Source organism: Patella vulgata, chromosome 3, assembly GCF_932274485.2.
Source record: "Patella vulgata chromosome 3, xgPatVulg1.2, whole genome shotgun sequence".
Lineage (NCBI taxonomy): Eukaryota > Metazoa > Mollusca > Gastropoda > Patellidae > Patella > Patella vulgata.
Genome location: NC_065881.2, coordinates 79906384 through 80176092, shown reverse-complemented (window position 1 = coordinate 80176092; position 269709 = coordinate 79906384). Strand labels below are relative to the sequence as shown.

The 269709-nt window shown below is 36.4% G+C and overlaps 10 protein-coding genes and 3 long non-coding RNA genes across 18 annotated transcripts; 5 read left to right on the top strand and 8 right to left on the bottom strand.

The window, feature by feature from the left end:
* The first annotated feature begins 1812 nt into the window (after positions 1 to 1812).
* Positions 1813 to 9815, top strand: LOC126814413 (PACRG-like protein). Its single transcript, XM_050539517.2, has 8 exons — positions 1813 to 1929; positions 2321 to 2855; positions 4202 to 4269; positions 4874 to 4964; positions 6245 to 6379; positions 7318 to 7425; positions 8036 to 8116; positions 8421 to 9815. Exons 2-8 carry the CDS (start codon positions 2685 to 2687, stop codon positions 8475 to 8477), a joined length of 711 nt encoding a protein of 236 aa, XP_050395474.1. The 5' UTR covers positions 1813 to 1929; positions 2321 to 2684; the 3' UTR covers positions 8478 to 9815.
* A 6854-nt stretch (positions 9816 to 16669) lies between these two features.
* Positions 16670 to 22260, bottom strand: LOC126814391 (uncharacterized). The gene is made up of 3 exons (XM_050539488.2): positions 20978 to 22260; positions 19970 to 20124; positions 16670 to 18531 (listed from the first exon to the last, which is right to left on the bottom strand). Exons 1-3 carry the CDS (start codon positions 22192 to 22194, stop codon positions 16712 to 16714), a joined length of 3192 nt encoding a protein of 1063 aa, XP_050395445.2. The 5' UTR covers positions 22195 to 22260; the 3' UTR covers positions 16670 to 16711.
* A 3666-nt stretch (positions 22261 to 25926) lies between these two features.
* LOC126814420 (uncharacterized) lies at positions 25927 to 28926 on the top strand. 2 transcript variants are annotated; one of them, XR_007677601.1, is made up of 3 exons: positions 25927 to 26218; positions 28360 to 28399; positions 28581 to 28926. It is a non-coding gene; the product is annotated as an uncharacterized LOC126814420 (long non-coding RNA). The 2 variants fall into 2 exon arrangements; XR_007677600.1 differs by lacking the exon at positions 25927 to 26218 and having other exon boundaries at positions 26545 to 28399.
* An 885-nt stretch (positions 28927 to 29811) lies between these two features.
* LOC126814416 (uncharacterized) lies at positions 29812 to 37196 on the bottom strand. 3 transcript variants are annotated; one of them, XR_007677590.2, is made up of 5 exons: positions 36332 to 37196; positions 35661 to 35848; positions 33622 to 34903; positions 32698 to 32827; positions 29812 to 30494 (listed from the first exon to the last, which is right to left on the bottom strand). It is a non-coding gene; the product is annotated as an uncharacterized LOC126814416 (long non-coding RNA). The 3 variants fall into 3 exon arrangements; XR_007677591.2 differs by having other exon boundaries at positions 36733 to 37196; XR_007677589.2 differs by having other exon boundaries at positions 36993 to 37196.
* A 6947-nt stretch (positions 37197 to 44143) lies between these two features.
* On the bottom strand, positions 44144 to 51634 carry LOC126814412 (CDK2-associated and cullin domain-containing protein 1). The gene is made up of 8 exons (XM_050539516.1): positions 51435 to 51634; positions 49997 to 50123; positions 49081 to 49189; positions 48473 to 48568; positions 47978 to 48080; positions 47189 to 47278; positions 46417 to 46558; positions 44144 to 45608 (listed from the first exon to the last, which is right to left on the bottom strand). Exons 1-8 carry the CDS (start codon positions 51535 to 51537, stop codon positions 45554 to 45556), a joined length of 825 nt encoding a protein of 274 aa, XP_050395473.1. The 5' UTR covers positions 51538 to 51634; the 3' UTR covers positions 44144 to 45553.
* Positions 51635 to 68274: 16640 nt separating this feature from the next.
* LOC126815093 (zinc metalloproteinase-disintegrin-like MTP9) lies at positions 68275 to 85342 on the bottom strand. Its single transcript, XM_050540631.1, has 13 exons — positions 85202 to 85342; positions 76758 to 76876; positions 76288 to 76364; positions 76044 to 76113; positions 75284 to 75473; positions 74129 to 74193; positions 73359 to 73442; positions 72223 to 72294; positions 71743 to 71912; positions 71266 to 71350; positions 69867 to 69997; positions 68959 to 69161; positions 68275 to 68288 (listed from the first exon to the last, which is right to left on the bottom strand). The coding sequence occupies exons 1-13, from the start codon at positions 85278 to 85280 to the stop codon at positions 68275 to 68277; spliced, it is 1359 nt and encodes a 452-aa protein (XP_050396588.1). The 5' UTR covers positions 85281 to 85342.
* Positions 85343 to 86741: 1399 nt separating this feature from the next.
* LOC126814392 (helicase-like transcription factor) lies at positions 86742 to 122390 on the bottom strand. The gene is made up of 25 exons (XM_050539489.1): positions 122312 to 122390; positions 118698 to 119136; positions 116303 to 116469; positions 113930 to 114176; positions 113324 to 113398; positions 109158 to 109323; positions 108635 to 108765; positions 107263 to 107503; positions 105773 to 106148; positions 105128 to 105204; positions 104009 to 104476; positions 103818 to 103883; positions 103483 to 103548; positions 102170 to 102267; positions 100968 to 101111; positions 100325 to 100460; positions 100059 to 100194; positions 98491 to 98670; positions 97888 to 98015; positions 97189 to 97397; positions 96363 to 96491; positions 95487 to 95599; positions 94615 to 94795; positions 92177 to 92257; positions 86742 to 90234 (listed from the first exon to the last, which is right to left on the bottom strand). The coding sequence occupies exons 2-25, from the start codon at positions 119058 to 119060 to the stop codon at positions 90085 to 90087; spliced, it is 4128 nt and encodes a 1375-aa protein (XP_050395446.1). The 5' UTR covers positions 119061 to 119136; positions 122312 to 122390; the 3' UTR covers positions 86742 to 90084.
* A 49-nt stretch (positions 122391 to 122439) lies between these two features.
* LOC126814421 (uncharacterized) lies at positions 122440 to 131893 on the top strand. Of its 3 annotated transcripts, none has more exons than XR_007677603.1 (4): positions 122440 to 122509; positions 129686 to 129871; positions 130948 to 131070; positions 131840 to 131893. It is a non-coding gene; the product is annotated as an uncharacterized LOC126814421 (long non-coding RNA). The 3 variants fall into 3 exon arrangements; XR_007677602.2 differs by lacking the exon at positions 122440 to 122509 and adding an exon at positions 128192 to 128377; XR_007677604.2 differs by lacking the exon at positions 122440 to 122509 and adding an exon at positions 128198 to 128349.
* Positions 122543 to 125062, top strand: LOC126814394 (ribosomal RNA-processing protein 8). Its single transcript, XM_050539490.2, has one exon. It carries the CDS (start codon positions 122771 to 122773, stop codon positions 124703 to 124705), a length of 1935 nt encoding a protein of 644 aa, XP_050395447.1. The 5' UTR covers positions 122543 to 122770; the 3' UTR covers positions 124706 to 125062.
* A 5438-nt stretch (positions 131894 to 137331) lies between the features above and the next one.
* On the top strand, positions 137332 to 148510 carry LOC126814410 (vesicular integral-membrane protein VIP36). The gene is made up of 9 exons (XM_050539514.2): positions 137332 to 137463; positions 138914 to 139029; positions 139920 to 140034; positions 141012 to 141094; positions 142106 to 142267; positions 142683 to 142797; positions 143764 to 143816; positions 144313 to 144370; positions 144899 to 148510. The coding sequence occupies exons 1-9, from the start codon at positions 137337 to 137339 to the stop codon at positions 145060 to 145062; spliced, it is 993 nt and encodes a 330-aa protein (XP_050395471.1). The 5' UTR covers positions 137332 to 137336; the 3' UTR covers positions 145063 to 148510.
* Positions 148511 to 152826: 4316 nt separating this feature from the next.
* Positions 152827 to 168812, bottom strand: LOC130010253 (large neutral amino acids transporter small subunit 2-like). The gene is made up of 10 exons (XM_050539502.2): positions 167310 to 168812; positions 162098 to 162223; positions 161039 to 161138; positions 160382 to 160426; positions 159850 to 159973; positions 157536 to 157639; positions 156965 to 157061; positions 156315 to 156464; positions 154705 to 154882; positions 152827 to 154246 (listed from the first exon to the last, which is right to left on the bottom strand). The coding sequence occupies exons 1-10, from the start codon at positions 167770 to 167772 to the stop codon at positions 154173 to 154175; spliced, it is 1461 nt and encodes a 486-aa protein (XP_050395459.1). The 5' UTR covers positions 167773 to 168812; the 3' UTR covers positions 152827 to 154172.
* Positions 168813 to 173721: 4909 nt separating this feature from the next.
* LOC126814403 (large neutral amino acids transporter small subunit 2) lies at positions 173722 to 196883 on the bottom strand. The gene is made up of 10 exons (XM_050539501.2): positions 196264 to 196883; positions 186606 to 186731; positions 185751 to 185850; positions 184553 to 184597; positions 183552 to 183675; positions 182494 to 182597; positions 181745 to 181841; positions 180742 to 180891; positions 180169 to 180346; positions 173722 to 179504 (listed from the first exon to the last, which is right to left on the bottom strand). Exons 1-10 carry the CDS (start codon positions 196724 to 196726, stop codon positions 179431 to 179433), a joined length of 1461 nt encoding a protein of 486 aa, XP_050395458.1. The 5' UTR covers positions 196727 to 196883; the 3' UTR covers positions 173722 to 179430.
* Positions 196884 to 255309: 58426 nt separating this feature from the next.
* On the bottom strand, positions 255310 to 256801 carry LOC126814405 (iduronate 2-sulfatase). The gene has a single exon (XM_050539507.2). It carries the CDS (start codon positions 256627 to 256629, stop codon positions 255325 to 255327), a length of 1305 nt encoding a protein of 434 aa, XP_050395464.1. The 5' UTR covers positions 256630 to 256801; the 3' UTR covers positions 255310 to 255324.
* Positions 256802 to 269709: the final 12908 nt, after the last annotated feature.

Sequence of the window (269709 nt, the reverse complement as noted above, 5' to 3'; positions counted from 1 at the left end):
TTAAAAACAATTTTTATAAATATAGATCATCCAATGATATTGCTTATTTTTTCACATTCACATCATTGTGTTTCAAAATATTCAAGTGATGAGTTATCCATCTAAGACCATTGAAGGAGCTATAAGCTATCTCCATTCTAAAATGGATGAAAATAGGTAAAAAAAAACCTCCACATATTAATGCATGTAGGCCTATGAATGTATAAATACTGATTTACATATTATGTTTTACAACTTTTATTGTAATTTCCTATCAGTTTTGTATGTCGAAATATGCGAGCAGTCAAAATTGAATGGCAGTCACTCCATGCAGCCTGCATCAGAATTACGGTTTGACATTTTACTTACGCACTGACGATTTGCCTCATTTTATTAAGGCATCTCATTACAAATGGGCCTTGAGAGCATAAAGTAAACGACTTGTCGACTGATTTTATACTTGTTCATTATATAGTGTGAAGCTCTAACCATCGGTAACACAGGAGCATAAATAACTAAAACTGTCGTAGACTGTTGGTTTAAAAAAAATTCAGACCGGATACACTGGGCAAAAGATAATGTGCATGTGAACATAGTCAGAGTTATCTCCCCTCTATCAAATCTTGTCCAAGCGAGAATACGTTACATCAATGACGTCACATATATATGACGTCAATGAAAATAATTCTCACACTTTTTTGTTCTTTTTTTTTTTTAAACAAAATTATAAACAGTAATTTATCCAATACTCATACACTTTAGATCTAAATTTAAATTAAAATCAATTTGGAAAAACAGAATGATTTAACAGTTTTTGAATCACTTGAAAAGCTTTTATCATATGACAACAATCTGCGTCACTCTACTCAGTCAATTCCTTACAATACATATTATCAATATTATGATGTCTTATTAATTGACAGATTGAATATTAATCATTAATAATTATGATCTCATTCTTTTCACTGCCTAGCCGTAACTGTGTGTAAGATAACATCAATATTGAATGGAATGGGGTAACAGATCGATGTTTGCAATGTCAAAGACTCTGGGTAATAATTATTTAGAGCCTTACGTCCTTTAACATTTAAAACATATTGAATGATTGATAGTCAGTGATAGTGTGATAGTGAGATAGTGGTACGTTCACAACTCAATCCACTAGCTAGGCCTAGACAGTGCGAAAGAAAGCGAGTCTTTTTGTCTGGTTCATAGATTATTCTACCTGTGTGGTGCAATGCTGTATTCAACAAGCTTCGGATACTTGTATCCATTGTTATGTTTTCTGATCACAATATGTTTAAAATAAATAATTCAACTGAATCATAACAGTAATTCCCAAGTTAATAAAACTCTTCGTTCATGGAGGCAGCCATATTGTTTACGGGCAAATCACTGAATGCGCATTAACATATAGTTCTGAAATTTATCGAAATTATTTCGTAGAATTTAAAGTTTATTTCTTAGATTTTATTAGAGTAAAGGTTAACTTATTAATTGTGCCATGTAACACGTGAAAATTTTTCGAGACGTACTAAATGAACATAAATTAATTGGCGTAAGGATATTCATAGTAACGGTACATGTAGACTTGGTCATCTGGTCACTTTTAGAAAAGCTTGCCAGGAATCACTCTCACCCTGCTAATTTAATGTAAAAGTAAAGTGCAGAACATGATAAGTAATTACTTTATATACTGTACTAGAATACTGTTAAAACGACGTTCCAGATCCTGTCGAATACTTATCAACCGTTAAAACATTTAATAAAATATTTAAAAAATAAGACATTGACTCCAAGTTTACGCAAATTAATCGTCTGGTAAATCAGGAAAAATAACAGTGTTCGTTCCAACATGTGAAAATGTCAAGTACCTGCCGTGGACAGTTCCATCAATTCCAAGTCTAGCATAGGTTGTCGCAGGATTTTGCTTATTCAATATTGTGTAAGGTAATCGAATCTTCCAGAACATAATGTTTTAGAAAGAAGAATAAGTGTGGTTGTAGGTTGATACTGAATTACTAGGTTATATTGTTCAAATGACAAAAATATTTGATCATTACTAATACTAGTAATAACTTATTAACTATATCATATGGCTTAAATGAGGAATGTAAGATCATTAATACTATCAGAAGAAAAATAGGATCAGTATGGACTAATAGGTCTGTGACATCTGACTGTCAATCAGTATACAAATTAAAAACTGTGGCACAGTACATTATGTGCTTGATCAAAACAAATGTCCAAGAGAATATTAACTTGTAGTATCTGGGTAGATCAGATGAGTCATCTGGTTTTGATCAGAGAATTTTTTATTAAATAAAATCTTTATTTTCAGATTCTGTAGCACTACTTGGAAATATGGTAAAATTTGAATATAATCAAGTTGTATAAGAGCAGTGTTTGTAGCTCTGTATGTGTCATGGAAATTTGATAACATTATTCAGCATTATACAAAAAGATGACATAAAATCGATTGTGATTATGGTACGGTAGTTAAAAAAAACAACCTAGCATCGATTGGACAACTTTTATGATGTAAAATATTAATAAATAATAATATAGATGATAGCATCATAATCAATAGTTTTCTAGTTTAGTGATACATGTTCCAGTTGATCAGAAGAAGTTTGACTGTATTGTACTTCAGTGTTATTGACTGTTAAAGATTTGTTGTGGTTTTAGTTTTTAAATTGACTTCAATGGCTTCATGGGCAAAATCTTCACCAACTCCTCGTGATGCTCCTAGATTTAACCCAAATCAAGGAGGTCGTGGGGTTGGTGTGAAATCTAAATCAGATGGTATACCACCTTCAAGGTTAGCATTTAAAGCGAGACCATCTGATAAACTCAATCCTAAAACATTTGATCCTGTAAGTATGTTGAGTTATTTTATTCATTTTTCACTTAGATTTATTTAAGATGGACATAGGGGGGTTGGATGGCCGAATGGTTAGCACGTGCGCACTGTATCATAAGGCCTTTCATTGAGTCAACTCGCATGGTTTCGAATCCCCAGTTGTACGTGACAACCTCGTGGGTTTTCTCTGGGTCCTCTGGTTTCCTCCCACTGCTAAAGACCCCTACGCGCAAGTGGATTATTGAAATAAAATTAAAACCATGTGTTAGTCCCGAAATGACCTAGTTTGTGTCGAGTGGACGTTAAACCCCATTTCTCTCTCACTCTTGAGATGAACATGTAGATGTCAACAATTTTTCCACACCCATCCTGCCTCTAAATTACTCTATAAATCATAAATGTATGTTAGCAGAAGCGGGTAGTACCACAACATAAGGTATAATTATGAGACCAAGTGATTCCATTCAATTTAGGGAGTAGAATTTGAATTTCGATGACCTATTAATTCAGATTTTACACCCCAGAATTCCTAAGATGAGGTACTTTTAGGGAATTCTGAATCAACTTGCTTTGTTGCAGAGATGCCTCAGAATGAATATAAAAACCTGAAACCTGCACAACACCTTCAATCAACTTCATGGGGACATAAGCAATGTTCTCTAGCTTAAAATAAATTGTGGATTTGGTGGTTGACTGCTCTAACACTTGAACTTGAATCAAGTAGCATGGTTTCGATCCAACACTTGTATGTGACAAGGTGGAGGGTTGCCTAACCTTGTGAGTTTTCTCTGTGGTTTCTCCCCGGTTTCTCCTCACTGGGAGGGGAGGTGGGCTTTGAATGGCCGAATGGTTAGCATATGCGCTCTGTATCATAAGGTCTGTAAATTTAGTCTACTGCCGTGGTTTCGATTCTCGGTAGTATGTGACAAGGAGTAGGGTCGCCTATCCAACCTCGTGGGTTTTCTCTGGGTCCTCCGGTTTCTTCCCACTGCAAAAAAAACCTATGCACAAGCAAATTTTTGAAATAAAATTGAACCATGTGTTAGTCCCAAAATGACCTTGTTTCTGTCAAGTGGATGTTAAACCCCATTTCTCTCTCTTTCTCTTTCTCCCCACTGCTAAAGAGCTCTATGTCCAGGCGAATTATAGAAAAACAACTGTACCACATATTATTCCCGATTTTATTTTAGGTCAAGATGGTAATTAAGTGTCTCAGTTATTGGCTATATCTATTGTACTATAAATCGTGGGAGATCATTTTACCTATGATCACTTATTTATGATAATCTTATGATCTTAGAAAAAATATTTATAAATGTTCTATGTACATGTATAAGAATTTCAGTTTTTAATTTTCAGTTTAAAAATTCACAGAAACATTTATCACCATTTGCTAATTTGTATGCAAATGGTGGAGTTCCTTGCAGGTAAAGTAACACAGTACTACCTCTTTACACTTTAGTTCAGCATATCTTAATATCTATAAGTGCAACCACTCCCCTGTTCAAAATGAACCAAATGGATGTGCTACAGGGTTCTGATTTGAGCCCTATTTACCAGTCTTGACTAGGGATGGCGAAAAGTATCGATATAGCCGATAATCGTCGGCTGGCGACTACAAGAAAATATCGATATTCAGTTCTTGATATCGATTCTCGTATATAAATAAAGGAGCTTCAATAAAATGAAATTAACGGAATGTTTTGTGTCAAATAATCACATTCATATCATTCAAAACATACTAAAACTAAAAACACACATACTAAGTAAGGAAAACTGTTATTTCTTTCACCTTCAAATTTACCGATATATCGATATCGATATTGCCGAAATGGTTGCTGATATTGATATTTAAAATCAGCATCGATTGCCAGCCCTAGATGGGAGTGAAATAGATTAACTGGAGAATTTACCTGTCATTCAATTTACATGCCAGATAATTAGAATTTCAAAGTTTATAATTTTTATGTGTAAAAGCAAGACACTATTTTATTGTATTATTATTATTACAATATTATTTCATTTTATCAGATTATTTCATGGTAGCGTAAAACACAGATTACAGTGGGATATACAACCAGAACAAGTTCCCTTTAATCCTATACTAGTGGCTTTAGCTGATGTAAGTACACACAAAACAAAATCTTATACTAGTGGCTCTAGCTGATTTAAGTATACACAAAACAAAATCTTATACTAGTTATATATATATATAATTAGTGGCTCTATGTTTTGTAAGTACACACAAAACAAAATCCTATACTAGTGGCCCTAGCTGATGTAAGTACACACAATACGAAATCTTGTACTAGTGCCTCTATCATTTGTAAGTACACACAAAAGCAAGTTTCCTATAATATTCATGAAACACAAAACAAAATCCCTCTAGTCCTATATTAGTTGTCTTATCTCACATAAATTCCATTTAATTCTTTACCGGTAAACTTAAAATAAGTTCCATACAATTTGATACAAGTGATTCTCCCCTTAAACATACATTATGCAAGAGCTAAATCAACATATTATAAGTCTTTATTTAGGCTTCAGATGTTATAGAAATTATTAATTAGACCTTTATTTACATGCCAAGCTCGAAATCAACTCTGTAGACGCTTAGATACAGATTGGATTTACACAGTCGTCCATTTAAAATTAAATCAGTAAATGGCTGATCAAGCTAACGTTTACCGTTACTTGGTGACGTCGCTACCGGAAACTGGTGATGAAAGGCCTGTCAAGCGAGAGTACTATTGCTATTGAGAACGTTACTTGATAATCAAGAATATGTGGGTGGAGTTATCGCCTGTCAATCAAACGATCAACGATTCTCATAGACGGTGTAGATGCAGTTTATGCCTATTTCTAGTCAAAACTTCCAACACTGATAACTCCGTTCAGAATAAAGTAATTTGACTGAAATTTTCTTTTTATATCAACTATTAAACTCTTAACTAATGTATCTTTAAATGTTATTTGTGTTACAAGCTTTGTTATCTAGTTCATTGTAAAAGATTTAGAAACCTTGTGTTATGGTGGGGGGGGGAGTGCTTAAGGCTGAATGGTTAGCATGTGCATGTTGTATCATACGGTCTGTCATTGAGTCAACTGGCGTCTTTTTGATTCCAGTGTTGTATGTGTCAAGGAGTAGGGTCGTCGGTCCAACCTTGTGAGTTTTCTCCGGGTCTTTCTTTGGTTTCCTCCCACTGCTAAAGACCCCTACGAGCAAGCGAATTATTGAAATAAAATTGAACCATATGTTAATCCCGAAATGACCTAGTTTGTGTTGAGTGGACGTTAAACCCTATTTCACTCTCTTATGTGTCATATTGTCGATATTTACTGTTTGAGGTTCTGTGTCAGACCCAATTAGAAAAAAAAAGAAAAATGATTTTATATTTGCAGGGATTACGTGAAACGGTTCACCCATACATGTTTATAGCTGAAACTGGTTTTAAAGAATTGTTAGAAGTACAGAATGCAGATGAGAAAACACTTCCTCTTTTACCTAGATTAGCTCCACCCCTTCGAGCTGCTTTGGTAAGATACAATATCATACTCTCAATAAGTTTGTATTTCTTGTAATTCCAACCTTTATGCTGGGATCAAGTGACCATGTGGTTTAAAGTAATGTTAGATCCTAAGGTTCATTATCAATGAAAAGATGGCGGAAAGTTTGATCATCGACAAGGAGTAGATTATCTCTAGTTTACTCCCACTGGTAAACAAGTGATTTGTTTTCTTTGATAGGGAGTCAGTAATTGAACATATTAACACAAGGTACAATTTTATGTCCTGACAAGGACAGGTGTCTAGTTGTTCGGATGGGACGAAAAACTGGGGTCCCGTGTACACATTGGCATGCACGTATTGGCGTGCACGTAAAAAATCCCTTGACAGTTGGAATTCGATATAAGAGCAGGCCGTAGTGCCACTGTCCAGGCAAAATTTCCCTCATAGCACACTGTATGGCGTATGCCCGTCTTCATTAGCCCAGGTTAGGAGCAGAACAGTAGGACGTTAAACCCCATTTCATTTCATTTTCAATTTTATGGATACACAATTTATTGAAATGTATTCTCAAAATGATCTAATTTTTGTTGAATCGACATTATCAACTGAATTCATGATGGGAGATTATCTACCATTGATTTGTTTCTTATATAATAAGTGGGTATATTTTAGCATGGATTAGGCATTGAAATGATCACAAGGCTTCATGGTGAAATGATAGGAAAGTAAATGTATACTAATATTTATGACTGTCATTTGTTTGTCTGTCTGTTCAGGGTTGGCGGCTACACTAGGGCTGTTCTGAGGCTGAAATTTGGTGTATAGGGGTACCTCGGACCGGGGAGTAACATGGGTCTGAGGGCTATGGACTACCACTTCCGGTTTTGGAGTTATGCTACTTCCGCTACATCCGGTCAACCACTGATATATAAAGATGATAAATATTGTATATATTTTATTAACAGGGTCATGATAATATGAGTGTGTTTGAAAGAGGTTTAGCTGCCACGATACAACTAAGTGATGTAGTTGGTCCAGCATTAACACCACACCTTAAAGTTCTTCTTATGCCGGTAAGAATCGTTTCATTTACAGGCAAGTACTGGAAGCTGAACAAGAATTTCCTGATTGGTTTCCACTTACAGGGCTGACGGTGATGTGAATGTGAAAAAATAAGCAAGATCCACTGATTTACATACTGGCATATAGGCCTATATCAAAGAATATCAAACAGTTGAAAATTGATGGAGTTTACCGTTGGCAGAAAATATGGCCATTGTGGCAAAAAATACCCTTGTTTAATTTGGTGTCATTCCATCCGATGTATCTTTTTTTTTTGTTAAGGACCCACGGTGGCTCGGTGAGAAATGCTGGCTCAATAACTTGAATGTCCAGATTTCTGTCCGGGTGTTGGCTGAGAAAGTTCCACTGGATTTTCCAGTGTGGGTATTCTTTGTCATTGTTGCAGGATAGACTGGCAAGTAACAGTAGGATGTTCAACCCATTTTGGTTAAACCTGTCCATATTCTCTGCCAATTGGATATTTAGCAGTTTATGAGGAGATTGTTATTATCATTATTATTATTCCCATGTTTTTGGCATGGAACCATCTGAATATTTTTTTTGTATAATAACAGTTGGTATAATAGAATGATATTGAGTGTATTATTTGTATATTAACAGTTAGCTAAGAGAATGATGGACAAGAAATATAAAGAAAGAATAACGGAATGTTTACAACATTTAGAACAAAATTGTGGACGGGTATGTTCTTATCTTTGTTAAGATTTGAGGTTGTCTTAAGAGTGTGGGATACAAATAGTGAATTCTTGATCAAATTCCATGGCATAAGTAAGCCCCATCCAACATTCGACCCTATGCTATACTTTTGAGCAGTTTTACATTACGGTTAATTGTCTGTAAATTTATCAAAATTTAATATAAAATATATCTATATTATCATTCCAAATTGGTATACCTTTTCTGGAAAATAATGACATCATATATTTAGTGCTGTTATTTGTTTATTTTTCAGTGCCGAACTAATTTCTTGGTTTTTATTTTGCAGGATGCCTTACCAATTATTAAATCAAAAGTTCCAACTTATTCTTCCATATATGGATGAAAGATGTAACAATGATTGAAGAAGGAAAATTGATTCTCAGCAATATCATGTGACCACACACAGCATGTAGATCTCACAAACTTTAGAATATTTTTATTCTGTTTATATTATTAACAGTAGTGCATCTATATACATAGAGTTAGAACTAGTCTTTCTACAGTAAAACCTGCCTGATCTGACCAGTCAATGTTAGCTGTTAACTTTAAACCTGGGAAACTGACCACAAATTCAAATCAACAGATTTCTGAAAGCATTCACCCAGCATTCATTAGAAACAGACAGATCCATTACGAAACAAACCATGCTCAATCCGTCCTTGCTAAAATACAAAAAGTTGCAGAGTTATCGATGTGAATGCTGCACTGAACATAAGCGTACATTACCATACCAGACTTTAAGGTGTATTCAAAGAGTCATTTCAAACATTTTCAAATGATGTATGCCTTTACATTAATATGAAGACTACTCTATATGTCACATGACCAGTTCTCTGAATGCGACATGACCAGTTCTCTGAATGCGATATGACCAGTTCTCTGAATGTCACATGACCACTACTTTGGATGTCACATGACCACTTGTTTAGATGTTACATGACCACAACTTTAGATGTCACATGACCACAACTTTAGATGTCACATGACCACAACTTTAGATGTCACATGACCACTACTTTAATGTCACAATTTATATGAATATATTTTTATACTTCATTCATTTTTTGCACCTAGATTTATGAGATAATTAATTGAATGATTATGATCTTATATTATACACCTGACACTTCCTAATATATCCGACTCCAAGAGAAGCATGCATTACAACTTATTTTATTACTTTATATTTCTATTATTATATTGACAACGAATCATTAAGAAAAACTTAAGTAACATTAATCAATTGGAATTCCAGTATACAAAGTATTAAGGGCCTATACTCTGCACTTATGTTGTAGCTAAAACATAATTAAAATATCTTGAATGTTGTATTATTAATAATAGCATTTAATTATTTGACATTAATCAATTAGAATTCCAGTCAGTATACAAAGTATTAAGGGTCTATACTCTGCTTATTGTAGCTAAAAACATAAGTAAAGTATTTAGATATTTGACATTAATCAATTTGAATTCCAGCCAGTATACAAAGTATTAAGGGTCTACACTCTGCACTTTTGTTGTAGCTCAAACAATTAAAACATCTTAATGTTGCATTATTAATGATAGTATTTAAATCTTTGGTTATGTAGAAATTTGAATATTGTATTATTAATATGATAGCATTTAGATAAGTAATTATGTAGCAATTTAAAAGCTTATACATGTAGTTGTTGTTGTTGTTAAAATACATGTACTCAGCTTTATATCTATATGTGCCTTAAGTCAATCCAATTTAATCTTTAATTCTTCGAGGTTTTGATAAATAAACAGCCAATCAAATCTCATAAACAATCATTGGTTTTATTATAAGTACAATACTAAATGAATGAAATGAATGTCTTGTCTACGATATCACCTTAGGTGGAAGTGGACGTAAAACCCCAGAAACGAACGAACGAACGAACGAATGAAATGGGTGTTTAACATCCATCTTTTCTGCTCCAACCGGGCAAATGAAGACAGGTATATGCCATGCAGTATACCATGAGGTAAATACTGCCCGGACAGCATTTGAATTCCTACCTCACTTGTTCGTTCTTTCCAACTGACTAGATGCTGACATGGGGAAACAAACCACACAGGAAAATCTTGAGTAACTTTCTCGAGAAACACAGGGATTGAACACCAGGCCCCCAAGTTCACAAAGCCTTCTCAGACTTAAGTTAAGAATTTACTCAAAATTGTTCGCCTTATTTTAAACATGCATTATGCAAGAGCAAAATCTCCTTATTACAAGTCTTTCTTTAGGCCTGAAATGTTATCTAAATTATCAATTAGACATTAATTAACTTATCCAGATCATAATAAACTCTCGATGTCAAAGCTAGCCTTCGATGTTGGCTGGATTAGATTCCTATATGCCGCTAACGGTCATTGATAATTAAATCAGAAAAAGTGGATAATCAAGACTATGCTGTTTATATTAATGATTTTAGTAATGATGACCGAGACTATGCAAAAATTTCACCCGCTTCTTTCTCGGCTCATAGTGGATCAATTTGACTGAAATTTTCAGCAAATTACCTTTACACTATCTAGTTTTTAACTATTATAACGAGAACTGCCATCTCTTTATCTTATCTCCCATAATGTATCTTTAACTAAAATATAGTCTGTTTTAAAACTTTTGTTGTTTTAATTTAGCAAATACACCAATAAGAAACTATGTGCAAAGTTTTGTGTTTCTGGATCAAAGATATTTCTCATAAACAGTGATTGAAAGTTGAGTAAATTCTTAACTTGGTTCTGAGAATGCTTTGTGATCTCGGGGCCAGATCTCCTGGTTAGTGAACCAGCACCTTACTCACTGAGTCACTGTGGCTTCCCTAGATATTACAACATAATGTTGGATATCATGATTACATTATTCAACTTAAAGTAAATCAGCAGAATTATGTGGAAGTTGGATTGTAACAAGGGCTATGAGTTGTGCATTTTGTTAAAGACACATTCAAAGAACTTCCTCTGTATAATAAATTTTGCTAATGCAGTTAAGGTATTAAATGTATTTACATGTAGTAATAAATATTGTGACATTGTAAAGGTATATGATATGTAGGCCTAAGTCAATATCTGTGTAATTATTAGGTTGTTTAAAAGGTCAAAATACATTCCATTATGATGTGCTACAAGTTAAGGTATATATATTTCCCAATGAACTTCCTCGACACATGATCGGAACGAATACAGGACCTCTTATTTAGTGAGCTATTGCTGTACTCACCGAGCCTCCATTAGGTAATAGGGTTGAAGTTGAAAGACAGTTTCCTCTTACTTTTGTTTAAAAGTCGAACTGAAACATGGGGTTAAACGTCCTACTGTTTTGCTTCGACTGGGCTAATGAAGACGGGATGATCTATAGATTGTATCCACTTTATCTGATGAGTTGGTGGGTGCCGCAGTAGTCTTACACATGCGCTGTAGATAATTAGTCTGTTATTCATCACTCTGATTAAAACACTGATCTTATTTAGTTTCGTATTTTATGGTTCCAAATTTCGATTTACTTGTTTTCACAACACTAGGATCTGGAAGAGTTGTTATATAATGTGTGCTCTAGTTGAAGTGAAGGATTAGCCAATGAAACGGTCTGTTACAGGGAGTTCTTGGCATGCGATACATGGAACTGTGGGTAACCACTAGAAACGTCAACGCTGATGTCAGACGCGACCTCAACAACAACCGGTCAGATCTTCATGTAGTGTAGGCCATTGAAAGTGTAAAAAAACGAAATGAAATATAGATCTGTATTGTAATCAGTAGGCCTACTATTGTACTATACCCGTCCATGTATTTTTATATGATTAATTATATAGATTTATATTGTCAATAAGTTCTTTGTTGTTTTTATAGTCTACTTTTCAAAGGAACATATTCTGTCGATGCCCATGTTCATCTGGATATCTTGAGTTAACCCTTTTTTTCCGTAGGCCTTGTAAACATGATAGTGGCTACAGTTTTTAACTTATTTTTTACATATTTGAGGTGCAGCATTGGGACAATGAGAGGATGAGCCCTTTTGATTTTCACTGGTCTCCGTCCATCTCTTGCAAAAGGCTGGTATATCTTGCATGCCAACTGCTTGCTATATACTGACCAGGCACAGCGCAGAAAGAGTTATAATTTCTTGACTGTAAACACCAATTTCCATATCGAAGAAACAATAAACACAAATAAGTCTCAGTTCTTGTTGACTGAAGTTTTGGATCGCATCAGAATACACCTTGGAATGAACGGAATTAATAAATTTTCTTTCACCAAGATTATTTGACTTTCATGATGATGTACAAATAAAGAAAGTGTTGAAAAGTCAATTGCACCAAGGAAAAGAGAACGAATTAATGTCTACTTGAGCCTTCAATTATATGAAATACTAGCAGGACACCCGGGTCTGCTCAAAGGCCAAATTTGATGGCCTAAAACATTCACAGGGTCATGCTAGTTAATATGATACCACATATATTTGGGTTGAGCACGGCAACGAAGCCTGATTCGTCCGGTGTCCAAATTCGATGGCCAAAATCATGCTGGTTAATTTGATACCACATATGTGGGGGTGAATCGCGCAGTGATAGGCGAACATACATACAGCTTTGATTTATATACATTAGTTAGTACATTTACTTAATAGATCAAGTTTTCACAGTTTATTATTAAAGGGGTAAGAAAAAATTTGACAAATTTACAAACTATTAAATAAAAAGTCCAGTAATTATATAAAACAAAAGACAGTTGATTTTAATTAATTCTTATGATTTACTTATCAAATACATAATTTATACAATAACAAATATAATTGAATATACAACTAAAAAAAATTAAACAAATGTCTTAAAAAAAACAGAATCAGTACCTTCCTGATATAAACAATACAAAATCGATTAAAATAAATAACAAAATTGTCAACACAGTTCAGAGCCATAACACTTTTATTTATTAAGAATTTTTAACTAAGCCAAATAGTTTCTACTACTGTATTGTCATTGAGTAAAATCACATACATAGTAAAATGTTCCAACTACTGCGCCTTAAGGCCAATTTACATTCCACTAAGCAAAGCCGCAAGGCATTGTCTTTGCATACCTTTGCGCGCTTCAAGGCCCAGCTTTAGCATCGCAATGTTCTGAGCGGATCGAAGGAATTGAACTTGGCTCAACTTTTTTACTTTACTCAAAACATCGCAGACAAACAGCCAATCCAGCAACATGATGTCTGCTGTTGCGATCACCAGACCAGCTTCTCTTAGTTTTGCTCACCACAATCGGCAGCTTTTGAATTTTTTTGCTTAGCAGAGTGTAAATTGACCTTTAGAGTGCCCCAAACTGCCTGGGTAGTATGAATAGCCATGATGAAGAACTAGAATATAGTCCTACAGTAGTATAGAGAGCGATATTACATAAATGGCGATTTTAGATAGTCTAGGGATTACGCTGATGTCTTTCAAGAAACCAGGGTATTGAAGAACTAGAATATAGTCCTACAGTAGTATAGAGAGCTATATTACATAAATGGCGATTTTAGATAGTCTAGGGATTACGCTGATGTCTTTCAAGAAACCAGGGTATTGAATATTTATATGTTGCAATTGTAAAAAAAAACAACAGAAAAAATATACTTAAGAAAATTTAACAAAACTTGTTCTAAAAGTACATAAAATAACAAACGGAGGTTTGCCAGTCAACCCCATGTGCTCTCTCACCTAACATTAATGGAGAAGTCCATCCTTTTGTCTTAATCAGGATGTTATGAGAAGAACCATTAGCCATTAAGGGGGGAGGGGGGCTGGAAGGTCCAAGGGATACACATTAGATCATAAGGTCAAGTAGTGCTGAGGTTCAATTCCCTGCTTGTATGTGACAAGGAGTAGGGCTGCCTGTCCAACCCTTGTGAGTTTTCTCCAGGTCCTCCCACAGCTAAATACCCCAACATGCAAGCAAATTATTGAAATAAAATTGAACTGGGTTAGTCCCGAAATGACCTAGTTTGTGTCGAGTGGATGTTAAACTCTCCCTCCCCTGGAAAAAATGAGGTTCATAGTCCAATCAACACATACTACGTTATTTTGTTACTAATAAATATATGTATATGACATTTTTAGTTCAATAATCGGCATGTGAGTCGGGGTCTTTAATAGTGGAACGAAACTGGGGTACACCGAGACAACTCACAATATCACATACAATCTTAGTGGCAAAACCACACCACTTACTCAATGACAGACCATATTACGGAGAGCACCCAAGTCAGATCACTCTGCTACCAAAACCCCCAGATATTATTGCTGGCTTGTTTTTGTAGTGACTAACACTTCCCTTTAAAGCATCACAGCCAATGTTATTTTATTAATGGTTGTGCATGATTGAAACCATCTAAATACTAGATCAATTATGAATAAAATACAGAAAATTACAAAAAAATTTCCTTTAAATGTTGGAATTTTAGAATACAATTTACTTTGCACAATTTGTGAATAGTTTTTCAATTGCTGTTTTGCATCTTTCAAAGTGGAATATAAACATACATGTCTAATTAAAAGGCATTTTTGGTTCTATAAAAAATATATATTTTATTTAAGACTTTGTATAATATACTTGTAACAAAATAAAATGTTTCACGTGCATCATCAATTCAACATGCAAAAAACAAACTTTCCCAACCATACATAAAATAGTTACCAAAAACCAAGAAAACAATGTGGCAAAACATCAAATGGAAGCTTTCAGCAATCACAACGATTTTAAAACATTTATTTTTCTGTAACTAAGGACAGATTACTTAAAATGTCATATTGTCAAACATAGGCTAATAAACTTTGATGGTACATATATGTATAGCCTAATTAACATTACAGGCAACATTACGGAAATGTTTCTGGTGTCATAATACTTTGTTAAATGTAAGAGACACCACTTAGTTTTCATTTTTTTGAAAGCAGGATGCAACAGATCGAATTAATTCTGATGTTCATCTCACTGCTTCGACTTCCGATCCAAAATTAATGATGAGATTGACAATTATTGATTATTCCGTTATTTCTAGCACTCTTTTATTTTTGTGATAAATTCTTAGCTTAAAATCAAAAGAACATAAGACACTCATCCATGCTACACTGGGTACCTAAACCAGGGCCCTGATTCACGAAATTTTAACTAAAGATAAAATCCAAATTTTAGTAGATACCTCAATTTTGATTGGCTAAGCACTAAAATCAATCTAATATTATCCAATCAAATTACTAAAATTTGGATTTTATCTTAGTTAAGTTTTCGTGAATAAGGGCCCTGTATCGTGTTGTTGCGATGTTTCAGCAGTAGTTTCAGTATTTAATGTTAAGTTTCAAACAATTGTTGGGGAAATCGTTGACAATTATCAAAATATATTTGGTTCCTATTGACGCATTGTTTAAAATGAATTTTAACAATTTCAGAAACTCCCACTAAAACAGCACTACTGCATGATACCCGAGTTGTAGGGAGATGATTGGTAAATGTTTATATTTAGAACACAAAAGGCAGACGAAACCCATATCTGTTGGATATAACTAAATAACTAAAAGCCCACAAGTTAGTATGTCAAAGAATACAAGAATACCTTAGTCACATGATAATAAACATAAATTTTAAATATAGTATATAATTTGTTTAATAAAAAACAATATTTCAATTCCGACAAAAACATGTTCAGGAACAGATTTGTTAGTTGTTATCTGAAGTTTAAATCTAGTATTTATAATACATGTACATCAGGATGGGCCGGAGACTGGAGTGAAGAATATAAAGTTTCTATATCTCTGTTAATTTTTTTTAATTTAATTTTTTGACGTTATATAAAATTGAAGAGATCATATTTGGCACATGAAAAGTAAAACCTTGACCACCTCTGGCCCCAGTTTCACAAAACATTCTCAGACTTAAACATGCATTATGCAAGAGCAAAATCTGCTTATTACAAGTCTTTCCTTAGGCCTGAAATGTTATCTAAATTATCAATTAGACATTAATTAACTTATCCAGACCATAATAAACTCTCGATGTCAAGGCTAGCCTTCGATGTTGGCTGGATTAGATTCCTATATGCCGCTAACGGTCGTTGATAATTAAATCAGAAAAAGTGGATAATCGAGACTATGCTGTTTATATAAATGATTTTAGTAATGATGACTGAGACTATGCAAAAATTTCACCCGCTTCTTTCTCGGCTCATAGTGGATCAATTTGACTGAAATTTTCAGCAAATTACCTTCACACTATCTAGTTTTTAACTATTATAGCGAGAACTGCCATCTCTTTATCTTATCTCCTATAATGTATCTTTAAGGTAAGAATTTACTCAAGATTGTTTGCTTTATTTTAACTAAATTATAGTCCTTTTGTTGTTTTAAAGTATAAAATACATCAATAAACTATGTGAATATTTTTGTATTTCTTGATATTTCTCATAAACAGTGAATAAAAGTTGAGTCTAAGAATGCTTTGTGAAAACGGGGACAGGTGTAATGTGTAGTCTTCACACAAAATTTGAAAACAATGTTGAACGAATCATTTGAAAATTAAAATCAGATACACTATAAGAATTTTAAATGCATTTAAATATTTCGTAGGTTTCGCCGTCGGTGTCATCCACCACAAACGGTGCCGTATAATTACCAATCCTATTTGTGGCATAATGGTCGTCAAGGTTTCCACTGTTCTGTTGTGTGTTTTCTAAACTCTGTGCTATAGATTTAGTTTTCCTCTTCCTAGGCGATACATCGAACAGGCTATCTTTCATAGGTATTTGAGAAATTTGTTTATCTGAACCATTTTGATAGTCCGAGGGAACAATATACAATACTTCTTCTTCCAGGAATTTTGGATTAAGAGTATAGGTAATCTCTTCTAACTGATTAGAAAAACAGTCTTCATTAGTTTTTGATTCTCCGTCTTTAAGGAGATCTGGATAAGATTCTTCTAGAAAGCTACAAAAACAGTCTTTATTCCTCTCTGTCGTTGGTTTGTCTTCTGGCTGAGTTTCTTCTTCCGAATAGCTACATGTACAACAACAGTCTTTATTATGTGTTTTCTTTGATTTTTTGCGACGGTGTTTTATTTCTTTTATCTCTGGTTCATATTTCACAGGTCGTCTACGGGTTCGTTTCCCACTGCCAGAATCCTGTGTTGAATGCTGATGTAGTTGGGGTTTGGGAATGTCAAAGGTTAGCAACGGTTTTTTATTCAACAATGCAGTCAACGTTGGTAAATTTGTATTCAGACTAGAACTAAGGTTTCCCTTAGCTGAATTATTATTAACGGACAGAAGTTTCACGGAATCTGCTGCTGAATGTGTTTGTTGGTTTTTGATCATATTGTTCACATTAATATCAGCAGAACTGTTCGGGCATTGTTTAATCACATTTTTATCGATATTTTTAGCAATTGGCTGAGATTCTTGTTTAATTTGTCTTTGAGGACATTTTGTCTGCATTGAAGGACTCTCTATCTGATCATAATTTGTCCAAGCTTCTGGAGGTATTGCATATATTGTTTCACTATCAGAATCTTCATTACTAAATCCAACAATCGCCACCTCATCTTCCTCTTCACATTGCACTGAAGTTTCTGTTGTGGTCTTAGAGCAACTCCTATTTGTCTCTAATTTCTGTTCACTTACAACAGGTTTGGAAGACTGGGTACTGGATGACGAGTCTGATAGTCTTTGTTCACAAGTCAGATTGTCTTCGCATTGCATTAAAGTTTCTGGTGTTGTCTCTAATTTCTGTTTACTTATAAGCAGTTTGGAAGGATGAGAACTGGGTGACGATTCTGAAAGTCTTTGTTCACCAGTCACATTCTCTTTGCATTGTATTGAAGTTTCTGGTGTAGTCTCTAATTTCTGTTTACATACAACAGGTTTGGAAGGCAGAGAACTGGATGATGATTCTGGTAGTCTTTGTTCACCAGTTATGCACAAAATAGTGTTATGTACAGAATCACCACTATGGCTGTGTTTGATTTTATTTAAATCTGTCTGACAGCTGGAGACTTTCTTTTTATTAATATTAGATTTCTGATCACTAATTGTTAACTCTGATGGAATTGTGAGTGAGCTCTTCTCCTTTTGAACAGTGGAGTGTAAATTTGCACATGTTGTTTTAACAGAAGTAAATCGGCTTTTTACGGGACTTATAGTAGTCAACTGGTTTTTAACTGTACTTCTATTATGTGGGGATGAATGAATCAATTGTTGAGGATTTGAAATTTTAGATCGATTTGTCTCCATGGCTTCTGTATTTAGTTTCATCTCTGAACCTTTTAAGTTCTCTATATATTTGCGATGTTTATTTATTGTCAGTGTATTGGATGCGAGAAGAAATATGAGTTTCATCAACTTTTGAATCTTCTCTTTCCCACATTCACCTGTAATTTAAAATATACAAAAGATTATGTGCATGAACATTGCATATTAAACTTTTCATATTTATTCATTTGTTAAAATTTCTGATCATCTTTTGACAGATCTTTTATTCCATGAAATGAAAGGAAATGGGGTTTAACGTCCTACTGTTCTGCTCAGACTGGGATAATAAAGACGGACATACGCCATACAGTGTTCTATGAGGGAAATTTTGCCCGGGCAGCGGCACTACTCTTATAATTCCAACTGCCAAGGGATCTTTTACGTGCACCCCAATGTATACATTGGTTTTTTGTCTCATTCGAATGACTAGAAAGCTGTCCTTGTCAAGCCCGCCTTCCTGCACCACTGACTTGGGGAAACCGCTCCTGAAAATCTCAATGAACTTTCTCTGCCAATGCAGGGATCAAACCATGCGACCTCCAGGCTAGCGAGCCAGCGTCTTACCCACATAGCCACAGTGGCTCCTTTATTCCATGTAAACTACAATATTGTGAAAGAAGTTGAATCTCCAAAATCAATATCAGTCCAAAAATGATTCAATTTTTTTTAAATTTTAAACAAGCGGTTGCCATGCAAGATATGCCCACAATTTGCAAGAGATGGATAGAGAACAAGCTAAAAATAAGGCGTGATTTTTTGTATAATCAGGGGCCATAATCCAGTAAGTAATGGTCTGAATAGCGCGAATATTGAAAGGAAATGAAATCTTTGGGATATAAACATATATTTTAAGTTTCATCAAAATCGGATAAAAATTGAGACCTGTAGACTGTCCACAAACAAATTGTGGGCGGCCGGACATCCGCACGGACAAGGGCGACGACAATATACATCCACATAAAAATGTGGGCGTATAACAACATGATGAATTGATAATTTGTCAACATTCACTGTTCTGCTGACAGAAGAGATAAACAAGCCACCAACATGAAAAATAAGATATTTTTGAAACAGGCAAATTACGATCAGTGGCATTACTTTTCAAAAACAAACAAAAATTTAAGGTTTAGCAAGTTCAAGATTTGTTTTTAAGGGATACATGTATTGCCCTTTATTACTAAAAAATCTGCAATGTAGACAAATGATGCAGTTGTGAACTGCCAATGTCCCAATTCCTAAACACAGCTGTGGTGGCTTCTGGCAAAAAATAACATTGATGAACAACATTTTTGGTTTAGGATATCCAAAAATACATGTATAATCTAAAGTGGTTTAAAGTCCATTCAACACAAACTAGGTCATTTTGGGACTAACATATGGTTCAATTTTATTTCAATAATTCACTTACGCATAGGGGTCTTTAGCAGTGGGAGGAAACTCAAGGACTCAGAGAAAACCCATGAGATTGGACAGGCGACCCTACTCCTTGTCACATTTAAGCAGGGAATCAAAACCCAAAATATAAAATCTAAAGAAAGAATAAAGTAGTAATGTTACCTGCTATTTTCTTCTTTAACCTTTTTTTAATTTTAATGTTTGTACTGAGATTATTGTTACTAATGGTAGACTGGTTAATAGTTAGACCACCTAAGAAGGTCTGAACAATATTTATATCTTTCAAAACATTACTTGGTAATCTAGTCTTCTTGACTCTGAAAAATTCAAGATTTATAGGAGTTAAATCTCTCTGATTGAGTTGATCTGATTTGATCTGATGTGTTCTATTGATTAGTGATGAGGCAAGCTATATACCATTAAACTTCCAACACAACAAACCAATCAACATGTAACAGTAAATGAAATCAATCAATTTTATTTTAGATCCAAATCAAAAAGATCTTGTCATTTTAAATTAACTATAAAGATAGGTTTCCAGGCAACAACACATACGCCCATAAAGTTGTCCAAGCAGTCCATCAGAGTACATGTACATGTATGGGAGCGTTTACAAGACACCAAAAATAATCAAGAGTACATGTAACAACCCATTAATGGGGCATTATGGGAGATTAGATAAAAGAGCTGACAGTTCTCGCTATAATAGTTAAAAAATAGATAACGTAATTAGAATATGCTCCACTCTGAACCGAGATATTAGCTTTTGAATTTTAGGCTAGCCTCAATCATCATTACTAAAGTTGGTACGATAAAAAGCAAAGTCTTGATTATCCATTTTTATGTTTAATTATTTTTCAAAAAATGTATTCCAATCCGATAAATATTGCTAGCGATGGCATCAAGAGTTGATTATGGTCTAAAGAAAGATCTGCAATAGCCAAATTTAGCGCTTGCATAATGTATGTTTAAGTAACATCAAAACAAAACAAAACAAAACATTCGATTGATCAAAGGACATAACTCTGGCTTTGTAGACATACATGTACATGTATAAAATCAGTTTGGAAGCTCAATTTACGAAAAACTACATGTACATGTATAGGCCTATGTACACACTGCTAGGACAATGATCCTCAAAGAAATAAATTGATCATCAATTAAACTCACCTGAGTGAAGCGATGGGTGATTTATGTAAACAATCTATATCACTGGCTATAGAGGCAAAGATATTGAGAGATTGAGACTGATCATCTGGAGTGGTCTCCCTTTCAAACACAACATGTCTGCCACACAATGATCTAACAATAGGACTTCTGGTTGTTGATTTATCTAAAACTGGAGATGTCACCGGTGTATCAAATATGCTTGAACCTTTCGCTAATGTTCTTGCTCCAAGCATGACGTCATCATTCATAGGACTAAACTGTACTGATCCCGGGTCAGACAAAGATGGCGTCTCACCAAACACGACTTGATTTAATGTTTTAGAATTATTATTTCTGTTCATGTAAGGACCAAAACTTTCACTTAAACTATCTAGTGATTGATTGACCACTTTACTATCATTTAAGTTCGTCAAACTTGTATCTGTGAGAGAAGTTTTTAGATTTCTTGTTGCTGGCGAAGTTGTAGAAATATTAGGGTGAAGCACATTGACGATGGGATTTTTTAACGGTGTATTTTGTAACTTGACAGGAGAGTAAGGATTAAGAAAAGGTGTTGAGGATTCTTCTTTTTGTACGAGATCCGACAATGAAAACAGCGGTACACATTTATATAATTCACCACTGTCATTAGTCAATACAGTCACATTTTTATTTTCAGATAACGTTTCTGGTTCATTTGATATAAACTGAGAGTTATTGTCATTGTCTGTTCTTGATGTCTTCTGGTTTTCAAATGATTTTGACTCAATTGATGTTACGTTATGGCTGGATGCTTCAGTTAGATTCTGATCTTGAGACGTAGTTCTTAAATTTGGTGCTTGAGAAAGCATTGGATTAGCAGACATTTCTTGTAAGTTAGGGTTTCTTTCAGATACACTATTTCCTAATAGCGCTGATGCCGTCAAGAGATGAGCTGAGCTATGACCAGGCAATATGTAATCAGCAGGGACAATATTTCTTAATATCTTTTCAGCAGCAGATGGCTTTCTAGGACTTTGTCTTCTGCAAGATATTGTGGCATTGTTGGCTACAGATGTGGGCGGTGGTGTACCTTCAATATTTCCAAGTTTGTTTCGTTTTAAAGCATTCTTACATGCTTTAGTTTTAGTGTTCTTACATGCTTTAGTTTTTCTACCTCTTTTTTTGCCTTTTTGTGAAGATTTAACGGTGACGTTAACCTCTTTAGGGCTTTTATTAGAAACTTTAGGATTTACCATGGCAACTTTAGAGCTTATCTTACAAACTTTAGGACATATCTTGGAGACTTTCGCAGGGTTTTGTAATAGTTCGGATTCACCTGATTTACATGTATTTAGCTTTCTCTTCAAGGAACAGCTTGAATTCTTTTTCTTGTTTTTTGGTGGTGCGATAAATGTATTATTGGTTAATTCCCGATGACACGATTTTTGCTTGGTTTGCAAACACAACTGACCAGTAACATTCTGATCTGAATTAACTTCATTAGTTTCTAAATCGAAAATTGCACGAGCAGCAATACTTAACAAATCATCTGTTTGTACTGTTTTTTCTTTAGGTAATTCACAAGTTATGGATTGATTTTTGGGTAGAAACGACTCTGGATATGTTACAGAGAATGTGTGACCGAGGAATTTCTTTTGAGATATATATTCAGGATTTAAAGTGGCCAGATCGACGAGAAATGAATTCCCATCCATTCTGCTCTCCGTCTTTCCCATCCAGAATAAACATATGGATTTTAACCCCGAGAACCCGATCCAACTGCTGGTGAAGAAACTGTCTGGTAAAGCCACATCGAGCATCTTATAGTGATTTACAATTTCAGTAGGTGCGGGCATTAATTGACAATTCAATTTCCCGACTAACTGATAAAAATCTTCCATTGTCATGAAATCATGTAAAAGAGTTAGAATTTGATGACAATTTACAAAATATTTCTCGCTGTCGTGGCCATTTATATGAAATGCTGCCAATGACGTGTTATTCAATATAACACGCCCTATTTCAGCTACTACATATTCCTTGTCTGGTCGTGAAGAACTTTTCGGTTGTTCGATTAAAAATGTATTTAACTTGGTATAGTTCGTAATGTTTGTCACAACTTGACTAACATTTAAAAGATTGTCTTTTGCACATTTATGCCCTAATACTTTTTCATAGGCGACAGTTGTCCCACTTTTACTATTGTTAGTATTACATGTATCTAAAAGCCAGCAAACAAGACCGACACTTAAGAGGGTACGCTTAGAATAAGATGGAGGGAGCATATTTCTTTGTTTCAAATAATCCTTTTCCTCATTTAATAAACGATCAGACATTGCTGGGAAAGTTTTGGTAAAGAACGAATCTAATACTGAATTCATTGGTTTTGGAAACATACATCTGTGATCCAATTGTCCTCGACTCAGAAACCACACACCATTGCGCTTAAAACTACACAATTCTACGTTATTTATTACAACTCGTCCAACGTGATGTAATATGATCGCTTTATTGTATCGTATTAATGTTTGCTCCACAGATGGACAAACACTAGCTGGATTACGACAATCACAAAATTGAGGCAACGGAAGACACTTTTCTTTCGGCGGTGAAACCGAATTTTGGATCATTATACATGTATCTAATTTGGTTATTGGAGTTGTCTGATCTTTGGAAACACTTCTAGCAGCTCTTTTCTTTCTTGGTCTTTTCTCCATCGGCTGGTTACTACTGGTTACGCAATCTACATTCATGGCTACATCTTCCACCGCAGCTGGTAGATTAACCTGTTGAATTGATTGAACACTGCTGAATGACGATGGATTTATTTCTTTCCCGACTTGAACATGTGAAAATAGAATATTTAGGTCTTCATTATTGTTGGTTGGGATTTCTGTTCTGTCTGTTCCAGCTGTATAGTTATTGATTATCTGATCTCCCATGCATGTCTCTAAAACTTTCAGAGTTTCAGAAGACAAGTTGGGAAGAGGGTTCATATTCATTGATGAGTTTGTCATATCCATCATCGGATCAGCCAACACATTGGAAATGGGATAATGATTTAAGACGGATGTTGCCTGAATGTCAAATTGTCTATTCACTCCCTCAAAAAGATCCTCTATAGAGGGCAGCTTATTCTTGTAGTTTCCGTTGAAATCACAATTTGTGCTGGGAATAACAGAGGTTTGCGTATTACTTGTATTAGAAGAACAGGTGTTTATTTCGGCAAACAATGTGGAAGGTGTTGAATTTATAACAGACTGTGATGATCTATAAAAGTTTTGTTGATCTGAATGCAATGAAACAGGATTCCTAATAAGCTGATGCTGTCCGAGGGAAGTGTCTGGCATTGCATTATTGGGATATTTCTGTATTACATACTGACTGTTTGGATTAATATTATTGAGAGATGCTGATAATAAATTGGTATTTTTATCTTGTACTGAAGCTATAGAAGTGATAAAATCCAAATGGTCCATGGTTAACAGTTTAATAAACAAGTATAATCCACACCTCTTTCTACATGTATATAACACACCTTGGTCTTATCTATTAGATAAATCATTCTTGAACGTTCATGTCACATTTTTACAAGTCTGAGAATCATTTTAATGGAACATCTGAAGATTATTTAATTCTGAAACATAAAAGAATAAACTTGTTAAAAATATTTAAGTTTAATATACAGATACAATGGTAATATAGCTTTTTGATTTTGAATTCATATTTTCAATCGTTTGTAGAGCTTAAAATGTTTCTAGTGATACAGAAGTTAAAAGTTTAAACACAATCTACTTGTAGTATACATAGATGTTTATGGCAAGTTTTATTTCAAATTTCATTCTCCTGATGTTGGTGATGCTCAATAGTGGGTGCTGAGTCTGAATGTCCCAAATTGACAGAATTGCAATCAAGTGACACAGAACTGAGTCATGTCGTAATTCTGTCAGTCTCAACAACTGAGGTGATGTAGAATCGTGATGTAATTAAACACAGTGTTATTTTTTCTCAACTGTCATGGTGGTTTGAGATATTTTCTTATGTAGTCGGCGTATGTGTAGTCCAAATCTTTATGTCCAACACTGATAATGCTATGCAAGAAAACCTTTATTTTTGTTTGAATGAATAAAGGACATTTTTTAATCACTTTTTTCCTGCAGTGAATTATTTTGGTTTATATCATGAATCTCACACAAGGTTTCTGTAAACTAATGATGTTCATTATTTGCTTTGTGAAGATAGAAAGCATTCTATTTTTGTCTATTTTTTAAGCCCAAGGCAACAAGGATACTGCTACGCTGGCATGTTCCTGAAGCAACGACTGCGATTTTTACAACATCTGGACGTTGCTAGATTACTTCACAATTCCCAAACTTTTAGCTACGTTATCTGCAGACATGAGAACAGTAGCGTCCAATCAGAGGTTGTGACATAGCAACCTCCACGGAAAACCTTGACATTGAACAAACCTTGAACTTTGCAACTCAATTATCACAGATAGACATTTTAGCTTGAAAGCGTGAGACTTGGTATTCGCGATGATCGAGGAATTTGATAAGCTCTCAAGCTGGGTGAATACCCAATCGAAATTTGTGCCGAAATATGCAGGGTAGACTATTACACACGTGAAGGCCTCGATAAGATGATGTACGTAGTTACATGTAAAGCGAGATCATGCCTTCTCTATGGAAGATGCTATGCATGAAAACTGTTAATTTGTCGGTCGAAATCCTCCATTTTATTGACTGGCATCTTTCATGGGAATGTCACTGGCGAATGCAATTCCGGAACGTACCGATTGAAAATTAAATTTCTGCAGATGAGATTGATTGTGTGTTTATTCTATCACTTTAGTTACTTGTTTCTGCAATACCCTAATAAAGTTTTATCAGTGGAATTTCTTCCTATTAACTTGCTGCTGACAAATGCATCAATTCTATATTATTTCGACTTAAATGCGAGAAATACCTCAAAATAAATATGAACACCGATTTGTCAGCACAATACTGGATCTTCAATGAGTTACTTTCTATTTTTCACTCGGCAACCGGCTGCAGATTTCACTCGGCCAACTTCGGTTACTCCTCTACACCAAACCATGTTTCCAAACAGAATTATCTTTCCGTGACCCGCAAATTATATTTTTAACTGGTTTGCTTTTGGCGCAATATTCTGATGTTTAGGCTAACACTGTTTTTAACGGCGTCAGCTTCTTATATTTATTGGGCTACAAACACTAAACAGTTGTCTTTTATTTTCTGAGGAGATTTTCTGACCTGGGTAATGTAAATGAAGTTTGTTACTTTATAGTAGGCTAGTATTTGACTAAAACTGCATAAATCAAATCTTAATCATAGATGTACCGATTGTAAATAATTTTTTTTGCTGACGAAGTCTTTTCTAACTTTTGGGGTAAGACTACTAAGTAGCCTACATTGAAATTAGTGCTAGTACAGTAGAAGTGGTCTTGGCGTCGGGTAATCGATATGAAAACAAGTCTACATTATAATTAGGCCTAGATATCTACCTAGTCCGACTTCATTTCAAGCATTTTATTTATACCCCTTAAGTTGTAGTAGTGACAGTTTAACTACAAGTAAGTGCAACCAACAGGGGGTCACAGTATCGTGACTCGTGGACTTGTCAGGAGTATAACTTGAGCCTGAGAATGATCAATGAGATACACACAAATGGATAAGTCTGATAATCAGTTAATAAATCAGATGTAACTTGTAAATAAAGGCACTGTATGACAGTGTATGTAGGCCTACATATGATATATATTCTAAATACTAATAAATAGGCCTAGTAGTATTGTTTTATTAATATTACCTATTTATTAATTAATAGGGTTTCAGGTCAAACTCAAAGTTTCAAATGATCAAAACGCTCTATATACCAGTCAATGCGTGGGATGGCACCAAAATAAGTGCTTTTCTGTCATATTTGAGTGACGTCATGAGTCATAAGCGGTATTTTCCCTTCAGAATCGCTATACTGGCTAGGCTCTATATAGTACCAATTTTAAAACTGAATGAAATCCGCACGTTATTGTCAGCTAAGATTTATTAAAATCATAATTATATATTATAGATCTAATTTCAAATATTATACTTAACTAATAGAATCAATTAAGCTTTTACTATCTAATATGGTCGAAGCTCAGGTCCTAAAAACGCCTTTAATTTATGGTTTCTGTTATTCTTAAATAGATATTGTTAGGGACCTCATGCTGGAGGTTCGGTCGCATGATCATTTAATGTTCGAATTCTATACAAAATTGTAAAGTCTGAAGTTAGTATCAATGTAATTTGCTTATCTGGTCAACAAAGGTCCATTTACATTGATTTTGATGGAAAATTAGATCTGAATTACATATTACATATTTAAAGTTTATATTTCTTGATTATAAAGGTAGAATTTGAAATTATTTTTTCAGTGTTTTAAATGGGTTGGTTTTTTTTTTTGATGGCTTTGACCATTAAATTGAAAAAAATCAATGAAATGGACCTTTGTTGTGGTGTGGATAGGCTTGGGTGTAGGGGTGCCGGGAGCCCAAGTAGTGTCGTTAAAAAAGTATTAACATTAGTGTTACTTTACTCTTATTTTATGAAAGTTTTTTTCGCAAGTTGATTTCCTTTATTTTTTTAATGTAGAATGGTAATGAACTGCTTTTTTCCTTTTCTTTGCTTTATTTGTTCCGTTTGAATTTGATTTATCTGTTTAGTTTTTGATTGTTTAATTATTGTTTTTGTTAATTAAGTTGATTCTTTTAAACTTTGTTTTTATTTTTATACGTCCGTCGTCCACAATTTCTTGTGAACGCTCTAGAGACTAAAGTTAATATCTGATATTTACTGCCAGAGTTATAGCCCTTGATCACTTTGATAAATCTTGTGAACGCTCTAGAGGCTAAAGTTAATATCCAATGGACTCCAAATTGTTACACAGTGTGTAAGGTCATGAGACGAAGAAGCCTAATGATTTTCAGCGATATCCGATAATTACTACCAGAGTTATGGCCCTTGATCACTTTGAAAAATCTTGTGAACACTCTAGAGGCTAAATTTAAAATCCAATTGACTTTAAATTTATACACAGTGTTTAAGGTCATGAGACAAGACGCCTATTGATTTTCAGCGAGATCTGATGATTACTGCAAGAGTTATGGCATTGATATGTGAGAGACATCAGTTTAAAGTCGATTCTGGTTATTATAATCTAATGTATGAACTTTGTGTTGATTTTACCAGCCTGTAATTGTGGTATCATAATTAATTGTGATTTTAACATTTTTTTTAGTTAACTATATTAAATGAATTCCAAATGTACGTGTTGGCGAGGGGGTACATTAATAATTATATGTTTTTGTAGTACATGTTCCTTGTTTTATAATAAAACTACGCCCTTTCATTTTTCAGAAGAAAAGTATAGAAAATATTTCCAATTATCTATCTTGAGGTAAATCAGTTTATTATTTTCATTAACAGTTCTTATTTTTGTAAATTTTTATGTAAATCAACTACTTGTCATTGGAGTGCATCTCAAAATTCACTTTCCTTATCTACATAAAGTTTATGTAATAAGTTATAGTGTGTAAATTTGAAGTAAGTTCATATGTTTTTTTATTAATTATTTACAGATCACAGAGATTGAATGCTGCAGGTCTTGTGTTTAGTGTATAGACTAATTGGTGGATGTTATTAACATTAACCTTTTAGCAAAGGTTAGCTTGATGATGTTACTGACTTTGCAGTGTAGTGGAAGATGTTAACCTAACTTTGGTAGACAACAAGCCTAACCCTGAAGTCAACGATGTACAATATGTCAGTGTCACTGTTCCACTACCAAACGTAACGCGAATATAAACAATACTTACGGGTACATGTATTTACTTTGATTGAAATGAGGTCAACTTAAAAATTTGTGTAGATGTGTTATTTGTTGTAACAGTTATATCCATAAAAGTTATATCCATAAAATGTAAATTGTATTTTCTCTATATTAGTATAACAGATTAAACGAAATAAGATTATTTCACTCATGACTCGTAGTCACCCACCATCGTAGAAGTGTCAACATATCGAGAACACGCATTCATGAACCATGATTAGTTGGGACAAATTAATAATGAGGAATACTGTTTTCAAAGGCCTTAAGACAGGAAAGTGGTTATTGGTCACAACATTCATGTGTCACTGCAGGGGAGGGGGTGGAGTCAAATGATAATGCATTCGTGTTGGATAATAAGGTCTGTCATTTAGTGAAGAGGCTTAGCTTCGTTTCCAAGAGTAGGGTCGACTGCATTCCCACTGTTAAGATTTCGAGAAACAGGGCCCAGATTCTCACATCAGATACTTGAACCACAGAAAAGGTTACCTTTCAGAAAATTGGCTCTGTAGCCTAAAACTGAATCACCTATATCTCGGTTCAGAGCAAAGCAATCTGACTGAAATTTCAGCATTTTCTGTTTCTATTATTTATTGTTGAACTATTATAGCGAGAACTGTCAGCTCTTATCTAATCTTACCCAATGGCGCCAATGCCCCTTTAAAATGCCCCTTATAAATCTAGTTTAAAATCCAAATATTTGTCTAAACTTTAGACAGACCTTATGATCTACTAGTATTCTCCAGTTGGTCAATTTCACTGCAAGTCAGTCAAAACGGCCAAACATGACTGGCGAAAATAAGACAAATAAGGTTGGAAGTACCTTCAAAACAAACCATGGCACTTGAATCAATGACAGACCTTATGATCTAAAGCATACATCAGACCACTCAACCACACAACTGGTAAAGACTTTAGACAAATATTTGGATTTTAAATTAGAAACAAAACCATACTGTTGAAGATGTAATTGAGACAAGACATTAGACTAGCACTTATATTTATTAGCAAAAAAAAGCCAACAATTTGATTGGTTTTAGTGCTTAGCCAATCAAAATTGAAATTTCTACTAAAATTTGGATTTGATCTTAGTTAAAATTTCCCTACTTTTAAGTTCTGGTAAAATGTCCTTATGTGTCGGAAGTTCTGATTTGTCGACTAAACGAAAGCGACCAGACTGTCCACCGTTGGCTTTGAGAAATGCGACAATTTTGATCGGTGACATACTTTGCGTTACAATGGTGTACATCTGATTTCTAGTGGAATGATTTATAAAGCGAACTGGAACGGGGAGGTTATACAGTAAGCCGTTAATCTGGCGTGTGATATGATGAGGGAAAGCAGGTCCAAACAGTAGATCTTTTAGCATTTTAACTTTAATGAATTCGTCTAGTCGTGCCTGGGCAGCTTTTAAAATAAATCTATCAGCATGACGGTAATGTGGTTTTCTAGGATATTTCTTCTTAGCCTGTGAATCTGTTACTTCTTCCTTCATTTCAACATCTGTGTCACTGGTCTCAGTTTCTGAATCAGTTCCCTCAGCTGTAGTAGCTGTAACGTTTTCTCCTGCATCCTCGGCAGCTTTCTTCAACACCTCCGCTTCTTTAAGCAACGTATCAAAACTGACAGATTCTATCGCTTGATCAGGTTTAGTGTAAGCAGAAACCTGGAATTAAAAACGATTTACTAAGACATGATATCTAGGTTAACTTTAAATAATGGCATTTATCAATTAAAGGTCAAATCTGTGCCTAGCCAGGAAGGCATTTTTATGTGCAATACAAGAGCAGAACGAAAACCAAGGTGGCTCAGTACATGAGGTGCCAGCTCTGTGGATAAGCCATCGGCTCAGGGGTTAAGCCACCAGCTCAGTTGGTAAGACAATGTCTCAGTGGGTAAAGACCCACCTCTGTGGGTAAACCGCTGGCTCGGTGGGTTCTGACTCGGTGTGTAGGACACTGGCTCATTGATAAGAATCTGTTTTTAATCTGGCCAATGAAGTTCCTCAGGTTTTTCCAGCCTTTTTTCGTCTTGTTGCAAGGGCAAGATGGACTGGACAAGAAAAAAGGTCCCTTGTATAGCCATTGGCAGCATGTTGACGGAACGGGAAAAAAATGCACGATACTGGACATGAGATTCTACTCCTTGTCACATACAAGCTTGGCTCAAATTGATTCAAGGACATATCTTATGATCTAAAGGGCATGCATTAGACCACTAGACCAGCCCACCCATATATCAATCTTCTGGTGTTGTCACAGGATAACCCTGCTCAAGGGACAGGAACGTTGCTTCAGTGAAAGGGTGTAGAAATGCAATGCTTGGCTAAATTGGTTTTTATACGCCCACACTGAAATGTGGACGTATATTGCCGTCGCCCCCGTCCGTCCGTCTGTCGGTACGTCCGTCGGTCCGTCCGTCCATCGTCCACAATTTCTTGTGAACGCTCTAACGCCAAAAGTTATCATCCAATTGTTTTAAAATTGATATATGTTGTTTTCATTAGTGAGATGAAGAAGCCTATTTAATTTCAATAACTTCTGTTTATTACGTCTAGAGTTATGGCCCTTGTTTCACTTTGTTGAACCTTGTGAACGCTCTAATGCCAAAAGTTAACATACGATCTTTGTGAAATTTATATGCAATATTTATGTTAGTGAAACGAAGAAGCCTATTGAATTTCAACAATTTCTGTTTATTACGTCTAGAGTTATGGCCCTTGTTTCACTTTATTGAACCTTGTGAACGCTCTAACTCCAAAAGTTATCATCCGATCTTTCTGAAATTTACATGCATTATTTAAATTAGTGAAACGAAGAAGCCTATTGAATTTCAGCAATTTCCGTTTATTACGTCTAGAGTTATGGCCCTTGTTTCATGTTATTGAACCTTGTGAACGCTCAAACGAGAAAAGTTATCAACCGATATGCATCATTTAAATTAGTAAAACAAAGAAGCCTATTGAATTTCAGCAATTTCCGTTAATCATCTAGAGTTATGGCCCTTGTTTCACTTTGTTGAATCTTGTGAATGCTCTAATGACAACAGTTATCATCCGATCTGTTTGAAATTGATATGCATGATTTAAATTAGTGAAACGAAGAATCCTATTGAAGTTCAGCAATTTCCTTTAATTACGCCATGAGTTATGGCCCTTGTTTCACTTTGTTGTACCTTGTGGTTGCTTTAACGACAAAAGTTATTATACGATCTGTATGAAATTTAAAGGTATCGTTTAAATTAGTAAAACGAACAAGCCTATTGAGTTTCAGCAAATTTCCGTTAATTACATCTAGAGTTATGGCCCTTGTTTCACATTGTTGAATCTTGTGAACGCTTGAACGACAAAAGTTATCACCCAATCTGTATGAAATTCATATGCATCATTTAAATTAGTGAAATGAAGAAGCCTATTGAATGTCAGCAATTTCTGTCAATTACTTCTAGAGTTATGGCCCTTGTTCTACTTTGTTGAATCTTGTGAACGTTCGAACGACAAAAGTTATCATCCGATCTGTATGAAATTGATATGTATTATTTGAATTAGTAAAACGAAAAAGTCTGTCGAATTTCAATAATTTCTGTAGATTACTTCCTGAGTTACAGCCCTTATTTTAGTTTTTAGAACCTTGTGAACCCTCAAACGACGAAAATTATAATGTCATCTGTATGAAGTTGTCTATTAAATGCCCCCTAATTACCTACAAAAGAACAAATATACGACAACTCTTGTCGACCGCTCGGACGATTTAGCTGCTGTGGGCGTATGTTTAGTTGCCTGGCAACCTATCTTTATATAATGTAGGCCCTATTTAGCTCAGGAATCCATAGCCCTAAAGCTAATTCAAGTATTCAATAGAATAACTTACCTCTATGACTGGTTGTGTTTCGTAGAGCTTAAACAAGATATCAGCTGCTGCAAAATTTCTAGAGCCTATCTTACTAAGAGACACTGCAGGTTCGGTTCCAACATCTTCCTTCTGTATCTTCATCTGACATCTTAAAGTAAAAAAAGAGAGAAATGGGGATTAACACTCACACAAAACAAACCAACATTTTTGGACTGACACCCAGGAGGTTTGACTCAATGAAAGATCTTATGAGCTTGGACCACTCAACCACCCCTAAAAACAAAAGAAGAGTAACAAGCAAACTGAACATTTCAAAATTTTGATCAATGGGACAAGACTAGATCTTAAAGCTACAATTTCATATTTGTTAAGTTATATTTTTAAAATTTATTAAAATAAAGCCTTAAAATAGATGGTATCCATACACAGTCCTACCTTGTTAAAGAATAATCCTATTAATCCTATAATTCACTATTGCCAGCTGCGAAATTGGCAAAATTATCATTTTCGAATTCCAACATTTGAAGATAGCTAATGCATGGAGGCAATAGGAAAACAAGGGAGGTAATTGTGTTATTATTTCCTGTGTCAATGATTTTTAAGGGTGGGAAATAATGCCCATAGTCGTATAATAGTGAGTTGATAACCTATTGAGCAAAAGACATAGAAATAATTATGTTTTGACTTTCATAGAAAATATGAAATTCTGGCTTGAAGGCTAAGGCCAGGAAACACAGCCTAAGTCTTACAGTTAAGGCCGGAAGACGCAAGACTACAGTAGGTCTTAAGAGATTCAAGACTAGGTCTTAAGAGACACAAGACTAGGCCTTACAGTTGAGGCCAGAAGATACAAGACTAAGCCTTACAGTTGAGACCGGAAGACACAAGACTAGGCCTTAAGATTATGGCCGGGAGACCAGACTAGGCCTTAAGGCAACTTACCTGAATACACGATCATCATTGTCAAAAAACTCCCATTCCAACAACATATTGTTGACAAAACATGAATGTTGTAAAATATAGAAACCTTGAACTTTACGATCTACTATCCAACTGACGTCCTCAAAGACAACGATATCCTTGGCTGGTAGTGTTGATATAGGTTTTCGGGTCCATTGTAAGCGATGAAGATTCGAACAGTTATCTTCCAAAATGCAGTTGCCCTTGACACGAAAGTCGATAACATCTGTTGCTGCTTGGTCGTGTGGTTGAAGTTTACTGTGTTGGGGGAGGATGAACTCGGGGTCACAGTTCGTGAAACCTATCGGGCTTTAGAGTAAGCGTCTGCTTGGGCATCTGTTCGGTTCTCTGCTTCACCAATCATGATGAAATGACCAGCTAGATAGAGGTTACAGAAAATTTTCTCCTTTTCTATTTCTGTGTTGATGCTACGACGGTATAGACAAATGGGCGTCAATTTTACATCGTTGAAAATTCCATCCAAGACAGTAATGATGGATGCAGGATGCGTGGCACTGCTATGTTCGTTCATTTTGACAAACTGTTCACGGAGATCAAATGCCCTAGGATTTGGTGCTGCCTTTACCAAAGTGCTCTGAACCTGTGCTTCTGCTTCTGTTATGACAGACTGTTCGACACCATCTAAGATGTTGCCATGTTCAACATTCATGGTGGTCAGTCGTTCAACCACCATATTATAACACAATGACTTAGCAGTTTTTTTGGAAACTGAAACACCTGCACCTTGTAGTATGTTGTCAATAAAGTACATTCCCTTATGATAAACTTTCCCTGATTCAGCTTTACAACTCTCTACATCATATCGACAACGGACTCGACATTTAGCCACAGAGGCCGCCAACTCCATTTTGCTGACTGAATTGGTTGAAGCATATTTAGGATTGGTTAGAATATCTTGGATCGGTTTCAAAATAGATGGTGGGGGTAACTCTGCAATTGTTTCTTTCTCCATCTTAGCAACGGTCGAGTTAAAATTCTCCAGTTTCTCCTTGATAACTTTTGGGGTCATATCATCCTGGTTCAAAATTTCAGTGACAGGAAGGGTACGATAAAGTTCCACCGCCTTCTTGAAACATGACAGTTTGATTTCTTTCTTGTTGATGCCGATAGCTCTGGCTAGGAACACACCACCCAGATTAAGTCGGCCAGTGAAAAAGGATCCGTTCTTTCCTTGTACCATGCCATCGATCAAAAAATCTGGTCAAATTCCAACTTTACAACTCATCAGAGAATTCTCAAACAACTAAAATGAAATAAAATAGGATTTAATGGGAAAGAGAGGAAAATGGGCTTTATTGTTCACTCGACACTAGGTCATTTCGGGACTAACATATAGTTCATTTTATTTCATTAGGGGTCTTTAGCAGTGGAAGGAAACCCTGAGGACATGGAGAAAACGCACGAGGTTGAACAGACGACCCTACTCCTTGTCACGTACAAGCGGGTAATGACGCATTAACGCTTCGACCACCCAAACTCGCCCAACTGGTCTTATGTAGATGGGCAAATAAAAGAATTTTATACGTAATACATGCTTGAATAAAAATAAAAATAAAAATAAAGCAGAATCTGTGTTTTTAATGAGATTATTGTGAAAAATATTAAACATGCATTATGCAAGAGCTAAACCTGTCAATTTCAGGTCTTTCTTTAGGCCTGAAATCTTATCTAAATTATTAATTAGACATTAATTAACTTATCCAGACCATAATAAACTCCCGATGTCAAGGCTAGCCTTCGATGTCGACTGGATTACAATTCTATATGCTGCTATCGCTCATTGATAATTAAATCACAACAATAGACAATCGAGACTATTAGTTTCAAGGCTAGGCGAAACTTTCATCCGCTTAGTTTTCGGTTCATAGTGGACCAATTTGACTGACATTTTCAGCAAATTCCCTTTCCATTATGTAGTTTTTAACTATTATAGTGAGAACTGCTAACTCGTTATCTTATCTCCATCTCCCATAATGTATCTTTAATAAATAAAACCTCACCATAATTTCATTGATTACTTTTTTTTCACTTCGTAAAAACATTGAAAGTCGTCGAATTTTTTCTGCTAGCGGCAATTTTGTGGCATCGATTGGTTCTGGGTTGGGTGTTTTGTGTACAGCGGCAGCAGGCAGACCTTTGTTATCAATGGGGCGTGTCTGGCAGCCTGGTAATGTTTCCCATTTCTTCTCTGTAAATAAACCATTAAAAAATGTAGTTTGTTAAAGCTGCATTTAGTAACTGTATTGAATAAACAATGACTAATATACCGGTGTATTAAATACAAGTTTTTTCACAGTTCATTTCTGACGACGTCTTGAAAAGTGTTCTCTTGTATTTATCAAGCCACAAACAAAATAAACTTCTAAATAACTTGTATTCTGAATATTGTTTAGTGCCCAGGTTCACTTTGCTCATTTCTGTTGATCAGCGGCTGGGGAGGGGGGGGGGGAATAGGTTTTACATTTAGATTCAGAACGAACATGATTCTTCTACAGCCATCCTTTTTACAGTGGTTACAACTTAAACATACAGGTTTCAAGTTTAACTGACTACCATGACTAGAGAATAGAATAACGTGATTTATCAACGAATTAACAGAATTTTAAAACAAAATTAAAAGCTTTTGAGCAGTAGTACAGGTAAAAATTATGTGTGTCAAAAAGATAAGCACCACCGTTTAAAATGAGGTCTGTTTGATATTTAACCATCAACAATAAATTCAGATGGTTTTTATTTGGAACCATGTAATATCCATCACAAAATACTTCCAGCATAAGTCTTGCCACTCCAAGAAGAATAGTATCAGGTTCCTTTGGTACCATGGTACTAATCAAACAAGAGGTGTTGAGGACGTGATCCAAGTGAGAGAGGGGGGGGGGGTTGGATGGCTGAATGGTTAGCTGTATCATAAAGTCTGTCATTGAGTCAACTGGCGTGGTTTCGAATCCCCGGTTGTACGTGACAAGGAGTAGGGTCGCCTGTCCAACCTCGTGGGTTTCCTCCGGGTCCTCCGGTTTCCTCCCACAGCTAAAGATCCCTACGCGCAAGCGAATTATGGAAATAAAATTGAACCATATGTTAGTCGAGTGGACGTTAAACCCCATTTCTCTCTCTCTCTCCAAGTGAGAGAGGGATACACATGACGATGGTTATCACTACTCTTGTCTGTAATCCTCATCCTTTTCCTGACCAGATCATCTAATGGACTCCTATATTTTTCGAAATCCTCAATTAAAAAATATCTATTACTTAAATGACCAAATATTCCTGTCTTGTTTTACTTTAAGGTGGTCCTTAACCTTTTGTCAGTTGTATTTATTTTTATAACTTACTTGCACCACCGGCACTGTTTGCGGGAGTTCCAACACCTCCTATAGAATTCAACTCATTGTTAAAAATATAATTTGCGGGTCACGGAAAGATAACTCTGTTTGGAAACATGGTTTGGTGTAGAGGAGTAACCGAAGTTGGCCGAGTGAAATCTGCAGCCGGTTGCCGAGTGAAAAATAGAAAGTAACTCATTGAAGATCCAGTATTGTGCGATTTGTCAACCATGTTGATTTCCGCGGATTTTCGTCCACTTCCGGTTCTGGTATTCGACCACTGGTCTTTAAAAATATCCTTTTGAGAACTTTACCTTTATTTCCCCCAGTTGATTTTAACCTTTTGATATAAATATTTATGCGTTTACAACTTATTTAAACACTACTATGAAAATCTTTTAATTTGACTACATATACTTTAGGAAAAAAAGTAAAAGTAGACCTTAAAATTGGCTGGGGCTATTTGCCACATGTGGTAAGACAATCCGGAGACTATTTGCCACATGTGACAAGTCTCATTTCATGTGGCACGGCTACAGACCACAATTATCAACCGATTTCAATGAAACTTACAGATTATAATAAGAGTATTAATATCTCAAACTAGCTTTCGGCCACTTCCGGTTAACGGTTTCCGAGATATTAGGTTACCACACATTTCATGTGGCACGGCTACAGACCATAATTATCAACCGATTTCAATGAAACTTACAGATTATAATAAGAGTATTAAGAGCTCAAACTAGCCAAAATTTCGGCCACTTCCGGTTAGCGGTTTACGAGATATCAGGTTACCACACATTTCATGTGGCACGGCTACAGACCCCAATTATCAACCGATTTCAATGAAACTTACAGATTATAATAAGAGTATTAAGAGCTCAAACTAGCCAAAATTTCGGCCACTTCCGGTTAGCGGTTTCCGAGATATCAGGTTACCACACATTTCATGTGGCACGGCTACAGACCACAATTATTAACTGATTTCAATGAAACTTACAGATTATAATAAGAGTATTAATATCTCAAACTAGCCAAAATTTCGGCCACTTCCGGTTAACGGTTTCCGAGATATCAGGTTACCACACATTTCATGTGGCACGGCTACAGACCACAATAATCAACCGATTTCAATGAAACTTACAGATTATAATAAGAGTTTTAAGAGCTCAAACTAGCCAAAATTTCGGCCACTTCCGGTTAGCGGTTTCCGAGATATCAGGTTACCACACATTTCATGTGGCACGGCTACAGACCACAATTATCAACCGATTTTAATGAAACTTACAGATTATAATAACATTAATATCTCAAACTAGCCAAAATTTCGGCCACTTCCGGTTAGCGGTTTCCGAGATATCAGGTTACCACACATTTCATGTGGCACGGCTACAGACCACAATTATCAACCGATTTTAATGAAACTTACAGATTATAATAACATTAATATCTCAAACTAGCCAAAATTTCGGCCACTTCCGGTTAGCGGTTTCCGAGATATCAGGTTACCACACATTTCATGTGGCACGGCTACAGACCACAATTATCAACCGATTTTAATGAAACTTACAGATTATAATAACATTAATAATATCTCAAACTAGCCAAAATTTCGGCCACTTCCGGTTAGCGGTTTACGAGATATCAGGTTACCACACATTTCATGTGGCACGGCTACAGACCACAATTATCAACCGATTTCAATGAAACTTACAGATTATAATAAGAGTAATAATATCTCAAACTAGCCAAAATTTCGGCCACTTCCGGTTAGCGGTTTACGAGATATCAGGTTACCACACATTTCATGTGGCACGGCTACAGACCACAATTATCAACCGATTTCAATGAAACTTAGAGATTATAATAAGAGTATTAATATCTCAAAATAGCCAAAATTTCGGCCACTTCCGGTTAGCGGTTTCCGAGATATCAGGTTACCACACATTTCATGTGGCACGGCTACAGACCACAATTATCAACCGATTTTAACGAAACTTACAGATTATAATAACATTAATAATATCTCAAACTAGCCAAAATTTCGGCCACTTCCGGTTAGCGGTTTCCGAGATATCAGGTTACCACACATTTCATGTGGCACGGCTACAGACCACAATTATCAACCGATTTCAATGAAACTTACAGATTATAATAAGAGTATTAATATCTCAAACTAGCCAAAATTTCGGCCACTTCCGGTTAGCGGTTTCCGAGATATCAGGTTACCACACATTTCATGTGGCACGGCTACAGACCATAATTATCAACCGATTTCAATGAAACTTACAGATTACAATAAGAGTATTAATATCTCAAACTAGTCAAAATTTCATGTGGCACGGCTACAGACCACATTTATATACCGATTTCAATGAAACTTACAGATTATAATAAGAGTATTAATATCTCAAACTAGCCAAAATTTCGGCCACTTCCGGTTAGCGGTTTCCGAGATATTAGGTTACCAAACATTTCCTGTGGCACGGCTACAGACCACAATTATGTACCGATTGCAATGAAACTTACAGATTATAATAACAATAATAATAATAATAATAATCAGTGGATAATTGTGGTCTGTAGCCGTGCCACATGAAATGTGTGGTAACCTGATATATCCGAAACCGCTAACCGGAAGTGGCCGAAATTTTGGCTAGTTTGAGATATTATTAATGTTTTTATAATCTGTAAGTTTAATTGAAATCAGTTGATAATTGGGGTCTGTAGCCGTGCCACATGAAATGTGTGGTAACCTGATATTTCAGAAACCGCTAACCGGAAGTGGCCGAAATTTTGGCTAGTTGGAGATATTATTAACGTTATTATAATCTTAAAGTTTCAATGAACTCGGTTGATAATTGTGGTCTGTAGCCGTGCCACATGAAATGTGTGGTAACCTGATATGTCGAAAACCGCTAACCGGAAGTGGCCGAAATTTTGGCTAGTTTGAGATATTATTAATGTTATTATAATCTTTAAGTTTTATTGAAATCGGTTGATAATTGTGGTCTGTAGCCGTGCCACATGAAATGTGTGGTAACCTGATATCTCAAAAACCCACTTACCGGAAGGGGCCGAAATTTTGGCTAGTTTGAGATATTATTAATGTTATTATAATCTGTAAGTTTCATTGAACTCGGTTGATAATTGTGGTCTGTAGCCGTGCCACATGAAATATGTGGTAACCTGATATCTCGGAAACCGCTAACCGGAAGTGGCCGAAATTTTGGCTAGTTTGAGATATTAAGACTCTTATTATAATCTGTAAGTTTCATTGAAATCGGTTGATAATTGTGGTCTGTAGCCGTGCCACATGAATTGTGTGGTAACCTGATATCTCCGAAACCGCTAACCGGAAGTGGCCGAAATTTTGGCTAGTTTGAGATATTATTAATGTTATTATAATCTGCAAGTTTCATTGAAATCGGTTGATAATTGGGGTCTGTAGCCGTGCCACATGAAATGTGTGGTAACCTGATATCTCGGAAACCGCTAACCGGAAGTGGCCGAAATTTTGGCTATTTTGAGATATTATTAATGTTATTATAATCTGTAAGTTTCATTGAAATCGGTTGATAATTGTGGTCTGTAGCCGTGCCACATGAATTGTGTGGTAACCTGATATCTCCGAAACCGCTAAACGGAAGTGGCCGAAATTTTGGCTATGCTGAGATATTATTAATGTTATTATAATCTGTAAGTTTCATTGAAATCGGTTGATAATTGTGGTCTGTAGCCGTGCCACATGAATTGTGTGGTAGCCTGATATCTCCGAAACCGCTAACCGGAAGTGGCCGAAATTTTGGCTAGTTTGAGATATTACTAATGTTATAATAATCTGTAAGTTTCATTAAAATCAGTTGATAATTGTGGTCTGTAGCCGTGCCACATGAAATGTGTGGTAACCTGATATCTCGGAAACCGCTAACCGGAAGTGGCCGAAATTTTGGCTAGTTTGAGATATCATTAATGTTATTATAAGCTGTACGTTTCATTGAAATCGGTTGATAATTGTGGTCTGTAGCCGTGCCACATAAAATGTGTGGTAACCTGATATCTCGGAAACCGCTAACCGGAAGTGGCCGAAATTTGGCTATTTTGAGATATTATTAATGTTATTATAATCTGTAAGTTTCATTGAAATCGGTTAATAATTGTGGTCTGTAGCCGCAGGGCTATTTTGACATTCTTGCTTACCACATGTGGCAAATAGCCACTGCCCTTAAAATTATAGCCTATTACTACTTTTTAACTGGATTCAATATTTGGACGTAAAATATCTTATTAACACAATACTAAGGTGGCAAGGCATTTCCAAAATGGTGTCTGACACAGGGAACCAAAAATGACACTATAAAATAGTAAACAAACAGCCATTCCTTTCTTCTTTTCAAAATAAATATTTACTAATGTCGAGTTTGACAGATCACTAATCAAAATTTCAATTTATAACTTTATTTTAATTTGACTTTTACATATCACTAGATCTGCCCTTGTTCTCTTAAATGTCTCTAAGTAATAAGCCTTGATGTGACATTAACTCCAATATCTATAACATTTGTTTATGGCCAGAAAATTTTCTTTACATGTATATTACACCATAAAGCAGACATTTTACAACAATTCTGTTAAACTGACATATATGATCAGTAAAATATTGCCCTTAAAGGGACAATAACACTCTTGCTGGCTTGACAACTCCAGAAAATAAAATAATAGCCTTATTCTAACTAGGCCTACTAGATGTATTAGTGTCTTACCTGTTGTGTAAATTATCCATTAAATCCTATTTTACTTGTCCAGAGGGTTCAAACATATTTTTAAATCCAAGTCACATTTGAAAAGCTTTACGTCAGGCTTTTCAAATCATTTAGTTGAATTTTTCAAATTTTTGTAAATAAGGTGTGTTAAGATGAAATTTGTATCATCAATTAATTGGAATATTGTAAAATAGTGCAATATGTTGACCAGAATAAAGATTGGGACATATTATTCAGTTACAACAAGAGTGGTATTGAGCCTTTAATTAAGATAATTATCATTATTATAAAGTTCATTTAATATTCACTTGAAACTAACCAGGGAAATTTTGCCAAGGCAGCTGCACTGCTGCCTACTCTTGTGTGAAGGGTTCTTTTACATGCATGCCAATATGTACACGGGACCTGTTTTTATTGTCCCATCCAAACGACTAGTCCCTCTGTCCTGCACCACTGACAAGGGGGAACGACAACAGAAAATCCTGAACTTTCCTAGCCACCACTGGGATAGATCACAGACCCTCAAGGTAAGAGAACGATAACTGAACGAGCATTCTACTGTTTAACAATAACCGTGTTCAAGTTTAAACTTGACTGCAATAACCATACCATATTGGATACTGCTCCAGACTGTGATAAAATTCAAGACATTACACTGTTTACATTGTTGTACAATAAAAGATCCCTTGGCAGTTGGAATTTGATATAAGAGTAGGCTGTAGCGCCACTGTCTGGGCAAAATTTCCCTCATAGCACACTGTATGGCGTATGCCCGTCTTCATTAGCTCAGTTGGTACAGAACAGTAGGACGTTTAAACTCATTTCATTTCATTTCATATTGTTTTTAATATAAATACAACTAAAAGTAAAACAAAAAAAACCCAATATTTAATTCACTTGTCAGATAACAATATTTGTGAACATAATAGCATTGTATATAAGTGTTAACCACTAACCATCATGAATAACCATCGTTAAATCAAGTTGGAGTAAATTTGATCAAATTCAAAGACCTTTAACATTAAAGATGCATTACGTAAGAGCTAATTCTGCCCGTTACAGTGCTTTGCAATTACAGATTCTGACCCACTACATGTATCTCGTATGCAGAACTATCATTCCGCTGTTTTTCAAGGAGACTTATATCATATTTGTTACCGTGTTTATCTAAAAAAAAAACTTACAGATTGTTTCAATAAATGACAACCATGGTCACAGTTGGCCAGGTGCTCTCTCTCTCTCTATGCATGTATATAAATGACCCTGACCTTAAACATCTTTATTTGCACCCTTAAAAGACACTGTATATCCAGAAGATAATTACCATCTACACTCCACTCCCTATGTCTTAGGGATAAGTACCACCAACCCCTTGACCAGTAGCTGAGCGATGATTACCACCCACACCCAATTCCAGTACTGTAGATATTTCTTAAAAGATAATTACCACCCACTCCTCTGGATATACCTAAAAGATAATTGCCACCCATACACATCGTCCCTGTGTGTAGCTCAGGGATAATTGCCACCCACCCTCTGCCTATAGATCAGGGATACTTACCACCCACACCTTTGCCAATAGCTTAGAGATAATTACCACCCACACCTCTGCCTATAGCTGAGGGATAATTACCACCCACTCCTCTGCCATTAGCTTAGAGATAATTACCACCTACATCTCTGCCTATAGTTAAGTTCCACCCCTCTCTCTTTAGCCTATAGCTTACCACCATACTCCCCCCCCTCCCCAGCCTATAAATAATTACATAATTACCACCCACACCCCTCTTCCTATACATGTAGCTTATGGCTCATTACCACCCACACCTCAACATATAGATAATTACCATGCATCCTCCTCTTCTCTATCTATAGCTTAGGGAGGTTAGGGATGACACTTTTTATAATGATCTAGTGGTAAAGACCATCTAGTAAAATTGGATTCTGTCTTCATAAAAGCTATGCATATTTTGTTTTTTTATTTTTATGCCAAAAAAAATCTAATAAAAGCTGGGTTAACAGATATACATTTTTTGTTGGTAGTGGGTTTATAAAAAGTGGGCATTTGGCTCACCCCAAATGGAATAACCCTCATGACAATACAGGTTGTGAACATAAATTGTAATTGTAGCCTGCATCATAAACAACCCTTTCCAATTAACTAAATACAAGAGCATTATTATAATATCTGTCCTTGAAATATTTATAAAGTCTTACTATCAGAATAACAAATTCAACGAGACATTCTCTCAAATTTATCTTTTTTTCTGTGTTTTTATTGATATTATGAATATATCAGGCATTAAGATGGAAATGTTAGGAACTAGCTCATTAGTGTCTGACATTTTGTCAGGTACAACTAAAACCATTATATTCAGAATTGTTCAAGAGGTGAGGTGACTTGCCAAATCAATTTGACATTTAGTGGAGATGTCATGTGACAGTATAGTCGATTTCAAAGTTGGCGAATTTGGTAAAAAGCAGATTAGCTGTACACAATTCTTCTGGCTGAACATAGTTGAAAGAAAAAAAACATGTTATCACCCTATCAAAGCGTCAAATCGCACCAGCGGTGATTTGTGGTGATAACTTTGGAAATCAATGTCAAAAAATTTGTTGGTTAGGGTAAGCGATTTGAATTAGATGGAAATTAAAGATGAAAATTTGACTGGATGCAAATTACTTGGGCTAATCAGTGGTGGATAAAAACGCCTCTTGTATGACCATTATAGATTACAATATCATATCAAATTATCAATATCATATCAAATTATAACGGTAATAAATCCTAATATCAATAAGAATCAATTGGATTAAAATACAGATCTATATTTCATTTTTTTTTATACTTTCGATGGCCTACACTACATGAAGATCTAACTGGTTGTAGTGGAAGGTCGCGTCAGTGGTTATACAAGCGACTTTTGACCCTATGACGCCAGACATTTGATTAACCAATCAGCATTGATGTTTCTAGTGGGTTACTCACAGTTCCGTACACCTCACGCCAAAAACTCGCTGTAACAGACCATTTCATTGGCCGATCCCTTATAAAAACAAAATATAACTCTTCCAGACAAGTAAAACGAAATTTTAAACTATAAAAAACAAAATGAATATGATCTGTGTTTTAATGAGATTGATAACGAATGCTCTATTCACAACTTTCAACAGGGGAAATCTTTTATTCTGTTTAAGTCCACGAGTGGGATAGTAGAAGATAAAATAAATATAACACAAATAATCACTTTATAAATATCTCAAATATTTTCCCTGTAAACTTTTGTATCCTATGAAATTTAAGTCAGCGTGCAGCTATGGCTTGAAACACACCATATCACTACGAGAGCACTAGCCAGAAGAAAAAAAAAACAAAATCTTTGATTAAATAGAGTTGATAATTAGCACAAAAAATAACAACAAAACTTCATTGATTTGTTATCAAATAAAACGCAACGATCAAATACCAGATCGTCTATATATATATATATATATACATACACATATGAGTAAAAGTTTTTACACAAACAAATATGTCCATTTGCATTTAGTCTTCAACCTTTGGATTTTCACACGTTTTCTTTTGGTTTTGCGGTAAAATTTGTGGATTTTCGTTACACAATATTACTCACAAGTTCAGCGTAAAATAGTTAGATCTTCACTCACAAAATGACTTATTTAATTTATTGTTTGTTTGCGTCAAATCTGTGGAACGAGAAAAGAAATTGTCTGTTTATATATATCACAGTAAAATACTCTCCAACAGTCAATAATATAATCACACGTCTGTCACTTTCTTTCTCTACGTTAATTTATTGACACATCTTCTTCAAAAGATCGTTTACGACTCCCATCACAGTTACTGAAATATAAATCATTTTATATCTAATTAACTTTGTTTATGTGTATGAAATAAACTGTCCTTTTTATCTGTTCAGCACAAAATGTAATTTACATACATTATGCAAGAGCTAAATCTGGCTATTGCAGGTCTTTCTTTAGGCCTGAAATGTCATATAAACTATTAATTAGACATTTATTAACACGAGAAGACCATAATCAACTCTTGAGCCATCTGATGGGTCTGATTTCCAACAGATTTGAATATGATCTGCAGTTTAACAGCCGCTGATGATTAACTGTAAAGATGGATAATTGAGACTTTGTTTATTATCGTAACAATGATAACAATGACAATCGAGACTACGGTCTGATCAAAATGAAGATTTCTCAGCTCAGAGAGAAGTAATTTGATTGATATATTCAGCATATTCCCTTTACATTATCTATTTTTTAACTATTATAGCAAGAACTAATAGCTCTTTATCTAATCTTCTATAATGTATCTTCAAGTAGTTCCTGATATTCTGTTAGGTAAAATGAATATTTTCAGGCCTGTCCTATTTTTCTACACCCACCAGGGTTAACGAAGAAAGGCATACCCAGTGTACTAAAAGGGAAATTTGCCTGGACACTAGCCTTACCGTCAACTCTTCGTGTCAAGGGTTCTGTTACACATGCCACCAACATGTACACAGAAATTCCTGGGTGAACTTTCTTAGCAAAGATCTGGATTGAATTCAAATCTCTTGGTTGGTGAGCCAGCATCTTTCTCAAGAGTCAGTGTGGGTCCGATTCCAGTATAAAAAAAAGTGTGTTTTTTTAATTACCTGTTGAAACCTTGCATTTTGTGCATATCACTCTGCATCTGTTTGACTTCTGCTATATAGGCTTCCATCTGATTAGCAGAAGTAGGAGGAAGAACGTTGGGTATATATCGTGAAAATAATCCAGGCTTTAAATGAACATATTCTGAAATGGATCCACAATTACATTTTTTAATTATCACATACATGTACATGTATATAATCTCAAAATGAAATGAAATGGGGTTTAACATCCTACTGTTCTGCTCTGAACTGGGCTAATGAAGACGGGCATATGCCATATAGTGTGCTATAAGGGGAATTTTGCTCTGACAGCTGCGCTACAGCATACGCTTAAATCAAATTCCGACTGCCAAGGGCTCTTTAACATGCACGCCTACGTGTACACATCATCCCATCTGAATAACTAGACAGTTGTCCTTGTCAGGCTCTACATCCTGCACCAATGAAAAAAGGAAACCATGCCGGGAAATCCTGATGATCTTTCTCGGCCAACACCGGGATCGAACCCGTGACCTTCAGACTAGTGAGGTAAGGATGTGATATTCTCATGGTGCAATCATTTCAAGCAAATCAATATGGAGGCAAAATCTTACCACCACCCACCATAATTGATCTAATATTTAAATTTATTGATGTCACACCTTTGCAAACAAATTTAAATATTTCATTATAACAATAAATAGGCCTTCTTTCAAGACATTTAACCATTCTCATATTCCCATAACCAAAGCTTTTAAAGGCCTGAATCCAGGAGAAAATTTATATAACTAACCTGAATTTAAATTGAATAAATTTTGTATTAAACTAGCCATGGTTGGCGGGGAGATAGCAAACGGCTGACTACTAGCTTCATCCACTAAATCTAGAAAAAAATTAATTTTACATTAGATTCAATTTCCTTTTGTGTTTAGCAATTTGATTGAGCTTATAAATACATATGGCAAATCCAGTATTTCCTGAAGAAAATCTTTATACACTTTGTACAGTCTTGCAGAGTTTGTTACCTGGAGATGTACCTGTATTATTTATACCTGGAGATGTACCTGTATTATTTTCTGTGGATGACGTCCTCCCTACCCCAAAAAAAATCACTGAGATCCATCCTGTCTGCAATGTTTCAGGCTACCCATCTCTATAGTACTGATAAGTGTCTTGGAATCCATAATGTACCCTAAGAATGAAGCCCCCCACCCCCACCCCCCAAACAAGGTAAATGAGGGCTGTCATCTTTATGAGACATTTTTCTCAAACATCAAATCACTTCAGATATAGTTGTATGGATGAAAATAACAGTCAAAATATTTAATATTGTCACACAGAAAAACGATATTTTCATTGGTGTACCACCATACAAATAAGTGAAAAGTGGTTCGGTGTTTCACAGACAATGACTATTAATTATACTTTAGTACACACCCTTATCCAATCGTCCAATATCAATACAACCTTTGTTTGAATGGTTCTTTGGATTCTAAACTGAATCTGGACCAGTAGCTGAATCCTCCAAGGCATAATTGTATTGAGAAACCTGACTGGTTGAAACTTGTTTAAATCTACTTACTCAACAGCTTGGTAATTTGACTATCTACAACATGTGAACGGAATATTTTTCTTAATTCTTCATTTAGATCAGTTTTTAATTTATTTTCTACATAAAATCGATTCTGAAAGACAAAAATACAAAACGATGAGAGAGAGAGAGAGAGAGAGAGAGAGAGTAACTTTCACTTGTCACAAATTAGGTAAATTTCTGGACTAACATCTGGTAGAGCTTTATTTCTATAATGCAGTTGTATGTAAGGGTCTTTAGCAGTGGGAGGAAACTGGAGGACCCAGAGCAAACCTGTGAGGATAGGCAGGTGACCTTACTCCTTGTCACATACAAACGTGAAAGCAAAACCAAAGCACTTGATGCAGTGACAGACCTTATGATCTAAAGTTTACACATTAGACCATTCGGCAACCCCACCCCTCAAAATAAGCTATAATAACAACTTCATCTTCATCCGTAATCTTAATGGATTCTCGTGGACTGTATTGGACTCCGTTAACTCACCATATAATTAAATATAGGAACTATCCCAGCTAAAGCTTGCAAATATTGGTTCATTGTAAAAGCGAATGTTTCTACAAAATGACGGGAATCTTGCATCTGAAAATAAAACAATATCTTAAAATTTCTAAAAAGTCAGTGAGATGGAGATGTGTTGTCATTTGGTGATACATGTATGTGTACCACATTGTGTTAGTTTTCAGTCACTTGATAAATCCAATAATACTGTACATTATTATTAAGTTCACAGTATAGATGGCAGCTTTGTCTTGACATTTGAATAATATATTGACAATTGGTGCCCCATGTTTTTCTCAAAAGCTAGGTTATTGTAAAGGACTTTAATTTTATAAACTTAATTACTCTTGAATGAATTTTCATTCATTTCAACAGTCACATGCTACAACAAAATACATTTACCAGTACGTGTATTTATCTGTCAAATACAGGCACCAGAAAAATTGGACCTAACATTGTCATTGCGATGGTTTTTTCACACAAAAACTACAAAAAACAAACATTTTCTGTATGTTGATGCCAAGATTTGTTGGCTTTTTTTCTAAGCTTCTTTGTGCAGACAACCGTACATATGGTGACATTTTTACACTTACACTGTTAGAGAGTTGTTCAGCCAAATGACAGACATGTTGTTCTATGTGGTTCAGTAAATCTTTGTATAATCTCTCGGAAAATTGTTTACACACACACTTATATACACAGCTGAAAAAATAAATACACCCTATTTAGTTTTATGAAAATAACAAAAATAAATACACTTTATTTAGTTTTATGAAAACAACAAAAATAAATACACCCTATTTAGTTTTATGAAAACAACAAAAATAAATACACTTTATATAGTTTTATGAAAATAACAAAAATACATAAACTTATTGTAGTTTTGTGAAAATAACAAAAAATAAATATAGTTTTATGAAAACAACAAAAATAAATATATTTTATTTATTATATGGTTTTATTTATATAAAAAAAAAGACAAATAAATATATGGCGTATATCTTTTTTTTATGGTTTTAAGAATAAACAAAAATAAATATATTTTTTTATATGGTTTTAGATTTATAAAAAAAAAAAAAAAAAAAAAAATAAATGACAAATAAATAAATGTTATTTTTATAAGGTTTTATGAAAAAACAAAAGTGGACAGTTAAAAAATTCCTACTCATCAACAGCAATACAATCAGACTTTAAGTGGAATGGGGAGGTGGTTTATTCATAATGTTAAAAATAAAACAAAAAAAACAAAACACATAATAAGTGATGGGCAAGCTCTATATTCATACTAAACTTAAGCTGCTTGTCTACAGTTAGCTCCACTTGAGAACAGGCTCTAAGCTAGTTGACCGACATTTTGAGTCCTAAATCAACGATTTGAGTCGAAGTTTGAAAAGTACATGTATTTATCCCACTTTCATGTCATTCAATTTAATTCAAATTGCACGCATTAGACCATTCTTCCATCCAGTCAGCCTAAAAACATGAATATTTGATATTATCCTCACTCACCTATACATTTGTTCATAAGATATAGAAATATATCCTCCTGGTTTTAGAGTAAGAAGTTGGTCAATAGCTCCCTGAAGTTTTGGCCAATAATGCATTTCATAATCAGCTACAGTTAAAGACATCATCACTAAAAGCAAAAACAGATAATTAAAATAATCATACAGAAATTCATGTTTACAAAAAGGCCGACCATAAAATACTTGTGCCAAATTGTGGAGTCACCCTTCTACATGATCTGTAGAATCAGATTTTCTTATGGTGTAGCCAAGTGTTAATTTAACAGTGAGTTTAAGAGTAACGCCTATGCATGTCATATTTAAATCTATATGTAACTTACTTCTAGGAAATCTATTTATCACAGTTCATGGATTCATATTTTTGGGGGGAATTATCTGACATTAATTTCGATAATCTGAAAATCTATTTTTAAAGTTCATGAATTAATCTTTGGTAATAATAGCATGGTACAGGTATCATGCTAATTGAATGAGAATGGGAATTATATTTTTGTTAAAGGGACAATACCACTCTTGCTGGCTTGACAGCTCCAGAAAATAAATAATATCCTTATCTAATTACTAGATGTTTTAGTGTCCTACCTGTTGTGCAAATTATCCATTACATCCTATTTTACTTGTCCAGAGGGTTCGAAAATATTTTTAAATCGAAGATACATTTGAAAAGGTTTACGTTAGACGTTTCAAACCATCATTAAGTTGAATTTTTTCAATTTTTTAAATAAGGTGTGTTAAGATGAAATTTGTATCATCAATTAATTGGAATATTGTAAAATAGTACAATTTGTTGACCAGAATAAAGATTGGGACATATTATTCAGTTACAACAAGAGTGGTATTGAGCCTTTAATGTTATCTGATGTTAAAATACTCAAAAAGCTCAGAACCTCTTAAGTTCCACAAAAAAAAAATGGGATTCAGTACATCCAGAAATTTTAATGTTAAAATGGATCTGAAATGAAATGAAATGGGGTTTAATGTCCCACTGTTCTGGTCCTATACTGGGCTAATGAAGACGGGCATATGCCATTAAAGTGTGCTATGAGTAAAATTTTGCCCGGGCAGCGGCATTATCGCCTACTCTTGTATCAAATTCCAACTGCCAGGGGATCTTTTACGTGCATTCCAATATATACAGGGGACCTCGGTTTTTTGTCTCATCCAAAAAACTAGACAGCTGTCCTTGTCAGGCCCTCCGTCCTGCACCACTGAAAATGGATCTGAAAATCAAACTGATTCTAAATATGTATTCAACATTAATTAATTTCAATTTCTTTGAAAAGTGTTTCAATTCAATTCATTCCCACAACTTAGACGAAAATATTACGACATCGGTCTAGTTTTACTGTTCTTTCTGACTAGGCCTAATATAAAAAAGTGAAACTGGATATTTTTTTCCCCTATCAATGAATCCGACTTACCCATACTTCCTGGTCGTAACAATGGCGCGGAATTCTTCTCCGGTGGATCGACGACTCCAGATTCCACGGATTCAGGCTCCATGGCCTCTACTGATTCATCCATTTCTTAAAAAATTTCTTTAAATTCGTCAATATTTACATATTTCTGAGAGAAGTCAATTCATGATTTTCTGCGCAGCGACTCGTTTATGGTATGGTCAAAAATTACGACATCAATTGAAGGAGTCAATTATGTCGTAAATAAATTAATTATCTGAAGTTGCTAATTATTGTCACAGTGAGAAACATCATAAGATCTAAATCATCATGATTTTTTAAATTTGCTTATTTTTGACAAAACATTTCATCACGGTCCAGAAAATGGAATTCGCACTTTTCTACAAAGGGAGACAAATCCAAATAACAAAATATGTTTAATTATTCTCTTCACGTAAACAAATGCAAATTGTTATCATTCTGGACTCTGATGTCGTTTTAGATAAATATTAGTTTTAATTTCACATCCTATATAAAACCGTTACATATCTGACTCTGTAACTACATAAGTAAAACAAACATTTTTGATAAGAAATACGACACAGTCATTTTTGCAGTTATCTCCCTTTAATTACTTGATTAATTAACTTTATTGCCATCGATAAATTATGAGAGAGATAAATGGGGTTTAATATCGACTAAAGAAACTCTGTCATTTCGGAACTAATATATGAACCATTTTTATTTCAGTAGTTTGTGGTGTTGGACTATAGGTTTTTAGTTAGTGTTTAGAAGTGGGAGAGAGAGAGAGAGACAGAGAGAGAGATGGGGTTTAACGTCCACTCGACTCGACATAAACTAAGTCATTTCGGGACTAACATATGATTCAATTTTATTTCAATAATTTTCTTGCTCGTAGGGGTCTTTAGCAGCGGGAGTACACCGGAGGACCCGGGGAAAACCCACAATGTTGGACAGGCGACCCTACTCCTTGCCACGTACAAGTGGGCCGGGAATCGAAACCAGACTCAATGTCAATGACAGACCTTCTGATCCAACGTGCACAAGTTAACCATTCGACCACTCAACCCCCTGACTCAGTTACAGATCTAAACGGAATGCAACTATAATAAGCTTAATTGTTGAATATTGCAAGCTTGGGGCTAATTTTTGCCTGATATTCCAACTGTGCTTCAGACATGTTATTTGTTTTTGAAGCCTTACAAGATCAATACAATATTAATATTACTACCCAATAGAAGGATAGCAGTTGAAAGTTTTTCTTCCTTATGGAATGATCTCTCAAGGAGATTGGTACTAGTTAAGAAAGAGAGAGAGAGAGAGAGAGAGAGAGAGAGAGAGAGAGGGATTAACATCCACTCAACACAAACTAGGTCATTTCGGGACTACTAACATATGGTTTAATTTTATTTCCATAATTCGCTTTCGTTTATGGGTCTTTAGCAGTGAGAGGAAACCGGAGAAAACCCACGTAAAATACAACCAGGGATTCGAAACCATGCCAGTTGACTCAATGACAGGCCTTACGATACAGCGCGCACATGCCAACCATTCGGCCATAGAACCCCCTGTACTAATTAAGGTAAAAAGTCTATTGCAGGTCCTTGATTCTGGTCATATCAGCCCTGTTGACAATACTGTCATGCCCATAACAAGGCAAATCTATTTAATAAGCCTTCATTTCAATCTGCTTAAAATCAAATAAAATAATAAACAAATATATATGAAAAATCAATGCATTTATTGCACAATAAAATGTGGAATAATGATCAAGAAAAAAAATCCTAATTACTCATTTTTTTAAATTGATACTCTAGGCTATAATGATGTAGGTAATATATTACATAAAGTTATATAATAAAAGATAAATAGGACATGTTATATAATGATGTATAAATGTTAGATCTATTTGATAAGGTCAACTTTAAGTTTGGTCAAAGGTCACACGATGTATACAGAGCTAGCGCTAATCCAAAGCCTAACCTGGACCTACGACCTAGCTCTAACGCTTACCCTAACTCTAACCTACAATCTCGCTAACAATCTTATTTACATCTCAGCGACCTTGATGAAAATTGAGTTGGCCTTAACAAATAGATCTAGTCATGAATAAATGCAATAATGTCATTTTCTTTAAAGTGGAGGTAATTTCAGTTAGGGCTGGCAAAAAGCATCCATCCTGACTAAATTATGCAATGAAAATTATTTGTTCTACAAAATAGAAAACCTTTTGTCAATTTATAATTATTCGACTTAAAGGCCAAACCAAATAAATTTCTAATCCTTCGGGATCTTGATAGATAAATACTTGTGGAGCTAAAATCTCTCGAAAACAGCAAACAAGTACTTTTTGCTTAGAAATTATTTTTTTCTCTCCACAAAACTAGAAGCAAAATTTTAACAAAAAGTTGAAATTGGCTTGGCCTAAGATAGGGTACAGAGAGATAAAAGAGACAGACAAATGGTGTTTAACATCCACTCGACACAAACTAGGTCATTTCGGGACTAACATATGGTTCAATTTTATTTCAATAATTCACGTTGTGGTCTTTAACAGTGAGAGGAAATGGGAGAAAACCCACGAGGCTCTACTCCTTGTCACTTGACTCAATGACAGACGTTATAATCCAACACGCATGCGTTAACCATTCGGCCAACCAACCCCGCGTATAGAGAGATAAAGAGACTTGTTTGTCCAATACGGTTCATAAACAACGACAGTTGAATTTTGAAAAAAATTAAATTTAAGTGTCATTTGTTTTTGTTTCCCTACTACTACTTGTTAGTTGTGTTTTACGTCCGCTTCCACCGAGGTGATATCGCAGACAAAACTTAATGCCCTTAAATTCTAAAAAAATCAACATCTGAGATGCTAAATAACCATGCCCAATGGAAGTTTCAATAAAATTCATAACCAAGATGTTTTGAATAATAATATGTTTTCAAATAATTACACAGTATATCATACAATGAATTTAAATAAATAAATGTATTTATAGCTGTGGCTGACAATCATTTAACTCAATCCATTTATCAAGCTGTAAATGTCAACATGCAAGTGTAGAATATAGATTTATTTAATAAGCTAAAAATAACTTAAAATTTAACTCACAAGTGACAAATTTTGATAAACAATAATGAAATGAATCTTCATAACCTAATAAGCTAAAAAATAAAAACATAGATTATACTGTAATCCAGGTATCATTTAATCTTGTGTATCTAGCACTAATTTCTTTCACATTTATTCAATATCAAATCCTTGTTTAAAAATTCGTAAAAATCATTTAAAATCACCAAAATTCACACAATTTGTACTTGTGTCCAGTTTAAAGCTAACCATTCAATTTTGATGATGAGTGTCCAATTTACAAACGTTTAATTTCTCGATCACTGTTTAAAAAATAAACAACCCAATTGATTATTGATGTCTAATGATTAATTTTTAAACAATGGTCAGGAAATGAAATACTTGTAAATTGGACACTCATTATCAAAATTAATCAGTCAGTTTAAACTAGACACAAAAACAAATTTGATGAGTTTGAGTGATTTTTACGAATTTTTAAACAAAGAACTGATATTAAACGAATGTGAAAGAAATTAATGCTAGATACACAAGACTGAATGATGTCTGGATTACAGTGTTAACTGCCAAGAGTAGTAACTTCATAATTCATTGCACAGACCCACATCCACAACACCAGAGTAATGCACATATGATCAAAACATAACAAAATTGTCATTATAAAAATCATCAACACAGTATGAAAAAATTCTGTTTAATAAAAATTATAGAAATTCTTTATTATTTTTGTTGAAAGTTTAAAATGATGAAGTTCGCAAAATTCCTCATATGAATAATATTGCTTAGGTATTAAGATCTACCGATAGTTAATTTCTCCATTACTAATTAATTGTATAATATTTTGTAAGTTAAGGTTAACAAAATTAGCTAGGTTGTCAAAACAGAATGTAAAATATATGAGTAATGATTTTATCAAAAATTATGCAAATATGACTTGAGACAAAGAAATAAAATGAGTAAATATGAGTATAATGTAATAATATCTAAAGTGTATAAGGATGTATAATATACGAAGGCCTCCACTAGGCCTACAAGGAATATATAGAGAATATAGGATAACATGATAAAAACATAGATGGGGGCTGACTACGAGACCCCTATTCACCCACCACTAGCCAAGTCATCTACTCTAGCACTAAAAACATTTGGAACCATGGTGGCTAGGCGGGTAAGACGTTGGCTCGCTAACCTGGAGGTCGGGTGTTCGATCCCTGCATTGGATCGAGAAAATTCCTCCAGATTTTCAGGCGTGGTTCCCACTTGTCAGTGGAACAGAACAGAGGGCCTGGCAAGGGACAATGTATAGTCTTTCGGATGGGACAAAAAAAAACAGGTCCTGTGTACACATAGGCATACACGTAAAAGATCCTGTGGCAGTTGGAATTCGATTAGAGTCACTGTCCGGGCAAAAATCCCCCTCATAGCACACTGTATGGCATATGCTCGTCTTCATTAGCCCAGTCAGGAGCAGAACATTATTAACAAATCCTGCAGAGCAAGTTTTACAAACATTCACTATGAACTTTGGTCCAAGTTTTAGCAGTAAAGATATGACTAGTTCAAAATTTAAAATCCAAAAATTTTTGAATTTATTTGGGTTCTTTCTATGCCTCATGAACAATCTCACCAAGTTTTAAAAAAATTCTATCTTCTATTGTGATCATAAGATTTCATAAATTTGACTATAAACAGGGGGGGTAACTCTTGTGGTTTGTGATCTAGGATAGTGCTTCCCTTCATGGTTCAAGATAGCCAATCTCACCAAGTTATATACAATTCTATCAATACTCAATCCTGATCACACTCATAAACTTAAATATGAAAATAAACACCAAAATTTGCAAATTTCGACAAGTTTCTTTCTTATGACCAAATGAAGCATCCCTGCAAATTTGAGAAAAATCTAACAAGAGCTCTGACCTGCAGAGTGTTCACAAGCAATTGTGAATGGACAACAGATGCAGGTGACAACACTATACGTTCACATTAAATGTGGGTATATATAAAAATGACTGACAATATAAAATGTCTGGACTAGTATTACTGATTCTTTTATATCCAATGAGATTCTATGTTATCTAAATTAATAAAATCACCATCAAAATCACCATCAACTTGTATAATTTATGGAAATGAAAGTATGGTTTATTATGGTGAAATAATTAACATTTGTAAGAAGTAGGATGATTTATGAATTAATACTTATCAAAGAGTTAACCTGCAAGTTTAAAGGACAATGTCCCGTTCACCTTTTCTACTTATGTGATCGATAATTTAACCCATTTATACTTTGACAGCCCTCCCGTCAAAAAGCAAAACCTAGTAACTCACTTTTTTATCAAAATTGAGTTATGACCAAATTTGTAGTTACTAGGGTATGTGCCTCCTGTTGTTGTACTAGATATTCCAATCTTTTGATTTTGTAAGCAGTTACACCCATGACACAACCTAGCAACTTCCTTCATTTGCCTAGTATACCACAGCAAAACCTAGTAACTCAATAGTCAAATCAATGGATGAGCTGGCGTTTAATATTCATTCATTACGTTTTCCTTTGTTTTCTCAAAATAAGAAAAAAGTGAGTTACTAGGTTTTGCCTTTTGACGGGAGAGCCTGAAACAGCCCTAACTCTGGATCCTTAGACCGCCAGAGTCAAGAGAACACCAGTGACACCTCGAAGAACTAGTAAACAGTTCTATTATATATGGAGAGCTATTCACATATCTAAGACCGTCTAAGTAACAGTAATTTTTGGTCGTCCAGATACCAGTATCAACTATGTCACTCTGATGGAAACATTGTCCTTTAACTGCTAATAACAACTAAATCTCAATATTTTTACAATACTACACACAATGTTACTTAAAAGTTCTTTGATCTTTAAAATATTTTCTGACAATTGCTATATATAAAGTGTTAGAACATGACATCGTTTAAAATATCTTCAAAAATTTGATAATTTAATGCTTCCTACTGAACCTAAAGCCATTGATCACAGAATACCTTATCAAAAACAGTCAGTTATCCTCCAGACATTTACATCTCAAAACAGATGGTTAAAAATTGGTTTTATCTTATTATGTCAATTTCCGCTAAATAACTGCCCAAGAAATTCTCGGAATTAATAATCACAATACCATAAGGGAGTATTCAATAAATATCATTAGTATATGTAATACAAGTTTCAAATATTAACATAAACAAGTATGTGTAATATGAGTTTCAAATATTAATATAAACAAGTATTAGGACTGTATACATTACTCTTACGTAAACTATGTTCTACTTTATCTAATTCTATGATATACTAGCTGTTTACCAGGAGTTATCCAGGAGCTATAATGGTCGAGGCCTGCAATGCTTTCTTATCGTATAAGAAATAAGTAGTATAAATCAAACACCGGAAGATGTATAACCATGCCACCAAGGGTTAGATCTATTTGATAAGGCCAACTTCAAGTTTGGTCAAAGGTCACGAGATGTAAAACAGGACTAGCACTAATCCCAACCCTAACCCTAACCCTGTACCTAGTTTTAATGCTTAACCCAACCCTAACCTACAATTTTGCCAACAATTACGTGCCCTAACCTTATTTACATCGTAGCGACCTTGACGAAAATTGAGTTGGCCTTAACAAATAGATCTAGCCTGCCAAGAGGCCTATGTCACTCCTTGGCTTGTGCTACCCATATAAGCCAAATTCGAGCCTCAGGGCACCCCTTGTTTTTTTCTTGATTAAATATTAAACAATCAATCGGAGTACATTTTAACAAGGGTTAAACCATAAAAAGTTAGATATTGTCTGAAAAATACAGAGAGAGAAATGGGGTTTAATATCAACTCGACACAAACTAGATCATTTCAGGACTAACACATGGTTCAATTTTATTTCCATAATTCGCTTGCGCGTAGGGGTCTTTAGCAGTGGGAAGAAACCGGAGGACCCGGAGAAAACCCACGAGGTTGGACAGACGACCCTACTCCTTGTCACGTACAACCAGGGATTCGAAACCATGCCAGTTGACTCAATGACAGACCTTATGATACAGCACGCACCTGCTAACCATTCAACCTCCCCCCTGAAAAATACAAGATCACTAAAGTACATGTTTAGCTGAAATAAGGGCAATGTATATGATCATTAATTTAAAACAGGCTATAATGAAATTATCTTACATCATCATTTATATTCTAATTAAAGCTTGATCCTAAATCAATACATATATACAACTTTCTATATATATATATATCTATTCTCTATTTCAATGTATATATCATTATATTGTAAGACATAATGTTTTTAACATCTATTCCTAAATTTTGTCTTGAAATTTTAATTTATTTCACTGTTTATTGATACGGCAAGACACAGGGTTGTTCGTGGCATGGTCATTTTCACATGGAAATCCTATCTATCAGGAATTCTGGTAGGGTAACCTAACCCTAGCCAACACCCTTACCCTTGTGGCATTTAACTCAGTGTGTGGGAATTTCCAACCGCCCTGGATAGTCTAAAAATAGACTCCTCGAAAAAGAATACGTATTCACAAGATTATGTATGATTTGTTCATGATGCAAATGTCATATTAAATAACGTAAAACTTCAGACGTTAACAAATGTCATTTTTAATAACTTAAGAATAAAGCCTCTTAAGTTAACAAATGTCATTTTTAATAACTTAAGGATAAAGCCTCCTAAATTAACAAATGTCATTTTTAATAACTTAAGTATAAAATCTCTCAAGTTTACAAATGATTTATTTGATGAAATTTATCTTGGCACTAAAGATGACTAATTATACAGATTTTATAAACAACTCTTTTTCTCTTAATATTTAGAACAATCCCCAAAACCGATCTTGTTCTTAATTACGTCTTGGATTAACGTAAATTTTCAAAAAGCACAAAAAAAAGTTCACAAATAGCAACTACGAGTTGACAGAGTTTGAAAAGGCTCGTCTTCAATATGTCTTGGATAAACGTAAATTTTTCAATAGCACAAAAAAATTCACAAATAGCAGCCTGGCATTGATAAGAGTTGGAAATGGCTCTCATCTTTAACATGCCTTGGATCAACGTAAATTTTTAAATAGCACAAAAGAAAATTCACTAATAACGGCTGGGCATTAAAAGAGTTTAAAACATCACTGTTATGTAAGCATGTGTCGAATATCACTGATCTAGTTCAAGCGTAATCATCATTTATATACATTATCACTATTGCATAATGTCTATTTACAAATAACAAAATCAACAAGAAAAATTTAAAAAAAAAAAACATTGAAAAGCCAGCCAAAGCAGCGAACATAAAAAATCCTCAACATCAAACGTTGAAACTTTGAACTTTTTTAGCTGTTGGTTTCGGTTTATTTATAGATCTATTAGGTGTTGGTTTAATTTCTGTAGATGACGCTTTATCCTGCGACTGTTCTTTACTAAATTTGGCTGCTAGCGCTGTGACTTGTGATGCAGAACGTGCTACACCTGTAGGTGATTTGGCGCGAACTGCTGCAGATTTTGGCGGCGTAGCCGGTTTTGTTGGACTGTTTATACGCGACACATGAGATTTTTCACCTGGCTTTGCCACACTTTTCGGCACAGTTTGATTTTTACTTTGTGTTGTCGTCCTATTGACAGCTGTTTTCTGCAACTCTGGTTTATTCTTAGCTACAACTGGTTTTACATCGCTTTGTGCTTTTGATACACTTGACGATTGAGTCTTTAGTCCAGGTTTATCAGTCTTTGTGTCTTTAGTAACAGCATTTCGTGAACGTGAGAATTTATTAACAGGTGCTACTTGTGATGGTTTGTTCTCTGTTTTTTTATTTGACGATTGAGTGGCTTTACTACCATCTGGTATATTAGTGTATGTGACTGGTTGATCTTGATTTTTATCGTCTATAGTGTGATTATTTAAATACTGGTTAATATCGTCTAGTAAATCTCCACAAATGACAGCTGGACTATTCATGTAAACTCCCGAATTTTCAGAAAGGATATTTTCTTCCATTTTTGGTTTAGGCGGGAGCTGAACACGAGGCTCTGGGGGCAGAGGTCGTGAAGGCGGAGATTTAGAACGGAATGATGCTGTGGCTGCTGGAGATCTTGAACGTGGAACACCTCCTGCTATGGGAGGAGAGATAACTTTATCTAGTACTGACTTAGCTGGTCTATTACCAGCTGATGCTTCCTCTTCTTCCTGAGTGGCTAAATACGCTGGTCGTACAGGGCTGCGATGTGTCGGAGTTCTATCAGACATGCTGCGTTTCACTTTTTGACCGTGAGGGGGAATGGGAGGGGGACCTCGGGCACTAGGAGATCTTGAAATATGGGATCCCCTCGGTAGTGTATCAGGCAGGTCATCAAACATGTTAGAATTACGATTTGTGGTGCTGACTAGAACGGGATGAGAAATATCGGCTCCTGTAAATGATTCTCTTTTCATTAAACGTTCAGATTTAGGTGACAATGGCTGCACGACAGGTGGAGCCGGTTTCTTCTCAATTAATGCTTTCTTCTCCGATTTTGGGGTCGTTACAGGCTTAGGGGGTAGGGGGACATCTTTCCATGAAATAGGTGCAGGTTCTTTCGGTTTTGAAGTGGTGGCTTGTGTATTAGTTTTGGGTTCTGGTTTAAATATTTGATTCTCAGGAACAAATTTACTAATCTTGTCCACTGGATCCGGTTTCTTGAATTTTTCAACTGGCGTGAATCGAGATGTAGCGGGCTCATCACGATTTTTATATTTATTGATTGGAGATTTCGGGCGACTTTCATGTTTGGGTACGAGTGGTTTCTGTTGACTTGGGTTGCTAATGACAACTTTTGATTTACGATTGGCCGAGTTGGAGAGTATTGGTTGAGATGGATCTGTTTGAGGAGGGGGGACAACTCTCTGATGACTGACAGAAGTTGCTGGTCGTTTTGTATTATTGTCTGAAGATGGTTTCTTAAATATTGGTTTCATAGGAGCCCTAAAATAATAAATGGTATGTAAGTTAATATGTACAAAAATAAAATAACTGAACGAAAGAGTTCATATATGAAAGATCACTCTTAAAACAAGCCAACAGTCATAATAAACTTAAACTCTGTGTACAATTAGCTCCACTTGCGAACAGACACTAAGCTAGTTGACGATTTTAGTCCAAAACAGTAAGTATATACTAGCCTGCGATATTAATTGGATTATGATCCCATTTGCTACTCGACTTCCATTCATAATTTAACCATTAAATGGATGATCGAGACTATGTGTTTTATTGTACAGACTTTAGTAATGATGATCGAGGCTTGGCCAAAATTTCAATTGCTTAATTCTCGGTTCATAGTGGATCAATTTGACTGAAATTTTACGCAAATTGCCTTTACATTATCTAGTTTTTAACTATTATAGTGAGAACTGCCAGCTCTTTATCTAAATTCCATAATGTATCTTTAAGCCACACAAAAAATATATTGTGGTCCTCAGATAATCCTTACCCCTGCTTTATTTGAAAGATTTGGGACCAACAAAGTGTAACCAAACTGCCTAATGCATATAAGCCACTTATGGCCATTTATTGGAAGATTTCCGATTAAATTTAAATCTTTTGTTTTTCTGTAGGATACAAAAACAAGCTTTACAGAAGTAAAGAATATAAATATAATACATACTGAAATTGTGGTACAGTTTTCCACCATTTTTGTATCCGTTGTCGATAGAAATACAGGAGGAATATAATAATTCCTAGTAATAATAACATAAAAAATACCAACAGTCCCACTAATAACTTGATATTTACTGAAATAAAACATTAATATTACTATAAATCAAATACATATGCAAATAAACAATGAATACACACAAATGACCCATGGAAACTGCTGTGATGTGAATACACACTAACGACCTACGGAAACTGCTGTGATGTGATTATACACTAACGACCTATGGAAACTGCTGTGATGTGATTACACATTAATGACCCATGGAAACTGCTGTAATGTGATTACACATTAATGACCTATGGAAACTGCTGTGATGTGATTACACATTAATGACCCATGGAAACTGCTGTAATGTGATTACACATTAATGACCTATGGAAACTGCTGTGATGTGATTACACATTATTGACCTATGGAAACTGCTGTGATGTGATTACGCACTAACAACCAATGAAAGGACACACAAAATTTAAATTTAACTATAGAATTTCGGTCAGGAACATTACATTCTAGTGAAACAGAGAGAAATGGGATTTAATGTCCACCATACACAAACTAAATCATTTAGTAACTTTTTATTTCAATAATTCATGTGTGCACATGGATATCTAAAAATATGAGGAAACAGAAAATCTGGAGAAGCAGTAGTTACATCCATGCCTGGGGTTAAAACCTCAAGGTATTTGACCCAATGATACAGGTAACAATATTAACTTGTATTCTGTTTAAGACAAGATCCTTTTATTTTCATCACCTACCTGCTGCCTGGGATGAATGAATTTTATTTTGCTAATAATGTTTACATACCGTATTCGTTACTAGCAGGTCCACTGTCAATACTTCCACCATAACCTGGTTTATTACACAATGGTGGAGCATAACCAATTTCACAATGACAATTACCTTTAGAGTTACATACCTACAATAAATATATACATAGACCAAACTTATACTAATAGAAAATTATTTGGAAAGGGGTTAACATCCTACTTTTTGCAATAAAAGACCCAAACTAGGTCATTTGGGGACTAACATATGGTTTAATTTTATTTCAATAATTTGCTTGCTCGTAGGGGTCTTTAGCAGTGGGATGAAACCGGAGGACCCGGAGACAACCCACGAGGTTGGACAGACGGTCCTACCCCTTGTCACATAGAACCGGGCATTTGAAACCACACCAGCTGACTCAATGACAGGCCTACTCGCATGTGCTAACCATTCGGCCATCCAACCCCCCTGATCAACAATAACGTCATAAGTATCAGTTATAGTGGATGATAACAATCTATACATACCCCATGATTATCACAATTTGTACGACATTCAGCTACTGGTAGTTTAGCTATAGGCACACATTTCTGATTCACACAAATCTACAAATAACAAAAAATAATTCATAGTTTAATGTGGGTTTAATGCACTTATTAAAAATTGACAGTTAATCTCACGTCAATTCTTCTTTCTTACTGTCTTTTGTTATTACCAAATAGTTGAACGCTTTGATTTCATAACTTAGTCAAGTAATACTCCAACAAATTCCATAATTTGACTAAATTATATTTTAGGGTTGAAAATACATCAAATGTTAATTCTGTTGTTATCCAATGTTTCACCAGTTTTATTCACTGTAATCTGGGTATCATTTAATCTTGTGTATTTAGCACTAATTTCTTTCACATTCGTTTAATATCAAATCTTTGTCTAAAAATTCGTAAAAATTAATATAAAATCACCCAAAATCATATAATATTTACTTGTGTCTAGTTTAAAATTGTTTTACGTGCATGCCAATGTGTACATGCGACCTTGGTTTTTAGTTCCATCTGAACCACTGGAGACTGTTCCTTGTCATGAACCACTAACAAGGGAAAGCCACACTGCAAAATCGCACCAAACTTTCTAGGCCAACACAGGGATAGAATGCATAGAGCCACAGTGACTGCCAAATGAAAACCCAAATTTGTATCATTAAAATAATATTTTTTTACCTTATCGTCCTCACATTTTGCTCCATCTGGAACCATACCTGGATCAGGCATATCAATACCAACATCCAACATGGCTGATCGACATACATACTGTGTATTACCACGAGTCAGGAAGGAGGCACGCATAGTATGAGCTAAAGAATCACGCCAAAACATCAGTTTCTCATTCAGATGTACACAATGTAATAATCCACACATAACATCTCTGGAACATAAAAAAAATGTCAAAACATCAGTTTCTCTTTCAGATGTACACAATGTAACAATCCACACATTACATCTCTGGAACATAAAATAAAATATCAAAATTATTTATTGTTTCACGTTTGTCAGTCCTGTTCATATGTTACGGAAGAAGATACTCTGGTGAAATAACTCCAGTCCATCTATGACGTCGCCTGTATTGTGGTCTCCCAACGACTTAAGGGACAGGATTGTCTGCGATATCACTTAGGTGGAAGCTGATATAAAATAAAGCTAAGCCCAAAGGCTGCCAAAGAACGAGTTAACATTCACACTTTTAAGCTTGAAGATCTTGAATGGAAAGGCATCTCGATACTTTTAGTTTACAAATCACATTTGTCATGTTGCCTAAGATTTTGAGAAAGGAACTATGTTAATCCCTGTAATTCAGCTATATAAATGTATCTCTATTTTAAAATATAGCAATATCAGGCAACATACATCTGCCAATCAGCAGCTTTTAAAAGGGTATTTTTAAAGATTTTTCAGGTCATGAGTCAAAGGTAATATTTGTTAGGTTTTCTCCCTTATGATCTACCCATAGTTATCTGTTATAAAATAACTTTTTCGAATTAGGGGCAATAACTACCCCAATAATTAACAATGCGAGTCTGAATTATGATAGGTTACCTAGGATGTGGTCTTAACGGCCATAAACCATAACAGCCAAAATCGACTTTGGTCACAACAGAAAAAAATTTAGATTATCCAACACAGTTTGCAATTAAATGACCGTTGCTTGTTTAGATCTGGACGGTCCCTGACAACTATTTAAAGGGAACATCCGCACAATCTCACCTGATGAGTTGTAACTGAACAAAAGTAGTCGCTTCACGAGAGAAATCTGGGATGGCCACTAGCTACTCACAAATTTCTAATTTCATTTACACAAAATATAAATGAAATGAAATGAAATGGGGTTTAACGTCCTACTGTTCTGCTCCTAAACTGGGCTAATGAGGACGGGCATACGCCATACAGTGTGCTATGAGGGAAATTTTGCCCGGACAGCGGCGCTACGGCCTACTCTTATATCGAATTCCAACTGCCAAGGGATCTTTTACGTGCACGCCAATATGTACACGGGACCTCGGTTTTTCGTCCCATCCGAAGGACTAGACAGCTGTCCTTGTTAGGCCCTCCGCAAAATATAAATAGTTGATTTAATACGACAACTTACTCTCTATGACATCATCTACTTAAAGTTGTCTGTTATAAAATAACTTATTCGAATTAGGGGCAATAACTACCCCAATAATTAACAATGTGAGTCTGAATTATGATAGGTTACCTAGGATGTGGTTGTAACGGCCATAAACCATAACAGCCAAAATCAACTGTCACAAAGGCCAAAACTTTAGATTTTCCAACATAGTAATGGCTTTTAACATCCACTCGACACAAACTAGGTCATTTCGGGACTAACACATGGTTCAATTTTATTTCAATATTCTGCTTGCACATAGGGGGTTTTAGCAGTGGGAGGAAACCAGAGAAAAGCCAAGAGATTAGACAGGCGACCCTACTCCATGTCATGTACAACCGGGGATTCAAAACCACGCCAGTTAACTCAATGACAGACCTTATGATACAGCGCACACGTGCTAACCATTTGGCCATCCAACCCCCCGTACGTGTTTGGAACTAGATGAAATGTATAAATAGTTGATTTAATACCCCAACTTACTCTCTATGGCATCTAGTATAATAACTTCTAGTCCAGTTATATCCACAATTACCATCATGTGTACCCTGCATGTTGAGTTGTTGATAACATATTGGATCTGATGCTCGTCCTGTACTACCCCATAATAACTTACATTGACTAGAATGGGTATTACAATTACCTTCATAACAATATGACTAAAATAAAATAAAACAAATTAATATGAGTAATAGTAGAATCATAATGGCATTGTAGGTACCTTAAAGGGTGTATAGCTCTATTCTTTGGAAATGAAATGAGGTATAACGTCCTAATGCTCTGCTCCAAACTGGGCTAATGAAGACGGGCGTACGCCATACAGTGTGCTATGAGGGAAATTTTGCCCGGTCAGCAGCACTACGGCCTACTCTTATATCAAATTCCAACTGTCAAGGGATCTTTTACTTGCACGCCAATGTGTACACAGGACCCCGGCCCACCATCCTGCATCACTGACAAGGGGGAACCATGCTGGAAAATCTGGACGAACTTTCTTGGTCAATGCAGGGTTCGAACACCCGACCTCCAGGCTAGCGAGCCAGTGTTGTACCCACTTAGCCACCGTGATCCCCCTATTCTTTGGAACCTTAAAACAGATGTAAATGGATCTAAAAGCACATATAATATGAATGTATATAAAGTGATTTACATTCAATTTTCAAAATTTTTATTGTAATTTCTAATCAATCATGTTCGGTGAAATATGAAAACAGTCCAAATTGAATTACAGACATTTGTGCCTGTTTAGTCCATTCTACACAGGTCGTATTTTTTGGGGTTTTTTTTTGTTATTTATAAATCAGATATTTTTATCTACTTCTGGGATATGTTTTTCTTTGTTCATTACAAATGGCGTTTGAAACCATTATGTTCATAGATTACATGATGTTGTGCACTGATTCAATCTTAAATATTGGATATGAGGATCCCATATTTTCACAGTAAGATAACAAATTTAGCATTGATTGAAACAGACAAATATTGAATTCTAATTCACATTTTTAATTTCGCATATTATGGATAATATTGGGTTAGAAGTTTAGCTCATTTCAGTATTTTCAATATTAAAGTTAGTGTGTTTTGATCAACTGAAGACAATTAAGTGAATCACTGAATCAGGACCACCAAGGTCATATCGAAATAAGTTTAATGACCTCTGTCTATCCTCTTCTTTTATTAGTTTTTACCGTTCGCTTCCACCGAGTGTGATATCGCACGCAAGTCGACTTATTTTTATTATCTTTCTGTGGGAGGAAACTGGAGTCCTAGGGGTAAACTCAAGAGATGGAGAACGCCCCTATCTCCAAGCTACATACGCTAACACCATGGATCTAAACCCCGACCGCAAGCCCAAGCTGACCGGCCATCTAGATCACAAGACCATCCCAACTCCCCAAAACTGGTCAGCCAACTCATCTTTAAATACAAGACTTTCTGGTTATCTTTTACCCAGAAGAAAAGTCATCGGAACTTATCACTTACCTGTGAATCACCACAAGACAATCCGTTCTGTTTATAAATATCATCTGGACAATATTCACTGGCTCCAGAACAAAACTCAGCTAAATCACATTCACCATTAGGAGATCGACATAATGTAGCTGCTTCTTTAAACTAAAATAATATTAACAAATGTAGACACATAATGAAAGAGAAAGAGAGGTAGGGGTCTTTAGCAGTGCGAGGCAACCGGAGGACCCGGAGAAAACCCACGAGGTTGGACAGGCGACCCTACTCCTTGTCACGTACAACCAGGGAATCAAAACCCCTGTAGTGCCGTTGTCTGGGCTAGATTTCCCTCATAGCACACTGTATGGTGTAAGCTCATCTTCATTATCCCAACTGGTGCAGTAAAGTAGGACGTTAAACCCTGTTTTATTTCATTTGAAAGGTGTCAATTAAGAAAACATGAGATTAAAACAGCCTTGAATTACAAATAATTAGAGCACAGATTAAACCTAGGCCTTAATAACGTATACACTATTATGTTCCTTAAATATTTATCAAATAAATGACTAGTACAAACCTGACAAGTATCAATGTTACAACATCGTCCAGTCCCACAGGTAGCTTGTGCTATCAATTTACATGTAGTAGCATTACAACATCTATTTGCACAATCCTGTTTCCAAAAATAATCAAATAAATTTATCATGCATAAACATGCAGAAAAATTCTTACTAGCCCATGCCAGGTTATACCTTATTTGGGATTAGCAAAAAAAAAAGAAGAAATAGACTCAATCAACATCCCTTGTCTACCAAAAACTTAGCCAAATTGGTTTCCATGGAAACACAATAATTATTATGTCTAAGAATTTCTAATTAGCACAAGGCACAACTACTTTACCATGTTGATATAAGTTTCCTAAAGATATCCTGATCGGTTTATGTGACATACTCCAGAACATAACCGAAGAGAAGGAAGGAAGAAGCCCATTTCAATATCTCTCTATAAATAGTGCTAGATAATAATTATGAGAGAGAGAGTGAGAAATGGGGTTTAATGTCCACTCGACACAAACTAGGTGATTTCGGGACTAACATATGGTTCAATTTTATTTCAATAATTTGCTTGTGCATAGGGGTCTTTAGCAGTGAGAGGAAACCGGAGGACCTGGAGAAAACCCACGAGGTTGGACAGGCCACCCTTACTAATTATGAGAATAGATAGTCAGCAAGTAATTTTGAGCATTTTGTGCGAGGCCATTTTAAATAGTATGTATATCTTGAATATCGTTATGTGGCATAAAAGGAAAACACAAACTTTACCTGAGCCTATAAGCACAGAACGTGAACTGAAAACGTTAAAACTTATTCGAACCTGAGGTAGACCACAATCACATATTTCTCCTTCTTCTACCAGACCATTACCACATACGGGACCAGCAAATATCTTTTCTGGTTTATTACGTAAACAATAATCCATTCCAATTTCAAATGATTCTTGTAACGCTACCTTAGAACATGACGACCATTGGGTAGGACTGGTCGATCTGGAAAATAAAATAATTCCAATTTGCAAGATCAGCGTGGTTAAAATTAAAATCAAGCTCTACACGATTATTATCATACTCATTTCATCAGTAACTATCAAACTCATTGGGTTTTTAACAGCAATAGTGAGGTTCCGCAGGCAGTACGAACTACTAACAACGAAGTGTTTATGTTCTGACATCATGACTTCGTGTGATGTCATTGACATAAGCAGCTTTTGGTTTGTCCATTTTCTACAAAGAAATCAGGAAAAGTTTGTGGTCAAAAAATGAAATTTTTTTGCGGTATTATAGAAAGATAGAACCTTTACAATTCAGTAGAAGGTTGATACATGTAAGTGTCAAAGTGGTCGGTAAGTGTTCTGATTTTGGGCAAATTTTCAGGCTGTGAAATTTTTTTTTTTCGGCAGTCGGCGATAAGAAACGCATAGCAATGAGCTTCTTGAGGACTAAAATTTGATTTGATTTGATACTTTTTATTTAACCAAACTAAACAGTGTTATTTCTTGATCACATGGGTAATTTTAAAGCAATGCTTGGGGGTTTGTTAAGAAAGATAAAAGAACACTTGTCTAATATGTATAATAAACCAATGACTATATTCAAAATAAATTTTCAGTGTTTTTAATCTGCTCAATTAATAAATGTCGTCCAGATGCCTATAAGTTCATCATTAAATACCTTCGTTAAACCTAATCTACTCACCCACTGGTTGCTGCCATGATACATTTATTATCTGGACAATGACAATATGAATCATTATCATGTTCCATACCAAAACTATGACCTAATTCATGAGCTACTGTTGTAGCTAATGTTGTTAATCCATCATAATCCTAGAAAGAGAAATTAATCAATATTTTAATTGGCTATCATTGAATTGACTTACTGTAAATCAAGAAAGTAACGAATCCTTTTATTAATAAAAGCTGAAGAGAGTGGTGTGCATCTTTATTGAAATTACTGCAATATTCTGAATATCACTCTGATCTAAAATTAGTGGCTTCTTTTATGTTTCAAGAAAAAGAAATGACATTTCACCAGACATTGATATTAGTGGGAAGCTATTTTAGCTGGCAGGATGAAACTATGTGCACAGTTTTATGTTTTTGGATCAAAAATATTTCTCATAAACAGGGATTGAAAGTTGAGTAAATTCTGGACTTAAGTCTAAGAATGCTTTGTGAACTAGGGACTAGGATTTGATCCAGGTGTTAGCGAAGAAAGTTCATTGGGATTTTACCATGTCAATGATGTAGGACGGAAGTCTTGGCAAGAAAATTAGTTTTGCTTTAGGCCAAAAAAAAAATGGGTTCTGTTTCCTGTAACGGATGGAAAATAGGGTAGGGCTGGTAGATAGGGTTTTTTTGATTTTTTTTTTACATTGTTAGATCTAGTAGATGTGCCGTAGCATAATATTCTGTGCGAAAATCTTCAATTTTATGTTAGGTTGAGTCGGCGCCGAGGAACATAAATAGATTGGTGGATGTTTTGTTTTAAATACCAATCAAGCGGATCCTATCCCCCTATTTGAAATATACGTTAGCTTGTTTTTGTCAAATTGCGTACCGTTACTTATTAGAACGAAGGTTGTGAGGAGGATTATGGCTTTTCGGGATGTGCAGTGTTAAATCTATACGAAACCTGTAGTCTCGATTTTCACGTCAGTTAGCAATCTCACGTCAACAGTATGACAGTTCTTAATAATCGTTCGCTGTACAGTACTCGCTTATTCCGATCGGTAAATGCAGATTCACAGAACGATGACATTTATATCCATTTATAGCAACAAATAATAAAGCCATTTTCACGAATCCGGTAGGCTTAGAGTATTTTGAACGGTCGCACGTTGAACAAAAAAGTTTTTTATTTCCCTGGACACTAAAAAAAAAAAATTGAGTCGGCAGGTTTTGTAATGGGTCGGTCGGGTTACCGGAAACATAACATTTTTTTTTTGGGCCTTACATATAGTTCTCAAATGGTACTTTTGACATTTACAATAATAAATGTAATTTTTATAGCACAGGTTTCATAAGTTACTAAACTCAGACCGCAAGAAGGATATCCTGTTCTTTTCAAAATACAAATAAATATTGTTACTCACATAATTAACACCTCCAGAAAATTGAAAAGTACAAATTCTTCCTTTGATGGCTTTACCTACCACTCCTTCGTCAAACTTTGTACCACTTTAAATATAAATTAAATAAGAATAAAACTAACTATTATCGGCTCATCATTATAACTAAACATAGCATAATATTACACATATACAGGTCACAATAGACTACAATTACTGTTTATTAATGAGCAACGTTTCGACAAGGCTTCTCTAGTCATTATCAATCAATCATTATCATTGTCACTGACCCTACTCCTTGTCACATACAAGTACAACTGGGAATCTAAACCACGCTAGTTGACTCAATGACAGACCTTATGATACAGCGTGCATGTGCAAACCATTCGGCCATCTAACTCAATCCCCCTCCCCCCCCCCCCTCGATTCGTAACAGCAAAGTTATACCTAAATTTATTGACTCTAAACAAAATCTGGATTGAAGGCAGAACAGATACTTACGTGATTAATTGTGCGTTATCGTTGGTATGGAATGGATTAATACGTTCTCGTCTATACCGTAGAAAATTTTCTAGTGTGATGTCTGGACTCGGTGTAATCGATATTAAATCCCGATTTTCCCAGACTTCAACACCAACTAAGGCTACATAAATATTTAATGATCGATACAACTGAAAATAAATAAATATTGGACTTGTTTAAAATAATCTTTTAAATATTCACTGGGGGTGGGGGGTCATTATGTGATCATGTGTTGACAACACTGCATTACCATTTTTTCCTTCTGAGTAACATATTTCATTTCTTTCATTGGGGCACTGTTCGGTCCCTGCATGACACAAGTCAAAATTGTTTTTTTTTTAGTTTTGGTACAACTGAGCAGAATTACAGATGTTTGATTTCCAAATGGGCAGTAAATTTTTCCCACTCAATTAAATTCTATGGATGTAATATTATTATATATAAAATATACTAACTTACCCTACTGACGATATTTACAATATCTTGAGATCTCTTTATTACATAGCTTGAACTAGCATTATGATCTAAAAACTGAAAGTAGACAAAAAATATCAATTACTAGTTCATATTCAATGTTACTATTTTAGCATTTATTGACTTTCTCAATTTTTAAGCTTTAATTTTTCACAGCTTCATTCATGCTAAAATGTAATCAAATTGATTTATATAACACTAGCAGTTGACCCTGCATAGCATGGGTATAATGATGAACCGAAAGTAGCATAACTCTGAAACAGTAGTATTTAATTTCATGACCACTGTTCAAAAATTAATCATTATACATCAATAATCGATTGGGTTGTTTATTTTTTAACAGTGATCGAGAAATTAAACGCTTGTAAATTGGACACTCATTATCAAATTTGAATGGTCAGTTTTAAACTGGACACAAGTACAAAATAGATGATTTTTCATGATTTTAAACAATTTTTACAAATTTTTAAACAAGATTAAATGATACCCGGGTTACAGTGTTTACTCCCCCACAGTACTGTGGATGAATGAGATCCACACTGACCTGTACTGTTCCAGGGATTCTTCCACTCACTGTTACTACTTTAATAACGAGTTTATTAATTGTAGTCTTGGAATTATCTTTATAAATGCTGAACCATTCAAAGATTCAATTTTCACAATATTGTAATTTACAAGGACTTAAACATACATTATGCAAGAGCTAAATCTGCCTACTGCAGATCTTTCTGTAGGCCTGAAATGTTATATAAACTATTAATTAGACATTAATTAACACTTATCCAGACCATAATCAACTCTAGATGGCATCTTATGTGTCGGATTTTCACTGGATTTGAATCTGTTCTGCTGCTCAGCGCTCATTGATGATTAAATCCAAAAATGGATAACCGAGACTATGTTTTTTATCGTACCGACTTTAGTAATGATGATCGAGTCTAGGGCTAAATTTCAATCGCTTGTAATTCGGTTCAGAGTGGAGCAATTTTCAGCATATTCCCTTTACATTATCTAGTTTTTAACTATTATAGTTAGAAAAGGCAGCTCTTTATCTCATCTTCCATAATGTATCTTTAAAAGTCCATCAAATGAAACTCCGAGAAGTTAATGTTTGTACTCACTGTTCTCTTATCATTAACTAAATATAACTCAACAAATCTGGTATTATCATTACCATCGTAAGGTCCTTTAACACTTCTACGTTTCTGTAAACATTAAGATAAAATAATTATATTATAAACAAACTGGTCCAGGAAAGTATTCAACTACTTGTTATCTGTTTCAACAATAGGTTTAGTGTTGTGTTGTAAATATAGCTCAACTTGTAGAGAACTGCAGTCTTTTTATGCACTACGACCATACATACAGTGTGGAATATTACTATACAAATGTTCAGATTGCTATTATACCAAGTTGCAGTAACAGACTTATCCATTAAACATATATCATGCAAGAGCTAAATCTGCCTATTGCAAGCCTTTCTTTAGGCCTGAAATGTTATCTAAATTATCAATTAGACATTAATTAACTTATCCAGACCACAATCAACTCTCGATGCCATCGCTAGCTTGCGATATTTACTGGATTTGAATACATTTTGTGATGGATGTTTTATCTTCAAAATGGATAATAGAAACTTTAGTAATGATGATCGAGGCTAGGCCTAAAATTCAATTGCTAATATCTCGGTTCAGATTGGAGCAATTTTCAGCATATTCTCTTTACTTTATCTATTTTTTAATTATTATAGCAAAAACTGTCAGCTCTTTATATAATCTTCCATAATGCCCCTTTAATTAATTAATTTCATTAAGATTAACACCATTCATAATAATTCTATTTTATACAAAGTTTTCTTGTTTTAAAATATCACATATAATATAAAACTTACCCTAGAATGTAAATCTCTGGAGTTTATTATAGGGTTAAAGTCCATGTGACTACCATGATCATTACCTAAAGACAATCAAATGAAATGAAATGAAATGGGGTTTAACGTCCTACTGTTTTGCTCCGAACTGGGCTAATGAAGACGGGCATACGCCATACAGTGTGCTATGAGGGAAATTTTGCCCGGACAGCGGCACTACGGCCTACTCTTATATCGAATTCCCACTGTCAAGGGATCTTTTACGTGCACGCCAATGTGTACACAGGACCTCGGTTTTTCGTCTCATCCGAATGACTAGACAGCTGTCCTTGTCAGGCCCTCCGTCCTGCATCACTGACAAGGGGAAACCACGCCGGAAAATCTGGATGAACTTTCTCGGCCAATGCAGGGATCAAACACCCGACCTCCAGGCTAGCGAGCCAGCGCCTTACCCACTTAGCCACCGTGATCCCCTAAAGACAATCAACACATAACATTAATTAGAAAAGAATTAATGATGTCATCTTTCTTCAAATATACAATACAATCATTTCTTCTTTAGATTAAATGAAATAGAGTGTAATGTCCTACTTTTCTGAACCAACTGGCTAGTGAAAAAATGCATACGTTATAGGTTTGCCCAGATAGCATTATTTCTGCTGACTTTTCAGCGGATTCCAACTGTCAAGCTTTTTTTTACATGCACATGTCCCATTGGAAAGATGCGTTTTCCTGTGAAACTTAGCGTGAGTAATTTTGTATATGAATTCCTATAAACAACATGAATAAACAGTTGGATGAGATGGATATAGAACTTTGAAATGTTGCGATTCTTCAAAAAAAAACAAAAAAAAAAGTATCAAGTTTTTCTCGAAGGATTGTACTACGATAACCAGAATATTAGTTGTTCAACAAAACATGTAAGCCTGGAAATAAGGCACCTGTCACAGACAATGGCAGGCACAGATTCAGGCTTTGTCAGACACAAAACCTCTGGTGCCTGTCATTTTGTCCGGCACTGCTTTGTCTTTTTTATTGATATTATTAATACATGTCCGGCACTAAGTTGAAAATGTCAGGTAGTATTTCATTAATGCCTGACATTTTGTCAGGTACATCTAAAACCATTATTTCCAGGCCTAAAACATGAAATGGCTTACTGAATACTGTACTCACCACATTTAAATAAATTCTGTAGTTTATCTTTATCTTTGTATATTCTATGTTGTTTATTATATTCTTCTATATGATACGTATCTATATTATCTGATACTAATCCGTGAATTATATTATCACAAGTACTTATAGCTACTAGAGAATTAACATCACCTCTTACATTACCATGATAAAAACAATGATTATTTACCTGAAACACAAAAAAAATTATATTTGTCTCTTGTAGTAAATTCTTATAATTTCAAACCAAAATCAGTTATATTTTTGGGTTTTTGTTGTCAAACTACAACAATTCAATATTTATCAATAATTTCTTGCACAAATCAGCTATGCTCAGATCAGAATGAGCTCATTTTCAAGAAAAGGAAATTCCTTGTTTTGTTAACATAAGAGTAACATAGCGTCAATTTCATCTTGAATTTGATCACACTTCATATCAATAGTACTATGTCTAATATCAATACTTTATATCAATAGTAGTATACTTTATATCTATGCTGTATATCTATAGTACTATAATTTATATCAATAGTACAATGCTTTATATCAATAGTACAATGCTTTATATCAATAGTACCATGCTTTATATCAATAGTACCATGCTTTATATCAATAATACGTACTACGCTTTATATCAATAATATGTACTATGCTTTATATCAATAGTACTATGCTTAATAGTACTATGCTTTATATCAATAGTACTATGCTAAAGTTTGATAACTACCAAGTGCTACTGTAGATGTTAAGAAAGACTTACTTGAGGTTGATGTTTATGAATACCGAAGGAATGATGGCGTTTTTCTATATAAGAAGAAGAAAACAAATGTCTGAAATAGAAAATAAAACATGTGACTGGAGGTAAATATGATTATCATTTTAATTGAATGTTATATATTTAAATAAGCAGATTTCATAGAATCTTTCCATAAGAGTATATTTTCATAATGAACACCTATTTGAATGAATAATCTTAATAATACGATAATAATAATAATACTTACTTATTTAGAACTAAATCCAGTATAAATCTTCTACCAAATGCTTTAAAGTATATAGTTACATTTCTAATATGTTTATTCTGAAAAATGACAAAATAAATATAATCAAAAACAGCCATCTTAAATTGATTCTTAATTAGTGTGCAATGTTTTCCATTCCAATAAATCAATTACCACTATTTGATGATAAATTTAAGAAAATATCAAAAAATATCAAATGTGGAAAATAAGAATGGAATGGTTATTAATGACATGTCAACACAATGCTTCAATTATTTGGAGACAGGTATGTTTATGTGTGAAATGTGAGAGAGAGGGAGAGAGAGGGAGAGAAATGGAGTTTAACGTTCACTCTCTCTCTTTCTCCTGTCTCTCTCTCTCTCAAACAACTTGACACACTTTGTTTGTCAGCCTTGCCAACTCATCTCCCAACAAGTCAGAGCTGATCTTGAAAAATTGTGAAGTATACTTACACCACGTAATGTCGATGAAATTCTACGTTTTTTATAAAATAATTGTGGTTGAATTTCTTCATAAGTTTTAAATGATTTACTTCCTGGAAACTGTTTTCCTTCAAATAATAATCGTCCATCTGAAAAAAAATAATATATGTATCAGTTTTTATAACAGGTAAGGTCTGGGTATAATTTACTTTCAGAAAGACAGATATTGGGACAATACATGTACATAACATACATGTAACTGTCATTTTAAGAAAGACAGGTTGCCAGTCAATGAAATAAAGGCACACAGCAGACAAATCTTCTAAGCCGTCCATAAAGCTTGTAGTGTGGCATTATCTTTATTACCCGTATTTCTATGGAGGCAACTGGAGCATTTACAAGGATCTAAAAACTGATCAATGGCAATAACACCTGATTACGTTCCTATTTACTGTTTGACTTCCATTCATAATTAACTCAAAAAATGGATAATCGAGACTATGTTTTTTTTTATCCTACCGACTTTAGTAATGATGATCGAGGCTAGCCCCAATATTCAATTGCTAAAATCTTGGTTCATAGTGGATCAATTTATCAATGGCAATAACACCTGATTTATTTACCAGGGGTAATTAAAAATTGATAGACTTCTTTTTAGTGCTATCATAAACAAAACAAGTAATGGAATCTCATTTGATTAAACTCTATTATCCAGACTAGAAACAGATTGTTTTATGTGTGTTTTAATTCTTGAGGGACTCCTTTACTTTAATGTAGCTCTTTGAGCATGCATACATGTAAATGGACTGAATATTAAAGATACATTAGTTTAAGATACATTATGGGAGATTAGATAAAGAGCTGGCAGTTCTCACTATAATAGTTAAAAATTAGATACTGTAAAGGCAATTTGCTGAAAATTTCAGTCAAATTGATTCACTATGAACTGAGATTATGGGAGATAAGATAAAGAGCTGGCAGTTCTCACTATAATAGTTAAAAATTAGATACTGTAAAGGCAATTTGCTGAAAATTTCAGTCAAATTGATTCACTATGAACTGAGATTATGGGAGATAAGATAAAGAGCTGGCAGTTCTCACTATAATAGTTAAAAATTAGATACTGTAAAGGCAATTTGCTGAAAATTTCAGTCAAATTGATTCACTATGAACTGAGATTATGGGAGATAAGATAAAGAGCTGGCAGTTCTCACTATTATAGTTAAAAACTAGATAGTGTAAAGGCAATTTGCTGAAAATTTCAGTCAAATTGATTCACTATGAACCGAGATTTAGCGATTGAATATTTGGGCTAGCCTCGATCATCATTACTAAAGTCGGTAGGATAAAAAACATAGTCTCGATTATCCATTTTTTGATTTAATTATGAATGGAAGTCAAACAGTAAATAGGAACGTAATCCAATAAACATCACAGGCTAGCGATGCCATCGAGAGTTGATTATCGTCTGGATAAGTTAATTAATGTCTAATTAATAATTTTGATAACATTTCATGCCTAATAAAAGACCTGCAATAGGCAGATTTAACTCTTGCATAATGTATGTTTAAGAGTTTAATAAATAGTTGGTTATTCGTGTCATAATAATTCAAAAATAGATGATAAAAAAAGAAAATAATGAAAATTTCATTCAAATTACATGTACTTCATTCTGAGTCATTTTATTACTGTTTGTAGTTTTGACAAGATGTGTGCATGGTGCTAACCAGGGCACTGGTATAATCGGAACTTAGCCTCGCTTTCCCATTATCAAATTAAATTTTTAAATGGCGAACCGTACTAATCTAGTTAAAATCTTGAGTACCTGATGCCATTGAGAGTCGATTATGGTCTTGTTTTGTTAATACATGTTTAATTAATAGTTTATATAACATTTCAGGCCTAAAGAAAGACCTACAATAGGCAGATTTAGCTATTACATAATGTATGTGTAAGCGCATTATAAATATACATCCTCATTATTATTATGTACATGTACATTGTACCAGCAATCAGAGGATATGTTTAGCTATTTGATTAGAGTTGCCTCAGTAACATAAACATCGTGCATTAAGTCAATCAACTTCAGCCTCTAGAGAATGTCTGTACAAGATTATTCAAAGTGATTAAGGAGTAAGGACAGTAACTCTGAAAATCAATAAGTTTGGTCACCTCATGAAAATAATCTCTGTGCATGAGGCTACAACAATTCGAATTTCTGTTCTTTGTGAATTTCTAGGCTGCGACCATCACTGATAAGGATGACATTGATGCGACTTAATGAGCCACAAATATTAAATTAAATTCCAAAACATTTTTTTATGTATTAGAAAAATAAATTAAAACGTTTTAAGTATTAGTAGGTAAAAATTATGTCCTATTTTAGTGTAAGTGGGTATTAAAATGAGTAAAAGGCGCCATTCTGCTCGAATCAGTAACGTCTTACATGTATGTAAACAATGCACGCGCCATTGAGCCAATCATAGACGCCGCGTGAAACAGATTAGGATCTTTTACGGGCACGCCAATGTGTACACGGGACCTGGGTTTTTCGTCCCATCCGACCGACTAGACAGCTGTCTTCCACTACATGAAGATTTGACCAGCTGTAGTGGGAGGTAGCATCAGGGGTCATAAAATGGCTTTTGACCCTATGATGTCACACATCTGACTAACCAATCAGCGTTAATGTTCCTAGTGGGATAACCACACTTCCATTGACCACACAACAAGAACTCACTGCAACTGACCGTTTCATTGGATAATACCTTTATCAACCAGAACACAGGTTAGTTAGTAAAGACAAGACAAACGAAGTTTTGAACTATACACAAAATAAACGGAACAGGATCTGTGCTTTAATCAGATTGCAATGATAGTGAAAGGTGCTTTATTTGCTGGCTTGTATACATGTACATGCATGTCAGTCACAAAATGACCTAGTTTGTCACCCTACTTTTCTCTCTCTCTTCTATGTTATGCCTTTAGCCATGTCTATTTTGGTTATCAAGTAGTTTAATGATGAGTTAACAGCTGTTTGTATCTGTGTTTTAAACAAATATAATAAAAGTTATTATAAGGTGATAATTGGTAATACAGTAACATATTTATACACGTTTTATTCTACTTCTCTTGTTTCCTCATCAATAATCAATCAATCAATCAATACAGATCAATGAACAAACATGCAATGTAAAAGCCATCATTATAAATAGTTTTACTTTACCAAACCTAACCTAATGATTTGGTATATGGATTAGTCATTCTATTTTTACTAGTTTTCTATAAGCCCATGATCATCAATAACTTATTTTCCAACAATATCAGTTCAATATTCAACATTTATTAAGAAAACTAAACCAAAATATCACTGATTGATAATGAAGAGGATGTATTTTACATTCACAAGGAGATATAATTTAATAGCAATTTATTATTTATTTTTCTAATTTAATTGATATTTAATTTCTTTTAGAGCCTAAATTGATCAAATTTCGTCAATTCTTATTTATTATATCTGATTGACACTGTATAATGAATACTAAAGTATAGTTGAAAAACTATTGGAATTGGAATATTTGTGTCAGCACTGAGGAGAGAGAGAGAGGGAAATTGGGTTTAACGTCCACTCGACACAAACTAGGTCATTTTGGGACTAACATATGGTTCAATATTATTTTAATAATTTGCTTGTGCACATAGGGACTTCAGCAGTGGGAGGAAACCAGGGGAACCGGAAAAAACCCATGAGATTGGACAGGCGATCCTACTAGCACTGAGAAGTATAAAAAGTATTATACATGTAACTATGTACAAAAATACTACATCCTCCTAGTCCTATTATACAGTACAATGTACATGTACATGTAGTTTCGATGTTAGACCAACTGCTATTCTACATACAATACATGTATGTGCAATTCATTTTTCTTTTTTTAACTCTTATTTTCTTAAAGAAATATAAATCCAAATCCCACATCTAAGCTTTGTAAAGTGCCACTGGCTGGATTTTGTTGGGCTGTATAAATGAATAAATTATGATTATCATATATAAAGCTCATTTTATCTGGTTGTACAAATCATCAGACCATGACTTGAATACAAAATTTGAACTAAATTCTTTAAATAACCTCTTAAAATCTCTATTCTTTGGAACCTAAAATTGACAAAAATTGGTCAAAAAGCACAATGTGGATGTATATCATGAATTGATTTACATTCCTTTTTTTAACTTTTGTTGTCGTTTCTAAATAGGTTTTTTTTTGTTGTTGACATACCTGTGTACATGAGCAGTCCACACTCAAATGATTGGATGGACCAATAATTTGTGTTTTCAATGTCAAAGAAAGGGATTTATTGAGTTTGAGCTTTACACCCTTTAATTCATAAACCCTTTTCCATCAAAATATGGGGGTCATGGTGGCTAAGTGGGTAAGACGCTGACTCACTAGCCTGGGGATCAGGGGTTGGCTGAGAAAGTTCATCCAGATTTTCCGGCGTGGTTCCCCCTTGTCAGTGGTGCAGGACGGAGGGCCTGACAAGGACATTAGCATGCATGTAAAAGATCCCTTGACAGTTGGAATATATGAGTAGGCCATAGTGCCGCTGTCGGTTCAAAATTTCCCACATACATGTAGCACAATGTACGGTGCATGCCCATCATCATTAGCCCAGCTCGGAGCAGAACAGTAGGACGTTAAAATATAATGTTTTCAAAAAACTGTATGTACATATACACATTCATGTCATTTTAGAATGTATTTGATATTGCCAATGTGTATAAAGATTTATTTATGATAACCTTACGTAAATCAATAAATTAGTCATTTCAAAGTAGGAATAAATCACTTGATGACTATACATTAATAACATGTAAAATAAAAAAAGAAATATTTATTATTAATCCTTTGATAGTCACTGTACATAAGAGAATATCGACATATAATTTCCATGCCCACAAGGCTACCCTACTGTCTTAAACATTCCGCATCCATATTTGCCCTCATAAAATATATTTAGAAGGAAATGACCCTGCCTAGAAACACACTTCAAGAAAGATTTCAAAAGAAAATACTCCTGAACACATATGATATATCGGTTTAAATGAGCCTCCTACTTACATTTAGAATGACACCTGACTCATTTATAAGATATCTCATTAGAACCACAGCCATTTTGAATGTAAATAACTCACAGCATTGTTTTAACTACAGTTGATTAATGATACTGATAAAACATCAAAGAAAATGAAAGTTGAATTATTTTAAAGAAACATAACAAATCTAGTTGTTGATCAGTAATAACAGTACATTTAGACAGATTTGTCAATTTATTGTTGAGATACAGGCATTTTACGATTCTGTATATGCAGCTGTAAATAGTGGGTGTCCTAAACGATGTTTGGGTGTACTTACTTTCAAGAACATCTGATATCACTTCTCAATTGAGGAGTTAACAGATGTTGTAACCGTCTTGTGGTACCGGTAGCCTACTATGGTATTCAAAGATCCGTCTTTAGTGGATAGTTACTACATGTATATACTTACATGTGTGCAAGTCTTGGAAATCAGGCACATGTCACAGACTTTGTCAAGTACAAAACATCACATAATGTATATAAGCCTGGAGATGAGGCCCCTGTCATAGACTTTGTCAAGTACAAAATATCCCACAATGTACATGTATATAAGCCTAGAGATGAGGCACCTGTCACAGACTTCGTCGAGTACAAATTAACACAGCTTGGAAATAAGGCACCTGTCACAGACAACGTAAGGCACAGATTCAGGCTTTGTCAGGCACTAAGCCTCTGGTGCCTGTCGTTTTGTCCGGCACTGATTTGTCTTTTTATTGATATTATTAATACATGTACATGTCCGGCACTAAGTTGAAAATATCAGGTACTATTTCAGTAGTGCCTGACATTTTGTCAGGTACATCTAAAACCGTTATTTCCAGGCCTGAACATATAATTATAATATATACATGTACGTTGTGTGATAATTTGTCTGACAAAGGCTGCGTCCAGGCTCGCAAATCTTATGCCTAAATATCAAGAAATAGGCTACATTTATTTACTTTGTCTGAAACTTTTAGAATGATCTGAAAAAACTGATTATGTAAATCCGACACGGAATTATCATAGATTGAACATGTTGTATGTCAGTCCCAAAAAGACAGATGTATTGTACTACTGTGTTGATGAGTCATTAACCTCCATTCCTCCTATCCTTTTCAAACATCTGGTATAATCTATAGTCAAATTAAATTAAATATGTGTCAACCTACTTTTATAACCTGATTAAGAATCTGACTGTTTTAATTAAAACTAATTAGATCATGTGATTATAATGTCAATTAATTTGGAATACATGTATTTGTACATGTATGATTATATCAGTACATCCGGAGTGACGGATCAAAATTTAACATTTCATAAAACAATAAACATATTTTACTTTTATAAGTTTATTATATGTACCAGTATGTACTAAAAAATCAAAAGACATATGTAACAATAGACATATCATGTATTTAAATAATATTGCATGACCAAATCAAACCAAACTATTCTAATTGTCAAAGTGAGAGTGCATTGATGTTTTTCAGTGTATTTACATGTAATAATAATTAAACTGGGTGATGTGAGGTCAATTGTTTTGCGAATGAACTCAAAATCCTGTCAACATTTTATAAAACGTGAAGGAACTGTATAGTATACATGTAGACTTCATTAACAAGACTGACAATCAAATACATGTACTAATGTACAAATGAGTCTTTATGACAGAAGCTATTATTCTGATAGTAAAATGCACTTCAATGAATCCAGGATTAAAGTAGTACTTCCTCACATAAAAGGATGATGAATCAGTAAAGAGTACATATATAAATGTATACGTAGCAGTTCAATCATTTTTTTTCTGTCACTTGGTCCAAAATAAATTTGTTACCGTACTCAATATCCCAGCTCCTGGTTATGTCCAGCCTTACATTATTTGTTGTTTTCTGTATTTTGTAGATTACTGATATAACATTTTTCTTTACTCTGATGATTCTTACCCCTAGCTATAATTTAAGGACTCTACAGTTAGTTCTGCACCCTGTCCCATGCTGGAAAAACTATATTTCAGCTCAGGGTAAAATAGGAGCCAAATGGTTATAAAGTAGGGGCTCAAAATGTGGCTGAAAAGTTGTGTATCATACATTCCCCTTTATTAACTACATTTTATACACCTTGTACAAGCATCTATAAACTTACATCGTAACTTAAAGGAGCAAAGTCGCCAATATTTGGGACATACAAATTGACACAAATGGGTCGCAACGCATATAATAATGTTATATGAATGTATTTAACCTGATTTAAATTCAGTCCAGTCGTTTTCGTTTTTACTCTAATTTTAAATCAGTTATGTTCGGCGAAATACGCCAGCCAGAAGTCTCAATCGAATGGTAAGCCTTTAATGTCTGGTTATTCCAGTCTACAGTGCTAGTATTTATTGTACATGCTCTCCAGATAAGAATATGACGTAACCGTTGACATGACTTGTGGAATATGTCTAGCCTCATTCTCCGAGTCCCTTGTTACAAAAGGTGCAGAAAAGCATTATGGTACATGTTTTGTGTACCAGTGGTAAAATGTTTATTTTGTCTTAAATATTGGATATCAAAAGCCTATCATTTCCCGGTAAGATCAAAACATCAATGTTGTTTTAAATTGACAATTCGTGTTTTCAATGTCGAAGAATTTGGATAATAATAATACCGTGTTAGAGACTTAGCTACCGTACTTTAAAAGAGCCAGTGTCATATTGGACTGCCTGTGCTTAGTTCATGTACTGTTGGCTGGGCCAGTACAGCACCATCTACATTGTATTACACTCTTTTCACTGGCAGTTTTATGATCTGTTGAAATTTAGTTATTAGCCTACCCAATCAAGGTTTTTAACCATTTGTTTAGCACCATACATGTAGAATATGACCTGTTTCTTCACAGTACATCACTACATGTGTTATGGTTATTTATCATGGGCTTTTGAAAATTACAAATTTGTAATAATTTTCTGTGAGTGTGACACAAGATCTAAATATCAATATTATGGCTCTCAAATTTTGATGCCTGGCAATGGCTTTTTACAAAGTCTAGACTAAATTTTTTAAATTCCTTGTATTGTTTCATAATTTTTGGAACTATCAATACACATGTAGGCCTACTTACAAATGTATTAAGGCCTGTATCTTTACAATTTGGTTTTTCATCAGATTAATATTTAAAATTTGTAGACCAACCCTTAATCATAATAATCTATATGGGATAGACACATACCTTTGGCTTTACCATAACAAATGGATTATTTGATAGATTTGAGACGATTGTGACCTCCTTTCAGGAACCGTCGTCTTTGAGACTTTCTCGAATCGATTCCAAAGTAATTTTTGCGTTCCACATAAAAATAACACTTATACTGTACCTTCGTGGTGTTGTGTGGCAGCTAACGTTAGTGTATAAGTCAAACTTAACACAGTTAAATAGCTAACTGTCAGCTCCATTTCTTCATTATGCTCACATTACTTCAGGAGTGGATTGAATTAGTCACGGTTAACAAGATATAAGATTCCAATATTAATAGCGACGAAACAAAAACAGACTGGTATGATCAAGATACACTTCCGATAATGCCCACTTCCGATTTATGCCATTCGGCTCACCAGATCCGAAGCGTGCCGGATAACAATACGTCACGAAATAGAGCAGGTGCTCTTTTAACCCAGTTTTGATTATTCTATTGTTCATTGACTAACGCGCGGTATTTAAAATTAAAAACAAATATGTTATTTTATCATTTCATAACAAAAGAAGGGAAATTCAACATTTGGTAAATTTTCTGTTTAAATGGAATGATCGTGATTAACTTGAGGAATTTAGAACCCATTGTAAACTACAATGTTTTAAAAGGAATATTAATCCAAAATACTTAAAGGGGCAAGTCGCAAACTCAATGTCATCTACAGTCTTCAACATTGCAAACATGACTCATTGGTCGATCTAAATCAACATTGATGTTCAATACACAAAAACTCATAAGTAGCTGTTTTTCCATAAGTATAAGTAGCTGTTTTTCCATAAGTATGTGTTTTTGTGTATTGCTCTATCCAGTTACTAAATGCCTCTAAAAGATTAATACATTGATGTTGTTATTGTACCGTGAAAAGATGGGCTACTAATATCCAATATTTAAGACAAAATGAACATTTTAACATTATTGCTGTAGACTGGAATGACCAGACCCCAAAGACTGACATTCAATTTGGACTCTTTGCGTATTTCACCGAACATAAACTGATTAGAAATTACAGTAAAAACAGAAACGATTACATGTATATACATTCATAATACATTATTGTATGCATTACGACACATTTTTGTCCATTTCTAGGTGCCACAGAATAGCGATATTTATGATGAACTGAAAATTTCTTTTGAATCCAAGACAGGATTTTCTACCCACAATGATATGCCAGTAATCAATTTGAATAAATTTTAGCATGGATTTTAATAAAACCAGTTTTTGCAAGATTGTAACATATAGGGTCCATGATTCTACAAAGTAAACAAGTGATTAACTCTGGTAGAAATACATGTAATAAATGGAAAGTGTTGAAATTATATTAGACCACAATAATCTGAACAATGCATATAGGTCAGTAGATTGAAGATCACAATTTTATTCCACAAAGTGAGCAAAGGGCTGTAATTCTGTAAGTAATTGACAGAAACTGTTGAAATATAATGACTTAAGTGCAAGCCAATGTAAACACAGGCCCCCCCGTCCTGAACCACTGACAAGAAATAAACCACACTGAAAAGTCCTGAGGGAATTTCTCAGTAAACACCAGGATCAAACCCATGACCTCCTTGTTAGTGAGCCAGCTCCTTACATATCTAGCAGAAACCTGGCGCTGAGGTTTATCATGAGATTTTCTTTTTTTTTTTATAAAGAAACTCAATACTTTTCACTTGTATATCGTTTAATATGATTGTAACATGAACACATTGTATAACATCATTATTATTCACCGTAATTATTGAATAACATCATTATTATTCACCGTAATTATAATATAGTATGATTATAACAGAACACACTGTATAATACCATCATAATTACAGTGAATTATAATATATAGTATGATTATAACACATTGTATAACATCATTATTATTCACCGTAATTATAATATAGTATGATTATAACAGAACACACTGTATAATACCATCATAATTCCAGTGAATTATAATATAGTATGATTATTACACGAACACATTGTATAACATCATCATAATTACAGATTATAATATAGTATGATTATTACACGAACACATTGTATAACATCATCATAATTACAGATTATAATATAGAGGATGCATATATAGTATAACAGAAACAAGTTGTATAACATTATAATTACAGTGAACTATAATATAGATCACGATCAGGGCTGTATTAATATATAGTATAACACCTCAGTTTATATAAATGTTGAATATAATATTGTTAAATTGTCTTGCTCATGGATGTACTATAAATGGAAGGTTGTTATTCATTATTGATCATTGCTTGATAAAGATACCTGTAAGAGGATTGAAACATTGCATGTAATAAACCAAGAAGTAGTAAATCCATAAAGTTGTGTTATTATGAAGCTGAATACTTCACAGTACATATTGATATTGAATAACACTATGATTGAATAACACTATGATTGAATAACACTATGATTGAACCGAGAAGTGAACCAGTTCCTTACTCACTGAGCCACCTTGGCTCTGATTTAATATAAAAGCTTTGGTCTAATGTACGTAATTGCTGTAAATAGTGATGAAAGAACAAGGGTTATGTTAATGCTGTATATATATTGGTCTATGCAAGAACAGGGATTATGTAAATGCTGTATATATTGGTCTATGCAAGAACAGGGATTATGTAAATGCTGTATATATTGGTCTATGCAAGAACAGGGATTATGTTAATGCTGTATATATTGGTCTAATGCAAGAACAGGGATTATGTAAATGCTGTATATATTGGTCTATGCAAGAACAGGGATTATGTTAATGCTGTAATATTGGTCTATGCAAGAACAGGGATTATGTAAATGCTGTATATATTGGTCTAATGCAAGAACAGGGATTATGTAAAAGCTGTATATATTGCGTATTAGTAACAAATGGCAGCTTTGAGCTTACATATAGCCAAATGTTGTGTTTATATATACATGTAGATAAATGCTGTGTTTATATGGTATATTGATATAGCATTGTAAATGAATTTGGAAGAAAACCTTCATTTTAAATAAATGTAGTTGGAAGAAAATATTCATTTTCAATGATAACATATCTTAAGACTTGATATTACACATGCAGAAACAATAGAAACATAATACACAACAGTATGACAAAGATAATAAAGTAAGGTCTTAATTAAACAAATAAAAGAAGTTCCCCATTAAAATAAATGGCTAATAAAGATGGGCACATGCCATCCAGTGAGCTATAAGGGAAGTTTTCCTCCGACTACGGCACTATGGCCAACTTTTATTTTAATTTATAACTGCTAAAAATATGATTAACATTGATATGGGTTAACCATTAAATGGTCACACAAACACGACATGGTGTTTTATTTTTAATCCATTTCACTGAAGATTGGGGAAATGGGAAATGGTCAATATCTTTTTCAGACATTTTGCTATCACAAGGTTGACAAAATAAAAGCAAACTTGACATAAATGCATGAATCATCTTATCAAGACAACAAATTTACATTTCACATATAAAAAAATATCTTAAATATTAAATATTCAAGATACAAACAGAAAGCACTGATCAAATTCAACACTATAGTATAACATACAACATGGTTTTATTTCAATATATCAATGTGAAATGAAATGTGGTTTAACATCTATGTCTTTTCTGGGAATATGTCATGCTTGTGCTATGAGGGAGGTTTTGCCCTGACAGTGGAGCTTATTGTTTACTCTTATTTTGATGACTGTCCGGGGATCTTTAACGTGCTGTCAATAGTATGTACACATGTAATATTGGTTTTTCATTCCATTCAAACAATTAGACACTCTTCCTGGACCACTGCCCAAAGGATCTTTCTTGGTCATGTCCACTCAACACAAACTAGGTCATTTCGGGACTAACATATGGTTTAATTTTATTTCAATAATTCCCTTGCGCATTGGGGTCTTTAGCAGTGGGAGGGACCTGGAGAAAACCCATGAGGTTGGACATGCGACCCTACTCCTCATCACGTACAACCTATCACCCGAATGAACACGCGGTCTCCTGGTTCGTGTTAATGAATCAGCAACATACTAACCAGGCACCATGGCTTCCAGAAGTTTGAAAAAGACTACTGGTAAAAAATACAAAATCTTTTGAAGTCAAAGTCAAAGTAATCCTTAACTAAATCACACCAAAAAAACAAAAATACTTTAATGGCACAAATTACAAAATAAAAAGAATAAAAAAACAACATAAAACAATCTCAAAACTCAAGAAAATAAGATCTAAGACTCATCTAATTGACTCTTGAACACTGAAATTACGTCACATGTTTAAAACAATATATTAAAACATCCACATAAAATAATGCTGATAATCAGAAAGCATCAATTTCTAAACTGTAGCAATAAAAACATTTTAGCACTAGAATTTGGAAGAACAAAAACATATGGATGATGAATAAAAAATAATAATTGTAACATCTTTATCAAAATATTATGTCACTATCTTCGCAGTAACTGGTAAAATTTCAGCCGATAAAACTAAATTTTGTACAAGAAACCAGCAAGTATGATATCTTGTAATTGTTAACATATGATATTATAATGACATACATATTGCAGCCCTGGAATTAATGATTTTAGTTGTCCCTGAAAACTGTTTTATTTTCATACAAAAAAAAACATAATATTTTTGTGTGGTATTTATAGGTTGCATGCATATATCTTGAAATAACAATTTTAGTTTTACCTGACTAAATGTGAGGCACTAATCATCTAGTACCTGTACCATTAAAAGCACAGATAAAGGATAAATCTGCATCAGACAAAATGTCTGGCACCAGAGGAATTGTTCCTAACAACGCCTGAACTGGTGCATTACAATGTCTGTGACAGGTGCCTTAATTCCAAGCATGATATTATTTAAAGCTCATTTGTGCTGTATATAACATATTGCTAATATACATTTTAAAATCAAACTCTTCAAAATTAAAAGTCTTTTTAATCAAGACACCATACCATGGAATGTAGTAAATTAAATGTCTGTGTGTCCTAGTCTACATATCAAGAAGATTTCTGATATCTTGCACACGATTAGCACGTCTTTCATTGGCTGATTGTTTTTTAGAGAAAGCCCCTTGCATTAATTCTCGTTTACGATCCTGTAGTTCCAACATCTTTTCTTCTACGGAATCTTGAACAATAAACTGTAATATATTACACAAAATAAGAAATAATTAAAAATAAACTGGTTCCATTAAGAAATGAAATGAAATGGTTTTTTTTAAATGTCCTTCTTTCTCAGCCAACAACGGAAGCGAATCCGCAACCTCCAGACTAGCAAGTCAGCATCTTACTCACTTAGCCACCGTGGCTCCCTTGTTCCTTTAAGAACACAATGAGTTAGTATTTAACCCTAGACTATATAAAATACAAAGCAGGGTGTTCAAAGAAAATTGTTGTGGATTGTTAAAGATACATTATGGGATATTCGGTAACGAGTTGGCAGTTCTCACTATAATAGTTAAAAAGTAGATAATGTAAAGGCAATTTGGTGAAAATTTCATTCAAATTGATCCACGATGAACCGAGAACTAAGCGACTGAAATTCCCATAAGCCTTGGTCATCATTACTAAAGTCAGTACTATAAACAGCATAGTCTCGATTATCTATTTAATCGTTTAATCGAGAAGGAAAGTTATGCAGTAAATCGGCTTACAATCCACTAAAGATCGCAGGCTAGCGCTGCCATCTAGAGTGAATTATGGCCTGGATAGGTTAATTAATGTCTAATTAATAATTTAGATAACATTTCAGGCCTAAAGAAAGACCTGAAATAGGCAGATTTAGCTCTTGCATAATGTATGTTTAAGTGATTTGTCATCAAGTAGGACTGATCAAGCTGGATTATCAAGTTCTAAATCTTAATATGAAAAACATACATTAAAGCAAGAATTTCATATTTTCAAAGAAAGTCAAAACATAATTATTTCTATGTCTTTTGCTAAAAAGGTTGTTGGATATTCAGCGCTTTATAAATAGATTATTATTATTATTATTATACGATCATAGGTATCATTCTCACACTTAAAAATCATTCAACCCAATAGAATAGCTATCTTAAACGTTTGAATTTGAAGTTGAAAATGCTATTTTTGCCAATTTCTCAACTGGCAATAGTGAATTATAGGATTAATAGGATTATTCTTTAACAAGGTAGGACTTTTTATAGATACCATCTATTTTAAGGCTTTATTTTGATACATTTTAAAAATATAACTTAAAAATATGAAATTGCAACTTTAATGAAATGAAATGGGGTTTTACGTCCTACTGTTCTGCTCCGACTGGGCTAATGAAGACAGGCATAAGTCATACAGTGTGCTATGCCCTACTCTTATATCAAATTCCAACTGCCAAGGGATCTTTTACGTGCACATCAATGTATACATGAAACTTTGGTTTTTTGTCCCATCCAAAACAACTAGACAGCTTTCCTTGTCAGGCACTCCGTCCTGCACCACTGACAAGGGGGAACCACGTCGGAAAATCCTGATGAACTTTCTCGGCCAATGCATGGATCGAACAGGCTAGCAAACATCCATTAAGTTCAAGGTGAACAACTATCTACATAATGTCCAGGTATAAATTTAATTAAGTAAATTAATGGAATTTATATTGCAAAGTATAATATCAGTCCATAAATAGTTTTATTCTGTTCAGTATTAACAAAGATATGATGAATTGAAAATTTGTAAACATCACATCCGGGCCCAAAAATTCTTAATTATATACTAATGTCCAAAAGAAAGTATACACTGTGCATTTTGTGCTGCATCAACCAAAGTGGTTTTTCCATGGTATACGGTATTTGGGTAGAATGTCAATTTGTTTCAAATTTTTATTTTGCTTAGAAATGTTGAGTTTGGACGCAAGAGACAAACTCAGTAATGCTTTATCAAATTTTTTTAATCTAAACAAAACTTAGTCATACTTTTAGTGTGTATACTTTCTTTTGGACATCAGTATATGTTAAATAACCAAGTGTTCAGGATGAATTTAGCCGTGAAGAATCAGAGACTGTAACAGTGGAGAAAAGGGCTTAGTAATGTATTTTGATTTACATATCACATCTACTATCTGCATACCTTGGTAATGATAACATCTCGTTTCTGTCCTAATCTGTGACATCTGTCAAAACATTGTTCCTCAGCTGCAGGGTTCCATGCCTGAAAATTTAAATATTCTTTTTAAAGTTTCATTTTAAATGAACTGAATGAGGTTCAGCTTTCTTTTTATTTCCCCCTGCACAATCAGTGTTAATGAAGATAGGTATATGCATTGTTTTTGCCCACTTTTCATCGAAATCCAAAGGCCAAGGGTTCTTTTACATGTACATGAGGCCACAGTTTTTTGGTCCATCCAATAGACTAAACACTTGTAATAATAATAAAATTTTTCCGTCACATAATGAATATTTGCTATTGGTCGGTATTAACACCAGATGACTGTGCTTATTGGTATTCTAGGCTGTCCCAATAATAGAATCGGGGTCAGTCACTAGATGCCAGATACTGAAAAGGTTAATTTAGGATATAATAACATAACTTTATGAATAACAATCACTATATTATTTCACGGATAACAATCAATCTATGGGTAACAATCAATCTGTGGATAACAATCATTCTAGTAGATAACAATCAATCTATAGATAACAATCAATATAGTTATATGGACAACAATCAATATAGTTCTATGGACAACAATCAATATAGTTCTATGGACAACAATGAATCTATGAATAACATATGGTTCAACTTCATTTCAATAATTCGTTTGCATGTAGGGGTCTTTAGCAATGGGAGGAAACTGGAGAACCCAAAAAGGTTGCACAGGCAACCCTACTCATTGTCACGTTTAACCGGGGAATCGAAACCACGCCACATGACTCAATGACAGACCCTATAATACAACGCATAAGAGCTAACCATTCGGCCAACTGTGTTGTGTTATATACTATTCAAAAAAAGTAGGGGATATTTGATTTTTAAGTGTTATTAAAGTCACCTAATGAAACTGACGAAGAAACAAATGACAAAATGAAATGAAGTTCACATTCATCGATTTATTCCAAATGATCGTTAGACTAAGTAAGGCACAGACTGACCATTATAAGGGTAAAATGATACCTGGGGTCAAACAGCAAAGTTACCACAGCATCACAACCAAGTCAGTAACGGGTAAATCTTCCTCTGTTTGCCAAACAAGCATTGATCCGACGTGGCATACTCCTAATGAGACGTCTAAGGTCATTTTGGTCCAGATTGTCCCATTCCTGTTGCAACGCAGCAAGTTCTTGGACATTGGCAGGACGTTGTTGACGTTGACGTAACCTCTGTCCAAGCATGTCCCAGACATGCTCGATGGGGGAGAGGTCGGGACTCAGTGCTGGCCAAGGTAATGTGGTGATGTTCTGTTGTTGGAGGTAACCTGTAACGATCCTGGCCCTGTGACATCTTGCGTTGTCATCCTGGAAGATGAAACGGCGGCCATGATGTCGTGCGAACGGCACAACATGGACTGCCAAGATGTTGTCCCGGTAGTACTGGCCTGTAACACGCCCTGCAACAACATGTAAAGCCGTTCTTCCAGCAACAGTGATGCCTCCCCACACCATAACAGAACCACCCCCAAATCGATCATGTCTGATGACGTTAACGTCTTGGAAGCGCTCGTTTCGACGACGCCACACCCTCCTACGTCTGTCCAAAAAATCAACAGTGAACCTTGACTCATCTGAAAACATCACATTGCTCCAGCGTCGATTATCCCAGTGTTGACGATCCCTACACCAACGACGTCTTGCCTGAATGTGATGATCTCTCAAACAAGGGATCACGCGAGGACGTCGGGCGCGAAGGTGACCCCTATGCAGTCGATTCCGAATCGTCTGGCCACTCACTCTCACACCAGTGTCTGTTTGAAGACGAGCGCTGATCTGATTTGCTGTGATGACACGATTTCTCAAGGCCAAGGTACGGATAAATCGATCCTGGGCTTGAGTTGTCGCCCTTGGTCGACCTGAGCGTGGTCTGTCCTGTACAGATTGTGTATCACGGTATCTGGACCATAGCCTGCTTATGACAGACTGAGAAACATTCATCGTCCGCGCCACAACCGCCTGTGTTGTGCCGATCTGTAGCATGCCAAGGGCACGTAACCTTTCATTTTGGGTAAGCCGACGCATATCAAAATTTGTTTTCTGGTCACTAAAACAATTAAACTGATGTTTCCACCCTGGAATTCAATGCCACAATGACTGTAACATTCAAAGTCAGAGTCGTGCAAATCTTGGGTTGGACCCCCATGATGATCCCAAGCATCACCTGCATTCCATGCGGTAGCTATTGGTGCGTTTGGGTGTCACATGTAACTGGAAATGTTTCTTCTGTTAGGTTCTATAGTGACTTTTTTCGTAGTCATTTGCATATTTTAGTATTATGCCCCCAAAATCAAATATCCCCTACTTTTTTTGAATAGTATATTATGTTCAATCACTAAATTACATTTAAAGATTACTTACAGGATCCATAAGGAAGACGCGAGAAGCAGCTGTAAGATTTAAACCGATACCACCAGCTTTAAGAGAGAGTAGAAATATAGTCGGTGAGCCAGGGGATGGATCCATAAAGATGTCTATATTTTCTATTCTTTTTTTATTCGTCATGGTACCATCTAATCTCGCAAACTTAAAACCATTAAGTCTAAAAATATAATTATCAAATAAGTATGTTAAAAGCGAGGTATAAGGGTATTGGAAGGTAAAGTGGTCATAAACAGTTCAGTTTAAAAAATTCACTGGTTCATCAATTAGCGATAACATCGAAGTCACCAACTCGACAATTCAATATCTTATTCTACACAGCTTAATCGACACTGAAATATACTCACAACTGATTATATACCATATAATTAAGAAAACAAAATCGACATATCAAGGGCAGATAATTGCCAAGGTGAATCTATTCAGGAAGATTATTTACCTTTAGCGGTGGACACATTAGCTGAATCATTCGGCTGAATCGTTTGGCATTAAATTTTATTTGGCCGAATGGGTGGACATACTAGGCGAATCATTCACCCGATTCACCAGTTGATTGCATCATCTTTCACATCACATGATTAAACATGGCTGCGACCATGTCTTCAAATGAAATCTACAGTCGACACACTAGGTGTATTTCGAAGCCGAACGATTCCGTCGAATCTTTCGGCTAGTGTGTCCACCGCTTTTGATATTTTTGTTTTCTTTATTAAATGTTAAATAACCAACTTGAGTACATTTCAGTGTGGATTAAACCGTGAAAAAATAGATATCGTTCAAGAAATACAAATATAGACTTGTGGCTTTAAGAAAAGTAATCCATTAAAATTTAAGTACAAATTATAACTTACTTGAGGGGTATTTCGATCAGATTTAATAAAGATGTGAACTGGGAGACAATAATACTCTTCACTGTAGGATCTTCAGATCGAAGGTTAACCAATGATTTTAATAAAGCATCCACCTATGGGTAAAAAAGGTTGTTAAAGATAGATTGCCTGGCAGTAAAACAGATAGGCCAAGAACATTCTATTCCAGTGCATCACCTAAATTAGGCCTCCCAATGTGAACAGAGAGGCTTTAAAACACCCATTTTTTTTTCTACTCATCAACATTATTTGTGTACAAAAAGAAATGGCACCCTTTCAATCACACTCAGTTGAAAGATAGGTTTCCAGGCAAAAAAACATATGCCAACAGTCATTGACTTCTAAAGTAATTTGTATTCCATATAATTGTGTTGTGTTAAAAATCATTAGGGGTTAATATTATGGTATAACCACATGCTTTGAATTTCACGCGCTCAAGATAAGCAGCGGTTGATAATAGCTGGCGATAATCTTTATAGTTTGTGTCAATGTGGAAGTCTGATAGCAACCTATTTCCACGCTTGTACTTCAGAATAAAACCTGTGGGGTCTGCTGTTGCTATCTACTACGGAATTTTTGGAAATTGTTGAAAAGTTAATAAGCTTCTTCAACTCATGAACATAAACTATGTACATAATTTCCAGGTCAATAGTATGACACCGTTAGCCTCTAGATCTCCCACAAGCAAATTGTTTACAACAGAGGGACAAAATGAAATGGATGAACTTTGTCGGCCAATGCAGGGATCGAACACCCGACCTCCAGGCTAGCGAGCCAGCGTTTTACCCACTCAGCCACCGTGGCCCCCCACCAGGGGCACGAAAAGAGATGAGAGTGTAAATAAAGTAGCCAACAAACCTTACTACTGGACTGATAATTTTCATCAGTAATAATCAGATTATCTTGTATTTGGTCTTGTTCTTTTGGTACTTCTATTAATTTATCTTCTTTTAGTTCACCTCTACATAGAGGACAAGCTGCATTCGGCTAAAATACAATACATATTATTAATATTATTACAGCATATTTATAGTGCGCCCTTTCATGTAACATGTTCAGGGGCACTTTACAAAGTGACAATGTAAATCATACATAAACAACAAGATTATGGACATGGTAACGATTGTATAGAGAGTCAGTTAAAAGCCTGATAAATTAAATGTGTTTTAAGTTGTTTTTTAAAAGAATATGGAGATGTATAACATCTTAATCAAAATGGTAGATTATTCCATAAAACAGGTGCTTGATAACTAAAAGAGCGCTGACCATAAGAGACTAGTTGAACTATTATTTATATTATTGTTAACAAGTTATTCATTCCTCTATCAATCAACCATACTACCCCACAAACCTATAAACTCTCAGATTACCCCAAGACAGATGGGTACATAACCAATGTTCTAGAGTCTTGTCTGCGGCCATATCTGTAGTGTTTACCTTCTTTGCTCCAACCCCCTTCGTTCTGTATTAAGAGAGATGTCCGGGGACAAAACTTTTGCTTTGATCCCAGCATAGAACGAAATGTCAACTCTCCCTGTTCGAAAAGCTCCCCGCACCACCATTCCACACGGATCCCACCTCTCTATTGAAACCCTCATGTTTGATTTGCTTAACTAAGCCCCCTTTTATCAATGGATACCCTGTAATATTGAGTACCGTTATTTTAAATATAACTCCTACTTACGTTCCCTACATTGATGACGTTAGTAATACAAGCTCTACAATATACATGAGCACAGGGTGTTATAACAGGAGACGTTAAACTCTCTAAACATATAGGACATTCTTCATCAGACCCAGAATTTAATACATCCATCAACGCATCTATTAACTTCTTCTTAGTTTCATCATCAACTTCTACTGTTGGACCATTCTTAGTCATACCTAACATTTCTGTAAATTAAAGTAAAATCTTTTATCATAACAAGCCAGCTGTGAGTCTTAAACCCAAAATAAATAGATGATATCCATTAATTACTTGCACACTTATCTTTTCATAAAGCATCGAACAATTAAATTATGAAACAAAACAATTACACAAAGAACATATACAACATTCTAACTCGATCAGAAGCAGAGTTTTATTGTATTCCAAAACATACAATGCCCCAACCCAAAAACCTAAATATCTGCACTAGGAAATGCTTTCCATACATTTCCTAATCTTTTTCCTGGGGTAATAATCTCTCTCCCCAAAAAAAGACTAAGGCTACGCCAAGGGACAAGAAATTGGACATGCATTTATTTTGAACATTTGCATATTGAATGACTTTTGATATGACATCACATATCTAAGATGGTTACGATGACCTCAAGAACCATAAAGGTCGGTTCTCGGTTCAAATAGTATGATAGTATGTTCATATTTATTTGAAATACTAACCCATAGCTCTTTGAACTCCATGAGCAGCTTTAGAACATAACATAGGATGAATACACAACTGACGTAATCGTAATAATATGGCTAATACTTGACTATAATGATGTAATAATGTACCTTCCTGAAAATATCTGAAAGAGAACAAACATGTTGCAATATTAAACACAAGTAGTCCGATATATAATATATTAATCTTAAAAAGCATTATTAATAGGGGAGAGAGAGAGAGAAATGGGGTTTCACATCCACTCAACACAACCTAGGTCATTTCGGGACTAACATATGGTTTAATTTTATTTCAATAATTTGCTTGCACGTAGGGGTCTTTAGCAGTGGGAGGAAACCGGAGGACCCGTAGAAAACCCACGTACAACCAGGGAATCGAAACCACGCCAGTTGACTCAATGACAGACTTTACGAGACAGCGCGCACACGCTAAGCATTCGGCCATCCAACCCCCGTTATCCAAATAAGACACATGCCTCAAAAAATTAAAATAGAGCAAAGCATATATTTTACTTTTGCATGCAAAAACCTTAAATAATAATCGATACATTTTCTTATGAATTCTTTTTAAACGTAAAATAACTACGAATGAAAACAAACCTGCTGATGATAAGTTTTCCCTCTGTTTGCATAGCACTATAAAGTTTCCTTTCATCTTCTGATAGAGTTACATGTTCCGTAAATACATCGCGGGCAGGTAACTCTACTAAAGCTTTACCGTTAACTTGTTGGTTTTTGGTTCGTCGTAAAGCTATATTAGCCATCAGAGCTTGAACTCGTCTACAAATTAATACATTATAATCATTAATTATTAAACAAATACTTCCATTTTAAATAAGTATTGTTCAAGCCACAATATTACAGACTAAAACACGGATAAAAAATACAGACCATACATACATGTAATAGAAATTGCAAAGACCACTAAATCATAACTGATTAGCATTTAGATGCAATTTGCTCATAATAATCAGTGAAAGAGAAAGACTAACATTCTAATTTTTAGTTATATTGTACACTTTCAGCGCACATGTCTTTAGCAGTGAGAGGGAACAAGATGACCTGGAGAAAGCTCATGATGTTGGGCAGGTGGCCTTATTCCTTGTCTCATACAAGCATGGGATCAAACCTATGACAAGAACTAAAGAGTACATGTTACACAGCCTAGTCACTTAACCTTCTTTTGGCATATAAAGAGAGAGAGAGAGAGAGAGAGAGAGAGAGATTGCTTGCGCGTAGGGGTCTTTAGCAGTAGGAGGAAACCGGAGGACCCAGAGAAAACCCACAAGGTTGGACAGGCGACCCTACTCTTTGCCACATACAACCGGGGATTCGAAACCACGCCAGTCGACTCAATGACAGACTGTATAATACAGCGTGCGCACGCTAACCAGTCAGCCATCCAACCCCCCTGGCACATAAAGAATCAAAGTAATCCTCCAACAATCTTCCTTGGATAGGTATACAGTAAACTGTCAGATTCGTATAAGTCAGATTTGTATAAGTCGGATCTTCGCTCAACTCGAATAAAATCGTTTGGACCCTTTGATTCTGCATGTTTTTCGTATTAAATTTCTGCGCGTAAGTCAAATTTCTTAAATCGGAACATTGCTCATCTTGGATCAAAATGTTCGGTCAATTTGAACTAATTCCGTCTTTTTTCCTTCGTCTAAGTCGGATCAGCAGTATCATTCAGAATTTGACTAAGTCAGTTTCGTACCGATGGTCTAAAACGCGGTTAGGTATTCCAGGCACAGCGTCCCAAAATACTTTTCCCTATCATTTGGACTCAAATGAGCATATTTGATGCGACACAATAATAGAATTTTCCTGGAAAATTCGAAACTCAATGTCGGCTGTACAAGACATTTTTCAAAGATAGCGACAAAACAGAAGTTATCTACTCACACCAAAATGGAAGTTATCTACTCGCACCAAAATGGAAGTTATCTACTCGCACATATGAACAAAAGCTTGAAATGTGCCTTTGAATCAATTATTATCTGGCTCTTGCAGTTTATTTCTAATCGAGCTAAGACCGAATTTTGGTCTTTGGCTAACTCAGATCTTCACTTAGATCAATCCACTTAGATCCATCCGACTTATGTTAAGTTTACTGTATAGGATTTGATAATCAACACAAGCATATAACCGAATTTAATTCTTACTTTATAGCTGTTTCTTCTCCAAGAGCTATTGGACGTTCTATTGTTCTAATCCACCATTGCGGATCAGTTAATGGACTGATCTTGAGAAAGTTGACCAATGAAAACAAATCTTTGATAGAATTTTGTATAGGTGTTCCTGTAATATGTACATATCAAAGATTATTACAAAAAAACAGTTTATATACATACACATACACACTAGCGGTTAACACGGCGTGGCATGGGTTTAGCCATGAACCGAAAGTAGCATAAAGTATAAAAATTACCTGTTAACACCCATCTTCTTTCAGCTTTTAATTCCAATATGGCCTGACACATGACAGTTTTCGCATTTCGTATGTAATGACCTTCATCCAGGATAATCCTCAACCAATGAACTTTCTTTAAAACTGAATCAGTACTCTACAATAATAAGTAACTATTACCTTAAAAAAGTCAAATAATTAAAATAATTGTATTTTTATTGTATTCAATGTTAAAATATGGTCACATACAAGACTATTACGCCTAGAGCCGAATTTCTTTGTATAAACACTCATTAATGAAAGAGAGAGAGAAATGGGGTTTAACGTCAACTTGACACAAACTTGGTCATTTTAGGTTAGGCTCATGGGAAGAAACCAGAGAACCCGGAGAAAACCCACAAAGGTTGGACAGGCGATCCTACTCCTTTTCATGTACAACTAGGAAATTGAAACCACGCTAGTTGATCCAACTTATTCCTCTAATGAACATCAAGTATGAACATTCTATCTCAATTAGAAGTAGAAAAAAAAGCTAATGAATGAGTCACTACAAGAACATTTTTATACTGTGTGCTCAATTTTCATAGCAACAAAAAGTAGGGCAATGTAGGAAAAACAGAATCTTAACAAAATAGTAGAAATAGGAAAGAGAAATATTTCTTACTTTAAAATCGGAAGCGACTGTTCCGTACGTTGATATTACAATATCCTGTGATTCCAGTAAATTATTATCTGTTGTTCTATTTATACCATAAAATGTATAAATCTCTAGATGAACATCACGTCTTAAATGTTCTTCAAGCTGACTCTACAAAAATATAAATAATAGCTAAATTATTACTTGTTAAAATCCCAGCATCAGTTGGTTTTCTGTGGTACCACTTCTCCCAAGATTCGATCTGAATTATGTTGACTCTATCTTTATAACAAGGAGTCGCCGCAGTGGCTTAGTGAGTAAGACATTGGCTTGTTAACAGGAGCCACGGTGGCTAAGTGAGTAAGACATTGGCTTGTTAACAGGAGCCATGATAGCAAAGTCAATAAGACAATGGCTTGTTAACAGGAGCCATGGTGGCTAAGGGAGTAAGACATTGGCTTGTAAACAGGAGCCACGATGTCTAAGTGAGTAAGACATTGGCTTTTTAACAGGAGCCACGGTGGCTAAGTGAGTAAGACATTGGCTTGTTAACAGGAGCCACGGTGGCTAAGTGAGTAAGACATTGACTTGTTAACAGGAGCCACGATGTCTTAGTGAGTAAGACATTGGCTTGTTAACAGGAGCCACAGTGACTAAGTGAGTAAGACATTTGCTTGTTAACAGGAGCCACGGTGGCTAAGTGAGTAAGACATTGACTTGTTAACAGGAGCCACGATGTCTTAGTGAGTAAGACATTGGCTTGTTAACAGGAGCCACAGTGACTAAGTGAGTAAGACATTGGCTTGTTAACTGGAGTCATGGTGGCTAAGTGAGTAAGACATTGGCTTGTTACCTTGAGCTACGGAGAGAGAGACAGAAATGGAGTTTAACGTCCCCTCGACACAAACTAGGTCATTTCGGAACTAACATATGGTTTCTAATTTTATTTCAATAATTCACTTGCGCGTAGGGGTCTTTAGCAGTGGTACGCAATATCATGGGTTCCACCACAATTTCTGGTGTGAGAATGTCGCTTCTAATAATGTTATAGTGAAGCTCCTCTATATAATAGTTTCTTGCAGCCCTGGTTTAACCATAATGCAAAATAAGCACATGCTTAGAGCACCAGCAAAGTTTTTTTTGTGAACTTCAATATCTGCTTAGAAGTGAAGTCCCTGCATAAGCTACATAATTTATCATATTTTGAGATAAAATTAAAATAATCTTACCACCCAGTTATTCATGACAGAAAGAGGACAGACTATTAATGTTGTTCGTGGTCCACAAGATTTTATCCTACCAGTTGTAGAATCACACTTACTCATCACTGAAAATATAAAATATAAATTACACACTGGTCTGTCAACTCATCACGGGATATATAAAATATCACACACTGGTCTGTTAATTCATCACTGGAAATATAAAATATCACATTCATATCACACACTGGTCTGTCAACTAAACACTGAAAATACGCCCACATTTTCGAGAGATGGATAGAGAACAAGCTAAAAAGAAAGTGATTTTTCCTACAATCAAGGGCCATAATTCAGGAAATTACAATTCGATATGCGCAAATATCGAAAGGAACCGAGATCTTTGTGTTATAAACTTACATTTCAAGTTTCAACAAAATCGGATAAAAATTGTGACCTCCATAGGATCCACAAACTTGATATACCATATTTTACGCTATTTGAGAACGAAGGGCGGCCATTTTGTCTGTCAATTTTGGGCCGATTTTCACGAAATTCGAACTCAGCCGTCCTTAGGGTGTAACGGTTATATAATAATACGTTTTTTTAAATCGGATAAAAATTATGACCTCTATAGGGTCCACAAGCTAAAAACGCGATTTTTCGTACGATCAGGGGCCATAATTCATGAAGTTACGGTATGATATGTGCGAATATCGAAAGGAACCGAGATCTTTGGGTTATAAGCATACATTTCAAGTTTAAACCAAATCGGATAAAAATTGTGACCTCTACAGTGTTCACAAGCTAAAAACGTGATTTTTCGTACAATCAGGGGCCATAATCCATGAAGTTACATTCCGATACATGCCAATATCGAAAGGAACCAAGATCTTAGGGTGATAAACCTATATTTCAAGTTTCGTTGAAATCGGATAAAAATTGTGACCTGTAGACTGTTTACAAACAATTGTGGACGGACAGGGGCGACGACAATATACGTCCACATGAAAATGTGGGTGTATAATAAAATATAAATTACACACTGGTGTGTCAACTCATCACTGAAAAATATAAAATATCACATATTACACTCTGTCTGTCAACTAATCACTGAAAATATAAAATATCACATATTACAGACTGGTCTGTCAACTAATCACTAAAAATATAAAATATCACACACTGGTCTGTCAACTCATCACTGAAAATATAAAATATCATAAATTATACCAGACCAGCTTATAGAATATTGCATATTACACAATAGACTATCAACTTATTACTGCAGTGTATAAGAATATGGTGATAACATAAGAAAATGTGTTATTTATTGTACTTACCAGACTTATCAATGTTAAAAGGTAACTCTTTACTGACTAAATCAGGTAATATATCATCATCACTACCTGTAAAACAAAATAAATATAACTTCAATTTATATTCGCAAAGAATTAAAGATATATAATGGGAGATAAGATAAAGAGCTGGCAGTTCTCACTATAATAGTTCAAAACTAGATAGCGTAAATGGAATTTGCTGAAAATTTCAGTCAAATTGATCGATTCAACAAGGGCTTTTGCATATTTATACTTTTGTAGGTAATGCGTCATTTATAAGATATCAATATTAATTCCATACAGATCGTATGATAACGTGTTTTTTTTACTATACATACCATTTTTATCACAGTTATAAGGTAAATCTTGACTACCTAATTCAGGTAACCAATCTTCATCACTAGCTGTAAAATAAAATACAACTTTTTTTTAAAATTCAAAACTTGTGAAAGGTGTACTTTAGCTCATAAAGTCTTTCATTAGGTCAAATCGTGTGGTTCATTAAAGAGTTAAGATTACAATTACTTACAAGCACTATCATCTGATGAAATAAAATTACTACCATCTATTGATTGGCTCTTAACAGGTGGATTATTTTCATCATTGAATTCTGCTGGTAGACTGGGCAGAGGTGGAGCATCATCTTCGACCTGATTGGTTAATTTCTTTCCCTTTCCTTTACCCTTTTTCTTGCCCTTTCCTTTGCCTTTATTAACTGGAGGCTCTGATTGCTGTGTTGCATTGGAACGAACAGTTGCATTGTGTGTGGTTGAAGCAGTAAGACTTGATATTGGTGTCTTATTCCTAGACTCATCTGACCAGCAGATGGCTAATTGTGGTGGCTGAAACCCTGGTATTTTTAAAGGTAGTGAAGCTATCTGAGAAGATTCTGGAAGGGGTTTAACTGGTGTGGGTGTAGATAAATCAATTATTATTGGTTCTTTTATTGATTTATCTTTCACTGAATCTTCTACATTTTGAATGTCTTCTTTCCTAGCTGTAAGAAATACAAAACAATTATAATGATACAACTGATATAACAAAGTCTTTTTACTGTATCAAGCTGTGTGCTTTGAGGGGAAAATTCTGTCCAACACTAACAAGGGGGGGGGGGGGGAGGAGAGGGGGAGAGAGAGAGAGAGCTTAGTTATTCTATTCATAATGTTTCTATTTGTTTGTTAAAAAGTATTGCCACCGGTTTCAGTCTGTTATGCTTGCAGTTCCAAAGTGGTTTTTTTAATTCACTTTGAGAGAGAGAAAGAGAGAGAGAGGGGGTTTAACTCCACTTGGCACAAACTAGGTCAATTCAGGACTAACACATGGTTCAATTTTATTTCAATATTTCGCTTTGCGCATAGGGGTCTTTAGCATTGGAAAGAAACTGAAGGACCCCGAGAAAAACCACAAGGGACTCGATACCACGCCAGATGACTCAATGACAGACCTTATGATACAGCAGGCACATGCCAACTATTTGGCCATTCCCCCCCCCCCCCCAAATAACTCGAGACAGCTACTTCTAGCTTATAGAAATAATTGGATATTATAGTGAATGTGTCTATTACATTTAATGTATCAAAACAGTTTTTGTCCATATATTATTTCTTTATTTTGACTGTAAATATACAATAAAGATATTCCTGCTTACATCGTTTGGTAGCTGGTTTCTCCATTTCCGTATCATCATCTCCATCATCCACATACCTGGCTGGTTGCTTCACAGCCCTGGAACATGATTGAAAAATGATAACATTCATAAATATATCATCTGAAACAATAAAAGTCTCCAAAATATTTATTTTAGCTTTCGTCCTTTGTCAATGAATAACATTTATTTACATAATTGTTTGTTTAAAATATGTACATCACTGCATAATTGAACTACGGCACTAGGCCTAGTACCAATACGACTCGCCAGGACAGCAACTGAATTCCAACTATCAATGGTTTTTTTATGTGCATGTCAATGTGTACATAGGGCATTGGGTTCTGTCCAATCTTCACTCCACACAAACTAGGTCATTTTGGGACTAACATATGGTTCAATTTTATTTTAATAATCATTTTCGGGACTAACAAATGGTTAAATTTTATTTCAATAATTCGCTTGCGTGTAGGGGGAAACCAGAAAACCCACGAGGTTGGACAGGCGACCCTACAACCGGGCTATCGAAAACCCCGCCAGCTGGCTCAATAACACCTTATAATGCAATGCGCACACACTAACAATTCGACCATCCAACCTCCGCCACCAACTCCTACTCTACAAAAATATAAATGTGGTTTTAATTACCGTCGAGATCTTCTTACAGACTCAACTGGTTCTGAAACCGCTTTCTGTTTTACTGCTTTCTGTTTGCTTTTAATAGGTTTTGATTTTTTTACAATAAAGATCGGTTCAGGTGAAACTGGTTCATCTATAATTGTAATAGGTTCCATATCCACTGATTTTGATTTGCAAGGAACTGTTTCAGTTTTTATAGGCTCTGGCTTAGGATTACATAAAACTGAAGGATGAATATCTGCCACTTGCTCTGGAAAAACTATTTCTTCAGTTACTGGATCATCAAACAGTACTATAGGTTCTGATGTAACTGAAACTGGTTTGTTTAAAACCAGATCAGGTTTTGGTTTAAGGGTAAATGGCATCTGTTGTGAAGGCTTGCATTCTGTATAAACAAAATATCAAAATAATACTTGACAAACAAGTAAAGAGGCATTGGGTAAAATTAGATAAAGAGCTGACAGTTCTCACTATAATAGTTAAAAACTAGATAATGATAACAGAATATGCTGAAAATTTCAGTCAAATTGATTCACTCTGAACTGAGATAATAACTATATCAGCGGGGCCAATGGTTTAACACCTGCAAGTTAGATCATACAGTTTCTATTCCCAGCTTTTGCGTGACAAGGAGTAGGGTCACCTGTCCAACCTCGTGGGTTTTCTTTGGGTCCTCTGGTCTCCTCCCACAGCTAAAGAAATGAAAATGAAATGAAATATTGTTTAACGTCCTACTGTTCTGCTCCGACTGGGCTAATGAAGATGGGCATATGTCATACACTGTGCAATGAGGGAAATTTTGCCCGGACAGCGGCGCTAAGGTCTACTCTTATATCGAATTCCAACTTTCAGGGGATCTTTTTCGTATACACCAATGTGTATACAGGACCTTGGTTTTTCATTCCATCCAAACGATTAGACGACTGTCCTTGTCAGGTCCTCCGTCCTGCACCACAGACAAGGAGAAACCATGTTAGAAAATTCTGATGAACTTTCTCGGCCAACAGCGGCAGCGAGCCTGCGTCTCACCCACTTAGGCACCGTGGCTCCCCACAGCTAAAACCACTACGCACAATCAAATCATTGAAATAAAATTAAATCGTGTGTTAGTCCCGAAATGATCTAGTTTGTGTTGAGTGAAGTCTAAACCCGATCCATCTCCCTCTCCAATTTATACCAGTCCTGCATCTGGTCTTAAAGATAGGTTGCCAGGCAATGAAACATACGCCCACAGCAGCTAAGTCGTCCGAGCAGTCAACAAGAGTTATCACATATTTTTTCTATTGTCGGTAATAAAACATTTATAATACACTTAAATCTGATTAAGAGTAACAACTCATTAAGTAATTATCAGAAAATCATTAGAATTTATCCGGATTGACGGACATGGGGCGACGACAATATACGACCACATTTCAATGTGGGTGTATAAAAATGGAATTTCACTTTATTTTAGTTTGATGAAAAGAATCAGAATCTGTAAAAGTATATTGACAAACCTGGACTATCATCAGATATAAATATTATATCTGGATCCATGACTGTATCTTTCCCATCACAGTCAGAGTCAGAACTAACACAACCACCAGGTGCTTTACTTGCTAACATTTTTCGAATCTGTTTCCTTAATAGATCCTCTTCTTCTGAATCTGATCCAAAATTTTTTGCAGCCTTTTTTTCGAATCCCTTTTTCTGTGACAATGGTTGTTTTGAAATTTTCTTAGCTTTGAGCTTTCGCCTCTATAAAACAACGTTAATTGTAAATCAAATATTTGATCAAAAAATTGTCAGCTTTAAGCTTTTTTGAGTGTATCTTTTCTACAGTACAAGAGGTTCTGCAGTACCACGGGCCTATTGAGTATCAAGTATTTGATATTCCAGTCTACCCAATTGTAAATGGATACTGAAAGGATGGTGTACGTATTTGGGTAAGCAGGCCTGGAAATAACGGTTTTAGATGTACCCGACAAAATGTCAGGCACTAATGAAATAGTACCTGACATTTTCAACTAAGTGCCGGACATGTATTGATAATATCAATAAAAAAGACAAATCAATGCCGGACAAAATGACTGGCACAAGAGGTTTTGTGCCTGACAAAGCCTGAAACTATGCCTGACATTATCTTTGTCAGGTGCATTATTTCCAGGTTTGGGATTTAAAGGGCTCAGATGTAAACAATCTGGTTAAAACACAGATCCTATTTCGTTTCGTTTTTATAGTTCAAAATTTCCTTTTACTTGTCTTTACTACACTTGGATCTTGAAGAGTTGTTATTTAACTCGTGTTCTGAATGGTGTCAGGGATAAGCCAATGAAACGGTCTGTTATGGCGAGCTTTAGGCGTGTTTTGCACGGAACTGTGGGTAATCTACTAGTAACATCAATGCTGATTGGTTAATCAAATGTCTGACATCATAGGGTCATAAGTCGGTCTTTTGACCCCTGACGCTACCTATCGCTACAACCGGTCAGATCTTTGTGTAGTGTAGGCCATCGAAATATAAAAAAATGAAACGAAATATAGATCTGTATTTTGATCAGATTTAGAGGTAAATCAGCCTTAGCAAGTAGGATGTGCTTTGGTTGAATACGAAAACTGGGTATCATGTTCTTGCGTCGGTATCTTGTGTCGGTATCCAGTCTATCAAGTAGTAAATTGGTACTGGTAGGATGGTGTATGCCTTTATGAAAACATATGATCTCTGTGGGCAGCAAAAGTTTCTAAGATTTCAAAAAGCATAGCAGCCAGTCATGTATACATCCTTCTGTGTTTAAAACAAACACAACTGTCACAAATCAAGCAATTTTTAACAGTAGTATAATAGCCAAGATTTCATATCATTTAAATATCTGTGAGAAATAATATTACCTGAGGTTTTTGTGAATATCTGTTTCTGCCTGGTACTGGTATAGCTAATGGCTGCCCTTTACAGAAGTTGGTTAATATCAGCGATATAACCTCCAGAGTTTTACCCAAACCCATATCATCAGCTAATATACCTATATAAATATAATAAACTCATATCATTAGCTCTATATAAATATAATAAACTAATATCTTCAGTACTTATACAAATATAATAAACTCATATCTTCAGTATTTATACAAATATAATAAACTCATATCATCAGATAATATACTTATATCAATATAATAAACCCATGGACACCATTTCTCAAAATCCTAATGCATTGTATTTTGAAAAGCAGACCTAATGTTACATGAAGTACAGTAATATGCAAAACAACGCAGATGTTGTTTAAATTGCAAAACATAGAGACACGTCAAAACCCTGTCAAAAGAAATAACACAAACTTCTCGAAAAATGACCGAAAGGGAATACAGCATAATCTAAATTTAAAAAGAAATAAAAAAATTAAAAACAACTGACCTCCGTGAACTGTTCTTGGTTGTTTATTGCTTGTAAATACCGTTAAACTGTTGAAATAACGATTTCCTCTTTTTTCCCAAAATGGTGGCAAGGCTTCATTATTTTCTTTACATATCATCCAGTTTAATGCTTGTTTTTGATGGGGGTAGAGAGGAGTTTTTATAGCCTAAAATAGACAGAAACGAAACCAAATAAAACCATGAAACCTTTATTTGTCGGCATGAGTACACCAGGTCAAATCAACTTATTATTTTATTCCTGGTGGACATGAGAGCCACGGTGGCTCATAGAGTAAGACGTTGGCTCAATAACCTGGAGGCCCCATGTTTGATCCCTGTTTTGGCTGAGAAAGTTCATCAGGATTTTCTGGCGTGTGATTCCATCTTGTCAGTGGTGGTGCAGGACAGAGGGCCTGGCAAGGGACAACATATAGTCATTCGGATGGGACAAAAAAACAAGGTCCATTGTACACATTGATGTGCAAGCAAAAGTTGGCTTGTCAGTCGGAATTCGATAATAGAGTAGGCTGTAGTGCCCAGGGCTCGAATTAGCGGGCGACGTGGGCGAAATAGTCGCCTAACCCATTGGTGACTTCGCCCTAAAAGGCAATAGGGCGAAGTTGAAGTCGCCCTCACTTCGCCGTACATTTGTGCAAGGGCGAAGTAGGTAACAGACATCAATATCAAGTATCAACGGTAAACAAAGCATTTTCAAAACAACACAACACGTGTTCGCATTGTGAGCTTCAAAGGGAAAACTGAAAATTAAACAAGTTGTGAAAAGCAAAACATGTATTAATATTTTGTTTTTCGACTTTCTCTGTGTCGGCTGTGACAATGTTTAATAGTTTCAATGATAAACATTGTATTTGATGTCAACAGGAAATACAATTCTTTAAAATAAAGCGAAGGAATCGAATCATAAATCTCCGTTACAACCTCTGGCTTCGTCCAGAAATAACAGCCAATCAAAAGCTGCGATGGCCAATATGGCGGCTGATACGATAAATTTTTAATGTATTTCTGTCTAAGAATAGACAAAGTACTGAATTGGTCCTCTTTCTTTGAAATAATTTAATAATAAAATGAATAATAAACATAAAACTTGTGATTGAAAGGTGACGAAAGGTGTACATTGTTGTGTCAACATGGTACAGTCAATAAAGAACAACACGTTTGACAAGTGAAAATAGCGTTGACGTACATTTCTGTAGACCAATGGAGATATTAAAACAATTGTTATCAGAATGATTACAACATGTATTTAGAATGTGTTGATAGGTATAATGTCGGGTTGATAATTAAATCTACATTAATATTATTAGTTCCACTAATCTAAACACATAAACGTAAAAAAAAGAAGGTAAGTGAGTGGTGTGTCAAAACAATTTCATACATTGTCGTAGGCCTACTACGTAACATATTCCTGAAGCAATGGCCCGAGATATCCTGATTAGCTCTAATCAAACGGAACACTGCGAGGAGTATGACTACGTAACAATATGACTATCCTATTGTGAAAGGTGCTAAAACAATCACACAATAGACCCAGGACTAGTAATTAAATGTATTTAGGCACGAAAGGGTATAAATATTGATGTATTTGATAGAGGGGTATCACAAATCTTATTTGTATTGCTAAAGTCAAGTCTGTCTTAGTACTAGTATATGTAATTTATTATCACAGTAATTTTGATACCAGTAAGAGTATGATGACATACTGAAATAAATATATGTGTGCAGCTAAACGATGTTTGTTTGTTTATTTATTTAGCATATTGACTGTGTAACGACTTGGTAAGATTGGTTGCAGCAATGCATGAAATATGACCTCTCCTTCAAGTCTCCCTATGTCTCCCTCACTTCTCCCTATTCTGTCTGTAGGGAGAAGTCACTTCTCCCTAAAATTTGTCCCTAGTTTGAGCCCTGGTAGTGCCGCTGTCCAAGCGAAAATTTCCCTCATAGCACATGATGTATGCCCGTTTTCATTAGCCCAGTCGGAGCAGTACAGTAAGACATTAAACCCCATTTCATTTCATTTATTTTATTGCTAATTAGCAAAAAGCACAGCTACTATAATAGGTTAATAAGCCAAATATGTTTCCATGGAAATAAAACCCAATTTAAAATCAGAGAAATTTCTGATAAGCAAAAGGCAGAAGTACTATAATAGGTTGATGTACCTATGTACAAGATTCTCATAAAGATATCTTCAACAGTTTATGAGATATGCTTTAGAACAAAAATTGCACACAAAAATTTCAGTTCAAATTTCATTCCATGAAAATTTCTAAATAGTAAAAGACATGTCTACAATAATATACTATTCAAAAAAAGTAGGGGATATTTGATTTTTAAGTGTTATTAAAGTCACCTAATGAAACTGACGAAGAAACAAATGACAAAATGAAATGAAGTTCACATTCATCGATTTATTCCAAATGATCGTTAGACTAAGTAAGGCACAGACTGACCATTATAAGGGTAAAATGATACCCGGGGTCAAACAGCAAAGTTACCACAGCATCACAACCAAGTCAGTAACGGGTAAATCCTCCTCTGTTTGCCAAACAAGCATTGATCCGACGTGGCATACTCCTAATGAGACGTCTAAGGTCATTTTGGTCCAGATTGTCCCATTCCTGTTGCAACGCAGCAGCAAGTTCTTGGACATTGGCAGGACGTTGTTGACGTTGACGTAACCTCTGTCCAAGCATGTCCCAGACATGCTCGATGGGGGAGAGGTCGGGACTCAGTGCTGGCCAAGGTAATGTGGTGATGTTCTGTTGTTGGAGGTAACCTGTAACGATCCTGGCCCTGTGACATCTTGCGTTGTCATCCTGGAAGATGAAACGGCGGCCATGACGTCGTGCGAACGGCACAACATGGACTGCCAAGATGTTGTCTCGGTAGTACTGGCCTGTAACACGCCCTGCAACAACATGTAAAGCCGTTCTTCCAGCAACAGTGATGCCTCCCCACACCATAACAGAACCACCCCCAAATCGATCATGTCTGATGACGTTAACGTCTTGGAAGCGCTCGTTTCGACGACGCCACACCCTCCTACGTCTGTCCAAAAAATCAACAGTGAACCTTGACTCATCTGAAAACATCACATTGCTCCAGCGTCGATTATCCCAGTGTTGACGATCCCTACACCAACGACGTCTTGCCTGAATGTGATGATCTCTCAAACAAGGGATCACGCGAGGACGTCGGGCGCGAAGGTGACCCCTATGCAGTCGATTCCGAATCGTCTGGCCACTCACTCTCACACCAGTGTCTGTTTGAAGACGAGCGCTGATCTGATTTGCTGTGATGACACGATTTCTCAAGGCCAAGGTACGGATAAATCGATCCTGGGCTTGAGTTGTCGCCCTTGGTCGACCTGAGCGTGGTCTGTCCTGTACAAATTGTGTATCACGGTATCTGGACCATAGCCTGCTTATGACAGACTGAGAAACATTCATCGTCCGCGCCACAACCGCCTGTGTTGTGCCGATCTGTAGCATGCCAAGGGCACGTAACCTTTCATTTTGGGTAAGCCGACGCATATCAAAATTTGTTTTCTGGTCACTAAAACAACTAAATTGATGTTTCCACCCTGGAATTCAATGCCACAATGACTGTAACATTCAAAGTCAGAGTCGTGCAAATCTTGGGTTGGACCCCCATGATGATCCCAAGCATCACCTGCATTCCATGCGGTAGCTATTGGTGCGTTTGGGCGTCACATGTTACTGGAAATGTTTCTTCTGTTAGGTTCTATAGTGACTTTTTTCGTAGTCATTTGCATATTTTAGTATTATGCCCCCAAAATCAAATATCCCCTACTTTTTTTGAATGGTATATAATAATAGGTTGATGTGTGTACAAAGTTTCAAAAAAAGATATAAAGAATGGTTACGAAACATGCTTGGGAGATGAAACTGGGATGAACAGACTCCATTTCACTAAATAAATGTTTGCCTCAATATGGCCGAACAGGTGTACTGTCCAGATGTTAACCACTATTCCGTTCCATCCCTTTTTTATGAACCAAAACGTTAGAAATTTATGTTCTGTTACATGAGGTCAACGTTTTAATCTCCTCTTCAAATTGAAACTACTAAGGTATTTAATAACACACTAAAAATAACAATTCTGTAGAATAATTAAACCTACCACAGCCGGTTCCGTCATTGTTGTTTTATCACCTTCTTCAAGAGTATCAAACAGTTTATCCAACTCATTCCGTACCTGGAAAATTTAACATAGTTATTGAGACAAGATTCTCCAAACAATTATTTTTGATCTAGACTGTTATGGTTTTAAAATTCTGTATTCATTCTTAATATTTCTTTCGTAATTTATGTGTCCATTCATTCATTCATTTATTCAATCACGTATAACTAAATACCAAATCTTTGCTCATTGTAAAACCAGCAAATAATTATTAAACTATTATTATTGGAAATGAAATGGGTTTAACGTCTTACTACTGCTAATGAAGACGGGCATACGCCATACACTGTGCTATGAGAAAATTTTGGATGGACAAGGGCACTAAGGCCTACTCTTATATCGAATTCCAAAGGGATATTTTAGGTTCACGCCAATGTGTACACGGGGCCTCGGTTTTTCGTCCTCTTATCAGGTCCTCCGTCCTGCACTATTATTATTGGTATTATCTAAACACGTTTTTTCTGACAACTGGTGACATTATGGTGTTCTGGACATGCTAATTTTGGAGAAAAGCAGCCATTACCGAGACTAAAAAACCCAACTTACTTCTGTTTGTGATAAGAATGTTCTGCGTGTTTGAATATGACTGTAATCAGATACACTAATTCCACCAGTTGATGTTCCAGGCATAGATCCAATTGTTACTTTGCTACTTAGTCCAGCATTAGTTACAGAATAACCATGATATTTTAAAACGGACACAGCTTCACTTCGGTTATTTGCTGTAGTTTGTCCCCATAGTGTTATATTTATCGGCATAGTGTATGTATTGTTGGATCCACGTGGTACAATCCTGTTAAACATAAAAAACAACATAAAAAATGATATATAATGACCCGCCCGTGTTGGCTTAATTATTAATATTTTTTGTATTTCATTTTATCATTCGTTGTTGTTTGTATTTTAGAGGAGAGTCGAAAAAAGCTCCCCTTAATCAACAAATTGAAAAAATTGCTCCCCTAAAAAAGCTCTACTAGTTTCAATAAGAAGAATGACTTAGAAATTAAGGACAGTGATCTGATATTAAGGAGAGTGATTAGTTATGCGTATGTGAAATGGTTCTGAAGATCAATAACTGCATGCAATGGTTTCATAAATCATAATAAACCTCCCATGACTTTGTAAAGGAGAGTGATTTTCAATTTTAAGGAGAGGGAAAAAAAAACTCCCCTCGGTCAACATTCAGGTGAGCGGCAGGTGCTCAGTGACCCTAAAGTGAAGTACCAATATGTGGAAGTGATTTAGAAAAAACAATTTGATGATAAAAACATATATCATTTATTTGCCTGTATAAGGTGTGAGCCAGTCAGACTGTCTCTTTCATACGATCATGGGCTGGATACATGTGTGCAGACATTCATTCATGACATTTAATATCCATTATCTCACGATATTCCAAGAACTGATATGAATGGAGTAATGACTCCCCATTAGAAATGAGAAACAGATGATTGAATATAATGATGATATATATATATATGAGGGGAGTTGATTGACAGCTCCTATATTGGTAGCAGTTTCAAACAGCACATGCTGTCATAAGTTAATCAAGACAACCAGCTTTCATCCATTCATAGAACACAAGTTATTTATGAAATGATTACTAAATTTCCAGTTGTTAGTAACGGTAGTATTATCAAAATAATTTCAATATTTAGACGATTGGAATTGCTAGATATCTATTTAAACATAAATGACAATTACCAAAACACTTAAGTATTTCTATTGTCTCCTTAATTATATACAGCATAAAATACATTGTGCACTTAGTGTAATATAGTTTAATTTGCACACCCGCGGGCGGTAGTTCAGGAGGGGAGAGAGAAATGGGGTTTAACGTCCACACTACACAAACTAGGTCATTTAGGGACTAGCATCTGGTACAATATAATTTCAATAATTCACTAGAGAGAGAGAGAGAGAGAAATGGGGTTTAACGTCCACTCGACACAAACTAGGTCATTTCGGGACTAACATATGGTTTAATTTTATTTACATAATTCGCTTGCGCGTAGGGGTCTTTAGCAGTGGGAGGAAACCGGAGGACCCGGAGAAAACCCACGAGGTTGGACAGGCGACCCTACTCCTTGCCACGTACAACCGGGGATTCGAAACCACGCCAGTCAACTCAATGACAGACTTTATTATACAGCACGCGCACGCTAACAATTCAGCCATCCAACCCCCCTAATTCACTAGAGCGTAGGGGTCTTCAGCAATAGCAGGAAAACAGAGGATCCAGAGAAAACCCACTAGGTTGGACAGGTGACCCTATTTATTGTCATGTACAAGCCGATAATCGAAAGCATGCCACATGACTCAATGACAGACCTTATGATTTCACGCGTACGTGTTAAACCACTACACCACCCAACCCCCCATCTTCATTAGAAGGCTTGATCTCGCTTTAACTACGTACATTTTATCAAGGCCTTCACGTAATACCCTGCATATTTCGGCACTAATTTCGATTGGGTACAAGCCTAACTTGTGAGCCTATCAGATTTCTTGATTATCGCGAATACCAAGTCTCGCGCTTTCAAGCTAAAATGTCTACCTGTGATAATCAAGTTGCAAAGTTCAAGGTTCATTCAATGTCAAGGTTTCCGTGAAGGTTGCGATGTCACAAACTCTGATTGGACGCTACTGTTCACGTGTCTGTACATAGATAACATAGCTATAAGTTCTGGAATTCTGAAGTAAACAAGCATTGTCCAGATGTTGTAAAACTCGCAGTCGTTGAGGAACATGCCAAACCCCTAAGCGCAAAACAAAAACGACAAGACAAACCTACGGAGTGTAAACAAGACAAACTACATGGATATTGCAAGAAACAAACAACAAATATCAATTCCAGATGTGGCTCAAAAATCATAAATTAGGACTTTGCCATCTTGATCAACAAAATACTTTACATACCCTTCCACACGCGCCAATTTATTATCAAGGACAAACGCTAAAGCTTTAGCTAGTTCACGTTTAATATGGCCGACCTGTTGACCATCCATGTTTATTACTCGGATAGCGTTCCTGTCATATTTATTGTGAGGTTCACGTTCTAGATTCACCATTTCTCCAATATTAACCTGAAAAAAAAAAAATTAAACCAAAATTCTAGAGTACAAACTCATTCCCAAAAAATATAAATCAACAAAATTTCCAACATGTATTAAACAAACTAATTTCCAAGGAAACATTAAAGATATATTATGTAAAGATAAGATCTGGCCATTCTTACTATAATAGTTAGAAAATAGATAATGCAAAATGAATTTATTGAAAATTTCATTCAAATTGCTCCATTGCGCGCGAAGATATTAGCTTTTGAAGGTTTGACAAAATGTGTGAATTAATTGCAACCACCGCACTGGTTGTTGAAAGCTTAGCCTCGTGTAACCATTTTTAGATTAAATAAAAATATGGCTGAATCTTTCTAATCTACTTAATATCCGATGACATCGAGAGATGATTATGTTCTTACCATGTTAATAAAAGCCTTAAAAAAGACCTGAAATAGGCAGATTTAACTCTTGCATAATGTGTGTTTAAGAATGTCAGCAGGGCTGTCGCCGTCGGTAATTTTTCACAGATGATTTGCAGCACTGCTAATCAAAAAGTCCAATTTTGCCAAATTTGATTAGCAAATTTAAAAATTGATAAGCAGTTTTTCGGTTTCAACATAAAACACCTAAATAACAAGATTACTTTAATTTATAACAAATGATTAGATTTCATTCTTAAGTTTTTAGCACTGCTACAGGTAGCTGTGAACATTTCTGAATGTAGACTTTTGGTTATGTCTGAAGCCAATTCTTGGCAGTGGCTTCCGAAGTCACACTCATTTTAATTCTTATTTCTTCGAAAAAAAACAATTTTGTCTGCTTTTTATTGTGTTACTATTTTTTTTCAATCGGACGTGCACAGTTTTTTACGAATAATCTTGATTAAGTAGACGCACGCGATATAAACAATAATATTTTACGGGAATTCTTACTTTGATTTCTCATTTTACAAAACGTTTACACGTATTTATTCTTTATATTTTATTGACCATACGTGGGGGATACACTGACAGAATTTATTTTGTTCAAATTGAATACTGATATAATTACTCGAAATTGTCATGTCTTGCAACATGAGTGGTACTACTTGATTCCTTATTTCCTGTTTAATAGTCCCAATTTATAGAGTTATGTTCCTGTATAATATAGTATAATGAATTGAGTCTGGGTAGTTCGAGAAGAAAATGTCACACGGAGAATTCAGTTTTGCTTATGAAATTTATTTGATATTTTATACACGTTGAAGCTAGTGTTGAGAAATGTGGATAAATCTACATGTCAATATCCAAAATGACAGGCATATTAATGATTCACAGTTATTGCGAATCAAAAACATTAGATTTTAATTTTTGATTAGCAACGGACACACTATGTAATGCTAATTGCGCTGCGATACTGGTTGTCGGCAGCCCTGAATGTCAGGTATAAATCATGTAAGTAGTAGTTATTAGCACACTTTCCGAGGTGTATCGGTGAATATCAGGACAGTTTTGGTCGAGGGGCCCAGCCGAGGCGGCTCCCGACCAAAACTGTCCTGATATTCACCGATACACCGAGGAAAAGTGCTAATAAGTTACTTACATCACATTTCTATCGAGTATTGTGAAGCAAAATGTGAAAAATAGTATTTATTATCGAGTCGTTTCAACCGAAAAGTGACAAATACTTTCTGCTCTTTCATTATTTATCCCTTTCTGAGCCTCACGTTACATTTCATGGTAGAATGATTTCGCAGTGGAGAGACGACCTGAGTAGTATTTATGATTTTGACTAGTTGTTTCATGTACAATGTATAGAGCCATTCTTATCAATTGCGATCTGGGTCGGACTAAACGTCCGCTACTTATTGCTTGATAGGTATTTAGAACGGTATACAGTGTATCAGAAATGGACAGTGTATCAGAAATGGACAGTACTTCTGAAACGGACAGTACTTCTGAAACACAGATACTTTTAAGCATGTATTGCAAACAAACAGGACAGTTTTATCAAAGGTTGCCAGTGGCAACGAGTAGAAGTGGGATGTAATGCCTGACATTTACAACTAAAGCTGTTCTTCTATTAGTGTTTTAACGTCCGCTTCCACCAAAGGTGATACATGTATCACTGATGAGTTGTCTTATTTTACTATTCTCAGGTGACAAGCAGGGGTCTTTCCTGTGGGAGGAAACCGGAGTATGTGGAGTTAACTTGAGAAAGCGTCCCTATCTCCAAGCCACATACGCACACACCAGACCCCGTTTTATACTTACCGTTCCTTTATAATATTGTAAGCCAACAATATCTCCGTTAACAGTGCCAAGGTTACAATCGATCCGAGACTCTTCTTGAGTTAGATCTACCACGGGTAAATCTTCATCTCCATCATCCAGTCCTGGTATAACATGATGACGTGCAATATCTCGTCCCTGAGCACCAACAAGATTCCCTAACCAACTCACATCTTCATTTGTAAATTCCCAAGTTCGTTGGCGTTTTCTGCTTTTCTTCTTTTTACGACCACCACCTCCATCACCTCTTCCTTCAGTACTGCCAATTCCCCAATTTGAGCGAAAGTTATTATTGTTCCAAGTATTCCAACCACCAAATTGATTTCTGCTTCTGAAGCGTGGCATCTTGTTCTAGAATCAAGCTTACAATGGAAGGTTTCTTTCGGTTTTACAATGTAATTACTTCATGGATGCCATTATTCTGGAAATCAACATAAACAGAAATGCAATTAGATCTTATGGAACAAAAAACTTTCCTGGTAGGGGGTTAAAGGGCACAAATTTTATGTAACCAAACATTTCCTTGGGTACATGTATCTGAATTGTGTGAGAGAGTGAGAGAGTGAGAGAGAGAGAGAGAGAGAGAGAGAGATGAGTTTTTATGTCCACTGACAGAAACCAGGTCATTTCGGGACTTATGGTTCAGTTTTATTTTAATAATTCGCTTGCGTGTAGGGGTCTTTATTAGTGGGAGGAACCAGAGGACCCAGAGAAAACCCACAAGGTTGGACAGGCAACCCTACTACTCCTTGTCACGTACAACCAGGGAATCAAAACCACGCCAATTGCCTCAAAGACAGACCTTATGATGCAAGGAACACACACTTACCATCCGACCATACCTCCTCCCCTCCCCCCTTTTGAATTGTGTACTTTCTGCTCTGAGCTAAGGTAAAAAGGACACACCTCAGCTAATTATGGTTCCTCAACTTTTCTCATAATTGAATACCAATTTGACTTGAAATATATGCATTACATGTATGTAAGATTTAGATAAAGAGCTGACATTCCTCAGCTCTCGCAATAGATAATGAAAAAGGAATAGGGATTATATTGAAAATTTTAGTGAAATTACTTTATTCTGAGCAGTCATGAATGTTGTAAGTTTTAATAAGAATGGCAATATTAGCATCGTCTCGATTTTCACTGACTACGTAGTACGTTTACATTGTTACGATAATTATAAACAAGGTCTCCATTATCCATTTTTAAATTAAACATTAAATGGCGATTGTGTTTCAATTCATTAACAAGCGGTTGCCATGCAAGATACGCCCACATTTTGCAAGAGATGGACAGAGAACAAGCTCAAAAAAAGTGATTTTTTCGTAGTCAAGGGCCATAATTCAGGAAGTTATGATCCAATATGTGCGAATATCGAAAGGAACCGAGATCTTTGGGTTATAAACTTACATTTCAAGTTTCAACAAAATCGGATAAAAATTGTGACCTCTATAGGGTCCACAACCTTGATATACCATATTTTTACGCTATTTGAGAACGAACGGCAGCCATTTTGTCTGTCAATTTTGGGCCGATTTTCACAAAATTCGAACTCAGTCGACCCTGGGTGTAACGGTGATACAATAATACGTTTTTTTATATCGGATAAAAATTATGACTATACATGTAGGGTCCACAAGCTAAAAACGCGATTTTTCCTACAATCACGGGCCACAATTCAGGAAGTTACGGGCCGATATGCGCGAATATCGAAAGGATCCAAGATCTTTGGGTTATAAACTTACATTTCAAGTTTCAACAAAATCGGATAAAAATTGTGACCTCTTTAGAGTCCACAACCTTGATATACCATATTGTTACGCTATTTGAGATCAAAAGGCGGCCATTTTGTCTGTCAATTTTGGGCCGATTTTCATGAAATTCGAATTGAGTCGTCCTTAGGGTGTAACGGTGATACAATAATACGGTTTTTTAAATCGGATAAAAATTATGATCTCTATCGGGTCCACAAGCTAAAAACGCAATTTTTCATACAATCAGGGACCATAATTCAGGAAGTTACAGTCCGATATGCGCGAATATCGAAAGGAACCAAGATCTTTGGGTTATAAACTTACATTTCAAGTTTCAACAAAATCGGATAAAAATTGTGACCTCTATAGGGTCCACAACCTTGATATACCATATTTTTACGCTATTTGAGAACGAACGGCGGCCATTTTGTCTGTCAATTTTGGGCCGATATTCACGAAATTCGAACTCAGTCGTCCTTAGGGTGTAACGGTGATATAATAATACGGGTTTTTAAATCGGATAAAAATTATGACTTCTACAGGGTACATAAACTAAAAACACGATTTTTCGTACAATCAGGGGCCATAATTCAGGAAGTTACAGTCCGATATGCGCGAATATCGAAAGGAACCGAGATCTTTGGGTTATAAACTTACATTTCAAGTTTCAACAAAATCGGATAAAAATTGTGACCTCTATAGGGTCCACAACCTTGATATACCATATTTTTACACTATTTGAGAACGAACAGCGGCCATTTTGTCTGTCAATTTTGGGCTGATTTTCACGAAATTCGAACTCAGTCGTCCTTAGGGTGTAACGGTGATATCATAATACGTTTTTTTAAATCGGATAAAAATTATGACTATACATGTAGGGTCCACAAGCTAAAAACGCGATTTTTCCTACAATCACGGGCCACAATTCAGGAAGTTACGGGCCGATATGTGCGAATATCGAAAGGATCCAAGATCTTTGGGTTATAAACTTACATTTCAAGTTTCAACAAAATCGGATAAAAATTGTGACCTCTATAGGGTCCACAAGCTAAAGACGTGATTTTTCGTACAAACAGGGGCCATAATCCATGAAGTTTCGATCCGATACATGCCAATATCAAAAGCAGCCGAGATTTTTTTGGGATAAAGCTATATTTCAAGTTTCGTCAAAATCGGACAAGAATTGTGACCTGTAGAGAGTCCACAAACAAATTGTGGACGGACGGACGGACAGGGGCGACGACAATATACGTCCACATGAAAATGTGGGCATATAAAAATCACAACCATCTGATGGTTTAGACAGTTGATTATTATAGACTTCATTTGAATAGTTGTCTGATTAATAATTTATATACATGTAACATTTGAGGCCAAAATAAAGACCTGCAATGAATAAGTGATCTAGCTCTTACATATATAATGCATCTCTGAAATAAATATCAAATATAGCAGGCCTTCAGTAATGAAAGTGAAACAGAAAACTAACTTTTTAAACTTGTGTAAGTTTTGAACCTGGTAATAAAGTCAAGAAATTGGTCAATTTCAACTTTGAAACTAAATTAACACTATAACTAGTGGCAGAAGTTTGTGGTGCAATATATCATGGACCTTATCTAGGTATTTAATTAACTGAATTTAGGCTGTTTTAATTTATTCATATTATTGTTGTGATTGTTTGTTTTGGCAAAAAAAAAAAAAATATTTATATCCGTCATGATGGACTAGACACAAATTATATAGTCATTGTAAATCTTGAACAAGAAAAAGGGTACAGACGGACTGATATATCAATATTAATCATGGTTTGTAACAACAGAATAAAACAGCAAAAATTACATCAATGGAACTACAAATGCTGAAAGTCTGCCATCTTCCCGCATTTTCTCACTAAAATATTTGCATATCCAGTTACAATTTCGCTTCGAATAGACGAGAACAACCAGTTCTGTTATTTTTTCCGGATCTGAAGTTGAAGGTCGAATAAACACGTAGAAGATTGAAGAGTTCCAAAATAGTTGTACTCGAAATCCAGTGGTAACTTAATTTCCTCTTTTAAGCATCTTTTGATTCTCCGATAACCTATGATATATTTAGAATAGTTTAGCAAATGTTTGTAGATTATTTTTTTGTCAAGGAAGATGTGTTATTTTTCACAAATTTCTCTGATATTTGTTAATTAGGATCAATTATCAACCAAGATATCTGAAGGAGTTGTTTCCCTTCGAAAAAATAGTCTACTTCCGATTTTTATGGCACCACGCGTTGACAAATTTGCGATCAACAAACACGTGAGAAATGAACTTCGGGAGTGCTGCCTGGGATGAAACCAACGCCTCTGAATGTTTGAATACAGCGCTGTTTGGATCTGTGCCTGGGAAGAAGACTTCTGTGAAGAAATTAAACAAAAAGGGGGGTGATTTGGAGAAAGAAACCAAACAATCTAAAGAATTTTTGAAGAAGTTAAAATTTTCTGAAAAGAAGAAAAATGTAAAGATTGTGAGTTTTGATGTTAGCGATGACAGTGATGGTGACTATGATGATATCAGCAAACGATCAAAGAAAACCATCAAAGAACGCCAGAGAAAAAAGGTAAAGAAAGAAGAGGAAAAACAGAAAAATAAAATAAAAAAAAAGCAACAACTCGATTCTGATGAAGAATTGTATGCTGAAATTGATGAAGAAACTCCACAAATCTACACCAAGAAAAATGAAAACTTGGAAAATATTAAAAAGCTGCGTGACGAAATCTCTCCATCATCCATTAACAAACAGAAAAATCAAAAGAAAACAAAAAATGAAGCAAAAGAAACAAAAGCACAGAAAAGAAAGGCATCCAATGTTACCATAGAAACAGCTGAACCCCAACATGATGTACCGGTAGTTGTAAAGAAATCTAAACAAGATGATGCATTCACTGTTCAAAAATGCCAAATAGAAAAAGAAAAATCAGTGAAGAAAAAACGGAAGAAACCAAAGAAACCCAAAAATAACTCTGATAAAGATGATGATAAACCACTAACATTAACAGGCAAAAAGCAACTGAAGAAAATAAACAAGAACAGGGAGGCTGTTGATGAAAAGAAACCACAAACAGAGCTAAAATTATTGGATAAAAAGGTGGAAGCTTCCAGTACAAATAAAAAGAAGTTGAAGAAACAGAAAATAAAAGAAAGTTTTGAAACTGACAAAACATTGAAAAGTGAAAAGAAATTGAAAGTAGATGCATTAGAAAAGACAAGTATCACAGGTTTAAAAGATGGAGTGGAAAAAGTAAAGAAGGTAACTAAACCTACAGTTGATACAGTTGCCGTGAATAAAGTTGGGATAAATTCAGCTAAAGCCAAAAAGAAGAAGCAAAAGAACAAGAAGAAAAAAACAAATAAATCAAATGAAACAGAAAGCAACCAAAATGGTTCATTTGATCAAATGACTAATGGTAAAACAGATACCCCTAAACTTAAACCAAACTTCAACAAGGCAAAACTTGCCAGTTTATTTTCCACTAGAAATAAGAACTTGGTGACTGATGTACAAAAGAAGAAAGTTATAGATAAATCTCCTTTAAATTTTACCAATTCTCTAAAAGAGAAGATGTCTGGGCAATTGAATGCAGCCAGGTTTCGTTATCTAAATGAACAGCTGTACACTCAAACTGGGAAAGAAGCCCTTGATATGTTCCAAACTGATGTAGAAGCCTTTGATATTTATCATAAAGGATTTCAGTCACAGGTAGCAAAATGGCCAGTCAATCCGTTAGATTTAATCATTAAATCTATCAAAAATTTACCAGAAACGAACATTATTGCCGATTTCGGGTGTGGCAATGCTACTCTGGCACAGAGTGTTCAGAATAAAGTCCATTCATTTGATCTTGCTCCTCTTAATGAGTTTGTGACTGTTTGTGACGTTTCGAAAGTTCCTCTTTCCAATAAAACTGTTGATGTTGCTGTTTTCTGTTTATCGTTAATGGGGACGAATTTAAATGATTTTGTTATGGAAGCAAACAGAGTATTGAAACCTGGTGGTTTGTTACAAATTGCTGAAGTCGAGAGTCGTATTCCCCACACAGAAACGTTTATTATACAGATTGAAAGTTTTGGATTTGAATATGTTAAAAAGGACACATCTCACAAAATGTTTCATTTATTTGACTTTAAGAAAGTTCGAGCTGGCACAAAATCAGCTGTGAAGGACATAAAGTTAGACCCCTGTCTTTACAAAAAAAGATAGATTGATTAAAAGTGAGAATAAAGAGACCAGTGTTATAATATAAACAAAATTATTGTTTCATTTGATTTTATTAAACAGGCATTATGCAAAAGCTAAATATGTCTATTGCAGGTCTTTCTTTAGGCCTTAAATGTTATCTGAATTATTAATTAGACATTTATTAAAGCAGCATTAGGTAAGATTTAGATACAGAGCTGACATTTCTCACTGTAATAGTTAAAAATAGATAATGAAACAGGAATATGTTGAAAATTTCAGTCAAAGTATGTCACCCTGAGCTAAGCTATTGGCAATACAATAACACTGTAGCCTCGATTGTCATCGCTACCATTGTTACAATAATAAACAAAGTCTTGATTATCCAATTTTTAATTTATACTATTCAAAAAAAGTAGGGGATATTTGATTTTTAAGTGTTATTAAAGTCACCTAATGAAACTGACGAAGAAACAAATGACAAAATGAAATGAAGTTCACATTCATCGATTTATTCCAAATGATCGTTGACTAAGTAAGGCACAGACTGACCATTATAAGGGTAAAATGATACCCGGGGTCAAACAGCAAAGTTACCACAGCATCACAACCAAGTCAGTAACGGGTAAATCCTCCTCTGTTTGCCAAACAAGCATTGATCCGACGTGGCATACTCCTAATGAGACGTCTTAAGGTCATTTTGGTCCAGATTGTCCCATTCCTGTTGCAACGCAGCAGCAAGTTCTTGGACATTGGCAGGATGTTGTTGACGTTGACGTAACCTCTGTCCAAGCATGTCCCAGACATGCTCGATGGGGGAGAGGTCGGGACTCAGTGCTGGCCAAGGTAATGTGGTGATGTTCTGTTGTTGGAGGTAACCTGTAACGATCCTGGCCCTGTGACATCTTGCGTTGTCATCCTGGAAGATGAAACGGCGGCCATGACGTCGTGCGAACGGCACAACATGGACTGCCAAGATGTTGTCCCGGTAGTACTGGCCTGTAACACGCCCTGCAACAACATGTAAAGCCGTTCTTCCAGCAACAGTGATGCCTCCCCACACCATAACAGAACCACCCCCAAATCGATCATGTCTGATGACGTTAACGTCTTGGAAGCGCTCGTTTCGACGACGCCACACCCTCCTACGTCTGTCCAAAAAATCAACAGTGAACCTTGACTCATCTGAAAACATCACATTGCTCCAGCGTCGATTATCCCAGTGTTGACGATCCCTACACCAACGACGTCTTGCCTGAATGTGATGATCTCTCAAACAAGGGATCACGCGAGGACGTCGGGCGCGAAGGTGACCCCTATGCAGTCGATTCCGAATCGTCTGGCCACTCACTCTCACACCAGTGTCTGTTTGAAGACGAGCGCTGATCTGATTTGCTGTGATGTCACGATTTCTCAAGGCCAAGGTACGGATAAATCGATCCTGGGCTTGAGTTGTCGCCCTTGGTCGACCTGAGCGTGGTCTGTCCTGTACAGATTGTGTATCACGGTATCTGGACCATAGCCTGCTTATGACAGACTGAGAAACATTCATCGTCCGCGCCACAACCGCCTGTGTTGTGCCGATCTGTAGCATGCCAAGGGCACGTAACCTTTCATTTTGGGTAAGCCGACGCATATCAAAATTTGTTTTCTGGTCACTAAAACAATTAAACTGATGTTTCCACCCTGGAATTCAATGCCACAATGACTGTAACATTCAAAGTCAGAGTCGTGCAAATCTTGGGTTGGACCCCCATGATGATCCCAAGCATCACCTGCATTCCATGCGGTAGCTATTGGTGCGTTTGGGCGTCACATGTAACTGGAAATGTTTCTTCTGTTAGGTTCTATAGTGACTTTTTTCGTAGTCATTTGCATATTTTAGTATTATGCCCCCAAAATCAAATATCCCCTACTTTTTTTGAATAGTATAATTATTAACTAGCAATCATGTTTAAAGCTGCTGAAAATCAAAAGCATCAATGGTCTAGAGCGTTGATTATAGGCTTGGCATGTGAATAAATGTCTAAAAAGTAATGATTTATATTACATTTGAGGCCAAACAAAGGTCTGCTTTAGGCAGATTTAGCTCTTGCCTAATGCATCTTTAAGCAGTGATGCCTGCAGGGTAGGAAAAACTGGCTCTTCGTCATTCATCTGGGTCCAGAAACAATTCCATGTACACACTGCCTTGCAGGAAAATGAATCCTTCAGAGATAGAATTCTTTCCGTGTCAGTTCTGAGTATTATTTGGCCAATTACAGATCAAATCATTACATGCCTAAACCAAACCGAATCATCCTTCTTATTTATATATCTTAAAGGGACAATAACACTCTTGCTGGCTTGAAAGCTCCAGAAAATAAATAATATCTCTATCTAAGTACTAGATGTTTAAGTGTCCTACCTGTTGTGTAAATTATCAATTACATCCTATTTTACTTGTCCAGAGGGTTCGAAAATATTTTTAAATCGAAGTTTCATTTGAAAAGGTTTACGTTAGACGTTTCAAACCATTATGTTGAATTTTTCAAAATTTTTAAATAAGGTGTGTTAAGATGAAATTTGTATCATCAATTAATTGAAATACTCTAAAATAGTACAATTTGTTGACCAGAATAAAGATTGGGACACATTATTCAGTTACAACAAGAGTGGTATTGAGCCTTTAAATCTTTGCCAGAAAGCGAGGCCCTGCTGTAGAAGAGCATCAGAAAAAAAAATAAAAGAAGACATAATTGTCATCTGATCTTACTGAGATTCAACACCAAATGCACTAAAAGAAAATGGTCAATTTGGAAAAAAACAAATGTTTTGACTTTGGAATTATTTTTTATTAACAAAGGAAATATTAAAAGATGTGCAACCCCCATTCTTTATCAAATTGTTAGTCGGTGAGAAGGTAGGGCTGTCAATAAAAAAAAACTATAAAGAACAGTCAACTGATTTGGCCAAACTAACACCCGCAATCTGTCCGTTAGGCTCTTGATACCCCTCCCATCTCTACGACTAACAGTTCGATAAAAAAAACATGAGAGCTGCGGTGGCTCAATAAGTAAGACAGGATATTCTTGTGCAGGGAGGACAATGTATAGTTGTTCGGATGGAACAAAAAACTGAGGTCCCACATGGGCATTGCCGTGCATGTAAAAGAACCCTTGACAAATGGAACTCAAAATAAGAGTAGGCTGTAGTGCCGCTGTCTGGGCAAAATTTCCCATGTAGCTCACTTCGATAGCCCAGTCGGTGTAGAACAATTGGACGTTAAACCCCATTTAGTTTCAATGATAAAAAATATTTGAATGAAATAGGGTTTAACTATAAAGAATTAAATGTAGAAAAGACGGATTGATCTTGATATATTTCTAATAGTCCATATAAACAAGCTGTTATAAATAATAATACATAATTAGGGCAGACATGCTTCAAGTGTATACAATCTGTTACATACTGGGCTATATTGATTTCTGCTATAAACAGAAACTGTTCTATTTGTTGAAGTGTATAGATTTAGATATTTAACACATCTGAGAAGAAGACCATAATACATTTAGATATTTAACACCTGAGAAATTGAGATATATAACACCTCTGAGAAATTGAGATATTTAACACCTCTGAGAAGAAGACCATAAAGAAATTGTTAAAGAAGAAAGCCTACAATGAAGGTGTAGCTGAAGTCGATACATTATTTTGGTATTTTGATTATTATCTGTAAAGTTACTTTCAAGACAAATTATTAACTTTTTTTCTATGTACAGGTATCTGTTAACATGTATATTCTCTTTTCAATGTTTGCAATACTTCAGTTACACATACATGTAGTTACACCCCTAAACATATCTACACTTTCATACTGACTACTTAGTCAGCTTTTCTTTTATGTTAGTCAAAGTACATGTAGTTGTAATTGGACAGGTAAAATGGCAACCCTAACCTTTTTCACCTGTGCCATTTTACGATGCATTTATACTGTGGGTCCAATGCCAGATTTGGATGAAGATAGGCCCCATGAGAGGACGATGAAAGCTTTTTAAACCCAATTGAGCAAGCCGAGGCTAAGGACGGATGTTTAAGACCAGAGTGCATGTAAGAAAGACTTATGACAGTGTCAAGAATATGTATACAATTTGACCATAGGCCTCCTAGATCTTGAAACCCTAGCCTCCAGCCTATAGGTAAATCTGGCACTATGTGGGTCCATGTGTGTACATACATTTCTATTGGCCATTTCTATTTGGGGGGGGGGGGGGCCCGAATGGTTAGCACATGCGCACTGTATCATAAGGTCTGTCATTGAGTCAACTGGCGTGGTTCGATACCCTGGTTGTACTGACAAGGAGTAGGGTCGCCTCGGTTTTCTCCGGGTCCTCCGGTTTCCTCCCACTGCTAAAGACCCCTACACATAAGCAAATTATTGAAATAACAATGACCTAGGTTGTGTCAGTGGACCTTAAACCCCATTACTCTCTCTCTCTCTCTCTCTCTCTCTCTCTCTCTCTATTGGCCAGATTACTCCATAATCTAACAGTGAATTGTCATGTCTTCTTCCACAGCACCTACATGTGTGTGATAAGATTGATTGGGGAACATGCCTGTCAGTCAATTAGATATTTCAAAAGAATTTGCAGATAATGTAAAATTTGGTAAACTAAACAAACTTAAATATCAATTAATTAATTGAAATACTTTCTTTAGAGTGGTTTTAAAAAGGGGTTTGGGAGGGACGAGGTAGCAGCTGAAATAAATGTAGATTATAAAGCCTAGGAACTTTGCGATCATCTCTACCCCCCCCCCCCCCTCCTTAACCCCCTGCACCTTTCTTCGATTAAAAAGGGGTATGGGAGGAGGTAGCGGCTAAAACAAATGTACATTTTAAAACCTAGCCAGATTTAAAGTGAGAACTCTTGTGAACACCGTTTCCGGTTCCCCCTGGCCTTACCCCCTACCCCTTTCTTAGATCGACACCTCATTAATATATTATTCTGTTTCTTTTTTTTTTAGATGTGATAATTAAATAGAAATGTAAAACGGTAATTTCGAAGATCATTGAACAAGTTTAATTGGTACTACAATATAATCCTAATGGTCGACATGCCACGAAGACAATTAATAGGGTCTACGCCTTCATCTGCTGCACAATATCATCGTTTAAAACGAGCCAATAATGAAGGTTTCATTGACCTACAGGTACCTTGTACAAACTATATATACTTCAATACTACCCTGTAAAATGAATATGATTAATTTAGTAACAAAATTGATAACTCATCTGATTGGACAGCATGCAATATTTTCAATCAATCACACTAGTAACATCAACTCTGATTGGTTAATCAAATGTCTGATGTCATAGGGTTAAAAGCCACTTATATGATCTGTAACGCGACCTCACACTGCAACTAGTCAGATCGTCATGTAGTAGAGGCCATCGAAAGTATAAAAAAAGAAACGAAATATAGATCTGTATTTTAGTCAGATTGAATTATCAATCAACGTTTTTTTCAAATGATACATTATTTTAAATAAATGGACATTTCTGTTTCAAATTTAGCCAAATAGTGTAGTAAGAATTTAAATGAATAATGTAAATTGAAAGCAGAACATAGATGACATCATGGGATGTGTGTAAACATCTGTCTGACTCCAAGAAGATGCAAGTCAGATCCAATTGATGAATAGTTTTACTCTGCAGAGCTGCCTGACCAGCCTTTCCTCGTTAATCTGGTTCTTGGCTTTAAATTCCTGGCAATTTTGTCAGTCTCAGACTTCAGTCATTTGAAGTACCCAATCTGAAATGTTGGACGGGTTTAATTGGACTCTAGGAAGATGGAAGGCAAATCCAGTTGGTCAAGTGCTTTATCATTGGGAGTTGCTAATTGTAGACTGGTTGGGGAGGTTTGGGAATTTCCAGTGTCCACAATGGCCGCTTTATATAAATGAGTATTTTGGGGTATACTAACCCTAACCCTTTTAAAAGGAGTAAAAGGTAAATTGGATCCAAATTCAGTCTTCTAAAAAGGGTTGGGGTTAGTATTCCCCAAAATTCTCATTTCTATAAAGCGGCCATTGTGGACTCTGGAAATTCCCGAACCTCCCCCAACCGGCCTACAATTAGCATCTCCCTTTATCATTACTTGAAGATAACACTTATCACCTTTGCCATTAGGTCTGTAGGAGTATAAGACGTGTGTTCAGTATCTTTGATGGTATAAACATTTGTAATGGTGGAGTATAAATAATCCTGATTATTTTAATTATTTCAGTTTGAGAAGCCCCCACCCAAGATACCATATAAAGCCATTTTTCTAGCCTTGGGGTTGTTTTTAGTCGGTAGCATACTAATTATTTTAGGAGCGTTATTATTAACGGGATATATCAACGCAAAGGTAAGTTTAATGTTTTAAGTATTTATAACCTGTATATAAACAGTTATATAACTGGACAAAGAGAAAATGGGCTAGAAAAATTTATCTAGGTATTTGGATGGTATCAAATATATTCCACATTTTGGTTCCTTTGTCTTTCTGATCAATTTGATTTTTACTCTAATTCCAAGTAATATGTAAAAGAGCATTAAGAAAATAAAAATTTATTGCATGTTAGTCCAAATTTGAACTTGGGTGGATGTTTAATCTTATTTCCCTCACTCAATGAAATCTGCAAATTCACATGGTGACATTTTGTCATTTAACACAGTTCCAAGTGTTAGGGATCAGGGCCCTGTTTCTCGAAAACTTAACTAATGATAAAATCCAAATTTTAGTAGATACTTCAATTTTGATTGGCTAAGCACTAAAATCAATGTAATATTATCCAATCAAATTACTAAAATTTGGATTTTATCTTAGTTAAAATTTCGTGAAACAGGCCCCAGGTTTTGAAGACTTGCTTGGATAAAATGTGTCATCATCAACTGCGGGAAGTGTGGAAGCTGGTTGCTGGTGAGGATGAATTGTGGCATATATCAGACAGCTAGATTTTATGGAATGCTCATGTTTGTAATAACATATAAGATTTAAGTGCAGTTTAATTCGAAGAATAGTGGGAAAGAAACAGTGGGCAAAATTCTCTCCTAGTATTACGTATGTAACCATAGAAATAAAATGTCTTTCAAGTTAGCTATATTTTAAAAATAAATGTACTTTTTTCTTTAAGTACGCAGATCGGACATGGCCGATATTAATTATGGGGTCATTGATGTTCATCCCTTTAATTACATCTTCCTCTTTTTTTTCTTTCAGTACGCAGATCGAACATGGCCGATATTAATTATAGGGTCGTTGATGTTCATACCCGGTATCTATCATGTTAGAATAGCTTACTATGCATACAAGGAATATGATGGTTATTCATATGAAGACATTCCAGAATTTGACTGAAATCGTCCACGGGCCATAAAATCTTTCATTTTGACTTTACTCCAAATTTTTGGACCAGGAACTGGTCGCTAACTGCTACTCATCATCTTGTTCTTGGGGTGAGGCACTACGAAAAAGGCTAAAGCTCCATCAATTCAAGTCCGATCGACATGAAAATTGGCATGCTTATTCTTTGAACAATTCTGCATCGATTTGGTGAATTAGATTTTTGAATTTCAACCAACAACACGCCAGTTCCTGGTCCATAGTACAATCGTAATTGTTTTTATTAGCTTTAAGATTGTGAGAGTAATAAACCAAATACAAAACACTGCAAACAAATTTAATACATCATTTTCAGTCTCTTTTTGTCATTTAAGGGATTCTGAATCCCTAAAGCAGTGGACACACTGGCAGAATCAATCGGCGTAGAAATTCGCCTAGTGTGTCCACTGTCATTCCGCCGAATTATATTCCCCTAGTGTATCCGCTTCGCCGAAGCATTCACCCAATTGTAGAACTCATTAGCCAATCACCACTCATCATCCACCATGTTTAATCATGTGACGTGAAAGGTGATGCAATCGACTGGTGAATCGTGCAAAAGAATGGCCTAATGGGTCCACCCATTCGGTCGAATAAAATTGGGCGCCAATTGATTCGGCCAAATGATTCGACTAATGTGCCCACTGCTTTACAAACTACATCATAAAAGATAAATCTCTTAAAGGGAATATCCTTGCCAAAATGGTTCAATTCTGTTCAGTGTTTACAAAGATATGCATAAGGTGTGTTTCCAAAAAACCCAGTAGCAAAGCCTTGTGTATTAATATAACAGTTTAACTATAGCATAGACCATGCAATAATTTGACCCCACCTTGAACACCAGATAGTGAGGCACAAGGTACAAAATGGTTCTCCACTGAAAAATAACAGTTATCTCCCTTTATATAATTGATTCAGTTTGTGGAACTTTGTATAATTTAACATATAAAACAATTTTCTGCAGTTTTATTTAAAATTGACTAGGAATGGGGATATAACTCTTGCAATGCTATGTTTTTCGTTATAAGAATCTCATCTATAGGCGACAATATATGCCGAGGCTCTATATTATTCCCTTTTATGCAAATTTGAAAGAAATAAGTGTTTTGGAAGATTTTGTGGCCTGAAAGCAAGATGTTCTTTTTGTATATTTTCATATTACATGTATTGTATTATATTTTAAGTAATTTTTATGTAATGTATATGGTTAACATTCTTTCTGTTTCTGGTCCAGTTTCGTGTTGAATAACATAATTGGATTTATTCTATTTTTAGACCAGGAACTGTAGCCTTATTCAAAAAAAATCTAAAACTAAATTATATTATAAGAATGCTGCCTTAACCGGACCCAACTCATGTATGATCAACCTGAGACTTGGCATGCTTGTGAATCCCCGGTTGTACGTGACAAGGAGTAGGGTCGCCTGTCCAACCTCGTGGGTTTTCTCCGGGTCCTCCGGTTTCCTCCCACTGCTAAAGACCCCTACGCACAAGCGAATTATTGGAATAAAATTAAACGATATGTTAGTCCCAAAATGACCTAGTTTGTGTCGAGTGGACGTCAAACCCCATTTCTCTCTCTCTCTCTCTGGCATGCTTGTTCCTTGTATCATAAAGTCTGTCATTGAGTCGACTGGCGTGGTTTCGAATCCCCGGTTGTACGTGACAAGGAGTAGGGTCGCCTGTCCAACCTTGTGGGTTTTCTCCGGGACCTCCGGTTTCCTCCCACTGCTAAAGACCCCTACGCGCAAGCGAATTATTGAAATAAAATTAAACCATATGTTAGTCCCGAAATGACCTAGTTTGTGTCGAGTGGACGCTAAACTCCATTTCTCTCTCTCTCTCTCCTTGGACAATTGACACATCAATTGACAGACTTCAAATTTTGATGTGACGTCACAATTTCAAGATGGCTGCGATGATGTCAATAGTAAAGTGGTACTTGCTTTGTAAATTTTAAATCAGTAAGAAAATAGGTTGTTAAACTATTTGTTTTGTAGTGTTAAATTTTATCACTTTTTCTTCATGTTTTCTTTTTTACTGTGTTAATAGTTTAATTATTATTGACGTTAATGTAATTTACATTCTTGTTATTTATTATCATGTTAAATTTTGTTTATTTTTCTAGTTTTACTTAAAGATACATTATGGGAGATTCGATAACGAGTTGGCAGTTCTCATTATAATAGTTAAAAACTGGATAATGTAAAGGCAATATGCTGAAAATTTCATTCAAATTGATCCACTAAGAACCCAGAACTAAGCGAATGAAATTTCCGTCTAGCCTCGTTCATCATTACCAAAGTCAGTACGATAAACAGCATAGTCTTGATTATCCATTTAATCGTTAAATCGTGAAGGAATGTTATGCAGTAAATCAGCTCATAATCCACTACAGATCGCAGGCTAGTGATGCCTTCTAAAGTTGATTATGGTCTGGATAGGTTAATTAATGTCTTGCATTCATTATGCAAGAGCTAAATCTGCAGATTGCAGGTCTTTCTTTAGGCCTGAAATGTTATGTAAATTATTAATTAGACATTTATTAACAAAACAAGACCATAATCAACTCTCGTTGGCATCGGATTTCCCCGATATTAAATAGATTAGATATACAGTTCAGCCATATTTTGATTTAAGCTAAAAATGGAGGTGCAAGACTTGGCTTCGATCAACCAGTATGGTGGTTGAAATTATTGCACATGTCTTGCCAAACCTTCAAAGGCTAATATCTTCGCTCGCAATAGAGTAATTTAAATGAAATTTTCAAATTATTAATTTTACATTATCTATTTTCGAATGGCTAGCTCTTTATCTAAATCTTACATAATGTATCTTTAACTTAAATTATGCGTACATTGTATTTATTTGACATATCAGAACACCCCTCTATAAAGCATCCTTATTTATTCTGTTCAATTTAAATATTACTCCAGTTGCAAGAACATGTCATCAGTAAACAAATAGAGCACTAATAAAGATTAACTAAATATTAGTCCAGGCCCCAGTTTTACAAAGCAATTTTAGACTGAAGTTAAGAATTTACTCAACTTTCAATCACTGTTTATGAGAAATGTCTTTGATCCAGAAACACAAAAAATTGCAGATAGTTTCTTATTGATATATTTGATACATTAAAACAAAAAAAGTTTTATAAGGGGCTATATTTTAGTTACAATAAGGCAAACAATTTGAACAAATTCTTAAGTTAAGCCTGTGAATGCTTTGTGAAACCGAGGCCATAAATTAACTTGTGTTGGGTGGATGTTTTAAACCCTATTTCTGTCACGCATTCGTATCAGCAATTAAAAATTTATTTTAATAAATATAAATGTATGGGTCACAGGGTCTCATTTTATAATAAAATACAATTGATTTCTTGTTAGGCCCCATTTCATTCATTCATTCATTGCTTTCTAACACTATTGTTTTCTTATAAAACTATATCCTAATTTATGACATCAGTATACTAATGATACTGGTATATGTTTGCACCAGGAAGCGGGCCACAAACACAAATCATCTTGTTATTCTTTGTTATGTTCTTCTTGACATGAAACTTGGCATGCTTGTTACATGGACAATTGTACATCTCTGGCAGTGATGATGCCATACTCAGTTTCTGATCCATAATACGCTTGTTCTTATTAATCTATGATATCAATATGGTACCAATGTTACTGGTAAATTGTATGGTATATTTCTAATGTATGATATCTATATATGGTACTAATGTATGATATCTATATAAGGTACTAATATATGATATCTATATATGGTACTAATGTATGATATCTATATATATATGTAACTAATGTATGATATCTATATATGGTACTAGTGTATGATATCTATATATGGTACTAGCCTATGATAAGGTACTAATGCATGATATCTACATCATGTGGTACTAATATATGATATCTATATAAGGCACTAATGTATGATATCAATATATGGCACTAATGTATGATATTTATGGTACTAATGTATGATATCTATATTCGGTACCAATGTATGATATCTATATACGGTACTAATGTATATCTATATACTGTACTAATTTATGATATCTATATATGGTACTAATGTATGATATCTATACAAGGTACTAATGTATGATAACTATATATGGTAGGGGGCCTACTAATGTATGATATCTATATATGGTACTAATGTATGATATCTATATATGGCACTAATGTATGATAACTATATATGGTAGGGGGCCTACTAATGTATGATATCTATATATGGTACTAATGTATGATATCTATATAAGGTACTATGATATCTATATACTGTACTAATTTATGATATCTATATATGGTACTAATGTCTATACATGGTACTAATTATACTGGTAAATTGTACAGTATATTTTTTAATGTAATCGATTCTACTTAACTTTAAGATTATTGTTTTTATGTGACCATATTGGAATAATGTATTATGAGGTAAAATATATCAATAAACTACTTTATTTATCTTTACAACAGGTGTTAATTCAATCAATAACTATCTAAATATATGTACACACACACATCCGTCATTTTATTCTTTTGTGTGTAAACCTGTCATATAATGTGGCAATCGATAAAAGTAAAAAAGTCTGTGTAAATCTGTAATAAAGAAGCAATCGATAAAAGTAAATTTGAAATCAGTGTCTAGACATGAGTAGGCTTTATCAGTATATGTGATTGTATTTAACATATGTACGACACCCTTTCAAAAACGCGTGACCTGCTCTGGGCTTAATCCATAGGAAAAAAAATGTCCTCCCACTTAATCAGACAATTCAAGGAATTGCATTTCCACCTTCACCAATCCATAGAAAAAAAATATATCCCCAATCAGTGCTTGACGATCTTTGACAAAGGGGAAAAAAACCTGTATTTTCACCCTAATACTTATAGGCCTATTGATCCATTTACTATTATTATATAACAGACCCAGTCCCATACAGTAAATATAGGAATATAAAAAGCTGTTTCCCAGTGATCCATGGAAGAAACTCGAACTGTTTCCCCTTTGCATTTGGTTGTCAAAGCACAGGAGGTTAGGGTCAAGCAGGGGTGATTTTATTTCGTTATTGACAAGATGTCCGTTTAATATTTTTTAACTAGGCCAACACGTGTTTTAACAAATGCTAAAGTGAAAGTTTATTGCTTGAACGAATTCAGCGAATCGCAGAACACACGGTGTCACCGACCGGAAGTAAATTCTATGCTATATTTAGCAAAGGCAAGATGGCAGCCTACGTGAACAGCAACATGAAGTTATTCTTGTTATTTATTTATTGTGTGTGTTCGGCTGAAGAATTTAATGCCCAAGATTACTTACGTAGGGAACATACACTGACAAAGCCGTACCAAGGTGTGAATTACTGCTTTTGCTACCTAATGTTAAAAAACAACAGCCATAAACAGTCAAGTTCTTGTGATTTTCTGGACGATTCTGTTGCCATCCCATCACTCTGTAACAGTTACTTCGCAGTTTCACACTATGAAAACTACTGATACGATCATCTGTATCTATTAAACATTAAATTAAGTTTTACACATGAAGGTTTCTTTCAAATACAGGACTTAAAATATGTACATATTGTTTAAAAATAATGAGTAGGGTGACTGAGCGAATGTCACTCTGGGTAAATGGGTTTGAACATCCAGGGGCATCACGATTAAGCTAAAAGCCAACATTATTTTCATTCATATATGACAATATTTTATATACGATAATTGATAATATTCCAATTTGTCATTACAAATTGAAAATCGTATTGTTTTTGTGTCGAAAATACCCCTCAAATTGCGTTTTCCCAGAAAGTTATAAAAGGAAGTAGGGCCTACATGTATTAAAGTGGTAACCAAGAGCATAACTCTTGTATTACACGAAATCATGTGCTGGAAATCACCTTTTGAGGGGCATAGTCAAGTACAAATTATCCAATAATATACATACATTTGTATACAAACCTGAACATGCGTCACCTAGCTATTACAGACATATTGTCAGACACAATTTATCACACCACGTTTATATTAATATTATAATATACTAGAAGGATGTCCGGCTTCACCAAGGGTCGAAATTCGCCAGGGGGTTATAACTCAGAAACCGGAAGTGGTAGGCCATTGCCACCAGGCCGAAGTTACTATCCGGTCGGAGCTACCCCGATACACCAATTTAATTTCAGCTTCAGGACAGCCCTAGTATAGCCACCAACCCAGAACAAACAGACAGACAAAAAACCGTCACAAATATTAATATAGATACATTGAGTGATAATTTGTGTCTGATAAAGTCTACGACAGGTTCCCTATGTCCAGGCTTGCTGATATCATTGTATCGTTATTGCTGATATTATTGTATCGTTAGATCACAACCAATTAAAAAGTAATTTTTTACTGACCAGCATAGATAACCAAGTTCTAACATCTGTTTGTGAGTAGGAGGACCATTGTAGTTTGTAAACTATAGTTTGGAACGGAGGACATGTTGTTTTTATAAGTTTAGGTATGAACGCTGTTGTTAATTTCGGAAGTGGGGTGGGGCGATTGGTTAACTGTGTGCATTGATTCAAGTGGCATGGTTTCAATTCCCCACTTGTATGTAACAAGGAGTAGTGTCGTCTGCCCAATGTCGTGCATTTCCTCTGGGTTCGCCGGTTCCCCCCACTGCTAAGGAAAGACCCCTATGCGCAAACGAATTGAACCATTTGTTAGTCCCAAAATGACCTAGTTTAAGTGGAGAGAACATTAAATCCCATCTCTCTCTCTTTCTCTCTCTCTCTCTCTGTTCAATATTACTGTTTGTTTTCCAGGTTCTGGTATGTCGGTTCCCCTGTGGGATTTTGTTGGTAATACACTAGTTACTAATTCACATATTCGACTAACATCAGATCATCAGAGTATTAGAGGAGCCATTTGGAATAATGTGGTATGTAGGCCGTTCTATTATACTGTATAATTCATTGTTTTTTGGGGGGTTTTATTCCTTTTTAAGTCCTCTCTTTATGTTGCCATTGTAAAGACTGAACCTTTTCCACTGTAGTGGATTTTTGCCATTGAAATCTGATGAAATTATTCTGTTTTTTGAAAAATAATCTTTTTTGATCGGCTTGAATCAGAAGGTCGCGTCAGTTAGTGACTCATTTAAATTGAGATGCCTATCATTGCGGAAAATTCTGACTGAAGATATGTTTTTTATTTTCCTTGGTGAAGTCTATGAAAACATACCAAAACCTATCAAATTTGTACAGTATCACAGATACTTGTATTTTCAGGTTTAAATTTTTGTTCCATTTTGCTATTCTGATATTTCAATAATATCTATTTTTTACATGTACTTTGCATGGCAGCAAACATGAAGGTTAGTAGTTCCTTTCACCAGCAAAATGCCAAAACAGAATTTTTTTTTTACAAGAATTGATAGTGAAACAGTCAAATACAATAGTATAAGTCAATTATAAGATATGACAAGTTATAGTGGGAGTTCACGTCAGGGGTCAAATGGGCGGATTCTGACCCTATGACGTCAGACATTGATTAATCAATCGGTGTTGACGTTTCTAGTGGTTTATCCACAGTTCCGTGCATAAAAAGGCCAAGAACTCGCCGTAACAGACCGTTTCATTGGCTAATTCCTCACATCATGTAGAACACATGTTACATAACAACTCTTCCTGACCCTAGTGTAGTAAAGACAAGTAAAACGAAATTTTGAACTATAAAAACGAAACGAAACAGGATCTGTGTTTTAACCAGATTGAGAAAAATTAATTGAAACGTACATGTATCCCGTGTTATTCAGTTATTTTTCATTTTCAGCCATGTTATGTAAGAAATTGGGAACTCCATGTTAATTTTAAAGTTCATGGTTCTGGTAAAACTTTGTTTGGTGATGGTTTCGCTATATGGTATATTAACCAAAGAATGAAAATGGGTAATCAATAATTTACATTTGACCTCTATGCTGTATTTCTTTGCTTATATTTTTAAATGTTTTAAAACAGTTTCCTACTCTTTTACCAAATTCTAACTGCCAATGGATCTTTTATGTGCACTCCATGTGTACACAGGAGCTTGGTATTTCATCCCATCTGAATGACTATACATTGTTCCTTGAAAGGCCCTCAGTCCTGCATCACAGACAATGGGAAACCACGCAGAAAAATCCTAATGAATTTTCCCGGTCAACGCAGGGATCGAACATGGGACCTACAGATTAGCAAGCCAACGTCTCACTCACTGAGCAATGATGGCTCTCTTACACTGTGTAGTCTGTTGCCCATTATGCATATAGTTTAAGCAGAAATTGAATTTTCAATTTCAATGTATAATTTGAATTTTCAATATTAATTTTGAATTTTCAATATTAATTTTGAATTTTCAATATTAATTTTGAATTTTCAATATTAATTGAATTTTCAATATTAATTGAATTTTCATTTTCAATATTAATTGAATTTTCAATTTCAATATTAATTGAATTTTCATTTTTAGTATTAATTGAATTTTCATTAATTTTAATATTAACTGAATTTTCAATAATTTTAATATTAATTGAATTTTCAATAATTTTAATATTAATTGAATTTTCAATAATTTTAATATTAATTGAATTTAAGAAATTTCATTTTCATTTGAATTTTCAATATTATATGAATTTTCAATATTATATGAATTTTCAATATTATATATGAATTTTCGATCTTATATGAATTTTCAATATTATAATATTATATGAATTTTCAATATCATTTGAATTTGGATTTTCAGCATCATTTGAAAAACAGTTTAATAATCTGTCCATCTACCAGTAATTATTGGTGATTTTTTTAATCTTGTACATTGATTTTTGCTAGCCAGCCATTCAAAATCAATAATGCTAATAATTAATTTTCCCACCTTTGCTTTCAGGTGATGTTTTTGGAAATGCTGATAAATTTGTTGGATTAGCTATATTTTTGGATACCTATAGTAATCATAATGGACCCCACAATGTAAGTAATCTATAATTGTATGTTATATACTGACAGAGAAGATTAAAATCTCTTTATACATACAAGAATGAAAATAAGAATAAAATGAAATGGGGTTTAACGTCCTACAGAGGGAAATTTTTCTTGGCTAATGCAGGGATCGAACACGCGACCTCCAGGCCAGCCACTGTGGCTCCTGAATATAAGAATAAGATATGGACTATATGTATGAGTTTGAGCAAAATTTCTGAATGTTGGACATTTTGATATTGTTTTTTTAGTAGTATCCCTTTGTCATATATTGAATAGGGTCATAGTCCCATATACAGTGTTGCCCTTCTCGACTTGTCCCTCCATCATTTTGTCTTTAAAGATTTAGTTTTGTGGTCTTTTTTCCAGTTCACCTGCTTTTACCGGACTTAGATTTCTGGATTATTTTCCCAGTGTGACAAAAATTAGGATCTATTGCTAAACTTTGTTGGTTTTCTCTGGAAACTTCTGTTTCCCACAACTTCTAATATTACCAAATGTTCTGGCTTTCAGTCATGGTTTCTATCTCTGGTTTGAGCATATGTGACTTGGAGATAGGGGAGCTTCCTCAACCTTATGGATTTATTTCATATAATCTGGTTTCCTCCCACAGACACAGGACAGACCTCTGCACATGCGCTAAGCATAATAAAAAGAGACCTCTTGTCTTGTTGGTGAAAGCGTTCATTCAACACTAATAGAAGAAGAAAGGGGTTGGATGGCCGAATGGTTAGCATGTGCACGCTGTATCATAAGGTCTGTTTTTTAGTCAACTGGTATGGTTTCGATTCCCCGGTTGTACGCACATGCAATTTATTGAAATAAAATTGAACCATATGTTAGTCCCGAAATGACCTAGTTTGTGTCGAGTGGATGTTAAACCCCATTTATCTCTCTCTCTCTCTCTCAATAGAAGAAGGCGGCTCTCTCCAACCCTGATATCTCTCACAACCTCTGTCTTTTTAATAAAATACTGAATATATTATATCTAATTTATTTCAGCATCAACATCCCTATGTATCAGCCATGGTAAATAATGGCTCACTAACGTACGACCATGATGACGATGGTACACACACTCAATTAGCTGGTTGTGAAGCTCAATTTAGAAATAAAAATTACGATACACATATCGCTATAAGATATGCTCAAAATGAATTAAAGGTCAGTAGAATATTTATTGGATCCAAGTCCAGTATTGTTATTATACTGTATAGCACATGTAAAGCTGGCTGACCTGTAGGCCCTGTGTTCAATACCGGTATTGGCCGATAAAGTTCATCGTAATTTTCCGGCATGTTTCCCCCTTGTCAGTGAATATTTTTGTTACTACCAGCCGCGGATCCAGACCCGCATCTGCTTGGGCACAATTTGGAGTGGACCAAAGCCTGAAATGATCAAAAATGGCATGTACCGCGCTCCATGTTTAAAAATTATCTGTGGAACGCCACCTAGACTGCTCAGTCATTGGCTTCATGCCTTAGGCCCTATCGAAATGTCAATATGGAGATCTGAAATTTCCTGCCCCCTCCTTGCTAAAGATCCTGAATTCACCTCTCATTATTGTGAATATTTTCAGGTATCGTTAGATATAGATAATAAAAATGAATGGAAGGAATGTTTTACAGTACGAGATGTTCTATTACCTGTTGGATATTATTTTGGTATTTCCGCTGCAACTGGTGATTTAGCAGGTAAATAGTTTTACGATTTTGATTTTATATTACTAAAATGAAGCGACCAGGGGTCTTACTCACGATTGCTTGAATAGTTTTACGATTATGATATTATATTCCTAAAATGAAGGGACCAGGGGTCTTACTTACGAATGCTTCAATTAGAATATTTAAAGAATGCAGCCTTTTCATTGGCTTAGAGCTCAAATTTGTGTTATGATTTTTACACTCCAGTCAATAAAAAGGCTGTATCCTTCAAATATTTTAGTTTTAAGTTTTTATGAATATCTCAGCAGCAATTTTACCAAATTCTAGAAGCAATTGTATTTTCTTTTCTTTTTTTTTTAAAATATTTCCGGAAAAGTTTTGTTTTTTTTTTAGTTATAAACTTCTTATCTTATACAATTTTAATTATTAAGTTAAATTGTTATTTGTGTACAGCATTTTAAAATTCATGTAATGTGAACTCTTTGGTTAAAACTAAATTACTATTTTATTATTATTCAGAGAAATCTAAATATCTTAAAATCAATACTTAGTTATAGTGAGCTCCTTTTCTTGAAATTATGATTTTACAGTAGATTTTGGAATGGCGCACTCTCATGGATCTGGGTCAAAAATAACCTTTTATTATTATTATTTTGTTGATTTGTTTTATGGGATGACAAAATCTGTATGTCTAGATAAAGTCTATGTGTAAGCCAAAATTGAATTCCACTTTATCTATATATTAATCATATTAAATTTGCCCCACCATCAATCGAAGTAACATTTCAATTCACCCAATTGTTTTACCTAAATCAATGACATTTGGATATTAAAAGTATTTGAAAGTGAATATCTGTTATGTTACTAGATACTGGCAGTATTTTTATACACAATTGACATTTAAAGGGAGATAACTCTGTTCAAGAACCCTAAGTGCATATTATCTCCCCTTAGACCACAGATCTCACTATTATTGCATAATTTTGTGTTTTTCAGATAATCATGATATAATATCAGTAAAATTTTATGAATTAGACAGTGATGAAGATGTAAGTTTATATTTAGATATATTTCTGTATTATTTTCATGTCAAAAACTTTCAGACTTTAGCCTGAAATGGTGTCACATTTCTATTCTAGGGAATGTATGAAATCTGAATTTGATTGTATTTCTTCTTATTAATTAATTTTACAAAAAACAGATATTGATCTGTTTAACCCTTTAACACTTGCAATATTTGATTATTGATTACCCCAGTTAGCTGTTCATCATACCGGTACTTCCCTAAACAGATTGAAACTACTGGGCCTTAGACTGCCACAAACAACCTCAGATATATGGATAGCTTTCTGTATTATAGAACTAGATTTACTTGTATGTGCCACAACTGTGCATGTGACGAGAGAGTTTCGGGCAGTCTGAGTGCTAAATGGTTAATTGAAATAATATAGTTTTTTTGTGGGCTTTTAAAAAGTCATTGTGTGATGTAATATCAACTCTGTAGTGACGTTGTTGTTTATTTTGTTGTATATTAAATATTTCTAGAAAGACAGTGAACCATATACAGGTTATCCAGCAGCCAAAAATATGGAATCTCCCAGAGGTAAGTTATTTTACAAATAGACAGAAAAATCTTCACAATTTGATACGTTTGTTCAGACTCAATTAGTTCATTTTGTTGAATTAATATTAGTAAATATTTCATAGGAAACAAAAAGCAGATTAAATCCATTAGTTTCAAATAGCTGTGAAAAACTATTGATATTTAAATATGTGTGAGATCACTACAATGTAGTAGTCGTTTATACTTTTAGGTGTATATGGAAATTCAAATAAATTTTGATGTTACTAATCAATTCAGGAACAATACTAATGATACGCTCATTTATGTTGATATTATTGTCACAGCTTAATTAGGCTTCGGATAGTGTCTAGTTGTTCGGATGGGACAGAAAACGAGTTCCTGTGTACACATGACATAGAGCCACTGTCCGGGCAAAATTTCCCTCATACTCATTATATTCATAATCCAGTCTCTGCAGAAAAGTAGGATGTTAAACCCTATTTCATTTCATTTGTTTTAATAAGGCTCTTAGAAGATACTATAAAGTTATTTTTTTGTATGTTTCAGATCGTGTTGATGAAAATAAAGGATCCTATATAGCTGGAAATTTAACGGGCTGGAAATTATTTATTGTCATAATTTTAATTATTATTGGCCTGTGTGTCTGTGGTGTTGTTGGTTTTGTAGTTTTTCAAAAAAGACAAGAAAATTCAAGAAAACGTTTTTACTAAAAAAAAAAATGATTTTTTATATTATTAAGATAATTACTTACAGTTAAATAAGTTTTGTTATGAAAAAAAGAAAAACATTTTGAGGTGAAAAAAAAATTAAAAAGAAAAACAGAAAAATAATTTTGATTTGTCTGATTAATTAAATTAAGCAACATCTTTTTTTTGAATAATTGATTATTAAACCTAACTAGGCATGATAAGAGATAAGAAATAATAAAAAGACACTTACATTGTGATAGTCAGGAATCAAAGAGTTACGGAATAGGTTAGTGATGTGATTTAGATTCTTGAATGTCTCCATGATGTAAAACAGTCCTTTTTATTGGCCTGCTTTGTAGAGACAAGAAGAGGATTAAAACCCCATTTTATTTACGAAGCACTGCATGTGTAGTGTGGCATGGTAGTCAAGCGGCCATAGGACTGGTATCCTAGGCTCCCCAGTGTGTGAGCCAAGAAGAACTGTTGACATCTAGGAAGATATAATTAGTTTAAAATGAGTTAACAAAAAAAAGCAGAAAGGAATAAAAACTAACCAGCTATCAATCAGATAATATTATAATTTCTTTCATCAGCATTTTAGTAGTTAAACATATGAACACAAGGCACAATTTTATCATTACATTACTAAGAGAGAGAGATGGGGCTTAACTTCCACTGAGACTAACATATGGTTTTTAATTTTATTTTAATAATTTACTTACACGTAGGGGTCTTTAGCAGTGGGAGGAAACGGGAGGACCCAGAGAAAACCCACAAGGTTGGACAGGCAACCCTACTCCTTGTCACATACAACCGGAGAATGGAAACCAAGCTAGTTGACTCGATGACAGGCCTTATGATACACACACACCCCCCATTTGAATAGTAGACAAATACAGAATATGCAGCAACAATAACAATGAAATACAGTTGAAATTTAACAACTTTGATTTTTATCCCTAAGAGGCATTTAGCAATTGATTTATGATATATTACTAGAGTGCTAAGATTGGATACTATCACTTGAACCATGTGTTAGTCCCGAAATGAGTGGACGTTAATATAGCAGTATTGATTATTGGCCAATTATTGATTATTGAACAGCGGACGATGGTCTGGTTTTGGGGAAGCCGCGGTGGCCCAGTAAGGCTCTCGCCCACTAACCAGGAGGTTCTAGATTCGATCCTGGTGTTGGTCGAGAACGCCTAGCCGACCATATGGTAGTCCCGAAATGACTCTCTCTCTCTCTCTCTCTCTCTCTCTCTTTCTCTCATTTGCTTTTTAAAGACAGGAGTATCCTGGTCGAAATGTTACATATTAATAAATTGTGTAATTATATAGCCATAAAATTGTGCCCTGTAGATAATATTATACATGTAGTTAGTTTAGTACCTATATATATATAATATTATGTTGACGTTAGTACCTATATATAGTTAAGGTGATAGTGTCAAGATCAAAGTTGGATTAAATAAAACCCTGTGATTTTTTATAATATAAAATCAACTTTAATAATATATAGCGATTTGTAAACATTCCCCAAGTGTCCTTATTCAATGATGTTACAAAGTAGCATGTACAATTCTATTTTTTGCATGTCCTGCGTATCAAATGTCCAATTTAGTTGCCATACAAATAAGTATTACTAGCGGATGAATCAGCGCTGCACGGGTTGAAAGTAGTATAACGCTAAAACCGAAAGCAGTAGTCTAACACCACCAGGATTATGTTACTTGCCAGTTGGAGCTACCCCTATACACTAAATTTCAGCCTCGGAACAGCCTTGGTGTCAATCTGTTTCATAGAGTATTACAAAAGACTTCTAATATCTCTGTAAAAGATGACTGCCTTCAACACATGACATCATATCACGCGCCGTCAATCATTGGCTCAATGGCGCGTGCATTGTTTACATAAGACGTTACTGATTTAAGTAGAATGGCGCCTTTTACTCAATTTGATACCAATTTACATTAAAATAGGAAATAATTTTTACCTACAAATACTCCAAACATCTTTATTTACTTTTATAACACATAAAAAATGTTTTAGGATTTAATTTGTCACCCTTATCAGTGATTGTCGTGGCCTAGCGAATATTCACTGCTGATCTGGGGCCTGTTTCACGAAATTTTAACTAAGATAAAATCCAAATTTTAGTAATTTGATTGGATAATATTAGACTGATTTTAGTGCTTAGCCAATCAAAATTGAAGTTTCTACTAAAATTTGGATTTTATCTTTAGTTAAGATTTTGTGAAACAGGGCCCAGTGTGCCTTAGTGTAGCCACCAAACCTGAACAGACAAACAAACGACAGTCACAGATATTAGTTTAGATTATTACAATAAAGATGATCCTATAAATCACCAGATTATTGCCTCTGTAACAAAATCATTCGCATTTAAATTTTTTACTAGGTTGTCCGGGGATGTACCAGTATAAAATATAAATATATCGTCTTTCTGTAGATCGGGATAATCAATATTTACATGTATCAAGTGCTAAAGCGCTACTGTTTCTCTCCTTAATAAAATTCCGGTTTCCTCCCACTGCTAAAGACCCCTATGCTCAAGCGAATTATTGAAATAAAATTAAACCATATGTTAGTCCCAAAATGACCTAGTTTGTGTCGAGTGGACGTTAAACACCATTTCTCTCTCTCTCTCTCCCTTAATAAAATCAAAGTGTCCAACTATATAGTTTAACATTTTAACTCAACTAAAGGAGCAGTTCCATAAATAAATGAAAGAAACGGTTGTATTTCTAGATTAGATTTTCACAGTTAAACCTCAGAATTGTAATAAACATATAAAAATATTCAACAAACAATTATTTTCATTGATTTGTCAGTTTAATATCATCAATTAATGTTACATATTATATCAGCTGAAATAATGTTGACTTAGTTTGTGTGGAGTGGACGTTAAGCCCCATCTCTCTCTCTCTCTCTCTCTCTCTCATCTATCAGCATTTATAAACCACAATGAAAGCCTGCTTTATGTAGATTTATTTGTTAGGGGGGTTAAACCCCATTTCATTTCAGATTGAGATCTAGTCCCTTTAATGCTGGGTTCTTACTATCACGATTCACGCTACAATTGAAATCGTGGTTTTAATCGTGGAGTAATGGTGGTGATCCTACCAGGTCTTCTCATGTATTGAGATCACTTGTAGCAATCGTGTCGAAACGTATTCGAACATATCTGCACGTAACAGATCGTGGAATGAATAGGAACAATCCTATGATAAAGCATGCAGGACAGTGGGAACTTAGCATAACTGACTTAAGATTTTTCTTGTTGAGCAACTTTCTATTTATGTATAAAGAATGTAAGTGAAAGTTTCTGTGTAATTGTAATTAGAATTTACAATGTTTGTATAATAGCTTGAGGTATATATCTTTATAAGGTGTAAATGGTTATGTTAATAAAATATACTACTGTCTGTAGACCAGTCTGTTACTCCCACTAGAATTGTAATTATATTTGTGAAATTACGCAATTTACAACATAAATGTTTACATTAAACCAGTTCAATTGTATTTGTGGCATTTAGTAATTCATCTAGAAAAACACAGGACACAATTTTATGGAGGACAATTACACCGTACATTTTATTATGGAGAGACGTTTGGACTCTCTCTATGCAGTATTAACCATTCAGATGTTAATTGATTTGTTAAACCCTTGTCGAAAAGTCCCACTGAAATAAACTTTTAAGTAACTTGTACTACATATTATTGTCTCCGGTAAGTAACCCAACCAAAATGTGCTACACTATTATTTCTTTTAAACCAAGATATAGGACAAAAAAATTTTGGGAAGTGGTGGTGGGTGGGGGGGGGTGGATTCTATCCTCTGCTAATTCTGTGTTGATTATGAGCTGAACATGTAGACTATTTTCAATACTTTGCGCTAATATACCGAGATGCAATGAAAACCCATCGATGCATGATTGTAAATCATTTTTGAGAGATACACTTTAATCTTGTAATTCTAACTGTAACACGTCAGATCACGGCGATAACACGTGGGAATTGTGTTTTCACGATCGCTTTAATGATACGTACAACAAGACCGGTGCATTATCCAGCAACATCTGAAGGATGGCACGCTTTCAGCTTCCCTTACTGCTTCGATTGTGAGCGGTCGACATCGGTTTATCAGTACTGACAGTGTTGTCACCGACTGCCTTCCGCGTTCGGACGACTTTTCGACGGACTTATACCGACTGAATGCCGTTATTGACTTTTGATCTGTACCTACGTGTTATTGTAAAATAGAGTTGCTGTGGCCCCGGTGGGTTATTGTTGATTTTCAAGTGTCGATCAATAATCAGGCCAAAAATCACATTTCGGCTGCATTACGTCAGTTATTGCGGATCAAACATGGCATACTTGGCGACGTGGCTAACCCCGAGCGAGCATTCAGTGAATTATGATACTACTTTTTTATTCAAAAGATAATCGTGGACATAATTCAATTTCAATATGAACCTATATTGGGACGGATACTTAAGTTCGCCATGGATCCCGTCTGTCTTAATCCGGCACCGAAATCAGTTTCAACAGTATATATCTTGGTATTAATAGTTTCGTTTCCTGGGGCTGGAGGTGTCCCTTTAGCAGCAAAATACCCTGGTTTGTTGTTGGGGTCGGAATAGGGGCCCCCATTTACTTAAGTTCGCCGTGGCTCCCATGCGTTTTAATTCACAACCGAAATCAGTTTCAGTATATATCTTTGTATTAATAGTTTCCTGGGATTGGGGGCATCCCTTTAGCAGCAAAAGCAAAAATAGGATGAAAGGCTTTGTACATACTTGTATAGAACTAGGGAATAAAAAGATTGTGCAGATATAATTTTATTGGCTTTACTAGTAACATGTTTAGAGCTGTACGGTAAAATCCAATTAAGCTTGGCAGCTAATGATAAATTACAGATATTTGAAATAGCAAACTTTATGTATTCCTGTTATATAAAGATGGGTGAATTTGTAATAACCATCCAGCTATAATAAAACGCCACTCAAAAAAACGATAAAAAATAGTCAAATTTTCAGGTTGGGATTCAAAAATTATAATTTAAAAAAAATTATAAAATTTTCATTTGAGAACCTTGGTTTTCACTACTCGTACTAAAAACATGACCATTGAGTCAAATTTCGCGAATAAATGTAATATAATTATGAATTTAAACAGGTCCCGAATTCAAACATTATTTTATAAAATATAATAATGGTGTGAAGTGATATTATTTTTTTTTTAAATATAATGATGGAATGAACGATTTTGATTATTTTATAAAATATAATGACAGAATGGGGATTGAGGACTTTTTTTTTTTTTAATAAAATATGATGGAATGGGGGTGTCTGATTAATGATTATTTTATAAAATATAATGATGGAATGAAAGTTGATTGATGATAATTTTATAAAATATAAAGATGGAACGAAGGGATAAGATTATTTTATAAAATATAACGATGTCATGGGGAATGAAGGTTGATGATCATTTGATAAAATATAAAGATGGAATGAAGTGATAAGATTATTTTAAAAAATATAATGATGAAATGAAGGTTGATGGTCATTTTATATATAAAGATGGAATGAAGGGATATTATTATTTTAAAAAATATAATGATGGAATGAAGGGATTAGATTATTTTTAAAAAGTGTTATGGTGGAATGAAGGGGTATTTTATATAATGATGAAATTAAAATGAAGGTTGTTGATTTGATTTTTTTATAACATATTATGATGGAATGAAGGTTGATCATTATAATTTTATTAAATATAATGATGGAATAAGGGCATTTCATTATATAATAGTGATATGAGTGTATTTGATTATTTTATAACATATAATGATGAAATAAGGGATTTTTTTTTTTTTTTTTTTTTTTTGTAAAATATAATGACCGAATGAAGGATTTTGATTTGTTTTAATATAAAATGTAATGATGGAATGAAGATGTTTGGTTATTTTATAAAATAATATAATGATGGAATGAAGGATTTTGATTTTTGTTTTATAAAATATAATGAATTTGTTATAGATCAGTTGTTATATTTGGATAATAATTATAGAGTTGTAGGTGTAAATGATAAATCGAGACAATAAAAATAATATGTAAATAGTTATTTTATACAGTCTTATTTTTACGACCTGGACAGCAACCCAATCCTCTTGAGGGGGTTGGATGGCGGGATGGTTAGTGCGTTCGCGTTGTATCATAAGGTCTGTTATTGAGTCAGCTGGCGTGGTTTCGATTCCCCGGTTGACAAGGAGTGGGCTCGTATGTCCAACCTCGTGGGTTGACTCCGCGTCCTCCGGTCTCCCGTCACTGCTAAAGACCCCTGGTGATGTAGGTTTAATAGATTTTGATCAAATATTGTTATTGACTATTAACCGGATTGTAGTTTAAAGATATCCACGTGTATAACCGATATAGCTTAATAATAACTAACTTTAGTTTAATTTCTGGCTGTGCAAATTGGATTTATAATATAAACTATATTGTCAGGAACCCATAATAGAAATACGAAAGTTTCGCTGTCTGTCTACAATTAACTCCGCTTCCTAAATCGACGATATTCGTCGAAGACACTAAGTTTTATTTATAGCACGGCTATAAATGACTTGTAACATTGACATGCTTGTTGTTATTGCACAGAAAACCCACCCCCTTCTCTATATGATTTCTACTAAAACTAGTATACTAATCTTTTTAATATGGCGGCCAATCAGGGCAGATATCTTTTCTCAAAGTATATAGTTCTCTGTGTAGATAGAATGTAGTAAGCCAGCACCTTATCCACTGAGCCGTAGGCCGTAGTGCCGCTGTCCGGTCAAAACTATCTGCAATGGCACATAATAGGGTGTATGTCCGTCTTCATTATCCGGTTGGTGCACACAAATAGGACGTTTAACCCCATTTCACTCCTTTTCACAATCTATTTTATGAAATTTCAGACAGTTTCCCCCCACAGCAAGCGAATTATTGAAATAAAATTGAACCATATTTTAGTCCCGAAATGACTTATTTGAAATCGAATGGACGCTACCTCTCTCTCTCTCTCTCTCTCTCTCTCTCTCTCAAGGGGGGGGGGCGCAAATGGTTAGCGCGTGCACGTTGTATCATAGCGTCTGTCATTGAGCCAGCTGGTGGGGTTTCGATTGACCGGTTGTGCGTGACAAGGAGTAGGATCGCCTGTCCAACATCGTGGGTTTTCTGGTTTTCCCTGACTTCTAAAGACACCTACACACAAGCGAATTATTGAAATAAAATTAAACCATTTGTTAGTCCCGAAAATGATTATTGAAATAAAATTGAACCATATGTTAGTCCCGAAATGACCTAGTTTGTGTTGAGTGGAGATTAAAATCTCTCTCTCTCTCTCTCTCTCTCTCTGAGAGACTTTTGCCTTGCTTGTACTACTACATCCAGCACAATGCTCCACCAATACTGTCATTTCTATAAGATAATCGGTGCTCAACCCCAAGATCTGTGACTATAAATTTATAGCATAAAAGAGATAGTTGACACCGGTGAAACCCGTCATCACTGCATGGCAGTTCTAGTAATCTATTATGGTTGTATTATTGTAATGTAAAACTCTTATGAGCTTTTAATCAGTCTCTTTCGCCCCATTGGAATATATAGACAATGTAAAAGCCTTATCGTTAACAACATTGAGTAAATATGCAAACACGGTAAGACAATGAATATTACATTATACAAAATGATAATATAAAACACATTAATTTGATACAATTTATGTACATTCGGTTATTAAATATGATGCATTCATTAAAATAAATATGATATAGCCAGGTAAATGTTAATTAATCGAAGGTAAATGTTAATTATACGAAGGTAAAAATAGATAACAGTTATTATGAGATCAGAGTAATAAAAATTGATGGGGTAAAGTGAATATAAAGTGAATATAGATAAAAAGTATATGAAACCCAGTCATTATATAGATAAAAGTTTATAATCTAGCCACGGGGAACATAGATAAAAGTTTATAATTATTTATAGGACCTGGTCAATATAACTACAAATAAACACACTAAAAAAACCATTACAATAAATATACGTTTACAATTTCTTGTATTTTTCTAGGTTCCCACTATCACGATTCACGCTACGTTTTAATCGTGGAGTTATCGTTATGATCCTATTGGGTCTGATCATATATTGAGGTCAGTTGCAGCAATCGTGTTGATCGTATCGAAACGTATCCGAGCGTATCTACACATACCAGATCGTGGACTCAATAGGGACAATCGTAACGCACCGCACGACAGTGGGAACCTGGCATTAAGAGAGGGGGAAATGGGGATTAACGTCCACTCGACACAAGCTAGGTCATTTCGGGACTAACATATGGTTCAATTGTATTTCAATAATTCTCTTATGCGTAGGGATCTTTAGTATTGGGCGGAAACCGGATTCCCGCAGAAAACCCACGAGGATGGACAGGCGACCCTACCCCTTGTCACGTACAACCAGGGAATCACCAACGTAACAACACACCACACTGATATAATATACTCTTTATTTTAAAACATATCAATCTGATTAAAACACAAATCCTATTTCGTTTCGTTTTTTATAGTTCAAAATTTCGTTTTACTTGTCTTTGTTATCAGTGACGTGTTTTGGATGATGTGAGGATTACGGCGAGCTTTTGGCGTGTGGTGCACGGAACTGTGGTTAATCCATTAGAAACACAAATGCTGAGTGGTTAATCAAATGTCTGACGTCATAGGGTCAAAAGTCGCTCGTATGACATCTGACGTGACCTCCAAGTACAACTTGCGAGAACTTCATGTAGTGTAGGCCATCGAAAGTATAAAAAAAAGAAACGAAATATAGATCTGGATTTTAATCAGATTGAAAACATATCAAACGGTTCCCGTTATTGAAATTAATAGAATTTCAATTATTTTCATCTCAGAATCACAATTTCTAGGACTTTTCCTCCGGACTCACACCAACGTCCAACAAATGGCACTAAATATGGTATTGCCAAATTCTTCCGAATATTTGACAATAATGTTAGAGTAAAGGTGTAAAGAATTAAAAGATTACCAAGGAGCTATAAATTAATTAGATTTAGTCCATTTTTATCTCTTCTATATCCTCAGCCACCACATAAAAACATTTCTGGATGAATAGTGAGAATTTTTCTGAAAAAGAAAAGGTATTTGAGTTAGGAAAAATTTTGATCTACAGCTCTTCAGATCTACAGCATAAACTAAAACCACTCGCACACCTACCGCCGACGGAGAAGCTGTGGCTCGGTGAGTACGACGTTGGCTTGCTCAACTCGGTGATAGCCGAGAAAGTTAATTTGGATTTTCCGGAGTGGTTCCACCTTGCCAGTGGTGTAAGAGCGAGGACCTGGCAATGCACAATGTATAGTCGTTCGGATGGGACGGAAAACGGACGTCGCGTGTTTATGTAAAAGATCAATTGACAGTGGGATTTCGAATTAAGAGTAGGCCGTAGTGCAGCTGTCCGAGCAAAATTTCCCGCATAGCACAGTGTGTGGCGTATGTCCGTCTTCATTAGTCCAGTTGAAGCAGAACAGTAGGATGTTAAACCCCATTTCCTACCCAAGTGAACATGCAATATATATACTTACTGTGATAATTTTCAAAGACTTGAGGTTTTTTAGACCACATGACAGCGACAACATAGACTGGTATACCAGTACACATCACGGCAATACCCATCAAACATTCCATTGGACTAGATGTTAACGGTGTTATAATCAGGAATATTATAATCAACAGAAAAAATATAGGAAATATGATATGTACCTGAAATATACAAACAAAAATATAGGAAATATGATATGTACCTGAAATATACAAACAAAAATATTTTACATTATTATAACTCTACTTTTGGCACTGCCCATAAGTTGCCGGTCACTAAACCCAGCTTTCAAAATACAAGCCCGATTTCTAATACCAGTTCACATAGTTAATAAATTACAAGTAATTTTTTTACTAGTATAGTAAATACAGAGGCGTAGACTAAACAATATTCTGTGATTGCAGCCAGACTTACGCCCACAGCAACTAAGTTGTCCGTAAGGTCGCAATGCTTTTTCCTCGTATTAACATTAACAAGTCTTTTTAATTTCATGTCAATCTGATGATAATGTAATGACCGCGTCATTTTTAAAGTAAACATGGGCAAAAACTAAAAGTAATCTTTAGAGATTCTTCAGCACTTAATCATAAACATTGTATATCGATTTAAAGTGGGATGATGTGTGACACAACCACTTCGTCACATTGTCAAAACCATGTGTGCCACAGCAATTTGGCGATTATGTCGACTTTGACTTCACGTTGTGTTTCAATATGAACTTCTCGTTGTGCAATTAAACCGACCTGCATATTTTGTCACCTTGTTTTTGAATAAACATAGAACTCTGGAAACAAGATTGTTTGTTATTATGATTATATGGCTCTAAATCACCAAATCACCAATACAGTACAGCAATGATGATCATATAAAATACAACATACTTTTTCCATAAAGCATTCCTTTAACGTTTGTGTAACACTCGTGAAGCGTCATTGAATGCATGGCAGTAATGTGCGCTATATCAAATGTAATATGTTATGTTATGTTATGTTAACTCTTACAGTTTAAAGTCCATATATTTGTTATATTACGTAATGGGACATACTACTTAGCTACGATCGCTATACATTCTGAATGATGACAGGATTAATAATAGCCCGCATCTGAATTTAAACAGGGAAACTTCCTAAGAATGGGATGGATGGGTCAGAAACCAACTTTCATATAATCATAATTATGATTGGCCATCGTGCCCCTAATATTTGACTGGAGAAAAAGTACATCTCCGCTTACCTTGTTCACCTGCGAAACTTTCCATCAATTTAAGCATTCAACGGTACTTGTAATAGCGACACAATAGGGTCGTATTTGGGGAGAGGTGGGGGGGGGGGCGAAATTCTAATTTTCAATATAAAACATATAATTTCTTATTTCATGATTTTATTTATTATGTTTGAGCCAAATAAATCTATCTGTCTAGATACTGACATACAAATTGCATTTGGGTGAGTGTGGTGGACGCTGACCATGACATGGCCCCCTTTCACTGTTGATGGAAGGGCCCTAGTGACATTTTGACATCTTATAGCACCATCTATAGCTGTGAGTGAATAAAAAGTAAACTTACAGGTGTTTCAGAAAATATAATCTTACCTTAATTGGTCGTTCCATGTCTGGTCGTGTATACCGTAGCATGAGTAACGCTGCTACAGATACACCAATACATAACGTTTCAACAAACGCAGCGTAATTAATTAACGCATATATATCACTTGAACACAACATAATCAGTGACATTATACACTGAAATAAAAAAACATAACAAAATCAGTGACATATTACACTGAAATAAAAACCACAACATAATTCAGTGACATAATACACTGAAATAAAAAACACAACATAATCAGTGACATAATATACTGAAATAAAAACACAACATAATCAGTGACATTATACACTGAAATAAAAAAACACAAATCAAGTCTGTTATTAATCAAACACACAAATTTAAACAAAATGATAATGTTGAGAGAGGAGCCAGTCGTTAATGAGAGGTTCGTCTAGTGTAGATTGGGGATAGATGAGCGTTTGAAACAATTTTACCGCTTCCGTTTCCTTATTTAAAGGCGCAATCATGACCAAGGGTAGGGTGTTCACATGTTCAGCATTAAATGTAGAATAAAGACAGACTCCCCCGTACTTTTGTATTGCATCAACTCTCGCCCTTCGACCCGCCTTTCATTCGCTTTAGCGTCCATTTAAGGACCCAATCAAGGTATAACTTTTAAAAACTTACTTACACCAAACATTATAGCTGGCACAGGTGTCATTAATTTAGGGTTGATGGTAGCTAAAAATCCAGGTAAATGTCCATAACGAGCTCCAACAAAAAACAACCTGAATATATAAATAATGATAAATACAGTTACAGATTATCTCTTGTAGTTGTAATTCTCAAGTCAATGTCTTCCTATGAACCTGCATGTTCCCGAAGCAATGATCGGGAGTACGGGGTTCAAGCGAGACCGAACAGTAGGACGTTAAACCCCATTTCATTTCATTTCAAGCGAGACCAAACCGTCTATTGAAATGATGAACCGAAAGTTTGAGCTTGGTGTGCTGTCGTATTTGTGTGTACTCTGATCGGGGGATTTAATTATATGTTATCCAGAGCTTTTATATCGGGGAATTTTAAAGATTGTTGGGGTATGAGTTTTTATTTATTTATTTTTTTTTGTTACATATGTTTACGAGAATTCATAGCAAAGTTTACGGCTATTTTTTTTAGAAATGAATGACCGCTGCTTTCCCTAGCAAATTAATTATATTTTATTTTCTAAATATTCACCCCCTTACCAGGAGGGTACCTACCTTGCTTGTGTGAATATACAACCATTTAAATTACCAAACGTTGACATGGCAACAAATATCGGCATAATCCATGACATGACACCAAGTGTGCGATTAGAAAACGTCTGGAAAATACAATAGGGCATCATAAATATCCTCGTTAGATTGTGGTATTGTGGGTTCATTATTACGTTCTTTAATTAAGAGCCGTGCTTGATCAGAGACGTGGCATTTTAATCCTATACACATGATTATACACATGACCCATCCCCTTAAATATACTATTCAAAAAAAGTAGGGGATATTTGATTTTGGGGGCATAATACTAAAATATGCAAATGACTACGAAAAAAGTCACTATAGAACCTAACAGAAGAAACATTTCCAGTTACATGTGACGCCCAAACGCACCAATAGCTACCGCATGGAATGCAGGTGATGCTTGGGATCATCATGGGGGTCCAACCCAAGATTTGCACGACTCTCACTTTGAATGTTACAGTCATTGTGGCATTGAATTCCAGGGTGGAAACATCAGTTTAATTGTTTTAGTGACCAGAAAACAAATTTTGATATGCGTCGGCTTACCCAAAATGAAAGGTTACGTGCCCTTGGCATGCTACAGATCGGCACAACACAGGAGGTTGTGGCGCGGACGATGAATGTTTCTCAGTCTGTCATAAGCAGGCTATGGTCCAGATACCGTGATACACAATCTGTACAGGACAGACCACGCTCAGGTCGACCAAGGGCGACAACTCAAGCCCAGGATCGATTTATCCGTACCTTGGCCTTGAGAAATCGTGTCATCACAGCAAATCAGATCAGCGCTCGTCTTCAAACAGACACTGGTGTGAGAGTGAGTGGCCAGACGATTCGGAATCGACTGCATAGGGGTCACCTTCGCGCCCGACGTCCTCGCGTGATCCCTTGTTTGAGAGATCATCACATTCAGGCAAGACGTCGTTGGTGTAGGGATCATCAACACTGGGATAATCGACGCTGGAGCAATGTGATGTTTTCAGATGAGTCAAGGTTCACTGTTGATTTTTTGGACAGACGTAGGAGGGTGTGGCGTCGTCGAAACGAGCGCTTCCAAGACGTGAACGTCATCAGACATGATCGATTTGGGGGTGGTTCTGTTATGGTGTGGGGAGGCATCACTGTTGCTGGAAGAACGGCTTTACATGTTGTTGCAGGGCGTGTTACAGGCCAGTACTACCGGGACAACATCTTGGCAGTCCATGTTGTGCCGTTCGCACGACGTCATGGCCGCCGTTTCATCTTCCAGGATGACAACGCAAGATGTCACAGGGCCAGGATCGTTACAGGTTACCTCCAACAACAGAACATCACCACATTACCTTGGCCAGCACTGAGTCCCGACCTCTCCCCCATCGAGCATGTCTGGGACATGCTTGGACAGAGGTTACGTCAACGTCAACAACGTCCTGCCAATGTCCAAGAACTTGCTGCTGCGTTGCAACAGGAATGGGACAATCTGGACCAAAATGACCTTAAACGTCTCATTAGGAGTATGCCACGTCGGATCAATGCTTGATTGGCAAACAGAGGAGGATTTACCCGTTACTGACTTGGTTGTGATGCTGTGGTAACTTTGCTGTTTGACCCCGGGTATCATTTTACCCTTATAATGGTCAGTCTGTGCCTTACTTAGTCTAACGATCATTTGGAATAAATCGATGAATGTGAACTTCATTTCATTTTGTCATTTGTTTCTTCGTCAGTTTCATTAGGTGACTTTAATAACACTTAAAAATCAAATATCCCCTACTTTTTTTGAATAGTATACTTACGCCCAAGGCCTAAAATAACGTGCTTCGAAAATAAGAAAACCGTGCTCTGAAAAAAATGGTGTAGTGAACTGAAAAGTGTAAGATAGCGATGCCTTCTGACCCCCGTTGGGCGTTTCCTCTTGTGGTGGTCAATTGCACAGATAAGATCAGCTTGCGCTCGATCAGCTCCCTCGGATGATTCAGTGAGCGCCAGCCGCATCAGCCCACTAGTCCGATTTTTTAGTAGGCTTGATATCCGATCCCCTGCGTCCTTGACCGTCATTTCACTTTCACTTTGAAAAAGTTTTTTTACAGATAATTTTCACGAATTTTCGGTATTATCTGCGCCAGAATAGTCCATAGATACCGTTTATTGGTCGCATTATTCCAATAGGCCGATTGCTTATTAGCAATTGTGGAAAAGTTCAGATCGAACAAAAAAAATCTTAATATTAGGCAGGTTATAATTTTAATCCCCCGAGTCATATTATGTACCTTTTTACATAAATAATATTAGCTACATTATGAGTACAACTTACCACAGCTACGGCATCAGATGCTATAAGTTCCGCTGGTGATAATATAACTAGATATGCGATATTAGCTAGAATATATATAGTTGTAACTAACGGCAACGATATCCAGATAGCTCGAGGTAAATTCCTAAAAGTAGATACAAGATACACAATACATGTCTATTACAATACTAAATTTTGATTATACACTCCGAATGGATAACGAGTGCGCTTTGTATCAGAAGGTCTGTCATTGAGACACGTGGCGTGGTTTCGATTCATCGCTTGTACGTGTAGGTTCGCCTGTCCAACCTCGTGGGTTTTCTCCGGGTCCTCCGGTTTCCTCCCACTGCTAAAATCCCCTACGCACAAGCGAATTGTTAAGATAAAATTGAAAAAAACGTTAGTCAGGAATAACGTAGCTTGTTTCGTGTCGTGTGGACGTTAAACCCTAATTCTCTTTCTCTACAGAGATTGGTGTAGTGGCTACAATACAAAACTAGTTTATCTAAGTTTTAGACATCTTATGTATAGATAAGTAAAATATATGAATTACTTGTATGGATCTTTTAGTTCTTCTGTTACAAAATTTAAACAATTCCTGAAAAGAAATAATAATTTGCATAATAATAATTTGCATAATAATAATTTGCATAATAATAATTTGCATAATAATAATTCGCATAATAATAATTATGTATATACGCATAAAAGTAAGAGCTAAAAAGATTAATGCATATCAAAAAGTACAAACTGTTTGGTAAACCGTTTTCAGGGTGCAAATCCAAGCATATTGATTATTTTCTACGATTTTCAATAAATAAAGGCCATTTAATCCCTTTCCTGATTAGGGGTTGGATGGCCGAATGGTTAGCACGTGCGCGCTGTATCATCAAGTCTGTCATTGAGTCAACTGGCGAGGTTTCGATTCCCCGGTTGTACGTGACAAGGAGTAGGGTCGCCTGTCCAACCTCGTGGGTTTTCTCCGGGTCCTCCGGTTTCCTCCCACTGCTAAAGACCCCTACGCGCAAGCGAATTATGGAAATAAAATTGAACCATGGAAATGACCTAGTTTGTGTCGAGTGGACATTAAACCCCATCTCTCTCTCTTTCTCTCTCTCTCCTCTCTCTCTCTCTCCCCTCTCTCTCTCTTTCTCTCTCTCTCTCTCCTCTCTTTCAGAAAGTTTAATAGTTGATAGTCGGTTGTACTCACCATCCAGCATACGCATATAACCCAGAGTAAAACGCCATGGCAAATTTACTGGCTTCTGTAGTTGAGCCTTGAAATGGTTCTTTAAAACTTTCGTTTGATCCTAGAAAATGTATGTAGAAAAATAAATATTGTTTGCCAGGCAACGAAATATAAATCTTCGGTCAATAACTCTGCTGCTGGGGGTTGTCAGAATTATAGGCCTTTTAGGGAAAACAGCATTGCTGATATCAATAAGCACATAGATATAAAGTTATTAAATCCTCCAAGGTGCGTGATAGTCCTTATAAGTGATTGAGTCAAAAGGGAATGTTACACTGGTAGCAGGTGTGTGTGTATCAACCACTAACAGTAATAGAAATGAAAGGAAATGGGGTCCTACTTTTCTGCACCGACTGGGCTAATGAAGACGGCCATACGCCATGCAATGTGCTATGAGAGAAGTCTTGCCTGGACAGCGGCCCTACGGCCCTGGTTATTGTAATAGTATCAACCAGAAACGATAATAACTCATAATGCTAGATGTAAAAACATAAAACAAAACGTGATTGAAGTCTGATAGTAACCGCAGTGAAAGGCTTCCGAATACAAATCACGACTTTCTCCAACGGTATCGAACGCATTTCAAGTCCTAATCTATCGACTGATTTGGGTGCATTTATAAATTTCTACTTAAAAACTATAGATCAATATAATATGTCCATAAATCTCTTCATATCACCGTCTTCATTAGCTCAGGATAAGAACAGAACAATAGGACGTTAAACCCCATTTCATTTCATGTCATTTCTTTTAATATCAGTTGACTTCAATGAATTAATATTAGACAATATAAAGCAGATTAGATTCCATTTGATTTTATTAGTATCAAATACATAACTATTGAAATTCAAATTACTTTTTGGATTTAGGGGAATGAAATACAAGTAAAAACTTCACTCTTTCGAGAAATGAGTAGAAATAGAAATACATATTTATAAAAATTTTAGCTATTGGAATATTGAAATATCTGTGTGAGCACTGGGCATTACCTATGAAATAAGTGAAATGGACAATACTTACCCATGAAGAGGAAGACGAGTCCAGTGACAATTATAATAAGTAACGCTACAACCTTGCTGATTGTGAATATATCTTGTACTTTTGCCGCCCATTTTACACTCGCACAATTTATAACTGTTAATAAAGCTGAAAAATAAAATTAATATTCATTTAACATTTCATCAAAATAAATCAATTTAACCGAAGCCTGTAAGCTAATAAGGTCATCAGGAATGCAACGCGCATGTACAAGGAACACTCACTAAACAGACACAACGGCTTGAAAGATTTCCTATATTACGCCTGTCGAACGTGACAGCTTTAACAAATTTCTAAAACTTCAACCAGTTTTAGAGCATTCCATAGAGAAATATATCCTGTGGCGTGTTCACAATCTTTAAAAGTCATCCTGTGAACGGAAAATAACTCTTAAAAAAACTGAGATATTGCTCCCTTTAACAGGGTTCCATCTTGTGCGCCTATTAAAAACTCTAACTTTGCAAAATACGAACGAAATTGACAGTCTAAATCTTTTGATATTCAATAGGGATCTGACCTGATGAACCAACTCCCCGAATTTTGAAGTATTCAATCAGTAACTCAGTTCTGTATTTCGTTCTTATTGAAAGTTTCCGAATTTGGGTTATAGGGTTCCCCCATATGTTTTACTGTATCGAGCGCAAAAGTCAAAAAGATGGTAGGAAATATAACTAGGCTAAGGTCCTATTTAAATAAACATGTTTTTGGTTTAATGTCTCCATTAGCCAAGTCGGAGCAGAACAGTAGGATGTTAAAGATCTCAATCGCTATTCTTTGGCACCTAGAAATGGGCACAAATAGATCGCAACCCACATGTAATATGAATGCATATAAACGTTTTTACTGTAACTTCTAATCAGTTATGTTCGGCGAAATACGCCAGAAGTTTCAATCGAATGGCAATCTTTGGCGTCTGGTTATTCCAGTCTACACTGATAGTATACTCCTACATGGGCTATGTTTAGCCTCGTTATCAAGTCATAGTCTCTCTAAAAGTGCCTTTATTATATTACTAATTCCATATCTGGTAAATAACGAACAACAAACCAGCCCGTTGTTCGTTATTCGCGAATACCGAACAACGAACAACAAGCTAACTTCACGTCGCCTATCAGAAGTCCAACTTTTCAACATCAATGTTGACTTAAATTAACCAATAAGTCGAATGTTTGCTATGTCGAAGACTGTGGATATTAAGTTAAAGATTTGGCTCCTTTCCACCCCAGGTTAGTATTCATAACAATGGCGCTTTTATATATAATGGACGGTTAGTATAGAGAGAGAAATGGGGTTTAATGTCCACTCGACACAAACTAGGTCATTTCCGGAATAACACATGGTTTAATTTTATTTCAAGAATTCGCTTGCGAGTAGTTTTTTTTTTTAGCAGTGGGAGGAACCCGAAGGACCCAGAGAAAACCCAAGAGGTTGGACAGGCAACCCTACTCCTTGTCATGTACAACCAGGGAATCGAAACCACGCCAGTTGACTCAATGACAAACCTTATATACTATTCAAAAAAAGTAGGGGATATTTGATTTTGGGGGCATAATACTAAAATATGCAAATGACTATGAAAAAAGTCACTATAGAACCTAACAGAAGAAACATTTCCAGTTACATGTGACGCCCAAGCGCACCAATAGCTACCGCATGGAATGCAGGTGATGCTTGGGATCATCATGGGGGTCCAACCCAAGATTTGCACGACTCTGACTTTGAATGTTACAGTCATTGTGGCATTAAATTCCAGGGTGGAAACATCAGTTTAATTGTTTTAGTGACCAGAAAACAAATTTTGATATGCGTCGGCTTACCCAAAATGAAAGGTTACGTGCCCTTGGCATGCTACAGATCGGCACAACACAGGCGGTTGTGGCGCGGACGATGAATGTTTCTCAGTCTGTCATAAGCAGGCTATGGTCCAGATACCGTGATACACAATCTGTACAGGACAGACCACGCTCAGGTCGACCAAGGGCGACAACTCAAGCCCAGGATCGATTTATCCGTACCTTGGCCTTGAGAAATCGTGTCATCACAGCAAATCAGATCAGCGCTCGTCTTCAAACAGACACTGGTGTGAGAGTGAGTGGCCAGACGATTCGGAATCGACTGCATAGGGGTCACCTTCGCGCCCGACGTCCTCGCGTGATCCCTTGTTTGAGAGATCATCACATTCAGGCAAGACGTCGTTGGTGTAGGGATCGTCAACACTGGGATAATCGACGCTGGAGCAATGTGATGTTTTCAGATGAGTCAAGGTTCACTGTTGATTTTTTGGACAGACGTAGGAGGGTGTGGCGTCGTCGAAACGAGCGCTTCCAAGACGTTAACGTCATCAGACATGATCGATTTGGGGGTGGTTCTGTTATGGTGTGGGGAGGCATCACTGTTGCTGGAAGAACGGCTTTACATGTTGTTGCAGGGCGTGTTACAGGCCAGTACTACCGGGACAACATCTTGGCAGTCCATGTTGTGCCGTTCGCACGACGTCATGGCCGCCGTTTCATCTTCCAGGATGACAACGCAAGATGTCACAGGGCCAGGATCGTTACAGGTTACCTCCAACAACAGAACATCACCACATTACCTTGGCCAGCACTGAGTCCCGACCTCTCCCCCATCGAGCATGTCTGGGACATGCTTGGACAGAGGTTACGTCAACGTCAACAACGTCCTGCCAATGTCCAAGAACTTGCTGCTGCGTTGCAACAGGAATGGGACAATCTGGACCAAAATGACCTTAGACGTCTCATTAGGAGTATGCCACGTCGGATCAATGCTTGTTTGGCAAACAGAGGAGGATTTACCCGTTACTGACTTGGTTGTGATGCTGTGGTAACTTTGCTGTTTGACCCCGGGTATCATTTTACCCTTATAATGGTCAGTCTGTGCCTTACTTAGTCTAACGATCATTTGGAATAAATCGATGAATGTGAACTTCAATTAATTTTGTCATTTGTTTCTTCGTCAGTTTCATTAGGTGACTTTAATAACACTTAAAAATCAAATATCCCCTACTTTTTTTGAATAGTATATTATGATACACCACTCAGTGCTACCATTCGGCCATCCAACCACCCGGACGGTAACCACGATGATAAAGAATAAGAGCGTTATAAAGGCTATAGTGTATCAGTAGAGCTATTATGTGTTATTATGTGTCATTATGTGAGTAAATATAGTTCTAACTTTTAGCTGTACAGTATTTTATAAAATCGTCTATCAATTACCAATTTGTTATTTTGGTAAAAGGTCACACATGGAATTTTCCGAATATATGGCTGGTTGATCACAAAATGTCACAGAGAGAGAGAGAGAGAGAGAAATGGGGTTTAACGTCCACTCGACACAAACTAGGTCATTTCGGAACTAACACATGGTTTAATTTTTATTTCAATAATTCGCTTGCGCGTAGGGGTCTTTAGCTGTAGGAGGAACCCGGAGGACCCGGAGAAAACCCACGAGGTTGGACAGGCGACCCTACTCCTTGTCACGTACAACCGGGGATTCGAAACCACGCCAGTCGACTCAATGACAGACTTTATGATACAGCGCGCGCACGCTAACCATTCGGCCATCCAACCCCCCACAAAATGTCAGATATTTCAAGTCACGACTTCTGTCAAATATGTTCCATATTACTTGTTACCTTTTAATTTATATAATTAAACAATTCAAAAATAGACAAAAAATTGTATTGACCTCAAATAACGAATACTAAAGAATCAATTTGAATTGAAAAGCCTCATGGCCTCATGTCTTATCTTGAAACACGGAGGGTTGAGAGATTAAGGTTTGTTATCTAGTGGTTTAGGTGCATACATGTATAGGATTACAGAGTGAGCCAAAACGGTGTTATTTCCATGAATGTAGGAGAGGAAAAAATATTCTCTGCTCCAACCGGACACGCGCCTGAAACACCCCTGGTTAATTCTGTGTGGAAGGGTATATATAAAGCTCAGTGATGCTGTTTCAAAGAAAACAAACATTCGATTTCTACAAGCTTGCGTTCTATTATTTAACGTTTGCTTTCATGATGATGATATCGCACACAAATCTTGGTGACAATTTGACATTACTACCTAAACAATCGCTGGAAATAGGGTCATTAAATAAAGACATTATTCAAATTACGATAGAATTAGAGTTAATAGACCATAAAAGACATCATGTTTACTACATTATCAACAGAATAATGATTAAGATTAATAGTGAAAATAGAAATCAATATACATTTTTAATCACCACTTGTTAACAGCCGGTGCACACATGTTACAATATGTGTGTGAAATAGCTTTGTTTAACGCCCCCTTCCACCGAGGTGATATCGCAGACAATAATTCAACTTTCCTTTTTCTGGTTCTCATTACTTGTGAAAATATTACTCTAGAATATCGCCAGAATTAAGATTTCTAGAGAAACTAGTACCAGCTTACTGTGGACCAGGAACTTAACATGACATCATTGCCGCCATTAAAATTAAAGTTTGCCAATTGTCCAAGAACAACGGTTATGTCTAAATATTAAGGCTTACTGCAATGCTTATGTGTGGACTTAAACCTCTCTCCCAAACTCTTAAACCTACACCTAGCCCAAATTCTTAAACCTAACCATAACCCCGAATCTCGCTAACAATTTACATCTCGCAACCTTGACGAAATCTGCAGTTGGCCTTAACTTAGACCTGTCCAAGAACAACTATGTCAAGTTTCATGTCGATCGAGCGTCAATTGGTGGCCTATGGCTCTTTTCGAAGAGCGTCACCCCCAAAACAACAATTTACATCTCGCGACCTTGACGAAATCTGCAGTCTGTTTTTAATTGACAAATCTAGTGCCACAGATTGGATACTAGTTATTTTTTCAATCCCGACAGCCAAAGAAGAAATGAAGGTTGTAGAACTTGATGTAGCGTATCAATTGTCCACAGGCCATTTTGTAAGGTTTTGCAGCTGCGGGGGCAAAGTAGGGTGGGTTCCTAAGAAATTTTGACCCTCTAAATAAGCATTCTGGGCTATTTTGAGAGAGATGCCCCCGTACTTTGGCCTTAAAAAATGGCCCGATTCACCAATGACCATGGAAGAAATGAAGATAGCAGAGCTGTAGCCTAAGTGACTTTGTCACCAAACAACTTTCTATGTGCTTATTATTTTTGAAAATGAAACTAATAAAAACGAAGGAATACTCACTTATGCAAAGAGCGGCTAACAAACTCACAGCAACCTCTGGAATATCACAATCAGGAAAAAAAGGTTTTAAAATGTAGTTTGAAAATGTCAGTGCCGTAATGGCATTGCCGGTTGGAAATATAACAATCAAAGCTACCCACAGATATAAAAACGATGGAAGACCTCCAAAGCCTTCCCTGATATACGCATAATCGGCACCAGACTTCAGAATACATGTCCCTAATTCAGCGTAGCACATGGCACCGACAAGGCAGATCATTCCACATAGAGCCCATATTATCATTGAAAACCCGACAGAACCCGCTTCCTGCAACACCCCCTTCGGAGAGATGAAAATTCCCCCGCCTACGATAGAACCCACGATAATGGCAACACCGTTGAATAAGCTAAGAGACTTTTCTAATTTGACACCACCGCCTCCTTCACTCAGACTTGTCTTGGAACCGTTAACTTCCTTCGTCATCTTGATATCATTAATAAGAGAACTGTTCTGATAGTTAGGGTTAATGGGATGTCTTAGTGGTCTAGAGTGTTGCGTTTTGAGTTCTAGCTGGTCGGTCACCCCTGGCTTGTGGTCGTAGAGTGAGCGTATACGGCGTGGAGATAGAGGCACCTTCTCAATCACATGGGTTTACTCCTCGTGGGTACACCGGTTTACTCCCACAGGAAAGACAACTGCGCGTGCGTAATATAATAAATACAATAAAGACAACTTGTCTGACAAACCACCCTCGAAAAACAACAACAATCTATTAATTACTAATAGGTGGACAATCAAACAAGAGAGTGATAAATCCAAACAGTGTCCAATCCTCCACACCCACCAGGTGGAGAAACAAAATCCACTCGGTGTTCACTCTTTAACACGCAACCGACGGAGAAACAAATCCAGTCAGTGTTCACACTTCCACACGCGTCCGACGGAGAAACCAATCCAGTCAGTGTTCACTTTTCAACAAAAGTACTTACTCTTCCACACGCAGTGGGCGTAGAAACAAAATGCTCTCAATGTTGACTCTGTTAAACAAGTACCCGACGTAGAAAACAAATCCGCCCAGTGTTCACTCTTCAACACGCACCCGACGAAGAAACAAATCCGGCCAGTGTTCACTCTGCCACACGCACCCGGCGGAGAAACAAATCCGGCTAGTGTTCACTCTGCCACACGCACCCGGCGGAGAAGTACAACCCTCCCAGTGTTCACTCTCTTCCAGAAGTACACGGCGTAGAAAACAGATCCGCCCAGTGTCCACTGTTCAACACGCATCCGACGGAGAAAACAAATCCGCTTAGTGTTCACTCTGCCACACGCACCCGACGGAATAAACAAATCGCTCAGTTTTCAATCTTCCACACGCACACTACGGAGAAACAAAATCCTCTCACTGTTCGTTCACTCTTTCAACCATATCCCCATAAATTATCACTGCGACCTGTGAAACACACCCAAACGTCCTGTGTAACCTTTTAGCAATTGTAAATGATCTTCGCCACAGGACTGAATTAAAATAATGTTAATCAGAGTTGTGACTGAATATATGACTGGCTAACGTAGCGGAAATGAACCCATATATGTACGATAAGTTGAAAATAATGATTAGTTTGTAAAGCTCAGCTGTGGTGCGAATAGAGCATATGTTAAAATGCATGTCTGGTTAATTTCAATCCAATTTGATAAGATTTAGATAAAGAACTGATAATTCTCGCTAGAATTGTTAAAAAATGATAATGAAAAAGGGATATCTTGATAATTTCAGTCAAATTACTTCATTCTGTACGACGTTAGGGTTGTTTGAAGAATCACAGAGCCTCGATTGTCATTGCTACCGTTGTTACTACAATAAACAAAGTCTCATTTTTTTCATTTTTTAATAAAATCATTAACCGCTAATCGTGTTTAATTCCGTTAAAAACCTAAAGCACCCGATGACATCGAGAGTTGATTATGGTCTTGGTAAGTTAATCAATATCTAATTAATATTTTAGATACCATTTCAGGCCTAAAGAAAGACATACTATAGGCAGATTTAGCTCTTGCATAATGCTTGTTTAAGTGGGTGTATGGATTTTGTAAGACATCCTTTACCAAGGTATTTTTTGCCAAAAGCATTTTTTTAAAATAAAAAAAAGATAAATAGCTCCCATTTTTTAATTGTATATCTATTATTAAAAAATATAAACCTATAGCAACAGTTTCCAGTTGTCTTTGGAAGTATAAAATGGAGACAGGAAGAAAAACGAATATGTGTAGTTTAATGGTCGAGTGCGAGCCATTAAGTAATATATTGATATTGTTAAAGGGGTATCCATCATGAATACTCGCTATATAATATAATCGTTCGCAGCAGCAGCACTATTGCAGATTTACTGGTGTTAATGAATTAGTAACGCAGACAATATTATTTTTGTCGGTTTTGGTACCCTCCTATACGACTAGACACTAACACGGGGAAATGATGCTGAAAACCCCGAAGAACTTTTAGGCCGTATTCTCGGGGTGAAAATCTTGTCACCTTCGCTCCCGCTAAACCGGTCTACAAATCGGACTATCAATAATCGTGCAATCAATATGTCAACAAAGTTCTCCAATAAAATCTGCCAATTTAATAGTTCAAGCTCGAAATAGGCTATAAATCGATGACTTATTTCTTTATAGTGCGGAGCCATATTTGCGTAGATGTGAGTTGGATCCTGCGCATCTATTTAAAATTTGGCCAATCAGCGGTCTCGCTTGCGGGGTTGCGGTCAAAAATTCTGGGGTCAAGTGCCAGGTCATAGCATTTGTAAACAAAGCCATGCGAACGATTTACCTTGCAAATCGCTCGCGGTTGGGACGAACAGAGATCAAATGAACCCCAAAAACGTCCCATCCGTGTAGAGAAGTGGTGTATGAGAGCCACAAAAGGTATTTTGATCACACTGACATAAAATGTGGCAGTCAGTCATGTTTTTTCGACACTGATTAAGGATATTGGACCGGTCTATTTCACTAGAAAAATGCCTTAATATCAAGGGAGATTACAGAGAATGCAACAAGGTCACTGCTTCTATAAGTGTAATTCTAATAAAATCATTCATTTTACGTAACAAAATACTTAAAACCTGTCTAGCCTGCTGTCTTGATAATGATCATGGATAGGCTAGTGTATAGCTAAGATTAAGAATGAAAAAACATATTTTGAAATAAAGGTTGAAAACTTAAAAAGTTGCAGAAATATTAAGAAGAAATGCTTAAATAATTTGAACTAGCTCAGAATTGTCAGGGAAAAGCCCATATGGACAAAATAAAATTTTGCATCTACAATGTATAAGCTTACAATAGATATATGAATTCAAAATGGGTTTTGTCTGCAATTGCGAATGAACCAGATGCCCCCCCCACCCATCAATATGGGGCTCACCTACGACATAGTTTACATGTAATCATCGATAAAAGTGCCAAACACACTTTCAATGTTGGAATCTTGCTTCTGATTAATAAATATTCTGATTTTTTTAAACAATTATAACAGATACTGTACATGTAGTCGATCAAATCCAAAACTAATTACCTTTGATTTGAAAAATATTTTTGATCACCTAAGATAAATAAAATACAATTTAATGGAGGATTTACACTAAGAGTAAGACACTAACTCATTTAGTAGTTAGAATAAGGCTACCGGTATTTGTTTCACTGGACTTATCAAAACAGCAAAAGTGTTATTGGTGCTTTAAATAAAATAATAAAAATGCTGTTTTTATTTCGCACTGGACTAAATTGTCCCTCTTTTGTATGGCCCCCGCTCGAACATACTTGGATTTTTTCTTGCAAATTATACAGCTCTCTGATAAAACTGACTTCTTTAACTCTGATGAAGTAGTAACAAGTACTGCACCATGATGTGATTCCTTTGGTGATATTAATGAAGGAGTAGGGGTGAATGAGACACACTTTTAGTTTTTAAATTTGTTAAAGTACTAGGCCTAGTAGTAGGGGTTATGGACATAAAGGCCCTAAACCAAAATGGCTCAAGTATTTGGTCATAACGGTCAAACATTTTGGTCAAAACTACATAACGGTCAAAACATTAGGGTCATAATGGCCAAAAAGAACATTTGAATTTTGATATATTATGTATCAAATGATATTTATTAATATAAATATTGCATAATATAAATACCAATATTTCTTAATAGATAATATTTTCATATACATTTCTTTAATACATAAATTTAAAAACACTGTAGACATTTAATACTTAATACACTGTATAACTATAACATACATAATTTACAAAGACATCTATTTAATATGGAGGGTGGGTGGCGAATGGTTTAACATGTACACATGAAATCATAAGGTCTGTCATTGCGTCAATGACTTAATTTCAATTCTCTGCTTGTACGTGACAAGGACTAGGGTCACTTGTTCAACCTTGTGAGTTTTCTCCAAGTCCCCCAGTTTCCTTCCTCTGCTACAGACCCTTACATGCAAGCAAATTATTTAAATAAAAAGGAACCGTGTCGACTGGACATTAATGTTCAGCTCATGTTACTTTATCAGTGGGGTGTGAAAGACTTAATTAGGGATTATCAAAAACTTTGATTAATATACTAATAGTAAGTTGTTAATAATGTTTGGTAAAATATATTATGACCACATCACAGTAATACTAATACTAATAGTTTGTATGTATGTCGTGACAGTTTAGTTTCGGTTGGACTGAATGTAGACGCTGCCTTATCACTGAGTCACTCTCTTTCTTTCTCGCATCATTTAACTGTTTTGTTCTTAAAACATCTATAAAACGTTGGATGAAATCCAAAACCACTGCCGACTGTATCTTCAATATAATATCCTTCGTAATAAAATATCCATTTGTATCGAAAAATGCTGCAATGGATTGGTCATTTCCATCTATAGCTACCTCACGACATTTATCTCACCTTGTGTTTGTAAAGGGTTCCGCACTTCCCTTATTAACACTGTCTAAGTGAACAATACAAGTTAATTGAGCCTTTGTCGCCATTTAGTGTAGCTTCTACATGTATAACTGCAATGTGTTCCTCGTGAAGTACGCCATTTTGTGTTTACCAACAACACACGCGAATGTAGACAATAACGTGATCCAGTGACCTCGCGCACTATGAATTTTACTATCAATAAATAGTCCGGATTTCAACGAAGAATATCACCGAAGAACTATGGAATTTTTTGGGGAACATTACAACAAACGAATATCACTATATGAACTATACACTGACAAAATTTCTTCTAGACCGGACTTGTAGGAACGAAAATATTTTTGCAACGACAATTTGTGCCCATGGAATGCGGCCTATTTCTTGGCCAACATCGAAATAGAGTGCTCTCTAATGTCAGATAGTTGACATATATCGCATATATACAATATATACCACCTTGTTACAGAGATAGGTTTACTTCAGTTTTTATCGTATTTGTTTAAAATTTGATTTCAAGATTTCGGGGCAAGCGAGGAGAGGGAGAAATGGGGTTTGAAGTCCACTCAACACAAACTAGGTCATTTTGGGACTAACATATGGTTTTAATTTTATTTCAATAATTCGCTTGCGCGTAGGGGTCTTTAGCAGTGGGAGGAAACCGGAGGACCCGGAGAAAACCCACGAGGTTGGACAGGCGACCCTACTCCTTGTCACGTACAACCGAGGATTCGAAACCACGCCAGTCGACTCAATGACAGACTTTATGATACTTTCAGCAGTCTTTGAAATGATGTCATCGACTGGAGTAGGACAATAGAACATCGTGTACTTAATTGTTGCAGGATCAATTTGGATCCACTGTGTTCGGTCAGTTACTTACGACTGCAACCAGCTCAATGTGGTCTCTGAAATGCTACCATGATTCCCAAGGAGGGTTGGTTGATCGATCGATTGCGTCGAAAGCAGTTATAATAATGTAGCCAGGAGGAATACAGATGGTAAACGTTACTAGCCAGGGGGGTAGCAGTTTACAATTGGAACATGAAATCGGGCCCAGGCGATACTCATATTGTTCGGTTATTTTTAAAAGTTAAGGCCCGCTACAGATTTGGCCAAAGGTCACGAGATGTAAACCGGGCTAGCATCAATCCAATCCGATTAAAACACAGATCCTATTTCGTTTCGTTTTTATAGAACAAATTTCCTTTTAATTGTCTTTACTACACTGGGATCTTGAAGAGTTGTTATATTACCGGCGTTTTGGTTGAAGTGAGGGATAAGCCAATGAAACAGTCTGATACGGCGACTTCTTGGCGTGCCATGCACGGAACTGTGGGCAAACCATCGAAAGTATAAAAAAAAAACGAAACGAAATATAGATCTGTATTTTAATCAGATTGGCATCAACCCTAACACTAAACCTAGCCCTAACCAACAATCTCGTCAACAATCATGTGCCTTAAACCTATTTACATCTCGTGACTTTGACGAAACCTGCAGTGGGCCTGAACTTTTAGATTTTGCCCATCTTTGTTCTTCTTGCGATGCTATTCGCAAAAAGCCTACAATTCAAGTAAGATCGACATGAAACTTGACATGCATTGATATTCCGTCACAATTCCAAGATCGCGCTCATGACGTTAAGATCGGTTCTTGATTGTAGTATTCTCGCACTTGTTATTAACTGGGGGCTAGTCAATATTGATACACGGTTACTTTTTTTTTATTATGAGCTATACAATAAACAACCTAAAACATATTACAATAACATGAAACAATTGTATATGACCAAAATGGGCAGGATATATATGCCATTAATAATACAATGATAATCGGCATTCATCAATAAATAATTTCTGACGTGTTTCAATTTATATTTTGGTGAAGGGTAAAGTCAGAGGGTAGGAGGGGTTATATCCCATTATAATTGGTATTCTCAACCAGATGAACCTCGTGCGATGAGAGATTATTTGTGGGAGATTCACTAAACAATCTATCGGAGTGGATGAAATCTCATGTTAAATCATGTCTGAATACATATATAGATAAAAGCTGTATTATGCTTGTCCGAATATTGTTTTGTGTATAATGCAGGCTATTCAATGGGAAGTTTATGGAAGATATAATATCTTAATTCATGCATGAAAGTCACCCCTGCACGAGAGAGAGAGAGAGAGAGAGAGAGAGAGAGAGAGAGAGAGGGAGGGTTGGTGTTTTAACATTTCGGGACTAGCATATTGTTCAATATAACTTCAATAATTCGCTTGCTCGTAGCGGTCTGTAGCAGTGGGAGGACCTTACTCCCTTGTCACGTATAAGCGGAGAATCGAAACCACATCACTTGACTCAATGACAGACCTTGTTATCTTATGCGCTCGCGTTAACCATTCACAGCCCCCATCCCCTCCCCGGAATTAGAAAATTTAATCATTTATGGACCACTGCGTTTTGATACCTTTGAATACGTACGAATTATATTTGCCTCTTAGTCCGGTTGGAATATTGTGCATTTAAGGGTTGATATATTCACTATGGTTACAATTTTTTAAAGTTTCTGTAAGAAATTATAGTTTAGTCATATCAACATCTTAATAAATGTAGTAGGCATAAGGGTCCATCTATTATTGCTAGGGATGTAAAATTTATGAACAGCAATTATCCGTTATATTTGCCTCCTAATGTTGTCCGTGAAAACAGGGCTATACTATATACCGGAAAACTACCGGAAAACACCATGTTATACTGAATACCGGAAAACACCGGAAAAACACTTAATACCGGAAAACATCCTAAATAGGTAACTCGGAGTCTGGTCCTCTGGAAAACACCGGAAAAACCTAACCCTGACCCACCGCTGGTCCTCTGGAAAACACTGGAAAAACCTAACCCTAGCCCTAACAATAACCCTAACTCTACAGCAAACAGAAGACCAGACCTATTTAGGGTGTGTTCTGGTATTTAGTGTTTTTTTGGTGTTTTCCGGTATCTAGTATAACATGGTGTTTTCCGGTACTTTTCCGTTTGTTTTCCGGTATATAGTATTGCCGGTGAAAACACATACTCGGACTCAGACCTATGAATTTATCTCACATGTTATAGATTAAAAATGACTTTTATTTGTATGGTATAAATCTGATCTTTTTGATGTTATTTATTATGCATGGCTGAAAATAAATATGTGTAGGACACAAATAAATATTAATGCCTAGGGTGATTATTAATATTACAGCAATATTATCAGCAGAAACATACTCAAAAAATGATATACATGCAGTGATTAACCACAAAAACAGGTTTCTTCTTGCTCATCATACCCAACACAAAATATTCTTAAACCTTAAGCAAAACTTTAAAAGGTCCATTTCCAATTTAATCACCAACAAATATCTGAAATGTAATTAATGCCCAGAAATTGCCCTCTTGAAATGAAATGGCATCAACTTGGCTAATAAGGATGTTCAAAGGCCATACAGTGTGCTATGAAGGTTAGATTACCTGGACAACTGCGTCCAGGCCTGCTATTCACCCAATGCCAATAACTATTAAAGATACATAATGTAAAATTTAGATAGAGTTGAGCGTTCTTGCTATAATAATTCAAAAATAGTTAATTCAAAATTAATACATTGAAAATTTCATTCAAATTACTTTATTCTGAGAGACGTTATCACTGTTCGAAGTTTTGACATAGATTGTTTATTATCGTAGCAACGTTACTTGTTAATCGAGACTAGCTTATTCATTTTTAAATTATATCATTAAATGGCGATCGTATTTTAATCCGTTTACATCTGCGCCAATCCGATGTTCAGGAGAGTTAATTATAGGCTTGTCGTGTGAATAATAATCCATATAACATTTGAAGCCAAAATAAAAAACCTGCAATAGGCAAATTTAACTCTTACCTACTGCATCTTTAGGAGTTCTTTTACACCTACGTAAAGTGTTGTCTTTTTTACGTTGGTTTAATAATACATCAATACGGGCGCTTCATTTGAATACATATAGACAGCGATGAAACTGTATCCGGGACACTTTGGATTTCATTAGCCAAATATAATGTCATTTCGGAAACTGTATCATGTATATATATTATGATTCGGATTATCGGATCAATAAATGGAAATGGACCTTTACTTAAAATGAGGGAAAAAAATTCGAAAAGATAAAAAAGAATTGAAATAAAAGTAAAAATGGCAGTACATAGATATATAACAATATAACGTGTAACAAGAACAGAAAATAGATATACATGAATGTGATTTTAGCATCGGTAGAAACATAATTATTATACAGTATGGGCATATACATATATTTATGGTTTCTTATCTAATTAATTAGCTCCATATGTTTACATTTTCTGGAACATTTCATACCACACTCTACTATGGTTGATCAATCATTAAATTAACATCAGAATCAATTTTTAAGATGTTAATTTTATATGATAAATATAATCTTATCAATATATATCTAACAAAACAACTTGATTATTTCAATTGATTTATGTTATTGATTCTTTAGTCCTCAAAAAGATAAAAAATGTAAACAATTTGTGCGTTTTACAAGTAATCTCAAGCAAGTAATGCCAAACCAGCAAGTAATGCCAAACAAGAAAATGCCACCCTCCTTCAAGTCCATTATAACATATTACTTAATAACAGAACAATGGTGTAATTATTGGTCTCTCAAAGTCTTGATACGTCATTTTAGCACTATAGGAATAACTTACAAACTACCATAGGTTAATCTCTATAAGGAATATCAGGCCAAAAATGGTTCAATTCCTTTCCGTCGCTATGTAATAAGCACAGCGCAATGTCGTTGTCAGCAAAGACTTATTGATAGGCCTGATTTATATCCAATTGAATTCAAGTCGGGAGATTATCTAGCATTGGTATTTTGATTTTGTTTTCTTAATTAAATATTAAATATATAATAGCCTGGGTTAAGCTTGGAGAAATTTGATATTTTAGCGAAAATTGCAAATGACGAATCAATACTTTAAAAGAGTGTGACACAGGAGATGCATTGACTGGAGTAGGAAACTATATCCTTTTCTTGAGTCATACAATAATATAACACATTACTGTCTGGCTCCAAGTTCACAAAACATTCTAAAACTTAAGTTAAGAATTTACTCAACTTTCAATCATTGTTTATGAGAAATATCTTTGATCCAGATACACAAAACTTTGCACATAGTTTCTTATTAATGTATTTGATACATTAAAACAACAAAAGTTTTATAAACGGCTATATTTTAGTTAAAATAACTCTACCAATTTGGAATAAATTCTTAACTTAAGTCTGAACAGGTTTTGTGAACTTGGGGCCTCGTTCTACAAAGACACAGTTAATCAGTGACTGTTCATTACCGTAACACAATAATATCATTCTAAAACAACCTTTAAATCAATTTGATTGCATCGTTTCTCAATAAAATCTGACATTTGAATAAAATTCAAACTTTGTGCGAATAACAAATCTTAATTCCTGAACAAATATTTAACAACTTAATCAAAAAAAAACCCAACTGTATTTAATGTTTATAAAAGATAAAATTAACAAATATAAATCATGTATATTGAGTGAAGCTAAAAGTTAATATCATGGACTTTAAATCTTCTATGAGACATTTTCAACCCTTTAGAAGCACCCGTGTCATCTTGAAGCTCTTGGGAAATCCTTAACCACAAGTTAATGATCATGGTTCTACGGTAGGTAAGTAGTGAAACTGGTAAAATATCTTGTAGTATTAAACTCAGTAATTGTGTATTCATAAAAGTGTACCTTGTGTTAATATGCTCAATTAATAAAAACTATTTATTGAATAACAATTACTGGTTTATAAACATGCAACTTTTGGACAACGGTACTTTCATCTTTATCAAGCATCATGTTATTTCATATATTTTGGAAAGTAATTCATTGTACCAGGGATGCAGTTTCAAGATTAGGTCACCAGAAAGCCTTGTCAGTTTCAGGAAATAGGGTCAATAAACTTCCATTCAGGTTCAGGTGGCATATTGTGTTGTGAATAGTATTTATGATTATTCCAAAAATAATTGAAGTACTATCTGCACCTTGCTATATTTTATCTTCTCGTATTTTTCATTTTTATTTCTCACTTGATTACAGATTTTAATCTTATTATCTCAACAGTTAATAACAAGACTTTTTTTTACACACAAGTGGAATGTTTTGAACATGAAAAATGTTTCCTTAAAAATTAATATTTCTGCAGTTTCTATTATTAAATTTAAATCAAATAATCAAAACACCAATAAGCACTTGAACTATTATTCATTAAAGTAGTCCTTCCTTTAAAAAATATTTCTGCAATAAAATATTGAAAAGGCACTTGAATTGTAATATCTATGGAAACCAGATAATAATTCAAAATATTTAATGATTTAATAGATAATTTAGCACCAAAGAACCATGGATATATATAATAATGAACTAAAAATGTATATTTACAATAGCCGATGATAAAGTTTGTATTAAATGGAAATAAACAAACATGAGATTCAATAGCATATACTAATATCTACATTATTAGGAAATGGAATATTTTCTCTTATAAATACCAGGTCTAAATATTTTAGCAATTTCACAAATATGTCTTCCGATTCTTCTTACAGCCATTTGCAAGAATACACTTAATCCTTAAAAAGTATTAACTTTTTGAAATAACTTAATATATTATTATTTAAGTAGCCGTGAAGTTCTTGATGCATTACTGAAAATTTGTCCAAAATTTTCAAAGCTCATTGAGGATTCAGATGTTCAATTCTACAAGAATCTTGGTCTGAATACATAAAAAGTAATGACAACACAATTCTCAGTCATATAATTTGATCCAGAGAAAGACTTAAATTTATGAAACCACTTTAATAAGTGGAAAATAACTAAGGGTAGACTAATAACACATAACATTGACCCTTTCTTTTCAAGTATATCAAAGGGGCTATGCTATTGAAATTATAGATTTTGAATATAATTTAAACTATTTTCATCTTCTATATTTTCTAATAGATGATCCTTTCTGAGGACGAAAATAAAAGGCACACAATTTGCAATTTGGCAGAATTCATCTATGTATTTAACAAGGTTTGAGCAAAGTTCTAATTAATTAAAAGATTAATTAGGACTTATAAATTAATTGAATTTAGTCCATTTTTATTTCTTCTATATCCTCAGCAACCACATAAAAACACTTCTGGATGAGTAATGATAATTTCTCTGAAATAAAAAGAAAAAGAAAAATGAAAACTGTTGGATGTTAACACAAGTATATTGCTTGTACTTGCTTGGAGAGGGGGTATATGGAGAGGGGGTATATAGGCTTTTGCCTGTTCTCCAATCCAGTTTCTGTGAATAAATATTGTTTAGAAAAAAAAAAAGTATATTGCTCTCCAATTCTATGTGATAAATGTGATGTGATGAGATTATGTGATGTGATCTGATGTATGTTATGTAATGTATGTGACATGTGACGAGATATATGTGATGTACATGTATGATAAATATGTGATGTGACATGTGTAACAAGATATATGTGATGTATGTGGCGAGATATATGTGATGTATGATAAATATGTGATGTGACATGTGTGATGAGACATATGTGATGTGATGTTTTATATTATGTGATGTGATATACATGATGAGATATATGTGATGTATGATGTATATGTGAGGAGAAATATGTGATGTGATTTATGGGGTATATGTGATGTGATGTGTGGACTCTATACTGGTGTCTCTAGAAGTTGGAGAAAACCAGAAAAGGATGAAATAATACACAAGGTTAGTCATGCGTCCCTACTCTCATCATACACAAGTCTGTGATCACTGGAATCAGACAGTACACACATCAAATGGAAAATAAATAAAAAATACTTACTGTGATAATTTTCAAAGACTTGAGGTTTTTTAGTCCACATGACACCAATAACATAGACTGGTATACCAGTACACATCATAAAAATACCCATCAAACATTCCATTGGACTAGATGTTAATGGTGTTATAATCAGGAATATTATAATCAACAGAAAAAATATAGGAAATATGATATGTACCTGAAATATTACAATTAATCATCATTATAATAACTCATTTACTTTTGGTCACTTCCACAAGATTGCCCGTTACCGGTCACAAGCTTCAGCTTCTATAATTCAAACTATCAGTAATAGTAATCTTAACCAGTAGCTTTTAGTCCAAACTCTATGTATTGTCCTATTACACTGTAGCAGCTACAGTGTAGCTCCAAGTCCAAACAATCCCTATTACTATTAGGATGGGTGTCATACACAAGGCAGGCTATGATATTTCTAGAAAACCGTATACCACTTTACATTGTCTAGGAAAGTAATAATCGGCTATCCTAGAAAAGCAGTGTTGAAATTGAGAGTAGCCTAGTATGGGCGAATAGAACGTAAATTTACTGGTGTTTTAGAAAATATAACCTTACCTTAATTGGTCGTTCCATGTCTGGCCGTGTATACCGTAACATGAGTAAGGCCGCTACAGATACACCAATAAATAACGTTTCAACAAACGCAGCGTAATTAATTAACGCAAAAATATCACTTGAACACAACATAATCAGTGACATTATACACTGAAATAAAAAACAAAACATAATCTGTGACAAATCAAGCCTGTTATATTATTCAAACACAATACTTTAAGTAAACCCATAAAGGTATAGGGTAATAAAATGTTCATATTATTCCATACTTTAAGCAAATGAAGTAGAATATATAGGTCTTTCATTATCTTACATCTCTTTCCATGCAGACTACAAAAATATAAGGTTTAGGGCTAGGGATTGCCGATCACTTTTGTTTTAATAAAGAAAACAAAAAAGGTAGGAATTATTTTCATTGACGTCATATTTAAATGGGGTCATTGATTAATTTGGTAAGAGTGCAAAAAGATTTGACAAAGGGGAGATAACTCTGGCATGCACATTGTCGACTTTGTCCAGTGTATTCAGTTCCGGTCAGTTACACTCCCATGTTTCCGGAAAAGAGGTTTGCTCAAGCACTGTGCTTTGGGCTATCCTTTCGAGCTTCACTCTATATTATTCTTCCCAGGACCAACAGTACATATGAAGACATGCAATCTTATTCTTATTTAAGGGGATCCTTTGAAGTATACATTTAAAGTAGTTATTACGAATGTTGAAATGTAAAAAACCTTATAAGCAAGTGAGGGCCGAATGATTAGTGCGTGAGCATTGTATCATAAGGTCTGTCATTAGGTTTCGATCCCCCGGTTGTACGTGACAAGGAGTATGGTCGCCTGTCCTCCCAATTCTAAAAATCCTATGCGCAAGCGAATTATTGAAATAAAATTGAACCATGTGTTCGTCCAGAAATGACCTAGTTTGTGTCGAGTGGACGTTAAACCCCATTTCTCTCTCTCTCTTTATAAGCGAGCACATGAGCATCATTAAAAAAAACACTTACACCAAATATTAAAGCTGGTACAGGTGTCATTAATTTAGGGTTGATGGTAGCTAAAAATCTTGGTAAATGTCCATAACGAGCTCCAACAAAAAACAACCTGCATATATAAAATGTATAGTAAATGATACACACATATTTCTTGCGATGAGGGGGCCACGGTGGCTAAGTGGGTAAGATGCTGGCTCCTTAGCCTGGATTTGCAAGTTCGATCCCTGCATTGGCCAAGAAAGTTCATCAGGATTTTCCGACGTGGTTTTCCCTTGTCAGTGTTGCAGGACGGAGGGCCTGAAAGGGACAGCTGTCTAGTCATTCGGATGGTATGAAAACCTGAGGACCCGTGTATACATCGGTGTGCACATAAAAGATCCCTTGGAGAGATGGAATTTGATATAAGAGTATGCCATAGTGCAGCTGCCCAAGCAAAATTTCCCTCATAGCACACAGTATGGCGTATGCCTGTCTTCATTAGCCCAGTATAGCAGCAGAACAGTAGGACGTTAAACCCCATTTTATTTCATTTCTTGTGATGGACAACCAATAACAGTTGTGAATACATTTGATTCAAGATATTGTGCTGCACAAACAGGACATTGTGCATTGTGTAAAAGGAAAACCAGTGTTTTTTAGCGGTATTAGCAAGAAATGAATGAAGTTCTCAGAACAGTGTGATTACCGAATTTCTCCCAACAATAAAATTACCCCAACTTATCCTAGAAAGTTAATTCAATTCTATATTCCCAATTACTTACCTTGAAGATGTAAATATACAACCATTTAAACTACCAAACGTTGACATGGCAACAAATATCGGCATAATCCATGCCATGACACCTAGTGTACGATTAGAAAATGTCTGAAAAATAAAATATACAAAATTAAGCCATCAGATGTAGAAAATCTGTATGGTTCAGTAGGTGGAAGTAATCTCTGTAATCTGCTTTCTTGAGAATCTAAAGATGCTGGGTGGATCAATAAGTAATCTTGAACAAATAGGTGAAGGATGCCCTAACCCAAGTAAAACAGAGACTGTTTTGATATATTGGTAAAATGTTAAAATCTTAGTCGACCTTACCTAGTTGTTCAAAATAAAATATACTTCATAAGTAATCGTGAATTACATCTACATTTTTTTTTTTTTTTGGACTGTCAATTAAAGCCCAACTTAGTAAAACCATTTCTTCGCTGTTGTGATATTGATTTCACTCATGCATTCTTCAGTTAAATGTACATGTACTGGGGACCCTTGAATTTTTATAAAAGTTTATTCTAGTCATCATTATCGATCTTTTTAGTACCCATCTTCATTAGCCCAGTCTGAGCAGAACAGTAGGACGTTAAACTCCATTTCATTTCATTTTAGTACAAACTGTTTTTCAGCAATTCTGATGATAACTGTTCAAATTATGTATCCATTTTAAATCAAAGTTGACCAGAAATAAAACGGGGTTGAATGTCCTACTCTTCTGTTCCGACTGGGCTGATGAAGCCAGGTATATGCCATGCAGTGCGCTATACAGGAAATTAAACCAGGACAGAAGCAGTATTGCTTTCTCTGATTTTCAGATTCCAAATATTAGGATTAAATGTACACGAAGGACCTAGGATTTTCGTACCATTCAAGACTAGATGCTTTTCCTTGCGAGACCTTTCGTCCTGCCCCACTGATAAGGTGAAAACCACTCAAATATAAGGGGGAACTGTCTCTGCCAAAGCGTGAGCAAAGCCGAGACTGCCTAGTTTGCAAGCCAGCGTTTCGCCCAAAGTTAATCGAAAAAATAATGAGAATAGCCAACTGTGAACAACTTACCACAGCTACGGCATCAGATGCTATAAGTTCCGCTGGTGATAATATAACTAGATATGCGATATTAGCTAGAATATATATAGTTGTAACTAACGGCAACGATATCCAGATAGCTCGAGGTAAATTCCTGAAAGCAAACAACAAGAAAAACATTCAAATTTAAACTCACTATTTAAATTCATTGAATAAAACCCAAGACTGTGATGAATTAACTCCTTACTGAATGAATTAAATGAAACCGTTTTTTTTTTTAACGTTCTACTGTTCTGCTCCGACTGGGCTAATGAAGACGGAGAGAGAGAATCACACACTAGGTCATTTCGGGACTAACACATAGTTCAATTTTATTTCAATCATTTGCTTACAATGTACGTGTAGGGGTCTTTAGCAGTGGGAGGAAACCAGAGGACCTGAAGAAAACCCACGAGGTTGGACAGGCGACCCTACTCCTTGTAACGTACAACCGGGGAATCGAAACCCCCACCAGTTGTAATGTAGACGGAACTCCTTACTGAAAGTACAGGTGATGGGTGAAAGTATTCTTGCACAGTGCAGACACGATCGGATCTCAGTGATACAGTTGGGGACCGAAAGTAAAGACAATATTCCCCAATATTACCATTGCTATTTAAATTCATTATGAATATTTTTTATACACGTCACAAGTAATCAGAAAGTCACCTTTTTTATGATTCATAGTTTGTCTAATAGTTCTCACGATACATTGATAACCAAGCAGAAAACTACAAGATAAGACTCCTGGACAAGGTCACAGACATTTGATAATAGAAATACTATTAAATCAAGTGTAAATTGAGTCAGTTGTCTATACTCTCTTTGGAGGTCCCTGAGTTGTCCCTCCTTCATACTTTCTGATAGTAAGCAGTGCTGCTACCCCACCCTCCTGGTTTATGTCACCTTCTCATCTGGGTACACTACTAGATCTATCCATTGTATTAACGAATAAATATAATTAATAAACACCCAGTACATGAAATACTTACTTGTAGGGATCTTTTAATTCTTCTGTTACAAAATTTAAATAATTCCTGAAAACAAAATACTAATGTATATACATAGAGATATATAGAGTAGAATATATTGAAATATATAGAGTAGAGTATACATGTACATGTATATACATAGAAATATATAGAGTATATACATGTACACATAGAAATATACAGATTAAAGTATATATACATAGAAATATGTCGAGTATAAACATAGAAATATATATACATGTAGTACCATATCAATATAGAAATATATAGAGTACGGTATATACATAGAAAGATATACATGTAGAGTATATACCAGTATATATAAATATATAGAGTACATGTATATACATAGAAAGATATAGAGTATATACATGGAAAGATATACAGTAGAGTATATACATGGAAAGATATACAGTAGAGTATATACATAGAAAGATATACAGTATATACATAGAAATATATACAGAAATGAAATGGGGTTTAACATCCTACTCTTCTGCTCCTGACCGGGCTAATGAAGACGGGGATACGCCATACAGTGTGCTATGAGGGGAATTTTGCCCAGACAGCGACACGGCCTAATCTTATATCGAATGCCAACTGCCAAGGGATCTTTTACATGCATGCCAATGGTTTTTCGTACCATCCCAACGACTATACACTGTCCCTTGCCAGGCCCTCTGTTCTGCACCACTGTCAAGGAAGGGGGAACCATGCCGGAAAATCTAGATGAACTTTCTCGGTCCAATGCAGGGATCGAACACCGACCTCCAAGTTAGCGAGCCAACATCTTACCTCCTAGCCACCGTGGCTCCCAAATATATACAGAAGAGTATATATACATAGAAATATACAGTATAGAGCTAAAAAAAAAAGTAATGAAAAGAAAACAGGACATGATCCAGGCTGTTTTGGAAAACCCTTATCAGGATACAAATATTGACCTACATATATGTATTGATTATTCATGTGACAGTATATTTAATTTTTTAGCCAGGAAATGTTACATTGTATTTCAGCCTTTTTGTTAACTACCAATTGTTTGCCAGGAAATGTTACATTGTATTTCAGCCCTTTTGTTAACTACCAATTGTTTGCTCTTTATTGCTTTTGTGTAGTCATTTGGAACACTTATAATTCCCAGGTTATTAGTCATTTTACACAAACACACAAAAAAATAATAGTTTTTCTTTCTTACCATCCAGCATATGAAAATAATCCAGAATAAAATGCCATGGCAAATTTACTTGGTTCTGTTGTTGATCCTTGAAATGGTTCTTGAAAACTTTCGGTTGATCCTAAAAAAAATATTTGTTTAAAAAATAAAGATAGGTTGCCTGGAAACGAAACGTACACCCATAAGCAGTTTTGACAAGGTCTATCGAATGAAATGATGTCCAAACATGAATGAATTGTCCCTTTTTTTCAGAATTGTCATGAGCTGTTGAATATTATTTTAATCTGACTGACAATTAGGGGCATGGAATGTTGGTATCATTCTAAACTGACGGACAATTAGGGGCATGGAATGTTGGTATCATTCTAAACTGACGGATAATTAGGGGCATGGAATGTTGGTATCATTCTAACCTGACTGACATTTAGGGGCATGGAATGTTGGTATCATTCTAAACTGACTGACAATTAGGGGCATGGAATGTTGGTATCATTTAATCTGACTAACAATTAGGGGCATGGAATGTTGGTATCATTCTAAACTGACAATTAGGGGCATGGAATGTTGGTATCATTCTAATCTGACTAACAATTAGGGGCATGGAATGTTGGTATCATTCTGAACTGACTGACAATTAGGGGCATGGAAATGTTGGTGTATCATTCTAAAACTGACTGACAATTAGGGGCATGGGTTGGTATCATTCTAAACTGACAGACAATTAGGGAACTTAGTGGCATGAAATACAAGTAAAAACTTCACTCTTTCGAGAAATGCTAAATATATATTTATAAAAATTTTGGCTATTGGAATATTGAAATATCTGTGTGAGCAATGAGCACTATCTATGAAATAAGCGAAATGGATAATACTCACCCATGAACAGGAAGACGAGACCAGTGACAATTATAATAAGTAATGATATAACCTTGCTGATAGTAAATATATCTTGTACCTTTGTTGCCCATTTTACACTAACACAATTTATAACTGTTAATAACGCTGAAAAAATACAATGATTCTTCATTAAATATTTCATCAAAATCAAACAAAAAGAGGAAGGAGCCTTCAGCATTAAATAAAGTGGATTCAAAAATTTTCCTACATTGTTGTATGTAACATCAATTTTGTCACTGTCTGGATCAGTCTTGTAAAAGCTCAGTTATTCTATTCATAATGTTTCTACTTGCTTGTTAAAAAGTATTGCCACCAGTTTCAGTCTGTTATGCTTGCAGTTCCAAAGTGTTTTTTTTTCAATTCACTTTGAGAGAGAGAGAGAGAGAGAGTCCTAAATTAATGACACCTGTACCAGGTTTAATATTTGGTGTAAGTTATTTTTTTAATGATGCTCATGTGCTCGCTTATAAAGAGAGAGAGATAGAGAGAGAGAGAGATGGGGTTTAACATCCACTCGACACAAACTAGGTAATTTCGATACTAACATATGGTTCAAATTTATTTCAATAATTCGCTTGCGCATAGGGGGTCTTTAGCAGTGGGAGGAAACCGGAGGACCCGGAGAAAACCCACGAAGGTTGGACAGGTGACCCTACTTCTTGTCACGTACAACTGGGGATTCGATACCACGCCAGTTGATTCAATAACAGACCTTATGATACAGCAAGCACGTGCTAAACATTTGGCCATTCTGTCCCCCAATTCACTTTGAACCATATGGAGCATGTTAGTACTACAATGTATACGGTACATGTAGATTTCATCTGGATTACATATAATGGCTTGTAACAGCTAGATCTATTTCTAAAGGCTAACTCAAGATTTCGTCAAGGTCGCTAAGATGTACATGTAAATAAGGTTATGGCAGGTGATCGTTGGCGAGATTGTAGATTAGGGTTTGGGTAAGTGTTAGGGCTAGGTCCAGGGTTAGGGTTGAGATAAGTGCTAGCCCTGTTTACACCTTGTGACCTTTGACCAAACTTGAAGTTAACCTTATGAAATAGATTTAACCAGCCTGCATCATATGCAGTTATGTAGAATTAAGGAAAACACTAGTATTCAATTAAATGGGTCCAATTTAGATTATATTCTTATTTAATTAAGTGATGTATGTATGTACATGTATATAGAGGATATTTGTCGTTTTAGAGTGAATAACATATTTTATTTCATCGAGAAGCAAGAAAACTTACATTTTCACGAATGCGTAGCATGAGTGAAAATATAAACGTTTTCTTGCTTAGAGATGAAATAAAATATGTTATTCACGACAAAACGACAAATGTTCTATTTATTTTATGATTTTACAATCATTTTAGGTAAAAACAACATGGACTACTTTAGCCAGTGGAATAACACTTTTATTTCACTGATAAAATGCGGTATTCCACTACTGATCATAAAATAAATTATCATATTTTAATAAATATGTAATAAGCACAGAGAAATCTTTTATTCAGTCTTATTGACGTGATATAATTCATGTCACAAACAATATAGAGACTGAGACAGCTGTTGTAAACATCTGATATAGAAATGAATATACTTTTAATATTTCTATACGTATCTATAGACTATGTCCATGTACAATGTATATAAGATTAAGAATAACAATAATGTCTGTATGTAAGCTGTGCAACAGTATTCAAATTTAACGTATTTAAAATGTCTGAATGTGTGAATGACAAACTATGAAACAAATGAAAGAGAAGAGAAATAAGACAAATTAATTGTTTCAAAACACACTTTTAGGGCAGCTAAAAAAAAAACAAACAAAAAAAACAAAAACACTACAACATATGTCTGTCTTTAGATATGTAATTTCAATAGTAAACAAAATATATACGGTGATCTACATGTATAGTTAATATAGGAATAATATTTTTAAAAACCAAGTTATATTTATTGTTTCTATTTTAGAAGGCGTTAATACATGCACACCTGTACAATGTATTGTATGACAACAGAAATATCAACAAAAATGAAATGAAATGGGGTTTAACGTCCTACTATTTTGCCCTGAACTGGGCTAATGAAGACAGCCATACAGTTTGCTATGAGAGAAATCATATTCGGACAACTGCACTCTTATATCGAATTCCAACTGTCAAGGGATCTTCAACGTGCACGGGACCTCAGTTTTTCGTCCCATCCAAACAACTAGACAGCTGTCCTTGTCACGTTTAAACTAGTAGATATCAAGAGATATACATGTACTGCCTTCTAAAGAGAATTGTGTATTTACAGAATGGAACAAAATGTCTTTCATCTTTTACTTGTGAGGACAATCAGACAAAATTCTGACATGAGCTGGCTGGAATACTTTGAATCGCCCATTCTGAGTGATGTCAGAGCAAGTTGACATATTTGGGATTCTGAGATGGGGGGGATGATATTTTGTAGGGTCAATCGTCTCTGTTACCATCAATACCCAGATACATTTACTTCTTTACAAAGGTCTCACCATCCTACTTATCTTCAGAGTATTTCACCCACCTTCTCTACAGACTTCACCAACCTATCCTTACAGACTTTACCAACTCACCAACCTATCCGTATACAGATTTCACCAACCTATCCTTACAGACTTTACCAACCTATCCTTATACAGACTTCACCAACCTTTCTCTACAGACTTTACCAACCTATCCCTACAGACTCTCCAACCCTACTGTCTCACCCATCTTGCTACAGACTTCACAAACCTACCATCTCACTCAACTTCTTACAGACTTTACCAACCTATCCCTACAGACTTTACCAACCTACTGTCTCACAGTCTCACCCCCTTCCCTACACAGACCTTCTCAACCACCTTCCCTATAGACCTTCTCACCCACTTTCCCTTTTGACTTCACCAGCCTATTGTCTCACCCACCAACCTACATGTACTTCTCTACGAACAGTTTCACCAATCTTCTTTACAGACTTCACCAAGTACATCTTTACAGACTGTCTCAACCCACCTTCCCTCTTTTCTATAGACTGTCTCACCCACTGTCCAAATTTATGTGGTGGTGAAAGAGAGAGATATTAACCAAACTAGGACTAATTAATCAATGTAATCTCTTGTGTACATTAAGAGACAAAAGATTTTGAAAATATACTCTAGTAAAAATGCTTATTTTGAAAATGTTCTCTAGTACAAATGATGATTATGAAAATGTTCTCTAGTACAAATGATGATTATGAAAATGTTCTCTAGTGCAAATGATGATTTTGAAAATGTTCTCTAGTACAGATGCTGATTTTGAAAATGTTCTCTAGTAAAAATGCGGATTTTGAAAATGTTCCCTAGTACAAATGCTGATTTTGAAAATGTTCTCTAATACAAATGCTGATTTTGAAAATGTTCTCTAAAATGTTCTCTAATACAAATGCTGAATTTGAAAATGTTCTCTAATACAAATGCTGATTTTGAAAATGTTCTCTAATACAAATGCTGATTTTGAAAATGTTCTCTAATACAAATGCTGATTTTGAAAATGTTCTCTAATACAAATGCTGATTTTGAAAATGTTCTCTAATACAAATGATGATTTTGAAAATGTTCTCCGTACAAATGATGATTTTGAAAATGTTCTCTAGTACAAATGATGATTTTGAAAATGTACAAATGTTGATTTTGAAAATGTACAAATGTTGATTTTGAAAATGTACAAATGTTGAAAATGTTCTCTATTGAAAATGTTCTCTATGTGTAAGTATACATGTACATGTAAAAGTTTTGGAAATGTATGTTACAACTGTGAGTAAATGTAAGTTATTGACCTACAATCATGCCTTATTATCATACCCTATCTATTATCTATTTAAATCTCAACAAAAGGTCATTAGGGTCATCTATTAAAACCAACTCTTGTTATTTTACTGATAATTATTGCAGAGCTGACATTTTCTATTAATACATGTCACTAATAAAAACATTACTCTATTTATTTCTGGTTCACAAGGGAAAATACAAATCGTTGGTGGTCTTAATCCTATACATGTACAGACAGTATACATGTACAGTGTATATTACATGTAAATGTGGTCTATGCGCCTGTTATCCTGTACTTTATAATCATTGTCTTTGAAATGAAATGAAATGGGGTTTAACGTCCTACTGTTCCGACTGGGCTAATGAAGACAGACATACGCCATACAGTGTGCTATGAGGGAAATTTTGCCCGGACAGCTCCACTACGGCCTACTCTTATAACGAATTCCAACTGTTAAGGGATCTTTTACGTGCATGCCAATTAGTACATTGGACCCCGGTTTTTCATCCCATCCAAACGGCTAGACAGCTGTCCTTGTCAGGACCTCCGTCCTGCATCACTGACAAGGGGGTACCATGCCGGAAAATCTGGATGAACTTTCTCGGCCAATGCAGGGATCAAATACTTGACCTTCAGGCTAGCAAGCCAGCGTCTTACCCACAGTGACCCCCAATCGTTGTCTTTATATCCTTTCAAACAAACTGATATGTCACTGTTCCTACCATTGCTTAGTTTTTATTTATAAATAGCTCTAAATATAAAGTAATGTAACACTAAGCTGACTTTTTTTTTTACTCTCTGTTCAAACATTTTCACACAAATAATTTGATTGAATTTTGTAGACAAAGTTCATTAAATTACATGTAACTTTGAACTCGGTATTGGTAATTTGTGCCTTGGGAGATTTTTTTGGTTAAAGATTTTGGGCAGTTTTCTGCATTATTGTTATTCACAGATAAAACATCCCCATTCTACGTGATCAGCATAGGAAGAGCACCATGTTCAACTGAATGCTAACTCAGTAACTGACCAAATAAGTTTAACAAAGATAATGTACATGTACGTCCATATTATGTGACATGTATATGTCCGAAAATAGTAATAAAATCACTCATGCGACAGTCAATATTGGTGACAAAGACTTTAGAGCACTCCCGAAGGCCATCTTAATATATTTTTTTGACTTTACTTTTTGACAGGAAATTCTTTTATGGTATCCTTTCACTGAATTGTCCTGAGCAATAATACCTGTCATGCATGGATTCATTTTCATTCTTTTCTAAAAGAGAAACTTTTTTCAATATGGTATTCAGGTAATAAAACATTTTGGCTGTATTGTTAAAGATTCTCTCTATTTAAAGTATAAACAATACAAATGTTTATTTCTGAATACAGCAGGAAAAAGGCTAAAACCGGTTATAGACAATACTCCACAGTGTATGTGTACACATCTTGATCAATTGATATCAATTAGCTACCAGAACCTGCCAAAATCATATGTACATATACTAGTGATCAACAAAAAACATTGGTCAATAGACTCAATAGTTTACTTTGTCTACAGGGGAGCCGCGGTGGATTACTGACCAGTAGGTCCCTTGTTAGTGGTGCACAAACAATTATATACACATAGAAAAACAACTAGCTATACACATAGAAAAACAACTACCTATACACATAGAAAAACTAGCTATACACATAGAAAAACAACTACTGTACTTATACACATGGGGATCACATGACTAAGTGGTTAAGACGCTGGCTCGCTATGCTGGAGGTCGGGTGTTCGATCCCTGCATCGGCCGAGAAAGTTCATTCCGATTTTCCGGCATGGTTTCCCCTTGTCAGTGATGCAGGATGGAGGGCCTGACAAGGACAGCTGTCTAGTTGTTCAGATGGGACGAAAAACCGAGGCCCTGTGTACACATTGGCGTGCACGTAAAAGATCCCTTGGATTACTGACCAGTAGGTCCCTTGTTAGTGGTGCAAAACAGAGTCTGACAGAGGGCCTAGCGAGGGGCAATGTATAATCGTTTGAATGGAAGGGAAAATCAAGGACTTGTGTACACATTAGCATGCACGTAAAAGAACCCTTGGCAGTTTGAATTCGATATTCATGCAAGAGTAGTGGCACTGTCTGGGCAAAATGTCCCTCGTAACACACTGTATGGTATATTTCAGTATTCATTAGCCCAGTCGGAGCAGAAAAGTAAACCCATTTCATGTATCTCTATCTCTTTTTCCTGTCTTTATTAGCCCAGTTTGAGCAGAACAGTAGGAGGTTAAACCCCATTTCATTTCTATCTCTTGTTTACTTTGTCTACATGTACGATTTGAAACCCAGGATTTAATCCAGGGTATACAACTTCCATGTACATATAACTTACATACATGTAGAAATGCTAGAAAAACATGAAATAAAATATCAATAAATTTATTTTTCTATACAATTCGGTCAAAAACACAAATTGCCGATAATTCAATCTTTTATTAAGTGCTAAAATTAGTGATCCTAAGCAGGCAACCGTGATTTTCATTACAGGCAACAGGTTTCCACCATTCTTGTCACCTGTACATGTAGGCCTATTTATTGTCCTTTAAACTTGATTTATTAATAATAAAATATCTACTAATGCTAATACAATTTATAATGATACACAAACAATTATATACACATAGAAAAACAACTACCTATACACATAGAAAAACTACCTATACACATAGAAAAACTACCTATACACATAGAAAAACAACTACTGTACTTATACACATGGGGATCACATGACTAAGTGGTTAAGACGCTGGCTCGCTATCCTGGAGGTCGGGTGTTCGATCCCTGCATCGGCCGAGAAAGTTCATTCCGATTTTCCGGCATGGTTTCCCCTTGTCAGTGATGCAGGATGGAGGGCCTGACAAGGACAGCTGTCTAGTCGTTCAGATGGGACAAAAAACCGAGGCCCCGTGTACACATTGGCGTGCACGTAAAAGATCCCTTGGCAGTTGGAATTCGATATAAGAGTAGGCCGTAGCGCCGCTGCCCGGGCAAAATTTCCCTCATAGCACACTGCATGGCGTATGCCCGTCTTCATTAGCCCAGGTTAGGACAGGAGCAGAACAGTAGGACGTTAAACCTCATTTCATTTCACCTATACACATAGAAAAACAACTATCTATACACATAGAAAAACTACCTATATACAGATACAAAAATTGATAATGGGATTTACATGTAAAGGGTCAATTATGACCAATGTCTACATAGTTCATATGTTATTTTATTATTTTTTAATTCTGTTTTAAATTTCAAGTCTATATTTTAATATTCATTAATGCTTAGTTATTAATTAGAGGCAGGCAGCAATTAATCTGTCAGTCAAATTATGATAAACTGGCAACTAATCCTTCAATAATATTGATAATTATATGTTTATGTCAACACTTTCTTAGTAACTAATTTATATACATGTACTGTAAACAGTCAAATGTATGTACATGTAAGATAATTCATTAGTTGGAGAGATCAGCTTACTAGTTGGAGGTCCGATTGCTGTTATTTGCTCTTGAAATAAAGTGTTGAAGATCCATTTCAAGAATCTGTATTCATTTCCGATACTTAGAGAACGCACATCGATGAGCTACATTCCCTGAAAGTCATACGGTGTTAAAATCCCCGATTTCCTACCACAAACTCAGTATTGAAATACAAAAAAAGACAAAATAGTAAAATTGCCTTGTCTGAACGGTTGAGCTACATGGACTGATCATATTCAAAATGGTATCGACAGTTGATTATGGTCTATATAATTTAATTAAGGTCTAATTAATAATTTAAATAACATTTCAGGCCTAAAGAAAGATCTGCAATAGGCAGATTTAGCTCTTGCATAATGTATGTTTAATGAATGTTTGAAAAAGGATTTCTCTACACTTATAATGTATTTTTACAAATATTTTCATGCACTGCATGTACATGTATTTCAACTCCGTTTTGAAAGTTATATTTAATTGTCATATAACTTTACTTTAAAGTTGAATTCAAAATAAGAGTAGGTCGTATGGCCGCTGTCCGGGCAAAATTGCCCTCATAGCAAAATTGCCCTCCATTAAAACAGTTGGAGTAGACAGGTCATGTGGACAGCTTCAGTACACGATCTTCTCTCCGGTGTGTGTGTGTGTGTCCAGACTTGGGCGGGTGCAGACACTCTGAGCTAAGGAGTACTGGTTTTGGGCGATCCAAGTACTGGTTCAAAGAGTTAAATGTATTCACTAGAACTACATGTAAAATTATCCACAACTGAAAAACATCTTTCCCTCGACTTGGTCACAGGTCTCAAATGATGTTTGGTGTGCGCTAGCTGTACTGACATAAAATGACCCCCACCCCCATCATCCCATTTCTATGTATGTGTCAAAGCATGCTCTTAAAGGACAATATTGGTGTCAGTCATTATCACATATGTGATAGAACTAATTAAACACGTTCCAAATATAATTTTAACACAGAGATCGTTGCTACGATAGCTGAGTAATACTAATACAGGTTTCCTGAATCGGAAGTGACAAACGCCAAAGGAAAACACAAGCCATCCCTCTATATAACTGACTGAATTGACAAGTGATAACAGATACATGGGCGAATTTCTGCTCACTAATAATTCCTTCCAAGACCAAAAGTTGTTGTGTCAGACTGTGAGAGGATATCTGACAATTCATAAAAAGAATTGACTGCCACTAGATAAGAAAACACGAAAGAAAAACCGAAAAAGTCCGTGCATTACCATGTTTTTATAAGGTATAGAATGAATATAAACAAGGGAATGTACGGACTATTTCTATTTTTCTCGTGTTCTCTTATCTAATGACATTCAAATACTTTATTATTGAATTGTCAGGTATCCTCTTACAGTCCCGTATAACAACTTTTGGTCTTCGAAGGAATTATTAGTGAGCAGAAATTCGGCCGTGTATCTGTTATCACTCATCAATTCAGTCAGTTATATAGAGGGATGCCTCGTGTTTTTCTTTGGCGTTTGTCACTTCCGATTCAGGAAACCTGTATTACTCAGCTATCGTAGCAATGATCTCTGTGTTAAAATTATATTTGGAATGTGTTTAACCAGCTCTATCACATGTGATAATGACTGGCACCAATATTGTCCTTTAAAAGCTCTATGAATTATGAATGTGCAGTGAACGCCATATACTTAAACTGACTGGCCCTAAATTGTATTTAATGTAATAGTTATTATACAATAAACTTTATAGGTAGCCTACTTGGATTTTTTTAGACACATAATCTATCATCTTATCTTTAAATATTATCTAAAAATAACATGAGCTTGTTTGTAATCTTCAAAGACAGTACAGTACGTCATGTAATGTATATGTTTCTATTCCTTATTGCTTTCTTAAATAACAGCCCCATGGTCCAAACCCTGAGTTGTTAATGTAATGCAACAAAATAAAAAAAAATGCACTCAAAACCTTGTGCTATTCATTCATCATTTGATCGAATTCTGAGGACAACATTTATGAACGCTGTGACCTAGAAACAAGCCGAGGTTAACAAGCCCTTTTTTTACCAACACACGTTATTGTAAGACAAGAAGACCGGGACTAACGGCCACGTGCTAAAATAGCCTATAGTAAACACGTTGTGAGAATGATGATGCAAGACGCTTGTCATCTCGAATTCAAATTGACACCGCTTTATTCTTCGATTTTGTAAATGCAGTTCACACGTAGGCCCTATCGCGGTTTAAGTTTGGACCGAATTTTTTAATTAAATCTAAACAAAATGAAGGAATACTCACTTATACAAAGAGCGGCTAACAAACTCAAAGCAACCTCTGGCATCTCACAATCGGGAAAAAACGGTTGTAAAATGTAGTTAGAAAATGTCAGTGCTGTGATGGCATTGCCGGTTGGAAATATAATAATCAGGGCTACCCATAGATACAAGAACGACGGGAGACCTCCAAAGCCTTCCTTGATATACGCATAATCGGCACCAGACTTCAGAATACATGTCCCTAATTCAGCGTAGCACATGGCACCGACAAGGCAGATCATTCCACACAGGGCCCATATTATCATTGAAAACCCCACTGAACCTGCTTCCTGCAACACACCCTTCGGAGAGATGAAAATTCCACTGCCAACGATAACACCTACGATAATGGCAACACCGTTGAATAAGCCCAAAGACTTTTCTAATTTGACACCACCGCCTCCTTCACTAAGACTTGTCTTGGAACCGTTAACTTCCTTCGTCATCTCGGTATCATTAATTAGAGAACTGTTCAATTATTTACTATATGAGGTGAACAAATCAAACAAAGTCCAGGGAGCAAAAAGTCCACACACAGTGTTCTCTCTTCCAGCTGTGTCCTCGTAAACTGTTTGTAGTTAACTGTAACACGCGCCTAAACTTCCTGTACATGCACTTTAACCACGTGACTCAAATGGGCGTGGTCAGACTGGCACGCATCCGTCATAGAGTAAAAATACTCTGTGCATCCGTAATAAATAACTAAATGACGCTATATGCATGCATATCCCACGTGAAGTGAAGCTAATTATAATTAAATATTCCCACGACCGTAATGATACTAATAATATTACACCTAAACACGCCTTTTATAGCAGAAAGTGTTTCAAGAAAACGAAACTTTGGGTATTTAGAATTAGAGAGAGAGAGAGAGAGAGACTAAGAGAGAGGCGGGGGTAGTTACGTTCACACACCAACCTATGTTATTTCGGGACTTTCACGTATCGGTCTTTTTCATTGGGAGGAAACTGGAGAAAACCGACTAGGTGAGCTTGGTAGGCGACCCTACTTAATTATTAAAGGAAGCATGAACAAACAAATATGGGTAGGTAGCCTATATATAATGTACAAACAGTTTGAATACATTATTTACACAAAGACGAAATAAAAAAGGAAAAAAAAAGAAGACAAAACAAAAAGAATAGGGTAGCACTTAATAATACATTTAGCATTAAGGGAAATATTCATTTACCAGTGACGGCGGAAGCAATTCTTGATTGGGAGGGTGGGGGCGGGGGCTAGCATCCTAGGTCTTTAGGCGAGGGTCCAGGGGCCGCCTAGCCCCCCCCCCTCCGAAGCTCTTGAGGGTCTAGATCGCCGGGGACGCTTTCTAATGCCTTTTTCTTTTTAACCGAATAGTTACTTGAGTGCAATAACCTGGAGAAAGAAGTAGGCTATACTTTCAGCCAAATTATTATTTCTATACCGGCATCTCTATATTTCCGACCGGTGACTTCCTAAATTTACCTCAATGAATAAAACATTCTGTACTATATTCTACTTCGAGAATAGATCTCTACCCAAAATGGCCACCATATCCAAAAATTAGTATATACTGTTTTGTAACGCGGCTCTACCTCGTTTCTGTCATATACAGACAGACTAATTAAACCTTTTTAATTTAATTAAAGGCTCAATACCATTCTTGTTGTAACTGAATAATATGTCCCAATCTTTATTCTGGTCAACAAATTGTACTATTTTACAATATTCCAATTAATTGATGATACAAATTTCATCTTAACACACCTAATTTAAAAATTTGGAAAAATTCAACTAAATGATTTGAAAAGCCTAACGTAAACCTTTTCAAATGTGACTTGGATTTCAAAATATTTTTGAAACCCTCTGGACAAGTAAAATAGGATGTAATGGATAATTTACACAACAGGTAGGACACTTAAACATCTAATACTTAGAATAAGGCTATTATTTATTTTCTGGAGCTGTCAAGCCAGCAACAGTGTTATGGAAGCAGAATAAATAATTTTCTAAATTCTCGAAATAATTTCCGTTTTCGACTATATATAATCGTCGATTTAGGACTTTAAAATGTCGATCGACTAGCTTAGTGTCTGTTCTCAAGCAGAGCTAACTGTAGACAGGCAGCCTAAGTTTAGTATATGCACAGAGCTAATTAGACAGAGTTAGTTTAGTATGTGAAGAAAGAACTGATTTGGCAACGTTAATGGATATTTTGTTTTAAGTGACTACATGTATATATAATACCATTTGGCAAAGCTAAATTATTGTTTACTATGCACTGTGTTGATTGCTTACAAACTTATTGGGAGCCATGGTGGCTAAGTGGGTAAGACGCTGGCTCGCGTATTCGATCCCTGCATTGGCCGAGAGAGTCCATCGGGATTTTCCGACGTGGTTTCACCCTGTCAGTGGTGCAGGAAAGAGGGCCTGACAAGGACAGCTGTCTAGTCGTTCAAATGGGACGAAAAACCGAGCTCCCGTGTATACATTGGCGTGCACGTAAAAGATCCCTTGACAGTTGGAAATCGATATACATGTAAGAGTAGGCCGTAGTGCAGCTGCACGGGCAAAATTTTACCCATAGCACACTGTATGGCGTATGCCCGTCTTCATTAGCCCAGTCGGAGCAGAATAGTAGGACGTTAAACCCCATTTCATTTCATTTCAGATTTCACTATATGAACCGAAAAGTCGCATAAAAATAAGCACCGAAGTTGGCTGATGTTGTATACTGTACCAGGTTGACATTATGAGTTACCTAGGAGTTTGTTATCTTCAAAGTAATGTAATTATATGTAGTAATTCGTCTGTTAATTAGAGACAGTGGACGTTAAAATCTATTGGGAAGTTTTCCCAGGACAGCTATTGAATTTCAACTATTAAGGGATGGTTTTATGTGGCACCAGGTGCACTGTTTTTCGTCCCACTCAAACGAATAGACGCACTACTGACAAGGGGAAATCACGCATTCTACAGACAGAGAAGATCCACCTACTCCATACTTCGAGAATAAATCTCTGTCCTGAATGACCGCCACATTAAAAAAATAGATTGTTTTGTAATGCGGTTCTATCCCCCGTTTCACATCTGGCATACACACAAAGACTAAAGAAACCTATCCAATTCAATTCCATTAAATGGACACAATAAATACTTAGTGTTTTCGACTAAAATCGTAGATTTAGGACTTAAAATGTCGATCAACTTATAGCTTAGTGTCTGTTCTTAAGCTGAGCTAACTGTAGACAGGCGGCGTAAGTTTAGTATGGGAAGCCACGCTGAAAATCCCAGTTAGCTTTCTAGAACAGCACTGAGATCGAACCTAGGACCTTCTGCTATCCAGCTAGCGCCTTACGCACCGAGCCACAGCGACTCCCCGGTAAAATAGAACATATTTGTTTATTATGTAATATGTTATCAGTTTTATCTAATTTATTTTTAGTATCGTATTTTTTAACTGGTAAAACGTGTCAAGGGCTATTAATATATGTAGAAATAAATCTTATCTGCTTCCGAACAGAGGGGAATTATCAGCTCACAACATACATGAAACACTCGAATTTAGGCTAGTTGTTCTGTTTAAGGTGACTTTCGTATTTAATCAAGATTCTCCAACCATGAAACACCGAATAAACAGATATAAAATGTTACTAAAAGTTCATGTTTGATAAACAAGGCTACAATTTCTCCACAGAAATACCAAAGACACACGAAAGAATAACGTAGAGAGATAAGGTTCAGGACTTATATGTATTTTACTCAGCTATTTCAGGTTAATTATACGAGAATATATAACTGTCCGCTCGGTTCCAACTCATATTAAAGGACAATATTGGTGCCAGTCATTATCACTTCTTTTTATGAATTGTCAGATATCCTTTCACAATCTCACACAACAACTTTAGTCTTGGAAGGAATTATTAGTGAGCAGAAATTCGGCCGTGTATTTGTTATCACTCGTCACATCAGTCAGTTATATAGAGAGATGACTCGTGTTTTCCTTTGGCGTTCGTCACTTCCGATTCAGGAAACCTGTATTACTCAGCTATCAAAGCAATGATCTCTGTGTTAAAATTATATCTGGAATGTGTTTAACCAGCTCTATCACATATGTGATAATGACTGGCACTAATATTTTCCTTTAATACAAAAACAATCTGATTCAAATACAGATCTATATTTCGTTTTTTTATACTCTGACCGGTTGTAGTGGAAGGTCGCGTCAGATGCCATACGAGCGGCTTTTCACCCTATGACGTCAGAGATTTGGTTAACCAATCAGCGTCGATGTTTCTAGTGGGTTACCCGCAGTTCCGTGCATCTCACGCCAAAAACGTGGCGTAACAGACCGTTTCATTGGCTAATCCCTCACATCATCCAGAACGCGGGTTATATTACAACTCTTCCAGATACTTGTGTAGTAAAGACAAATAAAACGCAATATTGAACAATAAAAAAACGGACGCGGGTTATATAAAAACTCTTCGAGATCCTAGTATAGTAAAGACTAGTAAACCGAACATTTGAACAATAAAAAAAACGAAACGAAATAATCAGATTGATACAAAAAACACCGCAAATCACATATACACAGAAATGGAACAGGGGGCGAACGCCCATTTTTCTTCATCAACTGGGTTAATTAAGACAAGCAGCGTGTTTAGAAGGAAATACTGCCCAACCAACGACGTTTTCATCAAATTCCAACTGTCCAGCTCTCTTTTACAACGACACGATTGTGCCTTTTGTGGATCAGACATTTTTCAGTTGGATAACTTTTGTGTTTCTATGGAAACAAATTTGACTTAGTATATATTTATTATTCCGGAGAATTTCCCAGAAAACGCTCAAGATATTATAATAGTTGTGCCTTTTGCTAATTTTAAATTTCTCAGTTGAATAATGTTGTATTTGCCTGTAATCATCAATCTGTTGTTGGCGCGCGGGGTGAGGGGGGGGGGCATCGAGTCAGGTGGTGTGGTTTAGATCTCAAGCTTGTACGTGACGTAGGATTGACTGCCCAACCTGGCGGGGTTTTCTTCAGGCCACCCGGTTAGTCGCACAGCAATTGACGCCCACGCGGAAGCGAATAATGAAGCAAAATATATTAGTCCCGAAATGACATACTTTATGTGATGTGAACTTTACCCCCCCCCCTCTCTCTCTCTCTCTCTCTCTCTTTTATCTGCGATATCTCTACCGAGGAAGCAAACGTTAAACATCAACGTAGAAGAAGGCTACTTGACAATTTTAATCTAGGTCAAACCTCTTATAATAAAATATGCATTGTCACGTACTTCCGTGTGTAATAGCCTACATATTCTGATCTCCGATATGATTGATGTGAAAAGTCAATATATAGCAGGATTACCATTGTATTCACTATTATCCTATCATCTTTATTGTAAATATTCCCGCTTTTATCTTCAATATCTGTATTAAAATTGTAACTGATATCAGTCTACATCAGAATAGCTTCCAGTATAAGTTGTTGGCTCACTTACCAAGAGGGCCAGGTTCAATCCCAGTATTGGCCGAGAAATTCATCGAGATTTTTCTGCAGGGCAGTGTGGTGCAGGGCAGAGGGCATGAGAGGGAACAGTGTCTAGTCCTTTGGATGAGACGAAATACCGAGGTCCCATGTGCACGTAAAATGATCGTTGATAGATGAATTCACAGACGAGTATAGGCGGAACCACCCCTGTCCGGGCAGTATTCCCCCCTTAGCGCAGTCTTTGTCTTCAGTAACCCGGTTGGAAACGCCGCTGAAAGGCCGGAATTTCCCCCCCCCCACCCGAGCCAAAACACAAGTCTATGGTACTATGAGATAACTTGTATTTCATAGACTGTAAGCTGAATTGAGATGAAATGGAATGGGATTTAATTTCCCACTTTTCTGCACCAACCGGGATAATGAAGACGGTCATACGACATCTTTTTCATCGAATTCCAATTACCACACGCGTGGAATCCGATTCATTCGAATGTCATACGAAAGTCCCCCTACCCGATAAGGGGAAGACCATGCTGGAAAATTACATCGAACTTTCTCGGCCAATACTGGCATCGAACACGGGACATTCAGATTAGTGAGTGAACGCTATATTAACTAAGTGACTTTGGCACCCTGGAAATAATGTAAATGCAGCCTTTGTCATTCACCTTAATTAAATGAAATGGGGTTTAACGTCCTACTTTTCTGCACTGATTGGGCTAACGAAGACTGACATATGCCATGCAGTGTGCTATAAGGGACATTTTGGCCCAGATAGTCGAATTCTAAATGTCAATGGGTCTTTTACGTGCTACGCTTCTTCGTACCATCCGAACAACTAGACGCTGTTCGTTGCCAGGCTCTTCACTCGGTACCACAATCTATATATGACCGTTCTCGGCTCCGGCGTGGTTCCCCCTTGTCAGTGATGCAGGGCGGAGGGCCTGACAAGAACAGCTGTCTAGTCGTTTGGATGGGAAGAAAAACCGAGGTCCCGTGTACACATTGGCATGCACGTAAAAGATCCCTTGGCAGTTGGAAGTCGATATAAGAGTGGGTCGTAGCGCCGCTGTCCGGGCAAAATTTTCCTCATAGCACACTGTATGGCGCATGCGCGTTTTCATTAGCCCAGTTCGGAGCAGAACAGTAGGACGTTAAACCCCATTTCATTTCATTTCAGTTCTCGGCATACACCGTGATCAAACCCGGGACAAACCGTGGTTACCCGCAATAGGCAGATTTGTCCTTCATTTTAATAATGTTAAACTTGATAAATACTAAATCATCATAGTTTAGTTTATTACACTCGCGTCAGTTTATTAAATTACCCGAATAATAACAACCACTATTCCATTTCATTTAACTGAATTTATGGTGTAATAAATACAGTTTGGTCACACGCTGATAAAAATTAGTACATTAATAAATTGTAATAGAGAACCACCGTGTTACATCTCGATGATGAACAAACATCATAGTTAAAAACATAATAAAATATCGTTATCATTTAATATACCATATATCAAAGCCCTTGAATATAAGTAAACAAAAAACTTCGGATGATGAATAACTTGTTGGTAGCAGCTTTTAGCTAAATGATATCTGGGCCACTACATAATTCTTGAGTTTACAGGAGCTAAATCTCTATTCTTCGGCACCTAGAAATGGACACAAATGACATAGCTTTGAGTTAACAGACCAGGGCCGAATTGAATCACGGGCAATTGTAGTTGTTAAAGGAGATGAATCGCTATTCTTTGGCACTTACAAATGGACACAAAGGGGTCGCAATGCATATAATAATGTAATATGAATGTATATTATAAACTGATTTACATTCGATTGTTTCTGTTTTTACTGTAATGTCTAATCAATTATGTTCGGCGAAATACGCGAAAAGTGCAAATTGATTGGCAGTTTCGGGCGTCTGGTTATTCCAGTCTACACTGGTAGTATTCTCCTGTGGGATGTGTTTAGCCTCGTTCATCGAGTCGTTTCATTACAGATGGTGCTCGAAATCATTCTGGCACGCGATTCGTGTGCCAATTTTAAAATTTTCATTTTATCTTAAATATTAGATATCAGAAGCCCACCTTTTCACGGTAAGATAACAACATCAATGTTGATTTGAATCGACCAATATGTCGTGTTTGCAATGTCGAAGATTGTGGATGATATTGAGTGAGAGACTTGCCACCTTTAACTCGGTACATCTGTTTTCTGTTCAGCATCCACAACTTTTTATTATCAGCATACATCATTGATTTTGCATTAATTATTTTAATTTTCATGTAAATAGCTCTTCGTTTATCTAAAGTTATTAGTAAGCCAACCGAGAATTGTATTTTACAGTCGCTACCTTTTTTTTTATCAGTAAAACTGATTTTGCATTAATATTTACACGGCTTTTTCCTTTTCTTTACTAATTTTAAGCCAACCGAGAACTGTATTTTACAGTCGCTACCTTTTTTATCGGTAAAACTGATTGATTTTGCATTAATATTTACACGGCCTTTTCCCTTTACTTTACTGATTATTTGGGGATTACGGTGGCTAAGTGGGTAAGACGCTGGCTCGCTAGCTTGGAGGTCGGGTGTTCGATCCCTGCATTGGCCGAGAAAGTTCACCCACATTTTCCGGCGTTGTCCCCCCTTGTCAGTGATGCAGGACGGAGAGCTGTCTAGTCATTCGGATGAGACGAAAAACCGAGATCCCGTGTCAATATTGGCGTGCACATGAAAGATCCCTTGACAGTTGGAATTCGATATAAGAGTAGGCCGTAGTGCCGCTGTCCGGGCAAAATTTCCCTCATAGCACACTGTATTGCGTATGCCCGTCTTCATTATCCCTGTTCGGAGCAAAACAGTAGGACGTTAAACCCCATTTCATTGCATTTACTGATTATTAAGCCAATCGAGAATTGTATTCTACAGTCGGCAAAACTGATTGATTTTAACATGGCCTTTTTTTTTATCGGAAAAACTGATTGATTTTGCATTAATATTTACACGGCCTTTTTCCTTTTCCGAGAAGTGTATTTACCATTTCTGGCCGACGAATTCTAGCATGCCAAATTACGAACTTCCATAAAAGTTTACGGAATTATGAACCCTTGAATTGTAAACGAATGTAATTCTTTCCAATCAAAGCCATTGAAAAACATCCGGCTTCCGGTCTAAAACTGACCAACAAATCACTTACAAATTAGTAAATGGAATTACGAACTATACTTCGTGAAAACTATACTTCGTGAAAACTAACATATGGTTCAATTTTATTTAAATAATTCGCTTGCGCGTATGTCTTCATTAGTGGGAGGAAACAAGAAGACCCGTTGAAAACCCACGAGGTTGGACAGGCGACCCTACTCCTTGACTTGTCAAATACAACCGGGAATCGACACCACGACACTTGACTCAATGACCCTCTCTCTCTCTCTCTCTCTCTATCTCTCTCTCTCTCTCTCTCTCCTGATTAAAAGCAGTTCATACATATGTTACACTATCATTTTATATCATGTTTATGTTTGCATATCGATGTTAGCGTATGTATGATTGTAGTCTATAATATACACTGTACATTTTCATCCATTTTACTATATATTTATACGTTTGTCATTTTCACTTTATATATACATGTACACCATTTTGTTCGTTTGTATTAATATTATTTAGAGAGATGATTTTTACATAGGAAAAGCCTTTTGCCCATCCTATTCAGACATCCTGAATAAAAATTTTGTTTTTAAAAAATCATTTTATAGCAGAGGAACTCATTATAAATATATACATTGTAGTTACATCGAGAAGGAGGAATAACATGTATATATTATGTAGATATAACAAGCGCACGATACTTGCACGTTGCATAACTAAAAGCTAGACCATATAGGTCCACACTCGTAAAGGCAACCGTTACCATCTCTCTGTTTCTCCAGCGAATTAAGCATACCTCTTGTCAGCTTCACTTCAGTTTGTTCTATGACTCTTAGATATATATAAATATCGTGAATTTATTTAGTTTGTCTCATGTAAAACTATATATGTTTGCTATAACCTAGTTTGAGATGACGTGCCTTAAAACTCCATTTCACTCACTCGTGATTTTTAAGGGTGATACATGTAGCATATCGTAACTATGACCGAACCTGTTTTTATTCCAAGTTACCCGATATGTTCGCTATAACATATGACAACACGTGTCTCTGTGGTGGTTAAACAGTATAATACCTGTATCCTATATTATGTAATACTAGCAGGATACCCGGCTTCGCTCGGGGGTCATAACTCCGAAACCGGAAGTGGTAGACTAACGCCCCCTGGCCTATATTACTCCCCGGTCCGAGCTACCCCTATACCCCAAATTTCAGACTCGGGGCAGACCTAGTGTAGCCGCCAACCCCGAACAGACCGGCTTCGCTCGGGGGTCATAACTCCGAAACCGGAAGTGGTAGACTAACGCCACCTGGCCTATGTTACTCCCCGGTCCGAGCTACTCCTATATCCCAAATTTCAGACTCGGGGCAGACCTAGTGTAGCCGCCAACCCCGAACAGACCGACTTCGCTCGGGGGTCATAACTCCGAAACCGGAAGTGGTAGACTAACGCCACCTGGCCTATGTTACTCCCCGGTCCGAGCTACCCCTATACCCCAAATTTCAGACTCGGGGCAGACCTAGTGTAGCCGCCAACCCCGAACAGACCGGCTTCGCTCGGGGATCATAACTCCGAAACCGGAAATGGTAGACAAATGCCACCTGGCCTATGTTACTCCCCGGTCCGAGCTACCCCTATACCCCAAATTTCAGACTCGGGGCAGATGTAGCCGCCAACCCCGAACAGACCAGCTTCGCTCGGGGGTCATAACTCCGAAACCGGAAGTGGTAGACTAACGCCACCTGGCCTACGTTACTCCCCGGTCCGAGCTACCCCTATACCCCAAATTTCAGATTCGGGGCAGACCTAGTGTAGCCGCCAACCCCTAACAGACCGGCTTCGCTCGGGGGTCATAACTCCGAAACCGGAAGTGGTAGACTAACGCCACCTGGCCTATGTTACTCCCCGGTCCGAGCTTTCCCTATACCCCAAATTTCAGACTCGGGGCAGACCTAGTGTAGCCGCCAACCCCGAACAGACAGACAGACAGACAGACAAACGACAGTCTCAAATATATATATAGATTAATTGATCACATAGCTATTACTGCTTTGTCACACTATCTTATATTACTTCAGTCCGTAACTTTATTTAGTCTGGTCTTTGTTTTTGATTGTATCATGCTCGTTGGCTGTAATGCATCGGCTGTTACTATCCGCATATCGTCGTTAATTTTAATTCAATTGGAATAAAATGAAATAGGGTTTAACATCCTACTGTTCTCCTCCGAATGAGCTAATGGCTAATGAGGACGGGGATACGCCATACAATGTACTATGAGGGGAATGTTGCCCGGGCACCTGTACGACCTACTCTGATATCATATTCCAACTTCCAAGGGATCTTTTACGTGGACGCCAATGTATATAGTATACACCGGACCTCAGGTTTTCGTCCCACCCGGACGAATATACGTCGTCGATTCCCAGGCCATTCATTTGAAGTAAATATTTGATAGGAAACTCATATCTATACCAATATTTGTGACTGTCGTTTGTTTGTCTGTTTGTTCGAGGTTGGCGGCTACACTAAGGTTGTCTCAAGGCTGAAATTTTGTGCGATGATGAGGTAGCTCGAACCTGGAAGTAAAACAGGCTTGGTGGCGATGTAGTACCACTTCCGGTTTCGGAGTTATACTACTTTCGGTTCCGGGCGCAACCCGTGCAGTCTATCATATAAATCACATTCACATCATATTTATTCTGGTCTTTAGTGATAAAGTGTTCCATCAAATTTTCTGTCTTATGAAATACGAACGATTATTTAGATGTATTGAACTTATTGACCCCTAGCTGTTTTTGATAATATATGATATCGGTGTTTTAAATTTACACGTACTCGCTGTGTTGTAATTAAAAATCAACCTCATATGGCAATGGCAAGCTGTATATAAAACCTGGCCATGTCTTCAAATGAAATACGTAGTGGTCAACTAATCATTCAATGACGTGGTAATAAACAACTCGATATAATAATGATGACTTTTGGTGGCGTGAGACTAACTTTCTTATAAGAAGTTCGTAACCCGTTGTTGGATACGATATAACCACGATTTTATCGACAGTAAGATAGACATGGGGAGTGGAGAGAAGTGCAGAGGGGCGTATGGACCCGGGTTCAGCCACTGCCGTGGCAGAAGGGCGGAATGGTTATAATATAGGCATGTGCTATGTTAATGTTATTGTTTATGCTCTTGGTGTAGTTTAGTTCCTGCTTAATTTATGTTTCTGTTGTATTTATGTAGCTGTTTTAATATTCTGTTCCCGATGTAAATAAATCCTATATTGAGGAAACTGATCTCTGTTATTACTAATAGTGTTAAACTATGGGATTTATAAATAGTACTATAGTTTCTATAGGCCTCGGACCATCGGACAGAGGGATATATATTCTTTTTGAAAATAAATAAAATTCATCTTCGGATCCACTGAGAAATGTAATGGCCTAAATCCAAAGAAAAATACGGAGTTGCGGGTAATTTAAACCAAACTAGTCCCGATTTCTCGTATTCTACAGAAATTCCTCACCGCATTGGGGGCTCAAGGAGGCTAGTTTATCTTAAGACCCCGAACTACTTACTCCTCCCCCTAGGATCATCTAAATGATGGATATGACATGCAGTATTTACACATGTATAGTTGTATATATACATGTATAACGTATTTTTCTTTGTCGGGCACTGTTTGCAATGATTGCCTTTATATTATGCATAGCATTGACCCCCCCCACCCTCCACCTCGGACCACAAAAAAAAATCTCAAAACAACCCAGAAACCCCAACAAGTGTATAAATTATAGTCTAGACATTTATTCACATAACAAGTCCGTAATCAACTATCTAAAACATTGGACGGCTGGGAAATTGAATGGATTAGATCACCCACGCCATATAAACTATTTACAAAGTTTATGTTCATCTCAATGTACAAGAAAATTTTCCGTTTGGACTTGAATAATTTTATTATTTCTGCCATTATTTCATACATGTAATAATGGAAAGTGTGAGATTTCTTTTCGTGAAGTTGAGATTTAAAAAAGGGGAAATAACTCTTATATAGCTAAAGGTGAATTATTTCTTAAAACGTTGTCGTCATGATAGTAGGGGATCATGGTGGCTAAGTGGGTAAGACGCTGGCTCCGCTAGCCAGGAGTCCGCGTGTTCGATATCTGCATTGGCCGAGAAAGTTCATCCCGATTTTCCGGCGTGGTTCCCCCTGTCATTGATGCAGGACGCAGGACAGCTGTCTAGTCGTTCAGATGGGATGAAAAACCGAGGTCCCGTATACATATTGGCGTGCACGTAAAAGATCCATTGACAGTTGGAATTCGATATAAGAGTAGGCCATAGTGCCGCTGTCCGGGCAAAATTTGCCTCATAGTACACTGTATGGCATATGCCCGTCTTCATTAGCCCAGTTCGGAGCAGAACAGTAGGACGTTAAACTCCATTTCATTTCATGTTATGACAGAACAGTGACTTTATTTAAATGCACGTTTATTGTCTGTGCGGTACGTCTACCTCAAATATTTTATGTGCTAGGATTTAGAATCTGTCCTCCACTCACACTTATCAATTTTAAATAAACCGTAAACACCCAGGATAGATGGATTCTAATGTCACGCTCCTATATTTAAATCGTTTAAACGAAATATTAATTCGTTTAAACGAAATATTAATTCGTTTAAACGAAATATTAATTCGTTTAAACGATTTAAATATAGGAGCGTGACATTAGAAACCATCTATCCCGGGTGTTTACTGTTTATTTAAAATTGATAACGAAATATTAATTCGTTTAAACGAAATATTAATTCGTTTAAACGAAATATTAATTCGTTTAAACGAAATATTAATTCGTTTAAACGAAATATTAATTCGTTTAAACGAAATATTAATTTGTAGTATTTGGTTTAAAAGAATTAATATTTCGTTTAAACGAATTAATATAGAAGCCATATAATATATCAGATCAACCTAATTCAATACTTTTGGGTACATAACACATACCAAATGGCATGAAATAAATTTTGCTAAACCAAGTCAGCTAGCCTAGAATAAAAATTATGTAAAAATTGATGGACGGGATAACCTTTATAGTCATTAATTGATCTACATGTTATCTTTTTTCGCCAAGAATGAATGTAAAAATTCATTTAGCAAAGAAATAATCAATTATATATATGTAATAATTTCACAATTTCAACAGACCCCAACAAAGTATCTAAAATTCAATTTCCTGTTCTATTATTTTTGTCAGTGCATATATAGATTTAAATTGGTCTGTATCTCTAATAAACAACAATATATTTTTTTTGTTCGATATGTTTATTTTTTCGATATATTTATATAAAAAGCGGTTGCTATGCTAGATACATAGAGGATATTTGTCGTTTTAGAGTGAATAACATACTTTATTTCATCGAGAAGCAAGAAAACTATTATTTTCACGAATGCATAGTGAAAATATAAACGTTTTCTTGCTTAGTGATGAAATAAAATATGTTATTCACGACAAAACGACAAATTTTCTATTTATTTTATGATTTTACAATCATTTTAGGTAAAAACAACATGGACTACTGCTAGCCAGTGGAATAACACTTTTATTTCACTGATAAAACGCGCGGTATTCCACTACTGATCATAAAATAAAACCTCACATTTTGCAAGAGATGGATAGGGAACAAGCTAAAAAGAAGAGCATAGAATAAAAGGTCAAAATCCTGGATGCGCCAATATCAACGCAGGAATCCAGATACCGGGTTATATATTTTAAGCATCGGATAAAAATTGTGACATCTAGAGTGTCGACAACCTTGGTCTAACACGCGTTTACACTATTTGCGTACAAGGCGCTGTCACTTTCCGATTTTCAGGAAATTCACAAACCCAAAGGTCATTATATATAGTGTAACAGTGATTATGTTTAAACGGTTTTACAACCGTGTAAAATTGTGACCTCTAGAGTGTCCACAAGCAAACCACGTGATTTTTCGAACACACAGGGGGCATAATCCCAATCCACTAAGTTCCGGTCCGATACATAGCAATATCGAAAGGAACTGAGATATTTGGGATATAAACCGTGATAGGCGAACGCACATACATCTTTGATTTTATTTATCTAGATTTAATAAAACGGAAACAGCCAACTTATATTTTTTAATGTCGGATCCATGCCTTATAAAAACCAAGTGTCCTTTTTTACACACACGTACTGAAAAATAAAAGCAACTAAACGATTACAAAACAAAATAGAATTTCAATATAAATGGCATCCACGTGCTCCACTCATTACATCATTCGGAATCCTTTTATTTTATCGAGGAACGCCTCTGTAGTTGTCTGGTAAAATTATAGTATTTATTGACGTTTATTGCAATCATTCATTGTATTTTTTTTGTAAATATTTTGATCTACATTTAGAGTAACAATCCTAGAAATGTGTAAAAGTCACTTTATTATTATCTTCAGCAGGACAATGATCATTTATTTCTTCCGCCAAACCCTCTTGTATTGTCTTATTACATTATTATGGATCTATGAAAGAAAACATGATTTCTACTTTAGCAAATCTATAAATAGTACAGCAATGACTGTTCAAAAACTCATGTAGTCTAAATAATATACATTATCTAATTATGAAGAAATAAACACACATTTCTTCGGCCGTCATGATCAATAATACAAACTTTCAGGAAAAAAGAAAGCATTAAATCGCGGCTTTTGTGTAGTCGTTCAACCGGCCTAGAGTTTATTGTGTTTTAATTAAACACACAGCAACCCCTAGAGATAAAGGGGTCAGCGTCTTTTTAAACAACCTCGTTAACAGCCGAATGACACATGGAATACGGCAAACTGGGATACTGTATTATGGAAGCATTATTCCAAGACTTGAAGCGTTATATATGGAATACATAATTTGATCTACATTTTAAGATAACAATCTTTGAATGTGTATAAGACTTGTTTTAATCTACAATGGCAGAACAATCGTCATTCGTTTGTTTCCATGCCTTGTGTTATTATGCCAAATATGTATGGGTCAGTAAAAGAAACACGATTTCTTTCTTAAGCTATCTATAATTAAGAGTAATCCCTTTTTTATCCCACGGTCAATGAACTGCGAATAAATAAGCGGGGTTGAATGGCTAAATGGTTACCACCTGCGCTGTAACCTTCGATTCCCCGGTTGTACGTGACAAGGAGTAGGGTCGCCTGTCCAACTTCATGGATGTTCTCCGGGCCCTCCGGTTTCCTCCCACTGTTAAAGACCCCTACGCGCAAGCGAATTATGGAAATAAAATTGAACCATGTGTTAGTCCCGAAATGACCTACTTTGTGTCGAGTTGTCGTTAAACCCCATTTCTCTCTCTCTCTCTCTTGCCAATAAATAAGGTTAGGGATGACAAACTCCAATACCGTTTCAATACCGTACAGGTCAAAGTATACGGAAATCATACAATTACTGTCAAACTGCCCTGTCATGTGAAACCCTGGACAATTGTCCAATACCAAATTGTCAGCAATGCAAAAAATCCTGCCCCCCCCCCCCAAAAAAAAAAAACAAAAACAAAAACAAAACAAAACAAACAATATAAGCAATTTATGTATAGCAATCCCAGCAACAACAATGAAATATATTCGATCTGTCGACTTATGTTGGGACAATAACTATTTAAATTCAACCTTTATTAACAACGTGAATCTGTTTTCTGTTACCAAAAAGTGGTCCCAAATGGTGAATTTATTTATACATACAAGGTCGATGAAACCGAACACAAAATGTGCCAACGATAATACAGACTCATATCGTTATGATCCACCAAAATTGTCATTTTACGAGATTTAAAGCTAGGATATGGTCAGCTACTATATGAAATGGTTAGCCACTGCCAAATGTCACCGACCGAAACAAATCGAGTGGTTTAAATACAAAGTAAACCACAACAGAACATTTTAGCGACGTTAATAACCCAAGAAAGGTATACTAGAAAAAATACACATACATTGCATCGAGCATGACACCCACCATATATTATAGCTTACTGGACTGAAGAGAACATAATCTCGGGATAAAGAACACAAGCCCAGTGGAAATGAAAAGAAATGGGGTTTAACTATTTTCATTTGTGTTCAGTTACCAGTTATTGATTTTTAGTGTTGTCGACCTTTGTTTGCATTTATTGACTTTCATTATACTTATATACATACAAGTTAATATTAATTTTATCGATTATGTCTATCAATATATTTACCTGGTGACATCAGTGTCCAGATATGTCACTGACTTTCTTTTGAAAATAGATTAAACATTGTTCATTTTATTATTTCTTTGATGGTTTCAGATTAGTTCCTGTTTTTGTTACCTTGTTGTATATAATTTGATTTCTTGTCAATACTTAATTGAGAACAACAAGAGGAACTTGTTGAAACGTAGTGTGAAATAAAATCAATGATTGTTTTCCATATAAATTTGTGTTGTTTTATTAAATGCCGTATAAGAATTTGATTGCACAAAAGAGAAAGAAACTTTTTATTCATATATACTTAAACTACACGTCCAAGATATCCACCCCCTTTACTTTGTAAATACCAGATGAACTAGAACGGCAACACATCCATTCTCTTCAAAAATATCAGATGACCTAGAAGGGCACTACACCCTGTCACTACACTCCAGCACTTTCCAATGGTTAGATGACATGGAAAATCACTACACTCCGTCACATCCTAAATATCAGATGACCTTGAAAATCACTACAATCAGTCACTTTACAAATATTAGATTACCAAGAGAAAGTCACAACAACCCGTCACTTTACAAATATTAGATGACCCAGAGAAAGTCACTACACTCCGTCGCTTTCCAAATATTAGATGACCCAGAGAAAGTCACTACGCTCCGTCACTTTCCAAATGTTAGATGACCCAGAGAAAGTCACTACACCCCGTCGCTTTCCAAATATTAGATGGCCAAGAGAAAGTCACTACATACCGCCACTTCCCAAATATTAGATGACCAGATAACGTCACCACATCCAGTCACTTTCCAAAAATCAGATGACCCAGAGAAAGCTACTACACTCCGCCACTTTCCAAATATTAGATGATCCAGATAAAGTCACTTTCCAAAAATCAGATGACCCGGAAAAAGTCACTCCCCAAATATCAGATGACCCAGAGACAGCCACTACACCCGTCACTTCGCAAATATCAGATGACCCACCTCGTCCAACTCCCCAAATATCAAATGATCTAGGAAACCAACACACCACCGTCACTATTCCTATATCCGATGACCTAGAAAGCGACCATAACCCGTCACTACCCAAATATCCGATGACCTAGAAAGGGACCATAACCCGTCATTACCCAAATATAAGATGACCTAAAAAGCCACTACCCATCGCTAATATCTGATGACCTAGAAAGTCACCACACTAAAATGCATGTTAATCGCCGCTAGGGATTTTTCGGTTGTTTAAAATATGGTTACGAATCACACGGATTGGGTTAAAAATAATTTTTACTGGAGGATTGACGGAATGGCGCAAATAATATGTCAAATTATTGTCACTGGTTGTAAAACCTAAGACCCAGTTTTTTTTTAGCAATTAAAAATCCCCCACAATAAGATTTATTCACAGAAACTGGACCCTGTTTTTTTAAATCTTAACTAAAGATAAAATCCAAAGTTTAGTAGATACTTCAGTTTTCATTGGCTAAGCACTAAAATCAATATAATATTATCCAATCAAATTACTATCTTAGCTACAATGTCGTGAAACAGGCCCCTGGATTGTAGGAAGGTAAAAATCCAATAGAATTCCTCTCCATAAAAATAAAATCATAAATAGATATTGAAAAAAAAACCCCAACAACATGAAAGTAAAGTTGATATATTATAGGAAAAATCAAACGCATTAGATGGCTATATACACGCACAGTGATATATACATGTACAATGATATGTAGATACCACAGTTAGCAAAATCTTATTTCATTCATTCATTTATTCATTCATTCATTCAAAGGAGCCACGGTAGCTCAGTGAGTAAGACGTTGACTTGGTCCCAGTATTCGCAGAGAAGGTTCATTGGGATGACCCCCCCCCCATTGTCACTGATGCAAGGGACAATGTATAGTCGTTCGGATGGGACGAAATACCTATGTCCAGTGTACACAATGTCGTGCACGTAAAATAACCCTTGGTAGTTGGAATAGACCGTAGAGCTGCCGACTTGGAATAGACCCGGCTTCATTAGCCCAGTCGGACGTTAACCCTCATTTCATTTTGTTTCAATCAAAATCTATGCGACGTGACGTTTCCGTGAAAGGTATATTGATGAATTTTGCACTTTTAGTAGATTGCTGTAGAGGTCAGTATTCACCAATACCACATCAATCAGATATTGGTTAGTAAAGTTGTTCACCTTTGATTTTTATTAAGAAATCTTAAAATCTTCCAATAATCACGCAGGAGGGGATCTTTAGTTTACAATCTCCATTATTATTGTTTATTTATACCTTCTGGAAAATGAAATAAACGTACCTGAGATATGAATATGATATTTAATTATACAACAGTAGGCAGGCTACTGTGTCACTATCAAAAATATAGGGCGAGGGACATGGGGTTTAACGTCCAATCGACACACACTTGGTCATTTCGCGAATAACATACGGTTCAATTTTATTTCAATAATTTGCTTGTGCTATAGGGTCTTTAGCAGTGGGTGGAAACCGGAGGGCCCGGAGAAAACCCACGAGGATGGACAGGTGACCCTACTCCTTGTCACGTACAACCGGGGAATCGAAACCACGCCAGTTGACTCAATTACAGCCCTAATGATACTGCGTGCACGCGCTAACCATTCGGAAATCCAGCCCCAGTGTCACAATCAAAAATATATATAGAGAAATGGGGTTTAACGTCCACTCGACACAATCTATGTCATTTCACGACTAACATATTGTACAATTTTTTTTATTTCAATAATTCACTTGCGCATATGGGTCTTTAGCAGTGGGAGGAAACCGGAGGACCCGGAGAAAACCCACGAGGTAGGACAGGCGACCATACTCCTTGCCACGTACAACAGGGGAATCGAAAAAAATAAGATTCAGATAAAATCTGATGTACAATTGTTATATAAATCTAATTAACCTTGTTTATGGTACATAGTACAACAATGGTATCATTGATTAAAACATGGTCTCAGACTACAGATAAAAAATCAACAATAACACGACCACAACACTTTCGCGTGTTCTTTATATAAACTGTTTTTCAGTGTCCTCAAATAAATATGTATTGTCCTACTTTCTCTAATTACAGTGTACTGTAAGCTTAAAAGGCTCAATACCACTCTTGTTGTAACTGAATAATATGTCCCAATCTTTATTCTGGTCAACAATTTGTACTATTTTAGAATATTTCAATTAATTGATGATACAAATTTCATCTTAACACACCTTATTTAAAAATTTTGAAAAATTCAACATAATGGTTTGAAACGTCTAACGTGAATCTTTTCAAATGAAACTTCGATTTAAAAATATTTTCGAACCCTCTGGACAAGTAAAATAGGATTTAATGGATAATTTACACAACAGGTAGGACACTTAAACATCTAGTACTTAGAATAAGGTTATTTTTTATTTTCTGGAGCTTTCAAGCCAGAAAGAGTGTTATTGTACCTTTAAATGATTGTATAGCGTAGACATGCGTTCAGATACGTTTTAACTCTGATATGCACTGTTAAAATTGTAAGCCTTTACTGATTGCATGGCGTAGACATGCGTTCAGATACGTTTAAACTCTGATATCCACTGTTAAATTTGTAATCCTTTACTGATTGCATGGTGCAGACATATGTTTAAACTCTGATATACGATACACACTTATTTAGTGAGAAATACCATTTATCTCCTCAATCTCTGATAGTGTTCTTCCAGTAAATATAGTCTGAAATATGATGTCCCCAATCCACATACTCAAATTAATCTAATATAATATCTTGTTTTCCTGATCTACATTAAGATTCATCCTGCTGTATTCCACATGAGTCTATCAAGGATAAACTAGATTATATACTATCTACCCATTCCAATCTAAAATATCACTTAGGGAACTCCCTATATCAGGGCCAATTTCAAGGTTGTTTTGGCGAAGCACGGTTTCAACAGATTTGGGGTTCCGTGAAAATTTCCAGAATTTGACTTCCGATTACACGATATCACGCTTACAGAGAGAGAGAGAGAGAGAGAGAATTGTGGTTTAACATCCACCCGACACAAACTAAGTCAATGACACCTGAACATCGAGAATGGAACAATGCGTTATTTTAATACTGTTCATACTATAGGAATTACTATAGTTCTATGACAGGTGTCCTGTTTGATATATTGAAGTGATGAAACTAATGGGTGACAACGAAAACTGGGCTAAGTAGGTACCTTGTATTATTCTACAACTTTCTTAGACCAACTCACTGACAGTTCTGCCACCATCCATTTCTTAAAGTGGGTTGCTGTTGTCAAGCCGTCTGGTGCACAGATTAGTCCAATTATATAAAATAAGGTTGACGTACGAGAGTGCCCAAATAAAACACTTATCCAAATATGGTAATGGTCAGACCCAATAGTTGACATACCTAAACGTTTTATATAAATAAAAAGAGCGCGATTAAATTTGCTTTAGACATCTTTTCAGGTTACGGATGGAGACATCATTCGAGGCGGAGATGGACATCATTTGGTATTCCCAGAAGGACGTCCCCGCAGCCTAATCGGCTTAGAGGCCGAGACAGAGAAAACATGCAGTGTTCCTAAAGAGACATACCTTTAGCCGCATTGGCTTAGAGGCCGAGAAGATCATCATGTAGACTAAGAAGGGGTAGGGACCTTATATTTATTGTTATAGCTGTGTGTGTGTCCAGTATATAACCTTTGTATTATAGATACTATAAAGATATATAAACATAATTATAAAAACACGGTCTTCCCGAGTTAATTGATCTATTTATTTATTTTTAAAAGTACACAACGTGGAAATGTGATTGGATACAGTGACACACGACAGTGCGGTCACGACCAGAATAATGTCATAATGCCAGAACAATCTGATTAAAATACAGATCTATATTTCGTTTCGTTTTTTTATACTTTCGATGGCCTACACTACATGAAGATTTGACACGTTATTGCGATAGGTCACGTCAGGGGTCAACAGACCGACTTTTGACCCTATGACGTCAGACATTTGATTAACCAATCAGCATTGATGTTACTAGTGGATTACCCACGTTCCGTGCAAAACACGCCCAAAGCTCGCCGTAACAGACCGTTTCATTGGCTTAATCCTGACACCATTCAGAACACGAGTTAAAATAACAACTCTTCCAGAAACCAGTGTAGTAAAGACAAGTAAAACGAAATTTTGAACTATAAAAACGAAACGAAATAGGATCTGTGTTTTAACCAGAATGAATGCCAGAACTATAAGAAGTACCACTACAACAAGAGTATGCGGCTATTGTAGGTGGACACAGCGATTACTGCCTATGTTTCATTGTAAAGTAACGAAATGGGATTCTAATTGGCTGTAAAGTAAGGATGTTATGGTCTCTGTTGTTTGTTTCTGGTTGCTTTTTTTTTGCAGTAAATGTGCAGCCTACAATCACTTTGTTCTTTTTCGCGGTAGCGACTAGAATAATGTTATGATACAAGAACCACAAGAAGCACCACTACAACAAGAGTATGCGGCTGCTGTAGGTGGACACAGCGATTACTGCCTATGTTTTCTTTTCTAGTAAGGAAGTGACGTTTAACGTCCTACTCCGATTGGCTGTAAAATAAGGATGTTAGGACCTCCATTGATTGTTTCTGATTGCTTTTTTGCGGTAAATGTGCAGCCTACAATCATGCCAAAAAATACTTTTAATCTGTATTGATTCTCACCAGAACTTCCAGACAGATCAGTAAGGCGTTCCTATCACGCTTTCATCATTGGTTATAAAAATGTTAATTATACGAGTATAGGAAGGACCACTGCGGTTGTAGAGTAGACGTTGATTAATCAGAACAGATCAATGGATCACGTGTTGATTACCTGTCCCTGTCTATCAAATCAAATCAATGATCACCAGAGTCAAATATAAACACACAGAAAGTTTTACCACTTCGATAAGGAATGTAAAAATACGCGAAGTGCTCCTGTGAAAAAAATAATCCGAACTGTACCACCTCTTACAGACAAAAGTAACATAAATTTTACCATTTTTTTCTTTTTGGGAGAACCAAGTGGCATACCAGAAATGGCGGATCTTTTACTAAGAATTATGCTTTTGCAACTTATACAAGGTAATTATTTTTTTTTCTTTTTTAAAAATATAATTTCAAAAAATAAAAGCTAACTATTTTTGATTGGACATATTACAAGGCGTTTTGTGTGCTTTCTTCTGACAAAAGTAAGCATTCAACAGTCCTTATTTCTTTGTAATTTTTGTTTTAAGTGACACATTGAACGTGTCATTTTCGAATCACATTATGCAAACGGCGTACCAAAATTTAGCTTTAACCTTAGTGGTTATTTTTTTTACGTTTTTTATTGATGATTTTACGGAATTTAGAAAATAAATTGATTAAAGTTTCTATACATAAGAATTCGAATAGCTAAGACCCCCCTGACCTAACGAATTTTCGCTTAAACTTGAATATATATTTGTGTAAAAATTCTGTTTTCTGATTACCAATCTTAAATATAAATTGAACAATGCGTTACCTACATGTATATACAACATTCCAGGGTGTTTCCCAAAGAATTATGACGTAGCTTAAAACGTCGTCCAAAAACAATTATATTATATTTATGATTATAATCATGGGGGATGATGGGTGGCTGAATAGTTTAACGCGTGCGTGTAAGGCCGCCTGTCTAGCCTCGTGGGTTTTCTCTGGTTTCCTCAACAGCTAAAGATCCCTACGCACAAGCATATTATTGAAATAAAATTGAACTGTGCGTGTGCGCGTAGGACCGCCTGTCCAGCCTCGTTGTTTTTTTCTGGCCCCCCTGGTTTCCCCTACAGTTAAAGACCCCTACGCGCAAGCCAATTATTAAAATTGAACCATATGTTTGTCCCGAAATGACCTAGGATGTTTCGAATGGACGTTTACTCCGTTTTCATCCTCTCAATGCAATTATTTAAATATGGCATCCAAGTTTATCAACAAGACAATAACTGTAAGTTTCGGTACATAGTTTGAAGAAACTTTGAAAACGCGTCGAATTAATGTAAAATTATTTTATTCCTCGACTAGCTTTAATTATAATTATTTGGTTTATTTCCTTCCGTTTTTGTTTTCTTTTGTTCTGAATTTCTAACGTGTTTAAAGTTAACAAGCGCCATTGGCATTTATCGCTCAAACATCGCTAACCAAATAAGATAATGCCCCGTATTGGATTCAATCAAATCTAAAACAGGGGTATCATTAAATTTTCTTGGACAACGAAATGGCGGCGGGCTTAGGCTTGTTACACAGCGAACAGTATAGATCGATTAAATTTCAATTCCACATATCTGTACATACTGAACGGAATTGAACCACAATGTATGAAATGGGGTTTAACGTCCTACTGTTCTGCTCCGAACTGGGCTAATGAAGACGGGCATTCGCCATACAGTGTGCTATGAGGGAAATTTTGCATGGACAGCGGCACTACGGCCTACTCTTATATCGAATTCCAACGGTCAAGGGATCTTTACGTGCACGCCAATGTGTACTCGGAACCTCGGTTTTTCGTCCCATCAGAACGACTAGACAGCTGCCCTTGTCTGGCCCTCCGCTGGACAATCTGGATGAACTTTCTCGGCCAATGCAGGTATCGAACACCCGATCTCCAAGCTAGCGAGCCAGCGTCTTACCCACTTAGCCACGGTGACCCCATCTCCATTTTGTAGTTTGCAAGTAATTCCTATTGCTTGAAATGGTACCTTCGGGTTTTAACATAATTATTTACGAATTTACGTCAATATTTAGACTAGACAACAGTTTATTTACCATCACATGTGTTTTCTGTTTTTTTGCAGCATGTCTTAGTGTAAGAATCTACAGCCGTGATGATCAAAGCTACGCTTTTCCGTTATCCAGGTTCGGATTTAATGTTGAGAACGTCACAAGTTTAAAGTTTACTGTAAGAGCATGTGGAGACGCACATGTCATCATACAAAAACAAAGTGCAACTGATTTATATACCAATGGAAACTATGTCTTTGTACTTGGCTCATATGGAAATTCACGTTTACAGATAAAAACCGCTCTACATGGGAGCGTATTTACTACCTACAATGGGGTTCTCCTGACTTGTACGGAGTTCCGTCCCTTGTGGATCAGCTGGAAAGACGCCATGTTGACTATAGGAAGTGGGGATGAAGTGAATACGAACGTTCTTTTGAGTTATACATTAACACCGCCTATGGAAATCAAATATGCTTTCCTTTTGTCTGGATGGGGTAGTGATGGTTGCTGGGATATAGGTAAGAAAAGCTTTGTAAATGCCGAACAGATTTGACCCATATTGGTACTAAAACTCCTCTTAGATTCAACTTCAATAGGGGTTCTATATAGCGCTATAGTTTGTAAAAATGTCGTCCTAGATATGTCTTAGGCCCGTTGTCCATGTACGCGTTATCGTCGGGGAAAAAATCGGTTTAATGAAATTATACCCGACGAAAACATGTACATAGAAAACGGGCGATAGGAACATTAGTAAATTATGTTTGAAAGACAGTTATAGTGTAATTTTATTGTTTTAAATCTTCCTAGTGCAAAAACGGAAAATTTGACCTTTTGGCCTCCGGGGTCACAAAGAACAAAGGTGAATTTAGCAAGTTAACATTTTTATTGAAAGGTTGATTACTTTCGGTCATTTTCAGCAAGTTTTCATGATACAAAAATGGCTGCGCACTGACTTTCAGTGCAAATGACCTTTGACCCCTAATATCTAGTAAACGTCCTAACGGCGGACTGATTACCACTCGGCATCGTATTCTACGCGTAATTTTACTACTCCAGAAAAGTTGGGTCTGTTTTTTTTGTTTTGTTGGCAGAGTTCGCACTGAATGCTATGTCAGTGTCCGTATAGAGTATGGTTCGCGCGTTACAAAAAGTTCCTGAAAGGTTATTTCCTTGGATGAATCCTTTAATTTCGCATGTTTGTTTAACATGGACATGGTAAGCGGTCTTCCACCACCCTACACGCTGCTTTAAAGAAATTACACTTTTAGGGATATTTTAATGTTCACCCAGTATTGGTGTCTACTGACATCTGCACCAGTTATATCTACGTGACCCCTTTGTTCCGCCAGGCCTGGAAGTCAATGATTTACCCCCCCCAAAAAAAAAAAATCCACAGAGCTAGTCCCTTTAAGACCATGCCGCTATATCATAATTAGAGATGTTTAATTCAATCAAATCACCTACAAAAAGCTTTGCGTACTATTCATTCCCTTTTGTTATCTACGCAGAACCCGCTTATCGATGGCGCAGATACTCGGATGACCGTGAGATCTAGCGCGATTCAGATCATTACAATAAAATGAAATGAAATGGGGGTCTAGCGTCCTACTGTGATGCTCCGACTGGGCCATTGAAGACGGAAATGTACCGCACAGTGTGCTATGAGGGAAATTTTGCTAGGACAACGGCGCTACGGCCTTCTCTTGTATCAAATTTAAACTGTCAAGAGTTCTTTTACGTGCACTGTAATGTGTACATGGGACCTCGGGTTTTCGTCCCATGTAAGCCACTATACTTAGTCCCTTGTCAGGTGCTCCGTCCTGCACATCTGACAAGGGGGAGTCACTCCGAAAAAAATCCGATGAACTTTCTCGGCCAACACCGGGATCGAACACGGAATCCCCAGGTTAGCGAGCCAGTGTCTTACATTAGATCATTAAGTCTGCCTGTTGTAGGTTTGACAAAGAGAAGCGCCACCAAACACAAAGTAGGTAATTTAGGGACTAACATAAGATACAATTCGTTTTAAAAATGCGCTTGGGCGTAAGGGTCTAGAAGTGGGGAAACTGGAGAACACCGGAAAACTCACGAGATTATGCGTGCAACCCTACTCCTTGTAACGTACAATGATATACCGTATGATCTCAAACACATGCGTTAGGCCATTCGAGAACTCCCCCCACCACCACAATAGTAGAATGAATGAATAAAATGGGTTTTAACGTCCTACTGTTCTTCTCCTATACTGGGATAATGAAGACGGACTTACAGTGTGGTATGAGGGACATTTGGCTCGGGCAGTGGCACTATGGCCTACTCTTATATCAAATACCTACTGCAAGGGGATCTTTTACGTGCACGCCAATGTATACATGGGGCCCCGTTTTTTCGTCCCATCCGAATGACTAGACAACTGTACTTGTCAGGCCCCCCGTCCTGCACCACTGACGCGGGACGGAGAGTCTGACAATGACCGTTGTCTAGATTTTCGAATGGGACGAAAAAAAAAATGAGGTCCCGTGTACACAGAGGAGTGCACGTAACGAATCCCTTCACAGTTGGAATTCGATAGGCCGTAGCGCCGCTGTCCGGGAAAAATATCCCCCATAGCACACTGTATGGAGCCCATTCGGAGCAGAACTGTAGGACGATAAACCCCATTTCATTTCATATCAACTGTAAACAACACACGCGTGACAATCATTACGTTGGCTTTTAACAGTTTGTATGTTAAACGTTCTGTGAATTGGTGTGCACTTAAACCACCCCTTAACAGTTGGAATTCGATATAAGAGTAGGCCGTGGCGCCGCTGTCAGGGCACAATTTCCCATTTCATTTCATATTAAATGTAAGCAAAACACACTTGACTCTTGTTGCGTAACTCCGAATTCTTTCGAAATTTCTTTTATTACCGTCTAATCAAAATGACCTACTCGTACCTGTGTCAAAACAACTAAAACATCCAACAGGAGTATGTCTTGCTTTGTTTGTAAACATTAGGCGGTGATGCCCACACGTAGAAGTATACTCGACTTGGCATGAATGTCATCTTATACAATTTGCTTGACGGGACGTAATACACAGAATGACACTTCCTTTGAACATTTCAAATTTCAAGTACTATGCAGAGTATTAATCGATTCTCATGAAGATTTCAAGAGTGCAGTGTAAACGTAATAATGGCTTGAATAGGTGAAATTCCACTCACCTAGTGGGCATAAACATTTGATGTTTCAATGACTGGGTGCATTAAGGTATTATATAAAAAATAGCCAACAAGTTTTGCAGTCCACCAATATTACATGTGTGATAGAACTGGTAATGCACAATCGAACATATATCCTCTCACAGTCTCATATATAAACTCTTCGCCCTTCAACGGAATTATCGGTGAACTAAAAATCGACAGCACTTCTGTTATTGCTCTCTACTTCAGCAACCAAGGATATACCATGATTTCCCTTTTTTGCGCCATTCTTTATTTCGGATTGATCGTATTAGAATTATATACTTGGAATCATGTTCCTGAAGCAACGACCGCGAGTTTTACAACATCTGGACGTTGCTAGATTACTTTTACTTTACAATTCCCAAACTTATAGCTACGTTATCTGCAGACACGTAAACAGTAGCGTCCAATCAGAGGTTGTGACATAGCAAAGTCCACGGAAACCTTGACATTGAACGAACCTTGAACTTTGCAACTCGATTATCACAGGTAGACATTTTAGCTGGAAATCGCGAAACTTGGTATTCGCGATGATCGAGGAATCTGTTAGGCTCACAAGCTGGGTGAATACCCAATCGAAATTAGTGCCGAAATATGCAGGGCATTACGTAAAAGATGCATGTTCCTGAAACAACAATCGAGAGTTTACCACATTGATATGATGTACGAAGAAAAGCCCCCAACCCCCCCCCCCCCCGCCCCGCCAACTCTGGTTACGGGCCTGTTCACAAGGGTGGATACATGATTTATCAAAAGGGATGGGGGAGGGGTTCAACCAAACCAAAGTCTTGTGGAGCGTATAGAGGACAGCATATCTGGTGACACTTTCTAGCGATTATGTAGAGAAAAAACACAAGGCAAAGTCGACTAGAAATGACATTCGTTGAATTAAAAGAGTTTGTTACATTCGCTGTTGTAGTTTCATATGTTCACACAATATTTCCAACAAAGAGCTGTAAGAAATGAAAAACACCTAAGTTCAAAGCGGAGAAAACTCAATAATTGTATTTTAGGTCTTTGAAGCTTGATAATTACAAATATACTGTTCATGTTTTTATATAATAAATGATATCATATTTAATATATCTCATGAATATGTAATTGGCACTCAGTTGTATGTATAAAAATTGGAAAAGCAGTATCTAAACGGCCAATTAAATTCCATCGAAACATGTCATAGACATAATCTAATCCGACATTGTCCTCTCTGATAATAGATTGACCTATAAATATGTACTGGAATTTTACATCTATCTATATCGTAGCATGACAATTCATACAAGAACTCGAAAAATGGGTTCTCTCTTTACCCCCCCCCCCCCCCCTCTCCACCCTCACACCTTCACCTAAAGAGGAGATAATGTAGTATAATGTGTTTATTCTGGCATGTCAAATTTATAAGGGATTCCATGACGTACACGTACAACTGGACGTAGCCCATTAATTCTCAAGAGTCTTGGTGGATAAAGAAATTGCCCTTGGTTATAAATATTGATGTTTAAGTTATCTTGATACTTGAGTATAGATTAAATGTAAATTAGTGTGTCAATCATAGAATTAATACAATTGATCCCATTTGTAAAATAACTTAAACATATTCATGCTGCATTGGGAGCCCAAGGGGTTATCAATTGATTCAATCTATGAAGACATTTCTGTCTACATCGGTACGAATTCCTATGAAATTAGCTTCTATCTGGTTAGTAATTCAATTCACGTTTTGGCCCTTCGTCCTTTAACTTTTCGATTTTGGTAGGGATATTGCGTGGTTGTCTTGCGTATTCAGATTTGATATGAATTAAGTATTTATCTACCATATGGAAACCTTAAAGCGGAACATTCAGATGTATCATTCATTTTCACCAAAACCATTAGAGGGATTTCAACGAAAATTATGTGGTATGTTTCTAGCGGGGTGGTTCTTGTGTTCAAATATGATTGATTGGGATATCTAAAAGGGGTAATGCTTGAAAAACTTCGCATTTTTTCCCCCGAACCCCTGGACCTAGACCGAACCCTTGCGCTAACGATAAATATAAATCGACCTCCTTCATATCACAATACAAATGACGCGTCTCTAAAATCAATGTCGAATTACTCCTAATGTTGTGGTAATCAATTCATAAATAAAGTCCCCAGCTGAGGAATAGCAATTAATGTTATTTTATTGATGTCTAGTCTGTTTCTTTCTTAGAAAAAGCCGACAGTAAAGTTTAATTAGGGATTTATGTTTATGTATTTAACAGAACGTGTGTCGACATGAAAAATATTTTGAAATGAAATCGGGTTTAACGCCCTACATTCATAAGACGGGGGAAGCTATTACAAAAAAATCATTCTTTACAGCAATATTGACCAACGATAACTCTAATCAAATGAACCGTTAATCATATCCAATTAATATTTGATCAGTCTGATGAACACGCGATGTTCAAGTGTTCTCGTGTTCCCATTGAACCACTTGTTCACTGAATATAGGACTATAGCCATCGACTTACTACCCAATAGTTGATTACTTCGATTCCGGTGTTGGCGGAGAATGTTCCTCCGGTGTTGGCGAGGAAGGTTCCTCCCGTGGTGTCCGAGACGATTCCTCGGATGTTGGCGGATATGGTTCCTACAGTGTTTGCACAGGAGGTTCCTCTGGTGTTGACCGAGAAGGTTCCTCCAGTGTTGGCGGGGAAGGTTCCTCCAATGTTGGCGGATAAGGTTCCTCCGGTGCTTGCTGAGAACGTTCCTTGGGATTTGGTCACGTTGGCGTGCATGAAAACGAAGATTTGACGGATATCCGTTTTCATTTACCCTGTTTGTGCAATACATTTACTAAACCCCTTTTTTTAAATGTGTGGGTTACCTTGTATTTTTTTCTCTTTAGTAAACGAAGTTGCTGATCGATTTCCAAATTACCTCATTAAAAATAATCGGCAAACAGTTTTAATTATTGTTAACTTGGTGTTAATTACGTCACCAGTACCAGGACGGGTTTTGGCTGTTACAGGTGATTTCTAGAGTATATCATGATGTTTCTAGCTAATTTATCATGTGACAGTCTCAGCCATTCATCAAAAGCTACACATCGGTAAGTCTAGCTGATAACTCGCCGTACGTGCTACTATGGGGGATATTTAAGTAAAACCATGCGTGAGACGTAAGCGTCGCTTGCGTGTGTTCGGCACCGTAGAAGATCGCAGACTGGCCTTAGAGACTTTTGGTCATGCACATATAAGATTTTCACCCGGTGTCTTGCGGCTGGTCTGCGAGCTACCAAACCCTACGACCCGTGCGTGTCTGCGATCTTCTACTCTGCCGAACACACGCAAGTGACGCGTAAGTCCACACTCACAAGTTTACTACCCCCCCCCCCCTCCCGTAGTAAGGCGTACGGTGGGTTGTGAGCTAGGCTTTACATGGAGTCTGAATTCAAAATATACGAAAGTTATGAGACCCGTCTTCATTAGCCCGAATGGAGCAGAATTGTAGGGCATTATATAAACCCCATTTTTTTCCTTTATGAACTTTAGCAATATATATGAAGATCTGACCAGCTAAATCTATTTGTTAAGACCAGCTCAATTTTCGTCAAGGTCGCTTTAATGTAAAGGTTAAGGTTAAGGGACGTGATTGTTGGCATGATTGTAGGTTAGGGTAAGCATTAGGGCTAGGTCCAGGGTTAGCGTTGGGATTATCGCTAGCCTTGTTTACATCTCGTGACCTCTGACCTTATCAAATAGTTGGCCTTATCAAATAGATCTAACCGATCTGCCCGGTTGTAGTGGAAGTTCACGTCAAGGGTCATACGAGCGGTTTTTGATCCTATGACGTCAGACATTTATTAATCAATCAGCGTTGACGTTTCTAATGGTTTACCCACAGTTCCGTGCACCGCACGCCAAGAACTCACCGTAACATACCGTTTTATTGGCTAATCCCTCACATCAACCAGAATGCGGGTTATATAACAACTCTTCCAGATCCTAGTGTTGTGAAGACAAGTAAAACGGAGTTTTGAACTATACAAAACGAAACGAAATAGGATCTGTGTTTTTATCAGATTGTGACAATGTCGTTGGGTTTTGACTTTTTTCTCTTTAAAGCTGCTTGGTGATTAGATCTTGCTTCTTATTTCACTGTTTGTCCCATTGTCAATAACAGAAAACGCTCAAATTGTTTAGAAGGTGCCGCAGAACCATTTTCTTCACGATATGTTTTTTGTGATATAAAAAACACCTTCAAAACCAGGAATCCATAACCAATTTCCATCTATCTCTAACCAGCATCCTACGTAACTATTTATAAATTGTTGCCGCCATCTTGGACTTTTAGGCTTGATTTTGAACACTAAAGACTATTTATGGAATAACAAATTAAACAAATGAAAGTTAAATTTGGATCAAAACGTTCATTCATGCGCATGCTGTACAAAGGAAAGAATAATGCACGATGGGAAAACATCCAATTTGTTCGTGATTTATCAAAAACTATTGTGTAAATATATATTGTTCAATGCGTTTACTAGACAGTGACCCTTTAATAGTTTTATTTTTAAGATCTGTATTCTGTAGTCATTGTTTTTCTGTGGTGAACACTACAGGCTTGTGGGTCATAGGATAATATATGAAATAGGAAAATGAAATGTGGTTTAATGTTCTACTGTTCTCTCTAACTAGGCTATAATGAAGGCGGGCATACACCATACAGTGTGATAAGATATACCATAACTCTACGGCCTTATCTGATATCGAATTCCAACTACCAAGGGTTCTTTTACGTGCATGCCAATGTGTATACAGACCACATGTTTTCGTCCCACCCGAACAACTTTCCTGTACGAGTCTGAAATAGGACAACCGTCAAAATAACCAACTTCTTGGGAAGAGTTTCACAACATCATAAATTATTTTTGTTCTCTCAGAACAATGAAATGTAAGACTACACTATGTAAAATTCCATTTCTCTAAAAATATTAGAATAATATATCGCCACCAGTAACAGTGTGGTGCTGGTTATTTTGTTGCTCTACTGATTTGTGGCATGTGTCGCTGCACTAAAAATACTACTCTGGCTCAACGAACATTAATGCGATCAATGCGATTCTTTTTTCAAATGTACACAAGCTACGTACTGTTAGATGTGAAACGCTCTCTCGTCAAAAACTCACCACACCCTACGTGTGACACATACCCCTTACTTCCACAGATTTAATCAGCCTGCAACTGTGATCAACTAGATTTGTCTCTGGTCATATTTAGCAATTTAGGACTTCTTCTCACGTTGTGTATTAATTGACCTTCAACTAATTATATGGCCCCCTACAGGAACAACAGTACAACAGTTTCTTCAACATATTTATATGTCAAAAGCACAGGAACGTGATCACAATCAAAGGTTGCAATAAAGGTTATTCTCTTCATCTGCTAAAAGAAATCCCTACATCATATCGTCCCCCAAGAACTACCTGGATCTCCCAACGATGCTACATGGTATCTGCTCTTTAAAGAATCCAGTGCGTGTCTACCCCCAGAGTAAAGTCCCGCTTGTTATATATGCCCAGATCGCTGATTGTTCGAACCACACCCAATGACGTAATTGGTAACTTTCCCTCATGAGTATTTTCCGACAACAACAATGTATTCGTGACAGTTGATCCCATACCCTGTTATTCTCACATAATTTGGAACCAAATTAGGTGCGTTTTCAGATAAACTCATACCAAAGTTATCAATTATAATATTTTTGTTTGACAACGGAGAAGACTGATGATCACCTACATTCATTCGCCTAATGTAATTTATTCATATTAACACAAATAACCCAATAATATTACTCTACTTATCAATGGAGTAAATTCAATAAACAGATAATGACGTTATTGATAATTATGATAATAATTGCATTTTATTGATAAAAATAGTAATCCAATATCCTTGATCGTTTTATTTTACTACTAACAGCAGTTTACCTCGTGGGCTAATCAGACCAAGGACAAGGTTTTTGTATCAAATCAAGTGTATAAGAACGACTAAAATCGACGGACTTGATTGTTTGACTTACCCCAGCACACGCTTTCACCTTTACATACAATGTAGGTTTCATTCATCAATATCGTAAGTAACTAACTACATGTATCGATATCTTAAATAACAATCATCCTCCGTCAGCAAACAAAATAACACAACCTTTCACCAATATATACAACAATATCGGTTTTATTCTTCATTAATATCATAAGTAACTATCAATATCTTAAATACCAATCATCCTCCGTCAACAAACAAAACAATACACATATGCTCTATTTTTCGATCCCACACACAGTAAACAGCGAATGACCTTTACCTTGATCACGTCACATCCGGCTGAAACTATTTTAGCCCCGAAAGACGTCACGTGTAGTGCTTTATTGCGTACGATGGAACTATTACAGTGCTAAATAATGAATTGAATATAAAGAATGTATAAACGACGCCCCTCTCTCCGTTTGTTTTTTTTAAAAATAATTACCACTTTACAGTTTAAGTCATGCTAAAAAAAAAAAAAAATCGTTTTCGTTCCGTATAACCAACTACCTTATTATAATTAGGGGGTTGGATGGCCGAATGGTTACGTCACATGTGAAATACGTCACATGTTTATATCTTATTGGAGATAAGGGGGGGGGGGTAGGATGACCGAATGGTTAGCACGTGCGCGCTGTATCATAAGGCCTGTCATTGAGTCAACTGGCGTGGTTTAGAATCCCCGGTTGTACGTGACAAGGAATAGGGTCGCCTGTCCAACCTCGTGGGTTTTCTCCAGGTCCCCTGGTTTCCTCCCAATGCTAAAGACGCCTACGCGCAAGCGAATTATTGAAGTAAAATTAAACTATATGTTAGTCCTGAAATGACCTAGTTTGTGTCGAGTGGAAGTTAAACCCCATTTCTCTCTCTCTCCCTATTATGATTATTAGAAACTTTTCCCTATGCTTGAAATCACCTTCGGAAATATAAATGCAATGTTCTAACGCAGATGGGTGTAGATCAGATCAGGTACTTTTTTCATTTGCACAAAACTTTTCAAATTCGGCCAACATCAACATCCCAATTGCATTTTAAAAGTAATTAGTGGAACGTTTAGGTTTTAATATTAAGGCCAGCTGCAGAATTCGTCAAATATCCCAAATTGTAAACATGGCGAGCGGTAAGCCTAACCCTACCGCTTGCCCACAATCTCGTAAAATATCACGTAGCGAAATCTGCAGTTGGCCTTGATATTAAGACCTGAGCTTAAGGGAAAGTCTCTGATTATTCTGTATTAGTGAAGATATTGTTATTCACATGCAACTGTATCATTTTCTCTGTATCATTTAACTGTCAATTTACGACTGGTTGACAAGGAATTTAACGAAGCTCGTTTTAAACGCCTTACTACAGAGTAGGCCTGTTCCTGGATTTCCAATAATGAGATGAGATATTTAATGTGATCAGGCATTTAATTTGTGTATTCGTTCGTGGTCTTAACGTCCCCTGCCACCGAGGGCCGTATCGCAGACATTTATATTTTATACATTGTTACTCAAAATAATACATTCTTAATTAACTTTGATCATCTCCATGATAGTTATATATTAATCAATTTAGACCACCATCAAGGTAATCAGTTAAAGTTGAAAAGTCTACTTCTATATTTATTGAAGTAGAAGATAAATACATACGAAATACCAGTAAGTTCGGTTATTGAAGTGGAAGATAAATGTTTATAGAATGTATTGGGTTCACATAAACAATACAGGGCAGACATCTTAAATTAAATTATCCAGACCAAAAATATCACACTTAAAGGGTGTATGAATCTATTCTTTGCAACCTTAAATTAGATGTCTAAAAGCACATATTAATGTATATGAATGTATATAAAGGTGATTTATATTCAATTAAAAAAACCCCTACAATTATTGTAATTTATAATCAATTATATTCGATAAAATACGTGAATAGTCTAAATTGAACGACAGTCGTTTACGCCTGCTTAGTCCATTCTACTAGTTTTTAATTGTTATTTTGTGGTGTGCGAATCAGCCATTAGTTACTACTTCCTCATTGTCTTGTAGAATATGTTTTTCTTTAATCATTACAAATGGCGCCCAAAACAATAGAATACACGTCCCGTATACTGATTATAAATTGTTCATTGTATCTTAAATATTGGAGAGGACAGAGAGACGGGGGGGGGGGGGAGGTAACGTCCACTCGACACAAGCTAGGTCATTTAGGGACTAAAATATGGTTCATTTTTCCCCAATAATTCGCTTGCCCGTAGGGGTCTTTAGCAGTGGGGGGAAACCGGAGGACCCGGAGAAATCCCACGAGGCTGGACAGACGACCCTACTCCTTGTCACGTATAACCGGGGAATCGAAACCACGCCAGTTGACTCAATGACAGACCTTATGATACAACGCGCACACTCTAACCACCCCCAACCACAAAGAAACAACCACGACGTGTCTTTGCGTGGTGTTACTACTAGGTTATAGTCATTTACATACGTATGAAATTTTATAGACCTCCACATTTATGAAATGCAATGTTTGAAAACTCCAATTCTTATATTGGTTGGTTATAGAAATAGTGTTTGTAGTCGGTAAATGCCTTTATAGAAAGAAAAACAATGGACATTATTCAAGAATTTTGCATGCACTGGAGCTTCAAGACTTAGAATCAATTTATCACCAATTTATACTAATATCTGTGACTGTCGTTTGTTTGTCCGTCTGTCCGACTGTTTGTTCTGGGTTGGCAGTTTGCTGGCGGTCATTGTCCCTGAAGTTATCCTCTATCCAACTGTTTTGGCTTCTGAAGTTGCAGCTCGACGGTATCGCCCCAGTTAGCTAGAAGCTTGTAAAGTGTATGGTTTCCACTGCCTTGAGGCCGACTAAGAGATTGCGCTTAGTCATTTATATGATACAAATCGAGGTCCAGTCCTTGAAAGTAGGAATTAGAGAGAGGAAGAGTGGTCGGAAACTGTTCCCTTACAAAATTCTCCTTTCTAGCATTGTATACGTGACAGAAAGTAATAACCGTATACAATGTATTAATATAATATCAAAATGCCCAAAGTAAATTAAATGAAATAGCTTTTCATGTCTTACTGTTCTGTACCGACTGTGCTAATGAACACGACCATACGCCATACCACGTGCTATGAGGGAAAAGTCAAATTCAACTGTCCATGGTTCTGTTAGTTGCAAGCTGATCTTCGGTTATTCGTCCAACTAGAACGACTATACGCTGTCCCCTTACAAGACCCTCCGTCCTGCACCATTGACAAGGGGGGGGGGGTGGATGGCTGAATGGTTAGCGTGCGCGCGCTGTATCATAAAGTCTGTCATTGAGTCGACTGGCGTGGTTTCGAATCCCCAGTTGTACGTGGCAAGGAGTAGGGTCGCCTGTCCAACCTCGTGGGTTTTCTCCGGGTCCTCCGGTTTCCTCCCACTGGTAAAGACCCCTACGCGCAAGCGAATTATTGAAATAAAATTAAAACCATATGTTAGTCCCGAAATTACCTAGTTTGTGTCGAGTGGACGTTAAACCCCATTTCTCCCTTCTCTCTCTCTCTCTCTCTCTCACCATTGGCAAGGGAAATATATGCCGGAAAATCCCGGCCAGCATCAGGATCGAACGCCGAACCTCCAGGTTAGCGAGTCAACGTCTCACTCACTAAACCACCGTGTCCCCCTCCAAAGTTTTGTGTCGCCAAGATGTTAGACTCCATTCCTAACTTTCAAAAATAGCCCTGCTGTTTAATTTGTGTGATGTTTGATTTTATATGTAATCTTTCAAATCTACTTTAATCTCTGTATTGTAGATACCGGAGCTGCAGTACTATCAACAAAATGGCAGAAAATGTCCGGAAAAAGGAAAATCCAGGCTTCAAATGTGAAAAGGTACCAATCGAAGAACCGAATACAATGTAGCTTGAATTGTATGACACCTACTGAAGATTTACCATGTGGATGTGTTGCATATAGTTTTAATAAGTTAACTAAACAATGTTTAGTTGTTGATGCCAGTGAATCTAGCACCACTGTAACAGCTACTGACTGGCAAACATGGCAACTCAAATAAAACAAGTTGCTGATCTAGACTATCAGAAACCCACCTCGGTTTATAACTCACATGTTTAACAAAGAGCAATTGAAATTGTAGGGGTGGGGCTTAAAACACAAAGTCTAGTTTACACAAACTCTACACGCCATCTAACTTTAAACGAAGAGATCTAACATGCAACTGTTTCGGCCGTCGACAGTTGTGAACATCCTGCTTTCGGTAATGTTAAAGACATGTACAAGGTGTAACGATCCTCAACGAGAACGATATACTTGCACAATGGACAAAAAGCAATTTTACACAATGAGGACGTGACACTTGTGCCACGAAGACGAGATCCCTGCACCATGGACAAGATGTAACCTTTCCCAATGAGTACCAGACACGTGCACAATTAACAAGATGTAACCTCTCTCAGTAAGGACGAGATGCTTGCACCATGAACAAGATGTAAGTTTCCCCAGTGAGGAAGAGGTACATGGGCCATGGCCAATGAAATCCAGAAACTTGTACCATGACGATGAGATACTTGTACAATGACCAATGATGGTGAGATACTGGAGCCATTCACAACGGATGAATGAAATTAGGGTTGACGTCCTACTGTTCTGCATCAAACGGGTTGCTGGAGATGGGCATATGCCATACAGTGTGGTATGAGGGACATTTTTCAATTTGATTTAAACTGTCAAGGGTCCCTTTAAGTGCACCCCCCCCCTCAGATCTACGTCCACCCGAATTTGCACCATAAACAATTGGGATGAGATACCTCAACCATAAATGTGCTTGAAGATGGTGCTCAGATCACAATAACGTAGAGACTAATCAAATTGGCTTTATTGTTAAGAAGTGTTGAGAATGATTCTGGGTGGTTTAAGAGTTATAACCTTTTGGAATACGATTGGCTCATTGATATAGAAATCTTACTCACAAAATATCATGGTGATAGAAAGTTATAACCTTTTGGAATACGACTGTCTGATAGAACTGAAACGTTACTCGATATATAAACTTTACTCTCGGAATGTTGGGGAGACCGATAGTTATAAACTTTTGGAATACGACTGTCCTATAGAACGAGAACGTTACTCCCAGAATATCGTGGTGATCGAAAGTTATAACCTTTTGGAATAGGACTGTTTAATAAAACTAGAACATAATTTGCAGAATATCGTGGGGAATGAAAGTTTCTAAGCAACGATAAACGAAACGAAATTGCTAACCGCGCCCATTTATTATCCTCCCACATATAATGCCCCCACCCCACCCAACCCGTATTCTATCCGTCTGTTCCTGTTTTGTTTTGTTTCCGGAGCAGAATTCGAAAAGTATTCAATATGTTTGCACGAAACCTTATTTTTATCAATTTAATTGCCATGAATCTAGTTCAGAAATCCCTCGATATTTTGTAACAAAAATGATGATGGATATCATTTCTAAAGGTGGCCGCAGGAATCTTTAAAAAAATATTTCAAAGAAATTATGCGTCTACTGTGTTTTTTTTATTCAGATGTGTTTTTTAATCAGATTTATTATTGTATCTTGTATTCTGTTGATTGGTTTCTTATTGAAAATATACTAGTATATATGAATTTTAAATTAAGTTATGTATTAAATTGTTTATAGCAACTGATGGCACTCCACCCTTCTCTTCTACATAAAAACCAGTTGGCTACTATGGACGTTCGTTGTACAATTGGTGCATGTTTCTGAAGCAACTGCTGCGAATTTTACATTAAGAAATAGATTCCTTTACAACAGTTGAAAGCCCAAGAGTATTATCGAAAAGAATCCTTTGTAATTGTAGTACGATGACCCACTTTTCTCGGGCTTCTTAATATGGGTGTGTTTTCCGTCATAGCTCCTACAAAATAGTGATGGTTCCAGCGCGTGGAAAACGTAGCTGCCTCATCGAGCCATTTGTCTAAGGAATGCTAAAAAGCTCATCCCTGTTTTCCTCGTATAAAGCAGGACACACCTATGAAGCACGGTACAAACATGCACATGGTATTTGATCCCAAACGGAATGAAAACTCAAGTGACTTGTAGCTATTGCCTATAGCCAGGAATCGGATGGTAATAGTTCAATCCGGGCTCAAGTGGACTGCAGCTTCTTGGACTTTTGGTAATGCGAGGTGTCACACGCATCAAGAGCTCTGCATACATGTCAAGAGGCATCCGCATGTACGCCACAAAGTCACCTCACGACTTCCTCTCCAGCTCTTCAAATAGGTTGTGATACTGACCGAAAAGCCACCCCCGTTCAATCCCTGGGCGTTCCCACACCGCCTCTGTCGCCTCGCGTTCCGACGTCGATATTCCTGTATCCGCGCCCTTCTTCCGCTTTTATTAGATGCCTGTAAAAGTTCGACACCTTTAGTCTTGTCTGTATGGTGACAGCCATATTTGTACTTTCTGCAGCCATAGTAAGTGGGATGTACTGACTTGAGGGCCGCAATGGTAGTAATCAGGAGTACTTGTGTACGGGCATCAAAAAGCCCCTAATAGCCGTGCTACTGACTGAATGCAGGCATGCAACAGGGGTAGGGACACCGTACGCACTGTATGCGTTCGTGATTTTTTGCAAGACACGAAGAATTTGCATTTGCAGGACCAAAAGTCTCTACGGCCAATCTCAGATTTTCTACGCTGACGAACATACACAAGTGACGCGTAAGTCTCACGCACTGTTTTGCTGACATTCCCCCGTAGACTGCGCGTAATAGCACGTACGGTGGACTGTGAGCTTGGCTTAACTCTTACATAAGCCATCTTTTAATCATGACAGAACAGACCTTATACGTTATACTTTTCTTCATCAGCAACCGGAATGCAATGTAGTTTGCTACGAGAGGCACACCAGCCCGTACGTCAGCGTTTGCGTTTCCTCTTCATGAAATACTAACTTTTATTAAGTTCTTTTGTAAGGAACAACGTCTAGTCGTTCTGGTGGGACGAAAAACCGTGGTCCCGTGTAACCGCTGGCGTTTACGTAAAAAATCATATAGCAGTTGGAATTTCCATCACTGTATAATACATCGTGTATGCCCGCCTGATTATTAACCAAGTTGTTGCAGAAAAGTAGGGCATTAAACTACATTTCATCTTATTTCATTGCTATTTGGATGTCAAATCGATTATCTGATTATAATACAATAATCTCTACATAACGCAAGTCTTTCTAATTTGCTATTAAGGATGCTCGTAAGTTTATTTTTTTTATGGCAGGTGTTAGGTTCAACTTACCTGCATGGTTTATAAATCGGCTCCGCGCGACTGACGTTACATCCATTATTAGGTGATTAACTTGAAATTCAAGGCAAAAAATGAATTGTCGATTAACATGAATTGTGCTTTGTTATATAACAAAATACATTTTAAACAAGTTGATGGAAATTATTGATTACTTTACATATTGCAATATTTAAAGCTTCAGAATGGTTTGATGATGGAAAGTTTGCATAGTGATCTAATAGATCATTTTATAATTATTTTCATCTGGGCCAGCCATTCATGACGACTTCATATTAATATTTTAAAGGGACAACCAGGTTTAAAATATTCCACCAGACTCCCCTAGTCATACAAATCCACATTTTATAAAACAGAGCTTCGACAATAAATTCTTAAAATAAGCCATGTGTGATTATCGTTGGTATATTCGGAATTGATGGTTACACTAGGACTGTCCCGAGACTGGGCAGGTCGAGATAGGGACCATCCTCGGTATCCCCAGTGGTCTCATTCCGTTCTACTCCACTATACCCTGGGTTAATCCATAGGGTTTCAACAATTTCAAATTATCTGCCCTGGCCTTGATTGTAGCTACAGTCTACGAACCAATCAGAAAACAGTTTACAAACCAATGGTTTCGTCTTCGTTTTTATAAGGGTAGATAACCATAATCTGTTGTATGTGTTGCTTATTTCAAATATGCATAACATCTATATGTTTGACTTTTGCTATTATTATTACTATTCGTTCTTTGTCTGAAATATGTCATACTGTTATTTTCATTATTATTAAACTTACACTTGGCAATTAGATTCACAATAACTTGTCTACGTTGTTGTTTGTTAGTTGTATTTTACGTCCGCTTCCACCGAGGTGATATCGCAGACAAGCTTGTCTACGATATCACGTGGATATAAAATTCCGGAAACGAACGAACGGTTCTCAATAAAACTAATGACCCTACATTATTATATGAACGTCTGGTTTCCATTAACGTAATATATAATTGGTTGTTAATAATTACGCATATAGAATAGGACAACTCGTATGAGAGTTACTTCCCTTTGCCAACTTCCTTTTCAAATAACAATTTATGGGATTGGTCGATAAAAATAGCACAATCATCAAGGGCGGATAACTTGAAAACGTGTCTCCCCCATAGATTAACCCAGGGGTTAGTGGAGTAGAACGGAATGAAACCACTGGGGATACCGAGGGTGGATAGGGACTGACATAGGCCGGTGTTCGTTACATTGCACTTACGCTACGGAGTTATATTACTTCTGGTTCCACGAAAACTTTGAGCGTTGGAGGGCTCTGCCTGTTTTACGCCAGTACCATGTATTTATGGCAGAACTATTACTCATTTATTCAAAGACTATCCTCTTAACCTTGGTCTCTATAGTTGACTTTTATCTGGATTGACTCCCCTTTAAAATGCCAATCTAAATATCAACGTGGAAGAAAACATTGAGTAATTATACTGGTACTTGTATACTTTAGACTTTTATGCCAGGGGTTATGCCCGGTTTACTGTCGCTATGTTAGCTACTATTAGTAGAAAATTTTACAAGTAGAAGAGATAATGGACTGTTGTTAGAGTGGGATAATAAAAACTAAAGTATGTAAAGAATTCGATAAATGAATAGGGCAATGGCGTAAAAAATAAAAATACAATTGAAATTGAGTGCCAATAGGTTATATACATGTATTTGCTGTTTATATCAGGTATATGAATTCTTTATCGACAAGTCACTCAGACTAATTGGAAGAAACAATCAAAATTTGAGGGTAAGATTAATTAGTCTTTAAACCCACCTGAAAATTTGTGGCTAAACTATGAACTACCATTAAACATACATTATACAAGAGCTAAATCTGCCTATTGCAGGTCTTTCTTTAGTCCTGAAATGTTATCTAAATTATTAATAGGACATTATCCAGACCATAATCAACTCTAGATGTCAGCGCTAGCCCGCGATCTTTACTGGATTAGTATCCTATCTGCTGTTCCACTTTCATTCTTGATTTAAGCATGAAATGGATAATCGAGACTATTCTTTTTATCGTACCGATTTTAGTAATGATGATCGAGGCTAGGCCGAAAATTCAATCGCTAAGATCTTGGTGTAGATTGGATCAATTTGACTGAAATTTTCAGCAAATTCCCTTTACATTATTTAGTTTTTAACTATTATATTGACAACTTCCAGCTCTTTATCTAATCTCCCATAAAGTTTTTATTAAATAGGCAATTTTGTTTGGAAAACATCTCTTGAACAAACGCAACAGCATTCTCCGACTTACGTTAGCCTATATTCGGTCTGAGCTCGCTAGTCTGTATTGCAAATACAGGCGAGTTCTATATCATTTTTGAAAGATTTTACATGTTACATTGTGGGTCACTGCCGCAGACACAGGTAGTTTGTCGTTCATGCCATGGTATGGGAGATAACTCTGGAAATATGCTGGACTAAGACGGCTCAGACTAGTAATTATTTGTCCCCTATTTCATGAATGTAGTACGAGTTATAAATTTTTCCCTTAATTTTTTTACTCCCCTCTTCCTGCATTTTTTGGTTGACTTTTTGGTCTAGAATTGGAGAAAAGGGATCAAATGTGCAATTTCATAGCAGTTTTGGGTAATACTGATGATATTACAGCGCAGGGATAAGGGGTGTAAAGTGTCTTTCTGCAGTGTCGGAAGTGAGATTTTCACCCCAGTCAACATCAAATCCCCGTAGCAAAAAATCTAAACGGTCAACCCCCTACAAAATTATGATGAGGAGATTGCTAAATGTGGTCCCCATTGTTTCCATAAAGATTGGAACCAACGGAATGTTGAGCAAAAAGCTACAGCCTGTGATGTTACAGCCATTTAACATTGGTGTAAATGGGCAAATTGCTAGTCTGAGTCCCACTACTTTCTGTTAGTGAACCGCAATAACATTTCTGAAATTAATACTTATCACAGTCGTTTGTGGTCATAACAATAACTCAAGACCTAGCCCTAACCCTTGCCCTAGCCCCAATCCTCCACAACAAACAAGGTCTGTAATTTTGTTTACATCGCGTGACCTTGAAGAAATCGGCGGGTGGCCGTAATATTTATATCTGACTCCTATATCTGACTTCATATACTATTCAAAAAAAGTAGGGGATATTTGATTTTTAAGTGTTATTAAAGTCACCTAATGAAACTGACGAAGAAACAAATGACAAAATGAAATGAAGTTCACATTAATCGATTTATTCCAAATGGTCGTTAGACTAAGTAAGGCACAGATTGACCATTATAAGGGTAAAATGATACCCGGGGTCAAACAGCAAAGTTACCACAGCATCACAACCAAGTCAGTAACGGGTAAATCCTCCTCTGTTTGCCAAACAAGCATTGATCCGACGTGGCATACTCCTAATGAGACGTCTAAGGTCATTTTGGTCCAGATTGTCCCATTCCTGTTGCAACGCAGCAGCAAGTTCTTGGACATTGGCAGGACGTTGTTGACGTTGACGTAACCTCTGTCCAAGCATGTCCCAGACATGCTCGATGGGGAGAGGTCGGGACTCAGTGCTGGCCAAGGTAATGTGGTGATGTTCTGTTGTTGGAGGTAACCTGTAACGATCCTGGCCCTGTGACATCTTGCGTTGTCATCCTGGAAGATGAAACGGCGGCCATGACGTCGTGCGAACGGCACAACATGGACTGCCAAGATGTTGTCCCGGTAGTACTGGCCTGTAACACACCCTGCAACAACATGTAAAGCCGTTCTTCCAGCAACAGTGATGCCTCCCCACACCATAACAGAACCACCACGAAATCGATCATGTCTGATGACGTTAACGTCTTGGAAGCGCTCGTTTCGACGAAGCCACACCCTCCTACGTCTGTCCAAAAAATCAACAGTGAACCTTGACTCATCTGAAAACATCACATTGCTCCAGCGTCGATTATCCCAGTGTTGACGATCCCTACACCAACGACGTCTTGCCTGAATGTGATGATCTCTCAAACAAGGGATCACGCGAGGACGTCGGGCGCGAAGGTGACCCCTATGCAGTCGATTCCGAATCGTCTGGCCACTCACTCTCACACCAGTGTCTGTTTGAAGACGAGCGCTGATCTGATTTGCTGTGATGACACGATTTCTCAAGGCCATGGTACGGATAAATCGATCCTGGGCTTGAGTTGTCCCCCTTGGTCGACCTGAGCGTGGTCTGTCCTGTACAGAGTGTGTATCACGGTATCTGGACCATAGCCTGCTTATGACAGACTGAGAAACATTCATCGTCCGCGCCACAACCGCCTGTGTTGTGCCGATCTGTAGCATGCCAAGGGCACGTAACCTTTCATTTTGGGTAAGCCGACGCATATCAAAATTTGTTTTCTGGTCACTAAAACAATTAAACTGATGTTTCCACCCTGGAATTCAATGCCACAATGACTGTAACATTCAAAGTCAGAGTCGTGCAAATCTTGGGTTGGACCCCCATGATGATCCCAAGCATCACCTGCATTCCATGCGGTAGCTATTGGTGCGTTTGGGCGTCACATGTAACTGGAAATGTTTCTTCTGTTAGGTTCTATAGTGACCTTTTTCGTAGTCATTTGCATATTTTAGTATTATGCCCCCAAAATCAAATATCCCCTACTTTTTTTGAATAGTATATATGTTAATCTATGTCTCAACATTTTTTTGCTCCCAGATTAATTAGAAACTTGGGGAGCTACAGGCCTGTAACTCTTTTGTAATCAAATGGTTACAAAAACTGCCCAAATGAAATCATTAGAACCACCACTACTGCGTCTAGAGTCAAAGACGGAAGCTTTCAATAATGGGACCATTTCTAGGGAGACAACTCCATTATAACGCCCCTTTCTGTAAGTTAACCACAATAATGTCTTTGCTGCACACGTTAGATGGCAATAAGGCTTAATTCTCTTTTATCACAGTCGTGGTTTGTTATAAACATCAATGTTTTGAGAAATAATTATCCTTGGTAAGGTACAAGTGATTTGACAAAGGTAATTCCCTAATCCAGGTATCATACCTATTTATAAAGAGCGAATTCCAACCCAGTTACTATTATCGATACGGGACTAAATGAGGGGAGATAATTGGTCTAGTTTAATCCATGTATGTGAAACAAAATGTCGAATAACCTGATTAACTTGAGGACTAGACAGACTAAAATGGCATTATTCTCCGCCAATTATTTCCGCCATGTTCAATTTTGATACACGTTAAGATGGTGACATGAAATCAATAGAGACCAATTAATGAAAACTTTTAAATGGTCATAATTTCTGTTATTATTTATCGGTTTAATACCTTTGGACCAAAAAAGGGAAATGACGTTTAACGTCCACTCGACACAAATTAGATCATTTCGGGAATGACATATGGGTTCAATAATTCACGTGTACGTAGGTGTCTTTACCTGTGTGAGGAAACAGGAGGTTTGAGACGCGACCCTACTTCTTTCCACGTACCTGAAAAAAAAAAGAAATCACGCCACTTGACCCAATCACAGAAGTGAAATGATATGAAATGGGGTTTAACGTCCTACTGGGCTAATGAAGACGGGCATACAACATGTAGTGTGTTATGAGAGAAATTTGCCCGAACAACCATACAAATACACATGGGTTTAGTGTGGTGAACGGATTATTGATGTATAGTGAGGGGATTTAGTGAAAACAATATTTAACAATACACACAACTTTTTAATTAGTGCAAAGTGACGCGATAAAACTGGCGGCGACTAACGGTAACCGAGAGCTTATCTCGCTACGACTGAATTTACCCAACCAGTTGATCATAGTCGTAAGCGCGCTCAAGCCGCCCGGTGTCAGTTGCAGAATTGAAGCCACAACTGATCACATGACTGTCACGTGATAACCTTCAAAATGGCCTCATTCCACTTGTCCGCCATGTTTGTTACCGCCGCCTTATTAGCTACCTCAGCGAGGCGCCGACTCAAGGTAGTCGTAGGTGCGCCCATGTCGCTTTTGGCTAGGGACAGGAGAAGAACGTGTGACTACGAGAAACTGGAGGCGACTGGTTGCCGTCGGACTTACAGCAGTCGTATGAGCACTCGGGTCGCCCAGGTAGTCACGACTGATCAGCTCCACTTGATCGTAAGCCAGTCGCCGATTTTGAGTCGCTGTCAGTTTTGTCGCGGCATAGGGCGACATAAGCTAGGCTTCGAAAGCATGTAATAATTTTCTTTCATTTTCCCGCACTATTTTAATTAAAGATAAATACGTAGGCTTAAAATTTAAAAGTAGACTTTTCGTTTTATAACGATACACACAGGCCCGCTGGTTATTTCTTGATTATAATTATTTTTAAATTGAACTTGTTTTTACTGACCCATATACTTTTGACACAGGTTAACTCCTTACTCAATAATATCTATAATATTGGAAATTATTATCACGAATTAGAATCCAATATTGGTCCATTACAATCAATATTGATATCCAATATTTAGGACTCAATTAATATTTTTAAATCACTACACGACTCATCTAATCTATAGACATAATGGTTTCGAGTGCCATTTGTAACTACCAAAGAATGCGGAAGCAATTAAAAAATTAAAAGCGGCTAATTCACAAATGACAAAAAAAGAATAAAAATAAAAAATAAAAAGACGACGTGCGGATGTAATTAAAAATGGCCACTTCAGAAATGCATGGGTGAATAAACATCACGTAGACTAAACCAAACAGGCACAAATGAATATCGTTCAATTTGGATTGTTGGTGTATTTCACCGAACACAATTGATTAGAAATAACACGTATTTTTCTAAAGAATATTTTATTCAAAGATTGAAAGGTATTGAGGGACAGGCACAGCCTATATGACCACTCTCCTAAATATAAACATATGGGTGGATATATACAAGAAATAGGTGAACAGACAACAAAACAATACAATGGACACTTAATTAATTTTTGTGTATAAATATTGAATGAGGTTTAATGTTTCGCTCATACACCCTCTGTCATATTTATATCTATGGTTACATGTACAATACAATCTGATTAAAACACAAATCCGATTTCGTTTCGTTTTTTATGGTTCAAAATTTCATTTTACTTGTATTTACTACACTAGGATCTGGAAGAGTTGTTAAATAACAGTCTGTTGCAGCGAGTTCTTGGTGTGTGATGCACGGAACTGTGGGTATCCTACTAGAAACATCAACGCTGATTGGTTAATCAAAGGTAGGACGTCATAGGGTCAAAAGCCGCTCGTATGACCCCTGAATCGACTACAACTGGTCAGATCTTCAGGCCATCGAAAGTATAAAAAAACCGAAACGAAATATAGATCTGTATTTTAATCAGATGGATGTGCAATACGAATTAAGCGAGATTTGGGGTTTCCTGCTCTTATTCAATCATCAACTGTAGAGGGTTCGTTTACCTTGCACACTTTCCGTGACAGCCCCCGAACACACTACTCTTTGAAGTCTACATAAAAAAGGTTATTTTACAATCTTCAAGATCAACCGTTCGGACTGGTTTCCCCGACATCCAGCTAAAGAATCATATTTTTGGAATAAAATCGAAACATGTGTTAGTCCCGAAATGACCTAATTTATATCGAGTGGACGTTAAACCCAATAACACCCCCCCCCCCACACACACACACACACACACCCGTCTCCCTCTTAGCCGTTTGGTTTTCTACAAAACAATTTCTCGTTTATATATATATATACAGATTAATATTTCTGCATATACCGATTTTAGTAATCCGTGACAGAGGAGGTTAAACCCCATTTCATTTTATTTACAAAATAATAGTGAATCTGCACCTGCACGCTATCAAGGGTACGATCTATTTGATAAGAAGCGGTATATGAGATTTACCCTTGAAGATAAGATAAACTAGAAGTCATTCGATAACAGAATTTCGACACAAGTATGTTGGCGCCATTCGGGGTTTTTTTCTTTGAGGTGTATAAAATGAGCCTTTGCAATTTAATTATTGAACAAATAATTTCAGTCAAACCCGATGTTTATATATAAAACGACTCTCAAAATCACAAATAATCAAACAACGCAATTATTTAATCGATTAAATAAATCTTCCAAATTATAACCCCATGCAAAAAGTCGGGGGTTTCTCGCTTCTCGCGGATAGGTCCAAATCCCCGATCCACTTTTCGACAGGGTTGGATCCATCGCCGTTACGTAACAATATCATGCGAGGGGTTTACTATAGGCCATGCCTGTTCCCCAATCACTATTCAAATACAAATCTGAGTACAAAAAACCCCGAGTCATTGCGTATGTGGAGAGAGAGAGAGAGAGAGAGAGAGAGAGTGTGTGAGAGAGAGTTTAAAATTTCGGGACTAACATATGGTTCAATTTTTATTTCAATAAATCGCTTGCGCGTAAGGGTCTTTAGCAGTGGGAGGAAACCGGAGAACCCGGAGAAAACCCACGGGGTTGGACTAGCGTCCCCACGGTGTGTGTGAGAGAGTTTAAAATTTCGGGAATAATATATGGTTCAATTTCTATTTCAATAAATCGCTTGCGCGTAAGGGCCTTTAGCAGTGGGAGGAAACCGGAGAACCCGGAGAAAACCCAAGAGGTTGGACTAGCGTCCCCCATGCTTGTTACGTACAACCAGGGAATCGAAACCACGCCAGCTTACTCAATGACAGACCTGATGATACAGCGCACACACGCTAACCATTCGGTCATCCAACCCCCCGTGGAGAGAGAGAGAGAGAGAGAGAGAGGTGGGTGGGGGGGGGTGGGCGTGATGTGCGATATTCTAAACCAAAGAGAACGCGGAATATAATATCTTTTGATATATAATGGGCGAGTGTCTTCCGATAACTGTTAATGTAAGCTTTTTATGTTAAGCGGAAGTTGGCTTAACAGATTGTCATTTCTGTCGTTAATTACAATATCGTTATTAAAAGTAAAAGTAGAATATCCGCAGATCCTGACAGGCTTGTCTTACTGGTTTTGTTTTAGCGTGTAGTACAGATATTTACGTTTGATCCATAACAAAAATCTGACAAAGGTACCACAGAGAAAGGACACGGTTATTTGCTACAAACTGAAGAATAGGACTCACTGTTTTAATGGTTTAATTACTAAATGGTCATATAAATAAATCTCTTAAAATCTGACAATTGTTTTTGTGTCCAAGTACCCATAAAGAATGGTTGAAGTACCACATAAACCATATCGTACGTAACTAACGTACGAAAATTAATTGGTGGCTAGCTTTTTTTTCTCACGTATACAGTGAATGGCCATTTTGCTCAGTAATCCCAGCCAGAATTTGGCTATTTTCTAAATTTGCGTTAAAGTTTAAAATATTTGTTTTAGAATTGAAACACATTAACTATTAGTCAATCCCAACGCTAAAAACATCAACAGAATTGATTGTGTATATCTGAAATAGACCCGACCGACGCACAAAATAGTGCAATATGGCGGCCTCTCTGAACAACCCTCGCAGACGCTGTCATTGAAGACAACGTCAATTCTATGAGTTGTAGATGTTTTTTTTGTGAAAAATCATTGGAAGAAGAGGGAACATGTTGGGACTGTACGAATTATATAGTCTTTATGGGTGCAACAGACACAATGCTGAAGATAAACCTATTGTTTACAATGTTGACCTCATGTATGTAACATTTGAAATAAAAACTTTTTTTTTTTTTTTTAGTAGATATTTACACAGTATATATGATCTTTTAACGATCTTTTAAACAATGGCTTTACATCTATAATATGTCCATCTTTGAAGGCTAACATTTTTCTTTTGTATATAGCTATTCTTACTGTACATAAAATAATATTACATAACTCTATTGGAAGGGTTTTACATGACTGTTGAAGACCAAATAAAATAACAGTGCCTAGTTCATTAATACTTATATTCATTTTCAATATATCCACTAGTATATCTTTAATCAAAAGTTTAAAATCTGTCAAATGTTGGCATCTAATGAATAAATGTTCAATATCTTCGAGCATTAATTTACAAACAGGACAATATTCGTCGCTTACTTTACCTATCTTAAATAGCTTTTCTTTTGACCATAATATATTATGTACAACTTTAAAATCTAAGTCAACACATTTAGGATTTTTGTAAGTACAAAACACGTTTTTCCATATGATAGGAAAATTACACACGAAACCCTTTTTCTCACAATAATTTAAACAAGTTGGTTGAACAAATTTATAGCTGAGTAGATTCTGATAGCAGAATTTAGAAGTTTTTTTATTTGGTGTTATCAATTCATCGTCTATCATATGACTCGTGTTGGAAGACGACATTGTTGTTACATACGTGTTAGTGTGAATTACTCTCAACCATGATTGGGGGATACTTGTCTTAATTAATTCGTAATTTCTAACAATTGTGTTATATCTACGTTTAGGGTTATAAGCGTGAATTAAACTAATAATACGTTTTGTAGATATAAACCCAGGTTTAGTATTATCTAAAATATCAGCTATTTGTCTAATGCCCGAAATAATGAAAGTATCATTATTTAGGGGTTTATTATTATTCTTAATATATTTATTGTTAAACAATGGTTGTATAGCTATATCCACAATTGTATCTGGGAAGGGTCTTGTGCCTTTGTTTAAATCATCCCAGGATTCTAGTAAGTTTTTATAAAAAACTGGTAAATTCTTCAATAATCTTTTGGTATATAAAACTTTTAAGATATCTTTACCAAGATTAAAATTACCGTACGTGTTAATAAAATACATCATTGTGTTTTTGCCATATATGAGCATACTGTTCGTCACTAAATTTAATTAACCATTTTAGACTTAAGGCTTTACTCTTGAGGTTAAGATCAGGAGAGCTCAATCCACCGTCGCATTTATTCCCAATAACCGAAGTTTGTTTTATACGTGGAGGTTTACCATTCCAAAGGAAGTTACGAATAGCCTTGTTTATTTCAATTGCAATATCCGGGGGTATTGGTAGAACGGCCATAAGAAAATATAATTTAGTTAAATTTAGTTTACTCCATAAATTAAGAATTTGTTTGATTTTTGTAACTTTAGTACGCCAGTTCATATTTTCACAATACAGTTTATTCGGTCCAAGATATATACTTAGAATTAACATGCACTCAGTAACAATATTAACTGGTATATTAAAGCTATATGTGGTATGGACCGATTTACCAACAGGCATTATTTCTGACTTTTCAACATTCATTTTTGCTCCTGATGCTAAACAATAGGGTTCAATAATTTCAAAAAAAATTATTTACTGATTTTTCATCCGAGAGAGTTAAAGTGATATCATCTGCATGTTGGTATATCAATGAAATCGCCTCACAGCCACTAATACTAATACCTTTAAGAGGAGATTGTTTTATGATAATATTAAGTGGTTCTGCTGTCAATACATATAGCATGGCTGATATCGGACATCCTTGTTTTATTCCCCTTGACCAATCGAAGATGGGGGACAAATGACCATTACACTTTATAGTACTTATTGCATTACTAAAAAAAATTTTAATCCATGATATAAAAATTTCCCCAAACCCAAAATACATCAATACAGTAAAAAGATAATTGTGGCTAACTCTATCAAAGGCTTTTTCTGCGTCAAGTTTCATAATAAATCCATCCTGGTTTTCATAGTCAACATAGTCAATTATGTCTCTTATACTTGCAATATTCTCAGCAATATATCGCCCCGGCACGCCACAAGTTTGCTCTTCAGATACAAGTTTATGGATTACTGTTCGTAGCCTGAGTGCCAGACACCTGGATAGAACCTTATAATCCGTCTGTAGCAGGGATATGGGTCGGAAATTGTTCAACTGTCGCTTATCTCCCTTGTCCTTATATATTACACATATCATACCTTTACGCATGGATCGAGACAGGCTCCCTTTCATAAAAACATAAATTAAGTATATTTAAGTATACAGGACCTAAAAGGTCCCAAAAGGCTATGTAAAAATTTGTTGTCAACCCACTTAAACCCGGGCTCTTCCCTTTAGACATTGATTTAAGGGCTTGGGTAAGTTCCCCAAGTGTAATATTTCTGTCACAAAAATCTCTATCCGACTCTGATAGTTTTGCATACATTATTCATTTCATCTATATTTTCATTAACAGCTTTAGAATATAGTGATTTATAAAAAGCTGCGCATTCATGATTAATTGAGCAATTATCTGTTAGTATTTCTCCTTTACTATCTATTAGTTCTTTAATGTAATTTTTATTTTGTCGTTGCTTTTCTAGATTAATGAAGTATTGTGTATTCCTATCGCTTTCGGTCGCATATTTGACCTTTGATCTTAAAAAAGCAGCCTCACACTGTTGATTTTCAAAACTTTCCAGGTTGATTCCTAACTCAGTTATAACAGTGTAATCTGTCTTAACACCACGTGCTATTAAACTATTCATTTTGCAGTTTATTTTGAATATTCCAAAAACGTTTTTTCTTCTTTTGAATTTTAGCCTTCGAAATCTTTGTGCGGCTGCTTTACATTTATAGTTAAGACTGTCCCACCATATCAGTGGTTCAGATGTGTAAATAGGGTTTTTTAACTCCGTATGTATAATACTTCTGATTTCTGTACAAAATATTTCATCTAAGAGTAAATTATTATTAAATATGTAATTCGGAAAAATCTATCTTTAGATTAATTTGGCTATGATCTGATAACTGACTGTGAATAATTGATACATTTATAACATTATATATCAAAGGTCGTTTTATAAGAAAATAATCTATTCTGCTCATTTTGTAATTATTTTCTATAGTTTGACATCTTGTAAATTGGAGTTTATCAGGGTATTTGTGTCGATATATATCGCACATGTTATTGCCCTCAATATATTGTCTAAGAGCTATACTGCTTGCTTTATTTGTAGTCATGCCTTTACTTCGGTCCATAAATGGGTCTAAGACCCCATTTAAATCACCACCTATGATACAATTATCTGTTGTAAATAAATCTAATGTCTTTAAAAACTTAATTCTTTCTAAATAATCATTTGGTGCATAAACAGATATTACAGATATCATTTTATCCTCTATTTCTAGGTCTACTTTAACAATGCGACCCTCTTCGTCTGCTGACGATTTTATTATACTATTTTTAAGAGTATAGCTACCCCCTTTCTTCTATTGTTTCCTGAAAAACTGCAATATATAATCCCATCCCGCAAATGCACAATAGACCCGAGAAAGTCTTTATCCCAAAACGTTTCCTGAAGACAAATAATATTTGAATTTGATTCCTGCAATAAAGAGAATATTTTATTTATTTTTTTAAAGTCTCTTAAACCGTTTACGTTCCATGTTGTTATTAGCAAGGCCATTATGAATAGTATAAGAGATAAAAGTAGTTAAATTAATGTTTCTTGTCCGCATTGAGTTGTATTCACTGCCGATATAACCGAGTAGTCATTCACATCAATATCAGAGATTTTCGTTCCGTTGTTTTCATATCTAGTGGATTCGGTCGGGGTTATAAAATCACACACATCCATTGTCTCGTTATTATTCGTAGCATTCTCTTGTTTGTCATATTTTGTTCGTTTCGGCACTGGTTTAGGGGGAGACTCATCTACACTCGCGTTGTGAGCCTGTTCATCACTTGCTAGATGGTCGTCATCACGGACATTTGTTTCATCACATTTTCCCGCGTTCTTTGTTTGCTCTGTTTCTATAGACTGAGTAAAGTTGACATTTAAGTCGATATCTTTAGGCTTTGTGTTTTCACTCGACATATGTTGTTCATGATCAAATTCTTCTTCTTCCATATAGCACTGACACTTATTTGAAACATTATTACAGGTATCACAAAAGGATTCAGGACATCCGTACGCCATGTGACCAAAATGACCACACTTATTACACCTAATTTTGGGGCACCTAAAAATTAAATGGTGTGGGGAAAAACATTTAAAAGAGACCTTACTCTGGTTATTGTGCAGAACCTTAAAGCTTCTAATTCCTTCGTCTGTGTCGAAATTCATCGCCCACGGTAAGGATGTAATGTGGGGTGGAAACTTGCATTTCACATGCCTGGTCCCGTTCGCACAAGTTTTAAACTTGTCATAGAAGTGACGGATAACTGGACCAGCTATTTCTACCCCATGTGATTCTAGTTTCTATAGTATAATTTCATCTTCGACGTGAATCGGTATATTCATAAACGAAACAACGGTATATGGAGAATATAACATTTCGCATTTATAGTTTTTTCCACTAACACTAATTCCTTGACACATACCAATTGCATTATCGACTGTATTTAAAGTTATTTCAATTATATTTGGCTGTCTAGGGACACAACCAATACAACTCCCATCTCCATATTTATCTTCAACTGCTTGAATAACATCATCAATACATACATTTTTCAGACTGATAACATTTACCTTCAGGGTCCTTTCTTTTATATTCTTCCAAGTATCCATGTTGTGAGGGCCCAGGCATTTAGGGAAAAATTCCACTGACCACACACTTAAATATCCAGTTCACATTCCAGTATTGTAGAATTTTATATCCAAAAAAGCGAGGGAAAAAGCGAGGGAAAAAAACAATCACAAAGTCTTATAAACGAGGTCAGTTCCGCTTGACCGCACTTCGGGAGCACATTTCTGCAATAAGACTATTAATAATGTGACATCCAAAAATTTTAATTTGCTTTTTCATATACTATACAACTGATGGCCACAGCCCCCCCCCTCCCTATGTATTGCACTGTTCGTGTTCATTCCTCAGTTTGAGATGCTAATGAAACAAATCAGGTCAGCTCAAATAGCGGTCTAATAAGCTATTATGATACGTTGAAGTACCATGGACTATTCGGTAAATATAATAATATACAGAAAAGGCTCGATCTCCACCACGTTTCAGTTGTGAGCGTTTCTGCAAGTAGATTGAGCGAAGTTGATCGAAGATTTCGATTTGGATTTAATTTTGTAATCATCTCTTTGATATAGCCTGGTGCTTGATTATAGAGTACCTGGTATGCCAACACATTAATTTTGAACATGATCCGATATTTAACGGGCAACCAATGCAAGCTCCTTAGAAAGTGGAGTCACGTGGTCATATTTCGTCTTTCTCTGTACTATTCAACATTATATGGGATCATGTTTAAACCAATTAGACGGCCACGGAGTAACTTGTTTCAGTGGTATTTAGTAATTGAACTGGAAAAACACAGGTCACAATTCTATGGAAGACAATAAGTGCTTATTACTGAGTGACGTTGCAACTAGGCTTCTCTAGCCAATATCAAGCAATGATGCTACATGTATACTACTGAGCGACGTAGAATTATATTGCAGAGAATTGTTACCTGCATAGGTCACTGAATCATCAGCATTGCTAACCTGGCATCCAGGGGTGTGGCCAATAAATTAACTTGCCTTGTCGTTTCCTATCCAACCCAGGAATTGCATTTTAATGGGGCAACTCTAAATCAATTAAGTGATCGATGAGTAATCAGTAAATCGAATGTGACTGTTAATTCCATAAAATGTCTATACATTTTGCACAATTCAATATTTATGGAGGTAAAGGTATCTATCCACAAAGGCAATCAATCAACCCATGGATATATAAAGGGTTCTTTAAGCATGGTTACAACCGTGTGTACAAAATTGTTGCAATTGTACGAGATAATACTATGATAATACGGAGGCTCAGTGAGTACGATGTTGGCTCGATAACATGGAGGGACCGTGTTCAATCCCTGCGTTCACCTAGAAAATCCATATGGATTTTCCGTCGTGGTTCCAACTTGTCAGTGATGCAGGCCAGAGGACCTGGCAAGGGACAACATATAGTCATTAGGAAGGTACGAAACACCGAGACCCCATGTACACTTTGGCGTGCACGTAAAAGATCCCTTGACAGTTGGAATTCGATATAAGAGTAGGCGGTAGCGCCGCTATCCGGGCATAATTTCCGAAAATCAAAAAGGGGGTGATCAAGTGCTTGCATATTATGTATACTATTCAAAAAAAGTAGGGGATATTTGATTTTGGGGGCATAATACTAAAATATGCAAATGACTACGAAAAAAGTCACTATAGAACCTAACAGAAGAAACATTTCCAGTTACATGTGACGCCCAAATGCACCAATAGCTACCGCATGGAATGCAGGTGATGCTTGGGATCATCATGGGGGTCCAACCCAAGATTTGCACGACTCTGACTTTGAATGTTACAGTCATTGTGGCATTGAATTCCAGGGTGGAAACATCAGTTTAATTGTTTTAGTGACCAGAAAACAAATTTTGATATGCGTCGGCTTACCCAAAATGAAAGGTTACGTGCCCTTGGCATGCTACAGATCGGCACAACACAGGCGGTTGTGGCGCGGACGATGAATGTTTCTTAGTCTGTCATAAGCAGGCTATGGTCCATATACCGTGATACACAATCTGTACAGGACAGACCACGCTCAGGTCGACCAAGGGCGACAACTCAAACCCAGGATCGATTTATCCGTACCTTGGCCTTGAGAAATCGTGTCATCACAGCAAATCAGATCAGCGCTCGTCTTCAAACAGACACTGGTGTGAGAGTGAGTGGCCAGACGATTCGGAATCGACTGCATAGGGGTCACCTTCGCGCCCGACGTCCTCGCGTGATCCATGGTTTGAGAGATCATCACATTCAGGCAAGACGTCGTTGGTGTAGGGATCGTCAACACTGGGATAATCGACGCTGGAGCAATGTGATGTTTTCAGATGAGTCAAGGTTCACTGTTGATTTTTTGGACAGACGTAGGAGGGTGTGGCGTCGTCGAAACGAGCGCTTCCAAGACGTTAACGTCATCAGACATGATCGATTTGGGGGTGGTTCTGTTATGGTGTGGGGAGGCATCACTGTTGCTGGAAGAACGGCTTTACATGTTGTTGCAGGGCGTGTTACAGGCCAGTACTACCGGGACAACATCTTGGCAGTCCATGTTGTGCCGTTCGCACGACGTCATGGCCGCCGTTTCATCTTCCAGGATGACAACGCAAGATGTCACAGGGCCAGGATCGTTACAGGTTACCTCCAACAACAGAAAATCACCACATTACCTTGGCCAGCACTGACTCCCGACCTCTCCCCCATCGAGCATGTCTGGGACATGCTTGGACAGAGGTTACGTCAACGTCAACAACGTCCTGCCAATGTCCAAGAACTTGCTGCTGCGTTGCAACAGGAATGGGACAATCTGGACCAAAATGACCTTAGACGTCTCATTAGGAGTATGCCACGTCGGATCAATGCTTGTTGGGCAAACAGAGGAGGATTTACCCGTTACTGACTTGGTTGTGATGCTGTGGTAACTTTGCTGTTTGACCCCGGGTATCATTTTACCCTTATAATGGTCAGTCTGTGCCTTACTTAGTCTAACGATCATTTGGAATAAATCGATGAATGTGAACTTCATTTCATTTTGTCATTTGTTTCTTCGTCAGTTTCATTAGGTGACTTTAATAACACTTAAAAATCAAATATCCTCTACTTTTTTTGAATAGTATAGAATTTCATTAATTATCTAATGCTTTGATTGGTCAAAAACTCGTAATGTATGTGTTGTTCGAAGATGGAGACTAAAACGATCCTACATGACCCCAAAACCCCACAATGTAACGACGTGAACCTAGTGTATACAACCCTTTGTATTTTGTGTCGTGTATTATGACTAAGTAAAACTGTTGTTGACTATTGATACAGTTATATGTATGAACCCCGAGTTCCTGAATTTAGTAAGCATCCAACGCGTTTAGACATAACGTTACAAAATTAAAACAAGACGAATATTATTTTAATGTCTTATTTTCCAATCAAATCCGTATGAATTGGCCTCCATCCATCATGTAAGGTTTGCTTCAATGATGCGACAATGCTGACTTTGTCGTGGTGATCGGCCAGGTTTACATTCTCCTGGTAGTCATTTTCGTGATCATACAGTTCTCGGCCTACTACATGTCCATCAGCCATATCTGAATTATAATTCGTTCTTTCAGATAACCGAACCCATTCAGTATAGCGATACCTATCCGTTTTCACTGAATATCCCATTACATTACCAGGCCGTTCGTATTGTGAAAAGACAGCCGATTTCCACTGTGCATCAGGATCTGTCATCAGAGGGACCATACTTTTCCCTTCTGTACAAAGATAAACCTGTGATGATCTTTCTGGACATTGATGAAGTTGTGGAAAACCAGCGGCCTCTACGATTGTGGGAAACAGATCAACGAATTCTACTAATTTATATGTGATGGCCCCATGATCTGTTAAACCAGGCACTCGAATCATCATTGGCGCATGTACAGCATCTTCAAAATTAGTATTTTTAGCCCACAGCCCGTGCTCACCTAAAGAAAATCCGTGATCGCCAATAAATGATATGATTGTATCGTCCATTAAATTTAGTTTCTCTACTTCCGCTAAAACTTCGCCCACCATAGCATCAACAAACGTGACAGAACTGAAGTATGCTCGTCTTAAATCTTTGACTATTTGATCAGGCAAGGTCGTGTTAAGATTTCCAGTGACGTTCAAAGCCCCGATATCATGGTAACTTCTAAGCTCCTCGTACTTACTCCAAGCGATTGCCGGCATATCAATAGGGGCGTAATCATTACCAGGAATCTGAATTTGAGTTGTAGGATAATCTGCTAAGTATTCTTCTGGGAAGACAAATGGCAAGTGGGGCCTGCGGAACCCAATGGCCAAGAAGAATGGGTGTCTTCCGCTGGCGAGATTGTGTAGCGATTTCTTAGCTTGAGCTACGACCAGTTCATCAATTAATGGATCTTTCAGTCGCTCGGCTTTTGAAACAGCCCTCCAACTTACACTCAAATCCGGATCTTCCTCTAGGTAGTAAAATTTATTCCAGGACGGAGGATCTTCATTGTTGGACGCCACGACACCTGGGTGAAAAATTTTACCCATACCCACACTTCTGTATCCATGACTTTTAAAAAACTGAGGTATGGTTGTAAAGTTGCCTCCGACATCTCGGAAATAATGCTTCAGATCGTAAACGCGGGTTGTATCGGGTCTGCGTCCTGTCAGAAAAGAAGTCCTACTCGGTGAACAAAGGGCGCATTGTACATAAGCTCTTTTCATCAACAAACTCTTATCTGCTAGATCGTCGAGATTTGGTGTGTATGACGGTCCAAGATTGAATTCCTTATAAGCATCGAGCTGTGGTCTAAAATCATCGGATATTATAAACAAAACATTTTTCTTCGCCCCTTCCACAGGTAGGAACAAAATAACAATAATTGCACAGAACAGCATAATGATTGCATGTCGCTATCCTGAGTTGTGACCATATTTATATACGGAATATGTGCTATCACAGGACCGAAAGTGTACCATAATTATTGATAAGATATTCTTCTATCAACACCTGACTCTTCAGTCGGTCCACTTCTGTACCATTCTGATTTAAAGCAAAGATCCTATTTGCGATACAATTTTATCAACTAGCGGATGACCCGGCGCTGCACGGGCTTCAAGTAGTATAACTCTGAAACGGGAAGCGGTAGGCCAACGCCACCTAGTCTATATTACTCCCCAGAGAGCAACACCTATGCACCATATTTCAGTCTGGGAACAACTCTAGTGTAGCCGCCAATCCTGAACCGACAAACGACAGTTGCGAATAACAGTATAGAGACATAGATGTATCGCACATGCATTAAAGTCCGGATGCGCTATTTAGGCACCACATGAATCAGTTGCCAACTACCATATTGTGAAAATATGAATCTCTTAAAAGGAATATCGGTCTAAAATTAGTCCAATTCCGTTCATTATTTACAAAGATTTGTGGAATTGAAATTCCATCGATCTATGCTGCTTCACTGTGAAATAAGCCGATCACCATTTTATTGTGTGCGACAATATTTTAGAAGGCTTTATTTAAAAAAAAAACCCAAAAAAACCCCGTTTGAATCGAAGCCCGGGCATTATGTAGGGTTTCTATTTTGATTTCTTAATTAAATATTAAATAATTACCGTGGATTAAGCCGTGAGAAATTTGATGTTTAGCGAAGAATGCAAATGGCGCATCGAAACTTAATTTAATTAGCGAGATTTGCAATTTGAACCATAAACCATTTTCTCAACGAAATAGAGGGATAATAAGCAATCGACATTATGTACCATTAAACAAATCCGATCAGGCACAGACAACAGGACAAAATATGAGCGCCTGTACGATTTCATATCGTATTTTACCAAGCCGTGGAGTGGCATCCAGGCATACGTCACAGACGCATGGAAATCTTTTTTTTTTAAAAAACAACCCAGTAAGTACTATCTCAAGAGAAGTACGTTGATGTTCGTAAGCGAGATTTACGGGATTCTGATGGGAAGGGGGTCAAAGTCCACCACTCTACATTTCTTCAACCACATGTTTGGTTTCAGATGCCTATCCATGTTTAAATACTCTTCAAAAAAAAAAGTAGGGGATATTCAGAACACAAAATGCACTGCGGAAATGCACTGCTGTTTTTATTAGAGGTAACCAGTGTATGTTAATAACAGGCCAATTGCCTACACATGAACATAAACAAACAGTTCATATGGGCGTTTTTGATTTTTGTCTTAATGAGTAATCGCTCCACCAATCCTCAAACATTCAGCAGTTCGTCGTGGCATGCTCCTAATCAACCGTCCAATCACGATTTGGGGCAATCTGACCCACTCCTCTTGCAGTGCCACGGCCAATTCTTGCAGTGTTGTCGGTTGACGTCGACGAACACGTCTCCCGATCATGTCCCAGACATGCTGTATAGGGGAAAGGTCAGGACTCATATGGCTGGCCAAGGCATATGGACAATATGGTGACGCTGGGGTAGTCATTCACGACACGAGCGCCGTGGCCACGGGCATTATCATCTTGAAAGAAGAAACGTCGACCTGCACCTTTAGCAAAGGGCCGAACTATCGGTGCCATGATGTGGTCACGGTAGTACACACCAGTGACCCTTCCTTGAACAATAGGCAAGTCCGTTCTGCCAGTCATGGTTATTCCTCCCCACACCCTAACAGACCCACGCCCGAATCTGTCACGCTGTCTGACGTTAACGTTAGCATGACGCTCATTTACACGCCTCCAAACGAGAGCACGCCTATCGGTGAAATCCAGAGTAAATCTGGACATATCTGAGAACATTACACGCGCCCATCGACGATTATCCCAATTTCTACGCTGCCTACACCATTGACGCCTGTTTGCCATATAAAAAAATGTTTTAGAATTTAATTTGTCGGAGGAAAAAAGTTAATAGTTGTGGCTCATTAAGTCGCATCGATGTCATCCTTATCAGTGATTGTCGCGGCCTAGCGAATATTCACTGCTGATCAGTGTGGCAAATGGGCTGCATGTAGCCGATTTCTAATCGTTTGGGGCGTAACTCGAATTCCTGTAACTTGGTACAAGTTTACAGAAAGCTGATTGGCCGTTTGTTCTCGATTTCGCAGGACCTGTGTACGAATGTATCGATCCTGGCCTTGTGTAGTCGCTCTAGGACGACCTGAACGAGGTCTATCATCAACATTGTGTGTTTGTTGGTACCAGTTCCACAGTCTGTGGATCACATTAAGCATGTTGCCATGGCTACTGCTCGCTGTGTAGAACCCATTTGAAGAATGTCAATAGCCCGTAGACGTTCATCATGTTAAAGACGTCTCATTGCAAATTAAACGTAACTCACTAAAGCAAAGATACGCTAAACAGTAAATCTTATGCAAGAACCGATAGGGAAGCAAACATGGATAGGATAAACCAGCGCGCGGCAGTTTTCATCAACCCTTCCTTGAAGTGTCAAATTGACAGTGAACCCCTCCCACGTGTATGGTGCTATTGCTTGTCGCACGTGCAGCTCAGTGGTTCTGTTGGGGCGATAAGTTCTTCATCTGTGAACATACTCTCAAAGCATGTCAAGTGTCCATGACTATTTATCATATCGCAACCTGCATAGGTTTTTGCATTTCAATTTCCCTTACGTTTTTTGAAGAGTATATTTAAAAAGTAAAGGAATAGGATTTAAACATTTTATTTCCCAATCAAGTCCGTATGAAAATGAGTGGGTCTCCATCCAGCATGCAAAGTTTGTCGCAATGTTGCCACGATGCTAACTTTGTCGTGGTGATCGGCCAGATTTATATTCTCCTGGTAGTCATTGATGTGATCATACAGTTCTCTACCTATCACTTGAGATATATCTGCCTTATAGTTTGGGGCTCCTGAAAAACGAACTCATTCAGTATAGCGGTATTTATCCGTTTTTATCGAATATCCCATTACATCGCTGCGCCGTCTATATTGTGAAAAGACTGCCTGTTTCCACAGCGCACCAGGATCTGACAAGAGAGAGATCAAACTTTTCCCTTCCGTACAAAGAGAAACTTGTGTCGATCTTTCCGGACACAAAGGGAGTTTAGAAAACCCAGCTGCTTCTACGATTGTGGGAAACAGATCAACGAATTCTACTAATTTATTTGTGACGGCCCCATGATCTGTTAAACCAGGAACGCGGACCATCATTGGCGCATGTACAGCATCTTCAAAGTTAGTATTTTTACCCCACAGCCCGTGTTCACCTAAAGAATATCCATGATCACCTATAAAGGCTATGACTGTGTCATTCATCAAATTGAGTTTCTTTAATTCCGCTAACACTTCTCCCACCATAGCATCCATAAACGTGACAGAACTGAAGTAGGCTCTTCTTAAATCTTTGACGAATTGATCAGGTATGGTTGTATTTAGATTTCCAGTGACATTTAAAGCTGCGATATCATTATAACTTCTGAGTTCCATATATTTATTCCATGCGATTTCTGGCATATCAATAGGTGCGTAATCATTACCAGGAATCTGAATTTGAGTTGTAGGATAATCTGCTAAGTATTCTTCTGGGAAGAGAAATGGTAAGTGGGGCCTCCGGAACCCAACGGCTAAGAAGAATGGTTGTTTGCCTTTCACGAATTCATTTAGAGATTTCTTAGCCTGAGCTACGACCAGTTCATCAACTAGTGGATCTTTGAGTCGCTCTGCTTTAGAAACAGCTCTCCAACTCGATCTGTGTGCTTTCACTCCATAGTCTTCCTCCAGGTGATAAAATTCATTCCATGAAACAGGATCGTCATTGTGAGACGCATGCATACCTGGGTGAAAATTTTTACCCATACCTACACTTCTGTAACCATTATTTTTAAAATATTGAGGCATGGTTGTAAAGTTACCTCCGACATCTCGGAAATAATGCCTCAGGTCGTAAACGTGGGTTGTATCAGGCCTGCGTCCAGTTAGAAAAGAAGTCCTACTCGGTGAACAAAGGGCGCATTGAACATAGGCTCTTTTCATCAACAAACTTTTACCTGCTAGATCGTCGAGATTTGGTGTGTATGACGGTCCAAGATCTAATTCCTTATAATTGTCCAGTTGTGGTCTTATATCTTCAGATATTATAAATAAAACATTCTTCTTCGTCCCATCCGTTACTACGAATAAAACAAACAAAATTGTACAGAGCAGATCGTGCATGCTGACTTCTGTTGTATGATCAAGGACTATATATATACTATTCAAAAAAAGTAGGGGATATTTGATTTTGGGGGCATAATACTAAAATATGAAAATGACTACGAAAAAAGTCACTATAGAACCTAACAGAAGAAACATTTCCAGTTACATGTGACTCCCAAACGCACCAATAGCTACCGCATGGAATGCAGGTGATGCTTGGGATCATCATGGGGGTCCAACCCAAGATTTGCACGACTTTGAATGTTACAGTCATTGTGGCATTGAATTCCAGGGTGGAAACATCAGTTTAATTGTTTTAGTGACCAGAAAACAAATTTTGATATGCGTCGGCTTACCCAAAATGAAAGGTTACGTGCCCTTGGCATGCTACAGATCGGCACAACACAGGCGGTTGTGGCGCGGACGATGAATGTTTCTCAGTCTGTCATAAGCAGGTTATGGTCCAGATACCGTGATACACAATCTGTACAGGACAGATCACGCTCAGGTCGACCAAGGGCGAAAACTCAAGCCCAGGATCGATTTATCCGTACCTTGGCCTTGAGAAATCGTGTCATCACAGCAAATCAGATCAGCGCTCGTCTTCAAACAGACACTGGTGTGAGAGTGAGTGGCCAGACGATTCGGAATCGACTGCATAGGGGTCACCTTCGCGCCCGACGTCCTCGCGTGATCCCTTGTTTGAGAGATCATCACATTCAGGCAAGACGTCGTTGGTGTAGGGATCGTCAACACTGGGATAATCGACGCTGGAGCAATGTGATGTTTTCAGATGAGTCAAGGTTCACTGTTCATTTTTTGGACAGACGTAGGAGGGTGTGGCGTCGTCGAAACGTTAACGTCATCAGACATGATCGATTTGGGGATGGTTCTGTTATGGTGTGGGGAGGCATCACTGTTGCTGGAAGAACGGCTTTACATGTTGTTGCAGGGCGTGTTACAGGCCAGTACTACCGGGACAACATCTTGGCAGTCCATGTTGTGCCATTCGCACGACGTCATGGCCGCCGTTTCATCTTCCAGGATGACAACGCAAGATGTCACAGGGCCAGGATCGTTACAGGTTACCTCCAACAACAGAACATCACCACATTACCTTGGCCAGCACTGAGTCCCGACCTCTCCACCATCGAGCATGTCTGGGACATGCTTGGACAGAGGTTACGTCAACGTCAACAACGTCCTGCCAATGTCCAAGAACTTACTGCTGCGTTGCAACAGGAATGGGACAATCTGGACCAAAATGACCTTAGACGTCTCATTAGGAGTATGCCACGTCGGATCAATGCTTGTTTGGCAAACAGAGGAGGATTTACCCGTTACTGACTTGGTTGTGATGCTGTGGTAACTTTGCTGTTTGACCCCGGGTATCATTTTACCCTTATAATGGTCAGTCTGTGCCTTACTTAGTCTAACGATCATTTGGAATAAATCGATGAATGTGAACTTCATTTCATTTTGTCATTTGTTTCTTCGTCAGTTTCATTAGGTGACTTTAATAACACTTAAAAATCAAATATCCCCTACTTTTTTTGAATAGTATAGGACGAGATTGTTTGCCTTTATCAGTCGATAAGCAGGCCTCAATAATTTCCACTATACAACCGCCACCTGACATTTCAGACAGCCTATAAGCGGTTAACAGGTCCCAAATATTTGGTTAATTATTGAAGTTACATATATATTGAAACTATTGAAAATGGCTGCGGCTAAACCATTATTGCCATCGGTGTTGATTTCGGTGAGATCGAAATATAAATTATTCGGGCTTGTTTGGTTCGTAAAGTGCGAGCGGTAGCGCCGCTGGACTAGGATCTCTAACATATCCCCAGCATGGAACGAACAGAACATTGGGAATTTTCAAGTAGGAGTTAAAACTTAGCAGGTGACTTAATTTGAACAATTCTGATTACCAAGCAAAACACACAGAAACTGCGACCCAGAAGAATTAGTTGACAATATAAAATAATCGTGAAATCCAGAACTTTGGAACTGTACAAGAAAATATGTCGTACGTGATAATGGTTACATAATACGTTACCACGCTGTGTTTCAACGTCTCAATTCACAAAATAATAACGAATGGTGTGTAAAAAGAGATGGGGTTAAACGTCCATTCGATACATTTTGGGACAAACGTATGATTCAATATCATTTCAATAATTCGCTTCAGCAGTAGTATACCGGAGTGACCATGCCAAAACCCAAGAGGTTGGTCAGGCCACCGCATATCCCTTGTTACGTACAAGCTATAATCGAAACCACACCACTTAGTGGACGTTATGATCTAAAGCACACACTTTAAACCAATCTGCAACCCCCCCCCCCCAAGTGTGTGTGGGGGGGGGGGGGGAGAGGAGGGGGTTATGCCGTTTCCCATAAATTACTAGATATGACCAAAGACATACTAATATTATAGACCGCTTCATCTAATGACGTAGATATGCATAACGTTGACGGCACAAGAAATACAAAATCCGCAATACTCACCTACCCATAGGACGCACCACGCTGCCTTGTGTAGGTTTGCCGACAATGCCGTGCTACATTACATTCAAAAGCGGCAACACGTTTTTGATTGTAAATCTATCAATCCATACGAATCTAGAACAACATTTGAACATTGAGTACTGATTCATTCTGGTTCCTCTTTTACAGAACACAATTGTTATTGGAATCAGTCACTGTGATCGTTTCCCATGACATTTGTGTTCTGTTACTGTGTTTCGCAATCGCCAAATGCTACTTAAAGATCAATTTCTCTGTGCTCGTGTTAGATACAGAATTAATCCTTTATTTAACACACAGACTGAGACTCTGATCGTTGGGGAAAAAAATTACATATTTATTTTCAAAATAAATAAAATTCATCTTTGCATCCACAGAAAAATATAATGGCCTAAATCCAAGGAGAATAATGAAGTACGAGTCAGGTGTGGGAAAGGTAAATCAAACTAGTTTCGTTTTCTCATACAACAAAAAGACTTACTGCGATGGGGGCTCATAGAAACAATGTTCGTCCAACGGCCCCGGGCTATCTCGCCCCTGATATATGACGAATCGTGGTTATTGTGTTATTTTATTTGCGATTCCCATGCAGAAAATCAGTACGAGTCCCAGAATATTTTTTTATTATAGATAGATATGGGTAAAATACAAAAATAAAAAAGTTCTTGTATATCAAAATGTCGCATTAAAACAGTTTTTAGAAATCTCTGTCGTGTAATCTTCTCCCTCTGTCATGATAAAAAAAGCAAGTTAAAATGGGCGTCCAGCTGATCAATCTTTGGTGTCATCAGTGCGGATAGAAAAACAAAACCCGTGGGGAAAACAACCCGCGTCTTTTATGTGGAAAAGTTCTCGCAGTTAAAATAACCCCCACATAGTTAGACTCGTGGTAATGCTCTTTAGGAAAATAATTTTGTTATGTTGGAAGTAATTGGGTTGAAATCATATGCTTTTATTCACTAACCGAGCTAATGAAGAGGGACACTGAGGTTCATACTCTAAGACTATAGGATCATAGATAATGGACATACTTGGGCGTATTGAACGATTTATATTATTGTTTTGAGATATGAGTACATTAACTTGAACTTTACTGCTTAAACTCTAAAACAATATTGTTAGCCAATTTAAGATGTAAATTGGAAAAATTAATATACGTCAGTAGGCGTTCAATATAACTGAGCTTGCTCTTGATCAAATAGATCTCGTTTTATAATATTATGTTTCTTGGTATTTAAAGATTTGGTCAATTGAATATAGATCATCATATATTCTTTTATTTGTTCCGGTTCCTGATTGTGTTTTCGATATAAATTTATTGATAACTGTGTTTATTCCTATACTTAATATAGTTTTGACACATAGAAGGCTTATTGGTCGATGGTTCTTAAGCAGTCAGTGGTCAGCTTTGTTCATTGCAAGGCGTATATTGCTCTGTGTAAGAACCCTTATATTAGTGAATCCATTGAAAATAATTTCATGAAGTGTCCCGTTTATAAATCGACCACGAAAATTATATTTGATAGGACCTGGTTCTTTTGATACCCATTTTGTTTTTCAACAGACAAGGGAATCCCTTTCGATTGTTTGATTTGCTTTTGTCCTCTATTTCTAATTTCTGTAAGTTCAAGTTCGTAGAAATGGGCAAGGTTATCCATAACTACTGTATTTATGAATTACCATTGAACATACATTAGTTAAAGAGTTTAATAAAGAGTTGGCCATTCTTGCTATAATAATTCAAAAATAGATGATAAAAAAAGAAAATTACTTTATTCTGAGCGAAGTTGTCAATGTTGGAAGTTTGGACTAGAAATAGTCATCAACTGTTTCCGCACCGTCTCCAAGAATTGCCGATCGTTTGATTGACATGCGATAACTCCACCCACATATCCTCGATTATCAAGTAACATTCTCAATGGCTACAGTACCCTCGATTGGCAGGCCTTTCATTGGCAGTCTCCAGTAGTGACGTCAGTGATTATACGGTAAACGTTAGCTTGGTCAGCCATTTATTGATTTAATTATTGAATGGATGACGGCTTGAATCCAAGTTATACCCAAGCCATCCGAGGGTCTTTAGAGTTGATGTTGAGCTTGTCATGTCAATAAAGGTCTAGTTAATAATTTCTATAACATCTGGAGCCCGAAGAAAGGCTTAAAATAGGCAGATTTGGCACTTAACTAATGTATCTTTAAAGCAATGCTGCTACCAAGCATTTAAGAGTGTCCGAATAAAAAGTTGCCATAACCCTACATACACTGGGTAGGAATACCTTAAGAATTTGTGGATAGATTAATCGGTGGTATATCGAATTTTGACCTTATACGATAGCCTTGTTATATATATTGTTCTGTTGTTTCGATTTTTATTTATTACCGTTTTTAAATTTTTTTAATAGGGATTTCATTTTCCGGCGTTTCCAGATGTAAATATAGGTCACTGGGGATGAGTGTGTTTATTAAATGCTCATGCTTGACAATATGTTTGTGAGATTAGCAATATGCAGAACAACAATCAGATCTATAGTACCTGAGATGATAAAACACTAAATACCGTAATACTAACTACCTGTTATACAGGCTAGAGCCATGTGGCGTGTTTTAACTAGCATTTACTCGGCAAGTTTTATAATTTTGAAACCTGAAGTGGTCATGAAGTTAAGGGATTTAACGTCCTACGTTCTGCTCGACCGTGTACAGCCTACCCTTGTTTCAATTTCAACAGTCAAGGGTTCTTTAACATGTACGCCAATGAGTATACGGAACTTCGGTTTTTATTCCCATCCAAACGACTAGACGCCCTCCGTCACTGACAAGAGGAAACCACACCGGAAAATCCAGAGGAACTTTCTGGTCAGAAAACCAATACAAAACAACATGTATTTACGCCCATCACAACACAACACAATTCAGCATGTTCTACACGGATACGCGAATATTCACATTTAAACTAATATCGACTTCATACCAATATATTTTTATTGTTCAAATTAAACGTACATTTACCCAATTATATTTCTATGAATGGATTGCTACCAAACATGTAATGGTTCTTTCTTTCGCTCAGTATTCCTCAGTTTCCCGGCTGCCATTCCATTAGTTGTAAAGTTGCCACCGACAGTACGGAAATAATGCTCCAGATCGTACACGTGTGTCGTGAGCTCTTTTCGACAACAAGCTAGGTCATAAGATTTGGGTGTGTGTGTCGGTCCAAGATTGAATTCCCTGTAAACGTCGAACTGTGGTCACAAATCATCGCTATTAAAAATAGAACAGTCTTTGCCCCTTCGGCACTTGGGGGCAAAATAGCAAATATCGACAGAGCAACAAATACATTATGAATAGTGTCCTATTTTGATACAATCGGCAGATATTTATATACAGTGATTTATCAGATAAGCAAATAATTTGTAAAAAACCCCATATCTCCAATAAGATTTAAACATGTGACGTTGTTCACATAACAGAATATTTGTGACAAACAGATCAGAACCAATCATCCACTAATAGGAAAACCATTCGATATACGGGAACCCAAGAACCTGGGTAAATTTGCGGATTCTGATCTAAAGGTTCTGGTCAATTACACGTTTTGCCATAAACTTCCAGTTTACAGTAAGGTTCAAAAACGTGTCCCTGGCTCTTGTGGACTAACGACTAGTAATTGTTTTCCGTGATATAAGAATGTAGTGCATCTATATATAGCTACTTTTTACCACCCGGCCCTTTAGAACGCCATAACAGAGAGAGAGAGAGAGAGAGAGAGAGAGATATATCCAATACTGTCAAATTTCGCAGACCCCAATAAAACTATTGTTAACTAATACCTTCTTTTTTTAAAAAATAAGAACAAAAAAAACCTCATATATTTTCTCTCGGTGCGCTCGACATGCCTGTCCATGTATATTGTATATAGAAATGTATGTAGTTCATACAATATATATACCATAGTACATGGCCCGAATATTACATAATACTCATGAACGAACAAATTTCTAAAATTAATTTTTAATGTTATAGCCGTTTGGTTTCCATAATATCAATATCGCCAAAACGGCAGCTGAAAATAACGTCCCACAACCACTGACGCCTGAAAATATTAAGGAACTTTCTCGGCCAAAACCCGAATCTATCCACAGACTTAGCCAGTCAATAACTTTCTCACTGAGCCATCGTGGGTCCAATGCAAAACAAACCGCATTATTTACGCCTGTCGCAATCTATTGGTTTTATTTTACGAACGGGACCGTTTTAGCCACGATCCCTAGCCATGCTACTGCCCATAACTACTTCATGATTATATTGTTAGTGAATGACACTTTTATTTTGTCCATTAGGAACATTAAAACACAATCAATTTTGATTTTACTGGTTTATTGTTCAAAGTAACCGAACTATTACCCAATTAAATTTGTATGAATGGATCGCCACCCAACATGTAATGTCTTCTTCAGTGATGCGACGATTTTGGCCGAATTACCATGATGAGCCAGGTTTATATTTTCCTGCTCATCCTGGACATGATCATACAACTCCTCGGCAACCACTTTGGATAAATCGGCCTTGTAGTTCGGTGCTCCGGAAAACTGAACCCATTCTGTGTAGCGATATCTATCCGTTCTTACTGAATACCCCATCACGTGACCACGTTTGTATTGTGAAAAGGCAGCGGTTTTCCACTGTTCGTGCGGATATTTCATTAAATGTACCATACTTTTACCTTCTGAGCAGATGTGGACGTGGGATGATTGTTCTGGACACAGGGAGAGTTGAGGAAGGCCAGCTGCCTCAACAATAGTCGGGAACAGATCGACAAATTCTACCAACTGATCAGTGACAGCGCCTTGATCAGTTAAACCCGGAACTCGGATCATCATTGGCGCATGTACAGCATCTTCAAAGTTCGTATGTTTATTCCATAACCCATGTTCACCTAGAGAATATCCGTGATCACCTATAAATGATATAATTGTGTCATTCATCAAATTAAGTTTCTTTAATTCCGCTAACACTTCTCCCACCATAGCATCCATGTAAGAGACGGCACTGAAGTAAGCTCGTCTTAAATCTTTGACAATGTGGTCAGGCAAGGTTATATTTGGCTGACCGGTGGCGTTTAAAGCGCCGATATCATAATAACTTCTAAGTTCGCCATAACTACTCCATGCAACCCTCGGCATACCAACAGGAGCATAAGCATTGGTAGGAAGGTGGATTTCGGATAATGGAAAAGTTGACAAGAATTTCTGCGGGAAAACAAATGGTAAATGTGGCTTATGGAAGCCAACGGCTAAGAAGAATGGTTGGTCCCTTTTAGAGAGTTCATTTAGAGACTTTTTAGCTTGCGCTGCGATTTTTTCATCGACTAGTGGATCTTTCTGTCGCTCGGCGTCAGAGACGGCTTTCCAACTTAATTTGTGTCCAGCTACTCCGAATTCCTCTTTTTCCCGATAAAATTCATTCCAGGATATAGGATCATTGCCATGTGAAGCTGCCATTCCCGGATGATAAATTTTACCAATACCAACACTCCTGTATCCATGGTTCTTAAAATATTGAGGCACGGTTGTAAAGTTGCCCCCGACAGTACGGAAATAATGCTCAAGGTCGTAGACGTGGGTCGTGTCGGGTCTGCGTCCGGTTAGGAAAGATGTTCGACTCGGTGAACAAAGTGCATATTGGACATAAGCTCTTTTAAACAACAAGCTTTTACCAGCTAGGTCATCAAGATTGGGTGTGTGTGTCGGTCCAAGATTGAATTCCTTGTAAACGTCGAGCTGCGGTCTCAAATCATCGGCTATTATAAATAGAACATTCTTGGCTCCCGTGGCACCGGGGAGCAAAATAGCGATTATTCCACATATTAACACAAACATTGTGAATAGAATCTTTCTATTTTGTATTTTGATGTTATTTACGATAGCTTGGCAGATATGCAAATAAGTGGTTGGTCAAAATATAAATATGCGATAAGATATAAACATGTGCCATTTTTCACACAAGATACCTAATTAGGCCAAAAAAGAAAAAAAAAATCCCAGTACATATGTTGACAGTTACTCGACCAAACCTATAGTTTGATATAAAATCGCAGATCCTAACCCTCTTTTCTTCATTTCCCAGATGTTATA

What these genes read in the sequence shown, in the direction of transcription:
- LOC126814413 (XM_050539517.2), top strand. Translation starts at nt 2,685, where the DNA reads ATGGCTTCATGGGCAAAATCTTCACCAACTCCTCGTGATGCTCCTAGA. An exon ending in AATGGTGGAGTTCCTTGCAG is followed by an intron (nt 4,270 to 4,873) that starts GTAAAGTAACAC and finishes TCATTTTATCAG; the next exon opens with ATTATTTCATGGTAGCGTAA. An exon ending in TACTAGTGGCTTTAGCTGAT is followed by an intron (nt 4,965 to 6,244) that starts GTAAGTACACAC and finishes TTATATTTGCAG; the next exon opens with GGATTACGTGAAACGGTTCA.
- LOC126814391 (XM_050539488.2), bottom strand. Translation starts at nt 22,194, where the DNA reads ATGGTAAATCCTAAAGTTTCTAATAAAAGCCCTAAAGAGGTTAACGTC. An exon ending in TCACCCATCGCTTCACTCAG is followed by an intron (nt 20,125 to 20,977) that starts GTGAGTTTAATT and finishes TGAATTTTTCAG; the next exon opens with AGTCAAGAAGACTAGATTAC. An exon ending in GTTAAAGAAGAAAATAGCAG is followed by an intron (nt 18,532 to 19,969) that starts GTAACATTACTA and finishes TTTAAATTACAG; the next exon opens with GTGAATGTGGGAAAGAGAAG.
- LOC126814412 (XM_050539516.1), bottom strand. Translation starts at nt 51,537, where the DNA reads ATGGATGAATCAGTAGAGGCCATGGAGCCTGAATCCGTGGAATCTGGA. An exon ending in TCTTATGAACAAATGTATAG is followed by an intron (nt 49,190 to 49,996) that starts GTGAGTGAGGAT and finishes TTATTTTTTCAG; the next exon opens with CTGTGTATATAAGTGTGTGT. An exon ending in TCAAATTACCAAGCTGTTGA is followed by an intron (nt 47,279 to 47,977) that starts GTAAGTAGATTT and finishes ATTTTTTTCTAG; the next exon opens with ATTTAGTGGATGAAGCTAGT.
- LOC126815093 (XM_050540631.1), bottom strand. Translation starts at nt 85,280, where the DNA reads ATGGAGCTGACAGTTAGCTATTTAACTGTGTTAAGTTTGACTTATACA. An exon ending in CTGGATTTAGTTCTAAATAA is followed by an intron (nt 76,114 to 76,287) that starts GTAAGTATTATT and finishes TTTCTATTTCAG; the next exon opens with ACATTTGTTTTCTTCTTCTT. An exon ending in TTGTAAATATCGTCAGTAGG is followed by an intron (nt 71,913 to 72,222) that starts GTAAGTTAGTAT and finishes ATTTATTTTCAG; the next exon opens with TTGTATCGATCATTAAATAT.
- LOC126814392 (XM_050539489.1), bottom strand. Translation starts at nt 119,060, where the DNA reads ATGCCACGCTTCAGAAGCAGAAATCAATTTGGTGGTTGGAATACTTGG. An exon ending in TCTGTAAGAAGATCTCGACG is followed by an intron (nt 105,205 to 105,772) that starts GTAATTAAAACC and finishes ATCATGTTCCAG; the next exon opens with GGCTGTGAAGCAACCAGCCA. An exon ending in TTATAACTGTGATAAAAATG is followed by an intron (nt 103,549 to 103,817) that starts GTATGTATAGTA and finishes TTTGTTTTACAG; the next exon opens with GTAGTGATGATGATATATTA.
- LOC126814394 (XM_050539490.2), top strand. Translation starts at nt 122,771, where the DNA reads ATGAACTTCGGGAGTGCTGCCTGGGATGAAACCAACGCCTCTGAATGT.
- LOC126814410 (XM_050539514.2), top strand. Translation starts at nt 137,337, where the DNA reads ATGGCAGCCTACGTGAACAGCAACATGAAGTTATTCTTGTTATTTATT. An exon ending in ATCATAATGGACCCCACAAT is followed by an intron (nt 141,095 to 142,105) that starts GTAAGTAATCTA and finishes AATTTATTTCAG; the next exon opens with CATCAACATCCCTATGTATC. An exon ending in AAATATGGAATCTCCCAGAG is followed by an intron (nt 144,371 to 144,898) that starts GTAAGTTATTTT and finishes TGTATGTTTCAG; the next exon opens with ATCGTGTTGATGAAAATAAA.
- LOC130010253 (XM_050539502.2), bottom strand. Translation starts at nt 167,772, where the DNA reads ATGACGAAGGAAGTTAACGGTTCCAAGACAAGTCTGAGTGAAGGAGGC. An exon ending in ACTCGTCTTCCTCTTCATGG is followed by an intron (nt 161,139 to 162,097) that starts GTAAGTATTGTC and finishes TACATTTTCTAG; the next exon opens with GATCAAACGAAAGTTTTAAA. An exon ending in TGTATATTCACACAAGCAAG is followed by an intron (nt 157,062 to 157,535) that starts GTAGGTACCCTC and finishes TTATATATTCAG; the next exon opens with GTTGTTTTTTGTTGGAGCTC.
- LOC126814403 (XM_050539501.2), bottom strand. Translation starts at nt 196,726, where the DNA reads ATGACGAAGGAAGTTAACGGTTCCAAGACAAGTCTTAGTGAAGGAGGC. An exon ending in CATCTGATGCCGTAGCTGTG is followed by an intron (nt 182,598 to 183,551) that starts GTAAGTTGTTCA and finishes TTTATTTTTCAG; the next exon opens with ACATTTTCTAATCGTACACT. An exon ending in TGTATATTTACATCTTCAAG is followed by an intron (nt 181,842 to 182,493) that starts GTAAGTAATTGG and finishes TTATATATGCAG; the next exon opens with GTTGTTTTTTGTTGGAGCTC.
- LOC126814405 (XM_050539507.2), bottom strand. Translation starts at nt 256,629, where the DNA reads ATGAAAAGAGCTTATGTACAATGCGCCCTTTGTTCACCGAGTAGGACT.